This window comes from Catharus ustulatus, chromosome 1 (assembly GCF_009819885.2).
Source record: "Catharus ustulatus isolate bCatUst1 chromosome 1, bCatUst1.pri.v2, whole genome shotgun sequence".
NCBI classification, from domain to species: Eukaryota; Metazoa; Chordata; class Aves; order Passeriformes; family Turdidae; genus Catharus; species Catharus ustulatus.
In genome coordinates, this window is record NC_046221.1 from 24,376,589 (window position 1) to 24,596,900 (window position 220,312).

General features: G+C 39.4%; 1 protein-coding gene across 2 annotated transcripts; it reads right to left on the reverse strand.

Annotated features, from left to right (window-relative positions):
- Positions 1-869: 869 nt before the first annotated feature.
- On the reverse strand, positions 870-134,734 carry CDK6 (cyclin dependent kinase 6). Of its 2 annotated transcripts, none has more exons than XM_033060866.1 (8): positions 134,542-134,734; positions 132,013-132,484; positions 103,334-103,469; positions 75,494-75,661; positions 35,973-36,082; positions 12,362-12,412; positions 8,357-8,492; positions 870-6,693 (listed from the first exon to the last, which is right to left on the reverse strand). In XM_033060866.1, exons 2-8 carry the CDS (start codon positions 132,243-132,245, stop codon positions 6,547-6,549), a joined length of 981 nt encoding a protein of 326 aa, XP_032916757.1. In that variant the 5' UTR covers positions 132,246-132,484; positions 134,542-134,734; the 3' UTR covers positions 870-6,546. The 2 variants fall into 2 exon arrangements, with proteins under 2 accessions (XP_032916757.1, XP_032916763.1); XM_033060872.1 differs by lacking the exon at positions 134,542-134,734 and adding an exon at positions 133,989-134,026.
- Between the last annotated feature and the right edge of the window lie 85,578 nt (positions 134,735-220,312).

The window sequence follows — 220,312 nt, forward strand, 5'->3', positions numbered from 1 at the left end:
AAGACATCCTTGTAGACACCAAAGTAAATCACAAGTTTAATGTGTTGTGTTTTCCCATCTCCTTTCAAACAGGACAGGCTGCTTTAGTGCAAATGAACATTTAAGTGGTGGTTTGAATAAATTCATATATGGATGCTTTTCCTCCATAAAACCCTATCAACTTTGCAAAATCAGTGAAAAAGTATCAGTTTCAATGCATATTTAATGCACATTGTTTGCATTTACATATCTCACATCAAAAATATGCTCCTTTTCACTCACCCTGACAATATTTTCTAAAAGGTTCCTTAAAAATCTCCTTTCTGATCTTTACCAAGTGTCACAGCTGTTTGTGGGTGCCTTTTTTTTTTTCCTTTTTCAAAGAAGGCAGTATATTTTGTCTGATCCTTTCTGGAAACAAAAAATCTACTCTACCACAATCAACAACAATAAAAATACTATAGCAGAAATTCTTTTTACTTTCTCTAGTCTTGCAAAAGTCTTTTTAACATTGGGCTGGATAAAACCCATCAATATATCCCAACACAGATAAAATATGTAATGTGAAGGGAAAAAGACCACATGGTCAAGGAGTTTTGATCGATCTTTGCTGTTCTGCACAGTCTTCCAATGGAGGCTGGAAAACTGAATATTGCAGAAGCTTCCACATGACTTCTCAGTCACTAACTTTACTCACAACAACCTTGGGTTTTTCTGCCCAGAAAGCAAAAGGCTCATCTAAGAATGGTGCTGGTTAATTTTAGTTTCTGATGAGTACATGAAGAACTGATGGCATCCACTCAGCTTGGAAAAATCATTTTTGAGAACAAGTTCCCACTTGATTCAGTTCCGTTTGGGTGCCTATCACTGAATTAAAAACATACACGTAATTTTTCAGGAATGCTTTTTAATGGAAAAATATACGAGTTTCCAGACTTTGAATGTTACAGCTAAAGTAATGATTTTCAGCTGGTTTCTCCAAGAATCTAATGAGCCACTTTTCATATTATTTGTGCACACTACTCTTAAGTGGTCTTTATGGTTCTTACATTGTATATATATTGCATATCAGTATGTAATACTTGCTAAACTTCAAACTAAAGGGAAGAAGCAACACTTGGCAAAAGTATATTTGTCAGTTCATATGTCTACATCTTTCTTCTTTTAATGTCCTAGTTAATGAAAATCAATGAGAAAACTTCTTTCTGTTTTACATAAATTATTGAGATTCCATGGTTACAGAGTCTAGTCCAGAAACCAGAATTATATTACAGCCATTATCTAATAATTTGAAAGATGCAGATAGAAAATAAAATAAAACAGCTCACAAATAAAACCTCAGTTTGAGTCGTACAGCCTGTTAGACTGTTGAAATGGTAGTCATGTTTTTGTACATCTGAACTGTACTTGCACAAAAAAAAAGGATATGAAAATAAAACTTGGAAGCTTAACATATAAAATCCCATTTAATTTTCTAGAGATTGTTTCTGACTTTTTTCTTCATTGAAAGTAACCTGTATACTCAAGGCTTAGAAATCAAAAGGAAGTAAAAGTATAGCTTATTGATAGTCAGTTATTACAGAGTTCACCTCTCTGTGAAAGTAAAAATATATTTCTTAAATTTTTTCTCCACTAATACAGTTTGGAAAAATGCTTTTTCTAACATACTAATTTCAAGAAAATAATTTACACATTAAAAAAAGTACGAAATCCTGTTAACATCACAAAAGATCTTGATATTTAGAAGCAGTTTTGAAGCAATAAAATAAATATGTTAGGTTCCTAAGCTTGCAATCATTTCAAGCTTCAAGCATAAAACAACAAAACACTCAAATAGCCTAGTATTCTAATTCACATTGTATATAAAATGTATTCCTGAACCTACTGTATATGAAAAATACTAGCCAAGTGGTTCTATAAAACAGAGTTCTTAGAATAAACTTCCTCATTATTCAAATGCGTCTTATACATGGAACACAATTAATTAATGTGGCCTTTTAAACCAAAATGTGTTTTTTCTGATTCATATATGTATTTGACAACTGATGTGTTTTCAGTTGTGAGTCAGGTAAGTGCTCCAAGTTTGCTGGCTAAGAGACCAAAACAGCATGTTTTCTCTTTATCTTCCATATTAAAGTTGGTCTAATACCTAACAGAAGAAAGAATTATATATATAATAAAACATGCTTCTCAAAGACAGTGAGCAAACCTGTGAAAAGCAGCAAGGCACAATATTTTCTTCTTATTAACCAAAACAACCACTGATAATAAAAATCAAATAAGAGTTACCATGCTGGAAACCCTCCCCTATTCAGAAGATGATCAAATGCTGCAATTTAGTGATTCCTTTCATCAAAAAGGCCCTGTACACAAGCCCTAAATTTAATTTTTATTTTTTGCAAAGATGACAATGAAAACAATCATTTTTTGGTGTGTTTTAGGCCAGAAGCAACAGGAAGAGATGCTCTACTATTCATCATTGTGGACTAATAGGCTGAAAGAAACCTGGAGTGTGGCAACAGCCTACACAGAAATATGCACAAATCCTATTTTTAGAATTTTACTAACCACACAGACAGCAACACAGGGGTACACAAAACTAAACCTAAGCAAGGAGGCACACAAAGTTCTTGTCTCACCACTGCTTTAGGATGTGGGACTAAAAGAAGCAATGTTTAGTAATAGGGATGGAGGGGACATTGACACTGTGTAGCTATGGCAAATTTGGAAGAATCTTGCTGGAAATAGCACCTGTGAGAATTACTGAAACCTGTTTATATAAGGGAGCTGAAGGAGGTGAACAGGAAGGCTGGTGTGAGCACAGACTGGGAAAAGAAAAGGGCTGCACCAGCTGGATTGCTATGGTTCAGCAATTAGCCCTTCACTGGCTGGCTGTGGTGATTTTTTCCTTGGCTATTTGGTCTTTTTCTTTCTGCAGAATTATGTAGTTGTGATTAAAAAAAAGGTTGGTGGGAGATAGAAATTTCTCCTTTCATTACTTAGAACACCCTGTTCTCTAAGAAGAGCACAGTGCCTGGCTGTGGGTGTTCTAGGAGCTATACTTAATATATCTTTTGTTATTCAGCATTTTTTAGCTGCTGTTGAACCACTCCTGTAGAAGAGAACACATACAGGCTTAGATATCACTAAGAAGAATTGCACTCTGAAGTCTTCTTTAAAGGTGTACCAAGAGTTTTCATCACAGCACTTTCTTTTTCACTTACACAATTCCTACATCTTACACATATGGCAGTAATGAGTAAAGGTACTAAAATATTAGAGCTGTACCAGTAATATAAGAAGAGCAAGGGCATGGGTTTGAGCACAGTCCCACAGCTGTCTGTACTGACTAATTATAAATATGATTCCTGGCATGGTATTAGCCAATGACAGTGCTTTGCCCAGCCAGAGAACAGGCTTTCTCAGTTTACTAGTGTAAGTGAAGCCCCACATGGTTTGGCAGGGAAGACTGGAATATGATTAAACCTATGGCATGTCAAATGGAATTTCTTCCTGAAGAAATCTGGAAAAGGAGGTAATTTGAAAAATTGTTGGTCCTTTGAATCCAGGCCCTTGCTACCACAAGGACCCCACTGGAGAAATATTTTCCCTAACCGTGCCAAGATTCTTAGATTTCTTGGTTTTGTTCCTGCCATTCCCACTGGAAAGATATTCCAGAATGTGACCATTAACGCAGCCCTTTGCAAACTGTTCTCCTGAATACTCTCATTTATAACCTGATCCTACTATATTAGACAACATACAGCACCATGTTGCAGAAGCTCTGCTTCTGACTCTGTAAGCCAGCCCCCGTTTTTCTCTGCTGCTTGCTTAGCTCTTTGATACTATGATTGGGAAATACTGCTCCAGTAGCTAAATTTCTGGTGATTTCCACATTCTCCTTAGTTTTTGGGCCAACACCAACCTTTGGCTTAAAGTATTCTCTCCCCTTCTTTACTGTTTTTACCCTAATAATGTATCTACATTCAGCAACCATATTCTCTATTCTTTAGCTTTGCTAAGCTTTATAGAACAGATTCTTACACGGAACAGATGCACATTTCTCTCTGAGAGTTTTAAGCCTAATTTAGAAAATATCATCTCCTCCTATACATTTTCACCCTGTATTAGTTGGTGGAGAGCTCTGGGAGAGTTCCCTGAACAATTGCTGGGAAGCCACACCAGCTGAATGCCCTGATAAGGTATGTATGATAGATAGCTCCACGGTAGGTAAATTGTGGAGTATTTTCAAAAGTGCTAAACTCTGTAAAAAACTTTTCTAATTGCTACTGTTGTAAAGAGTATCCGGACTTTTGGCTCTGTTTGTTGTTCTACTTAGTGTTTAAAAATTGTTAGCAAAAATTTCACTCTGGCCCATCCTTCTCTGTGAACGTTAAAAATTATTCACACTTGGGTCCACTAACCCATACAGGAATAGGGTTGGGACACCACCAGTGCAGTGGGTCTGCAGTTCCCTTCGAGTGTAGGAACAAAGAGAATCACAAAGGCAAAGCCAAGATTAGAAGGTCTGCTGTTGTGACAGCTCCCTGGCCTTCAGCTTCGTGCTCACAGAGCTTCCAAAATTCTGATATTACAGATCTGTGATACCTCTGTGTGCAGACGCTTTGTGCATGCTCTTGCCAGGCCTAATTTGCAACTTGCCTGTTCATGCTGGTTAAGTTTTGCATAGGCTCATTCTGGGCTTAAAGAAAAGCACAGGCCACTGCATGCAAGCACACAAGTGGTCCTTTTAAAATCTGGCTTGTTTAAAGCAGACCTAATTTAACCATATATCACAAACTTAAATGCCTAACAGTAACAAAAAGCTTTATGCAGGAAACAGATAAGATCCACTTCCTATCCTAGCAGTGGACCATGACCCAGACAGTGCAGATACCTGAAATGGAGTTAACAGTGAAGTTCACCACAGGAGCGAGAGACCTGCCTGAGGGATGGTTACAAGTTCCCCTGTCACAACTGGAAAAGTTATATTGCCCAACTCACTGCTAAGGACCTGCTTCTGCCAAGCATGCCATGGAAGAGGATATAATGCTGTCTCACCACCTAGACAAGATGAAACAGAGATGAGGAAGAGAGAAGCCTAAGGGACTGTCAGGAGTAAGCAAAGCTGGCTGCCTCACTTAGCATCAGTTATACTCATTGGACCAATATTTTCCCCCCAAGTTATATCCAGGTAAATGCACTGAAGTCATGCTAGGGAACAGCTTTGATGGATTTAAAATATGTCTTTTTGCCCAGTACAGTATTAAAAAAATAAAAGTTTCTTTTCAAAACACTGAAAATATATTTTAGTTAAGGTAAAAATGCTAAATATAAAAATTTCAGGTAATATTTAAAATAACTGTGTTATAAAGACAAGTAAATTGTTTAGTTATTTTGACATTCAAAAATGGCACATTAATCTTAGTCGAGAGGCATGTGCTAGTATCCCCACATGGTGGCTTAGGAGAGAAGGTCATGCGTTTCTGCACAGAATACAACCTTGCTTAGTAGGTGACATGTGAGGGATTTTGAGCATTAATGTTCATGCACTTGTGACGCATTGGGGGGTGTTGCAGCACAAATACTTTTCTGTGCTTATTACAAGTATAGGATTCTCTGCCTCTGAACCAGAATTATTTTTTCAATTTTTGCTTTTGGCTGACAATGAGAACAGGTTGAAGGTGAAAATCTGTATTGATTTTCATTGGCTCTGCTCATGTTGAGCTGGATATCAAAAAATTATTTGGAATGAGATGAAGAAAATATGCTTGCAGCTGTTTCCGGGGGGAATGATGGGTCTAACAGACTAGAACGTGTCTGCATTTCAACACAGAAAGACCATTTAGGAATTGAAACGGTAAGAACAGGACAGTTCTTTGAAACATGCACACATAGCTAGATAATAACTAGTTCGTGTATGAAAAAAACCTAAAAGCTGAGACATTTATTATGATCATCATCATCACTGTTAAATTTTTATAGAGCAATGAAACGATAAATTAATTCATCCAAGTTTTCAAGTGGGGAAGCACCTGCACATATGCTATGAATGAACAGTAGCTGGATGTATTAGCACATGTATCAGTTAACTGCAGGCTGCAGAGATCTGGTATTTCAATGCCATTCTTTAAATATCACAGAATAATAATAATAAAGTACCAAATCATGCTTCAGCAGCTAGAGAGAGAGAGAGATTGCATCGTATTTTGGCAGTGACTCGATCATCAAACACTGGCAGCATTCAGTATTAGAAGGATAAAATGGCAGCAAAACTGGTCAGCAGCTTCTCTTCGTCTGGAGTTTTCCCAGGTAGATAAACAAAACAAAAACAAAACAAACATAAAGCTGCAACAGGAGCAGGTCAAAGCCCTGGCCCTTGCATTGCTCTGATAAAAGTAAACTAGATTCATTTCCACGGATAAGCACATCACAATCCCAAAATAAAAGGTAAGTGCATAAAACCTCCAAATAATGATCTTGCTAGGACAGCTACGTGGTTTGTATGGGACAGTGGCCTTGTCAGCTACATGTCTTGTTCATTTATGGTTCATCTTCAGTCAGCACTTATGATGCATTCACCTCACTGGAGTTTTGGCTGGATGACACGTGACAGTCCAGATTCTCCTTGAATTTCTCCACATCATGGAAATATGGGTGAGAGAGGGCAACATATGCAGATATTCTCTTGGCTGGGTTGAATGCTAAGCATTTCTGAAAGTATGAAAAGAAGTTAGTTTTAACTAAAATGTACAGCTAAGAGTGCTATCATTGCATACACCCATTAATGCATATCACTTTCAGTTTATGATCAGTATGAGACAAGGTCTCTGAAGATGGTGCACAATTACCATTCCATATTAAGAAAAAGCAGTGGGGTCACAGTATAAGAGTATGGCCACCTCAAAAATTACATACTAGAACATTCAAGTATTCACAGTTTATGAAATCCCAGAATACAGGTTTTCTTGAATTCACATGCAAAAGGACAGCCTTCATCTGCTCATGTTGTGTGTTCAGTTTCTTCCTCTTCTTCCTAGTTGCACTTTGATGACCCTCCTTCCAGATATGTATCCCAGCTTTTGTCCAGCTGGCATTGAAATCTCTATCCCAGCCTTGTGTTATTATAATATTACTAAAAATACCTTATTCCTTATGTCATTCACCTCATGTACTATTCTTCCTACTACTCTTGTCTAACCAGTTCATAGTCCTTCTTTCTTTTAATGTAGCAGAACTTCTATCATTTAACTTATGAAATTTAACTCAGTGACTTCCAGTTCTACTCTCCCCTTTCATCTGTGGCTCCCAGTTATCATCTCTTTGCCTAGCAGGCAGACTTCTTTCCTACCTCACCTTCTAGGCATAGATATTTATCTTCTTCCTCCTTACCTCCCATCCTGCCTCAGACTAATTGAACTCTTAGCCATATATTATTCCTTGTTGTTCCCAGAATCTAATTCTTGTCCCATGTCTAGCTTCCACTTCCAGCCTGTCTGCAAGCACAACAGATTTTTCTCATAGCAGTATTTCTCCCTTGTCATTTCAAGTGTCCAGATGTAGTCCAGCTTTCTGCAGCTGGGAGCTGCTGTCATGAGGACACTGCAGGATCATCTGCTGTTGAGAAAACCTTGGCCAGAGACCGCAGTTCCTGAAGAGATGCAATCAAGTCTTTCAAGAATTGCACTCCACCTAGCTCACATGAAACAAGATCTTTAAAAGACTTCCAGAGAACAAATTTAACTAAATCTCAAGAAGCGCAGCAAGAAGCAAACTGATGCAAGGTCATTCCTTAAACTCCATTTCAAGACTGAACTTCAGGACTGGGGTTTTTAATGTATCTGTAACAATATATATATATTGTTATATATACCAGCCGGTAGGCTTCTGTTCAGCCTTGCCATTTGCCAGAGGCCAGTAATTGGTGAATTCCAGGTGTCAAGTTTTGCTAGCCTTCAGTAGAAGGCTGGCAGATGTAATCTGCCACTCCAGTCTATTTCCCACTTTATACTGGGTCCACTACACCAAAAAAAAAGGTAGATCAATTTTTTTACTCACATCGGACCTAACTGTAAGAATGGTTGCATCAGTGGCACTACAGTGCTGAGGATCTAATCATAAGGTCTAACAACAGGTCAAACAGATACATCCCTGACCCAGTTTCCTAATCTTGAGCTATTCTCAGCTCTGACACCTTTTGAGCCAAAGGCAGTGTCTTTGTGCTGTTGTTTCACAGATTAACATGAATTGTCTTTTCTATTTTTGACCTTTTTTTTACGAACTCCATTAAATGGAAACTTCATTTTTTCTTGGCAAGTTGCATGCACAGTGGAAGCTACTAGTCATGTGAGGTAAGTAACAACAAATAAAAACTCACAAGAAGTAAGTCTTTGCCTAATTCATCGATATCTGGTACAAATTTTTCAATAGGTTGTGCGGGTCTGGAAGTAAAAGCATTTCTTGGAAGGGCAACGTCATTAGGCCAGTCCTCTTCTTCTGGGAGCCCAATTACACTGTGAAATGAAAAATACAATGTTAGACCTGAAAATTTATGCAGTTTTCCCTTCATATTGATTACACTAAGTGGCATTTTTAAAGTCTTTTTGTTTAAATGAGCTTAAATGTTTCATTGTACAGTACTGCAATAATCTCTGTGAATAGAAACTGATAAACACAAGCCCTCAATGTGCTTGGTAGAAATAATTTTGTGAGTAGCACAATTTTCTGGTTTAAGTCACAATTTTCTCAGTCTTTTCACTGAAAAAGTCTGAGTGCTTTAGAAAAACACTGCTTAGCTCTTGACTGGATGGTGCAACATATGTCACTCCAGGATGATTAAAAGCAGTAAGTTTCAAAGGGGAATTGCATGCAAGGATCTTTTTTCACAAGAATAGGGACTGAGAGAAGAGTGTGGGTCAAGATGAGGGTAAGGCAATAAAAGGGATGTTTCATAATGCTTCAGAGCTATGTGCAGTAATTGTTGCCCAAACTTAAACAATTTATTTGCTTCACAATACAGGTTTTAAAGTCTCATTTTGGAAGTGGAAAGGTACTCAAGTGTCTTTGTGGTTTTGCTTTCAATTGTATTTTAGTTTTTCTTTAGTCTTTAAAAGAATATTTTCATTTCTTTAAATATTTTATTTCTTTATTCTTTAAATTATAGATGACATTTTTACCTATAAAATAATCATACTAAGTTACAAAACTAAAATAAATTAAATAGGTAAACCACAATGATGAATTATGTCTCATACATTTCACATTTTAGTCTGATGTTAATATTTTTGGGGTTGAAAACCAGTTTCTGATGGAAATTCTGAAAAAGGACATACATTTCTTGTCTGGTTTCAGGGAAAATAATTTTTTATAACCTGTAAAATTGAGATTTTCAATGCAAAAACTGACAGGATTGGACAAAAAAGGACAGAAAAAAACCAGTGTCACTGAATACTTGGGCCTGCACAAAGGCCAGTGCCACTAGGGAGCAGCATTGACCTTTTTTCTCACTGAGTTTGTTGCAAGGCTGGGTAAGGCCATGGGCCAACCATACAGAGGTAAATCAGGCTACCTCAGCCAATGTAATGGCATTACCCACCTCTACCTATATGGATTTTAGATTGTAATTTGGCTCACCTAAAATACCTCTGAAAATTAGTATGTCCTCAAAGTAACAGCATGGCTGGAAAGGAAGAGCAATTACAATCTCAAGACGATTAAATCCTACTACATCTGGACATAGCACAGCTCTTGGGAAACACTAAGCTGAATCTGTATGAAAAACCACACTTGCCATTTATCAAGTGCAGTGTGGGTATGGGGCAGCCCCCTTGGCCATGGCAGTCAAAGCCTTTTGATTAGCTATTTCAGGAGCTGGCTACATATTAAATATAATACAAATAGTATCAAAGATGGGAGAGGTCAGTATTTTAAATAACAATGACACTTAACCTGTCATTTAAATGTGTTTGGTTAGTCCTACTGTTTTTAACACTGCATGGCAGAGCATGAAGGGGCAGAGCAGGCACAGGCAAAGCTAATCACAAGAAACCAGGAGGCACAGCCTGTCAGAGAGGGGTGGACTGGACAAGATAGAGTGGAAAGGAGAGAGACATTTTTAGTCACACACATGCAGTACTCAAAACCCTTTAAAACTGAATGTCTGAATAGCTGCTCCCACTCTAATGGTCTGGTAGCATCACCATTTCAGTGACTAAGTTTGGGAGTAGCTTGGATAAGTTTCACCTCCTGCCAAAGGTTCACGCCTGGTCTTGAGAAATGCTCAGTACTTTCCACTCCCATTGATCACAACGGGAGACAAGTCTGTTCAAACCATTGCAGTTTAGCCTGAAACATATGAGGATATGCCACATACTGGTAGTGTCCCGGAAAAGCAGGACAATGTTTTGAGCTATGTATGCGGGATTTACCCTTATATCAGTGGAATTTTACTGACACAAATCACAACGCACATACAAAGCAAAGGCAGACCACAGCCCCATAATCTGAAAGAATGCATCAGTCCAGATTGCAAGAAAATCCTGAAACTTCCTTCTGTCCAAACTGGTCTCCAGAATGAGTCACTACTGTAGAAAGAAACAACCCTCCTACAAGAAGAGCTAGGCCTAACTGTAGGGGGTTCTCCAGCTGTGAAAACACAAAATAAACACTATTTGGCAAAACCCCTCAGAACTCAAGACAGAAACTTTTCAACTATTTAGGAAGAACCATACAAAAAAAGCAAAACCAAACTTTCTCTTTAAGTCAATGTGCAATAAGGAATTTCTTCTAAATTTAGCATGGCATTTTCTTTTCTTAGTGAATTCTTTTCTGTACAGGTAATCTCAGCCCCTAGGGATGGAAAAGATCCCTGCTGGACGCTGCCACTAGCAGCTATGCATACAATAATAGCCCAGTCCATTTTCACTTTCCCCTTAAATGTAATAAATGAAAGAAATCACAGCTATGTCTTTTTAAATTGTAAAATATGTTATATGTATCAAAGCTGTCTTCATTTAATAAAGCAGAATATTGTAGGACTAAAGTAGTAGTTTTGGCAGAAGAAGAAAAAGCAAACTTTAAGGACTGATTTTTCTGGATTGGGCAGGAAGAGCTATTTAGCGCATGACAAATTAACCACACAAGTGAGTCACATACTCATGGTATGGTATGCAGGAAAGGGAAGTCAACTGTGTGAAATCAAGACCTGCAATTTAGGAACCCCATATTAAATAATGAAAATGTTTTGAAACAGATCTGTTATGATTTGAGAACTGGAAAAATGGTCAAACAGAGAAATTCATTATTTGTTCAGTTTAAGCTTTTGTTAGAAATTTTACTATCTTCTCTTTGGAATATCTTCAAGAAAATAACATTTTGGAATAATACTTCTCACTCTTTCTCTGTGCTATCTACTTCTTATTCTGTCCAGATCCCTGAATCCCTGCAGCCCCTCCATACGGAAATGGAAGACCGAGGTGCAGAGGAAAAAAGGCATTTGTTCTCTGGATTGGTAACATCTCTGTGTGGCTTTGATTTCCTAACTACATTATATGCACACCAGATCTTAAATTGACCTCTTAATGCCTCTTGAAAATACAAATATGTTCCTTACACTGAAGAGCTTTTACAAGAAAAAGTAATATAATCCTACTAAATTATCATATTGGTAATAGCAGTAACTTAATTTGAGAAATATTCCACTTCAGAGAGTTTAGAGTCTACCTGCCTCCTTAATGTATTTGACATATCTGAAAAACACAAACTCCTAGGACTGTAAAATGGTTTTAAAATAAAGTCAATTAATCTCTGAGAGAGCACATGTTAAAATGCTGATATTCCCTCATTTCTCACAGTTACCTTCCAGACCAAAATATGGACTGTTAACAGGCTAGACAGCATACTTTAAAAGCTAACATACTTTTGGATGTTTAGAAATCTTTTCTGAAAAGATGTTGTCAGTAATAATTTTAGAGATTTCAGCTTTTAATGCATTCTAATGCTGTTTTCTGCAATGCATGAAGAAATAAAGCAAAAAATAAAATAAAATTAAACCTCTGTGTTTCTTTACATGAAGAGAATCTCTTGGACTTAACCGTTTGTGAATATGTATTTTATGTTTAAGAGACTTAAAAAGCCCAAACCCAGAAGTCTCAACTTCCTGATTATGGCTATCAGTTTTGCAGAACTATATTCCATGTTGCTTCCTTCTCTCACTCTGACACAGAATACACAGAAATATCATGTTGCATACGGTAGCAATAGGAAATATGTTATAGGAATACTTTGTTCTAGTCACATTATTGCATAAAAACATGGCAAAAGAAATCTTATAGGGTTTCAATGTTAAACAGATACTGACATAAGGCAATTAGTTACTACTTACTCAAAAATTTTTCCTAGTTGATCAACATCTGAATTTCCACGGAAGAGTGGTCTGAAAAAATAAAAAAATGTTTTTAGGATGTGACTTGCTTTAATTAATGTAAATCTGTATAGGTCATTGACACTTGCCAATGTAGGATGAAAACATGGGGGATTTTTGAGACTTCGCATCTTCAGCTTCCATGCTTTATCCAGTCTGTGAGTGAACCTTTCAAGTTTCTACTAAAACTGGTAACAAAAGGGGACAGATGACACATATTTTTGAATACACTACTTTTGAAAATTTAGTTGTGCCCTTCTGCATGAATGAAATAATTTTCCCTCAACTAATACTGTCCTATGAATTATATCATTAACAAAATAGTTTTCACTACAAAGAACACTAAAATGGCTGCTAAGAGAGATAAAAACAGAATGAATGTCATGCAACTCGTTATAACATAATAAAATTAGAGATTAATTATTATGAATATAAATTGAAAATTAAATTTCTTGCATACTGTATATTGGAAATGTGCTCCTAGGTTTAAGGGGCCAAATAAATGACAATGGATTCATGAAGGTCTATAAACAATGGGGTGTGAAACGGTACAGAATTTACCTTGAAGTAGAAGAATACTTCTGCTGCATAAACAAAGATACATTCAGGAAAGAAACAAATTGTTAGGCTGAATGTCCAAAGGCTTTAAAAAAAACCCAACAGTGACTACAAATACTTTCAGACACACTTTTTCTTTTCAAAGTGCAATTAAAATATTTTTATTCATCATACATAAGATGCTATCATCCCACAGTGCTAATGCAAAATGTGAAATTCTGATTCGTATGGCAGTATGGCTGTATTGCCAGCTTTGTGTTGAACTCGCTAAGGTGTGAACAACAGTGCAATTCTATGTCGAAACCCCCAAGACAGTCAAACATTTTACTGACAGATGAGTAAGGATCCAGCCAAGAATGAGGGATCTGAAGATCAGACCACAGATGCTGTGTACCATTTTGGTTCAACAAATGGTAGATTACTCCAAGAAACACAACTCACACACGCTGCAAACTGAGATAGTAACTTAGGTTGACTGATAGCCAGGCTGCCCTCTCTTCTGGATCTCAGCTCTCTGAGCACCTTGTAAACTCATGGTTACAGTTTCTACTGAGACACAGTGACTTGACAAACAATGCACAATTCCATGCTTTCACCAGCAGTCTTTAGTTATAGATAAACACCCATTCTCCTGCCTTTCTCCACATACTCCTGTCTCATACAAGTCCTTTACAACATTGACAGCCAAAGGCATCATTCCACTGTGCTTTTCATAGGAGAGTATCTCTCCCATCTAGACGGGAGAACAAGGAGTAGTCAGCTAAGGTCCTTCCCCTCTCAGCGCCCATATGCAGGAGCAGGTGTAGGATCTGGATGTCCTTTTGCTAACCATGAGTTAATACTGAGAAATGGCACTTTCCATCTTGAGGCTCTCACAAAGGCAGCAGAGCTCCATGTCTCTGCGTGTCTTGTGGGTCCATTCCAAATGCAGTAAATAGGCACAGACCACTGTGACATTTCTCAATTAGACACAACAATCTCTGCAGAAATCTGGGCCACCAAGAAAAAGCAGTGAACTGGCAGACAGGGTGTTTTCTGATTAACTAAATATGCATTTTGCCTCCTTCTTGTGTGCTGACATTCAGGCAATGTCATATCAACGTATACACCAAACTGCTTTGTGCAAGGACATTGAGAGAACAAATTCATCAAATGTGATTTGAAACCATCTGACGTGAGATTTGATCTGATGGGGTAAAATGTGGTAGCCTGTTACTTGTCCACAAAGGGCTTTATTTATTTTGATTATGAATAAATCATAAATAATGGGACATTTTGCTTCCCAGATACATATGATATTTACTAACTGTACCACTTTGACAAGACCATTGCAACTCATACTTAGGGATTTCTGGGTTTTTTTAAGCTTTAAGGTATATGGCAACAGTGCCTTCTACAAAACCCCAAAGCTTAACCCTCTCAGACAGGAGCATCTGTCCTAAGTTTGGAGCCTGATTTTCAGAACATTCAATAGTTACAATTCTAGCATTGCTTGTGGTAGCAGACACACTCCGTATCTTCCAAAGACAAGCAATTTTACAACCTAAGACATTTTTTTAAAACTATTGCTTGTAATTATTAACATACAGTTACTTTGAATTTTTAACTTCGGTTGCAGCATTAGTTTATTGGGGCCCTTTAAACTAACAAAATCTACACATTCAAATAATCCTATCTATGCAAATGGAAAGCTGATTTAATGTTTTAAAATGTATGCTGAACCTTGCATTAATGTGAAAGCCTGGCAAAGGCAGCCTTGTTTGCAAATCACCTTAGGCAGTGTCATGCCAAAACAAGTACAATTCTTGGGATTTTTAAGGAAGGTTTTTCCCATCATTGCTGCTGTCTTAAATTCACTAAGGGCTGAAGCAAGAATTTAAATTCTTTTGAAAGTATAATTATACAACACAAGGTGACCTTCCAACATACTTTGATATTTCATCATAATGAAGTGTTATTAGTTCATCTTTCAGCTTCCTATACATCCCACCATCATGACTGCAACAGGATGCCAACTCCAGGTTAGGCATCACTAGTATAATGAAATTTGCCTCATGAATTTTGGCTCGAGGTTCAATAATATTGGACAGATGATTGGGGAAATAGATACACCTAATCAGCAGCTGTATGAAGTTCTCATTTCACATTTTGGCACTAGTTACTCTTCTGTAATGACTTTACAGCTCTGCAAGTCCAGTACGCATAAAAACTTTCACGTCAAGAAAAATTTTTAAAAGATTCTTAAAGGTGGACACCAGCTTTCCCACCACCTTTGAATTGAGAACACTCAGCAGCCACAGCAAAGTAAAAATTCACCTTTGTTCTTGGTATCTTTCACTTGACTCATACACCCACTCACTCCCTGAGGTTTATTTATGCAAGCTTGATCCAGAAGTCCTTTCTTCAGCATATATTCTCCTCTCTGTGATCATAATCTGTGTAAGACTGGTTAAACTCTGGAGCCTATTTTGTAGAATTCCTTCTTTTTTTCTTCAGGAAAAGCATGAAGCTGTGTTTGTGTCCTGTAGCAAGGGATGTGAGTCTGTCCTCTGGCTTCAAAAAGCACCTAGAATCTGTGAGTACATGTATCTCAGAAAAGAGGGACATTCCCATGGATGCAAGAACTATCCATGGGGATGTACTCGACTTTTGCGTGGTTCCTCAATCCTCTCAAACATCCCTGACTTTGCTTGCTACAAAATCCATGCTCTGAGGGCTCCAACACCATTGCTGCTACTGTACACACACCAAATAGGGAAGAAGATGGGAAAAAAGATTTGGAGTGCACCTATGACATTTAACTTCCCTGTTTGCTCAAGAAGTCTAAGATGGTTCCCATATTTGTGGGCTGTTGCTTCTTTGATTTTTCAGGGCAACAGAACAAGGAAAACATTACAGGGAACACACAAGTGTCCATCCCGTTTGGCTACTCCTTCTCCTGGCCTTGGAGCTAGGCCATTATCCACTGCCTCTGGAATGATGCTCACTGTATGGAGGAAAAGCCTTTTTGTGTCTGCTGTAGGACCAGAATTCCCTTAGCCTACAGATATGAAGATATGATGGAGGCATTGTACTACCTACCATGTCCTGCTAAAATAAACCCCTCCTGAGCCAATAAGCAAGTACCTTAGCTCCTGAGGCATAAAATGTGCAGCTGCACAATTAAATGGGTATTAGCTATGAGTCCGCATTGTCAAAGTAGAAGCACAGGAACACCCTCTGAACATAAAGAAACAATTTTTTACTGTGGGGGTGATTGAGCACTGGCTCAAAGAGGCTGTGGAGCCTCCCACCTTGGAGATATTCAAAAGCCATCTGGAGATGGTCCTGGGAAACCAGTTCTAGGTGATCCTGCCTGGGCTTGGACCAGATGACACCCAAAGGTCCTTCCAATCTCAACCATTCTGTGATTCTGTGATACTACAAAAATAAAAATATGGATCACAACGTAAGGTTGCAATGGAAAACCTCACAAATCCTGAAATGTTACCAGCTGCTTATAGTTTAAAAGGTTTTGCACCACTAGCTTTTTGGCTAAAAGGCTCTTATGCTTATATACAGCTGAACAAACTAGATTTAATCATTTACCAACTTTAGGCTCTTTTTCTCTTGTCTGTGCCTTAGCTCATGTTTTTGCTCATGCTGAGTTTTACCTTCGCTGAATTCACCTTCTATCTGAATTGGATATTCGTGTCTGAAAAGTTGAGTACTTTATTTTATAGACACTGTGCTTCATGTCTGTACTACTCAGTAAAAACTGAGATATAAACATTTCCTAAGCAAGTCTCCATGAAAGAATTTTCCCTGGTGCAACTCTACAGACATGCCAAAGCAATTTTTAAAGTATTGTATACAATGACAATGCAATGACAGGCAAGAGATAAATGCGTTTTAACTGTAAACTGGCCACATTACTTCTAGATTTTATCTTCCACCTTTGGTCTACAAAGCAAAGAGAATCTAAAGCTTTCCATGAGGAAGTTAGAATTTTCATAAAGATTGATATTAAAGATATTGATAAGCACTGTTCTAGTCAAACTATAATGCAGACACAAGGAAAAAACCTAATAAAACCACATTGTAGCACAGGAAAAGATTTCTGCAGGTTTCTTGACAGTGACTGAAATTTTTAACTAATTAGTGGCATTCTGATTTTAAACTATCTTTCAATTTCTGACATTGATAAAATGGACACATGGAAAAAAAGGTCACATGAAGAAAGACTGTATTGAAGAGTGAAAAAAGGGTAAGAAATTCACTTTCTAACCAAAACATGTTACTGACCTCTCATGACAGTTCTGGAATTGCCAACAGAAGTGCTTCCAAAGCTTGACAAGCCTAGTCTCTCTTTCCAGATATAAGAAATAACACACAAAATAACTACCTAGATCCATTTGCTCATTGTGGTGACAACAGCAGTTGGGAATTTCATCCCCTTCTTTGTTATCACAGAAAAAGGGTAAGAATAATCTCTTAATTACTAGCTTGAATATACACAATATTTTTAATGGAAAGCCTGTATATTGATGATCCATGTGTACTCAGGGAAGTCCTACAAGAACTCTCTAAAATGAGAAGAACATCATGAGTGGGAAGGGTACAACTTGATGTTTGGGCAAATTGAGTGGGACTTAGTCTCTCTGGTTGAGAAGATGACGAGAAGTTGTTCTGGGAAGAGGAGCAGTGAATTCAGAATAGGGAGCTGCAGCTTTGAAAGCCTTTTACAAAATGAGGGAGGTGTTGAAAGTCCAAAATTATTTGACTAGTGAAGAAAAAAATGTAAAGAGAAATGGTCTAACAAGGATACATGGAACCTGTATATGAAATTCTAGAATCTGATAGTGTTGTAGCAGTTAAGTCTAGGAGTTTGTACGTCTCTATATGTAAGAGCAACAAAGTGATGGTGAAGAAACTAAAAAAGCTAAAGCCAAGTAACATTTGCCAAGGAATCCTGCATCATACCATGGGAAACCTGCCAAACTATATAGTCAGAGATATATTAAAAGGATGGGCAGGGTTTTTTCTTTCCATATTACAAAATGTGAATAGCTGGTAAATAATTTTGTCAGATTCTTAGTTACTTGTTATGAAGAAAATATTTTTATTTTAAGAATTAAAACCATACATGACCTAAAACTGAAATTATGAGATGACTAGAAATAACATGATCTGGACTGTCCTGTGGAAACCTTTATTCAGAGGGATTATTTCTGAGCTGGTTCCTAGCCACTCTTGTTGCTGCCACTGTTTCTATTTGACAAATTGCCTGCACAAGTCTGTACTACAGATATGAAAAGAGAAAGCAAAGCAAGGAACAAAAGGTATCACCTTTTAAACATGAAAATCACTGGCCTGTCTGGTATGTAAGATGAAGAAGGTGAAATATGAAACTTTAATCTGAAAACAGGCCATGCTGACAAGATTTCACACTCTGGACAGTTACCCACTTCCAGTCACAAGTGACTTGCCTCAGCTGTTGTGTAATCCAGAGTTCTCATTTTAAACCTAACATTTTCTTGTACTTCTCTCTCTCCTTTCCCTTTAATATCTCTGTGTGGGTGGGTGCCAGACACTACTTAGGAAGAAGTTATTTCATGTAGAGGTTATTATACTTGATCATAAATTGCTCAAAACTTTTATGAAACTTATCTTTGCCCCTCCTATATGTAAGAGAAAAGATGACAGAGATAAACATCATGACTGAGGAAATATTCTTCAGCTAAAATCTGACAGAAACCAGATCAGCCATCTTGAGTTTCTCATTTTAGTCTTTAAAAGCCCAATTTCTTCCATTCAAAAATCTATCATTCTTCAAGTATGACAGTATCACAATCATGAATAAGAGCTCTAAGATGGGGCTATGTCAGTACTGAACTATTATTTGAACCAGATCTAATGCATCAAAACCTACAACAATGATTATTTCCCCTGGAGTTTCTCATGTCACCCAGTAGACAGAAGCAGATAAAAAAGAGATAGTTCTGCAAACTTCCAGTTCTGTAGTGTGTTGAATTTGCTCTCCATTGCTATTCAAAATGAAGCAAATTAATTCTAGAAATAAAGATAATATTCTGACCCCCAAAAGCACATATGGTCTAGTTCATAAGAAACGTACGGGATCTCTTTATTGAAGAAGAAAACTAAGAGCTTTCAGAGCTGGGTGCAGACGCAAGCCAGCAAGGAAGGACTCAATTTCACAGGTTCCCTTTGCATGCATAACTGAAAGGGAAATGTTAGTAAAAGTGAAACCAAACAAGAGGCACCGTGTACAGTTTTATGACCAAAGCAGGGCCAGCCTACTGTGTAGAGTGAAGTTTATCCAATATGCATAATGATCTCTGTAAGAGAAAATAACCATCTTCAAAGCTTCCTTAAGAACTGGCAAACAAGATCCTTTTCTGGGTGCTTAAAATCTGCTTGATACCTTTCAGGTAAGTATAATTCCAGGTGGCCTTGGAACTCCATGATGGGCATGGGCCTGGTCACCCACCACTGACATAAAGGGGAGCTTTACCAGAGACATCAATGACCCCAGGTTCAAATCAATTGAGATCTGGTTTCAAACCTTTTTTATGAAAAAAAATCATGCTTCCACAGAAGGATACATACATTTTATATACGTGTGTATACATATATGTATACTCATATATATGAAGTTCCCAAAAGTAAGATAAGTGTAGATATGATCTTTGACCAGAATATGTTGTAACGTAGGCAGATCTCATCTGTTCCTGGGCAGAACTGCTTCAGAATTCATCACTGAACATTATTTTTTGAAATAGAAGAGCCTTGATAGGTTGAGTGTCCTTCACTTTTTCTCTCATCATGCACGTCATAGTTCTCTTATCTCAGGACATTTGTTTCCCCACAAGATTTGTAGGCTTATTTCACTAGGGCTTTAAGAGTTATTATCTCAGCTCAGGAAGCATGATATAATGTGGCACCTTGAAAACTGTGGCAACGTTTGAAGCAAATTCTGTAAATACATACACAACTGACCTTGGAAAAAGGGGAGGGAAAAAAAAAGTGTGGTCTCTGCTCAGTGTGGAAAAAGGAGCATTCCTTTTGTTTGTACTGTCAGTTCTACCAGCAATATGATCGAACTGTCTGTGTATTAAACACCCATCTCATCATTGTGCACAGTTAAATTACATCTACTTATCCATCAGTGGTTTGAAATTTAATGACATAAATAAACTGTAGGCTTCTGCCTTTTGAAAGCAGCCTGAAAAGAAACACTGGTATGACACATACAATACGGTCATGGTCTTCCCACACTCATTTATTTAGTTTGATGCATTCTACTCTGTCTCATGAACTTACTGCACATCCCCGTTTTAAATGTGCACTCTTTAAAACTGTCACACAGCTTTGCCCTTCTTCTGCAACTCAGCTGGGTTTGAAGGCAATAACTGAGGTATGGATGAGATAAAGGTTTTCTTATGTGGAAGGGTAGGAGACAAGAGGGCTCCTCACTCTCCTGTTCATTCAAACAAGCAATGGTGCAAATCAGTGTGCAGGACACCGTGCAGGCAGCGTGTGATTGTGTGTGTGTGTGTGTGTGAGTGTTTGTGCAGAGAACTTCATATCTGTGAACAAATTTGCCCATATTTCCCTTGAACAAATCTATATCCTCCCTCCAGAGCATTTCAGAGCTGTTTTTCACCACTTCTTTAACTCATAATTTACTCCTCACCTAAACATCTAGCAGACAGGACTCCAGAATGACATTTTAGCCAGAATACGAAGATGTTCTTTAATGCTGTATTCTAAAGAAATGAACATAAAGATTTAGAATATGTATATCACAGTATAAGACCAATCTTAAAGGAAAGTAAGAGGAATTTCTGTCTGTTCCTAGTCTTTATCAATTATGTAAATTAAATGAAAGCAGTCTTCTACATGAAGTATCTACTCCTTTATCCTGTATGAAATTTCGTTTTGAAAATCTTTTCAAACCACAGTTTTCAGAGATACAGAATGAATTTTTTTGTAGTTCCACAATTTGTCTTGCATTGCCAAGATGACTTCAAGAAAGCTCATCTGTTGACATTTACCGTATTTACTGGTATAAAAACCTCTTTTAAAATGGGTTTTGCTTGAGGGTGCCTCTAATGCTGGACTAGTTCTAATCAAGGGGATGGATACAGAACAGGTTTTAAAGTCTGAGGCCCTCTAATTAAAATTCAGTAATGTTCCATAAACTGGATATATTTTCAATCAGATTGCTTTCACAGTACAGCTTTAGGCTAAAAGGTTTTTTGCCATTAGGTTGACTTCTACTGGAGTAAATTCTTGCAAACCAAATGTCTAACTTTGTTATCATTCTTGTATCAGGTGAAAGGCTATGCACACATGACTATCGCCCAAAGGAAACTAACTCTTGCCTACCTGTAAGTCTTCCTTATCAAAGAGAAAAGAAACTCACAAACACATGTAGTCTACATACTGGTTCATTCGATCTCCCCAAAGATACTGAGTAAATTAACATCCAAGTATATGTTCCCAGGTTTTCTTGGGCTTTATCATAGTAATAGTAAGCAAGGAGCTTCACAGACGAAAGTATACTCTGTTGATAAAAGAGCTTATACTTGAAATACTTTATACAAAATAATGTGAAAGGATAATGTCATAAATGATGATTTATTTTCACTGTTATAAGCAACACAGAAAATGGTACATCTATGTGATTAAATTACTAGTCTAACTTTAAAAACCAACCCCACCAACAGACTCTAGAACTGGGAAGAGTAAGGCAAAAAAGCAAGTATCTGATTATAAGAGCATCAAAAAAATTCTATAAGTCAATCTTCTGTCAGTTGCAGTAGTACAGTGACAGTGATAAAGAGGTAATGGAGGCTGCATGTGGGCATTCAGTGAAACTTCAGAAAAGGGAGCTTCAAGAGATGTCAAATTCCCATGTTTGACGGGAAACAGAATTCAAAGATGTTCTCACAATATAGAACATAAAATTATCAATACAGAATGCAATCTAAGGGAAAGTGAATTTTTTTTCCCTTCTGGAAAAAGATTAAAGGCTAAGAGAGAGAATCCTTGGGTTTTCTCTCCATCTGGGTTTCAGCTGCTCCTGTGTGGTGTCAAGTAATGTTTTGATCTGTGATCACTTTATTTGCCCTCATACTAAGTGTTAATGGCACCTGTTGCTCTAAGCCTCTCTAAATTTTCAGATAAGCCTGAAACATCAGAACTGTGCCCACCCACAACTAATATGTCTCATCACCCTCAGCTGTAATAAAACACTCCTGGTCAGAAAAAATTCTGTAAGTGGATTACAACCCTCCAGACAAGAAGGGCAGGGAAAACATTTCAGTACTAAATGGCAAACTGTTATGTGAGCAGAGATTACATTTCAATTTCAACTGTTTTTCCCCAGCTGCTGAGTCTGAGTGTCAAAAGACATGAAAATGGATTAGGAGGATGGTGTGAAGAAAATACTCTAATTTTTAGCAGCTGTGCTGGCTTACAGTGAATTAATAAACACCTGCAGAAAAGCTTGAGATAAGCATTTAAGGTAGAAAGTTACGTATAGCAACCATGCAAGGAAAACTGATACAGTTTTCAAAGGCCAGTTAAACTAGATACACCTTTGCCCTAAGCAGTACTTTGTCCCATGCTACACACTCAGGCCAGAGAAGCTGTGAGATTTACATCACTGGCCCATGACAGTGCATAGTATTCTGAGTTCACCTACTAGGAGCATTCTGGTCATTTATCCTGTTCAGCTTTTAGTGATTTCACATAAAATCTTTTTCCTCACTTGAATCCTGACCAAAAGAAAAAGTAAATTAATTTTTATCTCAAAGAGAGAAAACCGAAAACCTAACTTTCAGGTGATGACATTGCTCGGATGCCACCCTCCCCTATGCAACTGCAGCACACTTTGTGCAGTAGATTTGTGTGTTACAAGGCTCCCCAGAATTTTTTTTGCAACAATTTTTATGCTTTTATCTCTGCTTTGCCATTACTGGCCCATAAGCCTTTTGTGTTGTCTGTGACACAGCTCTATTGGTTTTTGACATAATTTTAATGGGAAGAGCACATAACTCTGTCTTCACAAAATGAACATTCCCTCAGTCTCTGAAATACTGAGCACATGTAGCTCCTTAAATCACCCCATATCTTCAACTCTTCTGTCCACACATCACCACAGTGTTCACCACCTTTATGTTCACTACAAGGAGTTCCTCAAGATCCAGATGGATTTCTGAAAAAAAAAGCCAACCTAATTTGTTCAGAAATGAATAAAAAACCAGAATCCTCCTCTGGAGTTATTGAATAATGAAGTAAAAGTCTCCTCCCGTGGTAAGCCATTTTATGCCTTGCTTTTCACACAGTTGTGGCTGGCATGTTTGCCAAAAATAGAGGGTTTGCTAAAAAGTCTAGGCCCTCTTTAAACTCCACTTGCACTTTCCAACAAAATGCCCTCAAAATCAAACTCTTAAAAGATCCAGGAGATGAGCAACTACTTCACAAAACAGTAAAATTACTCCAAGGCAGGAGAGAAGCAAGCAAGTCTGTTTCTGTGCTTGAGTAGGTAGGACACCCATCTAGAATATGGTTCTGACTCTACATGTACTCTTTCATGGCTAATGGTCTGATGAGATCTAGGTTTAACTGACTATCTTCATTCTTACAGCGGCAGAGTATGATTCATCACCGCCAAACAGGCTTAATTTAACAGCTACAGATAGAAACATTACAGAAAGATCTCCTGCTATGTATACTTCTTTAGATGCTGAAAGCTTGCTTCCAAATTACTTGGATATAAAGAGCACTTAAAAATTATTAAATTGTATAGAACACTGTGTATGCTGTATGGACATATTCATAAAACCTGTTTCATGGACATAATCTAATAAAAAATATCTGATAATTCACTGTAGTTGGTGAAATTCTGGATGATATAGCTCATTGAGTCATGTACCTTTAGGTAACTGATTCAGACTCAGTGAAAATCAATAGTAACTGAATCTTTATGTCAATTTACTCCAGCTCAGTTGAATAAATGAGTGGAAATGAAGTAATTCCTTGGATGAAATTCGTATTTGACAAATGTCTATATTCCAAAAGCACTTACTACTGGCAAACTTAGATATGTTAGGAGAGAAGCTATGAATATGGAGAGTATTTAAGTAAAAGAAGAAATACTTTCTCAGAGTTTATCTTAAGAGTTGCATCTGGACAGAATTAATTCAGTGCATCTATAAAAGGAAAGCAGAGCAGATTATGTCTGAGTTTCTGGAAGAAGTCACATGGTTTTACCATGCCAGACAGATGGTTCCTAAAAGACTGCAAAACGAAGCATGCCACAAGCACAGGAGAACAGACAGGCAGGTCACATGCTGGCACCAAGAGCTTGTCAAATCCTGGCTCTGCCTCTAGCAGTCAGCACACCATGGTGGCTGTCTCACATGGATTCATTTGTCCAGGGCCAGCAGGTCAGGCAGAGCAAGCAAGCCAATGTAACGGCAGTGCCACAGGCCCTGTGCAAACAAAAATTAGAAGCAAGGCAGCAACACGTGCTTTCATATCACAAGGCAAACTATGGCTTCAAAGGAAGCAGGGACAGGAATTGTTGTGACTTAGTGTGAACTGCATCCTGCTAACACCAGGCCCCTGATGGCAAAGGCAGCTCCAGCTACACATGGGTAGCACGTGCTGCTCTGTGGCAGGTGACACATACATGCAGGAGAGGCTGTGGCCACCTCCCTCCTCACAAAGTTAGGACTCTATCTAGGTCTTTGACATCTGCAACACACAGACGAGCAAGTTCTCTGCAGCAGTCTGAACCCTGCAACGGAGGTATGCTTTTCTACAGAGGCAGTGGGGACCTGCCTTTAGGCACTGTGACTCCCTTTTGTTTTCCAGAAATCTACATATCAAACTTCTTGCTGTCTCATTGACATTTTTGAGGGCTCCTCTCACAGCCAATTATTTACTTCATACAAAATAGTACAATGTCTCAAACGATGTTATGTTTTGCTCTGCTATCCTCAGCTTTTTTTAAACTCCAGATACTGTCCGTTCCTATAGGTCTGCTTTCCACTTCTGTCATGCACATTTATGGTGTTTTATTACATATAAAGAACATCTAACAGCCTTGATGACCAATACATACGGAGAAGTGCTAGTCTTAAGCTGTTGAAAAACACAAATATCCGAGACGGCTTTGTCCTATATAGTTCTCATGAGTATATATTGTCTTTATGACTGACCAATGGTAGCTAATTATTAGACTCCTTTCCTGCACAATCAAACACAGAAAATTCAGTAAAGGCTGCCTGAATCAAAATGTCTGACTAGACACTCAATTTGGAAAAAAACCTCCCACACTTGGGAGCTCAGCAACATGAATCACACTTAAAGCCTAGTCTTCCCCCCTGGCTCTACAGAGTGCACCAGTGTCCAGGAAAGGATCCCAGGAATTTAAATACCGTTTTGTAGCCATTTTCCTATGAAAGAGAAAAGTAAATAAAAACACTGTTTAGTTGTATTATGAGTCAAGCAAAAGTACACAGAGATTCCCCCAGCCAAACTCTAGGCAAAAAGCAAAGTCTCTCCCAGCCAAGTTCCTGCAGAGGGAAGCTGTGTGAAAGAGCCAGGAGACCCTTTCAAATGGAAAGTCTTTGGGCAGTGTACAGCTGGCTCTCCCTCTTCAGGCTAGAGAGCAAGGGGCATGGATGACATTGCTCTGCTTCTCTCCTGTTCTCTGGCTGGTGGAGTGACTGCTAAAACCAATGTGCAGCTGGGGATGCCACCAAGGCACCCCTCAGGCTGCTCTGGCTTCTCACAGGTATGAACTTGTCTTTGAGATGCTCCAGAGGACACAAAAGTAAGTGGTGCACGTTCACAGCAAGTGGCCAGCAGCTGTGCCCAGCACAGCTCAGATCCAGATGTTTCTGCTGCCAGCTGCATTTCCAAATGTCCATTGCAAACGCTACGATGTTAATACCAAGGACTTAGAAATACCTACATCATGACTGACATGTTGTGGTCTTTCGCTTAACCACAAGCTCTTTTCCTCTGACCTCTGGCCAGACTAATTCAGATTGTCACAGACTGGAATACTGCACCTCTAAGGAATGGATATATTTTTACGGACTTTGTGCTCAGGGGGATTTCAGACTAGTGTTGTGCCACCTGCTGTGAAGAAGCTAAGGGAAGCTCTCCAGGAGGAGACCTCTCTCATGAGGTGCCATCTGGGCTTGAGCTGTGTGCAGCCACTGGCTGCCAGCCCAGAGTCACCCGTCCTGGTCCCTTGGCCACTGCCTTGCCTGACATGATCCCACACCTGACCCAAACAGTCAAATTAAATTCGGTCAGCTAACACCATTTCTGTGGGGCTTTGTAGCACTGCTTCGGGGTTCCCTTCTGGTTGTCAGGGGTAGTGGCAGTTTTTGGTTTCTATGGTTTATCAACGGTTTCCCTTACCAACAGATCTATTCCTCTGACTGAAAGTCTGGCACAGCTGGAAACTAGAAGCAAAACCACAAGTGAATGGCCTGGCACTCACCACTCATCTCCAACCACAAACCCATACAGTTACTGGATTTGACTAACGGCTATCAATCACCCCAACTGCAGACAAACAGATAGCAACTAGAAAAGGCCTGAGGGAAAATGTGAGCTAAAAACCAAAATGGTATTTTTCTTTTAATGAGATGATGCTGTCTTGGAAACACATTTATTTCTTACTTGATAATTATTGGAATTACTCTGACTGTTTGCCCTTCTCTCTATTAAAGTGTGTTTGTCCTTTGCCGAAAACCAATACAAATTCTGCCTTGGAGGTCAGGTTAAACAGAAAACAATCCTCATTATCCAAAAAACTGGAATAACATAAACAAGTGCAGTCTTCTGCTTCCTTTTATGTTGTTTCCTTAAGTGTGAACCAGAATGTTATTGTTGTTCCATCAGATCACTAGGGTCACTAAGTTAAACTGTGGCTTGTGTCCATTCAGCTTTAAAAATACTTGGAAAAAAAAATTCGTAATAGGCTGGCCACTTATCTGGAGAGGAAGAAAAAGATCCCATTTTATTAGGTCTAGTTTGGGAAAATGATCAGCCTCCCACACACCCCTATGCACATGAATGGCAGAAGAATAAAGGATAAAAAGTGCAAAGCACAGAACTTTGAATGCTGACAAGATCTTTCTAAGGAACAAGCCTTCTCCCAGTACAGTTGGTCTGGACTGTGGTGAACTTTTACAGCACTTGCAACTTAAATCATTCTTGTAACAAAACAAGATAATTTCCAAAAATGGCAGAAACTAACTCGGGCCAGAATCGTACAGTACTTTGGTTCAAAGGTTGCAAATTAAGTTGTGTAGCTTTTACAGTTCTAAGCTGCAACATCCACCATTGCTTGTTAGAACAAAAGACAAAACAGAAAAGAAAAAAGTTGTTATTTTATTTCTTTCTGCTACCAAGATCTAACTGTAAACAAGACACAAGTGAATGATTACACTTTGGAGCTCTTGGTCCACTAGATAGGTTGGTTTAAGGTTCACTGGAAAACACCAGATAATGTGATTGTAAAGTCTGTGTTTAAATTGCTGTGTGATAAAGAGAACAGTTCTCTCTTAAACCACATTTAAAATGTTTGGCAGTTTATATGGAAAACCTAACTTATAAGCAGCATTCATGGCTGTACTTGCTCAGTTGCTTTTTGCCATGTCTCTACTGTCTTGGTTCTATTATACCTTCCCTCCCAACATCCAGTTATGCATCCTATTTTTACTTTTGTTAACAGATTCCTCTGCTGCTGTCTCTAGTTCTCTCTTCTTTCCAACCTAAAGAAGACTGAAAATATATTACAGATCTTTTCTTTGCTTTTGAAAAACATTTCTGAAATGTGTTGAAAATAAGAGAACATAGCATAAGAAGGAAAAGTTAAACTAAGAACTGAAAAGAAGTAGAAATTTTCCATATGGAGAAATACAAGATCTAGTAGGCTGCATAGCCACTGTGCCCACTTAAAACAGTGAGGACTAAATGATCTTTTAGAGGCTCTTTATTATCTTCAGACCCTCTTTTCAGACTGTGTTCATAGTACTGGTTTTTATGTGCATAAAGGTAAAATAAAACTGATGTCTTCACTACTATCAATCAGAGTTGTCTTTCTTTCTCATGTTCAGTATGGCCAGGATTTCATCTGCAATATCCTTACTCACAGCAAGAAGTTAAAATACCTGTATGTTGACAATTCACAATGGTGTACAAATAAAGATAATTTTAAAAAGACAAGGAATATAATCCTTCCCTTCAGAAATCAGGCAAATTTTTATCAACTGATTTCAGTTTTAGACAGTTCTGTTTATGGTGGTTTATATGAATATGTAGTCTCTCTGTTCTGCTCCTGTCCAAGCCCAAGTATCTGCAGTCACCTCAGTGATGCACTTGGGTTGCAGCAGGAATACGTCCTATACTTAGAAAAACAAGCTCTATATTCAATTGCAAAGTATTTTGCTAATAATGTTTCAGTATATGATACTTTACTGTTGATTACAGGCTTTAAACAAATGTTTCTGCTTTCCCAGTGGTTTGGATAATTGAATAATATTAATAGAGATAAAATTTAAGTAATGACATACGGTTTCTTAATCGGAATTGAGAGTCATTTAGCATAAATAGCCTCCCCATTGGGTATGCATTTGCAGTTACAGATTGATTATTCCTCAAGACCATTCAACAGCAAAACAACTCATCGTAAGGAATGACTAATCCAGGCTATGTCAGGAGTAGAGGACACAATACTTCTAAATTTCCAAGCAATTCTCTGCAATAATAGCATTTCTGTGAACAATTTTCCCCAATGTCCACTGTTCTCTTTACTTCAATCTCCAGATGAAGAACACACTAAGGCCACTGAGAACCTGTGGCTCTCTGTTGAACACACGTTGCCAGATGTATGCCTCATTTCTTTTTTGAAAGTGCAACGTTAAAAGCCAGTATCTGTGAGAGATTAGCACCTACAGAACAGCTAATTCAGACCAAATGAGCACACGATGAAATTGATGCTAGTTAGGACAGACTCAAGGAAGAACTGGACTGCAGATCTCTTCCTAGAGAAAAGCTGCGTGTCCCGTTCAAAGCACCAGGGCACTGCAAGCTCTGTTACAAGTTATCACTTTGTTGCCTCCGGTAACAAATGAGAGTTGCACATCATTCTCTCGATAAGGACATGCATACAGTAGCTCACATACTCATGGCTTGAGTTCCTTTGTAGCTACCTTTTTGTGTGTGTGTTTGTGTGTTTGGTATTTTAACAGACAGGTAACAATAATCATACCTTCAGAGTGGCTTAAATTTGGGCAAATTTAATTTACACACACTCTTTTGCTTGTGCAAGGCAGCCTCATGAAGCCCAGAAGAGAGACTGCTAATTCCACCCTTAGCGTCAATTCTCAGCTGACAGTTCTTCATAGTTCCCACATACACTGCAACCCTTATTTTGAACAAAAGTCTCACAGTCCTGGGTTTATGTCATAGATGAGACAGCTGAGAGCTCGTACAGCATCACTGAAAGAAGTGCAAGGTGTGGAGGCTGGGGACACCACTATACAACACCCTCTTATGCCCTGCCAGCTTGCAGCACCTTCTTTTACAGCGATCACTTCAAGTGCTGTACTGTGCACATTAACAGAGGATAGCTTTGTCACTCTTTGTGCCATTCTGTCACACTGAATTGTCTCTGATGAGGTTACAATCCCCTCTGAAGTCAGGGTTAATTTCAACAGTGATTTCAGTGAAGTCAAGACTTTTCCACATGTTCCTGCTAAAAAGTTAGTCTTTTCACTCAATGGCAAGAGTTCAAACTTCTCAACTTCAAGTTGTGGAGACAGCTTAAAAAAAAAGTGTTTCTGTTACACTTGGCTATTTCTTTCTGCAACCGCTTGATCATCTTCATCCCGCAAAGCATTAACTTAAACTTCAGCTGCTGAGCTGAGTCTGCTGCTCTTCTTTGCTCACGAGTCGGGTAGAGGTACAAGTGAGGGGTATATTCTGAGTGGATCCCCCTTCTCACAATCACAGGAATATGTATGGTTGGAGGAGACCTTGAAGATCATCCAGTTCAACACCACCATAATGACTCCTGAGCCATAGCCTCAAGTGCCACATCCGTCTCTTGAACACTTCCAGAGACAGTGACTCCACTACATCCCTGGACAACTTATTCTAATGCCTGACCACTCTTGGACTGAATTTTTTTTTAATAATACCTAATCTGAACCTTCCCCAGCTCAGCCTACAGCCATTTCTTTTTGTTCTTTCACTTGAGACACGGCAGAAGAGACTGGTCCCCAACTCACCACAACCTCCTTTCAGGTGGTTGTACAGAGGAGTGAGGTTGCCCCAAGTCTCCTCTTCTCCCCAACAACCCCAGTTCCTTCAGCTGCTTCTCATGGGACATGTTTTCTAGACTCTTCACCAGTTTCATTTCCCTTCTCTGGACACCCTCCAACACCTCAATGTCCTTTTTGAAATGAGGGACCCAGAATGGAACACAGCACTCAAGGTGTGACCTCACCAGTGCTGACTACAGAGGGACAATCACTTCCCCAGTCCTGCTGGCCACATAATTCTTGTGGTCTCCTTCCACAGACCCATTCTACCTGGTTCTGTAGTTGACACAGGAAAGCACATGCAATGGATCTGATGACTGCACTTCAAACTGTACTAATAACTTACAGCTTGTTTGGAAAGGGGAATAAAGATTTACTGTATTTTAGTGCTTTAGATGATTTACAATTACTCAATACTCTAAGACATTATAGCTAAGAATGAATCTGTGTACTGCCAGTTTTTTAAAACCTGATGTTTTATGATTCTAGGCAGCCTGTAGGTCCCAAATCCAGTGTTCACATCACCAGAGCTTTGATATTATCACATCTGTATACATAATCTAGAACAACAAAGTCCCTCCCAAGCTCACATTTTCTCTACACACAACAATGGAAGTCCTTTAATTGGACAAATTTATACCATTGAGAGATGACTTACACGCCAACAGCTTGTTTCCCTGTGTCTGCTGTTTGCATCCACCAGGGAACTTGGCCCACCATAGGTATTCTCGTAGAGTCACACATCTCTTATCTGCTGTTACAATTTTCAAGCACAGTTGGTCATGCAATAACTATCTCATATATATTAGGAGCTGACAAAGTAGGCTGAAAAATGTGACAACTGCTAAAAACATGAGTTCATATTTAAAAATGAATAAATAATAATGTCATACTATTTGTGCCAATCTTGCGGCTTATGAGTTTCTGGGACTGAAGACTTTACCAACAGCAGGCTGATGAAAACACCATGGAGCTGGTGCATGAACAGTCTCAGTAAGAAACCCATGTGAATGGAATTAATTTTCCTCCTGGACAGAATGTAGCTTGTTGCACTGAGATAATAATGTTTTACTTTTGTTTTGGGGAGGTGGAAAAGGGCTTTGGGAAAGGACTGTCTTTCCAGTTTTGGGTTTGAATTGGTGCCTGTAAACATGCAGTCACATGGCCACCCTCTAGAGTGTGACTTCTTCAGCTTAACTGGGCTGTGAATATAACAGAGGCTACAAAAACTAAGTCTCTTCTGATGATTTTTAGCTCTGTATTTATTCCAAAGGGAAACAAATTCAGTTGCTTGTTTAATATTACAGTTAAATGTGTCTAGCTGGAATTGTTACATAGATAGCCTGACTCCTGAGTCCCACATGCACACCTACCAACCTCCTAGACTGCAAAGCATTGAAATTATACAGGAGCATGGTTTTGAAAACTGGGCAGGTATAGATGCACTAAGAATGAAACACCAAACACTATGACATTTGTTCTCAAGACTGCCTACCCAGAAGAGAATCCAAGACTGGTGATACAAGTTTTCTTTTACAGAGCATTTTACACAGATCTGAATCTGGGATTCTACTCTTCCTCCCCATTCACCCTCATTCACCTGGATTAAGTATTACCTAATTGAAACAACAAGACATTCTCTTTTTCCCTAAAACACTGGTCATGGCCTCCTGCTGAGGAGCTGCCCACACTCCTTGAGCCAGCTGAAAGTTTCCAGACAGAAACGGACACTATTCCCATTTTTGCCTTTCTCTTTAATGAGGTGTTCACCGAGCAGAAAGCGCAAAGCCCTTTCCTACCAGCCTGGAAAATGCTCAGCCTCAAAGTGTAATCTTTTTATAAGTAATTCAAATCTTTATCTAAACATTAATTAAAAAGCCAAACGATGTCCCCATGCCCTAAGGCCCCTGCCAATTGTGCCAGCTGCATCTCTGAAGGACTCTCTGATATGGTAGCAAGCCATAGCATAGCTTACAATTTCCCCTACTGGTTTTTACTACCCATGCACCAGAACTTTTGAATCACAAAGAAAACAGGCACTATGACAAACACCTTTACTCTTCTGTTACATAATGACACTCTATCCAAACGTCTAGAAGTCACTGCAAACTGCTTAACTACACAGTAAATTTAAAAACTCAAGTTGTCATACCAGGAATTTTTGAAGTAATGCTTTATTTTGGGGGTGCTGTCATCAGCAGAGCACATGGATAGAAAAGACACACAAAGCAGAAGAGTTTCTGTGTACATAATGTACACCTAACTATTGAGCAGTTTATTGCTGATCTGTAAATACAATAGGATGCTTGGGAATCTAACTGAAGGATTTGCGTTCATCTTTGTAGAAGCCTATAAATCAGTACCAAAACTAAATGTGCAGTTTCAAAATAACTGTGACTTTATATAAACCTCAGACTGCGGGAGGAACAGAGCTGAAAAGAGTAATTTGTTCAGCTGAATCAGCCAAGACGAGAGAAATGTTCAAATTTACTCTAGGTGTGTCTAGACACAGATAGATTTATTTACTTTTTTTGCATCCAAGTCCTTTATACACTTCTGTGCATTTTGGATTTACAGTAATTTCACAACTATAAGGCTCACCCTTTTGACTAAAATTTTGATAGAAACCCAGAAGTGCGCCTTATAATCCGGTGCACCTTATATATGGACAAAGTTCAGAAACTTGCCAACCTGGAAGTGCGAGCCGGGAGAGCCACGGGGGGAGCCGAGCTGCGAGCCGAGCTGTGGCAGCTGCAAGAGCTCTGCCAGCCACGAGAGCCGTGCCAGCCGGCACCAAGGGCGGGCGGGAGTGCCGGGGCTTGCGGCACGGGGAGGATGCCTGGGGTTGTGTTTAAAGGCTACACCAATCTGTGAAAAATGTTTGCAAATTGAGCACCTGCTAGTAAACCCCGTGATCGTGCGATTCTATTACTAATTTGTTACTTTGTTGCACGTGGATCCTCGCTGCAAAAAAAAAGTGCACCTTATAGTCTGGTGCGCCTTATATATGGACAAAGTCCGGAAATTTACCGACACCCGGAAGTGCACCTTATACTGCGGTGCGCCTTATACTTGTGAAATTACTGTATTTCTTAAATAAATACTTGGCTTGCATTTGCTTTAAATTGTTTTAGGTTAAAGATGATTTAAACTGAAGTGCCATCCACTTAAAAAACACAGTAATCTGTAATACAAAGACTGGATCATCCATACAGAGCTCACTTTTCTCCTGAATTTCTCCAGGTTTAAAGCACCCTCACTGCATTTGTGACAGCCTACAAAATTCCATTTGAGCAAACTCAAACTGTCCAGTGTCTCATCGACATAAACAGGATTCTGGTATGTTTTGTGATGCTCTGCAGTGTTTTATTATGAAACTCCTCCCAGTGAAGTCTCTGGGATATAAGAATGCTACGTTTCTTAAAAATGACAGACCTTTAAGAACTTTAAAAGAGAAAGCAAAAGAGAGTAGGAAAAGAAGCCAGTAAGTACCTAGTAGGAAAGCAAAACAAAAAGGTTGTTTTAATATCAAACCCATCAATGCCTATCACACAAAGATTTAGCTGCATTCTCACACTCTTATCCTACCAACACCAGTGGAAATACAGATTGGTGATTACCCAAGGGCACTACCACTTCCCAGCAAAACTGCCGTTGCATTTATTCAATCTTTTGGATATACTCCATGGAGTTTGTAAAATTTTACATTTTATTGCTACCAAGGTCACAGTAACATGGACTTTCTTTTGCAATCCATCAGAAGAATCCGAAAGACAACACAGATCATGCAGAGAGTATTGCAATGCTAACCCACAGGGCCACCATTCAGGGTTGTTTGCTGTAGTTTTATGGTAAAACCTTGAGAAGAGTCTTCCAAATCATGCTTGTTCACTGAAGCATGTAGAAGTCATATTGTTTGCGATGAAAGAACATAGTACATACAGACTTGGCAGATTCCTGACCTCTGCAGTTTTTGACAGTCTCCCAAATGTAAGACTGAGAATGTCAGACTGACCCCACATCTGGCAAGAAAAATAGAAGTCCTGGTTTTATCTAACTCTGGTTCAAATCACATTCATTTCCATAACAAAAAAAAAATACTGATTTTGTAGTATTAATGTAATATTTGCCTTTTTCTATAAGTAGAAAATTTAATTTGCTGTGCGGATTTGGAGATTCAGAAAAGCTCATACACTATTAAAAGAAAAAAGGAAAATTAAATTGGTGGAGTTTGCATACGCAGTATTTCTTATATTAAATGAAGAGGAAAAAGGTTTTGAGCATGTAATAAAGTTCTGCATTCATTTTTTGGCCTGTATTACTCTTACTGCAAATGCTAAAATGAAGCTTTTGAATCTGCTATTTGAGTCAGAAAAACATCAGCAGCTTAATACTACTGTGAATATGTTGGTATATGGGCTAAGACTAAATCTTTAAAAATTTGCAATGGAGAGTTAAGTGATATTCCTAAAATCCTCATTCTATTTTTCCTCTTGTTTTCTGACTTCATTTCTGAGTCAGAGAGGGTGGAGGATAACTCTACCCAGGCCATTTTACCAGGCAAGAAGCCCAAGAAAAATGACTTTTCCATATAGCATTAATAAGTAGTAAAATCCCAAAGTTATTTTGAAAGACTTCAATTAGTATTTGAACTTATTGTACAAATTACATAGTTGTTTCTCAAGGCCCTTATAGCATTGCATCTCCGTGTAAATTGTACTGATTTGGGGTTCTAGGCCACCCCAGTATATATTTTTCTTTCACATTTTCTTTCTGTAAATCCTTTGGCTTCACCACAAGTGTTACAAAATGCTACACAGTTTCTACATGGAGATCACCCAGGTGATGACAACATGCAGTTTTCGCCTTCAGCTCAACCAAAATGCAAGTGATTGGGTTAGCATCAAGACAGATTTACCCTGCTAAAATTCTTGCAGGTTTGTTCCTCTCCCCACCCTACATGGTTCTACCTGCACATCAGTGGCTTTCTGCAGGCAAATACCAGTACATGAGAGAGACTCTTGAATTCACAACTCACCTGCATCCAGCTGCAACACTTTGTAGTGAGAAAGCTCTGATTTCATATAATCAGCTAAAAAAACCGTTGTTTATCTGGGGGGGATGGGGTTGATTAGATTTAACATCTCTGTTACCCTACTCTCAGGCTACATAACTTATCGTTAAAAAATCCTACCTCTAGAAAACAACTTTACAGCAGCATATTAAATCTCAAATGTCCCAAGAGCAGACTACAAGCAAATACCTGATGCTTCAATGCACAAACTGCAGAGGAAGAAGACACTGCTGACTACAGTGCCCTGCCTTCCTCAGGGTAAATTCTTTCCACAATCCAGTTTTACTCAAATTGATCAACAGCCTCTCTCACTCAGTTTTATCTGCATTTGGATTCAGTTTCAACCAGAATACAACAATGCTTATGCAAGTTTTATCAAGAGCTGAGACCCCCATCAAAAGACTCTGAGATAGCTCCAAGTATGAATTTCAATGGGCATTCATATTTGCACTGAAACTAAAACATCCTACAAGGCCTTTCCAATATAAACATGATTTGATGTACTGTAACAAGCATTATTAGTGCACATTTTTTCAAATGAAAATCATGAAGAAAATAAAACTGTATTTCTTACTTTCGACGGAACATTTCTGCAAATATGCAGCCAACACTCCAAAGATCAACTGCTGTTGCATAACTGGACTGAAGCAAGACTTCAGGAGCTCTATACCACAAAGTAACAACCTGCAAAACAAAAAGGAACAGAAAAGAGAGTGCTTAGCTGCAGAATTACAACCTCTTAAGTGCTGTATGTACAGTTTCCATTTAGATTAATCTATACTGTAAAAACTCATATATTAGGGCCAAGCAGTTTAGCCAGCACAAAGAAAAGGGTGTTTTATGGAAAATCTCAGTATCCATAGCTGCAGTGATGATGACTCAGGATATGAGGTCATTTCTCGTTAAGAATATTGCAATTGGGGGTACAACAAAACTGTAGTTTCAGAGTACAGCACTGGTGTGACAATCACAGTACAACACCACACTACCAGCAGCTCCTTGAAACTTCTGCAGCTTACAGACCCCAAATATTTTCCAGTGGAGATCCGGACTCACCATAGGGCAAATTTAAGTCAATTGAACAAGGCCTCGTTTCCGTAACTTTTGTGGATGTAGATGTAGCCACAAGAGCCAAAGCGGAAGCAAACAAGCCAGGGAATACTGTCAGTTTACCCATAGGACACATCAGAATCTGCAGCATGTCTGTTCTCAGCCCCTTATGGTTTATGTACTATTTTCTATAAAAGAAATTGGTTTAACTCAAGTGCATGAGTCAATTAGGGTAAACACGTTTGACCTGCCTCCAAAGTTGCCTCTGAAGAAACTGAAGAAATTATGATTTTTAAAAAATCAGTTGGATATATATTAAGTCAAACCCTTCTCAAAGCTGTCCCTTACCAAAGGCATCAGTGCTGCTACTATGGTTTCCGTGCACACAAATTAAATTGTCAGTTTTTAACTAAGCAACACAGCACAAGGATTCCTGCCAGATTCCTGACCTCCAGGTGTGTGAAGGAACCTTCAGCTTCCTTCCTTCCTTCCTTCCTTCCTTCCTTCCTTCCTTCCTTCCTTCCTTCCTTCCTTCCTTCCTTCCTTCCTTCCTTCCTTCCTTCCTTCCTTCCTTCCTTCCTTCCTTCCTTCCTTCCTTCCTTCCTTCCTTCCTTCCTTCCTTCCTTCCTTCCTTCCTTCCTTCCTTTCCTTCCTTCCTTCCTTCCTTCCTTCCTTCCTTCCTTCCTTCCTTCCTTCCTTCCTTCCTTCCTTCCTTCCTTCCTTCCTTCCTTCCTTCCTTCCTTCCTTCCTTCCTTCCTTCCTTCCCTTCCCTCCCTCCCCCCCCCCCCCCCTCCTCCCTCAGGTGTGTGACTGTCTCTGCCCATGTGCTGCTGGTCACACCAGCAGTAACTTCTCTCACACTGTATGTTCAAATGACACACTCTTTCCCACGAACATATGCCACATAAAGCACCTGTTTTTAGGCTGCTCTTGTCCTGGTGATTATGTCACAACATGTTGTAGGGACCCAGTGGGAATATTACTGGCACTGCTCCATCACTGTACTTTGATAAGTCCTGCTCACTGGACCCATAACAGAGATGGGACAGTTTATATTTATCCTTTTGTATCCCACAAGTAGACCAAACACAGATGAGGCTGACTGACTCTTCAGCATATTTGCAGAAGAATACAAGGAGCTTCTGCAGAGTCCTGTGTGAGCTACTACTTCACTAGAATAATCTCAGAGCCACAGAGTACTCCACTCCTGAATACAGTTATAATCCAGCCATAACAACATATCAGCTAAGTGCCAATATTTTCTTACTCTGTGCTATAATTTAAACCTCTGACTATTATTGTGGGGGCTGGCAGGGTCTCTACAATTACTGATTTTTTCTGCAACAAATATGAAGATGGGAGATGTAACATTCAGAAGCAGCATGAACCCAACCAAAACTCTGGGAAAAGAAAAAAAAAAGAAAAATATAGAAACAAAGAAAAGTATAAAAATGAAAATAAATTTAGAAATTATGTTAACTAGGATAGTGAGTTCTGAATTTCAAGACCAACACAAAGAAATGTGCAAGAATAGTGGTTTTTTTCACAATAACAATGTAACTGTCTTCTAAAGAAAAATGACAATGGAAGTAATCAGCTGAATTTGCTGGTCAAAGCCAGATGAAACAAAGGGAAATACAACATTTATTACAATCATTACATGCCCTGACAGCCCTTGGATCCAATGAATGGCTATTGAAGGGACGTTCATGGATATTTGCAACAGTGGTCATATTTGCTAACAGTTCTTTCAAACACTTTGATGTTTATTCATAAAATTTGTCTAGGAAGCAGTTCAATAACACAGTACAAAGTACTGCACTGGCAAGCTACACTTACAGATAGCCATCCACAGAAACAGATTCCTGTGTGCAAGCTGGTGCTCCGTTTATCTTGTTCCTGATTTGCTACCATACCAGTGATGGTTTTATGAAATACTTCTCTCTATAAAAACCAGAGAAGTTTCTTCAGCGAGTCACTCCAATGAAAGATGACAAATATAACTGGAAGTCAGGGATTCTCTCTGGAGATGCCCTGTCTGAATCAGATATAATTCCTCCTAAAACACGTTATTTTTCCTAATGCAGATATATCTCTCAAACTGAATTATGCTTTTATTCGTGCAGTACATTGGTGGAAAAGCTTACTGAAGTAATATTGCTTTGAGAAATTAGATATAACAATTTCAACCAATTACACTTTGTGAATGGCTGGGTGTAGTGTCAGGAGGAAGAGCTGTGTGATCTCTCATCTGTGGGAATACCACCAAACCTCATGATTCCTGGTTTGGGGTCCACATGGCTCTTCTCACACAGAGCATAAGGATGACTTATTTTCCTCAATCCCACAGGCCCTGCAACATTAGGGCTCTGCACTCTCCTAGGCAAAGAACTGGGGGATGCATGGCTGTGGACCATATGCCCAAACTGAAGTCCCTTCCAGAAGAGCGTGGCACAGGACAGCTGCTCCTTTCCTGAGTGACGCATCACAGCTCCTGCCCGCGTCCATGCTAGCTCAGGGGAACAGTGCTGTTTTCAGACAGCTGCGGAAGTGTGCAGCACTGTGGCTGCTTCTCCCCTCTGACTCCTCACTGGCAAGTTCCCCAAGCATTTGCACCCTGCTATGCTCCATGCATGCATACACAGGGGACCGGGAGATTTTATTTCAGTAATCTGGAAAGTTAAACCTGCAAAATATATGTTTTCCAAAAGACTAACAATTAATTTCAGGTAATGCCTGACTGCATTATAGTCAGAGAAGAAGGAAGTTGAGCTGATTTGATATGCTCTGTCATTAATGTGTCATTATAAAAGTGATCAAATAACCTTTATGGTTGGAAACATGCAAGTCTGTGTTTCTAAATGTCAACCTGAAGGGGATCAAAATGTACTAAATGTCAATTTGCACAGAAGTAATGCCACAGATGACTCCTTTTGTGGTCAGGGTCTTCTCCTGAAAAGCACAGGATGATGTGTATGATGCAGTGGTTTCAACAGTTTCACACTCTCTCTTACCATAGAAACCAAGAAAATATTTTTGGACATTCCATTAACATTTGCAGAGAAGTACAAATGAAAATTATTCTGAACACAGGATACGATGAGGCTGAACAAGCAGGTCATCACTTCCTCTTTAGTGTGGTTCTGAGTGAAAAAATGCTTTGCTTAGGTAAGTCACACTAGCAGGGAGACAAGCACTTAACAGAGCTGCTTGATTAAGTCCCATTTTAAGGATGAAAAAAGATTCAGTACCTGCATCAGTACATCTCACTTAAATTCTGTCTCTCCTGAAAATCTGGCACATGAAATGCAGCACAATGACTGCTCTGTAGGAAAAGGATTCATGTTCACATGCTGATGAAGATCCTAAATCGTGCAAGACTCCGAAGTACTTTGAGGTTGTAGACTTTAGTGACCATGTTGCATTTTAGTCTTCTATCCTAAGAAACTTCTCTCCACTGCCTTCTTCTTGCTTCTGCTCACCCTGGCTGGTCTCTTCAGCTTCTCTCTTACACCAGCCAGGTTTCTATCATGTCCCATGACCCCCTGGTTTCTTTCCACTGCCTTCCTCTGCCTTCCAGTCACACACACCAGTGGTCCCCTGACAGCATCACCAAGCATGCCTAATTCCCTGATGCTCCTGTGCAAATGCCCAGCTGGACACAACCTGCTGCCCCTGCTATATCGCACGGGTTCTGCCTTCCCTCACATTCCTCACTGGCTCCTTTGCACCTCCAAGGTCCCTGAAATCTCACACCCTGTCCTCTCTTCTTCCAACTGCCTCCAAATGCTCCTGGGCAAAATTATTTCCTTTTCCCACTTTGGTTTCTTAGTCCACTCTGCCTGTCCTGAAGATACCCTGTAACATTAGTACTTATTACATCCAGCTACATATGAGAAAACTAAGAACATTCACACACTGGAAGAAGTAAGTACCTAAAGATGTAACTAAGTTCCCTCTCTAGTCCACACCCTATGTTTCTACTATTCACATAAGATTGGATGGTATCAGGTAAGAAGGTATCAGTAGCTGCAGATCACTACCTCTAACTACTTAGAAGTTAGTAGATTTAGGCAGCAATTCATGATGAAAATAAATGACGTGTATCTGAGATGCAGTAGAAAGGAAAAGAACATCTGCAGAAGTCTACTCAGGTTCTTTCTGACACTCCGAAGTCAGAGAGACTTGCTCAGTGAGAAGCAAGGGCAGAGCTGCATTTAGAGTCAGATGAAGAAAGAGAACTTCATTTTGAAATAAAGTTTTCTGCCTTACTACACATGGCAGATGTGGCTATCGGGTATCACCTAGTTTCAATCCTTCATCTTACCAGTTTCTGATGCAAAATCACATTAGTGGGAAGCGTCTACTCACTAGCAACAGAAGATCTAGGCATTGTGTCAGTTTCATACAATTTCCATGCACTTTACAGAACAGATTTTCATTTTTGCATAACTGCTTAATTTAAATGAATCTCCACAATATACAGCCCTTTCCAAATATAGTTGCTGTCTGAAAAGTATTCAGTTCAAAAAAGACAAAGACGAACAGTGGTTTAGGGATGGGGTTGAGTAACACAGACACAAAAGACTACATTTCAGTTTGCCACAGACTTTAAGTACAGACCAATGCCCAGTTGCACAGCTACAGGAACAAAGCAAGGATCAGACTGTAACACAGCAGCTATGTCTGTGCTAGGAAATTAAATGGGACAGGAAATGTTCCTTTGGCACTGAGACCAAAAAGTACAGAGTGGCCTATGTCCATATTATTAAATTCTCAGCCTTCCAAAAAAGGTGACCGCATGCAAACTGCTTATTGGGTATGGTCTTTGGTCCATGCTTAACTGCCAGTGCCTAGGGACTGTCTGGGGAAGGGCTGGTTGGAATAACTCATGCCAGGAATCATTCTAATAATTTAACAGTATAGACAATTGAGCTCCAGTACCCACGAATGTTTTCTGGCACTGTTTAATCTACCAGCCAGTGAGTCACGCTGTGGCCCCGGGTCTTCCTTTCACTCCAGAAAGAAGGCATTTTGCTATGCTTCCCTCATCTCCTCTGATTCAGAGGTGCCTCCACAAGAATGATGGGGTGGGGGAAGCATGGCCTATTCCTCATCACACCCAGCAACTGGTCTTACTTTATCCTAAATGTGTTACACAGGTCAGATGAACACACCCTGCATTTGATTAATGTCCATGGGGAGAATCTGACTGGTCCATACATAGACATCTTCCTTTTAGATATCCAAAGCCGGATGAGACTAATTCTATACTAATTAGTTCTGAAGGGGCTTGGAAGAGGCCTGTAAAACCTTTTAAAACACTGACTTTCATAGAAATCATATCACAAAAGAAATTAGCAGGATGCTTAAATTCACATAAAATATCCTTGAATTCAAGCAAAATTCTTCTTGTAAACATTTTGCTTTTGTGGTTTCTTCTGTGATCTTTTTGTACTGATTTTGTTAATTATATTGTCCATTAGATGCTGGCTCATCTTGTTCCTCAAAGCACTTACAGTAATTCCACAATTATAAGCAGCACTGATTATAAGCCGCACTTCCGAGTGTCAGTAACTTTTCATTCGTTGTCCATATATAAGCCACACCTGATTATAAGCTGCAGGTTACAATACAGAGTGTGATAAAAGGTATCTGTTCTATCAGCATCTGTTGAGGGTGGGGGCAGTGATCCTTATCTCAATGGCAGATATTCTGCTAATGGGCCATCCATTGAAACGAGGTGGGGCATTGTTCTTTATCTTTTCACACCCCATCCTTCCTCCAGAGAGTCATTTTCTGCTAATGGTCCATTGAGTCCCACTGCGGGACTGATAAAATTACTGCATCCCATTGGAAGTTGCTCCAGCCAGCGGGAAGAGCCCAACTTTCTTACCAAGATAAAAACAGAGGTTTTGGGACACTAAGGGAGCCCTTTCTCCACTGGACTCCAGAGGAAAACTGGATTTCTCCACATCACCACTGGACCTCCAGAGGGAAACTGCACCTTGTACAGGAGCACTGCTTCAACTGAATCACATCTGTCACTGCAAGAGGATGCAACCACCATTTAATGGGACTGCTACCAACACCCTGACTGACAGGGTGTCAGGTTGTACTCTGACTTTGTCAGGGTTTGGAGTTTGTTTCTTTGTAGTACTGTATTTCTATTTTAATTTCCTTAGAAAAGAACTGCTATTCCTAATTCCCATATCTTTGCCTAAAAGCCCCTTGATTTCAAAATTATAATAATTTGGAGGGAGGGGGTTTACACTCTCCATTTTAAAGAGAAGTTCCTGCCTTTCTCAGCACACACCTGTCCTCCAAACTAAAACAGCAACTTTTCATTCTTTGTCCATATATAAGCCGCACATGATTATAAGCTGCACCTGATTATAAGCTGCACTTTGGGTTTGGACCAAAATTTTAGTCAAAATGGTGTGGCTTATAATAGTGAAATTACTGTAAATTTCATGAAAGATTACTTGTAAATTTATTTTTTTAATGTTCCTTACAATGGTTCTTAAACGCAGGTTTTTTGTTCAGTTCTCACTAACAACGCTTTCACTTGATCTTTAGGACATCTTTTTGACTGTTTTTCATTCATTTTTGTCATTTTTTTTGAGTAAAATGAGGGAACAAAGCTACAGAACATATGATACAGTATGCAGAGTCAAGGTCTTTAGTGTAGCTTCAATTGGTCCCAATTGTAGTGTCTCTCAATTTCACAAAAAATTTTTTTGCTTCAAACTGTTCATGAGGATTCTAAGTGGAATCTTAGCAAATTCACTATAAACCTGCTACTTCATGGCTTGTTCTTCAGGTCTGGGACTGTAAAACAACTTGAAGCATTTTCTTGAAGCTTTGTAAAAAATGTCAGCTGTATGACTAAGCTTGACACATTTGCCACAGATTAGCTGGAGAGGACAGAATTATAGACGAGCATATTGATTGAAGCCTGGCTTCAATCCCCACTGCAGAGAGGCTCTCTCTGCCTAATCCACCTCCCTCTCACTTGGTAAAGACACAGTTGAAAAGACTCCACAGAGACTGAAAAGAAGAAATGTAATTTCTCAACTGACTATGCCAAAATGGCTTGCTGGCCTGACAGAGTAACATTGCTTAAAATGAAGTCAATTTAATATTAAAAACTGCTTAGGAAAAGAAAGGATTTGTTTAATAATGTGTCACTGCCTTCAGTTTGGAGTAGGACTGAGCAGGGCAGAAGTGGCAATCCAGAGGGCTGGTGACACTAGTGTGACATGATGGCATTTCCGCAGGATCGTTTGTCCTGTGTGCTGCTCTGAGTCCTCCTGACAGCCCAAAGTTGCCCCACTTTCCAGCCCTCTTGTGTAATAGATCCACCCTCCCCCCCTATCATGCCCTGCTCTGCTCCAGCAATGATGATATTCCCCCCCTCCCCATCAACTTCCATGCTCCCAAGGAACTCTCCAAAGACCTCTGGAAGTGGACCACACCTATGCCATATAGGGATATGATTTTTGTGTGTGTTTTTGTGTGCGTGAGTTCCAGGAAATAAGGGAGGAGGTAGTCTGGGATGTGCTGGAGGCAGAAGCATGGGGAAAAGATGTGAAGAAGGGAGGAGAGACAATGAATGCCCCATTCCACCCTGCAGCACCATGCACAATTCCAGCACAGGCAGAGAACATGTTCAAAACCCACCTGTCCCACAGGTGTAATGAGGCCAAGATAGGGGATTTTAGCATGTGCTAAATTTTAGCCTTTGTACTATGATCTTTTCACCTCTGGTTTGGAAAAGGAGTGTGTCTCCTTTACTTGCTGAAAACTGTCTTACTGTGTTTTCCTATCACTATCCTTAGAGCATTCACTGAGCATTCTGTATTTATAAAGCAAACCTAGGACTCTCTTTAATCTATTTATTATTCTTAATCATAAATACTATTTATCTATTTAATCCATTATTATTCCTAACTGTGATAGAGAAGGTAATAATTGCTACATCATACGATGTACTTTAGTTTCCAGGGATAGTATCTGCCCAAACAACTGTATTTGTTTAATCTCTCTTTTGAGTAGTTTTTCCACTGTTATTTAACTGTTTTCAGTTCCATCACAGAGATAGGTATGACTAGAGAGAAATGTTTCTTTCTTAGAGAAAGATGATTATAGTTTGTCTGTTTATAGAAACATTAAAATAGTTTCCCTTTTAAAGTAAGTGTGTATCAAACTACTCTAGTGGCTTTTAAAAAGCACTTTATTTCTTGACAAAAGATTTAGCATACAAAACATGAAATCCTTTCTAGTGCTATGGGTCTCATGAAGTGCACATGGTAATACTAATTTTATCCCTTTACTCACATTTGTCTCCATTTTGGGCACAAGCTTGATGAACAGCTTTATGAAAACTGGAATGAATGTTATCATTCCATGAGTTAGATCATCAAGCAAAAGATTATTTATTTATAGAAGACACAAATCCTGATCACATGTACCGCCCACTATCAAGTCACTGTTTTAGAAGGGGATCTCCTGTTTTTGATACTAAAACATTTGTGATTTGAAGGAAACATAGTTTAGCATCTACTGAAAGATAACATGACAAATAAAGAAGCCATTCATTTCTCAGATGTTCTATACACACAAAACTAACCAGAATTTTCCTTTTTTTATTTCTAGGAAGAACCACATCACTCAGTGTGACAGTGCTGCTGAAGAGCATTTCTAGGTACATCCGTTGTCAGGAGGCATGAATGTGTGTGCGTGCATGTTTGCACATCATGTGCTAGATGAAGATACTTTACCTACATTCAGAGTTTTACCATAAAAGTCTCTGTGCACAAAACATCTTAGTGGAACAGCTACCAGAAAGGAAAAAACTGGCTCTTAACATGAGGTAATATTTAAACCACTAGTGATTCAGACCTTACCTCAAAACTCATACAAGGAAATGTATTTCTACAAAGCATAGTATTTCATAGAATTCCCTACACAGACAATGTGGAGAACATTTCTGAAAGACTACCTGAGACTTCAGGTGAAAAGTGTTTTATCTTTACACAAAAAAAGGACCAAAAATACTATCAGCAACACTACTCTACCTGATCCAGATCCCACAGAAGTCACACTTGGCAGGTCTTGTTGTGTATTGAAATCAAAATCATGATTCCCTTTTCTCTGAGCTGCACAACTCTGTTCTTTACAGAAATGGTCAGCTTTGCATGCAATGAGACTTGTGCTTATTACTGCAATGTATTTACAGATAGAGATACTTAACAACACCGAGAGTGGTAGATTTTAAACAGAAGTAGCCATTCTTCAATCATGCTTCAAGACTCAATAATCAAATCTGTATACCAAAACAGCAAATTGTAATAATCTATCTCAGAACTAAAAAAAACCTGTAAAGGCAGAAAAAAATAAACACCACTGTCTTTTAATGCAGATCAAGTCAAACACTTACTGTAAGGAAGATGATGTTTCCTTCCACAATTCCAAACTAAACTAAAACTAAAAAGCCCTAAAAATACCTAAAATGTGGTAGCCTGAGACTGTGCCTTGGAATACAGACCTTGTTCTGAGTCTGGCTGCAGCAATCTGGCATGTTTCCACTTGCTCAGTCACCTGTTGGCATTAGCTAGACCAGGGAACAGTCCTAACTTTTAGAAGCACTTCAAGAAGCATCTTGGGCTTTGTTTCAGTTGCTTTGCTCTCCTCTACATCTTTAAATCACAAAATCAACTAATCAAGCACCCTGCATATTCCCACTGGATGGCTTCTACTTCTTCTATAGTCTCTCACATCACTTATGCCCTGTCCCTGGGACCAGGAGAACACACAGCTCTAACTTGTGCCAAGGACCAAACTGTGGTTGTCTCCATGCCAAGATCCCCCAAAGTTGCCCTAGTGACTGCTTGCCTTTTCTTGGGTTCATCAGACCAGAGAATCTGAGCCTTCCCACCTACAGCTGGACTTGATAATGATGACCAGCTTTCCACTGCCACCAGAAAAAAGAGTCTGGTTGACAGAATAAAGTGTTCCCACTTCCTGGGGTGCTGTGCTGGACTCCAGTCCTGAACAGAAAAAGCCTACGTGAAGCAAAACCACCACAGACCACGCTCCCATGCAACTTGGGACCACTTCTGTCAAGCCATCTTGAACAGAAAGAAGACATGCACAGAGAAGCCACAAAGAACAGATTAAATTGGGCCAATTGTCTAGGTGAGAGGCTTTACTGTGGACAGCTTGGGAGTCTAGACAGCAGAAACTTGGTGCAAACAAATTCTACAAGATACTATTTTCATTCAGTTGAGAATTAAACTTAGAAACTAATGTTGTGTCTGATGGCAAAGTACTAATTTCACTGTCAGCCTGGTATAGTAGATAAAAGGCTGGTGCATCAACATCTGTCAGAGATGGTCATGTGAAGCAATAGCTTAGAATAAAAACTCCTATATTACAGCAAAGCTCAAAGATAACCCAGGGTCACAAGCTAGTCAGCTTCTCTGCAGTAGAAGTCTCACTTGGGATGTACCTGTCCTCACTACTTCACAAGGTACAGACTTCAACTGGCTGATTATGACAAACATCATAGAGTTGGGCCTTCCTAAACCTATGGTATACAAAATTTGAGCAACTCTGAACACTGCAAATCAGTTCCATTGCATTTGAAACTAAACGCAGTAGATTTACTATGGTTTTACATAAATATGTGGCTTTAAACTGAAGTAAGCAAAACTGTAAATGATACCATAGAGATGAAATTCCTATGAAATACTTTTCAAGAATTCCTTGAAGTTACATCTGGGAAACAAAACCCTCATGAAGCATCTTTCTAAAAACAAATGTGAAAAGAGATTTGTAAATACACACAAAGAAAATAAGAAAAAGTTGAACTTTCCATATACAGATGCAATACATGTATAGGTGTACGCATTCATGCATAATTAAACATACCACAGTCATTAGAAATCAGTCTTGAAATAAACATCACCAGGACAAAGACCTGTCATCCAAAAGCAAGGACTAGAGAGAAAGGTCAAAAACAGTAAGAAGGGTCTTCAGGTTGTCTGAATCTCACATTTAAGCGGTTTTGTGAGCTTAAGACCAATAAAATGCTGGGCACAATCCAATAAGGTTCCAAAGCTCTTTATAGGCATCTTTAGTTATCAAATTCTTCTTACTCTGGAAGTGTCTGTGGATCTTACATGTGGATGCTCACACACATCAGAAAGGCCTGTGCTGCAGAAACAGGAGGCTGTGTTTGAGCTAAAGCACTACTGTGAGTGATGCATTTTTGGTAGACAGATACCCTCGGTAAATGGATGTTTTCAACAGAAGTCCATATGGAGCCCTACCTGGTGAAGCCTGTAACCAAGAGTGGTGGTAGAAGCAATATATGTTTGCATCTACATTAACATCTTGTGCACATGTTATTAGGTTGATCTCAAAGTGGAAACTCAGCCGAAGGGGATTTAATTGGCATCTCCTACACCCAAGCACATTCTTTGACCACTATGCTAGGGGTTTTTTGGGTGACAGCTCTTTCCTTGCCTTTGCTGAAGCCAAATCACTATTCTGCCAGGAGTATATGAGTCATGGGGCAAGACTGTGTCTGAAAGCAGCTGAATGCTTAAGAACAATCAGCTGGAAGGGGCAAGGAGCCGAGTTTCTGGATACTGCTCTGGAATGTGTATGCATTTTACATTATGACCATCACTGGATAAAAATAAAAGTAGGCATTAATTACATAAACCAGGCTGGATTCTACTTTGTATCTAGACAGATTGTATTCCACCTCTCTGCTTCTAACAGATGGAACTCAGAAAAATTCTAGAAGACAGCACTCTGCTTTCTTCTGTGGAGAAAGAAGCAACATCTATCTCCTTCCTTGCTTCTTGATACACTACTTAGCAGCCAAAATTAGAGTTCACAGCACTAAGTGAAGCCCAAGATTTTGAAAGAAACCAAAGGAAAATTTCCTCCACTTATAAATGTTATAGGACTTTCTGAACTGATATTAACTATCTGAAGATTCAGTAGATAACCAGAATGTTACAGCTGGTCCAATACTAGACCTTAATAGACATTATTTCCCAATTTTAACATTAAAGAGTGTATGATTAATTTATGTTATTTTCAAGAAGTCACATTACAAAGAAAATTATTTACAGATAACATACTGTGTCGGATAAACAAGACTTTAATTAGTCTAGATCACTGCAGGCTCTACTCCAGAGTGGTCACAGACCTATAAAAATATAAAATGTTTTATTTATGAAAATAATGTTGTAGATCAGACTTCTACAGATAACACTCTCAAAATTGATACAAAGCATCAATTATTTAAGCCAAAGAGATAATAGCTTAAGACAATACAAACAGGAATGTTCAAGGTAATGAGTGCTTTCATGTTACAAGTTCTCAAGTCTGAGGGCACTGCATCAGGCTAAAGGACAATGAGATAACAGCAATATTGCTAGTTACTAACAAATGGCAGATAAAAGACCTCTTCTGGATTCTGATTAAGTGACAGCATTCTACACATTCCTGTGAGTTGAGAAAGTTTGCCTGAGAACAGCAGCTATGTTACATGTGAAGCACCACTAAACAAGCGTATCTCTATGTTTTCAAATTCCTGTGTGAGTAATGGCTCTTTCTCCCATCTCTTTAACTTGAACAGAAGCTCCCTCTCTCCTTCTGGACATGCAGGAATAACTTGCCGTGCTTCAGTTTCCATTAAGACATATAAATGTATATGTTGAAAGTGAAGAGAAGTTCTGTAGGACTCCATGGCTGCGAGCCAATGTTTACAATCCCCTGGGTGGGAAATGACGGGTGAAAGGCTCTCCATGGCAGGCTGTAGGAGTCTTTGCTGTTGCCGACAATGACCTTCTGCCTCTATTTTCAAAGTAGCTCCCCTGTTAACTCCTTGAACACTGCATGCAGAGAGGCCTCAGAGAGAAAACACTTTCCCTGAGAGTCCAAACCTACTTTGAGGCAGCTGTTTGACAGACTCCAATTTCAGCAGTGGTTAAGGGACTGTGCACTAATATGTGTACTCTACCTCTGCTGATGAAGTGTGGTATTGAGATGCAATTTTAGTAGTCCAGAACTGGGCTTAGCTGTGTTCTTTGTGATACAAAGTGAATATTCTCAGCTTCAGGGAAGGTACCTCAATTTACAGGCACAGGGGTTTGCCAAACATTGAGCATAATGAGTCTCCAGGACAGAAGGAAAAATCCAACATATAGAGATACAATTGAATTCTCTCTGGCCAGTCAGTAGCAATGTTGAGGCAATACCTTCTCTTGGGGTCTCCTCTTGAGGAAAGAGGAACAGTACTAAAATTTTAAGACAGACTGAACCACAGACTGCCATTGGTGCAGTGAAGATACACAACAGAGTGGAAAGGAGATGTACTGCTTTAAAAAGGTTTTGCCCCTCTTCTGCCTGACAACGTAAAATACAATATTTAGGAGATCTCTTCTTGTGCCCCATCCCTTTTGCTGCACTGTAAACCACTCATGACTCCTAACAGTTCAGGAAGAGTCCTTACTAAAAAAGATAAAAACAAAATACAAAACAAAATACAAAAAAGGCCTTCTAAAATGCTTATTGTAATAGATACTCATCTTTGAAAATAAGAGAATAAATCCAATAAAACTAATATTCAAGCACTAGCGTAGATGCTTTAATGGTCTCAGAGAGACAGTGAAACATGTTTTGTGAAAACATCAACCTTACTACCAGTTAACCTTGGAATAAGTTTTCCCCTCATCTCTGACACTTGTCTAAGCCTTTTCCCAAAAAAGACATGTTCTCAGAAACAATCACTGCATGCAAAAAATTCTTTACATATTCCCTGAAAGGCAATAAGTGCTTGCCATCTCCAGAGGACATTCACAGTATTAACAACCACATAGAGACAGCAACATCTATCTCCTCCTTGAATTTTCAGAGGAAGTCCTGTAAATAATATCCTCATGTGGTCAGGAAATACTTGTGTAACATCCATGTGTGGCTCCATGGATGCTGAGGAGGACAAGTGAGAAGCAGTACCAGAAGCCAGAGCTTCTGCAGAGACACCAAGCCCAAGTATCAGCAGCTCTGAGACTGACACAGGTCAACAGCCTCTGAAGCTGTTGAGTTGTCTAAGGTTCTAAATTTAAGAGGAACAGGACAAGTTGGCAGTACCTCAGCTGTTCTTCTGAGGCAAAAAACGTTTTGCACGAGAAGTCTAATGTTATTAGGTTGTGTCAAGAAACACAACTGGTCATCTCATAAAGAGCTCCAACATAACTCCAAATATGCACATAATTCCTAGCAATTTCAGTAGGAAGCTCTGAGTGGTTAGAAGAAGACATCTGCAGGCAGTGAAATCATTGATATTTAGATCTATGCTTGTTTTTAATTGTTAATACTTCAGAAAACAGTTTTAGAAAAAAAATTATAAATAGTCTATGTTTCCTAAAGAATATAATATTGCAACTATTAAATACTTTTTTGTTTTTCCCCAAGGAAAATGGCATCCTGCAAGGAAAAGAATTTTTGATGATAGCAAACATATTTTGATTGGAATATTTTTCTTTTCTGTTAATACGAGGTTTTGTTACTGCTGTTTAAAATCATTGATGACCCTGTGATCAGAAACTAAGTGTTTTCAAGAGCTAACAGTATTATTGTTTTTGGAAGGATACACTTAGGCTGAATTTAGAGCAAGTTAGTTTCTGTAATATGAAACTTTTACAAAACATGGGTCTAAATGACCCCTCCTTAAGCTTTTTTATTTACAAAGCATCTTTAAACACCAGATAAACTTTGTTTTGTTTAGTGCTACTGCATGAAAATCTGAAAATGAAACTTCTTTGAAAAGAAGTAAGAACAAGACTAAAATAACCCATGAGCACAATCCAGGAGAAGGAAAACAGAAGTGAACAGCACAACTAATGAAAAAAAGAGAATGATTTTTAGTTACAGCAAAGGTGTTATGGGGATCAAAAAAAGAGGCTTTCAGTGCTTCTGAATAACTGAAGTGTTAGCCTAACAACATACCTTGAAATCACTTACATGGAGAGTAATAGTATTTCTTAATACAAGTCTGGGGTGTAATGTTCAGGCTGAAAAATAATGTAGAGTACTGGAGATGACCTCTCTTAACCATCTTGTCATTCCTATCTGTAGGACCTGGGACGAACAACAGTTGACTGGGAAATGCTGTACACAAGAAATGCTATCTATGTGCTGTATCTCATCTGTCAGGCACAAGTGCAATTTTAATCAATCACATCTCAGGTAAATACAAAGTAGATTACATACCACTCTCATAATAAGTGATCTATAAATCAGCTTATTTTTCAAAGTTTGAAAAACTTTCATTGTCCTTGACTGCAGAAGGAACCAGTGTACTTATGAAAAATGAAGCCTATTCTAATTAATCTAACTTCCTGTGAAGTTTTAAGTATTTTGTAATGAGTAACACCTCACTACACGCAAATGCATGCTTTTTTCATTTTTATGAGGGAAAAAAGGTATATCTGTAATTTGGAAGGTGATTTTGGTATCAGTACATTTATGTTGCTAAACATAGGCCTGCTCTTGAACTTTGGTGGCTTAGGGGACTTAAGACTCATGCCTGCCAGTTATCAGGAGCAAGCTGTACTTTATCCCTCCCATAGATCTGACCCTTTTCTTCATCTACTGCTTCTACACCACTTTGACAGCTTGTTTCCAACTGACATCCCTAACTATGAGCAAATTACATAAATAGATTCCACTAAGGACTATAACGTGTGGAGAGTTTTTAAAGAGAGTAAGAATCTATTTCCACATGTGATAGGATACACAATGGCTGGTTATAAGGGTATGAAGAAGGCATCCATGCATACGAAACAGCCCAATTATTAGTAAAAAACAAGTAATTTTGCATCAAGGGCCACTGGTTCAAAGTACATCTAAAAATGCTGTGAAAACTTAAGCTCATAACAGTAATTTATTTCTCATCAATTGAACCTTTTGTAGCTGCAAATCCTGTCACTGCCTAGTTCACTGATGGTTCTCTCCTTTCCATACAAACTGACTGCCTTCACACCAACTTGCATCTCCTTTGGAGAGGTGACCTAATACCTGCAATTCGTTCTTGTTCCTTTTCTCTGCTATATATTAGTAGAGCAAAATGACTTACGACATTGCATATAGCAAATCAGGAGTATAAAATTTCCTTAAAAAGATGCCAACACCTGAACTGTTTATAAAGACAAAGAAAACAGAAAAATGGTAACAAACTAGCACGTTTATGTAGCCTTCTATTTTTATCCAAGTGTTAATGCTATACTGTGGACTTTTCCCTAAACCAGATAACTCTAAGGTCTGATTTCACCGATGAGTTTAAAAAGGCAGCATTCACTGCTACTGAGGGTCTCCTTCTTGCAGCTGTTGCTGTGATGAGTTGCATTTAATGAAATTTTCTCTCTCTTCCCTCTGGAAACTTAACACCTATGATTTAACATTTAAAACCCAGCTTCTGTTCAAGCACCTCAAAACAATAACAATACGTGTGCATTGATGTAGTTTTATTTCTTGTAACAAAATCATTAGATTCATGAAGCAACAACTGAACTGCTCCATACACAGTATATAGTTAAAACTGCAGAACTGAAGCCAAAATATGCACAGCTAAAAGGAATGTTACAGGGGGGCCTCTCTTAGTGAACAAAGCAGGCTCAGTTTGGCTCTTTTTCCCTAGTGCTACCACATCCGCACATCGTTAGTTGGAAAATTCCAGATATATGCTGTAATTTTTTGTGCTTTTTTTTCCCAGTACACTTGAGGCTTTAGTGTCCAGATGCCATTTTCCCCCCCTTATCTGTCCCTGCTAGTTTGGGTCTTTGCCAGTTGTGGTCAACAATTAATACAGCAAAAGAAAAATACAGTACACTCCCTGGCAACTGGCAGAGGCTCACAGGAAATACCAAATAAAAACTTTATTATGTATTGTTTAACTATTTTGTTTGCCTGTGGGCCACCCTGTTGTTGGTGTAATTTAGAAAAGCATGCTCCATCTGGATGATCTGTGCGCAGGCTCATTGTTCCCAGAATCTGTCACGCACAATCACTGCTTCAGCCTGTGGCCCTCTGCAGAAAGAAGCAAAGGCATGGCAGCCCTCCAGCCTGCATTCCTTTTCATTAGACAACTTGTGACCAAATGTTAGAATAGAAGAGTAACCTTTTAATATTCATGTAATTAATTTACTTTCCCCTTTAATTATAAACCTTCACGTGAAAAGAAGAAAATAAAAAGACTTCCCTTCATGATTCTCCTCCCTCCCCCATCCTTTCTATCTGCATTCTGGGACATGGAAGGTGCTGGTTTCATTACACATAGGTACCAGTACTTCTGTCTATTGGGAAATTTGCATGGTCTGAACATGTTGGCAGGCTTTTGGTTTATGTATTAATTGGTCTGGTACATGGAATAGATTCTGAATTAAAATAAAATGGGAGAAATTAAATTCTTTTCTCTATACTCCCTTGCAGCATCTGCTTCCTTGTCTTAATCAGTGGGGTAATCCATTGAACACAAAGCCATTCTTCTGTATTTGAAAACACAATAGACATCTAATTGAAGTTCCCTTTCACAGTAAGGTCAGCATATGACTCAAAATACTGCGTCACCTTGAATTTTGGCTGTGCAGGGTTAGATGTATAGGCAGTGCTTAGTCAGTTCTGCTTTCCTGGGAAATGGTGGCATTTTTTATTTTAGGTTAGACTAATGCTGAACTATCTAACATGATGAAAAGGTTTGCTCCCTACAATTCAATAAGTGCATTTGATTCCAAGCGCATCCGATGCTTTAAGGTCCCTTCATATGAGTTAATTTCAGCACACTGAACTGGGGCCCTAAATTCCACATGCGTAATCCACCTTTTAGTCGCCACAGCCCATTCAAAGGAATCCAATTGTAGTAGGTTATAACTCGAGTAAATGAAAGTAAAGTAGAAACTGCCGGTCTTCAAGGCAGCATTTAAGTTCTTATTGCCTGATTTTGATTGCAGTTTAAATAGGTGATGAGGACATTAAGGATTCACAGCCACTTGGCATATCAAAGGATGGGGGCCCAAACAGAGTCAAGTATCCTGTATAAGATGCAATGGTTTCTATGGCAACTGAGGAACTGTTACTGAACTTCACTCATTTTTCTTTTATGAAATAGGTATACTGCCATGTTAGGTCTGCAAGTGATCAACATATATGTTAGTGGTTTGATTAGTTCATGTGTCAACCCATCATAGGAATGGAAAGCAGCACAAGAGATTTTCTGTTGTGGTCACTTCAGCAAAAAATAATGTTAACAAGTCAGAATGGTTCAGACAAGGGCAAAATGAGAAGTCTTTCACTTAGTAATAAAATAGCACTTAATTGAGTTGGAACAATTCTGCCTGTTCAGTACCTTTAGCAGGGAATATAACAAAAAAGGTGACATTTTCATATTAATTGCATATTCAGGGTATAATATTTCACATATTCACTATGAAAGAATTCCAGTTCAAATTAAGAATTCCAAGTATAAAATTTAACTGCTTGCATATAAAAAAGTAGCATCTTCTGTCCAGAAGGCAAAGTAGCAACTGGAAATAAAAGTGAATTCAAACACTCCTTGGCCTAAAGCAACAAGAAATTAAAAAAACCCAACCAAGTATAATGCAACAAAAAAAAATCCTTGTAATTGTACTTAGTACAGCCTAATTTTTCCTGTCAATGCATTGACTGTCTTTTTAAGCTCTCTCAATTCCTTTTTGCTCTCTTTTACCCTAATTCCCTCCATGTACTCTTCAGTCTGCTATGGGTGTGCCATGAAATATATCATTTTTGTGGGAAAGAAAGATGTTAGGAACTATGTCAGGCTGAATTCAAAGGAAGAGTTAGGATGCCGGATTCAAAGAAAGAGTTGGGACGGCCTGTACTACAGTTAGAACTCCAGAATTAAAAAAAATGCAGTGTACTTATGAAAAGTAATTTAAGACGTAACAGAGGTCAAGTTCCTCCCAGGATTTCCAGATTCTTCCCTATTTTCACTTCTTGAGCAAATAAGCTTAAATACTAATGTAACAACTCACTATTTAAATCTACATGAATATTAATGACATTGCTCAGAGGGTAAAACCATGAGAATGAAAAGCTATATGCATAACTACATCTGGATGCTTACAAATATCAAAGGAGAGTAATACACTCCCATAAAGAAATCTTTTTTCTGTGAAGAATAAGAGATAATGTTAAAATCCTTGATTAAAATAATAATGTTGACTAATTGAAAAAATTAGTCTATTAACTAGAAATTATCATAATGGAGAAATTTAATGCTTGGCTGTAAATACATAATATGGTAAAATGTCTTCAAAAAAGAAAACAGATCTTGATTTAAACAGAAAAACAGATCTTGATTCAAATTTGTACAGCTTGTAACACAATGATGTTCTGTTCCATGATGAAGGAGTTTCAAAGCAATTGTCTCTGCTGAGGGGATTAAGATGCAAAAGCTTCACTGCAGACAAGTTATCTCCTGATGTCAAAAGAGAAATACATGGTTTCTCCAAACTACCACAGCCTGACAGGACAGTGATGTAACCTCCCATTCTACTGACCACATCTGAAATCCCTTAAGTGTAAAAACTGTAAAACTGAAAAAAAACCCCCTGTTCTACCTGAAAATTGTGGTGGAAGCATGCAGGAAGAGTTCTGCTGAGCTTCTCACCTGGACAAGGTGCTTACTACAGACCCACTAATTTTTGGAAATACCCAAAGCAGTGTTCAGAGCAGGACATTTCAGTCCTGAAATTAATGTTCAATCAGGATGAAAAGGTTTCTCCATTTTAGTATGCACCAGGAATTACCAAGTGGTTTGTGTTCATACCTCTGAATGGGGTTAGAGCCTAAGGGACATGTAGGGAATCCTCAAAAGAAAATTATAACAAAATGACAACAGGTATGGTTGTCTGTTTAGTAACTCGTGCTGCTCTTTCAGACTTCTGGGCTTAACTGTAGCTACTGTCAATGGAGCTGTTCATGTTTATCACAAAATCATAGAATATGCTCAGTTAGAAGAGACGCATCAGGATCATTGAGTCAAGCTCCTGGGTCTGTGCAGGACACCCCAAGAGTCACACCATGAGCCTGAGAGCATTGTGCAAACCCTTCTTGAACTCTGTCAAGCTTGGTGCTTTGACCATGTCCCTGGGGAGCCTGATCCAGTGCACAACTACTCTCTGTGAGAAAAACCTTTTCCTAATATCCAACCTAAATCTCTCCTGACACAGTTTCATACCAAATCCTTGAGGTTCTGTCACTGTTCTCAAGAATGAGATCTACACCAGAACCTACGCCTTTGCTTCCTCTTGTGAGGATATTGAAGACCACAGTGAGGTCTTCCTCAGTCTCCTCTCCTTTAGGATGAACGTACCAAGTGACCTCAGTCACTTCTCATAAAACTGCCCCTCCACAGACTTTCACCACCCCTGAGGTTCTCTTTAATAGCTCAGTGCCTTTTTTATATTGTGCTGTCCAAAACTGCACACAGGACTCAAAGTGAAGTTGCACAAGCACAAAGCAGAGCATCAAAGGAAAATCCAATCTTCTCAAGGTACAAGGTGAAACCTTCTCTGTCATGATGATTTGACTAGCAACACAGGGAAAAAAAAAAAAAGAAAAAAAAAAAAAGAAAAAAAAAAAGACCTGAGTATCAACTGTATAAAAATCTTGACTTGCTTCAAAGAAAGCAGCAAGTGACCAGAGAGCCTATTCCAATGCATACAAAATACAAAATATATGGTTCCATCCCTTTACTTTTAGCTATTCTTCAAGATAAAGTATAAAACACCTTCCAGTTACAAATTCTTAATCTTGCACTGTAGCCTACTACCACTGCTTACGAAGCTACTGACAGCATTGAGGAAAATAAAAACTCTTTAATTTTTAATGTGACTTAGAAAGCCTCAGTCATTTTGTACATTTTTGACTGCCTATGACATGGGAAGATATCAACAGTCCTCTCACTAAAATTTTATTTCCCCCTTGGCATGAAAAAGAGTAAGAAAAAATTACTAGTGAGTACCCAGCACAAAGGGTAGCAGTACACAAAGTGATATAGGTTACTTAATATAAAGATGAATTAGCATCCACTTATCATGAACATTTTTACTTCTAGTCAGTCTAATAGCTTCCTCAGTTCAGTATGGATTAGGAGTTTTGGAAAGATTCACACATTTTTCTTGCTAAAACAGTGAGTCAGATTACAGTTGCAGTGTATCAGCTGCAGGAAAAGTAAGTTCTATACAAGCACAGCAGTTCCCCTCTCAGACAACCTGGTCTTTGCACACTATGCTGCACACTAATGACATAGACAAGGGTAAAAAATAGCTCCTCAGTCTTTTCCTGGTGAATCCATTCTCAAGAACCAAATGTCTTTAAAAAGGTGAGGCCAGAGTTATCAGATTAATCTGGATGACAAACAGCACTGAGAACAGAAGGAAAACAAAAACATGTACACATAAATAAAAATAATCAAAGTTGGGGCATTAAAGTATCTATCACTGCTTGTAAATTCTAAGAACAGCTGTAGTTTTGTTCTTGCTTTTCTCTGAGTTAATGTCCATGTAAATTACAGAACAGGATAATGTGTGCACACATCCAGCTGTGTATGACTTCCATTTTCAAAACTCGACGGTTTGATACTGAAGTGGTGCAGAAGGCGATGTCACATGTGACTATACATAGAAAATGCACAGAGCCTCCTCACAGCAGGGTGGGAACTCCACCCCCTTGAGGGCCTCAAAAAATCTCTGCAGGGTAAATATATAGCTGATGTTGTAAACACAAAGTAGAGCGAGACAGACTTCAGGAAACTCAGACTAACTTCAGAAGATGTTTACATTGACTATAAAAACTGAAAATGGTGTTTACATTGAGACAGGTTTTCTTCTTTTCTGGTTTAATACATATCCTTTTTTCAAACTTGTCAAAACCTAATGCATACACCTAATTTTTAATCTAAATTTACCTGATGGAAACATTTTTTTTTGTCTTAAATTCACTCATTTTATGTAAACTGTTTTTTAACAGTTGCATCAATTACTGTTTGCATCAAATTTCATTTTATAGCATGGAAATACAGCTCTCACTAGTTTTGCTGATAACTGAATTATGGATACATTTTCATTTTTATGCAGCAATAATTCTCAACTGAGTACTACAGTTTTAGATGAGGCACTCAAAAGTATTATTCAACAATGTCTTTCAATGTTATTTCACATTCGTGACCCATCGTAAGATTTTTTTGTTCTTTTTTGTATTAAAAAAATGGATCATTGGTCAGGCCTTAAGAGTTTTAATATTTTAACTTGTCACTGTCATGTCAAAAAGAAAAAGGGGGTTGTGTTCTACAAAGTACCAATGAGAATTCTGTGCCGAAAACCACAGACTGGATAGGCACTTATATCAATACATTTTCCCAATGTCCTTGCTCTTCTTTGTAGACTCCACTCCTCCAAAGCAGTTTGAATATCTGTTCACAGAATGTGTTTGTGTTTTTCAAACAGATTATGAAAACCTGGAATGAAATTCTGGCCACAATGAAATTAAAAGGATGTTTTCCATCAACTGCATGGAAGCCAGGATTTCATAGCATGGAGATTCAATATTATCGTACCGGTTTACCATGCCAGTTTCCTATCAGCAAAATTTGAAGTTAAAACCAAAGTGGCGTAAGTTTCTTCTTCATTTGTATCAAAAGGTCTTTGGTAGTCAAATTACTGTATCTCCAAATACCAAGCTTTGTGTTTAAGACTTAGTTCATAGTTTAAATACTGCTTTCCTACTAAGTTTTTACATTTTTGGATATTGATAGTAGTACAAATGGTCTTGATTTCTGTCGAAAATTATTCACTCATCCCCTGAATGACTTGAATTCATCTGGCGACATTGTAGGACACTTTACAATATAAAGTGCTTTTAATGTCCACTGAAATCACAGTTCAAACCATGTTTAAACCTCAAAGTCAACTTTTAGCAAATCAGGGAAGTCCATATTGGAAAAACGAGGTGGTTTCACCCACTCTGGTCAATCAACATAATTTTTTGTCTAGAAAGTCTAGTTGCATTTTTCATAAACTGATTTTTTTTTTCACAGACTGGTGAAAACTAGTTTTCTGAAACTAGGTTATGCAGGGACTTTGGTCCATTTAACAAGGTCAGACTGTTTATTCTTGACCAAATTCTTTCCCACTGTAAAAAGGTACTTTTAAATGCCACATTCCAAAACAGTGCCAGTAAGTCAATGAAGCATATTTTCCCACAAGAACTGATACCATACACAGGCCCCTCCTTATTCTTCTGGTGATTAAATTGCATAAGGTGCATGAAGTCTTCAGTATCCCAAATAATTTAAATCTATCCATCTACAGTGTCAGCTGTGCTTTTATTAACTTAAATAGTTTTATTCATTTCAAAGCAATACTGTCTGAGCACCATCAGAACGTAAAAGAAACTAAAAGATATTTAAGTAAAAATTTTAAATATAAAAAACAAAAAAAACCCAAATGCAAAATTCACTGTTGATTTAAAGACAGGTCTTCTTATCCACCTTATAAACTGCTTAGTTCATCAAGGCCTTGATGATTTACATCAGTTGAAGTATGTGGCAATTACGACCTACTGCAATAGCCATAAGAAAATATAAACCAGTAAAGCATTTTCAACTTTTAAGCTATGCTTCCAAGCTAGTTTTCATTTTATGTAGCAAGAATATAAACATGTAAACAAAATTAAGGAAAACACCATTACATTAAGAAGATACATATCTACCTCTGATCCTTTCTGTTTACATGCTGTAGTGAGTATGTTTGTGTTTTTTCTTAAGGTATCATGCCCTCCAGGTCAACCCAGCATACTAAACTTCACAGGAAGATTTTCAAATTTTCCAGTAATCTTTTTTAGCATTTTAATAATGAATTGATTTTTTCTCTCCTTGCAAATGCAATATGAAGCAGAACTTTGAAGAATCACGTGGGAAGATGCACATACAAATAAAACAGGGTTAAAAAGCATCAGCTACATCTTTTTTTCTGAGATGTACTGTCAATGAAATTACAGCACCAGTGGTGGAATACATTCTTTGAAGTGATCAGCAATACACTTGCAAGGCAGCAAAAACTGCTCTGCCTCAAATGGACATAAGATACCATTCTTACAGAATATTAGAAGAAATGAACTCATATATTCATACTGAAGGTGTTTAAAACATAGTACAGGAAAGCGAACTCAATTATAATTTGATTCCAACAGAGCATCTTAAATAGACTCAATATCCTCACACTGTATTAATTTATAGTATCTTTTGCCTGAAAATTTAATCAAAATAGGGAACTTAATAGTTTTTACAGGATAGGTGAGGAGGGGCAAGAAGATGTGAAATGATGATGAACGTCATGCACTTGTTTTATTTCACAAAAATGGTGTAGAAAGTCCTGTTTCCCTGAAAAAAATCAAACAGGAGGATATAGTTTTCCTCTAGGACTTATTCCAAGTACTCCACTCAGAAGCTCTCAGCTTTCTCAGCATTTTGCAGTATATGTTCCTGTTGATGTCTGTGACTTTACTGTCCGCATTTGTGCACTGCTTCCCATTGTTTCTCTCACCAATTTTTCCTCAGAAAGAGGGAAGCTCATCATCTAATTCCTGCAAGGCAAATCATGGTCCCTGCAGATCCATGCAGTGTACATGATGTAAATGTAGATTATTAGCTCATACCTAGACAAAATGAATGCTGAGGCACACTACAGGTTCAGTGACTTCTATATGCTATCAGAATGAATATCAGATGCTGATTCCAGTCCCTTTTGTGCTGGTTTACAAAGGCACACAGCTAAACTCTTGTTTTGTATGAAAAGCCTCAAAACTGCAGATTCTGGATGTAAGTTTTCCCTTATGTTTGTGTGCAAGTTGCCTGGGATCCCATAACTAGTGAAGAATGAAGTCATTACAATGTCTGCTACTGTCAAGCCTCTTGATTCCATTTTTTGCATACCTTCAGCCATCTCAAAAAGTTGTGTACAGCTACCATCTAGCATTGCCTGATGTGCTTCCTCACTCTGAGGTCAAAACACATCAGTAGCCCTGTGCTTCACTGTGACACTCAGCGATACAGTAACAAGTTGGATCTGTCTCTTGGGAAGTTATTTCTACAATACATACTCTGCATTTGTTTTCAATTTTTTCCATGCCTTCTGCTGAATAGAATTCTTCCTCTGGGTTAAGAACGGATTTCCCAGTCCAAAAATGTGGAACAGTTTAACAAGCTTAGCTGAATCTTTCTTCCACTGATATCTGTAGTTATCACCTGATGTCCCTCCACACTCCTTGTAGATTCTGTATCTCATCTTTAACTTCCAGACTAACACATCTGCTGTCATAACTGTGTTATCCAAAAACGATTTTTCATTCCACATGGTAAAAAACTTTTCATCCCAGGTATCATAATGCTCTTCTCTGGAAGCTTCTCATAGAGCAGAGAATCATTCCAGTTGCCCCAGTGGATAAGCTATCCTCCCGTAAAGTACATCCATCCTCCCGTAAACTCCATGAAAAGAGAATATAAATATCTTTGGAGGATGTATTTTTTTTGTCAATATATTTTTCATGGTTCCACTTAATGTTGCACTTGCAATCAGAACTTCATCAAGTTGCTCAATCTGTTCTGTCCTCAAACTTTCTCTCATACAAATGACAGGGAAGACACTGTAGTGTCCTCCGGAGTCCAGTGGAGAAAGGGGCTCCCTTAGTGTCCCAAAACCTCTGTTTTTATCTTGGTAAGAAAGTTGGGCTCTTCCCCCTGGCTGGAGCAACTTCCAATGGGATGAAGTAATTTTATCAGTCACACAGTGGGACTCAATGGGCCATTGGCAGAAAATGACTCCCTGGAGGAAGGACTGGTTGTGAAAAGATAAAGAACAATGCCCCACCTCGTTTCAATGGATGGCCCATTAGCAGAATATCTGCCGTTGAGATAAGGATCACTGCCCCCACCCTCAACAGATGGTGATAGAATAGATACCTTTTATCACACTCTGTATTGTAACGTGCGGCTTATAATCAGGTGTGGCTTATGTATGGACAAAGAATGAAAAGTTGCTGGCACCCGGAAGTGCGGCTAATACTCAGTGCGGCTTATAATCTTGAAATTACTGTAATTCTAAATGTCTTGATTTTGTTGAGTGGTGTAATATATGATCATCATACAAACTTGTGGCCTTTCTGAGTCAATACTTCCATGGAACTGTAAGCTCTAGGATTTGTACTCGTGAACAGAAACAGTTCTGAAAGGGTGTTAAAAGTGATAGGTGAAGGGAAAAGAACTCACAAGAACTATTTCCAACACTGAAAATTAAAAACTGACTTCTGTTAACTTATACAGCTTTTCAGCTCAAATAATTTTGCAGTGTTGAAATGCCTAAATAAATGTTCTCTAATGTCCAGTACAGGTGAGTATCTGTGGAGATGACAGTTCTGTAGAGCCACAAGTTTCTTGTCTTCAGTGGAAACTCCCCCAGTCACAGATCGTGCATGCAAAGTAAAAGAACTCTTCTGGAAGCATTTCACCATCCACTAAGCATTTTTCCTCCTGTTCCACAGAAGAGAATATACGCTTTTGCAGATCCTTTGTGCTAGGAATAACGCTGTTCAAAACGTTTCTTCCAAACCCAGGTCATTTACTCTAAGTGTAGCAGAAGAATCTGTGCAGTACAGGAAAAAGAAATATTGTAGACTGTCTTTTCCACTAGCTACTCAGCTATTTCTGATCCAGCCAAAGAATTCTTGCTCTGGATTGCCTCCTCAATTTTTTTGATAGCAAACTTTTTTCCCCATCCTTTGGACTTGCTTGACACTACATACTTGTAACAGTTAAGGTGAAAAACAAGTAATACAGCATTAAGTGTACTAGTCACTGTAATAAACAATTATTTTAAGGGTACAGTAATTTCACGACCATAAGGTGCACTGGACTGTAAGGCGCATCCCCCGGGAGTCGGTAAATTTCGCAACTTTGTAGATCACATAAGGCACACTGGACCATAAGGCGCACTTTTTTTTTGCAGCAAGGAGCCGCACTGCGTGCAACAAAGTAACAAATTACTGGCAGGTGTTCAATTTGCAAACATTTTTCAAAGATCGGTGTAGCCTTTAAACACAGCCCCAAGCTCCCGCCCCATGCAGCGGGCCCCAGCACTCCTGCCTGCCCCCGGCGTCGTCTGGCACGGCTCACGGCTCTGACCGCGCGGCCGGGCTGCGTCCCGGCTTCCACCTGGCCGGCGACGGCAGTGCTTCTCCCCGCCCGCTTTCCCATGGCGGTGGCCACGCTGTTTCTCCCCGCTTTCCCCTGGCCACCCGGGCCGCACCGCTGCTGCTCCAATGCCACTGCCAAGTGGGCTCTGCTCGGGGCTGTTGCGGGCTCGCACTTCTCGTTCCCCCAGCGCCCGGGCCGGGGTCAGCACTGCCCGGCTTCTTGTTCCCCTCGCCCCCGCGCCCAGAGTGGCGCCGCTCAGCTTCTTGTTCCACTGGGGCCGGGGGCAGCTCCCTCCCTCCCCTCCCGGTTCCTGCCGGCTCTGGCCGCCCACTCCCGCCCCACCTCGCGACTCGGCGCTCCGGCGGCACCGCCCCCACCATTGCAGCTTGCACTTCCGGTTTGGCGAATGTCACAACTTTGTCCATCATATAAGGCGCACCGGACTATAAGGCGCACTTCCGAGTTCGGGGGAAAAATTTAGTCAAAAGTGTGTGCCTTATAGCTGTGAAATTACTGTATTAATTTTGGATGATAATAGTAATAAAAAATACGGTGCTGTCATTTCTGAATCATAGATAAGGGTAAAACCCAAGAACTAGCTGAAAGCACATCTCTCTCTCTCTACATATTTCTTCAAAACTTATTTCTTCTTTCCTGCTGGTGAACAATGAACTAGCTGTTTACAAGGCAGGTTTCCATGGTTACAATCTTGCATGGGGCCCACATGGTACAACCTATATCTTTGTTAAATCAAAAAATATCTCCTGCCTCCTAAGCAGAAAGTCCCTACTCTCGTTATTCCTCCTTTAAATCCATTACCTCAGAACTCAATCCGCATGAACTTGCAGGTGGTTGTTTTCCCCCTTTTTTTTTTACACCAGTTTTCTCCTGTTTCTGTGCTTCTGTACAGATTAATTACTCGTGTTTCTTAATGTTAGTTTGTTTTGGTTTTTTATCATCTGTTCTTTGTCACTTAGGCCAAGTAAATGATGAAAACTCTGAACCTGTTTCAAATCACTCTTAACTTTAAAAGCAAAAATATACTGAGTCTTCAGATAGTATGCAATCATTCCATTTTTAAATTATTTTTTTCTTCTTTACTGGAAAGCTACTACCAAGATGCCGATGTCATTATGATAGTTGCCCTGGAGAGCAGAACAACTTGCTGACTGCACTCGAATTATCCACACATCAGCTCTTCCATGCTGATCACAAGTTTAATGGGTATTTTCATGGACTGTATCTGTAGAACAAATTTTCTTTGCATTCATTACAGAAATGACAAAATCCAATGCAATGCTTAATTCATCTGCTCCTTCAGCTGTTCTGATTTGCACTTGAATTCTACAGAATTTTGCAGTAGACTACAACTTTGTGTATTTTAGAACTCTCCTAAGTTTTGTTTTCAAACTCCCTGCTTAATTTTTTAGCATGTCTCCTTCAGTAACTAATCTATGACAGTTTTGCATATTTCATAGAACCAGTTATACATTTTATTAGACCAATTTTAACTACTGCTACTCCTCTGACAGACCTAAACAAAAACTCAAGCCCCTGCTTGTACCTCCAAGGTCTAACTTCCAGTCAGGTGCAATTTACTGAACTATACTGGGAGTCTTTGATACATAGCAAGATGACTTGGTTGATTTTGTACTTTCGAATAACTTTCTGCAGTCATCTTTCGTGACACTTCTATCTAACTGAATTATTACTTAATCTCAGTACTTACCCAACTTTTTCCTGTTTTATGAACCACAGTATTTTTACTACTTACAAACAAATGTAGTTTATCTGATCAGAATCTCTTTTTCCATTGTCTTTTAAACACAGAATTGCTCTGGAGTTTTAGAGAAGCAGATTCTGTTATAACTGTATCATGTTCTGATTCCTTTCAGTAAGAAAATATTCCATCTCCATGGTTAATCTTACAGATCCTCAGAGTCCTTTTGAAAGGTTTCTTTGCTTTACCTTGATTACAAAACCCCATCACTGTCAGCCTCTGTGGTATCTGTATATTGTAAGAATGCAAGTGTCCTTGGGTGTCTCTCTCTTCTTCCTCTTTGAAGCTTTCAGTATCCAATCCTGTTTGGACTGATGACTGTCCTTGACATATTATATTATGGCCTTATAGTGGACCTGAGCAACTGAAGCAAGTACAAATTCTGAAGCGCTGACAGAGTTGGACTACTTTAAAAGATTACCAGAAGTCTCCTTTCTGTTCCTTCTCCTCACCATACATATAGTGTACAATGCTGAAATAAGCTTCCCCAAGATTTTCAGTAGGCATTTCTATTATTTGAGCTGAAAATACAGGTCTACAGAATGCACAAGAAGTAAAAGAATTATAAACAGTCTCCTGATGGGTTCATTTTTAGGTCCAGGTGTTTACTTCCACAGTAGTCTATGTTCCTGCTTGCTTGTGTGTGCTGGTTTTTCTGCTCAAGTCCTTTTTGAAGGTTATTTTTGTTAATGACTTCCAAGTTTATCCAAGCTTTTCTGGCATCCCCTGTTTCATGGAAGGTCCAACCACGTTGGTTGTCATTTATTGATGTGACTTGCCAGGTTCATCCCATTTCCAGATGGGGAACACTGCAACCACACTTCCCACTCCATGTGGACTTTTTCAACTTGCTGTCCCAACAAGGATTCAATTCTTGCTTTCAGATCATCTTTCATCCCTACCTGTGAAACTTTCAGGTTGTATTTTTGCTTCTTTAGTGAAGGGTCACTCTTTTACATATCTTTTTTTTTTTTCCTTTCATAGCCCTTATTTAAACTGTAGCCTCCTTTGGTTTTGAAGACCATCTCCATTATTTGCTCTGTCTCATCTTAATAAAGTTTCATGATTTCTTTCTTTGGAAAATGAATTTGGCTTTGACATTTATGCCAATCCCTTTGGCCTGCTGACAGCTGTTTCTACGACCACTGGAGCACATGAAGTGTGTTTCTGAAAAAGCTGACTATATAATGCACATCAAATCTTGAAGAGGCAAATACAGAAATACGGAACTGTAACAGATTACCACAGTTATCAAAATTTGCCAATTTGCATCAGAGAAATTCACCATGCTCCCTCTCAAAGTTATTTATATTTCTTGCCTGCAGTGGTCCTACTCTAGGGTGCTTCAGACTCCTACCACTTGTTTTCTAACTTCCTGACAAAAGTAATTTAAGTTATTTAAAGTTATGTAAGTTACTTTAAACTAACTAGTTCTCATGCCATCACTATTTTTTTAATGTGCTCTCCCTCTCTGGATCTTTGATGATATTTTTAGGTATCAATTGTATTTACTCTTATGATTAATTTTGTTAAATTTTGTTAAATTAATTCAGATTGTTCGTGCCTCACAGAAAGAGCGTCCCTCGTTCTGTTACACAGAAATCTGTCCTTCCCCATGACTCTTCCTGTCCAAAAACATCTCTCAGTCACAGAGAAACTGAGCAGCCTACAGTATTCTAGATGAGGTATGACGAACTGATTTGTGTTGAGGCACCAGTATTTAATAATTTCTTATGAATTATCCTATATGTAACAGTATACATTTTCATATGGTCTCATGCATCTCAATGACAATTCATAGTCCATTTGTGATCTTTGCAGCTTGCTACCAAGCTATTTGTAAGGTCCCAAAACTGAGGAATTAATCTTGTAGTTCAGTAATTCTTTTAGCGTAACTATCTTCCTCTAGATTTATCCACTGAAATGCTGAAAATGGGACATCTAGGGAAATCTAGCTGAATTCTTTGACGTCCTGTAATTTACTGAAATCTGGAAAATCTAAGGCTAATATACTTCCACTATTTATCAAATTATTTCTCTTAGCACTTTTTGCAAGGATGAATGTATTACAGCTCTAGACAACTGACCTCTTTAATGCAACTACAAGGCACTGGTCATCACCACAACCACTGAGCATACGACAACAAGGAATACAATGGAGTTAAATTAAGAATGGGAGATTGAAGGTTGGACAACAAGGAAACTTTCTGAAAGTGATTATGTAGAGATTTTGGAACAGGCTCCCATGGGAAGCGATGGAAACCCTACTTCTGGGCACATTAAAGTTATGGGCAAAACTTTAGAAATGCAACACAGAACAATCTTACTTGTTTCACTGGACTAGATGATTTCTCAGCTCTTTTCCTTTTAAGCTCAAGAATTCCACACCAGCAATGTTGAACAAGTACTAAATATTGTTAGGCTAAGAGGAATTTCCTGAGCTGTACCTGCACAAGGGAATTCTCAATTAGAAATGCCTTCTACAGCCAGGCTTTGGCCAGTGTGAAGAGAACATTCACAGTTACTTCCCTGCCACTGCAAAAAAGTGCCAATGACTCATTTTTATTACACATTAAGCCCTAAGAGCATTTCTGTCAGCACTGTACAGACACCAGCCTTCACTCTGGAGTAGCAAGAGCTCCAAGGACAGTATGCTATTTGGTCGGCTCCTCTTTCTTTAGATGTCTCACATTCAAGTGCCAAACAGGCCCATGCCTGCTTATTCAATGTACTCTGATAAGAGCATAACCTGAGGCTGTATTTTAGTGCTTCAGGATGGTTCGAAATTATGTGGGAACAGTTTTGTAAATACGCAGGGAGAGACCTTGTCAAATAATCTAATTGTTTTTACAATCCAACCCACTCAATTATCTCTGGGAGTAGATGTAAAAACAGAGCCACTTAAAACAACAGAAAAATAGTACACAGATGTAAATCACTGGGTGCGGGAAATGCACCACATATTTTTACATCTGAAAACAGGAGACAGAAATATGGTCACACAAAAGCAGGATGCTCTTTTATAATATAGAGAAAATACACAGTAGTAATTTTCTCCCTTCCTTTCTCCCTTTTACAACCTCTGACCTGATTTTTTTAGCAGACTAAGCACAGCCTGCTCCTTATAAAGTCAGTTCTACATCTTACAGTCTTTGAAATGTCTAATGCAGTACTGTACCATTACTAACATCCACTGCAGTTTATTAAGTGAAAAGTAAAGGAAGAGAAGAGAAGAGAAGAGAAGAGAAGAGAAGAGAAGAGAAGAGAAGAGAAGAGAAGAGAAGAGAAGAGAAGAGAAGAGAAGAGAAGAGAAGAGAAGAGAAGAGAAGAGAAGAGAAGAGAAGAGAAGAGAAGAGAAGAGAAGAGAAGAACAAGCCATTTTATCTTCACATCAACTATTTTCACTGAGTACATTTTTCTTGCACCAATGGAACTGTGCTGTTGCAAAATGACACCAAATTTCACCCTGAGGTGAAAAGGCAATGCCTCACAAAAGCAGAATTAAGAGGTACCTGAGCAATATCAGGTATCAGATTTAAAACAAAATAAAAAACTTTTTTCACAGTGCCGAAATTAACTGTAGCCCAGAGTAGAAATGGTTCAAAAAGTAAGCAGATTAGTTTATGAAAGATGGGTACTTCAGTAATTTTTATAGACAATGATCTAGATAGAAGCTCCAGCATTGGAAATTGCTACATTTCTGACTGCTGAACGCTGATTCTTCTCTCCCCCCTAAGCATCCTCTCTTAAACATAATGTTTTGATAGAGCACTTTGGTCCAGCCCAGCAGATATTTCCTTTGTTCTGAATAAACTGTGCTCAAAGTTGCACTTTCCTTTTTTTTTCACCAGGATAAGGTAAATTTATTCTGCAGGCTTGCACTGGTGTAGATGCATGGCTGCAAAACATGCTCAGGTCAGTATGGACAACCTCTGTCCTCACATACTACATATTCTAATGTCTGCAGCTCTGGAAAGGGGTTTTCTGGAAAAGGGCACAGAAAATATTCCCATGTGAAGCGAATTTGCTTGTTTACTGTTAGATAATTTACTTTCTTTGAAAGATTAAAAGATAGGCTTTTTATGGTTCATGACAAACCTGGGTCTGAATCAGAGCAGAGGGCTGCATTCCCTGCATTCCTGACAGGTCTCAAGGGTGAGTCCTGGCATCAGCTGCAGAGGAACAGCACAGAGTGCAGAATGCAGGTCTTGGCACCGTGGGGGTAAAAAATACTTCAAACACTGATACAGACGCCCTTAGAAGTTTTGTTACAGTCAGATACAGTAATAGCCTTAAATGAACCAGGTGACTGGTTCATCTAACACCCTCAGAACAGCGTAAATCAGCACGAGATGCAAGGTTTTGAAAATCATTTCTGCCTTTGAGTCACTTCAGTTATTCGAGGCCTCAGCTGAACACTTCAGATGTGGTTTCATAACTGACTCCAACAAATCTAAGATGGTGGTATCTAGGGAAGTGGATGACCCCATCTTTCTGCTCACCCTCCCCTGTGTGCTTTCAGTCATGTGGCCATGCAGTGATTTGCATCTACTAAACCACCTGAAAATTAGTAACTGTTTTATGCAGGGTTAATTTTCAGTCATTTGCAAGGGAGCAACCACTACTGCCAAAGAGAGAGAAGTGATGGAAGTGTGCAGTCAAAAGCAGGGCCACCCTTTCAGCATCAGCAGCAATGATACATCTACTTATGTATGTATGTATGTGAAACAGCACCTGTAGATTATTTATAGAACATGTCTCTAGAAGTAACAACCTTGTCATAAATCCTCTGTCTTTGTAAGAGTAGCTAGTGCGATTCTTTTAGACAAGCCTTAAAAATTAAAAAAAAAAATTTCTTATGATTGGCAATAAAAATTAAGCTGGTTTTGAAAATTGTCTTGTATGATTATAATGTAAATGAACAAGAAACTTCTAATTTCCTCATTTTGTTAATGTGTATTTCCATACTGCCCCTTGATTAATATTGTGATATTGAATGATCTATTTCGTCGTTATTTTCATATAAATCTGATCTCATCTGAGACAAGTCATCATAAATACACCTTAAAATGTTTTCAGTCATCTGCAGTCAACGTGCCGATAATGATTTTCATTCTTAAAATGACTCCAGAGATAAATTACTCATTTTATGTGATGGAAATAACCCTCCTAGGGGTATTGGGAGGATGCAATAAAGATCCCACCAGATGTTAAAATATCATAAAAATTCACTAATTTTCCCACAAAGCCAGACACATGGACTTTTTATGCAGAACTGTGTATTAGTAGGGAAGACAGATATTCCTGAAATAGGAGAACAATTTTGATCTTACTGCACTTCTAAATAGCCATAAACACTCAGCAGCAGCACTTGACAAGCTCAAACCCACATATTTTGATCCACTGGATGTCTGCATCTCATTTTCCTTTTCAGGGACATTTGGGTGGAGTAGACAAATGCACCATAATGAAAGAACTGGAGGTGAGGGCTCAGATCTCAGGGACCTGTTTCCTCACAACAGTGAAGGACATAGCAAAACAGGGCAACTTCCACCTGTCAGAGGGGGAAGAGTTAGGATCTTCTTAAATCATGCATGAGATAAAATCAAGTATCACTGTACTGATTTGTACTGATATCATTAGGACACTCTTTAACAGTTTAATGAGTGGCAGGTGGTTGCTTAATTTCCATAGGTCTCCTCTGATGTCTGATGGTAACTGTGAGCTTTGAATAGATTGCTGAACCAGGTCCATTTAGAGATCCTCAATGGAACCTCAGGTTAAAGCTGCACTGCAAGAGACTTGGAAGAGGTAGCCATAAAAAAGTGGAAAAAATGACAAAAAACAAGGCCAAGCAAAAAACTTTCAATCATATTGCCTCAGATAAGCATTTACATTTACATTATTTGCTAATGGGGAGCACTTTGTGAAAAATTACAATGCAACAGCGGGCAGGAAACTCAGAAGTACTCATTCCTCTTTGGAAGAGAGTTTTTCTGTCATTTTTTGGTGTTGTTTTTGTTGCTGTAACTAACTTACATATTTGTTTTTACAAAGTAAGCCCCATTAATGAAAATTATTTTATGCTTCCTTGCTACTATACCAACAAAATGAAATCCAAAGTCTTGCATGATGTGACATGTAAACCATTTGCGCTGAAGTGACTGCCAGACATGGATAAAAAGTTTTTATCCTGAAGAAATGCGCAAATAAAATGCCAGCATAATCTCAATTTATTTACTGAAAGTAACTGCAGAATATTTTGTGTCCTCTCTTTTCAGAAAATCTATTTAATTGGGTCTAGTACTCAATAACCTACAGCATCAGAAGAGAAAGTGACGTATTTTCTCTTCAATTTGAAAACAAGTGGGTTTTTTTTAAAAGGAAGATATAAATCAATTTTGTTGGCATTTCTTGGGAAAAAAACCCTCACTGGTGTTGACATCTAAGGTAAAGCACACATATATTCAAAGAAAGTATTATAAGTGTGTTACAAATACACTAACATTTTGCCAGTTTCACGCAAGATCCTGATGCAGGCCAGGTTTTAAGAGCTGGATAGTCTCAGCTCCACCTAGATGCTCTGATCACAACTGCATGCACTTATCTCACTTAACATTCTTCTATGTCATCATTCAGCTTCATTTCCTTTCTTTAATGCAGTCAAAAGTAATCAGAAATAAATAAACGGATTATCAATTTTTGATAATACAGCTTCAGATTTTCCAGACACCCAACTGCTCCTTTGCTCATGCAAAGTTAGAACTGAGTGCCCATTTTTCTGCACCAGGAAAAATGTGACAGTTCATTAGCTTCTGCTATCCAACTCTAAAGTGACAGTCACATCAATCTACCTCCTCTGTCCCATGGAGTATCTCTGTTAGCGCAAAGCCTATTAAAAATTTCTCCAAGGGCCAAGACCAACACTTGGAAAAGAGTCTAACTTTCCACGAAACCAAAAGCATGCCATATTACCCACCATCTCAGACTCCCCCACCTAACCTCATTCTTTCTGGTGCTGTTATTTCAGACTTTTATCAGGTCTCAGTCTGAACACAGCTGGGAGCAGTGATCTCCACCCTGCCCCTCCAGCCTGAGTAACGTAAGTTTGAATCTTTCATTCATTCATTCATTCATTCATTCATTCATTCATTCATTCATTCATTCATTCATTCATTCACTGACAGAAATATCAAGAGTTTTTTTTAAATGACAGCAAGATGCCTGGACTATCAGTCTGCCAGAAGGATCTTCATCACTGTGTAAATAACTGGTTGTTAGAGAGAAACTGCTTTGAAGTCACCATTTGTAGCACCCACAGCACTTGGGCTGATCAGTTTTTACAGGGCTACTTTCATGGCAAGCGCTTTTTGTCCCATCTGAAGAGTTTCTTTGTGAGCAATGAATGAGAATGCATCTTGGGAATGGTGTGATACTTCAAAAGATGGTTCTTGTAGCTTATCTTGCAGTAAGCTTCTTCTCTGAAGGAAATGCTGCAGAGCCCTTGTATTGATCACAGTGATAGTCTTTTATCACTGGGCTGTCTGCACTATCACTATCCAAAGCAAATCTTTGCAAGCTGTGACTCCTATTAATTAATACATGTATAGATATATTCTGTCTTTTATAATGCAACACTTTTCTTCTGCAAATGCTTCAAAACAAGCTGGTCTTGCTGAAGTCCATGAAAGTTTACTCACTGCCTGGTGAAAAGCTGAAATTTAGATTATTTTTGGCCTTCTACAGTCAAGAATGTCTTTATGTTTGAAAAACAGAAGTTTGGGGGTTTGGAGCTGTTTTGTTTAGCTGTGTTTCCCGTACCAAGTTTCAATGGAGATTAAAAAACAAGCACCACTTGCACACCTAAGCAGTTAGCCAAAGGCAGAAGTTAAAATCAGAAAAGGAAAACTGATAGGTAAAGCACATTTAATGGAAGTTTCTAACCTGCAATCAGTTTGCAGGTGCAGGGAAGACTGACATTTAAAACCATACCACATTTTGAGCAACATACCCCTACATACCCAGACACAAGTTTGTTCTGAAGATGCTGAAAACCGTTTTAAAACATTTATTAACTTTAACGTTTAAACTAAATTTTTTTAACTTAAAAAAGCTATGGTCATAGTTGGTTTTGGTTTTTTTAAAATAAAATAATGACACACTAAGTTTTAGGTGTGAAAGCCATTACTTACGTCTACATCCATATACTTAATTTATCTTTGATCACAGGATAATTCAACTATTTTAATACTCTTTAGCTTAGCTGCAATGACTCTTGGATGCTTATCTGAACATAGTAAAAACTTGCATGTGGATAATAATCCCTTAAGCTGAACACCTCTTGCTCACAGCAGCGCCAAGGGTACCAGCTCATGGGTTTTAACACGATTTCCAGTATGCACATATTAGATGCTTGAGCAAATGTACAAACTTCACAAGGTAATCCTGGCAATGTTCTGTTTTGCTGTGGTAGATTTCTGGGTGTTTTAAACTTCCTTCCTAAGAAGGCTAGAGGGTCATGGAAAAAATTCCGCTCAGTTCTGTAGATATTTTTTCCTCATTTAATACAGAACTTTTCAAAGTCCTGCTGGAAACCTTGTAACTTTCAGCAATTCTGGCTTAAATGATTTTATGCATCAACAGAAACACTTATTGAAACTGCTAATGACCAGTAGCTGGGAAACAAAATAAGAGCAAGTCGGGAAGAACCTTTCTCTCCTTTTCTTCTGCTTTGAGTTATACAATCAATCTTACCTGATCTCAGCAGCCAGATTCTTTCACCTTTGAATTAGACTACAGTCTATAGACAGTGAAAAAACTAGCCTTAAAACACAGGTTTACATATGTTTTATGTAACAAGGATACTTCCCTACGTTTAGCAAGATGATGTAATTTTGCTGTTTCCTGCCTTCATTCACTCTGAAGCTCGATGTCCATAGTTACATCACATGACAATGGGAAGACCCTTGCACAAACTAATAATAAAAATGCATTGCTTCTTATCAATGAGCCAGGGTAATTTTTACAATATGCTGCAAAATGCAAAGTGGATCCTTTCAGTTTCTCTTTTCAGCAGTTCAGCATTTTCTGTCTTTATCGGTAGAGTTACTCTCATGGCAGTTGGGATACTCAGAATAGAAAAAGGAAACAAAAAAATCATGAGGAGGCAACAAACCCCAAAGACACCCAACATGCACACAGCATGGCAGCTCCTCAATATGCTCCAGAGATGCTGTGCCAAGCTACAGCAGCTGATTCTGGGGGCAGAGCCAGAAAGCGTGGAAATGGGGTCAAAAAGCAAGAAGCTGGCAGGGTTTCTCCGGCATTAATGGAGGAGAGAGCTAAATCTGCAAGTGAGCTCATGTCTGAGCCAAGGACAACCAGAAGAGCTGGTAGGAGAGGGACAACAGTTGCAGCAGACCTGGTGATAATCGGGGTGCTCTTTAACAGCTGGCTTGGGAAATAGCTGTGATTTTGGCTGCCAGGTGCACCTGAGCTTCCTTCAGCACAATTCTATTTGGAATAACCCAGTAACATATGGAAGGAACCACTTGATGCATATTCACAGAGGTGGAAAATCAGAGCATGATGGTGTGGCATTTTCACAAGTATCTGTGGGGTTTTTTTCAGGCAAAATACCTGGGATTCAGCAAAAGCTTTATCTTAAAACGGATACTTCAGAAACTTTAACCACACCTGACTTAATTTACAAAGGAAGTCAGTGTCAGTACAGAAGCTTGACTGATGGGAGTTTCAGAAAACTAGCACATACTTATCCTCTGTCATCAGTCACAATTTAATTTAGAGCCAGTAGTCAGTAACTGATTACTTGTACACCGTAACTTCAATCCTTGCTGGGAAGCAACTGTTTTCAGAGACACAAGTAACTTTAGCTGTACACATGGTTCACACTGCAACATCAATAGAAAAATAAAAGCCTTCAGAAACTTACCACTGAGGTAAGAGCCATCTGAAAACTGTAGATTCGTGCAAGGCCAAAGTCAGCCAGCTTTATCTGCCCGTTGCTGGTTACCAGGATATTTTGGGGTTTCAGATCCCGATGCACCACACGATGCGAATGCAGAAAATCCAGTCCCCGAAACAGCTGAAGCATCATATCCTATACATAAAGAAGAAACCAATATGCAGTTATCAAGACAAGGTGGCAAAGTCAGTAATACCCCAGTCATAATCTGAAAAACTGATTTAATATTGACTTAAATATGTGCACAGGAGGTAAAACCAACTATTAAATAAAATAGACAGAATGTTGCTAGAACAAATGGAATCGACCCAATGTTCTTGCTGAGTTAATATACACTTTCTAGTTGAATTACTTGAGGTTGACTAACAGTAGTATAAAGATTAATCAATATACTTAAAAAAATATCGAAAGTGTGTCTCTAAATCCCTGGACAACTTCAAAAGAATGCTGTCCAAGTAAGAAAAATACATAGCATTTTTGCTCTTTAAACTACATTCCACTTTGAATTCTCAGTAGCTTATGCTTTGTCCTGCTGTGCTGAAGTGAAATTTTATAATTCATTTTAACAGACACAAGGACCTGTTTCAAACAGAAAAACTGTTTAAATGACAAATTGAATTTTATTTAATGTTACAGAGGGAAAAGGTTCACTTGCCAAAACCTGTTGTATAGAATTTACTGAATAGGACAGAAATTACCTATAGAAGAAAGTTTAGCACAAAAACAGTGTAATAATCGTAATTCTGATTCTTCTATTTTGTTATAGTGATACAATCTTCCACAACATTTCCACAGCAGAAGAAACTATTTTATCTGTACTCATGTTTTGACAATCTTAGTAATGTGAAAAGAATGAACCAGCAGACTCAAAACCAAATACTAGAAATCCCCTGCATTCCAAATTCAAAGGATACTGTCAACTTGAAAATTGTATTTGCTGAACAGGCAGTTACAAGAAGATGCTGCAACAAGGAAGAAAAAAAAAATGGATAAATAAGTTTATTTTCTGCATGCAATTGACTTGAGCTCATGAAACTGCAGTTCTGTGTATGCTGGTGGCATATGCCCTTTTCATAAGCCATGCAGCAGGGTGTCCTCCTGTCCTGTTGTTAGCAACCAAAATTATCTTGGAGAAGGGCATGGCATGAAAAAGAGAACAAAAGAAGGATAACTTGACATTGGTTGCTTTTGTTCTTCTCTATGGACTTGGGCATGTTCCAAGTAAATATTCAAGGCACACTACTGAAAGGAATTATATCTGAACATGGGTATAAAAATAGCTCAAAACATTCAGCTTGATAATATTGGTTAAGTTGGATGCATTTTAAGGTAGGCTTCAGAGATATTGCTAAATAATTTAATGCAAAATTATTATTTTCTTGTAATGTTTCTTGGTCATTCATATAGAAAATATTATAAAATATATAGATACTAAGTTTGGAAGCTCTTACCTGACCTCTGACAAAACAAGGCCATTTCTCTATACAGCCACCTAATGAAGCAATCAGCTTTTATGTGAAGATCCAAATGATGGATATTTTACCATGAAATTTGGATGCTGTGACAGTATTAAATTATCACCATCCCTGAAGGAAGGTCGTGAACCGAGAACCTCATTTCCTGCTAGATGATGCCTTTTATTTCCTTTGCTTCCCCAGAAAAAATTGGGAACTGGTCATTTTGACAAGCGGTATAATATGGTTTGGACCTTTAAATGAAATACACAAAGTATATTGAATCCTCTTGTATTTACACTTTTTTTTTTGCAGTTCAGAAGTTTGCGAGAACTTGGCTACAGCTCTGCAGGTTTCAGTCATTAGTAGAATTAATATGTATCATATCTGGTCACTCTGTGCCATTTTAACTTCTACCAAATCCCAAAAGTCTTTGCAACAGTCTTGGAGATGTGAAGAACATGCCAACAACATTATACAGTAATTTCACGAATACAAGCCGCACCAATTTGACCAAAATTTTGGTGGAAACCCGGAAGTGCGGCTAATATTCCAGGGCGGCTAATCTATTAACAAAATTCTAAAAGCTGCCAACACGGAAGTGAGAGCCCGCGGCAGCCCCAAGCCAAGCTGGAGCCCGGCCGGCCCCGGCAGAGGTGGGAAAGCCTGGCAGAGGCGGGGCCAGCAGTGTGGGGGGCGGGCGGCAGAGCCTGAGCCAGCAGGGCGGGGCAGGGAGGGCGGCAGAGCCTGAGCCAGCATGGCGGGGGAGCCCGGGAGAACTGCGGCTAGCAGTGCAGGGGAGCATGGCAGAAGCAGGAAGGCCGGCGGGTGGGGCTGCCTGGCAGCGGGGGAAGCCCAGCAGAATCGGGGCCAGCAGCGTGGGGGAGCCCGGCGGTGCGGGGGCCTGCAGTGCCGGCCAGGGCGAGGAAACGCGGCGGCGGTGCAGACGGGAGGGGGCGGCCGGCGAGCCTGGTGGCGGCGGCGGCAGCCCTGCCGGCGGGGCGAGCGAAAGCGGCGCTCGGCGAGCCAAAGCGCCGCTCGCGAAAGCGCCGCTCGGCGAGCCAAAGCGCCGCTCGCGAAAGCGCCGCTCGCGGGGGCGGGGCGGGCGCGGCGCGGGGCGAGCGAAAGCAGCAGCGGGGCGGGCGGCGAGCCCGGCGGCGGCAGCCCTGCCAGCCGGGCGAGCGAACGCGGCAGCGGGGCGGTGCTGACGGGAGAGGGGGGCCAGCGAGCCCGGCGGCGGCGGCAGCACCACCCGGCCAGCCCCGCCGAGCCGTGGCGCTGAGCTGGGCCACCCGGCCCCGTCGGCAACCATGAGCGGGCCGAGCCTTCCTGGCCCCGCCCCGAGCCAGTAAAGCCCGCTATGCCACGATCCTGTTACTAATTGGCCAATTTGTGAAAGCTGCGCACGGATTCTCGCGACGAACGAAAGTGTGGCTAATATTCGGGGTGCGGCTTATCTATTGACAAAGACAGCAACATTGTCGAGGCACCGGGGGTGCGGCTTATAATCCGTGCGGCTTGTATTCGTGAAACTACTGTACATATGGTTATACGGTTTTAAACATGAACTTGGTTGTTTCACTGAATTTAGGCCTATTTTTTCTTTTTATTCTAGGTTGACATAGTATCAAATAAGAAAATTATTTAAAGAACTGAAGTATTAGTCAGTAGACCCTGGCAAGTCCCTTTTTGGTGACATTTATGTATCCTATTCATTTATCAACTCTGTAAACTCATTCAGGCAGTTACCAAACATATTAAGAATATTTTTTCCAACAACTGATGCTGGTTTGGTTTCAACTTTCTTCCTCAAGCTCAGCATAACACAACTCTGCTCTGCTCATTTCAAGCTGCAAACAACGTCTTCAGGTTCTATATTCAGAGTCTTCTTACAGCCACAGGTAAAAAAATATTTGAAAATGGAAACTGACATATCTTCCTTTCTACCTACCAGACTCAAAAGATGACTATCATTTACAGAAGTTCTCTTCACACACACAAGAAATAATTTGTGCTACAGAAAAGTGTACCGGGAAAGTGTACATTTAAAAGGTGTTAGAAAGAAGAAGAGCAAGTAGAGGGAAAAAAGTGTTGTATCTCCTCTTCCTGAAAATTCAGGGTTAGTCCATATAAGCTGTTTTCTAGTACTCAGGTTGGACTGTTGATTACACTTATTACTAACTATGATAGCTATTAACAGATTTCAGTTCAAAATTATCTGGAAGAACAGCCCAAAGTTTTGTGTGTGTAAAGAAGGGCACTTGGATCTAAAAAGTGAATCATTACTGCTCAGTTTTAAAATTTGCAGCAAGTTAGAAAAAAAGCAGAAGCCAAAATCACAACATACGCTTATTATTATGAACCTTAAAAACAGAATTGCAAATGTGGCAGCTTAAAATTTTGTGCTGCACGTAAGCCTAGTCAAAAACCATTAGACCTTGCTTTCGTAAAATTATTTCATTCACTTGGTCAGCGACTTGCAAGAAACATAAGGCAGGGTCTGGACTCTGTGCTTCCTTTGACACTGTAACTAACATCAGAAGATACTAACCTTCGCTAGCAAATTGGATAAAGGCTGTAAACATGCACAAACCAGATCACTACCTAATTAAATCAGGATAATTTCACTCATCTAACGGAAATGCATCCATTTTTATTAGTGACGAATGCCCAGTATTATCTCAATTACCAAGTTCTAGAAATAACTGCAAGAGAGTTTTCATGTGCCTCAAGCATTATTTTTTTCCATCTCTGCTTTTCCCTGAGAAATTTTCTGTGGTAGACAAGCATACCACACTTTGGAATCACAGAATCGTATTTCAAAAGTTAATTGAAAAACAATCTATTCTATTCAACAAATAAAAACCTTTGTGTCTTAGGAGATTGAAGGAACAAGCTCTAATGAGTCATCATCAGACCTCTACTGATGTCTATCAGTGTTCTTTGGATATTATATGTTTGCAAACAAAGACATAGAATGTGCCTGTTGTTTCCTATTAGAAATTTCTGCCATGCCCTAGTATCACAAAACCTAGGATAGCTGAGTGTTGCTTGAGTTGAAGACACATGCACACATTATCCCACTGCAATTCTTTCAGACAATCACAGCTTTACAATTTTGTTCCTTTTCAGGCTACATTTTCAATGCCATTTATGTGCAAATATAAAATATTTACCCGTAACTCAATTGAAAACTGAACTATTTTGGGATGCAATGAACAAGTACACTTTCTTTAGAGGAAAATACGTAGCTTTAATTTTGTAAAAGTCTCATAATGAAAACAGGACCAAAATTTGTTATGGAAATGCTGCATTTTGCTTGTTCCACTATATAAGGTATTGATGATGATTGCTCAGTCTGACATTTACTGAATTTATCAGCTCTGAATGTCAGGACCAAATTATGATGAACTTTTCAAGCGACACTGTATTATGTCACAAGTCTCAATAATACACAGAAATACATCCTGCATATTCTTCCTCTGTCATCAGTGAGGATGGGGCTGGGCTTGGGCTAGACTGAGCAGCTGCTTCTACTGCCTCTGCCAAAGGCAATATTCATGGCTCACATTTTCCAACTCAGGCAGCAGGAACAGAAAGTCCTGATTTCCTATACATTTTTGTCTCCACCTTGTCCTATCTCCTCTTGATGCTATGCTTCACTGACCCCTCTTAACCCTCCTCCAGCATCTGATCCATAAATCCCTTCCAAGTCACTGGCTTTCAAATATTACTCTGATCCTTTAAGAGTCACCCACCATCTTGACTCTCAACAAAAATACCTGTCAATTATCTGCAGCAACTCACTGCTTGTTTAAGACTCGCCAGATTCTCCGGAGGACTCCACCTGCCTAATCCAAAAGAAGATGGCATGGCTGTCAACCAAAACATTCACGTATCTACTCAAAGACAAAAGAAACCATGAAGTTGATTTCAGTGGTGGTGCCTAGGCACCAGCAGCCAGGACTGCAGGGGCCTCAGCCAGGAGACACCAGGGCTGTGCCCTGCCAGACGCGCTCAGCTCCAGCCGGCTCCGACAGACCCACCGCAGCGCACGGCTGGGCCCGGCAGTCAGCATGGTGGTGCCTCCATGGAGATATATTCAAGGGCAGAAAAGGCTGCAGGGGAAAAGGAGAAGGGAACAAAAGGAGCAAGAAACTGCACAGGAAACACCAAGGCAAGAGAGGAGGAAGAGAAGAGAGGAGAAAGAGAAGATAGTCCACAGCGCAGGAGTTATCTGCACTGCAGCTCATGGATCAGCCAGACATTCCTAAGGGAATTGCAGCCTGTGGAGCCAACTTAGGATAGAAAAGGCACAAAGTGTGAGGAGGAAAGAGCAGGACTAAGGAGCTGCTCCTATGCTGCTTGGGCTGGCCAGGAAAAGTCAGGAGAAGGTATTATCTGAGTATCTGCCTTTTTCTTTGCCCACCATTTGAACTAGCAAACATCTACCTTGACTGGCATTAGACTAAGTAGACTTTCCCCAGGATAAATCTGTTTTGCCCATGATGGTACTTGGTAAGCAATCTTCCTCTCTTACCTCAGCCCATGTGTTGTAACCCTGTACCCAGATGCTTAAGAATGGTATGTCCCTGTAACCCTGTAACCCCTGTAAAACCTATGGACTGACCCTCTGCAATGGGATTGGCAAGAAGCCAAGATCTCCCCTTCCCTTTCCTGATCATTGAAAAACCCCCAGACCTTGAGGATCTTCCTCTTCTCCCCCTTCGGAAGCTATGAAGAAATAAACTGAGGAAAACCCTGTGAAGAGCCTCTATATATCTTATCCTGGTCTACATGATAGCACCCCAGGCTAGCTCTGCAGAGTACACAGGGAGCAGGGCTAGACACAGGGTGTTTTATCACCCATGAGCTTTCTTGCTCCTTGCTGCTCTCTACTTTCTGCAGCTGAGGTGGAAGAAGTCCTGGATGGGAGTCTGACTGCTGGATTAGGCTAACACACCACCATGGTAAAGTATGGATGCTAGATTTTGCCTTGGTAAAGGGGAACACAGTGAGATGCAACCTGAAGGAAAACACCAAGTGTAATGTATCTTCAGGGAACACATGCACCCTGAGATAGCATACACTTATGACTGGCTGCTCATCATATGAAGCCCATGCTTTTCCTCTGCTGGCTACAATGTGAAGAAAGAAAAACCTTGAAACAGGTTAGCCTTCGTTACAGCGATAGGAGTTCCTAATACCAAAGAGTAATTCAGTGGAAGCCCACAAATATACTCAGGTGTGTCACCAAATAAAAGCAACACACTACAGAGCCCTGCAAACCACAACAGACCCTAAATTTGTACTAATATACAGGTTTTATATGTTTTGGGGGGTTTTTTTAACCTATTTTCCTCTTCCAGCCCTATTTCTATGGTAACATTTTGCAAAGCACAACAATCCTTCGGCATCTCTTAACACTTCTCCTACTCTTCATTAGTATCTCATGCACCTTCACAACTTGAATCCTTCACCAAGAGTTTCTGTGTATCTGCAACTCATTTTTCTTTTTGCTGAGCAGAATGGAATGTCCCTATTTTACATGGCAGGTGTTGGGATACTCATACTGAACATTTCCTGTAGGAGTGTTTGCATAAAAGGCAACCACGAGTGTAAACAAAGGGGATGGGTTTTAGACAGCAAAGTGTGATGAATCAGTCAAGGTAGTTTCATTAAAGGATCACTGCCTCCCACTGGAATAGGACCTTCTCAGAGCAGAAGGGGAGCAGGATGAGGCTTCTTTCATGTCCTACTCAGTTATATAGAATTCCCAACCACTGAATTGCTTTCAATTTAAAGGGTGATTTTACACATGCTGGAATGAAAGTTTAAAGAGCTGTCCCATTCTCTGAGGCCTATTTTTGCAAGAGAATAATTACAGCCCTTCTATGGTTATACTTTGTAACAAACAGTCAACATTAATTAATGCCAAAAAAACAATGGCATTCCTGAGGAATTACACAGTACAGATACATGAATAGCAAAAGACATGATTAATGTTGTTACACTGAATCCCAAAGGCATTAGCAATAATGCAGTGATTCCCTGTTAAATGCAGTGATTTTCTTTTTTAGTTTTTGTCCTCACACTGGGCTGGGAACCATCACCAGCCTATCTAGAATGCCATGACTGTGATGGTGGGGGCAGATGCAATTTGCCACTGTCTGTGGAGCTGCAGGATACTCTTCTCCATGCAGCTGGCTGGATGCAGTGGCTGGGACACAGTAAGAGGCAGACAGATCCCTGCCCTTGTGCCCTGTTCCTTTTCTCAGAAGAAAGCTATTCTGATCAGTCTCCCTGCAGGGCATTCAGAAAGGGGATGAGGAGGCTGTCTTTGCCTTCTCCTAGCCACTCTCCCATGATCCAACCAAAGATATACAGGACATAGAGCTCTTCATCTTCCTTACAATGTGTAAGTATTTATCTCAGAGAAATCCTACTGCTTTCCATAAAAGTATTCACAGGGTAAGGGTCATTTCTCAGAAGAGAAGACTGCTGTGATACTCCTGTCAATTAACTAGGAAGTACCAAGAGAATGTGAACTTCACAGCATGTTCAATTTAAATATGTTTACTGTTTTGACAAGAGAACAATAAATTCAAATTATCTATTCACTTAGCCTTATTAATCAACCTTACCATACAAGATACCATACTCATTTTCTGTTCATAGAGTAAAATACTGTGCAAAGAAAGATATCCTCAATTTATTTAGTGTATTATTAATATCTCATAAGCATATGCAAGGAATAGGTGGTATTTTCTATACTGACACCCTAAAGGTAAATAATTTATTGAAAAATAATTAAGTTACATATATTATTAAACATGAAGTAAAATACTTGCACAATTATCTTTAAATTGTAAAACTATTTTAATAATATAAAAGGTACTTTTATGCAGTAAGAGTAGATTCAAAGACATGTTAAAATATATTCTGATAAACAACCTCTAACCAATTTTAAACTGCATTTGTAGGAAAGAAAGTACAGCTGATACAGGGATTTTGGGTTATCCAATTGTTAGCATGAAAAACCATGAAGAACCCTATGGACATGCACTCACAAAAGTATGCATATATGTATACACACATTATAATGCTTTGAATAATCCCACTGAAGACCATGCTATCTATAGTAGTCCACTGCAATAAACACTAAAAAGAATATAGTTCTGTTGTTTGGTTTTGTGTTTTGTTGGTTTTCTGCGGGGTTCTTTTTATCATTTTTTTAATGGCTAGAATTATTTGTGTAGCAATTTAAAAGATAAAATACCTGAAGGAGTGGAGTCTATAGAACACTGTTCTAAATACTATTTTGGTTACTATTGGAAGTAGCAAGAGAATCAATATTACTAAATCCTAAATAAATTACTTTGAAATACAGTAATTGGTCAATTAGTTCAGAGCCAGCCTAGTAAAAATGGCAAATGCAACTATTATGCACAGACTTGCCTGTATATTATGAACATTGTATGTCAGTCCCAATCTAAAGAACTGCAACTGTGCGTGAGACTCAGGAAAAATACAGAATTTTAACCGAATTACGAAGGTCCATGATAGTACTTGAAAAACTTTGAGGCTCCTCAATGCTACTGCATTGCTGTAAGCTTATGACTGAATTTCATGAATGTGTATCACAGCTTTCAGTACAGAGTCCCTTTTTTCCCTTTCTGTGCACCAGTGCACAGACTGAACTCAGGTCTAACATCACAGCAGGCCTAACATATTCTAGTCCCTCTACTTAAACTTGCCAACTGTTCCTTCTGAGTTAGAAAACCAGAACTGCTGAATTTGTACTGTCACAGGAGAACATACTTTCGAGCGCTCCAAACACTCCTCAAATACCAGAGCTCATGAGCAGCAAAGGCAGCCTAAGTAGGACTAGACCATGACAATAGATGCACCTGACTGTGCTCAAGAAGCTGTTTAGTTTTCCTTCTGTCTACCCTCCCTAAAATAAGGACCTGGATTCATATTTTATGGGTTTGTAAAAGTTTCAATCTAAGTACATGTCTGTTTTACCAGAACCTTAATGCTGACAGATTGCCATGCTGCTCTCAGTAGCTGTGAACCAAATTCAGTATATAACATGTCTACTTAACATCTCTGGGGGGCATACATACATACACACGCTTGAGCACACACATGGATGCATTTTATTTAAGTTTATATAAGTCCTTCCACATCAATTTCTAATTTTATATCTCAACACCTGTCAAGTCAGTTTGAAATCTAGACCTTTCAAGTTTTACTTTTCCATCTGCTGTGTTTCATATTTGATCAGAAGAATATACATGACTGAAATGTACAACAATAATTACTGCTCTGCTTATGATCAGTCATTCAGTGTACCAAAAATTCCTGTCAAAGTGGAATTACCAGACATGCAAATGAAACACACAGCATTTCCCATCTTGCTACTGGTATTTGTCAGATAAAATACATGAGAATTGAACAGAGGGGAAATTTGGTTTAAGATTCTGGCAGAAATTGGCACATGTGGCACTGTTAGCAAGACTTGTCCCACATGGGAAGATTTTACAGCAGGTAAATGTAACTTTGTGATTGACAGTCTTTTTCAGTGCTCAAACCCTTCCACTCTTTGTGCCCTGCAGGATAAACACAAGGCACAGCTTTTAATAGGATTTATGCATCTGAGCCTGGATAAGCAAAACAGCCATGTTTGTTTCTTGTATCGCTGGATGATGAAATCAGTTTTGTACACCCCCAAATATCTTCTGGGAAACTTCCTTTCTTTTATTACAAGCTTTTTATAACTGTATTGGAAACAGCAGTTTCTCACAGAGCTTCCTGGTTTGACAAGTTGTTACTACTCTGTTCTTTCATCCCTCATACAATCTGAAAAAGAGATGAGGACTAAAATGTACCATGAAATCCCCCAAATTCTTTACTGCCTCACCCAGTTGGTAAAGTTCCATACAAATGACTTGAAACAGCACCTGTGATTTGTATGCATAGGCTATGAAAACACTTCTAGCCCATCTAGGGATTGACACCTGCACAAATTTGGTGTCTTAGCATCACAGCAGGTCACACTGCAGTTTAAATTCTGAAGCACACTTTTCATATAATTACAGCTTCTTTAACTATGTTTCTCAACAGGATAAGTCACATTTTTCCTTCAGCTGATGTTGTGAGCCTCTTTCTTCTAAGGTAAAATCCAGACTTTAGGGTGACTAAGTCAATCTGTTCTGGAACATTGTCTATACACCCCTATTTCTATCACCTTAGTGCTTTTAGTTTTCAAAACCAGATTTTTTTCTCCTAATAGTATGTATTTCCTTCTCTCATTGTGGGATATCATTGCCACTTCCTCTTCCAAGTCTTTGTTTCTACATTACTACCCATCTGTATTTTGGGACACCATCACTTGCAATCCTTGCGGAAGCTCTCCTGATATAATCAGAGAAATCAGTCCACTCCAAAAATCCACGAAGCTGGATGTGACTCCCTTAAACTACTTCAGTATGCTTTGGGGAGGAGTGCACAGAAATCACTGTCTCGCTCCCTGCCACAATCCACAAACTACAGTAAATTATCAATCACTGATGAGTTGATTGTCCTCCTGTGCCTCTCACACGAGTCCTAATGAGAAAAGGTATCAACCAACAAACCCTCTTCTCTAGGAAGAATGCTGCTCCAGCAGCACTACAGCTCTTTACCAGCGTCTTCCTCATGCTATTGGCCATAGCAGTTCTTCCTAATTTCCTCAAACTCCAGGAAGGGTTAAAACATGGCATATGTTGACAGATGACACTCCTTGCTAACAGGAAGGACACGCTGCTGTGGGGCCCAGATCTCAGCTTCTCCTTCCCTGCAGCTGTCTGTGGACAGCAGCTAATTGTATCCACTTGTTTAACCTCGGGGATAACGTCTGGAGGGGACCAAGTGCCACAAGCGTACTTTTTTTTTTAACGGTCATTTCCTCTCTGGTGTAACTTGCATGACAGCATGTGACAAGCAGAAATTAATGGGGACACTGCTGTGCCAATACCTCTTGAATTGCTTTGACACTGGCTGCAGGCTGCCTGCTTGGCCACCCAGCCAAGACCTCACATGAAATGTGGCAAGGGGCCCACAGCTCTATTCACTAACAAGCCAGCTGGTCAGTGATTAGAAAGCTCAAACAACACTGTGCATATACATCAAGAAAAATGCTTTACAAGCAGCTTTGGACTTACGTGGTAAAGCATCTTAGCAGAGTAAACCTGTAAATTTATCTTAGGGACTGTTAACTTAAGATAACATTAGAAATAATGCAGAAGGCCCTGGAAGATGACTGGCCTATGCTGTCACCTAAGTGCAAGAAGGACTAACCTCAGAACAAAGACTAACATCTTGATGTGCTCAAAATAATGAACAAACAGTTCAGACCACATGGATTCTGGTCCAAAGGAGTACTCAAATTATGTAAATATATAGAGATTTATGACAGACTACTCTTCCTAATGGTCTGTCAACACCTTGGCAACATTACTGACATTTCTGCAGAAAGTCTCATTGAATCTGTCTGCAGTGTTTACACTATTTTGTTTATATGCTGATACATAAAAACAAAGGATGAACCTTTAGAAGTATCCCAAGGGATCTGGATGATCAGATCTCATACACTCAAAGCAGCATTGTACCTTTCAGCCCAGACTTTTTTGAAACTGTCAGATCCTTGGCTAGACACAAAAGGCTCAAGATTATTCCTTTATTTTCTCTCTTCAGTTGCTTTTATAAATAGTAGCCATTGAAAGTGCATAGGCCCTTGATGAAACACCTGATGGCAACAAGAAAACAAGTTACGCTTTTTTTAAAACTGAGAAAAAAAGCAGCCAATAGGATCCTAGAGACTGGGAACACAACCATCATTTTAAATCAGTAAGACCTGGGCACTTAATTCCTATGGCTCCTTCACAGTTATAAACTCATTCCAGCAATTTTTGTTTGATGAAAATCTTGTTTAACCTTACAATAACACAGGCCTGATCAATCTCCTAATATATAAGGAAATATATTTGTGGCTTATACAGTTACGTCAGGGCTCAAGGCACTGAAAAAGGCGGTGGCTGGACAGCGGAGTCACTTTCTCAGATTAGGAACTGAGGTTACTAAAGAGTCTGGACCTAATTTTGAGGGCTTCCATCATAGAAACTTTGAGGAATTCAGTGTAGTCATGAATGGCACTTGCATGCTGAGGAAGAAGATGGCCTCATATTAGGCACAATGAAGTCCAATGAAGTTACTGTGACACTACTCATCAATTTTTGAAGACCTAAGATGGTCTCACTGCTTTTTAATATTCCCATTTTCCTCCTACAGTCACTGGAACCAACTGCATCTTCAGAGAGATGTAACCAACCTTCACCAAGACAAAAATGTCAGCATGACACCAGGCATCAAAATACTACTATTCTCTAAAGTTAGATACTCCTTTAATAAATAGTTAACAGCTTTTACTAAAGATGTGAACATGTGAACACAGAGGAAAGAACACAATCCCTTCCTAATCTCTCCAGGGAATACATAATAAATAAAACTCAACTATGTGACTTTTAAAAAGTCACTTCAATTTTTTTTTTAAATTTTTTTTTTTGCTTGTAGAGTACTTGGCACAGCAGAAGAATCATGATGCTCCTAAGTACTGTAAAATGGCTCAACACTGGGGTCTATTACTACCACAGCTCTAGTCACAGGAGTACATTTAACTTTGCCGCCTCTCTTGCTCCATATTATAAATTCAGGGATAATGGTAAACTAATTCATGAGCATTGCAAAGATTATCGAGTTAATGTTTGTTAAATACACCAAAGAACTAGATTTTGCTTCTAGTTAAATGACTTAACAAGCTTAAAGAAAATCAAAGGTATCTAGAAGAGGAAATATTTTATTTTTACACAATTCACAGGAAAAAATAGGCTTTAAAAAAATCTGAGAGGGAACAGTGGCCTACTGGAATCAGCTTGTCCAGGAATCCCATCTAAGACCTTTACATACGGTTTTGCAATGCTGTTATAGCACTGTTTCAGCTCTCGAAATAGTCTTCAGCATGAGCATTGTACTGATGCCTTACTACACCTGAATTAACAGTAGGAAACAAGATAACAATTTCTTGGAAGCACTCAGCAGATCGAGTTGCTCTCCATGTTTACAGTAGCAATTACTGTGCAATTCTATTAACTTGAATTAGCAGTTCCTGAACCAATAGCTTTAAAAAGGGAATAGGCAAGGGAACAGACAAGGCAAAGAGAATCCATTTTGCAAGAGGAATAGAGCATATACACAAAGACTTTTGTTTTCACTGAAAGAATGAGAAGTTTGCTGCTAGCACCAGACTAGGGGAATGGCTACCCATTCTATAGCATTTACATGGTCTATCATTTTCTCCTTTCTTTTCTTATTTCTTACCTTTTCTTTTACATCTCTCTTTCCTCCCTTCATGAGTCCTGTTGCCCCTTCCTTCCCCATTCCCATTTCTGACCCTTCTTGTCATGCTAGCACTGCACACTGTTTCACTTCACACTCACTCATAGCGCCTGTGGCCCTACTCCATCTCTTTGGGTTGCTGCCTCCCACGGCCCAGGTGATAACCACGCAAGGCAGGCCACTGCAAGATACCAGCTACAACCATTCCTCAGCATTCTATCTCTGGATTTCAGATATAACAAACTGCAGTAGCGATGTGACTGTGATGTCCGCTATGGCTGCAGCAGTGGGAGATGGTTCCACACATCTGCTGAGCCTCTCTCCAAAGTGACATGTGCCACAGCCCCTCCAGTTCCGAGCAAACAGACACTGATTTACATTAGCACACATTAGTGTAAACCTTGCCTTGTTTTCTTTTGAACACTGGACTGATTCTAAAAAAAAGTAGGTACCGTCAACTGAACGTTGAGTCTACTTATTTCTTAATGTTAACACAATAGACAAGAATCAGCTCTACTTTGGGGGTGAGAGGAAAGGTGCAATGTGAGAGTTTACAGTCTTCTTGGCAAGGGACAACATGGCCTCCGGTATTTCATAGGCAGAGGATATTTCCTCTATTCACCTCCCCAAACACTAAACAAAACAAGCTCTTAAGACATTTTCAATAAAAAGCCACTGGTATGTTAGGAGTTAGTGTGCAAAAAGATCCAATCAATGGAACAAACTGCTTCCTCGAAGATATGTCTTTTGAAAGTGAAGTGTCACAAATGATGCATGTGAAAAATGCAGCTTGTGGCAAATGCAACATTGCTTCTCAAAAGGGTAACCTGTGACAAGCAGTAAAATATGCCATTAATTATGCAATTTGGAAAATAAAACTACATTTATTCCTGTGTGTCTTTACAGTAACTATTCATGGAGAACCTATGAGAAAAAAAGTAGCTATGATCCAGACAACCTGGACCATGTATGCCTGAGTCAGGTCCCAGAAACCTAAGTCTTTTGTTTGCCCTATCAACAACAAGAAAACAATTACATATCATACAATCCAATATCAAATTCTATGTTATTCCAAAACTACAGTCAATTAAGGGCAATGAGAAGGGCAAATGAGAGAGGCTAGGGATCACTATCAAAGGACTTCTGTTTTCTTTTGTTTATTAAATAGCAACTGTATTATTTACTGCAGCTTTGCAAGCTAGTGAGCAGCTGGGTGTGACACATTTCCATGCTCTGTAACCTCTCCTTATGCTTCGTTAGATTCCTTATCAGGAGCAGAAGAAAAGAAATCTCTCTGTTATGCCTTTCCTGTGGCAAAGGAAAAGACAAGATGATGACTTTCCAGCTCATTTCACTTGTACAACATTCTCATCAATCACCATGGGGTAGGTCTTTGTTATTTTCACTGAAGGACTGTTCTTAGTTTTCTGTCACAATAAAGCGTGACTCCACTAATTAGCAAATCAAGGTTACCTCTACCACTTTTGCAGAAGAACAAAATACAAACATAAGGCTAAAACTACTTCTGAAATATTTTCCAAGGCCCTAGCTTCACAGAGATAAACCTAAGTCAAGCTAGGTATAAATTCCTTTAACTGAAACAGAAGTTAGGGTCTGAAACACTCAAGAGTAGATGATGTAAGGAAGCTAAAGTAACCATTTAATCAAGAACCAAAAGTTTTCTGCTTGTTTTGCGACTTTCTGCTCCAGAAACCAAGCAAAGAAACTGTGGTTTATTTTCATATTAAACTCTCTGTGAAGCATGCATCTCTGCATTTTGGTTTGCTATAGCCCACGCAGCTTGGCCTCTATTCTCCTTTTGCTATGTCTTCAGTAAGTGTTTTAGACATCAGCAGGAATTATGTGAGCAAACAAAAAGCCAGAAAAAGTGGTATCTTCTAAGCAAGGCAAAAACATAACACAAAATGCTTTGTAACATGGTCTCTCCTCTAACTTAATGTTTTTATATGTATTTTCCTTTTTGGTCTGTGTTGTTTCTCACTGAATGACAGCTATACACAACATACTATTGTAATAACAAGCATATGGCTCAGAGATCACTGTTGACATTTTCAGAATTCAATTTAGACATTTTTATTTAAATGCATGAAAGATATCTGTATACTCTCTCATTAACTGCATTTTACATTTGTAATGTTCTACATATTCTTTTGGAACTGTTTCCATTAAAATGCCAACTCTGGGTTTGGATAGCAAGTAATTCCTTTGTAACACTAAGGGAGGAGTATGTTACTGTCAAAATTTCTCTCTAAAAAGCTCTTGCTAAAATATTTACCCTGCTAGTCAGAACAGGAATATCTGAAGTTAATTCCAAATGAAAGAGTATTTTAGAATGAATCATGAACTAGATGTTAAAAAAAGGTAACAGGCTGCCATTTCAATGCCCCTTCCCTGTTGTAAAACTAAATTAAATACAACCCTGCATTTCCATCCACAAAATACTGTAACATTTTGGAGTGTTCTGAAGTTTCCTAATTGTAGTTATGCAACAGAACTATCACAGCCTAAAACAAAGGACAAAAATTCAGCAGCTGAGTTTATTGGCTTGGAATTTAAGCACTCTTTAAGAGATGGTTAACATGTCCTCTTGATTATTTTTGGTATTTTAAAGTTACAGTGCAATACTTCCTATTGTATAGACAAAAGAAGTGGGACATTTTAGAATACTTTTAGAATACTAATGGCGTTGTTTGTCAAGTCACATATTTAGTAACAGTGAAAACAGTGAGCAGTTGAAAACTGTTGAGCAGTAAATTTATTTCAATTAAGCCACTAATTTCAAAGGACCCTTTAAGGTATAAGACACTGCTCAACATTAATAAAGACAGGATGTGATGGCATTTGTTGAATTGGTCACAATGGTAAAATACTACTTCTTCCTGGAAATGGGAATTCTCAAGGGTGATTATTTTCAAAGAAGGCAAATAGGATATTCTGTGGACACAACAGCTATGATATTAATGAAAAACAGATATAAACAAAAAAGTCCACCAAACCTTGTGATCCTTGGAGCCCTTTGCCATTACTGAGTCAATTTACCATGCTGACCAGCTATGACACATTTTTGTGAATAGTCAGGAGTCTAGTTCCAAATGCACAGGCACTGCTTACATGTAAGTTTTGAGGGAAGACTACTTCTTCACTCTGACAAAGCATTTAAACACAAGCAAAACACATGTTTTATGACTAATCTGAGACTAAGGAAACAATGGTTTCAATTCTTCTTTGTTCTAACCTTAGAATTCATCAGGTCAGTAGCTCAGTACAACAACTGATTCTCCTCTGTTAGCTCCTCTATTTCAGTCTTCCAACCTCATTTTTAATAGTAGAGCAATCTGTTGACATAAAATTAAGCAGAAACTTGAAAGTTTTGCTGAAGGAGAGTCTCTGCTCCCTTTGGGTTTTTTCCTTTGGGGCTGAAGTTGAACCAGAAAGTGCAAGTATATATTACAGCATCAGTTTAAATGTTCTATGTGTAGAGATGTGTTAGTACTGTATAGCTGTAACAGTAAAGGAGAAGTAAAAAGAACCTAAAATAGTGACGTTTGTAAGTCTTTGGATAAGGTTTCCAATAAAAAAAATGAAGGACAGATTCAGGCTTTGCAATAAAACAAATGAAAGACTGCTTGCCTGCTGCTGCTAACAGCATTGTTCCATACTCACTCTTAGAAGAAAACCCTGAGAACCCCAGAGTTACACACAGAAGGATTTGACCCTCTGTGAAGGATTTGTGTTTGGAGTACCAACATTGGCTAATGCTACAAAACCACATCTGATTTATTAAAACTACAAATGAATTAATCATTAAGATTTCTAAATATTTTCCCTTGCTGTTGCACCAAACAGTATTTCTGTTATTTCACTCGTGCTTCCATTCTGAATTTTCTGTCTTCTGGCAGTTGCTTGTGAATTTACCAATAATGTGTGTCTTTTGTTTGGACTTCTTAAAAAGGATAATCTCAAAATGGAAGGAAGTTCATTTTATTTCACTTTGAAACCTGAGAAACCTGTAACATGAACCATACGCTGATTACAGAGCACTGATATATAAAGGAAGCAGTTGTGTAAATGTGTGAAGTGACTGTGGTGGGGAAACTGCAATGCAGTGGAGAAGCACTGTTTAACACAAATAATGCTGTTGTAGCATCTGATTATCATGACTCATGTTTAACAAGATATTGTGTGAAGACCACTCAAAAAGGAGGACCTGTTATGGTGGGCACCAAAGTCAAGGCTTTTCACACAGCCTCTTCCATTAAAAGCTCACAAATAAAATGGACAAGACAGACCCCAGGTGGAGAAATAGTGAGACAGTTCCAGGATGCTACATTTTAATGGGAGTAGTCAGGTGGACACAGGCAAAACAGAAAGAAAAGTAATGGACAGAAAAGTTCCGGAGGAAGGGAAAGAACAGAAGAGTACTTTACTGTGTAAATATGAAGTGAAAGTGAGATGAAAAAATTAAGGAGAAAAGAGACCAAAAACTAGGAATTGCACAGGCAGAGAACATGGAGTTGAAATCACTGAAAGCAGCTCTGAGTGTCAAGAGGTTTTGGCTTGGTTGCTCCAGCAGCTGAATGTAGCTGGCTGATGCCCCCGGCGGGTGCTTCTCTGCAGTTTCATGGCTGATGGCCCGAGGACAGGAAGCAGGGAGGAACCGTGTCTGCTCTGGTACCCACAAGGGCGGGTGGGACCGGGGCTCTCTCCATGTGTCTCTCATCTGACACACTGAATAGGAGGGAGAGGCACAGCTTCAGCTGGGTCTGGTTTTATTCCTTCCCTATGAATGTAACAGCTCAGCTGTCTTGGGTGATGAGCTATTGGATGGACTCTGGGAATCAGCACTTACAAGTCTGTATATATACACACACATACATACATATATATACACATATATATTTTCATACCTACACAAGTGTACGTGCTTGTACACGTACGTGTAGTGTGCTTTCATATGTATACATGTAAAGGCAATATACACCAAACCACTCTCTAGGCACAGCAGGAAAACTGGTGCTAATCCTCAAGTATCTGCACACTCTTTAAGACTCTACATTGCCAGTTCTGGCTTTTTCTGGGCCACACCTATTTTGACAAAATGAACTCTGGAGACAGTAGAGTGATGATCATAGTTTCCCTTTCTCTCACTCAAATAGCAATGTTTTTTTTTTCTGCAAATATGTTGGAGGACTTTTACAATGCACATTTATATATGTATGTGTGTTTATGTGTCTATGTAGTTATAAATAATTGAAAATTCTTTAAGCTGACTTTACATTCTACATATGAAAACATGTCTTACAAAAAAATTCCATCTCTGCCCACTTGTATGGACTTCGTTTTCTGGCATAAGGTAAATACATCTTTTATGGAGGCAAAGAAACAAACAAAAGATATCTTGATTAAATCAGAATGCCACTAAAGTAACATGCTTCAAATTAATTTTTACTGGATACAATAACTTGCCTGTTCACTGGCATAAAACCAGTGCATACAGTTAGTCCAAAAGTATTAAATTTCTCTTGGGGTGGAATAGAGAAAACAGTTATATGGAAAAATAACTTACTTGATGACTATATTATCTTTTATTAGCTATGAGTTTCCCATGGCCAACTTTTGAATTGTTTACCACTATAGCTCTATAATTGCTGTGAGCAAATATAGACACTTTGTAAATATTCTAGTTTAGAGAATCTGAGCTGCAGTAACTTGGGTTGACTGAGATGGTAAACATATTCTGCTACAATGCTTCTTGTCCCAGATCAGCTGAGTTCCACCCTTAGAATCCTGAGTTCAATAATAAAAAATATGTTGCTCAGTTTTCCCAAGTATCTACCTCGTCACAATTTGTGCTACTGTCTACTCTCCCCATCTCTGTGTGCTTGCTTTGGGATGAAGTACAACTTTGTGGGTGTATGCACAGGGGACTGATATCCTTCCAGTGCAGCAACTACTATTAAGAAAGTGATTCTTATCTGCCCCTGCAAAAATCAAGAATGGCTCTTAGAATGCCTTCTCTTTACCTCCCATCTGCTGCAGTCCAACCTTCAATTTACTTGTCAAAAGTAGAATATGGATTGTAAACAAATTCAGAACATGGGTAAATCCAAACATTTCAGTCTATTTTTCTGCCACTGCTTTATGTGCACCATCAGCTGCCACGGCTTTTCTTAATTGCTTTAAATGTGGCATATCATGTTTGATGAAGAGAGATTCTAGAAACATGGGTGACACTTCTGATCACTGAGGCAGGATGTGCTTGCACAGCAAGTTGTGCCTGTGCACCACCACCATCAGACAAAGGAAAGCATCTCAAAAATACTCCCCTCCACTTGAAGGAACTCTCACTGGCTGGATCTAAAACAGCGTGGCACTGTCTATGACATGCTGCCTGGCAGCTCAGCCCCACTTCTGTACCTGATTGACAATTATTCCCACCACGTGCTCCCTTTCTTTCAGTGTCATCAAAGCACTTCACATAGCAATTGGTACCACACCGATGTTCCAGTGGCAAAAAACCAGCGTCATTAATAATCTCAGAGCGTCTCAAGGGAATGCAGATCAGTACGACCCATAAACTTTTTTATGTATCACATCCACGTCCAGCTCTGCCAAATTAACAGAAATTAAATGAGTTGATAGCAACATTTCACTTCCAGTGTTTGTAATACTGCAATTTTGCAATGACTTGATCATAAATCCGTTCTACCAAGACTCAATCTCCTTCCCTGCCCAGAATTCAGAATCTCTTCAGTTTCTTAATTTCCTCTGACTTTCTTAATAAAGATGATTTCTGGCCCTCCATCTACTGAAAACAATAGCTTCCTTCTGTCTTCAAAAAGGATGTGTCCCTTAGGGGCCTACTGGACTGCAAAGCTGCCTAGAGAGTAGGGACTACAAAAGAAAAGTAGGTTGAGATGTCTATTTACAGAACCCTTGATAGACATCATTTCACAGTGACATTTCTAATTCAGTGTCATTGTTTTGAAAGACTAAAATTATTATTTCAGACAGGTTGCTTTCATGCATTATGCTCCAGTGTTGCTTGACTGCTTTCCAAACTGGAACAACTGAAAAAATGTGAAGCGCTCCAATGATCTTAAATCACTCCAGTCAGGACACAGTGATTTAAAATTATTGGAGTGCCTCACATTTTTATGAGCTCTCAGTTTCCAAGCAATGGAGGTCTGAGCAGTCCTAGGCTACAGCACTGCAAAAATCAACTATACATTATTATCAGACTGAAAAAGTTTGCATTTGAATTTGGAAATGGTAGGAATTCGAAGTTATTTAATGCCACCATAATGAAAATCAGTAGCTGCACACTAACAGTAAAAAGGTCCAAGCTAAAGAAGTAACAAAGATATCAGACTATATTGCATAACACCCTGTGAGCAGCAGTCCCTTTTTTCACAGTGTCATGACTCTTAACCACTTGGTCAGCTGGTACATGGCTACCTGCTACCAGCCAGAGGAGATGTGGCTCTGCCTCTCTATGCAGCACAGTATGGGAAAGAATTTACACCACCTACAACAGAGGGAGCAACCACTCTGGAGAATATCCGTTTTTTAATGTTTAGTTCCTTCAGAGCTTGTGCAGGACACCTAATCTCTCTCCTACTCTTCATGCAGAAATCTAACCCCTAATAGCAGGATAACAGAGAAAGAAAAAAAGTATTTCTCCCACAATGATGTATCAGTTCAGCCCTTTTTTTCATTTATTTTTACTGACAACTCTTCCTTAATTTATAATACAGATTCAGAACAAAATTTGTTGCAAAATAATCCACAAAAATGAAATCCTTAGCAGCTGTAAATGGGAATAATTTCACTGAAGCTAATGGATTTACACTTGTTAGTATCAGTTCGGGATCTGATCCATTATTTGTACACTCCAAATTCCTCACTAAGTTTTGCTTCTTTCTTTACCATAAAAGCACTGACAGGAAAACGATAATAACAGCTCTTCTGTTAGTATCTTTCTTATTAATTCAAGCACTTTTTTTTTTTTAGTGGTTTTCAACTTTGATGTTGTTAAATGCAGCCACACTCTGAAGACTCTCAGTACTGGTGAATCTGTTTTCCTGGAATATCTTGCTTTATTTTCAGAACTGTATGATTGTGCGACATCTGCTTCACATCTCATACGTGATCAACTGAGTAGGTACAACCATGGCATACGGCTGACTCACCTCACAACAGTGAACACTGGTCTGCTTTCTGAGAAACAGCACCTTCATATTAATTTTCTAAGAGTCTTGCAAAGATGTGATCAGTCTGCCTGGTTTAATAGCAGGTAATATAAGCTAAGGACATGCACAGGGATGCAACAATAACATGTATTCCATGACTGAGGCTAATATTTAAAAATTCAATTTATGGGCCACTATCTGATAAGGGCACAAAAGGGAATTAGGTTCACTGCTGTACTTTCTAAATTTTAGGCAGCTGAATACCAAAATCTGTATACCCAAATCAGATGAGTATATCAGCTTTCTATGCAAGGAAGTAAATATCCAAAAAATATCCACAGAAGCCATTCATTGAGGAACCAGGACACAACAGAGAAAAGCATATACATTGAACCCTGTTCACTTGTGATTTGGCTGCCCTGTTCAGGGCTGGAGGGAATACCATGAAGATTCAGGAATCACAGGCCTGGGTAAAAGGACATTCCCAGCTTTTGCAGCATTCCATGATAGGTAACATATGCACCTGCTGTACTGGAAACCTTTGTTCTGCTTCCTCCTGTGCTGACTGTCAGATTGAAACACACACAGCCCACTTAGCACATGTAGCCTAAATTCTGAATTTGTGTAAGAAAATTATTGCAAGAAGTCACAAATCTACTTATAATGACATTACCTCACAAAGTTAACTTTATTCATTAATAAAATTAAAGAATCTCAGTAACAGTTTGTTGTGCCCTCTCACTTTTACAGACTCTTTAGTCCAGCAGCAAAAAATTAATGGGAGGAACTCCAAGGAACCGTTCTATAACAACTTAATGTGCAGCTTTATATAGTAAGCCATCACACGCATAGATTAATTTAAAGCTATGTATTATTAAATATGTTGCAGTATCTTAGATCAATAAATACCCTCTTGGTTGCATGCACATGATTTCCACATGAAAAATGTAGTTAGTGTTATAATAACCTATCTATATCAAAATTACTCAGGAGCAAAAAAACCATGCCAGTCTCACAAGCATCAGAACAAAATATGGCTATGGAGCTTAAACATGCTTCAGTCCCAAAGGCTAAGACATCAAAATGCTTTAGTCATCTGTTAACTGTTTAAAAGAAAATCATCTTTCTGCGGCAGACGTGTCATTCCCACTTCCACTACTCTTATGTCAACTAGAAAAAGCTCCTAATGATCCAAGTCTCTCAAGAGGCTCAACTGCTAAGACCATTAAGGTTACCAAAGACTTGTGCATGACTAACAGCTGTGTCCAAAGGAAACTGAACTCGCACCTTCAATTTCCACTTAAACTGTCCTAGAATTAAAGAGTATCCCTGGAAGAAAAGAGGAGACGATACGTAGAGAGGAAAGAAGGAAGATGTCATTCCCGATTCTGATTCATGCCATTCTGATTCATTCAATATATGTTGCCATATGGAACATATATTCATCAGCTCTGACAGAGGAAGCCAGTAAGTGTGAGTGTGACTACAATCCAGCAGTTACAAAGGCTTATTAAATAGATTAAAGGCTGAATATGGTTCTCTTTCAAAAGTGAACACTATGTCCACAAGTATTTGGAGTAGTATTCACCATCCCTCTAGCTCAAAGTAGACCCCATTAAATAATAATGGAAGGGTTTCAGCAGAAAAGATTTAAAATTCCTCCGTTCAGAACAACCTAGAACTCAGAAGTCAGAGCCTCAGAGAAGGACAAGAGCATTCACAATCCTAGTGACAGAAAAGGGAAGTGAGCATGTCTGCTCTACACTGTGGGTGTGTATTCCCACTGCCAGGCAATGTCTCATAGGAAATTTCTCTTCTATCATATTAGGACACCAGTTGTATCCTCCTGAAACACCCTCTGGGGTGACTTCTACTGCAGGGCCTTACGCATTAGAAAGGCATTGCTGAGCAGCATTAAGGCAAAAGCTCTAGTGGTGTTTAAATATCAAGATGGTTCATTTCTCTGAACTGCTACAGTCTGATGATTGCCTGCAAAACATAAAGGAAGTTCTCAAAATTGTGCCAGTGTCACTTTTATTTCTTGACAGCTGGTAAACAGAAACCCCAGCATGGCCCAAACCAGCAAAAGCTGAGCCTCCCTTCCCTAAATGTTATGCAATGATGGTAGTCAATTCACACAGAAAAGATCTTTGGGGTTGACACCTCTCTCATAATCATTTTATGTCATTCAAGGCCCACTAACAACTGTTGATTTTACACCACAGTGCCAAAGAGGTATATTAGATCCTTCAACTTCAAGCTATCCAGAGCTTGGCTCGTTTGGCACTTCTGTGCTGCTGACACATGCAGAACTTTAACAGATGGTCTTACAATACTGGCAGTTGTTTTGTACTGTACTGGTGGTGAGGAGAAATACTCTACACAAATTGTCTGCAATTCTGGAAAATAAATGAAGTACAAATAAATCCATATTAACCTCAAAAGCCAAACTATAAAAAGTCAGATTAGTCATTTAACGATGTATATGCTCTAGGTTAAATGCTCAGGTGTTACAAAATTGTAGTATTTTCCTGCAGCCACGAAAAGTACGTTTTGCTTCAATTTCTATTAGGAATATTCATAAAGACTGTATAATTACAAAGGTTTTGAAATATACTAAAAATAAGCCTTGAGATCCTTCCTCATGTGAGACCTTTCCCTGACTATCAGCAAAAGTACCTCCATAAACCGGGTGTTTTGACATAAACATGAAGCAACAGGGTGCAACTTAACAGAATCTATCTCTTCTCCTGTGCCAAACATGATTCAAGAAAAAACACATCAGCTACTGTGAAAATGTTGAAATCAACAGTGATGACCAAGTAAACAGCAATTTTACATTTTTCCTCACCCATTTAAAAGGAGATTATGTACCACAAGCTCAATTTTACGGTTACTAATTTTACTGGTTGCAGTGGAACTTCCACTGTACATAAAAGACCAAAATAGCTCCTCTTTTTTCTGTGTGGCTTTTCTACTTTATTGTGCCAAACTATGAGATATAGCAACTGAGTTAACTAGTAAACCATGTTTGCAGAAGAGTGTTTTTTGAATGCAAGCGCAATGATTGCCTTCATCAGTATATAATCTCCATGAAATGTATATTCAAACATATATTTGACAGTCTCATAGTGCAATTTCAGAATAGAATTTTTAGTACAGTGCTCATGTCTTGTATTACCTTTAAATGAAACATAGATCAAAAGATACTTCAAACTGAGATTTCAGAGGCTTGGTCTTTCAGTTCCCATCAATTTCAATACATTTATTTAGTTAGATAATACGCCAATCACCCTGTATCTTATTTTCACAATGTTATTTAAGATGAAATACAGTTCATGTAAGTAGTTTCAAAGTCCTAGGAGGAAAATAGAACCTTAGTAGCATTATAATAAAATAGTCCTACAATATAATAGCTACATTCCAGTCTTCTTCTGACTGAATCAAAGCTGCATCCATTTTTCAAAAATTTTATCTACTACAGTTGGTTAAAAACATGGCTGCTGGAATTGACTGATATTATACATATGTGACTTTGACACCAGTGAATATATCTTTATCTGCTTTAGTTCTAATTTTATACTGAAAGATCAAACATCTCCTAAGTTTGAAGCTGTTTTCATGTTTTCGTTTCCTCCTTGGGGACTTTTTCCGGACTAAGATGATACATTACACTTCCAGAAAGTACTTATACGAGAGAGTGCATCTCTGAAAGCATACATTATTTCTCCTCACAAAAATCAAAAAATCAAAAGAAATGGTAAAGAAGCACAGTCAAAATGTAGGAACATCAATCCCTCTGCTTCTCTTTCCAGGTATAAACTTTTTGTCAGACCCTTCAACCTATGATTCTCAATGTGGCACTTTGCTGTGAAATTCTCAGAAAAGCAGAGGAGTTGCCATATGCATTTTATTAATAATAATGCTAGCACATTCTACCCTAGGTAGGGGTCCTCCCTCACATATGCAGAATATGAGATAACACAACAATAAAACTTCATTTTTGTCCTCCCAGTTACTGAGAACCTTCCTAGCTTCTGTAACAACTGGTCATTACTCTCCCCACCCTTCAGCTCATTCTCTGCAGAGCACACCACAGGTTGCACAATGAACATTTCTTGCTCTCAGAATGTACAAAAACTCTCCTGGCAAGAAGGACATAAAACAAAAGCAATCTCTTGGGAAAATAAAAGGCAAAGGAAAAGGGATAAGGAGCATAGGATTTATTTTATCCATTCTAACAATATCCAGCACTTCACCTTTAAGGGAAGGTTCAAGTAGTCTCTGCCTAAACAGTAACAGAATAATCTGCTTGCAGCTGGAAGTAAAGGTCATTCTTAATGATTTCAAAGAATCATGGAATCATAGAATGAGGTTACTGGATAGGAAAACACCTTAAAAATCCCACTGCCACACTCCTTTCACTAGACCAGGTAGCTCAGAGCTCCACTCAACCTGTCCTTGAACACTTCCAGGGGTGGGGCAGTCATGACTTCTCTGGGCAACCAATTGCCTTAGTACCCTCACAGTAAAGAATTCTTCCCTAATATCTAATCTAAACATACTCTTTCAGTTTTAAACCACTCCCCCTTTTCTTGTCACTACATGCTCCTGTAAATAGTCTCTTTCCATATTTCTTGTAGGCTCCCTTTAGGTGCTGGAAGGTTGCAATTAGGTCACCTCTAAGCCCTCTCTTTTTCTGGGCTGAACAATCCCAATTCTCTCAGCCTTTCCTCCTAAGATAAGTGCTACATCCCTCTAATCAACTTGGCGACCCTGTTCCGGACTTGCTCCAACAGGTCCTTGTCCTGCCTGTGTTTGAATGCTACATTTGGTAAAAAAGCAGAGATTCAGTAAATGTAGAGTTCTGAAAGAGGAATAAAAACACCAAGTGCAGTATTTTCATGAAGAGATTACAGTAATTTCACGACCATAAGGCGCACCAGATTATAAGGCGCATCCCCGGGAGTCGGAAAATTTCGCAACATTGTACATTATATAAGGTGCACCGGACTATAAGGCGCACATTTTTTTTGCAGCGAGGAGCTGCACTGCGCGCAACAAAGTAGTAACGAATTACTGGCAGGTGCTCAATTTGCAAACATTTTCCACAGATTGACGTAGCCTTTAAACGCAGCCCCAGGCGCCCTCCCCGTGCCGTGGGCCTCGGCACTCCCGTCCGCCTCTGGCGTTGGCTGGCGAGGCACAGCTTAGGGCGGCTGCAGCTCGCAGCGGTTCGGGGTCAGCGGCTCCCTCCCTCCCCACGCGGCGACCGGGGCCGGCGCTGGCTCCCTCCCTCCCTTCACGGTGGCCGGGGCTGGCGACAGCTCCCTCCCTCCCCGTGCGGCTCCTGCCGGCTGCGGCCGCCCACTCCTGCCCCACCTCGCAATTCGGCACTCACGCGGCACCGCCCCCCCCACTGCAGCTCACACTTCTGATTCGGCAAATTTCACAACTTTGTCCATTACATTAAGCACACTGGATTACAAGGTGCGCTTCCAGGTTCAGGCCAAAATTTTAGTCAAAAGGGTGTGCCTTATAGTCGTGAAATTACTGTATATCTGTTACTTTGCGCTGCAGTTCATGTCCCAAGTAGGCACTACTCAATTTTGATGCAACAAAATTCTATGGGATCAGAACACTGTTTGTCTCTCTGATTTATCTCTGAAATATTATCTCCTAAAATCTTTTTCCTTAAATACCTTTATAGTTTCAGTAGGCACTCCAGGCTCTGGAACTTTATCCAAGTAAGTAGTCAAGTCTTGATCCACATGTTCAAACACTAATGTTAACTTTGTCTCTCTGTCTGTTCGTGACACGGTGCATACATCAAACAATCTGAGAAGAGGAAAAGAACAGAAGAGGTAAGCATACAGGTACCAGTACAGCCATACCTTGAATCTCAAGCATGTCTATTTAAATTCCTTACAGTATACAGAAAGGAAAAGAGCCTTCCGAAGGTACACCAATCTTTGAGCTCTTGATTCATCAAGTAACAGCTGATACACCAAAATTACCTTTCACTAGTCTTTCACTTGTGAATTTGGGAATAGGATTAATTTTTAAGAACTCATCAGTTGTTGAATGCAAAATAATTACATGAAAAGAATTTATTTTTTTGACACAGCAACCCAAGTTAATACAGAAAATTATGTGGTATTTATCCACATTCTAGGCTCCGACACTTATAGGTATTAGGAAAAAAAACCAATAAACAGTTGGAAATATAAAAAAAATACACAGAGTGTTTGCATGCACCTTCAGTTTCTTTCCACATAATTTCCACATATACCATTACATAGCTTTATAATTAGATCTCCTTCAGCAGAAACAGAATTTTTTCACTGATTTCTCTTGCGAATTTCTGGACACAAGGAATACCTTCAGTCAGTATACAGTTCAGAAAAAAGCTTCGTGCGCAAGTAGTCACTACTTTTTTCATCACTTTTGGTCACTCTTTTACTGGAACTTCTTTATCATTTCACCTGGTTGCACAACACCAAAAGCTCTTCATAATACCACATTCCTATCTGATTACTCTATTTTCTATTGTTTTCTGTTTCTAAATAGGATTTCTCTCATCCTCTCCACTTCATCTACCATGCCAGCTTTAACCACAGTTCGAACTTTTTCAAAAACATATGCCCATCTTTCTGTGCTTCAGACCTACAGTCATACCGGTGATATTTTCACTATCCTTTCTCAAGTCCCACTTCTACAAAATACTAAGAAGAAATCATCTACACAGTCAGAAGGGCATTTCTTACCTGCTCACATACTTAACTCATGTGCTTATTCATTTAATTTTATATTCCAAGATCAGATCACGTTTCTCTCTGAGGCGAGGCAGAAAAAAGAATCACTACTTTTAACAGGTGACAGTAGATTTAAAAAATGGAGTTAACTGAGAAAAAAGTCTTAGACAGTTAAACTGAAGAATCTATCATTGATAACAGACCAAACCAGTGTTGATACTATGGTTTATTTTTTCAAACATCATGTTGTTGTACTTTCATCTTTTGCACTCTTCCTTAGAATTGCTTTCTTAGAATTAAGAAGTGCAGGATTTCTGGTAACATCAAGTAATATTTTTGTTGTTTGTTCAAGGACTGAAAGCTTTACATGTAGGATCTGAAGACAACTGATCACTTACAAAACCTTGGGGTCCCTTCTTTTGCCAGAAGACATCTGACAGAGAAGGACAACATGTACATGAGACCGTGCACTGAGATTCTACTTCTTACCTTAAATCTCAATGTATTTCACAAGAGAAGGAAGCACTAGAATTGGCATAACCATCTGGGAAGAATGTAATTTGGATTTAAGAAAGCAGTCTTTTTCACTTGACATTTACCATGGTAAGGTTGTGCTCTCATTTGATAGCACTTCTTAAATAATCTTTGGTCTGACACTGAAAAATTGTTTATTAGCCACCATATTCTGAAAATGTATACATTTATTTTAGATTAAGGAAGCTTTTCAGTCAGTAATAAATAAGTAACCAGAGTTTCAGAATATGGAATCACTGTCATCCTACCTCTACTTGAAGACTAATCTGTACTTCACCTGTAATCATCATCTGAACAAACAAACATTAATTATTATGGTAACACAGTGACTGTAAGAGAAAATGTGTTGGTACATTTCTTGTAAAAACAAATATCATTTTCTAAGATTCCCTTAATGGGGTGTACATGGCCCTGTACATGGTAAATAAGCTTTGTGAGAAGTCACAAACCTTCCTGAAAAGTGAAATTTTCTAGTATTTGGCTGGAGGTTAATAATCTGCAATATATTTATATAAATCAACGTGGAATGTAGCCGGACTGCCTATAACCCCAACACATGCAAATAGAGAGGATCCAGACAGGTCTCAACATCTGAACATAAACACTGGAAAATATTTCCAACTGTATGATTCTTTGTGTTGACCTACATTCACCTAAAATGTTCTAGAACACCCCTTTTGCCAGGTATTTCATACACTGGCAGGAATATATTTTCAACCATAGCAGAGTTATAATTCAATAAAAAAAGGAAAAAAGATTTCACTGTATTAAACTTAGAAGTAACATGTAATTTCCAACTTGCTGTGGAGGAAAATGTTGACTGTTAATTCTTCTGTGTGTGTGTTATTTTGATGCTGGTATTTTCTGGCACAATAAAGTAAAGAATTCAGGGAAGCACAATTCTGGTTACCTTTTACTGAGTAGTAATATTATCATCAAGTAATAATATTATCTTTACTTTTTATATACTCTTTACGTGAAACTCTAAATGCTTTACTGTTAATCATAAAAGCTCTAGATTGTGCACAGGGCTGAGTAGAAGTACATTGTGTCTACTCACAGAAAATATAGCTGCTACCTTAGAAAGACAGTAATTTAAGTCACAAGTCGTATGAATCCATGATATTACAAAAAAACAACATCTGGTATTGCTCCTGCTAATCATTCTTGAAATAGATTGAGAAAGACACAGCCTCTTTATTTAGCAGTTTCCACAGGGACAAAAATACTTTTTATAAATTATGCTCTTTTACATTCACTATGAGAATATCACCCCTAAAATCATCTTTGTTAATTAGGAACATCTCTACTGCCTACACTGTACATCTCTAAAGCTAATTCTTCATAATTTTCTGTATGTGATGGGTTAACATTGCACGTGATTGCCTCCCTGGAAGAGACAACAGCATAAGGCCTTTTATTTAAAGAGTTATTATGTGGACACTGTCCTAAGTGAAGTAAACGTACCTCAATTAATACAGGATTTCCATACTGAATACTCTGTAAACACAAGCCCTGCCCTTCTATTGTACTTACAAAAAAAAAAGGTTAAATTATTTGATTAAAGTAAGATCCGTTGTGGGAAATCCTGCAAGTATTTAACAAGATGTTTGGCTGGGAGTCATACACCGCCCATCGTGTCAATCTGAACTGGGACACTGTTGAAGAGACACTAACAGAGAACCTGGGTTTTAATGCAGACTTTTTTTCAAGTTAATTGTACTAAAGCAGCAGCTTATCAGCTACAAACCTCTGTCTCTGTTTTATTTTATGTGTTTAGTACCTAGTGGATCTTCCTATAATCCAGCAGAATACCCGCCTTCCTACAAAAATACTTTGGCATTTTTTGCATGCAGAAAACCAAATGATGCACCTTGAAGTCTCCATAGCTTCTTACAACACAAAATCCGACAAATGCAACCTCAGTTCACCTTCATTTTACAATATGAATACCTAATGCTTTTAAAGGAAAGACAGTTATTACTTCGAAAACTATTGCATCTACTGCGTGGTAGATTTTAACTAATCCTAGAAAGTCCCTAAATGTTACTAGATTTGCTTTCGAGATGCTCTGAGAATTGCTATGAAGTTTCCTGCTTTCAAGTAGCATAAACATTTTTTCCTGAGCAAATTGAGATAACAGTGATGGAGATCAGGTCCATCACCCCAAACCATGTGCAATAATTACTGAAAAACAGATCTCACTGTAACACCTGAAAAAACTGTAGGACATAATTTCTCTTGGCTATTGGTCAAATAGAAGAGTAGGTGCATTTGGCAAATCAACTGGATCATAGTCAAAAGGAAGACCAAGAATTAGATTCTTACTGCCAATGTGTCCAAGGCTATTTTTACAGCAGTAGGACTAATCCAACATGAACATGTATGTATCCCTGTGCAGTCACTGTCAGCACTGAATGAAACCAGTCCTGGTTCCTGAAGATTTCTAATAACATAGATTTATTTTAATCTTCTTTGGAACAGTGTCTTCCTTGAAAGACTTACTTCTGGCTTATGTGTAACAGAAGAAGAGAATTGGAGCTTTTGATTTATATGTAGGAGAAATGCTTTGGAAGACTGTCGTTAGGTAAATACTGGCATAATATGCTACAGTTTTAAGATTTCACAACTCTGAGCAAAAGTACAGATGAAAAGAGTTTGGTGGCCTCAACCTAACTCTGAAAGGTATTTATCTGCATGACAGAAAACCAGCACAGAACTTGTGTGTTGACAGTGTTTATGTAAACACCACAAGACTGGGATACCAAGACTATCACAGGCCATGACTGAAGTATATTGACAAATAAGAGGAGGAGGACAGAACAACTTCTGCTTTTACTGCCTTTGGCTCAAGTTAATCCTGAAGGATATTCATAAGCACATAAAATTTCTGTCTTTCATATCTAGAAGTACTAAAGAATGACAGTTGGTCCTCCTTTTAGTCCAAATTTCAGCAGCAGCCTTAGACTCTTGTGTTCTCAGGAAGTCACTCAGCAGCAAGCCCTTTGTTCACCCCAACTTCACAAGCTAGGTACTCCTTGAAAAAAAAATAGTTTTACCCCCACTTTTAATATTAGTTACCTTTTCATTTCTTGATTTAGATACAAAAAAGACTGCTGACAGAAACCAGTCTCTACTTGGAATCACAAATACCCAATGTATTGGAACAAAGGGGTCATCTTTCACATGAAGAAGACAATAGCTGGGCAACTGGAGTGGAACATGTGCATCAGGAGAACCAAGTCTCACACGGCAAAACAGGAAATAGAGCTTCCCACTCTGAAACATATGACAGAGCTCTTTCCCTCAGTTCAGGACATACTGCTTTGTCTCATTTCAATCAGCAATCACCCACTTCTCCATAATACCAAAAATACCAATTACCAAAAGCTGGTATTTCAGATGTAGAGTTTTCTTGCTCAAAGTAGCTTTAGTAAAACACTTTTAGATGGAAAAATTATGTAGATGAACAGCCTACTAAATTCAAAGAATTTAAATTGCCTTTTTCCTGGGATAACATTTGTAGAACCACATAATAATGCAAGACTTAAGTTCCATTTTCAGAGGCACATGGGGTCTTCAAGAGCTTCACAGTGTATTTGTAACTCCAGCTGCAGCTGCCCCAATGTGTATGAGTGCTTAAGGTATGCCTCCACAGCAGACTGCAACATAACACAGACTTCGACTGCGCCCAACAGAACCATCTTGGTACTGGAAACAGAGCATGAGGGCACAGCACTGCCTGCAGCACTGCCAGCAAGCCCACAGTCAGGTCCAGCCAGCAGAAGAGAGATGCCCAGAGCCAAACTCAATTGAATAAAATAGGCTTGGGTATGTCTACAGTGTTCATGGTAACTTTATGTCTTAAATCCTTATTCTCTACTTTCTACTGGGTTCTTGGAATTTGGAATGAACATTTCTCCTGCTGTGCTACCCTTCCAGGAAAGACTAGGATCCTAGACTCCTGGAGACTAGGATTTCGTCTCTAGGAGAAATCTCTTTTAGGCAAATAGCTGTAAAGGCAGAACTTAATATCAGGCAAAATAAATTAATTTATCTAGGACAGGTAGATAAACTGTAGATAGATGTTTTTAATTCTGACGTCAGTCACTCTTTATCTGGTGTCCACAGAGCAGAAAGAGCTACCACAGAAAAGCAACAGTACAATAAAAGAAAGGGAGCAGAAAGTCCTGGTCTGGAGACCTACCCCACCAGAGCCCAGCCAATATTGTTGCTTACAGCCCACTCACCAGTGAGGTTTAAGGGAAGGAAGGGGGACATTAGGATGACAAGGCAATCGTTCATCTGCAAGCTGAGCTTTGTGCTGTAATTTTTTCCAGTCTCTCTCCCTTTCTGACTTGGAAAAATTATTTTAAATGCTTAGCTGTATAAAAGAGGTTTTTGTTCTTTAAGTGTGCGTGAGGAAGAGAGACAGAGAAAGTGACAGGGAGAAATAGATGCTCTTGAAAGCGAAGTAAATAGCACTGGCTAAAGTCCGATAGAGTGGGCTGACTGGGCAAGCATTCAACGCTCAGTCCTGACTGCAGCCCTGACCTGCAACACCCCTGCTCTCCTGCGCTGGGCCCCACTCAAGCAATGACGAGCTCTGGTGCCAGACTGAATGGTTTTGTGATGCAGACAAATGTCTGCTCCAATGAAACCACCAAAACTCGTTTTCATTTTCAACAGAAACCAAGGTTTGTGCCCAAAGGATGAAAAAGCCAAGTACGTTTTCTCAGCGTGCCACCCAAGCCACTAAAAGATGCAGCTGTTAAAGAGTTTTGCTTCAAGGAAAAATAGGCCTGACAAGATGTTCTCTGCACCCTTCTTTGTTTATAGCAGCATGCTGTCTCTTTTAGCCCTCACACCGTCATTTCTCTTTCACCTTCTTTGCAGAGAGCGATTAATAGACAAGGACCAAAAAACGATCTCGTAAGACTCCGTAATTCAAACTATATCCTGCCTCGCAGAACTTCTCTTCAGGAGTTGTTCTACAGTTCACCAGTGTTTAAAATGCTTAAAAGTTCAAAAGTTTATTATTCCTCACCATGAACAATCTCACTGCAATTGATTTTATCCAAACTGATAAACAGTGGCACACTGAGCCCTAGACATTATGGAGGGAAAATACCAGCTGGGTGGTGCCTGAACACACGCCTGTGTGCTGCCCTACCAAACAGTCTGTCCGAGGGCAGGCGAGGGACACGCCAAGTCACCCCCGAATCAGAAAAATAACATGGCCTGTTATGAAGACAGTCGTTGACAGATTGTTTAGGATCAGCAATAGCTGTCTGACCTATTCATAGTGCTCTCATGTGATCCTTCAACAAGCAAATGTACACTGCCTTTCAAAGTCACGTACACTGCCGCTATACAGTGCTGTGAGCTTCCAGCAAGCTTCTGTAAGCTTCCAGTTCAGAGTACAAATTAAAGATGCTCCCATTCATTGGCAGTGTGTTTGCATCTGTTGTTAAGTTTTTTAGGTTTTCTTTGTAATACCTTCCTCAGGGAACAGCTGTATTCCTTTGCAGATTCTCTAATATGCTCAACATGTAAGTAAAACTTATGCCTGAATATTGATTTTGTTTAATTCAAATGAAAGGAGCCCAGATGTTACCCCAGACTTCCAGCTACACATTGTGCAAGATGAGCTATTCTTTACTGTAGCTCACAAACTGCTTGTTACAGACTTCACATTTCAGTTTGCATTTTGAATTCATGCTCGTGCCAGACCCACAGGATCTAAATCTAAGATGAACACTTCTCTTCTAGGTTTAAGTAAAAACAACTAATCTTCAAAATTTATACTTTACCACAGTATAAATGATCATTCATTCTTCAGTGGTTTAATAATCTAATCTATTGACACATGAGATTTAATCTTGATGCCAACAAATCAAAAATAACAAAAGAAATAATAAACTTTCACTCTACATAAAAAAAATTAATTGCAAGAAATCAAATGTACTGTTTGATACTCTGTCCAGTCTTATATAGTTTTTTAAATTTCTGCAATATCAGAGCAGTTCCTGAGGTATTTAATTCAGGTTTTTAAAAGTTGTATACAATTCCAATGCAAATTTGAGTACGAACTCTTGCTTCTTTAGATTCAAGGGAGAACCTAAGAATAACAAAGCAGCTGCTTGTAGAATATGACAGAAGAGGTCCTCTGTTTTCATGCTTATCATCAATCCAGGGGTTGCTGTTCCTGAAAGACCTCCAGGTTACTCTACAGCCACAGACGATGGTGGCTGCACTGAAAACTCATGTGCTATTTGAGCCCTAATTAACCACCCAGCATAGGCTAAACTCTTGGAATACAAGCAACCTGAAAAGAAGCAGCCTGACTGAAAGCAATACTGAAGGACCCACAAAGCAAGGTCAAGAGCCTTGCTAAAGGTTGCAAATACACCTGAGCGCTGATGATATCACTACCACTTCCCAGGACGGACCAGTAGCGACAGCACTTGAAAGGAGACCAAAGTTGTGATGGTGATGGCGAAGAGGAGTGGAGACAGAGCAGTAGATTCAAAATATTTTGCTGGTTCTGTTACTGGCATCAAGTATTGTTGAAATGATTTGTGAGACACACACACATTAAAGCCTTGTAAGAAAATACATTTCTGTGTTTCACAGATAGAGCTGGGACCAAACAGTTTGTCTTTATCAAAGAAGGATCAAGAGATGACTTTTAGAAGGAGAAAACTTCCATAGTTTAACAGTACCATGAATTCCACTGCTAAAGAAAAAGAACATAAAACAGAAGAAGAAAAAAAAAAAAGCCTTAAGAAAAACAAAAGGCTAAATTGTCTACAGCTGACAATACTAAACCTGCACAAAGTAAATAAGCAGCATATATATTAGTAAAAAGGGATGTTAATAATAAAATTAAATTAATTATATTAATTGTGTTGTTCTATTGTATTCAGGGAATACTATCACTAAGGAAATCTACAGACCTTTTAATGTAAGGCACTATATATCCAGGTATGAAACAGAAAGCAATTAGCAGACAAAGGAGTAAACCACACTAAAACAGTGCATGGTTCACCCACCACAGTAAAACAGTGTATGGTTCACTCTCATGTCCATTTGTTTATTATGTATCATTTCTTAACTAAAAAGTTCTTGTCTCTCTAAATTACATTATAGAAAGGAAATCCTTGATAAGAGAATGACAGCAACATCACGGAGAAACAGGGTGCAAACTTCTACCAGTCTGTTTATTGCTATGACAGCATGGTCAGTTGACATGACAGCACAAGCTTTGAGTATTGTATGAAATTTTTGTAGACCTGCCAGTAGGAGAATGCATTTTTGAAGTCAGAGCACCAGTGTGCAGAGTAAACCTGCCACAGATCTTGACCCTACATGATCCACCAGCCCTGAACTACCATGAACTTATGCTGCACTAAACTTGCAGCATGCAAAACACCTGGGTGATTTTTAAGTATACACATCACCTACAGCTTTATCTGCCTTATCTGCCTGATACCTTTCCTCTTTCTCATCCTCAGCCAGTCACTGCCTGCATAGAACAATGTCTTCCATTTAAACCCCTATCTGGTTTTTAGCCATGCAGTGAGAACTCTACAACTTGGGGCCCAAATGTGTGGTCCCCTTTTGCACTTAAGCATCCTTATCTGTACCACAATCTCTCCTTCCTAACTTTTTAGTTACCCTTAAGTACTCAATTCCTGAATATGGGCATTCATCTCTGAAAACTATGGTCATGATGTATTCTAAGGCATTCATCACAGGATTTTTTTGTCCTTAAACTCTTAACAAACTATCTACTGTTGTTCTCCCAGTCTTAACCAGGGGGACGAGAAAAGAGCAATAGATGTGAATAGTTCTTGTTATTTTAAAAATGGAAACAGCAATTTAACACCACATATTTAAACTGCATGAAAACAACTTTAAAAAATGTCTACATCTGTTCAAAGAATCTGTTTATGGATTCACTAGAACTGCTCAAAATTTTCTAAAAATGGATCAGACATATCTACCCACTTTCAGCACAAGCGGTTAGGTGGTGAATGCAGTTGTCACATTCAGGATTAAGCCAAGTAAAAGTCCAAAAGATGTCTTGCACTTTGTGTGCTCCTTTCCACATATTTGTCCTGCATAAGGTTATATCACATAAAAACAGAAATGTAGTTCATAATGCCTTTTGTATACACATGATAAGGAGAGTGACTTAGATCAGGTTTTGATGCCAAAATGTATTCCCAGTAATACTCCTGTGTGCCATGATGTCAGCAGCACCATGAACTTCAGACAAAGGGAGATCCTCATTTACTTAAGCAAAACCTGGAAGGGAGCACTGTGAACTCAAGCAACCTTCCAGCAGCACTGTACTGTGTCCTGTCACCACTACTCCACGTGCTATGAATGACATCCCATCTGCCCAAAAGTAAACAGCACTCAGCTGATTTCCAAAAATCAGAAGACAAAGGCAATTGCTCTCATGGGCAAGAAAAACAAACAGGATCTCGCCAGGTTTTGCAAAGAAACCAGATCTACACACATAAACATTGCCCCCTTCTTTTTAGGTTGCATTGTAAACGAAAAACTGAGTGGTAGAGTAATAGATACCTTTGAAAGAAAAAGTGAAGTATGAGGTGATATTTTTTCTAAAACCAAAGTATCAAAACTATGGGACTACAAAGTACCTAAATTCAGCAGAAGGCAGATTTAAGACTTGCAAGAAAACTATCAACTTCATTGAACATAGCAGTCTTTGGTTACCCATCATTAGATGGATCAAATGCCATTCATCTGTACCACAGCCCTGCCTAGCTTGTGAAGCAATGAGTTCTCCTCTCAGCTTCCATGGAAGAGATACAGCCCCTGTAATGGAGCTACTCAGTGACTGGTGGTTAGTTTGAATGGGTCATGTAGGGCTTCATTTATTCAGGGGAAAGAAGCAAGTTCATTGAATCACTTGGGGGAGGGTACTGTCTCTCCCTGCTTGCTAAGGAAAATGCCTAAATGACTACCTTAGACAAGAGCCTTTAACTGAATTTAGAAGAGATTACTCTTTCCCAGAAAAATTGTAACTGATCAGTTTACTTGGTGGGATTACAGATTCTGTTCAGTTAATTTCTGAAGTTATTTTAAAGTATTTCTTCCATGTAGAAGTTAAAACAAAATGAGAGTGAAGTCAAAAGAAAAAACAAACATCTGCTAAAAACACTGCTGTCCTATCCACTCAACCCTCAAAGACCAGGATCAATCCTAAATAGCTCAGCATACAAGAGCCTTTACCTAGGCCTCATGAAGTCAGTACATGTGTTTAACTGGCTTTGGCCCAAGTCCAGAATTTCCTTTAATTTGAAAGGGGGTTTCACCTGTGACAAACTTGCAGGATTGAGTTTAATATTCCTGTTCTGAAGAACAGAAACAAATGGGACTAATAAATCTTCAATAGAAGTTTACAAGATTCTTCTGGCTTAATAAATTTAGCTGGGGGCAATTGCTCTTAAACACTCAGTACATAAAAAGGGATCCTTTTTTCCATTAGCATGCAAATTACTTACATGTTTCATCAGAACTAAATCTTGCAAGTGTTTTAAGAGGTGGGCATCATAGTGGTCTTTTTCCCATTCATGGCAACTCATATGTGGCCATGCAAGCTCCTTGCCTGTCCTGTCACTTCTTCTATCAAGCCGTCTATTCTTAAAAAATTAATTCATAGCACATGTAAAGTAAACAAATAAGATCTATTTTTTACAAATTCTCAGGTGCCGTCATCCTCCAATTCTTAAGGTAGATGTCTGACACAAGATTCCTTCCTTTATAGTCAGTTCACATGGCATAGTTGACCCAACCATTTAAAGATTAATGCACATGGAGTGAAGCATTCTACAGGCTATACAGCTCTTTAAGTATTTCCTTTAAACTCTTGCACACATATGTAAAAGAAAACAAATTAAAGATTATTTGAAGAGATTGGCAATGAAAATGAGGTGTTAGTAGCATTTTGAGCTGGTAATAAATTTTATTCGACTGCTTTATTACTACAGGGCAAAGGCAACTATTTCTTTTGGGGCGTCTTTGAGCAGCATGAGATGAAGGTTTACATTTTAATGTATGGATAGTTTTGAAATAAATTCAGCATTTTGTAAATTACACTTTATGTCAGATGTAAATACATGGCAAAACTGCATTTTTATTGTTTTGCATACATCATCTTTCACATTCTGAAAGAAATGAGCAAACTGTAATAAATCTTTCAAAACAAGGTCTGGTTCCTGGAATGCTAAAACATTTTTATATGTAGGCAAATGAAAACAAGGTCCATGTACCCAGGTGGTGCCAGCAAAGCAGGGTGTGCTTTGTGATGCCCAGGCAGACAGAGCTGAGGGAGGCCTGAGCACAGCAGAGCCCATGGTTGAGGCTCTGGAGGCTAGCATGGCTTCGTGGCTGCCAGCCAGCTCACGGCATCAGCAGAGTCAGGAGGCATCTGCCTGGGAGTGAGGCAGGGCTGGCTCCCATCTGCTTGCAAATGCTGCAAGGACTTACAAAGCAGTGGACATGCATTACTTAAGATCATAGAGAAGTCAATGAGAGCCTTAATTTACCAGGAATTACCACTTCAGGTCTGTCCCACTCTACACCATGAAATACCTTTCTCACTTCAGAATTTAAATACTGGATGAGACAGAAATTGTTCTAACCTTTTATAAGCCATATATGAATTATTTTATTAATGTAAATGTTTTCATTTCAAGAAGGAGTCAAGAGACAATGAAGGCTGGAGGAGTTGCTCATTATTTTCTATATCCCACCCTAAAACTCCACAACCACCCTATTTACCTCTGTTAGGAGAAATAGCACAAAAATACCACAGCTGATGGTCTTGAGCCTTTGTAGAGCTGATTAAACAGGCAATGGTACGCACCGTACGTGCACCACAGAAACACCACAGTCTACAAAAGCCTCTTCTGTGGTCCATTCCAGTGACACATTACGTTTCTTTCCCATATCTTCACCTTTTTCCCATCTAACAGAAACGCTCTTCTTACTTCTAGTTTAGTGCTTCTGTTTATCTTCAGCTTTAAAAAGCAGTCAATGAAAAGATAAACTGCCACAAATATGAAAAGTATGTAATCATACTGATCATTAGAAAATTAGGATTCAGAGTTTTTCATGTGAATCTTCAGGATTACTGCACCACAGGTATTTAATTATGGTGTCACTGAACTACCAATGTTATCAATTGCTGTATCATATAAATTCTGAATTTTTGTTTGAGTGAACAGTTACCAGTGATACAAAGATAATTTTATTTTACTGACAAGTCCAACACACAATGGAAATAAAATCAGATTCTAAACTCAAGGACTAATTAAATGGAATAGATACAGGGAACACATTAAGGAAATGTACGATCTTAGATAGCAAAGATGTGGCTCCATTAATTGCATAGAGAAAAAAAACCATGAAACTTCCAAGGTAAGTGATTTAGAAACAAATGTCCCAAATTATAAAATAATTTAGGGTGATCAGTACATTTGGGAATCACCAGTTGTCCAAAGACTCAAAGATTCTCAATGACTTCTCAATGATTTTCGATTAGTATCCTAAAGCCTGAATCACATTACAGGATTGGAAGAAAAAACTGAGACTAGTTGCCTGCATTAATAAGCACTCTCTCAACAGACATTTACATTGAGAATGTGTAGATACTGCAGGCCACAAGATGCTTCCCACTGTTCCACAGCAAACATGGAGCTAGGAAAGCTCCAGTACTGGAGCTTTACCTTATGGTGCACTCTTGTTTGAGCCTTACCGTCACCCCAGGTCCCTGAAGCAGTACGATATCCGTGAAATAAAACTCCTAAGTTATTCCAGGAAGCTGACCTCTACCATTTTACACAGGATATTAAATAGACCCCAGCTGTCTCCACTTAGAAGTGACTTAGTTCACATATTTTATAAAGGTCCATTCAGTTGTTTTCTTGAGTTATCGCAGAATTGAAGTAACTTTCTGTGAAGAAAGACAAACTAGCTGGTGATTTCCCTTACCTACTTTTCATACAGGCATATCTTGGTTTTCAAACATCACAACTGGTATCTAGATGTTCTAATATAAGAATCTGTATCTTGATTATGAAAATATTTGACTGACCAATGGCTGCCTCAAGTCCACTGGAAGAAACATATACAGTAGAGCTTTATTTTTTGCTAAATCCAGGTAGACACAGCAGTCCTCATTTCTAAGGATGCCTCTCCATACAAGCACTTACAGTGTATGACTACGGATCTAAACTCAGTATAGTCCACACAATTTCACCACAGAAGGCAGAGAAGTGACATGGATTTAGATATTTCTAAGCAAAATAACACTTCTCCAGGCTTGTGAAAGTAACACTGATCAATATATTAGAAAAGCCATGATAATCCATGTCCATTCAGAAGACTTTAGTTTTATTTCAAGAACAGACTTCAAAAAAAGCTGACAAATGTTATTGCAATATTTTTGTATAAAGGATGTGCTCTGGGATGACTCAGTTCTTGAACTGAGTGACTACTGCAGATTAGGGATTGCAATTTCATGCTTGAAAAAAGAAAGATTAAAGTGACCTTGAATTTTGCAAGATTTGAAAACTTCAAAAAGGTCAATAAAGGAGAAACATAATCACATCATCTAAATATTCTCTAAAGCCCTTAAAATATATATTTGTACTGCAAACAAGAGGAGAAAAAAGCCATATATCAAAAAAAACTGGTTTTGCTGCTTTTCAACATTGGCATTCCCTGTTCAGTTGCCTGCTGCCCAGGTGAGGTTAAAGATGCCTAGGCTCTTTGCCACTGACATTAGGATTTGCAATTTTTATTTACTCTTTCCAGAACACATTTAATAAAATGTACTATTTTATTATATTTAAGAGTGAGATGGAGTTTCAATTCCATCTTCCAATTTTCAATGTCATGCAACTTTTTAAAATGCATTAGCTTTTGGGATGGCTTATTTGCTAACTTGCCCTTTCCATTTTTTCTAAACTTTCAAATAGAAAACTGTTCACACATTTTTAAAGCACAGGCAATAAACTAACTGCAGTCCTATATATCTAATAATACTAACCCATGTTACAAAATAGTAATTCTCAAGGTAAATGCAGTCAAATCTTGACATTTTCATGGTTTTCCTTTTCCACATATACCCACACGTGTAATATGCATATCCAAACAGCTTAATAGAGTAGATTATTTACTTTACTACTACTATATTGTATCAGTAGCTCCATAATAAAACTGTTTCCAAAGCTGTTATATGTAAAACAGACACTTAATATAAAAAATCATGGAGCAGAATCTTTTAGCAGTCTTGATTGACTGATTCTAATTTTGAAAGTTGTTATTGAGCAATGTGGGTTTACATGTTTTGAAAAATAGAAATTCCCCCAAAATTATTCCAAGAGATAAATGTATAGCACCCCTCCTTTACAGAAACTCATGTCTGGGATAATTAAGACTGGAATGCAAGTTAGACACCAGAGTTTTCCAAATATTTACAACTGTATACTCATGAAATTTGCCCAAAATTAAATTGAGACAATGAAACTATGTGCAGCATCAAATTTTTTTCAATAATCACATAATAAACCCACTTTGGGGCAAATCCTGTATGAGATCAGTATGGCGGAGTAACGAGTAACGACAAAAAGAGAAACCACAACTGAGAAAACTTTGAAAGGTGCCTTAAACTGCTGGTAGACCGCATGAACAGCCATCTCCAACACACACTGTCAGTTACTTTTCCTCTTATGAAACATGAACAATTTTTGACCAAAATGGCTTCTGCTGGAGCTTAAAACTGGGTGCAGCATAAGTAGGCAATGCCCATCCCTCCCAGCTACTATCAGTTCCCTTTAGCACTTTAATGCCAAACACAAACTAGAAGCAGATTGTCTGAAGCCAGTAAATTTCACAGAAACCCACATTCTCTTACTAGAGAAAGTGCATAATTTTTGCCAAGTGATAAAAACAAGTGTCTTGAACAAGCCTTGATTGATTACCAATAGTCCATGTATGACAGACTTTGGTTAAAAAAAAATTTCCCCTGTAATACTCATTTTGTCTTCCTTCTAAATTCTCATGTTCAAGTACTCTCTAATTTCAATACTAACTTTTCGTTCTCCCACACCCAAAATAATTTCCTCTTTGATTTTGTGACATCTGTTATTTACTGTACAAACTCTCTACTCGCACTTCCTCTATTCTACTAGCACTTTTCACCTTCAAACTTTACTGACTGGCATTCATCTCATTGAGACAGAGCAAGTTACAGTTAGGCAGCCACTCTACATTAGAATCATAGAATGGTTTGGGATGGAAGTGATCTTAAAGATCATCTACTTCAAATCCCCCTGCCCTGCTCGCTCCCTTCACTAGTACAGGTTGCTCAGCTACATCCAGCCTGCCCTTGAACACACCCATGGATGGGGAACCCACCACTTTTCTGGGCAACCTCTTCTATGACTCATCCACCCTCACAGTAAAGAATTCTATCCTAGTATTCAATCTAAACCTACCCTCTTTCAGTTTGAAGCCATTCCCTCTTGTTCTGTCACTACAAGCTCCTGTAAAAAGTCCCCCTCTTTCAGTCTTGTAGGCTCCCTTCAGGTACTGGAAGGCCGCAAGTATGTCATCCCAAAGCCCTCTTTTTTCTAGGCTGAACAAACACAAATCTCTCAGCCTTCTCTCACAGGAGAGGCACTCCATCCTTCTAACCATCTGGGTGGCCCTGCTCTGGACTCACTCCAACAGGTCCATGTCCTTCCTGAGCTGGTACCCCAGAGCAGAGTGCTGTGTTCCAGGTGGGGTCTCTGTCACCAGAGCAGAGCAGAGGGGCAGAATCCCCTCCCTGCCCTGCCGCCCACACTGCTTTTGGTGCAGCCCAGGACACGTTTGGCTCTCTGGGCTACGAGTGCACACGGCTGGGTCATGTCCTACCTCTCATCCACCAGCATCCCCAGGTCCTTCTCCACAGGGCTGCTCCACATTCCTTCATCCCCAGCCTGTGTGGGTACTGGGGGTTGCCCTGACCCAGGTGCAGCACCAGCACTTGGTCTTGTTAAACCTCACAAGACTCCCGTGAGCCCACTTTCTCAAGCTTGTCCACATGAGCTTCTCTACAGTCAAAATGAGCATTTCCAGAGAGCAATTCATTGTACTCCAGCATGGACACCAAGGGTCAGTGGGATGAATTATTCTCCCAAAGCACATGCTCACTCTGCACCCACTATGGGGGGGGCTCTAAATTACTAGGATGGAGTACACTTTTTATATTCAGATGATTAAAGCGTCTGCTCACAATTATCTCACCTCCCCTTATCTTGTTATGCATGGCTATGTGTAGCTTTTTGAATCTATCAGGATACACTGAAGCGCGGCCATAAAAAGGGTGAAGAAAGCCTGCTGTCTCCCATTCTTTCGGAGAGTTTAAGAATCCAAGTCTCTTAAACTGCCCTTCTGTATCTAGCACCCAGAAGACAATATAGCCCAAAACAGCAACCGGGATTTCAGTGACTGGAGAGAGCATGATGTCAGCAAACGGTGTTATGACCCAAGTGACAAAAACTGTGCTGCTGTTTTAAGTACTCACCACTTCAAATCTAAGCTTTTTCATATAATTCCTCCTGACTACTGAATTTTTGATCACTTCTTGTTTCTAAATCTCTCTTTTCTAAAGCCTATTGTTACTATGTCAAGTTTGGGAACCTTCCCTTATCCAAAAATGTCAATTGTGGCCACTATGACTGTGTGTCTTGACTATTAGAATTTCTTAAATCAGCTGTTGCAAGTTACTTCAGGCTATGTAGAGAGATCTCTCTTTTTTGTAGGAAGAGCTACTTCATTGATTTTATCTCTAAGTTTTGTCTTTAAACCTTGTCTCCTTGTCTTTGAACTCTGTCTACCATCATCAGTGGTTAAATTGTGCTTTATGAGTATCTTCATGAACTTTGTTTAGTTCACAACTTCTTTCAGAGCCATAGGCTCAATATCCTTTGGTTGATATACAGGACAGCAAAAGATTATTTGCTTTTCATGACTTAAGCTTTGCTTCTGCAGAATAGTTTTGTTCACGCTCAACTTTGGCATACTGGAAACCAAGCAGCCTTTGAACTGTATTTTCTTACAGACATCGCAATACCATTTTGATTTGGGATATTTCAATATACTTCAAATGTCTTCTAAGAAAACCCCCTTAGCAGTGTCATTCACCTGTCTGCCATTTATCTATACCCACAATTACCTTTCATTTTTAGTCAAATGGATTACCTGTCTCTTCTGTCCAAATCCTAACTATTCTTGTTCTTGTATTGCCATAAATCTCAGTTCTAATCTCATTTCTGTTGGTATTTTTTCACTTCTGCACAAATATTTGCTTCTGAAATACATGACATCTCTAAATGGTGTTTTGATCTGACCAAGTAAAATTTAAAAGTAATAAAACCTTCTTGAGTTCTTAAGAATAGAGACAATATGAATAATAAGCAACTGAGAATTAAGAAATGCCAGGTAATACCTTTTTTGCTTTAAATGATGCTACAAACATAAAGGCAGTATGATGAATGGAATTCTATGCAACGAAGAAGTAGAGGTGCTCCGTTGTGCAAAAGTATTAACTTGTCTAGGCCCGGCCTTAAGTTTAATGAGACATATCATTCTAATTCTCAGACTATAGTCATTGATTCCAACCTGTCTGGATATGGGTATTACTGCTTTGATCAAAACTTGTTGCTCAGCGTTTTATAAAAAGCAGAGATAAACAGTGAGGCAACAAATTGATTAGAGATGTCTGTGAGGAAACCACAAAGATCAGTGGGTAGGCCTATCTCCATTAACAATCTAGAAGGTTATCTAAGGATAAACAACACACTAATTAAACTGCAGATGTTGCCTAATCTCTATGTCATAAAGTTCACAAACACAAAGTATGCTGATAGATAAAGCTGGCAAAACGAGATTCACTTTATAATCTACTTCCTAGCACAAAGAAGTAATACAGGTCATTGACTTTCAGTGTCCTGAAGGAACCTGGAAATCAGTAATAAAGGTTCTAGTGCTGTTAGTGAGTCACATTTAGACATAAATTTCAATACTGTACAGCAAAGTCTCTAACTGTAGCTCTAGAAGCATTTGCACTAGAAGCATTGGCTCTTGAAGATGTACACTGCACTGAAATGACTGTATCTGTGATGCAACCTGGAGTCAAGAGACAACGTTGTACAACATGATGAGGTGACAACACAGAAGCAGACATTGAGTATTTCAGAGGATACATACTGAGTTAGAGAGGAATTATTTGTGGTGCAAAACGGGAACATAATTAGGAGTGAAACAGAAATGCTAAATCCACTTCAGTTGAAAACCTAATGAATTTTTATACCTCAGTTTGGTGAATGCAATAGTTGTAGCATGTAAACTCTAAACGGTGAAGTCTCGAATAGGCATGTTTGATGGGACACCTCTGTACAGTCTGCCTATGTTAATGCGTTTTTGTTCACCTTAACATTTGGAGCTCATAATCTGAACAACCAAAGCTGTTTGAATCAGTGTAGCTCTTTCAATTCCCCAGCAGAAACCCAAGCCCTAAATTTGCAACTCGATTCTTGGATTAGCCGGAAGACGTGTAAGCAATTCTGTCATTAGCAGCAAGTGTTAGACTGATGACACGGATGAACAGTTAACTATGCATATTGCTTTTTGGAACATTCTGCAAGAAGCAGCAGGAAACTCTTCCTTCAGCTGTAATCCTCTAGTTAAAATCCGTATATATGATGATGCACTACTGCAAAGTCAGGGCACTTAAAGATCAGAACTGTATTTTCTAGAGAATACCAGCTGACTACAATTTATTGAAGGTCTGTCATTTACGATGAGACATATTTATATTGTAGACAGCCATGAGAGGTTTTCTAGGAAAATTATGTGATCATCAGTGAGGGAAACTGAAAAGCAAAAATCATACAGAATACGTAATATTCTATGTGAATCTTAAGTATCTAATTTGATCTTCCATATGCTAACTAAAAAAACACCCCAATATACTACAGGATGAGGAAAAGGATAGAAAATCAAAACTCCAAAAGAGTGAATCTTACTGAAACTTACTAAAAGGGATTCAATTTTAACTTGGATATAATGTATCTATGAGAATCCCTCCATATTTCTATTTATATGTTGGATTTTATTACAACTTTATTCGAAATACTGTTGCTAGGCATGTTTTACATCTGTTGTAAATGTAAGACTTTCATATCCTATGTCAGTTTTTAGTATCATGGTGTTTTTTAAAAATGTATGATTCTGTATTTGTATGCATTAAACATTTCCAAATTTTTTGTATAAAAAGAATTCAATTCCTTGTCACAATGAGGGAAAGTTAAATGTGACATTCAGTGGCTTCACAGCCCTCCCTTTTTATTGGGAAAGAGCAGAGTATGCAAGGTCCTCTAAGGTTGTTTCACTTCAGTGGTAGCTGTGTATCCAAACGAGTCCTCCCCCAAACATCTAAGCACAGTCAGTACATTCCCAACTCCTACAGCCAAGTTAAAGTGAAAACGGTCTTAGTTCAGTAATGATTGAGGTGGTTTGCTCTAATCAAATTAAACCAGCCAAATGTTCTTTTCAAAGGTAACTGTCTACTCTGCAGCTGTATGCAAAATACCACATCAAATGTGGAAAAAAAAAGTGATAGAATTCTATCCTTACAGTAGAGCCCTGGCTCCACAGACGAAGAGAAACAAAAGCAACAGTGCAGCTAGGAATTACGATCACAGAAAGCTCCCAGAAATATGCTAACTTAAGAAACAGTGAACAAAGTACTGAAATTTCCAGTTTATAATTAATTGATTTCAGGGAAAAGGGAGCTCTCTGGCATTGTTAAACAGCAATTTATCACACTGACCACACTTCAAATAGATATTAAAAGACTAGCCAAAGTTTCACATAAAAGAGAGGGAAAAAAAAAATCACACAGGCTTTTCCATTCTATTTCTCACTTCATTTCTCTGTTTCTATCAAAATATGTAATATTCTGCACTGACTAATGTCTCAAAAGTCCAAACTCAATAGGTTTCACTTAAACTCAGTATGATTCATCTATACTAGAACTGAGTTTTCTATCATTAAATATGGGAAACTCCTGTAAAGATGAATTCATGTCTGAGTTAGTTTTTTTTTCTTTTATTAAGAAAAGATCAGTCACCTGTTAATGATAACCCAGAGTAATAAGCAGTCAGTGTTGGTATGAACCCTTTTAAAACAGTACAGAACTTTTTGATAAGCTCACAGATTGTTTGCTAGGTATGCAATGGGAAATCCACCCAAAGACAACTCTACCAATATCAGCAAATTGGCATACCCTGTATTTAGGTGTGTGAAATGTTCACCTCATCCCAAAAATTATGCAAGATACTTCAGATAATAGAAACCCATCTTCTTCTGAAACCCTAAAAAACTCTAAACCATCATACGAATACGTTTCTTACTACTCATATAAAATTATTTTTATTCTGCCTAAAGAAAACACAGCTGTGTTGTTAGAAATCTAAGGTCTGATTTTAAAGGGATTATTTAGCAGATTATTTACTTTTTTTTTCTAATGATGGGACAGATTTTCAAAGGTGAAGGGTAAATAAATAAATGCAAAAGTCAATACAATAATTTGGATGCAATGAGGTATTTTAAAAAGAGTTCAGAAACCAACAGTCACATGCCCACTCTTTGACGATCATTTCATCAAAAGCTTCCTAAATGGCAGTTTCCCAAACGGAAAATGTCAAAGGACACGATCAGAAAAAGTACTCCTTGGAAAATTCTGAAGAGATTTATGTATTAAATACAAATTCTTTAGAGTTTAAAGGTATACCTGTTAAACAATTGTGCCTGGATAATTAGAAGTATTTTTCAGAATATAAGAAGATATGAAGAACAGGTAAATGTGGAGAAATCTTCTCTCTTTTAAAAGAAAAAACACAGCTTAGTTATGTATGTATATGGGCATACGTACATTAGATCATTAAGAAGCAACTTGTTCAGCAACACTGGAAAATAACTAGACTTCATACCAAGCAAACTAAATCCTCTACATACAGCAAAGTTTCAGAATGAACTGCAATTTCTATTTTATTCACTGTTACAAAACTTTATAGAACAATTTTTAAACTTCAGAACATCACCTATAGGGCTGACAACCACTCTTGATGTCAAATTCATATTACTACTCTGTCAGGATAGCTGTAATACTTATTCTGCATGATTCGTTTTAACGTTTAATAGAAATGTTTTCTAGATATAGGTTTTAATCTAATACATTAATAAGAATCAGCTTTTGTGATTTATATTCTGATGTATATTGTCCCTGAACTCTATCCAGAAATACATTTTAAAATTCAGTGTATTCTTAGTATCATAGCTATTTCTATTTGACAATGTACTTAGACCTGTGCTAAGCTTCAAACAATGGCTTAAATCCCACCAAGCCCACCTAAGCGACTTAGTGCTTTGCTCAGTCACAGACTCCAGGTCCAGTCTGCTCTCTTTTAAACCCTGGGAAAGTAAGCAACTTTTCTTCTCCCTGCTCTGTTACACACTTCAGTCAGAAGTGAGTACCATGAAGTAAAGTCCCAATAAATCTACCCTGGCCCCTGTCTGTAGGTGTGGACCGTCCACTCTCCTGGCATCTAAACCTTTTCAAGGCTCAGTTTTGAATCCTGGGCCTCACTCCATTCCCTTGCCTGGAAGTCACAGCCTGCCATCAGCAATGGTTCTGGTGAAAGAAGTTGGTTTTCCATTCCAGACAGGACCCAGCAGGGCTAAATCTCTTCAAGAACAGCACAGATACAACCATGCACAGATTTAAAGAAGGAAGGGAGCACTGGACATAATCTAAAATGACTAATATTTACTCATACAAAGACTGGAAACATGTTTTTTGTAAAAAACTAAGATTTAGAGTGAGATAAAATATTTTTTCTACATGGTCTTGTACTCACTCCAGAAACCGAATTTCCCAAGGCTCAGAAGTCCATTCCATACTCAACCCTTCCTTCCTGACATGCTCTTATCTTGTCCTGTTTCTGCCAGATAATGTATTAAAACCAAACTATCACATCCATAACTAACAAACAATTCATATGATTGGCAAGAATATCCTTGTTTTCCCTGTACATGCTCATTCTGTGTACTGTAAGGTTGCAAGCAGATGACGACTGGCCAGCATTCATGCCCACTCTCTGCCCAGTGTCCTCTGACCACTTAACAAATTTTTCCAGGTCCTATGTGCCCTGTTCAATGGCAACCACATCATTCCCTTTGCCCTCCAGCCATCAGAGAAGCCAGTATTTCCAGACAGGCAGTCCCTTCCTCCCCAAGACCTCAGCAGTGTCCCTCACAGTGGCCAGTCAGTGCAGGGATGATGTCCCTTGCCTTCTGACCAAAATTGCTCTCCAGCCTGGAAATGCCTTTCCCTTGCCAAGGCACTTCCCGTCTTCACATCTGCCTTGAAGACCATCCTGTTTGTGTGAGACTAAAACTGACTCTGAAGCTCATTCAGTTTTTCCTTCCCATTACTCATCCAACATTTCTACCTCAGCTGAGATTCATCTGCCACACAAATACGTGGCAAGTTTCAAGTTCAGTTTCTTCTGCTCCACTCCATCCCTGTATCTTATTTTACTCCTTCTGTGTGCAAGACACATTGCTTTCTAACTAGCAATGCAAAGATCACCATTTCTTCGTCTCCACGGGCTTGCCAGCTGCCATACTGAGTGATGCTACACAAAAATAAATTGTATCACACAATACAGCACACTGCTAGAGTGCAAGAATGACCTCACAGACTTGAAGTTTAACATTAGCTTGGCAGAAAAATGAAGGATAGAAGCAGAAATTCACCAGACAAACACCACCTAAAATAGAAATGTTTCACTTGACAGGACGGAACATCTCAATGATTTTGAGAAGATCATCCTTTCAACTTATTACCAGTACAGTAATAAAGCCAGAAGCCAACATCAGCATCACCAAAAACTAGAAAGAGAAATAAAACTAGCTACAGCCTCTTGAATTTTTCTCCTCTGTATGCTTCCCCGTTATTTTTGTTTAACAAACAGAAAAAAGTAAAACAAATACATGTTCAAATTGCCTTCCAAAAGGTTAACTAGGTATGATGATCTGCTACTCATATGTTCTGAAAGCTTTATCAGGTTAGACAGGGAACCCTTAGACACTTATAAAAAGACATTCTAAGGACAAGGAAATTTTAAGCCCCAAGCTAATTACACACTTCTGGGACCTCTGAGCAAGTCAAGAAAGTGTCAGTCTTTATGTTAGCATACACAGGGATGGGGGAGTGACCCATGCACCAGCCTCTCTCCCCAACACTCAAGTAGCCTTGCCAAGGCAATCAGGTGATAGGCTCCACCAAGTACTCAAGTGCAAACCAAGAGACAACAGCATGGACCACTGGACTGAAAAAATAAGGAAAAAGTAGCATGACATGACTGTTGTACCACAGAGAGCAGTTTACAGCACCATTTATAGTTCAATGGATATAAAATAACATAAAAACTTGAACATGGCATAACTGTGCAAATAGTCAAAATTACTGTGCTTCCCCGCCACTGACTGTATACAGAAAAGAATGAGGAATAGATTTAGACTTCCTGCTAGGTGGACCATTCTGTTGAACCTAAGTCAATTAGATAGGGTACATATTCTGCAAAGTTACAGGAAGGAGAGAATCAAGATTTTTAATTCTTACATGGTTATGATCACTTTGAATGGCAAGATCTCTGACACCCTTGAAATAACAACCCAGACTAGACTATATTTTAATAAATCATATTCAATAATTTTGGTTATTTTAAAATTAAATAGTTACTAAACCATGAAAATACTAAAGAAGTTGTATTTATAAAAGAAAAGTTATGAGATAGGAAGCAAAAACATATAGTTTTGCATTTTGTTCAATGTCCTTAAGGTTTAGTGCTATTTAAACTGTTAAATATAAATATGATAGAAAACAAGCATGCCAAGAACTACAGTAGTCTGTCTTGCATATCACCTTCCCAGAGTGCAAATTCACAGTTTGATGATGATGAAGATGGCGAAAATGACTCATCTGATTACCAGCAGGAGAGAGATAAAATGAATGCAAGATACAGCTGAATTTAGCATTATAATCACAAGAAGAATTTTTACAGATATTCTGCAGCAGGGTTTTACACACAGGAATTTCCTGAATCTAATATGTCATTTATTCCTGGCAAAGTCTGTTCTTTATCTACATATATTTCATTTTTCCCAACTGGAAGAGCACTAGGTGCCAGACCAAGTTTTGCCAGATTTACCTACTGTATATATTAAAGTTTTATTAAAGCATTACATCTTATTATCTGAAAGGTGAGCTAGAGGAGCACCTTGAGCATCCTACCAGCTACAAGGGACTTTTCCAAGCCCACAATATAGCTATTTTCAGATTGATTTACAGTAAGTTTTACTCTTGAAGATTCTATTTTTAACTTTGCTTTGTGAAAATAAATAGAATAAAGTAAGGTGTCCTGGCAGAGAGGAGCTCTATAAAAAGGGTAAATGTGAACAGTAAAGGATTTTAAGCACATACCAATTATCTTAACTGCTTTTTCTCCATGCCCTTCTTAACAGTCTTAAAAAATTTTAGATCAGTCCTCCTTATTTCCACTACAGTACAGAGATCTTCATTACCATCACTGTTCTGATGAAAATTTCCATTTTATTCTTTTCTTGCACCCTGTGTTGCTTTATTCTGCAGTGAAGTCTTATCTAATTTCATTTCTTTGTAAAAGCAACTGAGCTGCGAGAAATGCATCTCTTCATTTTACAAATATGGAAATTACAGACTTAGAACAAAGGAACACAAAATAAAGCTTTCATAATTAGCAAGCAGTACCAGGGAAAAATATGATAAATATTACGTTTAAAATTATTCTCTGCTACTTAGACATTCCTACCTTATGGAGAAAATTCTCTTCCAACCCTAGTGCCAAGCACTGGAAACCAATTTTGGCACTAGCTATTTCTCAGAGGAAGTGAATCTACAACTGTTAAGACAATCCTGGGCTAAAGTAGCAATGCTACTCCTGAATCATGGTTCTGCGACCAGCAAAACCATGGAGCTCTACCTATGCCTAGAAAGTACTGTGTTTTTCCTTACCAAACTGTTCTCCACATTTAGCACCACTTCATGGCAACAGAGAAGCCCTGAGCTGCTGAGATCCTTACTGCATCCTCTGAAGAAGCCTAGAGCAACCATTTGAGTTGAAAACGACACTCAGTTTAAGTTCATGTGGCCTGTGATCTCTACTTGTAGCTGATGCCTGTGCACCTCATCTGTACAAAGTCTGTCTAAATGTTGACTCACTGAATGGTTGCTGGCTTGCATTGAGCAGCTCATGGATCACACATGCCACTACTCAGCAGTAACAGATACAACACAGTATTTGCAGTTCCAACATAGTTGTCTCAGGCTAGTTGCTTGTAATATTCAGAAAAAAACTAGATGTCCTCTCCAAATCAAAAATACTTGGTTTTAAGTATTTGTGCTGTTATCCCAGTGCTGTGCAAACAATGTACATTTTAATCCAGTATGCAGACAATGCATTTGGAATTGTTTTATTTATTAGCCTGGCCATGATAGCAGTTCCCAGAATGCGTGCCCAAACAATTAAAATATTTTGAGCATAATATGTTCAATAAGTAAGTGCAGTTAGATCAGTAGCTTAAAATTGCAGAACTTCTTTTACAGTATTTCCTTTTCTGAGTATATTTACATAATACAAAAATAGATGTTTAATTTCAATAAATTGCAAACTCTTCTACCGTATTTTTTAACAGAACTGGGCCATTTAAATGTTTTCAAATATTTCTTCCATTTGAGGGATACGATTCTGGTCACTCCAGAGGGTTCCTAATCTGCTCTACAGATTAAAAATATTGACAAAAGACATGAGTTTTTGAATAGCATTCCTCACATTTTAGAAGACATCATGTTTAAAATTGCTTATCTTCTCCTCTTTATGGAAAAAGTTGTGTAACCAATATCCCAGGCACCTTGATACATTACCAACCAGCCCCTTGTGTCTGAAATGCTGTTTATGGCAAAAGGTACAGGTTTCACACCACTATGAGGACCTGGAACACACTTTCACAGATTTTTATATTGAAATTACATTCTCATATTGCTCGCTGAAACACTCATTGCTTTGCAGAGAATTAGTTTTCATTCAAGCTTGTAACAATATTTGAAGCTTCAATGTATTTATGCAATGCTCTGCTGAGATTCAACTGCATTTAAATCAAGCAAAAGAAGCCTGCAATTGCATAGTCAAACAGCTTTTTGGAAAACAAGAACTCTATTTTCATAATTTAGCTGCATCCACGATTAGAAAACTCTTAAAAAGATCTTTTACATTATGTGGGAAGATGTCGGAGGTAGAAAAAAAGGTAAGTATTATGTTCAATTATTCCAAAACAAGACTCCGCTTTCAAATACATAAATGCCTAAACCTGGACAACTAAATCCTCATTTTCTCCCATAAACTAATGGGCTGCATTTCAAAGATTTTCACAACTCCCCATTATCCCTCTACTGCCAAGGAAGAACTCTGTGTGTGCTCCTCTTAACCAAGCCACTTGCTTCAGTGATTAAACGTATGATGCCCACTTTTAGAGTATACTGACTAAGCCTCTGGCATTACTAGGCACCAGCCAAAATAATGGTTACTAGCTGAATTGTGGATTTGCTTGATGATCAATGGAAGTGTGAGCTGCAGCCTGTGTCCCATTGCTCACTAAAGTGAGACCGATGACATGCACTCCATGATCAGCATTTCAGAATACACATTTTGCCTATTCAGTTTTGACATAAAGGAGTCTGTCACATTACACTGCCTTGAAATGAACAAAAGTTAATTCATCTCTAGTGATTGACTCCTATAGTTTAAATATCATTCTCTGTCTCATCTTTCCTCTTGCAGCCCCTGATCTCAGACCCTACGAAAAAGAATGATTACACATGCAATGTAATTTGAAATTTACCTGTAAGTTCAGAGTATCTATTTCTCTAAGACTGAAGAAGTCTTGGTGTTAGTGGCATACAAAAATGTTTTTCTTTTGCTGTGTAATATGTACATAAGTAACACAAAGAATGGGAAATACTCTTGCTAATATAGCACCACCAGCAAGATGCTAGCCAGTTTCAATCTGGGTATCTGCAAAGTGAAACTTACTTCTTGAAGTCCATGATTTTAATAAAAGACGCTCACAGGTTGCTGAAGGTTTCTAGCTACAGAAAAATGTAGGAGGTCATGGTAGGGCTAGCTCTGTCATTGAGAGCACAGGTCATTTATGCAGGATTTATTTATTGACACAACAGAAAGGACATCCTGGGGCCACTGCCACCATTTTGTGAGTAAGGTCTGATACCTGTACTTTTACCCTCTTGGTAGCACAATCAGCAGCTCGTGGTGAAAATTAGTACCAAACAGTACTCAACCATAAGACTGGTTGAAAAGCCTGAAGTCTTAAGCTGCTGTTTCTTTTTAACACGATAATCTACAGCTCTCTATAAAAGCATCTAAAAAGGCAGAATGCACATTCCACTACTGCTCTCATTCTTGCCATTTCTATAATGAAGAGAGCTGCTAAAAATCAGCTGCAGCTGGCAGTACTAATAGTTCAGACAAAAACAGGGAGAGGTTGGGGTTTTTAAAATTTTCTCTCATGCCTGAGGAAATAGTATATATATGGCTCCTTGCCCATCCATTCCAACACTTAAATCACACACCTATGCCTCTGGAGATGGGTGTTTGTGTGTGTGGGAGGCAATGCACAGGGATGAGGTGAGGTCTGGCAGGTAGCACCATGGCCTGTTGAAACCTCAAACCACACTTCATGCACATAGTTTAGCGTGCACTTCAGCCACAAACCCAAACTAGTGTCCATTCCATTTATGCCCCCCAAACTCTTACTCACCCAATTCACATACTAAACCCAGGATCCCACTGATCAGGACAGTGGTCCAACTTCCTCACCTGACCACGTTGGGGTGTTCGAATGTCTCCAGGTGCCTCAAAACTGCCACCTCCCGGATTGTGGACAGTGGCATCCCCTCCTCGCTGGTCTGCACCCGTACCCGCTTCAGCGCAACAAAGCGACCTCCGTTCTTCAAGTCTCGGGCTTTGAACACCTTCCCGTAGGCTCCTTCCCCAATCTCAGCCACACACTCATACTGCTGGTCAGCCAGGTTTGTGCTGTCCTTATCCATGTTGGCACCAGCCCTCTTTCCCCTCTCCAAGTGCCTCAAGGTGGTTCTCAGTCTCACTTTCTGAAAACTTTGCTTGGGTGCAGGCAGGCACTTGGTACCTCTGCCAGAGAGGCAGTAGGAAGCTCTTACTCTCTTGTTCTTGTTCCTTTTCTGTACTGGCCACAGTGTGCCTCCTCTTTCAGCCACCAGGAATTATCATACAGTCTTTGGGAGCATTGCCTGTGTAAAGCCAAACAAATCTGGAGGACAAACCAAGCAAGAAAAGTGAGTTTAGTTTACTTCATGACTTTGCATTGTTCAAAACCTGCAAAAATTAAGCTAATACAGATATGCAAAGCAAAATCGTGGTGAAAGGAAGATGTGAACCATGAGGGTGACATATGTATCAACGTCCCCGAGTGTGTGATACACTACAAAGTTATCACAGTGTGCGAAGAAGGCTAGGTACTCGGCTACAGAGCAGCAGCATGCTGAGGGGTTTTACTGAAAATGGGCTAAAGTTGATGGCCCATGACACATGGTTGATGGGGATGGCAGAGCTAACTAGGCATACATGAGAGGAAGTGTACATCCAACAGCTTGTATCAGGATTTCAGGACTCAAAAGTTTACTTCATTGAATGTGGTAGTCTGGATATGTATTTTACTATATTACTGTCACCTGCTTGTAAATAATAGCATTTGGAGGTTTCTGCCTTGGTCTGCTCTCTCCTGTGCTAAGTCCTTCATGAACAGATCATGATCACTTTGCAAGAAACAACACGCCAGTGGAGAGGCGAAATACATGCGTATTTAGATGACAGTAATACGTTATGAAGCACAATGTCCTGAAGAAGATTCAGAAATAGGCACTTTTGCAAATTTATTAACAAGCAAGGGTGTTGGCTGTGGATTTTGCTACATGTGTCACTGGCAGCTCTTTGCAAAGCAGCATGGTCAAAGATGTCTTCAGGAACAGCATGCTCTGCTGCAGAGTGCATGAGGCTGGAGAGCTGAAGCACTTCCTTCTGCATCCAGTTTCATCCACTTTCTGCAGGACTGGGCAAATCCTCTTCCCTCACAAAGCTCCACATCAATTTCTCCCTTCTCCATGACCCTTTTTAATACAGTGATACAGTGACCTCCAGGACTGTACCCCTCTCCTACACCACATTTTTGTCGTGCTAGGATGAATGAGTCCCAGATAGGTGAGTCGGGGATCCCTTAAGTGGAATTCAAGCACAAAGCGTCAGGGCTATTCCGCACACTTACGCTGATCTTACACTTTAGCTGGAGGTGAAAAGCGCTATCTGAAAAAGACCTGTGTCCACTGCTCAGCTCATCCCTTCTCCTCGGCTGCAGCCAGAGGCGGCTCCCTGCCTCTCCGGCTTCAGTTCCCAGCACAGCTGCCACGGTACCGCACCGCCCCAGCCACCGGGCAGCCCCGCGTCCCCCGCCTGCAGCATCACTGGGCGACACCGAGCGCGGGCCCCCGTGGGGGGCGGCCCCGAGCCGGGTGTGTGGGGGATCCCTGCCCGAGCCGGGTGTGGGGGAGACCCTGCCCAAGCCCGGTGCGCGGGGGATCCCTGCCCGTCCCGAGCGGGTGTGCGGGGGATCCCTGTCCCGACCCCCGGCGCGGCCGCCCGCTCCCCCTCCCACCCCGCGCCGCGGGCAGGGCGCCCCCGAGCGGCGGGCAGCGGTGCCGCGCGTGCGTGGCGGCGGGGCCGGCGGGCCTCTGCCCCGGCGCGGCCGCGTGGAAACTTACCCGTGCTCGCCCTCCCCGGGCACGGCGGGGCACCGGGGCTGCCCCCGGCCGCCGCTGCTCCCGCCGCGCCGCCGAGCTCCCCTCCGCGGGCGCCCCGCAGGCGGCGGGGGGCGGCGGCGGGGGACACGCGGAGAGCCGCGTCCCCGCGCTTCCTCTCAGCGGACGGGGCGGAGAGGGGGGCCCGGCTCCGCTGCTCGGCAGGACACCGACGGGACCCCCCCGGCGGCTCCCCCTGAAGGCACCCCTTCCCCCGCGGGCCCCTCCGCGCCCCCGCACCGACCCGCGGGGCGCGCTGCCCCGGCCCGGCTGCCGAAGGGACGCGTCCGCGGTGCCGCCCGCGGGGAGGGGGGGTGCGCGGTGTGGGCTCCCGGGCCGGGCGGGGAGGGGGCGGCGTGTGGGCCACGCCGCGGGGCCGGGTGCGCGGAGCACATGGGCGCCCCGCGTTACCTGGTGTGCGCCACGGCCGCCTGCACCGCCACCAGTTCCCCAAATAATCCTCAGCCCCGGGGGGTGGAGGGGGGGAGGGAGGGGGTGAGTCCTCTCTAACACAAACCTCCCATTGAGCGAGGCGGGGTGGAGAGCCGGCCCGGGGTCTGCCCCTTCACATGGCGATGTCTCCGGCAGGTCCCGGCAGCGGCCGCCCGGGCCACACAGGTAGCTGATCCGCGGCTCGGCCGCCCTCGGCTCGCATCCTCCTGCCGCCGCCGGGCTGCACCTTGGCGCAGAAGGAGCTCGCACTCGTCCCCCAGCCCGCTCCTCCCGCCCCCACCCTGCCCGGGGAAAAGGAAAACGCGAAATAAAAATCGCGGCCGGCGGCCCCCGGGGAGCTGCAGCGCCACGATCGCAGCCCCGCCGGCCGCAGCCTGCGGTGCGGGGCTCGGGCACCGGCCCTCGGCGCCGCCGCTGCCCCGGCGCTGCGCTGCCGCTGCTCGCTCGCTCCCCCGGCCTCTGTTCTGCCTGGGAGCAGCAGCAGCTTGCTGCCTTTTTTTTTTTTTCCCCCCCTCTCCTCAACTTTTTTTTCCCTTGCTTTCCCACGCTGGCTGAATGTGACTTGACCCCGTTTCAAAAAAGTTTGACATAGTGCTTCAACATTTCCGCATTCCTCCCCGACTACAAAGGCTGCAGCCGCCTCCTTCTGCTTTCTGTCTCTGCTCTCTGTCTTCACACTCAATGAAATCCTTCATGTGCCCCTGCCAAAGGCAGCCGCATACCGCAAGGGTCGCTGCGAGCGCCGCGGCCAGGCATGGCCCGGGGCGAGCGCCCCGGGGGGTCCCGGCAGGGCCCGGCCCGGCCACGGCCCCGGCCCGGCCCCGCCGCGCTCGGCGCTGCACGGGCTTGGGCTCAGCCGGCTGCGGCAGCACTGAGAGCCCTGACTCATTCCTAGAGCTCAGCGTGCTAGGCGCTGGGAAATAACCCTTTTGGGGTTTCGGTTTCCCCCCCCTCCACCCCCATCATGGGAAATATATTTTTTCCCCTCCAGAAAAACGCGAAGTATTCTGTGTTCTGGTTGAGATTTTTTTCTTTTCTTTTTTTTTCTTTTTTTTTTTTTTTTTTTTTTTTTTTATTTACTGCTTTCCATTCACAGTCAGCTCCGGCAGGAAGTAAGCGCCCATGAATGCTTTCGGGAAGCATCAAGAAAGTTCGTTGCTGAAGAGCCCCCAATCACAGCAAAGTCTTTGCCCCGACAGAAGTGCTGCTAGAGATGCACGGGGCAGGGGAAGAAGGAGAGCAGGGTGTGTGGAGGAGTAGGGTGCACAGGCAGTCCGTTTTCTGATGCAGAGAATATTCAGTATGGAGCCAATTCCTGCAAATACCGAAATTCACTGCAGGAAAAAATAATCATAAAACTAATACCAATCAACTGTCTCCATGGGGACAAAGCATACGGCCCAGTTCCCAGTTCTCCTAGCTGGTATCCTAACCTCTAGCACCTCAAGGACCTCTAGCACCTCTTCTGAACCTCAAGGATGAACCACCTCATACACTAGATTAACTGGGAAGGAGTGGACCCAAATCCCCATTTTTAGAAGTGTAATTTAACTAAGTGGTTTTATAGCTACAAAAAGTGTATGTCTAGAACTTGGTGCTCTACATTGATTTAGAATAACTAAAAAAAAAAAAACTGTAAAAATGAAAATAATTCGTATCAGAAAGAAGTATATAATTACTCTGTCTGGGCTCACAATGCTAACCACCATATATGAAATCCTGTAGGTTAAATAGAAACTGACTTCAAAACTGACCCCAGCAATTCCACACGCCCTTCCTATTTCTAAGAGGTTTAGAAGCAGCACTCGGAGAGCCAGCAAGGGGAAACTGGTTGAGGGCAGAAGGGAGACCCCTGATTTCCTCCAGAGAAAAGAGGAAGCTGGTACCACTCACCTTCAAGGAAAAGGCCAGTGGCATGAGAGTTTTTGCAGGACACCATGCATACTTTCCAAGAACTTAATTTATACTCAGAATGTATTTTGTTTAAATCATCATAATTCCTCATCAACTTCTGAAGTCCATGATTTTTCAGAAAAATATGCTGAAGTTAACAGTAAACCCCATAATATTTAAATGTGAAAGTGTCACAGATTCAAATACACAGATCAAATATTTGTTCTTAAAAGATGTGAAAAATCACATCACATTATAAGGTTCACATGTACACTATCTCAATTTTTTTGTTTTGTAATATGCCTTTCCTTTCCTTTCCTTTCCTTTCCTTTCCTTTCCTTTCCTTTCCTTTCCTTTCCTTTCCTTTCCTTTCCTTTCCTTTCCTTTCCTTTCCTTTCCTTTCCTTTCCTTTCCTTTCCTTTCCTTTCCTTTCCTTTCCTTTCCTTTCCTTTCCTTTCCTTTCCTTTCCTTTCCTTTCCTTTCCTTTCCTTTCCTTTCCTTTCCTTTCCTTTCCTTTCCTTTCCTTTCCTTTCCTTTCCTTTCCTTTCCTTTCCTTTCCTTTCCTTTCCTTTCCTTTCCTTTCCTTTCCTTTCCTTTCCTCCCCTTCCCCACCCCTCCATCCCTCTCCCTAATATCTAGGCAGTTGTAACAAGCTTGGTACAAATCTCTCCCCAGATTCCAAAGGCATTAATTGTCTCACTTCACATGCAATAGGTTTCACTTTTGGAGGGAGAAGTGAAGCTTTGGTTGCTGTCTCCCCCTGAAGATCTCTGGATCTTTAAACTCCCATCAGGCTCTGTTAACTGTGCTGTTCCCAAGGAGGGGCTGAGGGGCACCGGGTCCTTTGGCCAGATAAATATGCAGCCTCATATTCAGGATGAAAGTAGAAAAGAGATTTCTGCAGTACCCTGATATATACCTCTGTGCTCAAATGTGCTGGTTTATCATTCTTCTACTAAAATGTCTTCAGTGCAAGATCACCTTTTCATCCCAAATTCTCCCAATATTTTTGGAAGCATATGTAATTGTTCTGTCCTTTAAAAGCATTCTAGCTTTCTGTGTGGTGATGTCAGGAGAGATTGTCATAAGAGATTATATTATCATGCTGTCAAACTGAATGAATTTATAACGAAAAAGTGCCACATAGTTAATGTGGCTTTATATGCTCCTCAGAGTTTTTTGAGGGACTTTAAAAAAAGTGATGTGACTATTTTTTTTCCTCCCCATCTGAATTAGTCAAACTACTCTATCTCCCAAAGTATAAAGAAGCTATACAAATCTCTAAAATTACCTAAACCAATTTTCTCAATTTTCACAAGTTAAGTGATTTCAGGAAGAAATTTCCAAGCATGATTAAATAGAAACACCAGCTAAAACATATGATATTAAAAACAATTTATTGTAGAGGTTAAAATTACTTATCTGAATTTTTCGAGTTCTTTGAAAATATAAATTCTACTACATTTGTTTTAAAGTTCAACATCAAGATGTTTCGAACAAAATTTTAGAAAAGTCATAAATCAGAAAAATCACACTGAGAATAATAGATATCTTCATAACAACCTTTAAAAAGTTTTAATCTTTTGTGTTTGTATAACAACATGCTTCTTGTAACATTTCTGATTTAGAAGTAAATATAAATTTACTTTTTATCATCAACAGGAATTTTTCCATACAGAAATTAAGAAATCTCTTCTTTTCTTTAAAAATTGACAACATTTAATTTTTTAGAAATTTACAGCTATTTTTGGAAATCAATGTTTTAAAAAGCTTATGAAATATTGTTATGAAACGAATTCTGACTACCATTTGTAGCTATTTCTGCACCTATGTAATTCTAAAGTATTTTTTCTTCTAGAAATACAAAAATTTAAGAATGTATATTGAAAGAGGAAGACATTTCTTTCTGCATCACTGTTTCCTGATTTTACATCAAATTTTTCTTTGTGAAATTATTTCAATACTTTTCAATTTCAGTATTTTTAATTCCAATGTATCTTTAAATCACTATAATTTCAAAGAAATCAAGAAAGAAATAATCCACTTACACTGAAATGAATTTAGAAAGGAAAATTCTAATGTATTATTTGAATTTGAATTGAACTTCAATCAAACTCCATTAAAATTAAAAAGAAATTATGTTATGTGCTGTATACAAATCACTTTCATAAAATGAGGTCTGTGCTGTTTTGCTGGAAATAATGAATAAGCCAGTGGTGTGGAAATGGATAACAAGCAATTACCAGAATGAGTATAAAGCAGTTGATTAAAAGAAGCTGGTAGTGGTGGGCAATACCAAGAAATGTGATGAATAGACCAAAACTTTCAGAAGGGATGAGACACAATGTATTGTTTTGCTTTGTGCATTTTATCTGTATTTCTGGAACAGCTGAGGTTCTGCTGGGGATTCACAGTTTGATCTTATAAGAAGCGTTCTGCAGAACAACATGAAACTTCCTTTTCAAAGAACAGATTTTCATAAAGGTTTTGGAAAATAGTTTGCTTTTATTAGGCAGTTATTGTCGGGGGTTTTTTATTAACTTGCTCTTCATTCTCACCTAAAATAGTTTTAACTCATTTTTTTAGGCATTTATCCTCAAGAAAACACCAGAACTGATGAGAGACCAACTATTGTTGTAGTAGAGATACATCAGTCAATTATTGTGAATTTGAATATTTAGAATTTGTTTTAAAATGTTAGTACAAATTATTACTTTTTAGAAGTTCCCTTTTGCAAGCCAGAATAGTTTCTCTAAACAAAATAGTAATTCTACTGCATAGAAAATTATTCCTGAAAAGATATTTTACACGTCACATCTAATACCAAACTTAGGAAATAATTATTCTCACCTGTCATTAGCTTTGTTATGTCTGTGTGAAACTGGATTATAAATTTATACTACATATTTTACAGCTACTTTTAGTGAAGCATAGGCATAATGAGAAAGATTATATAACTAAACACTAAGAATTTATTCCAATGTGAAATAGCAAAATATTTTTCATATGTAACTTCTTAGTTGAACACATAAAAAAATCTAGCATATTTACTAACATATTTAGAGACAAATAAGTAATTAACATTCACAGAATGTTTTAACTAATTTAAGTGAAAGTACTGTCTAATGTATGTAAAACATAGAAGCCACAGCATAATTGGCACTGATTAAGGCATCTAAGCCAATTACAGTATGATTGTTTCATTTATTTTTCTTTCAATCAGAGTCTTTGTTTATAGCAGACAATTTTGTTTTACAAATTGTATCTTTCTGTTTTTACAGTAGTAAATGATGCTGTGGGGCTATCGTTTCTTAGTGCAAAGAACTACAACATAATGTCAGGGTTTAAGCACACACATATTTCCCCATATTTGTTTGTATATGCTTTAGTAATTACTGGTGAAAGAAGTGGCCAAGAAAGTTGCCATGTGAAGAGCATGCCTACAACTAACACAAGCCTGTTTGCTCCTAGTCTCCTAGGAATGCACCTGAGAGAATCCACCATCTGTATTTTGCCCTCCAGCTCCTAAGGCAAGAGCTGGTGAATTTCCTTGACTGTCTTCAGAAAGTTGACTTTCAGGATTACAGTGCAATGGATGATCAAGTGTAAAATATATACCTACTGGGAAGAAAACAGCTTGCTATCTGTATTTCCCTGAAGCTTTTAGCTCAGAACTGGGTCCCATCTTGGGTTGGCTCCACACTGTGCAGCTTCCTACTGAAAGGCAGTCGGCTCCACACAGCTTGCAGTCAGGGTCAGGGAAATGGAAGGACAGGGGAGTGAACAAATTCACTGAAAATCACACTGCAGGACAGTAGCGGAAGAGTACAGCAAGAAGATGGATCTTCATCTGCAGCCCAGGTCCTACGATCTTGCACAGAGGTAGACACAGTATATATATGCTGCAGACTGTGTCAAAGGCAGTGGGGTCCTGGTGACATGTTTTATGCCACAGAGCTGGCAGCCAGGCTGTGCCGCTTTGGAAGCTGCTAGGTAATCCAAATCCCTAACAGGAGTGACAGTGGGGAAACAAACCAGCAGAGTCTGTTGAAATGGGGGCACTGCCAGTTCATCCTGGGACCCTGCTGCATGAAGCATGAGGGGGAACTCCCAAGGAGCTGATGCCATCTCCCATCTGTGGTCTCTCGCTAGCGCTCTTCCTTTCAGCCCAGAGCTGGCCTCAACATTTAGGTTTTTTTGAAAGGGGCTCATTGGGGCAGAAATATCAGCCACCCTGAAGCTGGCAATAGCCAACAATTGAGGGACATGGTGGAGAAGGGACCTGCGTTTTATTTACTTCCAAGTGTTTTCCCTAATTTGCAGTCATTCCTTACTGGTGTTATATTCTACACTTCTTTGTGGAAGTGAGGTGGCATGGGTGATGTTCTTCCCTTTTCCTTCTGGCTCTATTTTTCTCAGTGATTTTTGCATCTGCTCAGGTGAATGTATTTACATCTGTGTCTATATACTCATTGCATGCTTGCTTTCTTCATGACATTTGCAGAATGCTTACTCTTAATCTTTGTTTTCTATTCAGTGTAGAAAAGAAGCAGACACAGAGTTTTTGCTGTGAAAACTGATGTTGTCTGTGGAAGCTTTCAAAGAACACCCCGTTCAATTTGTATGCCATAATCCTAAACCTTTTGTGTCACTCACATCTTTAAAAAATGACTCAGAATATGTCTTAGTTTAGAATGTAGCTATGATCAGGAAAGTTGGTCACAGAAAACAGAACTTTACTCAGCTGATCTGGTGCCAAATAAACTTAGTCTTATCTGTTGGTAACAGTGACTAAAACAAGATTTTATGTATTTTTCTTCCGTCAGTTTTCACAGAAAGGGAGTAGACTTTGAATACGGATAATGCACAGAGCAGGTTCTTAAGCATGTTCCAGGTGTGGGCTTCTTTCTGTCATGTGTTTATGTGGTGGATAGCGAATAAGCCTTTTTTGTGTTGCACTTGAAAATTAGGTAAATTTGATCTGTAAATTGCCAGTTCACCCAGAACTCCAGCATGCCATCCATTTTTTCCTATATTGGATAGAAATGGCTTGTTTGCGTCTGTTTAATGAAAAATGTAGTAGCGTTTTTCATAGCATGCTATAAAAACTGGTGTATGAGAAAGGAACCTGCCCAAAGTATGGTGCCACTGTAAATTAATGAATATTTAGCCAAAAAAATTAAACAGAAATATGACCACATATGGTCTCTGGTATCAGTCAGCAAATATAAATGTAATGAATATTAAGTTGAAACTATATGGCATTTGACTGCAGAATAAATGAATAGTGTGAAACTGCCAGGAGCTGGTAAGACACTGAAGTGTAAGCCTCTAAAGCAGCATCCTTCCTATCAGTCAGGTGATGAAGGGGATGAGGAATGGCTGTCCCTCAGCAGCTGCAACAGTGAGCAGTGTTTTCTTTGGTATAAATAACTGAGGGTTACATTGTCTCGTTGATTGATTTATGCTGGTCTGCCACAGAATCATAGAAGGTTTAGGGTTTAGAATGGACCTTAAAGATCATCTAGTCCCAGCCTCCCCTGCCATGGGCAGGGACACCTTCCACTAGACTGGGTTGTTCAAAGCCCCAGCCAACCTGACTATCAGATCTGTGCTGGTTATTGATTTGTATCAGAAACAATCGGCTTAATTTACAGCACAGACCTATGTTAGGCATTAAGAAACACCTTTGAAAGACAAGTATATAGTTACGTACATGTATTCTAGTATAGGGCTGGACAACCGCAGGAGTTAAACATCTTTTGGGAATGATCTAATTCTGCTCCAGAGAACTGGGGTGGACCAGGTCATTCTAAGATCATCTCCCATCTAGTTGTATGTGTTTCTGATAAGGTACCATTCCGGAGTACAAACACAATAAGAGCATATAATCATCAACAACAGCCATGACAGCGTAAGGTTTTTAATTTTATGTATTCTGGAAAAGCACTGGGAATGTGGTGACCCTGTAGCTAACTGCTCTCTGGCATTTAATAGCAAGTGTTTAATGCTGTTCATTCTGTCTATGATGTCACATCAGTGCACCCACCTCTGTTTTTTCCAGTTACCTGGTAAATACATAGCAATGATTTCCAAAGGGGAAAACTCAGTTTGCCTTACACTATTCAGTGGATTAAAAAGTAGGATAAAAAGGAAGGTTTAAAAACAATCAAAATTAGTAGTAATGACCACAAATTATACCAGCCAGTATGATTTGCCCATGTTGGGTATCAAGTAGTGACTCTTCATCTAAAATAGCCATGAACTTTACATTAGAAACTCTATTAAAGATATATTTTTCTACATTACATTTGTTACATTGCCTAAAACAATTACTATATTATTCTTATAGCTGTGAATCCCTTCTCAGCTCTTCAACCTATACAATGTTGAAAAATAATTATCTTTTTTAGTTGAATGGAGGTTGTTGAGGATTATTCATATCAACATGGTGCTATAGGGTAGGAACTCATAGCTTCTGGTAAACAATTCTTTAATATTGTCCATAACAGAGACTTAGAAATACAGTGTAATTGAATCCAAATTGTAACTGTTACTGATTTTATTATACTGCAAACTTGGTTAAACCTCAATATTTCTAGAGTAGGCACAAAATGCAATGCATGCTGCAGTCATGTAGATAACTGTAGTGGATTTAAAATGTTCCTGTCTCCTGTTTTAAAGGTAAATTACACTTTGCAAATATGGGCAGCTGTGTTTTCAGGATAAAAACACTTTTACTGGTATTCTCTAGAGTATGATGTGATCTCATTGCACATAGATTTACACACATAAGTTCTATTAAAATCAATCAGCGTTCCTACCATAAATCCTCTTGCTTGTCCACTGGAATACTGTATCCCTTGAGGCTGCAATAGAGTCTAATCTATTTAGTAAATGTAATATAATACTGCAGTATGAAAAAACTTGGGAAACTAATGTTGAGCATGCACTAACTCATTTTAGGAACATTCCAGATTCTTAGATACATGAGCTTATTATCCACACATACCAGAAAGCTTCTATCAAATATAATTATGCAGTAGATTATGTACAATGGATGGCTGCCAATATTCCCTACTTGTATGTCCACTATTATAGAATGGTCTGTTCTGAGTGTATATGCTGGCCTTCATGAAGCTGCTTTAGAAAATTTACTTTTTGTTTTCATGCCTGATGTAAACAATGTGCTGTGGTTATTAAAAACCAACATTGATGTCAGGATGTCTAATTTCTCAAACATGGGGATTTCAGATACCAGATAATAGCAACAGCTAATTTAGGAAAAAAAAAAAAAAAAAAAAAAAAAGCAAAAGCCGTTCCATTGGGTCAGACAAAGATCTCTGTAGTGCAATCCCTGACAGTGGTTACTAATTTCACGATTATAAGCTGCACCATTTTGACTAAAATTTTGGTCTGAATCCAAAGTGCGGCTTATAATCAGGTGTGGCTTATATATGGACAAAGAACAAAAAGTTGCTGTTTTAGTTTGGAGGACAGGTGTCTGCTGAGAAAGGCAGGAGCTTCTCTTTGAAATGGAGAATGTAAAACCCCTCCCTCCAAATTATTATAATTTTGAAATCAAGGGGCTTTCAGGCAAAAATATGGGAATTAGGAATAACAGTTCTTTACTAGGGAAATTAAAATAGAAATACAGTACTACAAAGAGACAAACTCCAAACCCTGACAAAGTCAGAGTACAACCTGACACCCTGTCAGGCAGGGTGTTGGTAGCAGTCCCATTAAATGGTGGCTGCATCCTCCTGCAGTGGCAGATGTGATTCAGTTGGAGCAGTGCTCCTGCAGAAGGTGCAGTTTCCCTCCGGAGGTCCAGTGGTGATGTGGAGAAATCCAGTTTTCCTCTGGAATCCAGTGGAGAAAGGGGCTCCCTTAGTGTCCCAAAACCTCTGTTTTTATCTTGGTAAGAAATGTTGGGCTCTTCCCCCTGGCTGGGGCAACTTCCAATGGGATGCAGTAATTTTATCAGTCACACAGTGGGACTCAATGGACCATTAGCAGAAAATGACTCGCTGGAGGAAGGATGGGTTGTGAAAAGATAAAGAACAATGCCCAGCCTGGTTTCAATGGATGGCCCGTTAGCAGAATATCTGCTGTGGAGATAAGGATCACTGCTCCCACCCTCAACAGATGGTGATAGAATAGATACTTCTTATCACACTCTGTATTGTAACGTGCGGCTTATAATCAGGTGCAGCTCATATATGGACAAAGAATGAAAAGTTGCTGACACCCTGAAGTGCGGCTTATACTCAGTGCGGCTTATAATCATGAAATTACTGTACTCTAACTTCCCTACTCTACTATTAACACTTTCAAGATAAAGGAAATTGCCTGATACCTAGAGCTAGGGATTAAATCCCCACAGTTGAAGTTCCTGGCCTTGCCTCTGCCTTTAGCACATAAAGCTGAGCAAATAAGAAACAGTGTGTGCACCAGCCCAGCCATTGCTAACATGAATCCCCTATCCCTGTTTCACAGTGTGAAGACTTTGAAGGTCCTTCACAAGAGAGCACTGTCATTAGTCACTGTCATTATTAATGACAGGTAAGTAAAACCATTATTTACCTCTCCCTACTAAGAATATTCTGAACTTTAATGGAAAATTGCATCACCTTTCAAGCGTGGGTGTATATAGGTGCACATACATGTATACACACAGCTCAAATATTTTTTCTCTGAACAAGATCTAACATCGCTGACAAAACCTCACCAGGTATTCAAAAGAGATGGCATTAAAAGGCAAAATAATTACCTCATGATTAAGCTCCATAATTACATATTTTGTGATAATGCATATATATTGAAATCAGAATTAATAAATGACAAAGTTATGAACAAAATTGTACTGAATACTTGGACTCCTATGCTGAGAGACCTGGGAGAGCTGCAGTACTCCCATGTCAGGGCAAGACCAGGGTGTGTACAGATCCTTCTTTCTCTTTCTTTCCCTATTCTCTATGCCTCACTTTTCTGCAGAAGGTAAACTCAGATTTCTGCGCTGGACCAGACTGTGGAAACTTCAGCTCAGATGTGCTTTTGAGATTTCTAACACCCAACTAATATACTTAATATAGTACTTCTTTGTTTTATAAAAGCTTTGCCCTGTCATAATCTACTGCACATATTTTCTAAATAGTTAGAGAAAAAACAAACCAGAGGCAAAGGAGATAAGTATGCACAGCCTGCTTCATCCAGCCTGTCCATTATTGGCATAAGAGCAATTCCTATTGAAATATTTTTAAATCTCTCTGCTTCACTGATCTGTTTTCATGTCACAGCTGAAAACATCCACCCTTTGACACAGTTCAATAGTGAACCTCTCCATACTAATTCTATGACTGAATGTTTCAGTTTATTCTTATATATGGCTCCATTGCAGGAAAGACTAATGCCTCAAAATAAAATTTGCAAGAAATTTGAGTGTACAAATCACAGATTTACAATCACAGTTCCAAAAACTCCCACTCTCCTATTGCCTAAACTGAAGCACACCAAATTCAGTAATTTGGGTTTCTGCATTTGGGGACAGAGCTGTTTCCAGAAATGTACAGTAGTAATGTAGCACAAAGTTATTAGGACAGTAATTTAAAAACTCTTCAAAGAACAATAGGCTTCTCATAAGTCTATCTGAAGTCAGGAGTCAGACTGGTTTCTTTCCAAGTATGCGTTTACATATTGTTTCCACAGTCCTTGAAAGCTCTTAACCGTTGTGAGTAACAGCTTTGCCCTAACACCTGCCATTCAGAGAAAACCAGATAGTTGCAGTTAAAAGCTAAAGGTGTTCTTGTATTTATTGTATAGAGTAGTTTCCCAGTACTTTAAACCACTGTTTATCAGAGACTAATTATTCAAAGGATTCTGTTGCAAGATAAGAATCTTATTGCATTTTTCACTTCTTTTATTGCATTGCATAAGCACACAGTAGCTGAAATACAAACATGCTGCATAGTACTGGGTTTTCTCTTGAAACCATGCCTAAAGGAAAAAAAAAAGTCATGTGGCACCACAGAAAATACTGCTTCAGACAAGGTTCCTTCTATCAGCTTCAGTCTCCTTAGAAAATGATGAATCATTTTGTTTTCTGCCCTCAAAATGGTGTAAAAGTTTGGCATGACATGGCAGATGATATTCTTACCATGCTTTGCATCAGGAAAGGATGCATTCCCTGACCTCTTTGCCATATTACAGTTGAGAAAGCAATTAGAAGATCCAAGTTTTCTTCAGTGTTGTTAATTAAAAAATTGACTGTAACTCTTGAAGAACTTGGAAACAGATTAAAGCTCATAGATTTGAAGTTTTAGGTAGAGATGGAGTGAGTTTTGAGGGCCAGGTAATGATCATTCATACCTAATCTCAATGTACGCTATAAAGACCTTGTGAAGCCCTGCAGAAAAGACATTACATGAAATTTAAGGATAGGAAAATGGAGTCAAAAGGACTAGTGCAAGGCAGAGACAATGGAGGAAAAATTAAATTTTGCCATCTTGGTCTGTAAGTGGGTTGTTCCTGCCACAGAAAAGAAAGTGGCAGGGCTAAGAGATGAGCTAGCACAGGACTCTGCCGAGTTCAGCTACATCCAGCTGCCGCGGCAGGAGGGAAGGGGAGGGACAAACAGAGGCACTGGAGGCCTGTAAGGCTTGGGACCAGCCTGCCCAGCATGGGCACCAGCAGAGCCATTGCACCCCCATCTTCTGGCGAAGGCAAAGCAGGCAGCGAGGCCACAGACACGGTGCCGTACCGTTCCTCCCCTCGGCACACAAACACATTCCCCCATTTTGCTACTTTGTGGTATACTACGCTTGTGGAATAAAAGTATTATTGATAGAGCCATTCCCTTCTCTATTGCAGTCATGGTGATCCCTTGCTGCTGTTTTAACATTCCTCTAGCTTATGTACATGATTTCCTGGACATGGAGTACATTGTCATCTCGCAAACACAAACTGTCCGTACACATCAGAAGCAACATTATAAAGACAAGTAAAGGTGCCAAGTAATGTAGAGGAAAGGAAAGGGAGCTTGTGTATGTCACAGGCTCCTTATACAGGGCCCAGCAGTGATGCACCAGGGTAAAAGGGATCATTCTTGAAGACTTTGGGTTCAGCCTGCCATAAAACTGTTCAGGGGGAGTCTTAGACTGCAAGGAGGAGCTGAACTACCATTCACTGAAGGCAAAGAAAGTTCAAGGCTTTTGTACCACTAAAAGAGGTTCAGTACCTTTTCAGACTTAACCTACAATTAGTTAACGGGGCTGTTTGCATTTATAGTTATAAGTTTATTTTTTTCCCCCCAAGTAGAAACCACCATATTAAGGGAAGAAGGCACGGACTTGACTTGAAATCTACAGACACCAGGGTGCATTAAAAGCGACAGCTTTTTTGTATGGGATGTGACAGCTTCTCTAAAAAATCTATTAAGGTTTGAGGGAGAAAAGCATGCAAATGGGATGGCTGGTTTTCAAAAGTCCATCCAGCAGCTTGCATGAGCTTCCAGGGGAGCTGCTGGGAACTCAGAGGCTTTCAAGGACTCTAAAGATTTTAAAAAACAGGTCTATTATTTAAATGTCTAACTTGAGGCTCCTGCTTCCAAAGTCATGTTTTATATCTCCATAATAGGTTGGGAACTTATTCATGCACCAAAAGAAAGAGATCTGAGGGCAAAGATTACTGACTAATTCCATTTATTATCCATCAATAACATTTTTGGTACTCATCATCCAAAAGAACAAATTAAAAAGATGGGGATTTAGGAGTGCTGCAACACACTCACTGTTCAATGTTTAATCAACCTTAATTTTTCATCACAAAAAAGACATAGAAACAAAACCAGTAACTGCGGTTATTGCTTATCAGCTACGCAACAAGAAATTGGATTCAGCAAAGTATGCTGTCAGTGGTGCACACATCAGATTAAGCACACAACTGACTTTTGACTGCTGAGTAATAATCTATATACTAACTTAAAATGAAGCTACAAGGTGGGTACTTGATTTTTATTTAGTTCTTCAGTCTTTTAGTGGAAAGGAATATACACATTGTTCTTGAAAAAGATTAAATCTGTTGTTGCTGAATTCATGCATTGCAATGAATCTGTAAAATTATCGTTTTAAACTAAGTTAACAAGGTTACTCTGAATTCAAGCATTCTACTTGACAGCAAAAGAAAGCTAATAAGGACTCCTGCAGTATATCTGTACCAGCTCAGACATTCAGGAGCAAATTACTGCTGATAGGAAACAATATCAATCACTGGAGATGTGTATAATAGTATCTGAAAGCCTGTAACTGCAAAAGCTGAATCCATGGGTAAACATATGAGAAAAAATGGATCTGGAGAGCCAGGTTCCCACTAGCTCTGTTGAAGTCCACTGAGTCAGAGGCTAGATCTTTCTTGTTGCCTTGGAAATATATGACAATCCTAATTAATGAAAATAGGTCTTGGAAAGGCATAAAAAGAACAAATGCAGAAAAATACGAACTTGTCTTCCCTAAACCTTAGTTTCCCCATTTGTGTTTTGAAAATATAATATAAATAAATATAATTAAGAGTTAAATAAGCATTTTGATGCATAAAGGAGCAAGAATGGCTCTGTAAGATGTGTTCCAGCACAGCAGATACACCAGTTACTGAGGAATTTACCATGGTTCTGCAAATGTGCTTGCTGTACACTCAGGAGCTAGTCAATCCCTATGATGGTAACAAACACGAGTTTCATCAGGGAGAGGCACCTCCAGAATGTTTCCTGTAGTTGCAGATTATTGGCTTATAGGAGCTGTCTGCTTATGTTGCTGTGCTGAAAGACACCCATAGTAGACAGACACTCTGGAGAGACCCATCTTTCTGAATTCTAGCTTTCTAAAGTTTAGACAGCTATCTGAACAAACAAACTGTTTTCCCTCCATAGTCACTCGGGGCTGGGCACTTCCTGAGAATTAGTCACACTACTGCTTTTAACCATCCTGTTTTAAGGCCAGATGACTCATGGTATAAGTATCTATGTCTTTCTAAACCCAACACCTATCTTTTCGATCACTAAATGGAGGTGAGATACATGCCGTCTTTGGTGTTGGAGAATGTGCCTTTCCTTAAGGGAATTGTGACTAATCAAAAAAACACCGTGAATGCTCTGTGCCCTCCCAATTGGAGTGGATGGTGGTAGTTAAAAGCAACAAGTTCATCTTTTTGGGGTGGATAAACTGTAGGATTTAAACCAGTAAATCAACCTAAGCAGTTTAGTTTTGGAACCACATCCTCAGGTTGCGAACCCTAGGTCCCTAATACCAGAGGCTTCAGAACTAACACTGTGATTAGGAGATTTAAGGGAATTTAGACCATTGAAAAATTTAAAAGACAAGTAAGAAGACTTCTTATTATCTTGGTACAAACAAAAAATTTCTAATGGCTTCAGTCTGAAAAAACTTTCAGCGCTGGCAATACACAGCTTGAAGAAATGATGCATGCATGATTATAATCCTAAAAACCAAATTTTTTTTTTTTAAGGTCTACAATTAAGTTGTTTGAGGTAGTCTCTGGATCCAAAGCCTTCCATAGTGTTCTGTTCTCGTACTCTTTCTGAAGTCTCTCAATTCTGGGCTGCTTCTGATTTTTATTAAAGGGAAAATGATACAGGGTATCTTCTTTCAGAAGGGAAAATGACAATTATAAAGGTAAAGAAATGCTTAAGACTCAAGGAAGTGGGGATTGTGAATTACAGGAAACTTACTATTATATTAAACATTCTTTTAAATCAGCATGTTTTGTTTCTTATCAAAAGTTTGCTTTTAGCTCCTAGTTCCACAAACTACCTTTAGAAATGGCTGTCAGGACTCTCCACTCTTTTTGTGTTTGTTCATTTTATCTATGAGTGGGAGATTAACATTAGAAAACAAGCAAAAATACTGTGCCTTAAAGTGTGCCATAAAAGGTAGCTGAAAATCATCACTCTGTGGGCAAAATCTGTACTGACTTCATTTTAGGTTGAGCCACTGACTGCAGTAAGAGTTAGTATGAGTACAACTCAAAAGTTGGGTACATTTAATGTAAGAAGGGAACCTCTTCTGATTTGTACCAATTTCTGTAAAAAAGTTTGAATTAGAATAATTGTGTTAAGTATTTGCTTTTTTTGTAGGTATATTTCGTTGTAACAGGCTTTATCTAAATAGAGTCTTTAAACCACGGGGTCCATAATTCAAGGCTTTTTTCAGTGTCACACTTCCAATAAAACAAAGTCCTTCAATCAGGAATTTTCAGTGCTATTTACAGGGTAATGGTTGGTGATGAGAGGCAGTCTTGCAAAATTTGATGATATTGTAAAGTATTGTAGTAATTTAAAACACACAACTTAGGAATTGCAAAACTCTTTTATTTAACCTTAAGGTCAGTTTCCTTGAGCATCTGAATTACTATTGAAGCTGTTAACATATCCTGTGATCAGCTTGGGAAAGAAGCTATTTTCCAGAGGAGTTTTGCTATTTAGTTGGGGCAGACTCCTTCTCAGCCCTTTTGGTCCTGAATGCTGCAGCAGTATAGAAAAAATAAGGATTTCTAGATGTTCTACAATTTTAGTTAAATCAAGAATATCATTAGAGAATCATTCTTGTGACATTCTGAGGTCTGTTATCTAAGAAAACAAAGAAGTAGGGAAGCAAAAATGCAACAAAAAGCAAGAGAATGTTGAATTTTCAATGCAGTATAAACTATAATCCAGCATAAACTGAGATAAAAGCAATCATTACCTTTTAGTTTCAATTAAATTTAAATTATGCTTATTATTCAAAGAATCACAGAATGGTCAAAGCTGGAATGTATCTTTGGAAGTCATCTGCTCCAGCCCCCCTGCTCAAGTGGGGTGACTTATAACCAGTTGCCTGGGACATGTCCAGATGGCTTCTGAATATCTCTAAGGGTGGAAACCCCATGATCTTTCCAGACAATCTGCAGCATTTGTTCATGGAAAGAAATGGGTGAAAAGAAAGACTTTGTCCTTTTTTCTGACAGGTCTTACAAAAGTACGTCATGCTTCTGTGAATTGCTGGCTGATTCTTTCCCTCTTCTTCCTCGTGTTTAATTGATATTGATGACCTAATGGCCTCAAGATACAGGGAAAACTAATTTTAGTGAGCTTCACATCTAATCTAAAGATACTTGTTTCTGAAAAGGGAACATTGTCTCCCACCACACAAAATAATGCCTAGTCTGTTGTTCTGGAGCCACAAATATAGCTTCAGGGCTTTGTGTGTGTCTGATGGAATCCAGAAGAGCTGAGGGAATTCCTCTCAGTGGTTGGGGACTGCAGGAGAACTGTGCTTGTTACAAGAGTGTTCCCTGGAACCTGTATAAAACAGGATAATGACACCTGAGCAAACATGGCACCAGGGAGGACCCCTCCTCATTTCTGTAAGTGGCCAAATAAGAAAAAGGACAAGAGAGAGAGAAAAAACACACACTATAATAAGGGTTCAGAGGTGAGACTGGGGAAGAGTAATATTATTAATAGAAAAAAAAATATTTTCTGACTGCATATACAAAAGAAGGTAGAATTATGATAACTGAAGTGGTTGAGATCCACAGTAAAAGGCTGAGCTTTGTTTATTGCATCTGTATGTCCTCTCCAAATCTGATGATCATAGGTCAGTGCATTCTACTCTTTGATGGTATTTTGTTTAACAGAGAAACTTGACAAGGAAAGTTATTATCCCCATTGCTATGGGCAGCTCTACGGCGGAACAATTATTTTAAAAAATCAACCAAATGAGTACAGAAAAAAACCAAAACAAAACAACAAAAGAACCCCTCAAACCCCAGCAACCCAGCCTTGAAGCCAGTGGGCAACAGAGAAGAATGAGAATTGCTCTTTAGGCTCCCTCTTCTGGCTCTGGACTAGTAGCTTTCTAATGAGCATGGTTGCTGGAGTCATATTTATTTCTGTTAACTGAATAATTACTTCAGTGCACAAAGAAATAAAGAGGAAATACTGGGGAAATGAGAGAAACTCCATTCTTGCTCAAGAACTAAATCAATACCCCAAGTAAAGCTTAGCATTTGTAAGGTGTGGTGGGAAAAGAAATTTTAAAATTATTCAGTTATTAGTAAATGTACAATATTTGGTATGTTAAGAGGTGATAAATGTTTTAGTTATAATGCACTAGATTTAGTAAATACTTAAACCAATATCCTTCTACAGATTTTGTTACTCATTTTTCAGTAACAGGTGTCCTTTTCATGCAGTAGCTCTAGTAGACCATAAAAAAACTATCTTGAAGCCTAAAAGATGTTAAGCCTGTGAATTCAGAAATTGTTGACAAACATAAGCACAATGAAAGACCTGATCATGTCAAAGAGGGAATGACACAAAGCTACAGCAGAACACAGGTGCATATTTGGCTTAGGGCATACCTGTTTTATTTTCCCCCTCTGGTCATAAAAAATAGAAAACTGGTCACTGCTTGAGGAAAAATGAAGTTTTGGATGTGGCACCTTCTTGCTCCCCTCCCAAGGGCATAATATGTATACAGAGCTAGAGACTTTAGTAATAGTATACTGTTTTGGGTTTCTGATCACTTTTTTCAACTAACAGAGAAGCTAAACAACCAAGCTTGCATGTTCTGTTGCGTTTTTTTCCAAAGAAGTTCTTAACAGATTTGATAAATGTTAAAGGATGCAAAAAAGTGCCATAGAAAGCATTTTAAAAGGCCTCTTATTCTGTGGGAAAATTTACAATTAATCCTAGCTAGTTTTTGGGGAGTGGTGGGTAGGTATAGCATGCTCTCTGACATTAGTCAGAAGGAGCTGTGGGTACGTCTGAAAATCAGGTCAGAATTTTTTCAAGCCAGAACTGCTAGACATCAGGTACCAGATGAATTCTTGGGTTTATCATGCTATTGCACAATAAATAGCTTACACTGAGAAATATTTTTTGTTTTGGTTTTGTCCTGTAGTTGTTGAATCCATCTTTCTAACCTGCTGGAGAACTTTTGTCTAGATCAGAATTGTCAAGCTGTTACAAAGATATCCCACAACTTGGCTTCCAGGCTGCTGGGCTCCCACTGGGATAAACTGAAACCCATCCTGTCATTTCAGTGGGTGGGACAGGCAACACAATGACTGCTATGAAAGACACTGATTTCAAAATAAAAGAAAAGAGGGGACCCCTCCTTAAAGAGAACCATGAAATATAGACTGAAAGGGATCCTTTTCACTGCAGATTCCCTCTGCATTGCCTGATTTGCTTGCTATTAATGATCTGAGAGCAAAGTGTTCTTGGCTTAAATGAGTTTCATCCCTGAGCTTTAAACAATATATTTATCCTTTCACCCAGCTCTTCAACCTGTGTTTCCCAGTGCTGTATGCAGATGTACATGAATATGTCTTTCTCAGCATGGAACACGGGCTACAATAATAGATTGCTTATTTCTAGATTTCAGCAAGTCTGAAAAATATATGTGTACAATGCCTACGAAGAGGAAATCTACTGTCTAAGGATCTCTAAGTTGTTTTGTAACAGTTGAACAACATGGGCAGTATGAGTTCCCCTTATCTCTAGGATGCCTAATGCTTTCAACCACATTAAAATATAATTAATTTTGTTTGAAAAGTTCATGTATCTCTGTGGTTTTCAAATAGGCTTGGAAATTTGGTGGCAATATATTCTTTTAAAAGAAAATGCTTTTTGTGGGACCTATGTAAATCTGTTCAAGACCAGCCAAATTATGAAATCTAAATACTGATGTTGTCCGTCTTTCAGATGGCACAGCTCTGTTTTGGCTCAGTACAAAAGTTCCATTAGATCTGCTAATGCTGAAGGTACGTTTGTCCAAACTCTTAGCCCTGCTGTCAGTACCCGGAGCAAATACTCAGCTAGGACTCACTAAACAGATCCTTCTCCTTGTGCTTCTGCCATCACTCTTATGGGCCTCCGAGAGACCATTCATTCTGGATCTTCTCTCACCAGGATGAACGACTTCTTATTGTATGCTGATGGCTCGTTAACCTAGGACAGTAGAACCTGCAAAAGGATTCTCATTCTTTTGGGCAGCCAATGCTATCTTGAGATTTTGCTGCTGACTCTCACACAATCTAAGTTTTATGTACTAGCCTACTTAGTGATAGGTTCCTCCAGATAAATGCTGCTGTGGTTTGAGTAAGGGACAGAGTTTCTGCTAAAACATGTCAGGGCTATGTTTACTGTGCTTTGTTGTTTAAATTGAGAATATCACTTTTCTCTCTCTCTTAAAATGGTGGTTGCAGCCTAGAGAACACTGCTGTGATGGAGATACCTCCAGGGTCTGGAGCACAAGTCCTATGAAGAATGGCTTAGGCAGCTGGAGGTTAGCTTGGAGAAAAGGAGGCTAAGGGAAAGTTTATCACTCCCTACAAGGATGCCTGAAAGGATGTTGTAGCCATATGAGGGTTGGCCTCTTCTCCCAAGTAACAAAGGACAAGACGAGAGGAAATGGCCCTGAGTTGTACCAGAAGGGGTTAGGTGAGAAATCAGGAAAGATTTTATTCACTGAATGAGGAGTTAGGCATTGGAACAGGATGCCACAGAAGTTTTAATCTTGAGTGCCTATGCCCCAAGGTGGGAAGCTTGTGCACTCTTATCACAGGGTTGACATGTAAAGCTGCAATATTAATGAACAAACAACTAATGCACAGCCCTTTCAAAAAATCCGACAGCAGTCTTCAAATACCTCCTGCAACTACCTACTGAATTTCTGAATTTCATCCTGCTGAAGGAAACATTTCCTTTTATTTCTTGGAAAAGTATGGCGCTTTTTTTTTTTTTTTTTTTTTTTTTTTTTTTTTTTTTTTTTTCTTCCAGTTGCAGAGCTGGGGACAGCAAGTGGATGAACTGTTTCTGTGAAGAGTTTCTGTGGTTTTGCTGAGAATTCTCAATATTTCAGTCAGGTACCTTTAAACTTTTTATTTTCTTTAGGATTAAAGTGCTATTCACCTTTACAAGCTCTGTGTGTACCTGAGACTATTTATCTTCCATGTTATTCATCTTTTCACTCTGTAGTAGAGGATTGTAAAGGTAAGTTAATACACAAAGGACACCTTAGCAGAACTGAGCATACGATTTCCAGGTTTTTTGTTCTGTATCTTGAATAATGGGTAAGATTTGGTGCAATTTGTAATGAGCTAAGACAGAATTGCATTTAATACCACTATACAGGCAAATGACCATTGCTAGCATTAGCTGCTGACAAGAAATAACAATGCATTTTATTGCAATTCTGTATCTTCCTTTGGAAAGAATCTAAGTTTATCATGAGAAAACAATATGTTTTTAAAATATTATTTCTCCTATGTTTATCAAAAAATGGTTGTATTCTCCAGTATTCAAATGCCTTTAGCCATAGTACAAGAATTCCTAGAGAACATGCAGCAGGAATTGCTGATCCCTACAATATTTATTCATTTTTATCTTGTTCTGATGAAGAAAACAGCTGGGAAAATGAAGATTATTTTATTTCCTTTTTCAGGTGTTATCAGAACCTTTTGAAAACCCTTACGTTTTTAACAAACAATTACATCTCCTATTCTTCCAGTTTGTGTTCAACTTTGAATACAACACCTTTTCAAAATAAAACTTCCTCTTTCAAGGTACAAGCTCTAAATGTATCTAATAACACCATGCCCATATCAGTAACTGGGAAACCAAACTATTATTTTTTATCATCCTAAAGAGCACCTGTTCATTATTACTTTGATTTTATCATTTAAAAAAATTGATAAAAACAAGCCGTTTGCCCAATGATCCACGATTATTTGACTTCCTTATTAATTTATTATCAAAACTTCTTGAAAACCACGTAAATAACATCTCCCACGTTGTCTTTTATCTATGGATTTATAACCTCCTTGGATCCTGTCAGGTTATACAATGTTTACTTGCACTTTGCAGTTTCCATCAGGTTCTGGTGAGGCCATGTAGACATGTTGTTCCAAATCCCTTCTTTGATTATTTTTTTAGCATCCAATAACAGCACTGCAGTAGTTTTTAGGATTCTGGACATGACTTGTACTCTGAAGCGTAGATTGTTTATACTGTTTAAATCTCAAGTTTTTCACAACTTAATTTCTTAAGGTTTCCCCTCCTTACCCACTCCAGAGAGTTATATCATCTGATTTTTTTTTTTTTTATTGTCCAGAGTATCTTCCAGGATAAAATATACAAAGATTATTAGTCTATGTGCCTTTGTTATAGTACCATTCTAGAATTTTCTGCTCTCATATAAAATATTTTATCTGACATGTCAATTTGGCTATATTTATATAATTTACACACATTAACATGCTCTTGGTCTTCAGTTAGGTTAGGATAAACTGAAATATGAGGCTGCCTATGGTGCTGAAAGACAAATATTTCAGTGGTGGCTTCTCTGTCTTTTTCTTCACTGTTGGGACAAAGCTAAAGGAGATACACTGTATCTTTTGAATTAGAGATAACTAGATGTCTTGACCATTAATCCTATGAAATTTAGTTAAAACAGGGTCACAATAACCTGATTTTTAGCCAAGTGTTGATTGAGACCGCTATCATGGGTTCTGACTGTTCTCTGTTTTCATCAGTGCAAAATCGGGCTTTAACATGCTTTAATTGCAGGCTTTAGCAGTAGAAGGGGGCACAGGAACTTTTACTCTCATTACCTGCATCACAGTGAGTATCACTCAGCCTGTCCTCAATGCAATACCTTGTGTTCAACTACATTTCAACATTTCAACTTTCAACAAACAAAACATCTTTTTTTTTTTTTTTTTTTTTTTTTTTTTTAAATAGATACACCAAGAGACTGAGAATCAATTATTTGCATTGCACAAGATTAAGCCACACACTCATGGGCAGGGTAATGGGATCTTTATTCTAACAGGCTGAACCAAAAGCTTTCAACCTGCATTTATAAACTGAAGATTTTGTTCATCTCTATATTATCCATCATTTCTCGGCTGGGTTTTTTTTATCCATTTCCTTTAAAGACTGTCTGACCAAGATTATCCTGTCAGATAAATCCCAACACTGCACAATAGATGATTCTTTTTCAAAAAACCAATTAAATGTCACTTACAGGAAGAACAGCACATGATAATTTTGAAATTTTCATTTATGATGCAGTTCTTTTACTAGCAAGTTATTGAGTGCATTGTACAAATCTGCAATGTTAAGGCAGGAAAAATAATGAATAAATTATATTGAATTTTTTACAAATCATATGATTAACAACTTTGAAAATGGCAATGTTTTCTGAATTTTGCTATCATTAGAGGAGGGCCAAAGGGGAGGAAGGAAAAATAACCCAGAACAAAGACAGAGGGAAAAAAGGGAAAGAGGGAAAGGAAGGACCAGATACTATCAGTTGCATCTGTAATTTATTTTAGATAAACGTGGGAACAAATGAGAAGCTATCTGCCTTCTTTCAAGAACTGTAAACATAAAGATAACATTCCATGCTGCGAAAACAGCAAGGAAATATTATTAAAATGGTATGTAAAAAAATTAGCAAGGTAATTTTATGGCACTTCATAGTGACTTAATCCTTTATGAATTTTCAAGCTTATGTCAATTAAACTACATACAGGTTTACTTGGATAAAGTAAATAAAATTATTGAAAAAGTTAGGTTTGTCTTATTAGATCATCTAACAAATGGATATCTCTGTACTTTTTTTTCCCTTTCTGCCCTGCTCTGATTTTGCATTAAACTAGAAGCCTGGAATATGTTAAAACTCATCTGGAAGAAAAAAAGCAAACAAACAAAATAAATGTAAATAAATAATAATTAAAAAGCCCCAGGACCTATTAGCTAAGCTAAATTCGGCTTAGCTTAAAATTTTAATAAAAATTTTAAAATTTGGTTTCTAAATTTTATCTGGAAAAGTTGATACAATGTGTAGTACGGTTACAATGAGAGAGAACTAACATCTGAATTCCACAGCTCCTCTCATGGCTTTTTGGTGGGCAAATTAATTATCAAATATTCTGGTCTATTTGATTTACTTTCAGTCATCTGAGCATTGCAAGGATTTCCAGCTATTGATTGAAAACTTTTCAAACAGGAAACCTTTATTTTATTTTTTAAAATTAATCACTATACATTCAAAAAGTCAATATATATTTCTAAAAGCAATCTTACTAATACGATTTGTAGATTCCTATGAAAGTGTGCATCGTCACCTGGAGCATAAGAAATGTCAGGCTATACAGCCTTAAGACAATGGGAAACTGCCTATAAGAGGAACCTGTCCTCTAAAAGGTAGATGTAAACCTGGGTATAAATTTTTGTGACTAATCACAGAGACTTTGTGAGAGTGAATGCAATTATTAAAACATTTGGTATAGGTTATTAAACAAGTGCAGGGTAATGGATTTCAAACACAATATATTTTATTCCATTTTACCTTTGAGAGAGTTTCCACATACTAATTTGAAATAATAGAGGAGCTTGGTAAATATATAAGTGAACTTCTCACTTAATGGTGTAATCCATAGAGCATTGCTCCTATGAACCTCGTAGGAGAAAGGGATTTTTCATAGGATTTTCCAGTTGCAAATTTTGGATGAACTCCAAAGTATACTGCCTGTCATGCCAACATCTTGGAAGATTAGCTCAGTTATTAGCAATCAGTAATCCCATTTTTTTACTTTCTAGAAATGAGTGTGAGTCTTCTCTATAATCATGGTAATGTTCTTGTGAGAAATAAATAGTAATAAACGACCTAATTAGGAATTAATTTAAGGTCTTTTGCTATTCTGTCAACCAAACCATTAAAACATATGTCAGACCTAATGTTTGCTTTGTTGATATCATTCACCATTCAGATGAAGTCTGCAAGACAGCCTGATGTCTCAGCATAGCTTACTTGGGTAGATAAATAAATAATAAACCACATCAACATAAATAAACCATTTAAAGAGAGTTTACACCTCCCCTCCTGCCTTGTTTACTAAATGTAATTATGTGTTCTATAACATAAGAATATATGAATATTAGGTTCTCAAGGTGGTCCACAGTTGAATATTCATTTATATGAAAATAGGATCTGAATTAAAGGCAATATAATTTTTCCTCATATTCTTGCAATTTGGAGAGGAACAGGTTTAACTAGAAGAGGTCTTTTTATGCCCAGAATTAGATTAATGATTGAACTAAACTAAATTAAGAAAATCCAATAATTCATACTTTACGTATGGGGTAGATAAAGAGTATTCCTGTGGGATGTGTAGCAGTTTCACAGATTACCCATGTCTTCTTCTCCATGACATCTTAGTTACATGCATGTACTATACATGGGTCATCATAAAGTCATTTATACATAGCAGAGCTCTTAGTAGACAAACCCTGAGCAAACAAACAGAGAAGTCTTCTTCAAAAACCTCTTTTGAATGGCCTGAATGATCTGATGATCTGGGCTAGAAGAGAAGTCAGCTGCTGAGTAATGGCCACCATACCACATATGGTTCATGATGCCCATGAAATCAGCATTTCTCTTGCACACCACCAGCTGGAGTCAGTTATACCATTGCACTGTGCCTTGCTACAAGCAGGGTCAGCCATGGCCACTGCGTGTCACACCAGGGGTACAATACCTGCTGGGCAATCATACGTGGTGAAGGAGAAAGGAGCTCAGACTTCTTTAGCTCTCTCTGGAAAAGCTGTCTCTAACACAACCACTTAAAATCCCAGCGATTTGGGAGGCAAACTTCAGCACCTCATTTGTGCTCAACTCCATTATATTCTCCTCTACAGGTATCAGAGGATCTCAAATACAAATGGGAATTGGATTTGCTATTTCTTTTGCACCCTGCAGCACAACCAGCCCTAATTCCTATTTAGATCTTCTTTGTCCTTTTCTGCTACTTTTTTCCTACTGTCTCACAAGAGTCTAAATTAGTCAGCCAGGACAAATCTAATCTTGTGACACTTTGCTGTGATTAGTTTGGCATGCTACAAACCATTCCCAAGCAGTGCAACCTTGGTTAATAAAACCCTCTCTGTTTCCCATAGACCAGCCAAAGAGAAAGTGAGAGCAAGCCAGCCAGCCTGTAGAGCCAGCAGAAGAAAGCTGCTGTCCAAGAATGGCTAAGGGGCTTGTGTGCCACATGCCACACCTGCAGTGTTTCAGCAGCTGAACTGAACTGCAGCATCAGGGTTCAACATATTTTTTGTTTGCCGATAGGGGTTCTTTTTGCTTGACCTCCCTATATGCCTCCACCTTAAAAACAAGGATGGAAAAATCTCACCTAGAGATTCTGATAACATGCTAATATATTTTATTTGGTTAAAAAAAAATCCATTTGCATTACTAGGACATGTTCAGGTAAGGGTATCCCTCACAGGAAAATTCATATGAATACTGTGAGGAGGAAGAGGACAGCAACATGTGGAATAAATCAATATCAAGTCCAAAACTGCTTTGTTAACATCCCTGTAAGCATGAAAGTATTTATTGGGCTATATAAAGTAGTCTTTTTCCTCTGCTCTCTTCCCCTTGAGGGTTAAGTCATTTCCTCAAGGATTGTCAGGAAGATGCTTCCTTCCCTTTACAGCTGAACCCTCTATCAGGGTAGTCTTGTTCTGGGAGAGTGTTGCTACAAGCGTACCCAGTTAGCGTTTTACGCTCCTGCCCAACCTACCCAGACCTAGTTCCATTTCAAAGACCTCATGGAAACAGTCCCATAATAAAACCATCTCTCCTTTCAGAAAGGTCAGCATCAAGCTTCTGCACAGCATTTTACAATTTTCAACAATTTTTTTGGCAAATGGGAATATTGAAGAAGGCTTAGTACATACATTGGTTAGATAGCACTAACAACAAGCAAGAGCTGTTGGCCAGGTGGATAAACTCAATCTATCCATCAGACACTAGCAAGATCTGTACAAATTTCAGGTAGCCAATCATCAAGAATCCACTTCCTTCCCTTTAAAACTGTAAGTTCACAAGAATTTCCTTCCCTTCAACCGTGACTCCCTGTCCGCTAAGGCAAAGCCTTTTTATAGCAGCAGCTGCAATTGCACACAGCTGGTCAGCTTCCTGCCCCTCCTTGGGGCTGCAGTTAACTCCTTCCTTGCCTCTCACTGTATGTCTGGACTGTACATGGCTCCTCCTGTCCTTGGCATTGTCCTGCTCTCCACAGCTATCTGAGCTTTCACAAACACTCACTGCACCACTATTTTTTTATCTCCAACCTGAAGACTCTGAACATATTCTCTCACAATTTAATTTAAAAGCACAATTTAAAAGCAACTTTTCCCATTGAATTTACTCCTCGCTTTTTAAAGACTGAATCTGGGAAAAAAACCCCATAAATTATGGAAGCTTTGACTATGTAATGGTGCTTTCCAGTAAGGCACTGGCACCTGGCTGCAATGTGTCAATACCTCCCAGAGTGTTGCTGTGCAACTGGGATTCCAGAGGCACCAGCAGGGTCAGTTCAGTCCAGTTAAATCACTGACATGCATATGGATGCTCATGTATACATCTAGAACATCAGTCTTCAATTAAGTGTTTCAAGCAACAGGATAGCTTCAAATGTGTAATTAGAGATCATCAAAACCTGACCTGTGGAAAGACTGACATTTTCAAGGGAAACTGTTTGCACATTGGCTGAAGTATATCTGAGAAATGTCTTCACCTGTAAAAAAATAAGTGTAGCCCCTAAATTTTTCATGTTCCTATTCTGCTTAAATTTTCAAAACTACCAGTTCACTTTTGGGCAGAAATACTGTCCATTTCAATCTGGTGATCAATTTATTTTAAAGGCATAGCTAATTGGAAAAAAAAAAAATAGATGAATAGCTGAGGATTTTTTTTTCCCTAAAGCTATCAACAAGAAAGCAGCCTCACATTTATACATCTGACCCCAAGACTGAAAACAGACAAATATCTGATAGCTCCTAGGAACATGGAGAGTGAGAACTCTCCACACAGTGTCCTTTGTGCATATGCAATTCCAGGAAGCCTGAGCTAATTTATCACCCTAATATGTCAAAAAATCTGAGCTTGAGTATCTGAAAAAGGGGTGACTATATTAAAACATAAAACTTATATTTGTTGAAAGTTATTGATTGTAGACAGGACCTCTTAAAACAACCAAACAAATTTTCACAATTACATAATAAAGCCAAATTTAAATTTGTTATTAGACACTGAAGTCTGCACTTTATTGCACGTAAAAGGGGAAAAAAGTCTAAAAATAACACTTAATTATCTTCTGGTTATTTCCAGACACACAAAGTGCTGAGGTTTTGTCCGTCTTAAGAAGATTATCTTCCCTTTTTCCTCTGGAATGCATGTAAAACAGCTCTTGCCTTGCTGCAAGCTTTAGGAAAAAATTTCACTGCTAAATTACCTGTTGTCTGGGGACTTAACATTTTGCAATAAGCTGCTGAAATTGCATTTTAATAAGGAGTCTTGACCTGTACTTTGTATTTCCCTTCTAGGCTCTACAAGCCATTTTGATTATGGAGGTCCTGACCTGGGAAGCTCAACCTGGATAACCACAGCTGGAGGGGGATAAAATGCAACACCTAGGAGATTTCAGTAAACAGTAAAACCATTCCAACTTAATCTGTGCTAAAATGCTTGGAATGTGAGAGCCACCGATGATGCCCCTTGTCTGTGTGTCTGACTGAATCCTTTATTTTCTGGGAGGAAAGCAGAGCCTGGGAACTAGGCCAAATGCCTGCCACTTACCTTAAATTGATCAGCCACTCTAAGATTAAAAACACTGAAAACTGCAACACCGTGAAAACAAGGCTTCCTTCACATTAAATGAGAAATGCAACATTGGACTTGCTGTGATCTCTTTTTCCATTTTGCTCAGTGTGCAGTTTTTCCATTTCTGCTCAAAGGTAGAAGCCAACAGCATGTTGGCCAAGTATTCATTAAGGTTTATATAAAAAGAAATTTATGGCTATTTAGGAGTTGGCACAAAAGCATGTTGTTGCTGGAGAAGAAATATAGTTTTGAAACTGTTTGAAACACTGGATGTCTTATTTGAATTAAAAGCTATATTCTATCTTTGCCTGTTGTATCTAAAGAAGTACTGAAGTATGTGATTGGGATAATCGGCAGGTAAATTTCTCAGTGGTTTTATGTACTGTAAATATTTAGTCAATTCAAGGATTTACTTTGTTCTGCAAGAATTATTTCATTGCTGCAATAAAGATAAGTGTAGAGATAAAATAATGGAACAAAGTCATCAGTCATTGAAGCAGGTGCATCTACATAAGATTAGTTTTTTTCCTGTGTATGTCTTTCTGGAAGAATTGATTAAAAGAACAGTACCAAATGCCTATTTGGCAGAAAAAATTAAGGTTGGATTTATACTCAAATATGGATATTCCCAGATGATAGTACTGGCAAAGTCTAGTAGAATTTGACTTGTAGATTTATCACTGCTTCCTTAAACAAGAAAATCAAAGAATTATTGAGTCTATATTTTGATTTTTCTTTGTGTGGAGGTAGCTAGAAATACCTTCTCTTTAACATGTTGGCAGAAGTACCAATATGAAACCTGTAATTTCACCTGTCTCAATGCTGGATGCTTTAATTAAATTATTTGAATGATTTCTCTCTGCTGTGTATTGATACAGTGATAAAAATCACCATCATGTAAGACAGTGGTTATTCCCATTACATCACACACTGGTGTTGAGCATGTGCAGTCAGTCCTGTGGAAGTCAGTGAGCTTGTTTGCCTGCGCTGTGGTGTCCATACCAGCTCCCTGGGGACCACCCTGAGCGTTCACGCAGGGGCCCAGGATGAAGGCAGGGGGAGCACACTCCTCCTCTGCTGCTGCTCTGTGCCTGCCAGCAACTGGATTTTCCCCCTTCTCTTTTGGGGGAGTAATTTGCTTGTTTTTAATCCTTCTCCTCTCATTTTAAGATCAGAGCAAGCAGAAAAGACACGTGACTTTCTGGCCATGGATGTCTCAGAAGCTGTACGATGCTGGCCCTCCAATGAGTTGGCTTAATTACGAGGAGTTCAGCCAGCTAAAGGAGGCCAAACGTAAAACAGAAAAATATACTCCCATGGAGGCAGATTGGGTTGGTTAAAAGAAGAAAAGCTCATGGGGTTTACAAAACCTAATACTCAGGAGTGTCTTACTTTAGATTTGTCTCCACATATTTCTGCTTGTGCGGCAACTTCTGAAGTAGCTGAGCAGTATGGCTATGGCACAGGAAAACACAGCTGTAAGGCCTGGAGGTTTCCCCTCATAAGAGGTCTCTGCACAGCTACCTGGGAGGAGAAAGAGCAGAGACCCCTCTCTGAACCTTGAAGAATTATTTTGGTGCCTTCTTTCCCCCTACATGGAAGAAGTGAAAAGCAAAAGAAAGCAACCATTGCTCCAAAGAATTTATAAGATAAACTTATAATGGTAGCATCAATTTCCTTTTTGAAAATGCAGCCAGTAACCTTGGAGACCTTTTTCTGTTTTCCAACAAGATAGTACATAAGCCCACTTGTGGATTTATAAGCTACATAGAATGCCTCTAGTGAGAAAATGTCACCTGAAAGATGGAAAGCAATAAAGAATATGTACCTCAGTATACATGCTGGTGTATGGAGATCCCTCAGAAATACATAAGGACATTGGGTTAATCAATGGTCTCACAAAATGCATAGCCAAAGGTGTGGACTGTGGAAAATAATAGGAGTAATGCTTTTGGAAATCTGTGGATTTGAAATTCCTGAGACATATGATGTATTTTGATCATAGATTGTTTTCAGGGGTTTTTTGAATCCTTTTAGAGTTTTGGTACTTCAGGTATCCTTGGACAATGAGCTCTGTGATGTAATTACATGCTTTATATTCCTCTTGTTTGTTTTAAACCTGCTGTCTGAGAATTTTGTCTGGGGATTCTTTATTCTCAGGTTGGGTGTAAATGAGAAAGTTGTTGTTCCTATGTATCCTCTCCTTTCACTACCCTCTGAATTTCTACTCCACCCTTCATAAATTGCTCTTCACCAGGTCTAAAAGTCCCAGCCTGAGCAATGTCTCCATGTATAGAAGTCTTTCCATACTCTGATTATCAATATTGTATCTCTGTGCCTCTTCTAGTTATGTCATAAATATTTAGAGAAGACTTCCCAGAACAGTAAACAGTACTCATATTTTTTTGGCACAGAATGATAACATAGTAGCATAATGTTTTCCCACTTTATTCTTGCCTAATTTCCCAAGAGGTTTTTATGGGTGTGTTGATTTTTTTGAGACATCTTAGGCACGGAACCAATATCTTCAGAGAACTAACCAAAATGAGTCCAAGATTTTTATTTTCAGTGCCCTTTTTAGTGCACAGTTACTTTATCAAGAAATATCCCAAGAACATTAATTTTCATCCTTGTATTACAACTCTGTAGCGACTGCAGGTAGTGAAGACTAACTATTAACTTATACCTATGTTCCCTAATTGCTAATTACCTTTTTAATTCATGGAATTACCTTCCTCCAAAGGCATTTACAACAATTTCTGTTGAGGAGTACTGTCAAAGACTTTTTGGAAGTTCACTGAATCTAAGCAAACCATCAAAACTTTTCTAAAATTGTGTCTGGCAAAAATCTTCAATTTTTGAAGAAAATGTGTGATTTTTGAAGAAGAGGTGTGATTTTTCTGCAAAAGGTTTGTAGCTTCTAATACATTTTAATTCAATCTTTTCATGCCCTTTTTCTGGTGCTGAAGGAACATTTGTTAAAATTTTACTAAAACCAGTTTAAAAATTGAAACATATTGGCCAGCTTTTGTTCCTTTAATTTAGTTTGTTGTTGGGGTACTTAAGTGATGACACAGCTAAATAGTACATCTCATAGTTCAGCAACATCTGGTTCTGGTGATTTGTTCCTGTTTATTGGATAGATTTGTTTGAAACTTCTGCTGACACATCAATTTGATACAGTGCCTCAAATTCTTCCTTTCTGAAGAAAGGCTGTGTGGATTCTCCCTAAGGCTCTTTGTGATGAATATCAATACAATAACTCATTTAGCAACTTTGCCATGGCTGTATCTTTGTCAAGTGCTTATTTTAAATTGTGATCACCTATTTGGCAGGGTCTGACAGGCTGCTTCTGATATACTTGAGAAAGTTTGTACACTTAGTTATTATCCACTCAACAAGCTATTCCTCAAAATATTATCTGACCTGATTTGTTATGGCTTTACTTGCTCAATCTTACATACTCTGAGGTTTTCCTTACCTGAACGCAACTTTCACTTTTTGCAGGACAAACTGCTCTCTTTAAATTTCTAATATTCTCATCTACTGTTTAAATATGTTGATTTTGTGGGGTAGGGTCAGTGAGGCTCTTTGGGTGTCTGTTCCAAAATCTCTTTGGATTGATATTATTCAATCACCTTGAGATTATAATATGATGCCAGCAAACAATCTTCATGTCACATGCAAACATTATGCCCTTTCAGATTACAGTTTTTGATTCTATTTTTGGATATGCCCTGAGTTTAATGAAATGCTATTGAAGAGGGTAGCATATCTTTCAGGTCCCTTCCAACCTAAGTTGTTCTGTGACTCTGTGAAACTTTCAGTCTTGCTGCAAAAAGGGTTTCTAATTAAAAAATGTTATCCCTCCTCTCCTGTGGGTCTCTCATTGGTCCTCTTTGTATTGCTTAGAACTACATCAAGAGTTACCTTTTCTCTTATCAGTTGCTAATTAGTTGGTCTAAGAGGGTTACAAAAAAATCCCGCCACTGCACTGTAACCTTTCTTACACAATCTACATGACCATAAATAAACTCTGCAGATATTACCATGGTTTTTGTCCTGTTGGCTCCCTTGCCTCTCTTGTGTCTCCCTCCTGTATCACAGACGTTGTTACTCTCTGAGCTGGGTGACTGGTGAGAATGACCTGATACGATGCACTTAATATTTCACTCTTGTGATTTTCACCAGTTTCTGCCTTCTACCTGCTTTTTAAATATCTTAATTTCTACTTCTGTATTTCAGCTAATTTAGCTATTGTTAGACTTGTATTTTATAAGTTTCTTGCTAGCCTGCATGTCTGTTTTTACATCCTCTGTTTAAAGAATACTCTACTTGAAGCTGTTCTTTGCTGCTTTCTTCTTCAGTTGTATCAAATTCTGTTCTATCTTTTATTTAAGGATACAGGCATTTACAACTTCCTATCTAGAGGATGCAGCATTCCAAAATCTCCCTCACTTGCCAGCTTTCTTTCAAACTTAAAAAAATTCCATTTGACCTTTTCTATTTTTAGTGTCAGCAGCCTGATTCTATTTTAGTTTAAATGAAGATCATCCTTCCTGCTCTGTTTATTAGAAAAATCCCCTCAGAAATCAATCCCTTCTTTCTTTAATTACTTTTTTTGTCATGCACTGAAACTTAGTTTGCTGTTTTTCCTGGTTGCATTGATGGTAAGAAAGAACCACTGCCACAATGTCAAGCACCTCAGCAGGAAGTACAAGAATTGCTTTTCAGATGTTGTAAGGTTTGAAAATTAGCTAATTTACCTACAGTAATTTCATGATTATAAGCTGCAGCATTTTGACTAAAATTTTGGTCTGAATCCAAAGTGCGGCTTATAATCAGGTGCGGCTTATATATGGACAAAGAACAAAAAGTTGCTGTTTTAGTTTGGAGGACAGGTGTCTGCTGAGAAAGGCAGGAACTTCTCTTTGAAATGGAGAATGTAAAACCCCTCCCTCCAAATTATTATCATTTTGAAATCAAGGGGCTTTCAGGCAAAAATATGGAAATTAGGAATAACAGTTATTTTCTAGGGAAATTAAAATAGAAATACAGTACTACAAAGAAACAAACTCCAAACCCTGACAAAGTCAGAGTACAACCTGACACCCTGTCAGGAAGGGTGTTGGTAGCAGTCCCATTAAATGGTGGCTGCATCCTCCTGCAGTGACAGATGTGATTCAGTTGAAGCAGTGCTCCTGCAGAAGGTGCAGTTTCCCTCTGGAGGTCCAGTGGTGATGTGGAGAAATCCGGTTTTCCTCTGGAGCCCAGTGGAGAAAATGGCTCCCTTAGTGTCCCAAAAACCTCTGTTTTTATTTTGGTAAAAAATGTTGGGCTCTTCCCTCTGGCTGGAGCAAGTTCCAGTGGGATGCAGTAATTTTATCAGTCCCACAGCGGGACTCAATGGGCCATTAGCAGAAAATGACTGGCTGGAGGAAGGATGGGGTGTGAAAAAATAAAGAACAATGCCCCGCCTGGTTTCAATGGATGGGCCATTAGCAGAATATCTGCCATTGAGATAAGGATCACTGCCCCCACCCTCAACAGATGGTGATAGAATAGATACCTTTCATCACACTTTGTATTGTAATGTGCGGCTTATAATCAGGTGCAGCTTGTATATGGACAAAGAATGAAAAGTTGCTGACACCCAGAATTGCGACTTATAATAATGAAATTACTGTAATTAACTAAATTACTATTTGAAATATGTTGAATTTTTTTTTTAAATCGATGATGTTCAACTGCTAGTCTTGAAAAGCTACGAAAACTTAACAAAAAACCTAAAACAAAGACTAAGCTCTGTAACTTTTTCTTTCACAAAGCTAAATTGTATTCTTAGCATATGTATTGGTTTTGCATGACCTGCATTTGGTAATGGGGTTAGAAATGCTGGGAACACCTCTGTGATAGCATATTTAAGAACGTTCCTAAAATATATAAAAATGTTCTACATTACCATCATTTCTAATTGGCCCAGCCCTGGCCAGCAGCACATCCATCTTTGGAGCCATCAGGGATTGGCTCTTCTGGACATGTTGGAAGTTTCAGGCAGCTTCTTGCAGAAACCCCCTCTGTGGTTTCCCACTACCATAAACCAAGTCATTCAAAACCAATACGGCATATGTAAAAATTTGACCAAACCTGGAGTCTACAAGCTCTCCTTGAAATTAATTGTTAAAACAGAAATGCTTCTGAAACTGGCCAAGATGTAGAAGCGAACTAGAATTTGTCTTTGCAGGATTAAAAAAATTGTTTAACTCTGAAATTAAATTTAGTGCAAATAATTTCTGAAGTCAGAGACTAAATTTTGAAAGCAGAGGTCACTGAGGATTGTAGCTGAAAACTTCCTAAACATAGCTAAACTATGGGTTCACCTAGCATCCCTTAGGAAGTCTAAACAGAAAATACTTCAATCCATGAACAGGGAACACTGTGTAGGTGGATATGCCAATACAATGTCCCAGTTCACTTATGCCTTTGACCCTTGATCTACTGAAAGTGAAACTAATGCAATATTTTTGAAGGCACAAAAGTTAAATATCTATCCAGTTAAATGTTAATGAGAATTGCATCCCATATGTCTCTCGAGTCTTTGACATACTTCCTCTCAGACTCCGAAGTGACTGATGTGCTTTTGAAAATGTTACCCAGATGTAATTTTTTTTCTTAAATAATATTATATTTGAAAAAAGTAACAATTCAGTCTCTGAATTCTACTTCTGAGATGCAAGCAAAAGTACAACAATCCAGGGGCTCAGAAAAATATCTCAGTATCCCTGGGACACAAAGAAGAGATCCCAGGAAAAAGAAATCTTCTGATCTCATCAGTTTTCTACCAGTAACTTAAATTTTTAGTGATTATCAAGGACCTTGTAAATAATTCTTTGTGATTGCATCTACCTCCAGAAAGTTACCTGCAAAGAAGCAGTCACAAAAATGATCAGAAAAATGATCAGAAAAATGTTATTTGCTCAAATATACCTGCTTAAACAAAACTCCAGAAGAAATAAAGCATGGCTTTAGCATAGTACCGAAAAGGTAAGCAGGATTCATTCAGAGAATCATTCAGAGAATCAGAGAGTCAGTTATAGAGTAGTTTGGATTGGAAAGGACATTTAAAGGTCATCTCATCAAATCCCCACTGCAATCAACAGGAACATCTTAGACTAGATCAGGTTGCTAAGATACCCATCCAACCTGACCTTGAATTTTCCCAGGCATGGGGCATCCACCACCCCTCTGGGCAACCTGTTCCAGTGTTTCAACATACTCATTGTAAAAAAAAAGTAAATTCTCATATCTACTCTAAATTTACTCCCTTTTAGTTTAAAACCAGTAGTCCTTGTCCTATCGCAATAGGTCCTGCTAAAAAGTTTGTCCCCATCTTTCTTATAAACCCCCTTTTGGAACTGAAAGACCACAATAAAGTCTTCCTGGAGCTGTCTCTTCTCCAGACAAAACAACCTGAACTTCCACAGCTCTTCCTCATAGGAGAGGTGCTCCAACCCTCAAATGAACTTGGTGGCCTTGTTTGGATCCACTCCAACAGGTCTACACCTTTTCTGTGCTGGCAACCCCAGAGCTGCATGCAGCACTCCAGGTGGAGCCTCACCAGAGCAGAGCAGAGCAGAGCAGAGGGGCAGAACCACCTCTCTCGCCTTTTTGGCCATGTATCCCTGGATGCAGCCCAGGACACATTTGGCTTTCTGGGCTGCGAGACCAAATTTATGATTTGTGTATGAAGCTTCTCTTCCAACAGCACCCTCGAGTCCTTCTCAGCAGGGCTGCTCTCAGTTCCTTCATCCCAGAGTTTCTATTGACACCGGGGATTTTCCTGACCTAGGTACAGCACCTTACACTGTGTCTTGCTGGGCCTCATAAGGTTCACATGGGACCGCTCCTCCAGCTTGTCCAGGTCCCTCTTGATGGCATCCATCAAGTGCACCATAAAGTTTTGTGTCATCTGCAAACTTACTCAGGGTGTGCTCAATTTCTTTGTCTATGTCACTGATGAAGACATTAAACAGTGCTGATCTCCACACAGAACCCTGAGGGACACTACGTGTCACTGATTTCCATAAGAACATTGCATTGTTGACCACTGCAATGCCTCATACCCAAAGTTCCCTGAATATGTTAAAGGATGCACACCACAGTTTGTCTACTGTTTGTGCTGTACACAGGGCAAATGACAGCCAAACGTTTTAAATTTCTTACACAGCAAAGCACTAAGCACTAGGAACAACGGGGGGGTTTGTGTTTGATTTTTTTTTTAAAGGTCATATTTTAAAACTATATTTAAAAGTAGAGGAGATAGAAACATGAGAACATGGTTATTATAGATCTTAATACAGAATAAACCAACAAATAACCTGCAATTTCTGCATCATTTTCTATGGGAAAAAAATGAATGTCTGTGGGTTCTGCACTGGATTTTTTTTGACCTTTAACATTAGACTTCAACTAACGAACACCAGCAATATTCTTCTCTAACACCATTTTCCTTTGAACCCTGAAAATTGAAACAAAATGGTCATCTTCTAACTTGGAAATGAAAGAGGTTACAAGCATCAAATTGTAAAATTTCAATAGCTGTCACCTTTGACATCCTCCTTGTGTGATCTGGGGAAAGGAAGGAAAGTTGAATGTTGAAAAAGAATCTGGTGGGCTCCTGATGTCTCTTTGATTTATCCCTGTTCAAAAATTGCTTTAGGAAAAGGAGCGCCCTGCAACTGCCTTGAGAAAACAAGTTAAAGATAGCTAAAAGAAAATTTGCTACATGCAAGAAAGAAATATTTTTCACTAAAATTATCAGTCTGGAGAGGGTGATGAAGCTAACTATCTTCCTATTTCCTAGGAAAGCTCACTCAGCCCCCTTCAAAAACAACGCCCCCCCCCGCCAAATAGGGTAATGCTGGGGCTGTCCTGTATTTTTCCCAAATGTTGTTTTGCTGACATATGTCTAGCCTAGTGTGATTATGCCATGTTTCACTGAATTAATCAGCTAGAATGACATGAATCATAATAAGAATTGACAACCTACTCTGTTTTCTTTGTACAGGCTTCAAAATTCAGCGGTGAGCACCACTCAGAAGCAGTGGATTGAAATCACACACAGATTTTGGACAGTCATGAACATGAACAATTAAACACACAGAATGGACTTTCAGAATGAATCTGTGAACTAATTCTTGCCATTTTCCCAACACTGAACAGAGTTCTAGACACTCATGATGTGAATGTTATTTTCTAGATAGGCCCAAAATGAAACAATATCAGAAAGAAGTAAGAAAAATATTTTACCTACTTTCTAACTCATGAGTCTTCCAAAGTAATATGAAGGTAGATCATAGCATACTCAAAAGTGGATATGAGCAAATGTCGGGAAAAAGTACACATTTTTTCTTAAGAGTGGACGACCTCTTGAACTGTGAGCCTTTGTAAAGCTGCAAAACTATCTTGTTTATTTATGAGTTCTTGAAAGCAAACCTTGTTAGCTCTAGAATAAGAAATATTTTTAAGTTAAGTACAACAAAAACTTTTACTGACCTCTTCCATTACGAAGACATGATTGAAATAGATTCAGAACAAAACCAGTCCTACATCCAGGCCTCTTTATCACTGTGCAATTATTTATAAAAATCATAAAAAGAATCATTCTTCAAAGCAGCATCAGATAGACCTGTCGCATCAGTACCAGATGCTGTCTAACCTGTTTTTTCCTTCAACCACAGGGATTCACACTTTCCAGAGCAATCTACACTAGTGCTTCCACAAGTTTTGAATTTTTAACCTCCCTTGTTAGAGGTTTTTTTCACTTCCCTGAAGCCAAAATTTGTTCCAGCTCTGTCTTTAAGCCATCTTTGTCATCTTTGTCTTTAGACACCCTTCTATAAAGCCATGAGGTACCAGTAACTCTTCACACTTAAACCTTCCTCAAAAATATACTCCCAGAGGTTTTCCCCACACCAGCTTGCATATTCTCCAGACAAGGCTTGTTAACAACCTGTTTAATTCTCCCTCTTTTGGTGATTCACTTTCGGTGATTTGCTTACCTTGCTTCTCTGTAATCTCCAGCATATAGAAACAGCTAATCCAGGCTTCTCTGGATAAGGAAATTATTTTCTTCCCTGTAAATCCCTCAGTTATTGGTGTCACTTTGCAGTGACAGGAGTAATGAAAAACATGTATTTCATTTATATTGTGATGGGCTCTTTCTCCTTTCTCTGAAGTGTTGGGGAATGTGACTTGAAATGTGTGTGGCCGAGTGGCCAACGTGCCAGGGTGGCCAAGAAGGCCACTGGCATCCTGGCTTGTATAGTGTGGCCAGTAGGGCCATGGAGGGGACTGTGTCCCTGTATTTAGCACTGCCAAGGCCGTACCTTGAATACTGGGTTCTCTTTTGGGCCGCTCACTACAGGGAGGTCATTGAGCAGTGAGTTGAGAGAAGGGCAATGGAGATGTGAAGGTTCTGGAGCACAAGCTCTGTGAAGAGGGGCTGAGAGAGCTAGGAGTGCTTAGCCTGGAGGAAAAGGAGGCTCAGGGGAGACCATTTCACTCTCTACAACTTCCTGAAAGGAGGGTGTAGACGGGTGGGGGTTGGTTGGTCTCCTCTCCCAGGTAACAAATGACAGCACCAGAAGAAATGGTCCCAAGCTGAGCCAGGAAAAGTTTAGAACAAAAATTCAGAATTTTTTTTTGTAGAAAGGCTTGAAAAGCATTGAAACAGACTGCCCAAAGAAGTTGTAGAGACATCAACACTGGAAGTGTACAAAAATTGTGTGACTATGGCACTTGAGGACATGGTTACGGTGAATCTGGTGGTAGTGTTAAGATGCGGGTAGGACTTAATGATCTTAATGGTCTTTTACAACCTTAATGATTCTGATTCTAGGAAAATGCAGAGAAGAAGCCTAGATAGCTGTGCTGGAGGTGAGGTTATCTGAACTGTGCTTTGGAGGATTCTGAATGCATTTGGTATGGTTGGGTTTTTCTTTCAAATATCTCAATAGTTCCAAGTTTTAAAGAAACAACACACTTTTACCCTTGTCATGTTCACAATAGTAACCCTACAGTATGACTGTCAAATCACAGGGGAAAGTGAAAACATAATGTCCATTGCTGTCTGGAACCTTTTGCAAAAGACCATGACGACCTTGCAATATAATACGATGGCTCTGAGAGACTGAGGCTGGAAAAGGATGTCAACAGAAACACATAAAAGCAAGGAAGATGTATCTGTCAGGTAGATTTACTATGTTCAATACAGCAAATAGGCAACTATGTTTTAAAATTTGTTGATCCATGCAGGTAAGATTTCCTTGCATGCCCTATTTCTAATCTAAGAAAAGAACCATCAATAAAGTAGGAAGAGCTGTATAGCAAAAAATATTTTGTTAATAATATATCACTGGCAATACAATTACATGCATTGTTTTAGTACATGATTAAATAAGTGAACAATTATAGCCATTTTGAACTGGCAAATTTCCTTGGTCACCAGTATCCCTTCAAAGGAACTCTGGCTGATAAAATGTCAATAAAGTGCTGCTGCTCAGGCATATCAGATTGCACTTGATTACTTAAAAAAAAATATTTGCAGTTGTGGTTTGACATACAATAAAATGGAATTACAAAGGAGACCGGTTTTGTCTTTGTTAACAGCAACTGCAGGTATTAAATCAGCTGCTCCAAGAAGAGCATAGCTTACAGAGCACTTCAGCTCATTTTTCTCTACCCAACTGTTTGAATATAGAGTATTTGAGCCAACTTATTTAAAACCTTTGAGGTTTTTACACTGAAAGAGCAAAGAATGTGGTGACATGCAAAGTATACCTGGGATCTCAACGTTCAGGAAAATAAACTGCTTTAATAAAGTAGCCAATTAAACAAAAATCATGCCTTTTGGACCATGGTCATCTTCCTCCAGTCTTCTATAAAACAATGCTTTCTCCACCAATCTAAACTGAATTATAGTGTATTTTGTAAGTGACAAAGCACATTTCTTCTGGTAGACCTAAAATTAAAAATTAAAATTGTCTGTCTCATTTTCTATGTTGTTTGCATTTTTCTTCCATTTGTGACAGAAATACAGAAGGTTGGCTTAACAAATATTAGCCATTCTTTTTAATGTCAAAGCAATAGCAACACAAATATATTAAAACACAATCTTGCAAGTAAACACACTTTTGCAAACAAGCACACACATCTTTTCAGTTTCTTTTTCTTAATATCCTTTTTGTGCTTAGATCAATTTTTTCTGTGGTGTGTGACTGCGGACTGGAAGACAGCTGTGATGACTTTCTGGTCCAATCACAGAGTTGTGTGTAGCACAGTGCAACATTGATGGACAGCTATTAATATCTAATGAGTATACAGTAACAAAATGAAATATGTGTTTCAGTCCAAGTGTTTACATCACAAACCAATATATTTGCTTTCCTCTCTGTGTTAAAATCCAAAAATAAGGGTGGAATTTTAGATGATTTTACTCCTCAGAGATAGCACTACCTTTCAAGTGTGAGGGATGTTAAAAACATAATACAGAAAAGTGTGACTCAGTTTATGTACACATAGCAGCAGAGCTGAGTGAATCCTGCAAGTCGTAGTGCAGAGCTCTTTACATATCTCTTTATTCATGTTGCTACCCAGGCACTTTTGAAGGTTTTGTCTGTTTGTTTCTCTTCTGGATAGGAGGAGTGGGATCAGAAGGGGTAATTATCATAAGGCAAAACTGCAAAATGTGAGGTGAACCTCCTCCCAGTGAGCAACAGTAAAGAGTTTTAGCTACCATGCAGCGATTGATGGTATTCATCATGCCTAACTTCAGCCATTTCAGAGCAAGGCATCTAGAGTCCTTTTACAGTCAACACAAACATGAGTAGCTCCTGAAGGTAGTTTATCCAGCCTACCTTACAATATTACCTTAGGGGGCTTCTTTCTCTCTGCTTATCAGAGAGAAAGTGTTAAGGATGAGCTTGGACTAGACACAACTCCTAAGTGGCTAAATGTAGATGTGGTGAATCACATACACCCAGACAAATGTATTCAATCAAGAGCATTTCAGTTAATAACTTGATTTAAAAAGTTTGATGTAACTCAAACCTAAAGCAGCAATCTGGAGTCAAGGCAATCAGTTTGGTAGTTTGACAAACAGGTGCAGTGTTAGATCGGAAATAAGGACAATAATCCCTGTTCTGTGGGAGGGACAGCAAGTTTGCAATTTGGCATGCCTGACCATGTGCACATGTAAAACGATGCCTTCATTATCTAAATCAATAATTAAGCCAGACAATCCCACTCTCCTAGAGATTTAAAATATTGCATCCTCAAGTGTTCTTTAAAAAGAATTATTTCTTAGAGGTGATATTTTACTTGTCTCTATCATTTTCTGTAACATTACTGTGCAACATTTTATGTAACATTATTTGAACCTCAGATCCTATAAGACAGAGAGATACTGGGAGGATGGAGGGGTACTCTAGGAACCAAAAGGTCCTGCTACAACATTTCTACAAAGTGCTTTTACCAATCTTTCCCTCTTTTTTTTTTTTTTTTTCCCTGCACCTATACCAGGAACATGTTTTGTAGCTTCATTACAAAACATTATTATTCAGGTATGGAGCATATAGTGTCCCTCCTACATAAAGCTGTACCTCCTTGTTCAAATTGCTGAAGAGCAGCTCCAAGTAAAAAATAGAATGATATAATGTCTCATTTCTCATCTCTCTTTTGAGAGAATAAATGAGGAAAAGGACAGGAATCTTTTCAATTCTACACAATACAAACTTGTATCTCATATCTCCTAAGCAGTACCGTAAAGTTGTACAGTTCAAAGAATCAATTAATCCTATACAACTTTTAAACAGTTATTTTTCAGCATATTATCACACTATAAAGCCCTGATCTGTATTTCCTCCAGCTTTTTGTTCTAATAAACTACTCTACCATTCTAGTTTCCACTTTGCTTCTTACGCTTCTCTTCTAAATGTTCTTCTACCCCAACTAGATAATATTTAACATTTCAAGATTTTTCTTTATTCCCCCACTCCTCGCCCTCTATTTTCTCAGTTCTTTGAGTTTTCAACATAATACAGTAATTTTACGAATACAAGCCACATGGACTATAAGCCGCATCTCCGGGTGTTGGCAAACATTTCGTTCTTTGTCCATAAATAAGCCGCACCTGATTGTAAGCCACTCTGCTGTTCGCAGCGAGGACCCGCATGCAACAAAGTTGCCAAATAGTAACAGAATCGCGGCATGGCGGGGGTTACTGGCTCGGCTCGGGCTGTGCAGGCTCGGCCCGCTCGGGGCTGCTGACGGGGCCAGGTGGCCCAGCTCGGTGGGGCCGCTCGGGGATGGATGCCGCTGCCACTGGGCTCGCTCACCCCGGCCCGGCGCTGCCCTGTGGTGGCAGGCAGGGACGGAGCCCGGCGGCACCCGCGGCAGCGGGCGGGGACAGAGCCCTCCCGCTCCCACAGCGGTGAAGGCAGGAGGGGAAGGAGCACCCCTGCTCCCGCCACGACAGGTGGGGGCAGGAGCCCCCCACTTACCCCACGGGCCGCAGGGATGGCAGCACGGAGCCCCCGCCTCCTCCCCGAGCCACGGGGATGTCAGCACAGAGCCCCCCGCCTCTCCCCCGCCTGAAGGAGGGAACTCCCCCGCCTCCCTCCCCGCACTGCGCTGCCGGCTCTGAGCTGGCCCCACCCGCCGCGCAACATAGTAACCAATTTGTAACAATCGCGAAATCCTGGGTTTTACTGGCAGGTGCTCGGCTCGGCACCCTGGTTGGCACATCCAGGGTTGTAAATGTCAGAAAATTATTCACATATTAGCTGCTCCTGAGTGTAAGCTGCATTTCCGGTGTGGGAGCAAAATTTTAGTCAAAATGGTGCGGCTTGTATTCATGAAATTACTGTACTTAGAAGTGTTGAAGTGTCTCTTGGAAGTTTTGAGGGGAAAGGTCCTAACAAGAAGGAGGAATTTGAGCTGAAGGTAGTCCTTGAAGAAGAGAGTAATGTTTGCAGCCATTTAATGAATCGACCACAGTAATTTCACGATTATAAGCCGCACTCAGTATAAGCTGCACTTCGGGGTGTCAGCAACTTTTTGTTCTTTGTCCGTATATAAGCCACACCTGATTATAAACCGCACGTTACAATACAGTGTGATAAAAGGTATCTATTCTATCACCATCTGTTGAGGGTGGGGGCAGTGATCCTTATCTCCACAGCAGATATTCTGCTAATGGCCCATCCATTGAAACCAGGCGGGGCATTGTTCTTCATCTTTTCACAACTCATCCTTCCTCCAGCGAGTCATTTTCTGCTAATGGCCCATTGAGTCCCACTGTGTGACTGATAAAATTACTGCATCCCATTAGAAGTTGCTCCAGCCAGGGGAAAGGGCCAACATTTCTTACCAAGATAAAAACAGAGGTTTTGGGACACTAAGGGAGCCCTTTTTCCACCAGACTCCAGAGGAAAACCGGATTTCTCCACATCACCACTGGACCTCTGGAGGGAAACTGCACCTTCTGCAGGAGCACTACTTCAACTGTATCACATCTGTCACTGCAGGAGGATGCAGCCACCATTTAATGGGACTGCTACCAACACCCTGCCTGACGGGGTGTCAGGTTGTACTCTGACTTTGTTAGGGTTTGGAGTTTGTTTCTTTGTAGTACTGTATTTCTATTTTAATTTCCCTAGAAAATAACTGTTATTCCTAATTTCCATATTTTTGCCTGAAAGCCCCTTGATTTCAAAATGATAATAATTTGGAGGGAGGGGTTTTACATTCTCCATTTCAAAGAGAAGTTCCTGCCTTTCTCAGCAGACACCTGTCCTCCAAACTAAAACAGCAACTTTTCATTCTTTGTCTGTATATAAGCCGCACCTGATAATAAGATGCACTTTGGGTTCAGACCAAAATTTTAGTCAAAATGGTGCGGCTTATAATCGTGAAATTACTGTACATCCATGGGGAGGACATTGAAAAAGTTTGAAGCTATTGAAGGTGTGGATCTATATCAAAGCGGAAGTAGGACATTTTTTGTGTTTCTTGGAAGATACAACAAATCCAAGTGGTGGGCACAGAAATGAGATTTCTCCGTGTGAATCATGTACAAATCATTAGAAAACATAGTTTATTTCAGTTTCTTTTAAAAAACCAGGAGATGTTGGACAAGCCAGCAGGAGTCTGGAGACCTGAAACTGAGTCCTGAGATCACATCCTTACTACTGGGCAAGAGCATAGTGGGTGCTGCAAACTCAGATTTTTTCAGTGGCCCTGGCAGCTTTATTAATGATGTACTGGAGAGACACCACCTACTCTGACTGAGCAAGCTGGAGATAACCAGCTGAAAAAGAAAAATAGTTTGAAGGTCTTGTCTCCAAACAGTATATATTTTAAGCAAAAATAAACCAGCATATATTGGATTTTATTTCATTGTCTTCAATGGTTTTCCTTAATATTAATCTTCTAAGGCATATCCCTCTGCCAGCACTAGGATGGTACATATTACATTAATTACTCGCAACTGTACACATCCTAGTTCACCTTTGTGTTGCATCAGTTTAGTACCTTCACATTTCTGACTAATATGAATCTGAGAGCCTGTACAGTATTAGCAAAATGCAATAAAACCCCAGACAACTGCTTAAAATTTGGCATTAGGTATAGAGAAAATTGCTTTCATAGCACTTTGTTTGCAAGCAGAAGGGACATTCCCTTTGGTCCATGTCACCATACTAATAAATGCTATCTTGGCATCTGAATCCTTAGAATATATACAGATTTCTCCATTTGTAAGATGCCAGCATAATCATCCCAAGTAGAAAAAAAGCAGAACTAATCAAGGTACATAGAGCTGGGGGAAGCAGAGGAAAGGTCAGATTTTCAGGAAAAAACCTGAATTCTTTGAAGTCTGCATTTGAGATGAGGAGGCCATTGACAGACATGTAATTACAGACAGAAAACTGATAGATGTGTGATTACAGACAGATGGTTAGCTCGGCAGGAGCTTCTGACAGCTGGGCTCCAGCACTTCTTCTCATAAGCCTTTATGACCTGATCTTTCTTCAGCACATAAATATTCATGTACTTACATTTTTATATATGATTTAGGTGTAAACCAAGTAATGGTTCCACAAGGTGCTGAACGGTTTGCCTTTAAAATTAACCATGAAAACTTATGCCAGGTGATTAAATTTAAGCAGACCTGCTGGCTTTATTGGTTTTTGTGAATCTTTCTAATGGATTGTCTCAACAGTCATGGGTAGGTTTTATTTAACCTGACTTTGGCCAAGTGAGGTATCTATTTTAAGTCTTCAAAGCACTCTTTGACTCCCTAGAGAGGAATGACAACCTTCAGAAGGAAATTCCTTGTGCCCGAGTCAGGTGTCTCAAGCATGTGGGAACAATCATGCCTGTTAAATAGTTTGGGTTAATTCTGAGATCAGTTAATACTAAAAAAATTACAGTAAATTCACGAATACAAGCCGCACGGAGTATAAGCCGCATATCCGGTGTGTTGGCAACATTGATGTCTTTGTCAATAGATAAGCCGCACCTGGAATATTAGCCGCACTTTAGTTCGCCGCGAACTTTCACAAAATCATCATTTAGTAACACAATCGCGGGATCGCCGGGGCTTACTGGCTTACTGCCGACCTCGGAAACATTGTTTCCAAGTGAAAAAAGACACAGCCTTTATTTACAAGCCGAAAAAGACAGGAACAATAGTGTGGTCATTTTGCGAGCATTCCCAAAGGATCCGCGTTGCCTTTAAACAGCCGCTCAGCCGCGCGGGCAGGCAGCTGAGCTCCGAGCAGAACCACATCTCCGTGCTGGCACAGGAGCGGCCGTTGTAGCCCTTGCAGCCCCGCGGGGGGAGCGGCCGTTGTAGCCCTCGCGGCCCACGGGGCGAGTGCCGCTCTGGCCCTCGCAGCCCCGCGGGGGGAGCGGCCGTTGTAGCCCTCGCGGCCCCATGGGGCGAGCGGCCGTTGTAGCCCTCGCAGCCGGGCGGGGGGAGCGGCTGTTGTAGCCCTCGCAGCCCCGCGGGGGGAGCGGCCGTTGTAGCCCTCGCGGCCCACGGGGCGAGCGCCGCTCTGGCCCTCGCAGCCCCGCGGGGGGAGCGGCCGTTGTAGCCCTCACGGCCCCATGGGGCGAGCGGCCGTTGTAGCCCTCGCAGCCCCGCGGGGCGAGCGGCCGTTGTAGCCCTCTCCCTGCAAGCCGAGTGGCCATTCTACCCCTCTCCCTGCGGGCTGAGCGGCTCCCCCAGCCCTCTCCCTGTGAGCCCAGCCAGCCCCGTAGCCGCACAAGACTGAAAACACTTTAAAAAGTACAGAGAAATATCACACACTTTTATCGAACTGCCGAGGTAACTCACCCCGATAACAACCCCCGCCCCTCAGTAACGCCGCCATTCACAGGCAGGCAATAAGCTGTTCTCTGATTGGTTCATCGTTGGAACAACGGGAAACCATGGATTTCAGACTGTTTTGGCTCGGGACTGGACCAGCATGATACTAGGTAAGGGCAGATATCACATTTTTGTCCATAGATTAGCCGCACCGGAATATTGGCCGCATTTCCTGGTTTCCACCAAAATTTTAGTCTTCTTGCTGCGGCTTGTATTCGTGAAATTACTGTAACATTTGCCTAAATCACATTCTCTGGGACATTAAAAAACAAAACCAAAAAAAGATAAAATCTTGTTTCCAACAAACTTCTCTAAACCGAAAGCAGCATGATGACTAACTCTAGCTGAGGCTCTTAGAGCCTTTCTGTGTTCATCGGTTTCAGTGCACCAACGAATTATGCACAAAAACATAGGCACTAGACTTTCATTTCTAGGCAAAGGACCTCAAAATACGAGGGGATAGGGTATAGGAGGAAGTAGCAGTTTGTTTTAATCAGGTTTCCAAGCTATGCAATCGGTGGTGATGATCTTGGGGCAAACTAAAACAATACCATGAGACAGAAGTGTGCTCTTCCCTTTCCTTGTTCTCAGACTTAGGTCCTTTTAACCTCTCTGTTCATTCTTTCACTCTTCATACCAATTTCCTCATCATAGGCAGGGTGAGAGATTTCTTTGATTGATTTTATAAGAGTTGCAAAATCTGAGGCACCTTAGACAGGAATATATGAGACAGATACTTCTCTCATCATTATTTAAACTTTTTACAAGTAAATCAAACACTATCTCATTTTTCATCTCAGTAGTCTGAATGCCTTGATAGTTGCAAATTAGTTATTCTGTATACGTGGCTATGAGGTCCATCAGACATCACTTGTCTGATGTCTTACCTTAAAAAAAGGACAATTTTAGGCTATTCTTCCTGAAATTTTTTCCTAAGGTAACTTCACATTTGCTGAAGAAACATAAAGTAAGAATATGAAACAGTTCAAGTCAAGTGTCTGTAGATGATCTTTAAGTTTTAGACCTCTTCTCACATGTATTTAGCAATAAGCCCATTGTGTTTAGCTCCCAGTCAAGTCATGCAGTATTACATTATGTTGTGATTTCTATAGACAGCTAAATAGTAAAAGTAAGTGTGAATCTGGAAGCAGTAGCCACTTTTGCAGAGCTGTCAAAACTGCACATTGCCAAAAAATATTTCCATATATCTTTAATTAAAATGCATCTCTACCTTCTCTGCATTCATTACATTCTAAATCTTCACTTGTCTTGCAAGCTCTGCTGAATATAGTTGTTCTAGACAGAAGTAAGCCAGGGATAATTTATATGACTCAATCCTTGCAATTCAAACATGGTCTTTTTAAATGGTGACAAGCCATGCGTGAGGTATTATTTGCTCTCTTTTAATTTTGACAAGCTTTGTTGCCACTCATTTATAGGATCTGACTTAAAACTAAATGTATCCTATGATAAGGCCCAGAAAAAATAACTTCAGTCTTCCTAATTGCTAGCTGTATACAATTCTAGCATAGAGGTCTAGAACAAAACACATAAAACAAAAGCACTGGCATTATTTCAACTTTCCCAAAGAACTCAGCAATTGTTCCAACTTCTGAGATACAAAGTTACACACTAATACTTTAGACCTGGATAACTGTTACTCTAGCGGAGACAGTAAAGTCGTCTCCTGCAAGAATCTGTCGTTAACACTGCTGAAGGCATCCAAAGACACTCTGTTGTATTCTCCTTTAGACTCGTTTATGATGACCCTCTAAAGCTGTGCTTCGTGTTACATGGTATAGAGCAGGCTCCAAATGCAGCCCATAGAAATCTTTACTCACCAGCCAGGTGTGATTCTTGGAATAAAGCAGGAGTGAAAAATCCGTGGTATTGATTTTATGGCTCCCAACCATGCTATTCTTGTATTCAAAGTGCAGATATCCAGTTTTCCAAGTGTGTTTAAATGGCCTTAGCAAAGATAGTTTTACATCTGTGCATAAAAAAAGCAGCAGCACTGTATCCTGCTAGATGTGTTTCAGCAGGAATGAAGCTAAAACACCACGAGAAAGAACAGCGATATTCAAAATCAGCAAGGACTGTGACTTTAAAAAGAAGCTTATAACAGTATGTAAAGAGTTTGTATGAGAAGACCAGTAGAAAAGAGGAGGTTCCTCATGTGCAATTCCTATCTTTATACATGAAAATGGTTTTGATTCTGTTTAACTGCACTCATTGTGACATTTTAGCAAATTATGACCGAGCCTGGCTGGTAGTTTGCCTGCTGCAATGTAATTCTTGATTTCAGGAATGCTACTTTCTCACAAGAATGTAGTGACCTTAGATCTCTGTTATAGTGATTGTATTTGCTGAAGAAAGTCCACCTTTGTCACTTGATCAATAGGTATTTCTTTAGGAATCACAACAAAAGAAAATAAATATGAAGTTCATAACCCTCTCCAAAGAGTTGACTTTTTTTTGAAAGACAAGTTGGGTTTTGTTTTTCTCTGTCTAGTTTCAGTTTCAGGCTTCTGCCCTGGTGCATTACAAATGCAAGTAGAAGTATTACCACTTGCAGTTAGCTGCTTAATTCAAAGGCTCCTCTTAGTGTTCTTCACAGCAGAATCCTCCCTGAGCCTGACTGCCAATTCGAGAGTGGAATTTGTAGTGCAGGACATCCAACTGACACCTGGCTCAATTTTTCCCGAATCATTAGAAATTTTAACAGTAGAAAAAAAATCTGTTAACCCAAGGATAATTTTAGGACTCCTTCTGAATTGTCAGAAGATTTTCTGAAGGTATTGCTAACTTCTGTTATTTCACAGAAACTCTTCAAGTAAATATGAAAGGCACTGATTGTCCAGTTTCATTTCCTAATCATTTGCAAGGACCAAACTACTGTAAAAACATTATGTGATAATTTTATAATCACATTATATAACAGAGCTGCCACATCCAATGTTTCTGGTCAGTTTTTCTCCAGTGTAAGTTTCCTCGTGTAATAACACACAATTTGTAAAGAAGTATGAAAGGAGATTTGATTTCAGCTTACTTGGGACTATATAAATTAGCCAGTATCTATCTAGTGCAAAATGGAGCTGTAAAATAAAAATAAATCACCTCTGTAAGAATCATTCATATCATAATACCTTTTGCCTTAGTAGAGCCTTATTTTTTTATTGCAATCCTCTAAAAACAACTTAGTTTAGTAAATATTTATCATTTTTCAGAAACTGGATACCCTAAACCACTTCAAACTGAGCTGGAATCTGTATCTTTAAGTACTGGAGACTGCTAAAATGTCTAATAGAGTCCAATTAATTTACAAACATCTAGTTCTCCAGAAAATATTTGTTCTACTTTCTTAAGTGTTGTTGGCCTATGTTACTCCTTTGTATTATGGTCCCCTTTAATATCAAAGCTATAAGTATCCCGATAATTTCCTCCAGTCAGTAATTTTATTCACATGTAAGAGATGGCTATGTAAAGCAAGATAATGAAGGACTGATATTTTTGGCATGTTCTTCTGTAAGAACTAAAGGCTTCAGTGGTTTTTTTTTTGCAGATACACATGCTTTTTATATAGGAGCCCAATCGTATAAAATAAGCTCTTATGAGAAACCAGGCACCAGCAAATGTGTATCTACTGTAAAATGCAGAAGACAGACTTTAAGTTGACTCATTCAAATGCCTCTTCAGGATCAAGGAACAACAGTTATGGATTATATTTTACATTTTTACATTTGTTTTATAGCATTACAGAACAGCCTATCATAAATTAATTCTACTTGATTAAGATGAATAAAGCTACTGGGGAATATTTAAAGACTGTGAAATTAACTGCCAGTAGATTGGGATATGCATTTATTAATGGCACTGAATATTTTCTTAAGTAAATACCTATCATATTTCTCCAGTATTTAGAATTATTTTAAGATTTTTCTTATTTTAGGTTGTAAAGGAGCATCATCCAACCCTGATTTGCTTATTTGTCTAAGAACAGCCACTATCATCACTTAAAAATGCCAATTAAAAATTACTGGAGTCTGAAGTGTTCCTGATTTTATTGAATTTATTGAATTTAATTTCATTCCCTTCCTTTATGTCCTCATTCAATAGCTATTTTTTAATCTCATTTTAAGCATGGACATTCTACTAAATTAAAGCAAATAAACCGTAATCTTTTGCATTTTAGCAATAATCTTCTGTATGTTCCATAGATAATGTATTAAGTATTCATTTCTTAACTTTGATCAGCTCAGTCTTACCAGGGGTATATCTATAATCCAGGAAGTCACAGATTGGGTTGTTTTTGGACAAAATCTGAAAATAGTCCAATACTGTTGACAGAATTTAAATATCTGGGTTTTGATTGTGTGATTTGTAGACTTAAATGAATTTTATGGAAAGATTTAAAATTTTCAGGTTTTTTTTTTTCTTCGCACTAATTTACACTTTGTAGAAAAAGAAGTTATTTTGAGTTTAAATTTCTGGTTTAAACCAGAAATCCTTATGGCTTTCAGTTATAAACCAGAAATCCTCTTGACTTTCTTTTATCCTACATGAAAAGTATAAATAATGTATTAGAATGCCCCCTGCAGGAACATTGGCAATTGCCATCTATTTCAGCCATCATCTTTTCAGGGAAGGGATTGGAGAAATCTCCAATTTTAGTTAATTCCATGACTGACTGCTGTATTAGTCAGTTAGAGCAAGAAACCCTGTTCAAAACATGGAAAACACAAGGAAGGATTCAGATTCCTTGTTCCATATTTCACAAGGAGAGCACACTGTTTTACTCTTTGGTGCAGGTAAGAAAACATATCCTGTATGTCCCTACAAGCAGATATCAAATGTGTTCATTGCCTGCACACATTTACACTGATTTCAGTCTCCCACTTCTCACAGATGTTACTAAGATTGGTATTTTGAATTAATGTGCAATTTAGATAAAACTCTTTCTCTCCAAGCATATATTTTTGTTGGCTCCATGGCTAGTGCTGGACTCACCATATTTCTCATTGTAATGGAATGGAAGAACTGGGGCATGTAGGAGGGGGTGTGCTCCTTACACAGCGTAAAACATGAATCAGGAATGTCTGAGCAGGTGAAGAGGGAATGAACAGATGTTTTACATGTTATTTCTACAAATGGGACAGTTTTAAGAAAATATAAGCCCATTTGGAGTCACTGGAAGATGAAAACAAATAAAAAAACCCAAATCAATCCATCAATCAATCAATCAAAAAACAAACAATACCCAAAAATAAAAAAACCCATCAACAACAAAAAAACTCACTATCAAATTAAGAAAAAGAAAAAAGGGTAAAAACTAACCAGACAATTCACTATTTTTAAAAACAAGACTGCAGGAGACAGCAACCAAAAGCAGCACCACCTCAGCCCAGTGTCTCTTAATGGACCAGGACAGTGTCTTCTCCCCAGGATCAGTGGAATTTAACCTATGCATCACTCAACTAGAAGGATGTGATTTTCTTTGGAGAAGCACTTGTGGGTCAGAGAATTTTTTTCTGAGAGATCTTCACATTCCATAAATAGACACTAAAGAAGGACAGAAGAGTGCTGAAATTGAAAAGTTTGTCTTTCTTTTATAATATCTGTATGTGCAGTCTCACATTCACTGTGAGGCAGCAGAATGGTCTCTCAGACTGTAGCCTACATCCTCAGCAGTCACAATCTGCTAGTAGAGACAACCACTTCCCCTTCTGTGTTCTTTTTGTGATATTGGCATGATTGATAGTGATAAGAAGGAGATGGTACTACAAATCAGAGATGTAGGCTAGATCCTGATCAGTGCTGACTTAAAGCAGCAGAGGACTTGGCACAGTGCTCCTTACCTAGGGAGACATCGGGACATACTTGCCTTCTTGATGAAAACAAAATACTTAAATTCCCTGAATATTCTACTAATAGGTGATTCAGAATGACATAGCTGGATGAGTTAACCAAATTCCTAAAATGGATTAACCCAACCCGGCTGTCTCATTTAAGGATGATTTAAAGCTAATGAAAAAGAAAAATTCCACTTTTGAAAACTTAAAAGAATAACTCAATGAACACGCACACAAGTTTTTCAGAAACTAGTTGAATTTGCTGATCTGAAACCATCTGAATGAACACTGACTTTGGACTTCATCTCTGCTGTAACTTTAACACAATCTCTCAGTCTCTGGAATTACAGTGGCCTCAACATGGCTGAAGGGGTTTAGACAAACTTCTGCCATGTATTTAAGGAGTTTCTGAGGAAATACAACTCATATTTCCCACTAAAAAGAATAGTTAAAATATACTATATAACACTGACAACTCATTCAGAGAGAAATTTACCCTGGTCATCGCAGATATTACCAGCTGTTTGAGCATTGTAGATTTTCTTTGATCTGTTTTTAGAAAATAGTAGATGATTGAATTCTTCAGATATTTCTCAACATATGGGACTTTTACTGTTTAAATTCTGAAGAGTGTGAGGAAGAGATGGTCAATGTAATCTTGAAGCATTAAAAAAAATTTAAAACCAAAGCACCTGTGTTTTCTGGCTGGACAACAGTGTATCAGCCAAAATAGCTGGTTTAACAATTCTGCCTGTGGAAAGCTAGCTTCCCATAATTCATTTCATAACTGGGAAAAAATGCAGATTTTCTGACATCATCTCAGTGCAGTGTTGGACACATTGTACTGCAGAGAATCCAACAATAACCACTTATTTTTACTCTCCATGATATGACAAGAATAAATTGACTCAGACTCCATATGGTGGCAATACATTTTAAATTGGGTTTTTTGGTTAAAAATCTAGACACAAATGATAAATGTATATTTGACTATAAATTAAATTGTATCTATAAACTTGTACTCTTTCTTTCACTTTTCCTTTTTTAAAAAACAAATCGAAGAACCAGAGCAAGAAGTTTTAGAGGCCAGAATTTGCAAACTAGATGTTGGACTGTGGAAGAGGAGAAAGATGTCACCTCCCCATTTTGTAGTTTGGAGTTATATTTATGTGTTATCAGTGTTGGTTTATTGTTTGTTTTTGTTTTTTTGTTTGTTTGTTTGTTTGTTTGTTTGTTTGTTTTTTCTCTACAGTTCCAATCTCAGTGGTAATGGACTCATATCCTATTACTTGTTTATTGCTAATTTTAAACCACAAGCCCAATCTCTCAATTGGGCTCACAATTCCTCTGTGCCACATATGAGTAAAATCTGTGAATTTCAACATTCTGATCTCCTTCTGCAGCTGAGTGGGTTGTTACAGAAAGAACTGCTTTTGGACAGGAAATGATCTTTCCACAAGAGACTGAAAACAAGTCTAGGACAATAATTACTACAAAGAGTGCAGTAAAAGCCTGATTCTGACCTTGGCCATCGTGATGCAAATCCTGAATATGATCCTCTCAAATTTCTCTGAATGAATAGGCAGAAGAATATAATTTGACTTTTTCTTCTACAGGGACCCATTCTGAGAGTGCTCTTGTGTTTTTTATCATGTGAGAGTTTTCTGCTGAGAAGCTAGCAGGTGGCACTCAGCCTGACATTTCTGGCTTATTTTGCTTTACCTGATCTGATTTCAGAGAGATTAGGGAAAGAGATGCAAATGGACACAGGTCTTTGAAGGGTACAGAGAGGATGCAACAAATATAAAGGGGGCAGGGATGGTGCCCATTCAATTCCACCTGGCTGCCTGTCTCCAGGGTGACTGTCATTATCAGAGAACATAACTGAGTCCTATTTTTAACTTGACTAAAAAAACAGTTGCACTCTAGGTCATATTGAAAATCAATTTAATAGCAAACTCCTGTCTGGGAGAGAATGTCTAAGATTCTGCAAGATGAACTTTTTAAGAATGGCCCAAGTATTTAAAAAGTAAACAAAACCTCAGTTGTCTATTGACATGAATTTTTCTAGACTCCTTCACTATCCCTCTGTCTAGCATAATTTGGAATTAAGTGGGAAAGAGATATGGAGACAGAAATGAAAAGGAAGGGAAGTGAAAATGGACACAAAAAAGGAGAAGATGAAAGTAAAGAGATGGAGAGAATAACCGCAAAATTCTTCTAAAAGGATCCTAAAAATTGCATGTCACTTCCAATTCTTCAATCACAACCCATGACGGAGAAGCAATGAAAACTTTCTCATGATCTAGCCTTCAGTTTCTTCACATATTGCATAATAGGGAACACTCATAAAGGGATTATAAAGACTAACAAAAGAATAATGACTACAGACCTGAAGGATATGTGCTACACCTGGATTTAGGTATAGCAGTAGAAATTTAATACACAGTTAGAAGAAATTCCATAAACCACAAATGTTTTATTAGAAACTTACTCAGTTTTGCAATTCAGCTTCAATGGACTAAAAGTTGTCAAAGATTAGAAGTTTCATCATCTCTGCAATCAAGTAATTGCAGTCGAAAAGTCATATTTCTGAGGCAGTATTTTAATTTTTATTGACACTACATCATGGGGTCTAGCTGGTATTTAATGGAACCAGAACTACAGCAAGATTTGTCAGCACTGTAGGCAGAACTAACACCACCACCTACAGCTGAGTTATTCTGACACTTTATAAGACTGCTACTAGTGGTATACAATTTCATTAAAATATTACTTCTGGAATGAAACTATCTATATTGTCTGTTTCAGTCTGGTTAGTCTACGTTGCAGAAGAAACATTTCAGGTGTTTTCAAGAAATAGTTCACCAGCAATACATTATCTTTGCATTATAAGTACAGTAATTTCACGACCATAAGGCGCACCGGACTATAAGGCGCACCCGCTGGGAGTTGGCAAAATTCGCAACTTTGTAGATCAGATAAGGCGCACCGGACTATAGGGTGCACTTTTTTTTTGCAGCAAGGCTCCGCCCCCAGCTCCCTCCGCGCGGTTGCTGGCCGAGGCCCCGCCTCAACCCGGCAGTCATTGGCCCCCGGGCCTGCCTGTACCTGGCAGGGGCGGTGCCGCGGGGCCCCAGGCCCACCTGCATCTGGCGGGGCCGGGGCATGGCCGCCACCCCTCCGTGCTGCCTCTCCGGGGCCGGGCTATGGCCGCCGCCCCTCCGTGCTGCCTCTCCGGGGCCGGGCTATGGCCGCCACCCCTCCGTGCTGCCTCTCCGGGGCCGGGCTATGGCCGCCGCCCCTCCGTGCTGCCTGCACGGGGCCGGTGGGTGCCTGTGGAGGGGCGGCTCCGCCTCCACGGGGCCGGTGGGTGCCTGTGGAGGGGCGGCTCTGCCTCCACGAGGCCCGGGCGTGCCTCTGTAGGGGCCGTGCCGCCTCTACGGGGCCAGGTGGTGCCTGTGGAGGGGCGGCTCCGCCTCCACGGGGCCGGGGGGTGCCTGTGGAGGGGCGGCTCCGCCTCCACGGGGCCGGTGGGTGCCTGTGGAGGGGCGGCTCCGCCTCCACGGGGCCGGTGGGTGCCTGTGGAGGGGCGGCTCCGCCTCCACGGGGCCGGGGGGTGCCTGTGGAGGGGCGGCTCCGCCTCCACGGGGCCGGTGGGTGCCTGTGGAGGGGCGGCTCCGCCTCCACGGGGCCGGGGGGTGCCTGTGGAGGGGCGTCTCCGCCTCCACGGGGCTGGAGGGTGCCTGTGGAGGGGCGGCTCCGCCTCCACGGGGCTGGAGGGTGCCTGTGGAGGGGCGGCTCCGCCTGCACGGGGCCGGGGGGTGCCTCTGGAGGGACGGCTCCGCCTGCACGGGGCTGGGGCGTGCCTGTGTAGAGGCGGCTCCGCCTGCACGGGGCCCGGGCGTGCCTCTGGAGGGGCGGCTCCGCCTCCACGGGGCCGGTGGGTGCCTGTGGAGGGGCGGCTCCGCCTCCACGGGGCCGGGGGGTGCCTGTGGAGGGGCGTCTCCGCCTCCACGGGGCTGGAGGGTGCCTGTGGAGGGGCGGCTCCGCCTCCACGGGGCTGGAGGGTGCCTGTGGAGGGGCGGCTCCGCCTGCACGGGGCCGGGGGGTGCCTCTGGAGGGACGGCTCCGCCTGCACGGGGCTGGGGCGTGCCTGTGTAGAGGCGGCTCTGCCTGCACGGGGCCCGGGCGTGCCTCTGGAGGGGCGGCTCCGCCTGCACAGGGCCGGGGCGTGCCCGCCCCTGCTCCGCCCCACCTCCACCTGGCAGCCATGGCCCTGCCGGCTCCCCCCGTGGCTCGCAGCTCGCACTTCCGGGTAGGCAATTTTTTTGAACTTTGTCCATCAGATAAGGCGCCCCGGACTATAAGGCGCACTTCCGAGTTCCAGGGAAAATTTTAGTCAAAAGGGTGCGCCTTATAGTCGTGAAATTACTGTACCTAAAAGTGCTTTCATGAACAGATCCAGGTGTCATATTTTGCATCAGGGATATGTGAGAAACATAAATTTTAAAGTCTAGAAAAAGCTTAGCAAATATGCCAATTTGTAAGACTTGAAAAACCTGGACTCTGTTTGTTTTGAAAAAGTGATCTGGCTACAGCCATATTTTTCAGTTTCTTTCCTAAAGTCCAATGTAAAAGGAAGATATTTTTCTTTAGCATTGTAATTAATTTTTATGTTAAAAAAAATCTACTATGAAGAACTAACATTATAACACATAGACAAAAAATTGATAAAATTAAAACTGTTTGAGAGTATGGACACAGAAAATATCCAGATTTTCAAATATGATCATATGCAAAAATAATGAAATTTGCTGTAATAAATGTCAATACTTGGCATCAAATAACACAGAGATTGAGTAAACTAGTAATATATGTCTCAAAGAAATTTTAGTTTAGTGTCGTTTATAGAAGTCAACAGAATTAACTGGCATAAAGTCGATGAAATCCTTACACTAGACCTATATTTGAAAGGAAGAAATGCTAATCGTGACTTCATTTATTTGTTATTCCAGAGAAATAGCTGCCTCTTGATGCTTTTGAATATGAGTAAGACAAATCCAAGACCTTTAACAGAAATTGTTATAGTTTCTAACTTTTGTTCCAGGCAGGCTAGGACTAGAGACACAGAGCCAACTCTGTATCTGGCCTAATTCCACTCACAAAATTTGGCCAAACATCAATTTATCACACTGATTTAATGTAAAAGCCTGTGTAGTGCTCAGGTTTCTTTCAGAATAAAATGTAATATGGGAAGTCTGTAAAACCACATTTGGGACTGAAGGCTTTGAATTACTATTCCTTCTATGACTTCCATATAAGCGACCAAGTTTGCATTTTCTATGGTTGTTACAGTAGTGTATTTATTTATAATAACTATTTATTAATTTTTCATATTTACTAAAACAAACTATTTTCTTTTCATGGATATTATACAAACATCAGAGTAGGTATCCTATTTTCAAGACTGCCTGGATAGAGTCAAGAGACAGGAAAAAAAGAACAAACCAGCCATAAGAGCAACCAAATGTATCTCGACAATTTTGAGAATGTGTCCCTCAGGTTTGCTATTTTTCAATCATTTAGTTTATTGCAGATATAGAAACTGTTCTGAAAACAGTTCTTGCAGAGTCACAGCGCAGAAAATAAAGGTTCTGTGACTCAGATGAGGAAAAAAACCTGTGAAGATTACACATAAGAAACACCAGGGAGGAAAGTGTGGAAAACAGATTGGAGAGCAGCAAATAACTGGAAATAACAGGCTGGCATGTTTGATGAACCATATGGATTGACAGGATGACATAAAAAGAGGCAAAATAGTCCAAATACTGCAGACTTGCTAGGTTAGGCCAACAAGTTTGTTTGGAGCAGTTACTTGTAAGATTTATATTGGAAGGATGATAAATATTTGTGAGGAAGCTTTTAAATGGCCATGGTGAAACAAAATGAGCAGTTTCTTAAACAATTCACTGTTGACATGAGCTTTGAACATAAGAATCTCTGATTGACCTACATTTTATACTAAACGTTACAAACTGTCCTTACTCATTGGAGTAAGGGAACTGTGATCTCTGTACAAGTTCTCTATTTTTTCATTACATCTGCTGAGAATTTGGTATTTCCTACATATAACTAAGATTTCGGCAATGTATACAGTTGTGCAATGTCCACAACTGCGAAAAAGCATGTGCAAACGTCTTTTATTTCTTGTTGCTTAAACACTTCTGCAATGGCAAAACGAACATCTTTTAACCTAGTCAACAGAAGGCATAAGCTGTGGTAACCACCTCTGCAGAACTTCGGTTTAAGCTGTTGCATTTTATGTTTACAGCTCAGATAATGTCTTGTGTGAGGACCTGAAAGCTTAACTGGTTTCTGTAGGAATAAACTGGAAGGTACAGATGAGCTGGAGGTGAGTGGAGGCTTTAGTTGCTTGGCATTGACCATAAGGAATGCAAGTGGAGGTTTTGGTAAATTCCCCTGGCTCAGGGTGATTCCCGTATACCCCATCTGAGACAGTGGCTGGTGAGTTAGCTAAGTTGCACAAGGACAACTTAGGTCTAAATTTCTCTTTATAGGTATGAGTAAGAAAAAAACACCCATGAGAATCCTTGTCTTAGTATGGAGCAGAAGAGAGGTAGTTTCCATGCTTTATTCAAGAGTCTTAGTGCCAGACTGCAGCTGGGATAAGCACATTTCAGTGCACACCCTTAGCTCGAGATAGTCCATCTCTTTGCAGCATGTCAATGCTGCAGCTGTGGGATCCTCACCTCTTAAATGCAAGACTTGTTTCCCTATTCCCCAAAAACTGGCACATATTTGAAGCAGCTCTTTGACTTTGACTCTCAGTCTTTCTCCTGCAATACATTGTAAGCAGAATGACACAGTTTATACAACGAAACAGAATTGTCACATACAAAGAAGATAAGACGCATCTGTGTTGTGATGTTGCATGGCATCCACATGCTTCCTGAATAGTCACAATAGTGATGATGAGGATTGTGTTCAAGTCATAGGCAGAGGAAAAAAAAGAAGTGTTTCTGCAGTCACATGTGAGCTGAAATAGGTGCATGGTGTTCACTTCACTTTGAACAAGCCTTACCCACCCAGTACAGTTGCAATGAAAAGATGAGTGCAAACTGTGTAAAATTCCAGTGGAAATGCTGCAAAGAAAATAACTCCCTGTGTTTGTGGAGGATCTCATGTGGCAACAGTCTTAAGTCTGCCTTTCTCTCAAATGGAGAGTATCCAAAAGTTAAACTGTCTGCTGGGGCCTATATTCAAGATTAAGCACTCAGTCTATCAGCCAAGAGGAATGACTGGTTCCTAGTTTTAGGACATAAAAATGTTATATATATATATTCATATACATATATAGAGGTATGTGTTTGTTAGGTTGTTTGTGAACAATTCTCTTTTTAACCTAGACCCTCTTAGGACTAATAACATGGTTTGTTATACTGAAATACCTGTTCTACCTGTTGGTATATGAGACTATTTCCCCCTATATTATATACCCAGAAAGAAACTGTAAGGAGAAAACAAAACTAAAAAAAAAGTAGAAAAAAATGTTTGTACAGAAGATGGAACACACAGTTCTGAGTTAGCTTCTTTTCAGGTGCAAACAAATACTTTTCAGGCAGCGTGACTATCACCTGGGCTGTTACATTCCTCTTAAAGGTTGCCACAGTAAACTTTTTTGTTTCAGAAATATTAAAAATTTCTACTTTCCAATCAGGCATGGTTTTAACCTTGATTGCCTTTTGGGAAGGGGATGGTGGGGAAACATATATTATTCTTTTGGTTTTTGTTGAATAGTCAATATCGTGTTCTAAGCACAGTCGAAATAATAAAGACTTTCTGCCTCTCTAGAAGTCCTTAGGTTCTTATGATTACTTTTGGATGATGGTCACTTTCTGTTTAAATTTGCTGAACACATTTATCCTGCCTGGCAGGCGTCCTGACACCTTCAGAGTTGATGGCAGGGCTGTGTGTGAGGGGGAGCGTACACTGATTCTAACAAAACACCTTGTTTGCATGGTCTGTCCCTACACTGGGACGTGCTGTTTTCTCTCTTTTGTTGAAGTAACCATCACAATGACGTTAGACCAAACGACCTTATACTGCTGATAACTGCCTGAAGGAGTATTGACCACAAATACCAACCCTGGTATTTGTCACTCTCTGTGGAGCTTTCCAGAGGACATTCCACTTCCAGTTATCCAGTATCAGATCTGCGCCGATGTGACTGAGTGGGGCTGTGACTGACATGCTCACAGGCCAAGGACAACTTTGCCAAAGTCAGTGCTCACCACGGATTTGTGTTTTTCTTGTTGTAAGCAAGAACCGGATGAGAGAGGAGAGGATTTAGAAGCTGATCACTGCAGAATGGTGACTGAAATACATGCTTTGACTCCTCTGAGAGGGCTTATGTCTCTTCCTAGCTGCTACAAAGCCCTAGGACATTGTCCAGGTACCTAAGAAACTAAAACTGGAGAATTAAAAACCCAACCTCCACAACCCAAGTGAAGTATTGGGATCTCCAGTCTAACAGGTGATTTTTGTAGGTGAACTCCTGGAAAATGACAACTGTTTTTTACTGTGTATGGTGATCTTGTGTGATTAAGTTCTAGATCAAAACCATTTTAAAGACTTTTTTTGCAGTTGGAGCTACCACTGTTTACCCATTACTAAAATAACATTACAGTAATGTCAGTATCCCTATAGGTAGGGTGACTGAAGAAGAAACCACTTCAGGCTGACTCGTGAGTAAGTAGGGGTGGAACATTTTGAATTTTGCATTTTGTTGAAGCACAATGAAGTCTACGTGTGTGTCAACGTTGGGGCCTTTCTTCTCAAAGGAATAAAAAAAATAGGTATCCGACATATCTATACAAAGGTTCATTTAATATTCATTGCTCTGAGCACACTATTTGCTAGAGGTTATTTTTTAAAATTACGTATATTAACTTTCACCATTTGCTTACCCCTAAAACCAAGACCAGTCATAAGGGTTGCTTCTAAAGACATTTAATGTGAAAACAGCTACAGACAGCTAGTAAAAGAATGCATGTCCTCTATAGTTTCCAGGTTAGAGCTCAGTTAAATCATACAGAAAATATACATAGAAGAAAAAGAACACCACCTTCCGACTAGGAAACATCAGAAAAAAAAAAGAAAAAAAAAACAGATATAAAAGGTTAGATTAGCTGAAAAATTATTTCTTAGGATGAAGAAGCAGAATAGCAAAAATATGCATTAGTGGTAGCTAAACAGGAGGAAACTACTAAGGGAAATTGAGAAATCTGCCTGAAGAACAATCAGATGTCTTCTTGGAATACATGGTTTAGCTGAAGACAAGACAGAGGACACTGGTGAAGGAGTGAAGAGCAATGGCCTTTGGCCTTCTTATATCAGTGGTACACTGAATGATCCATTGACCTCTAGTGATCTTAACCTTGACAAGACAATGAGTTTCTCAGTTTAATTGCAGTAAAGATAAGGCTCTGACATGGAAATGCTCTCATTATAAGAATGGAGGCATTCTTATTGGCAAATAAAATTAGTTAAGGCAAGCTGCAAACCTGTTATTTAAAGTTTATTACATATTACTTAGTAGCATTTTTTTTCTATAGAGGTATATTTCTCAGCTTTTTGTGGCTTTGCTGGTGCTAAAGCTATGGCACAAACAGTATTTTACTATGGGATAGGGACAATAGAGAATAAGAAAAATAATTTCTAGAACATAAGTGGAAAGCAAGTGGTAATAAAGGTCACATAAATCCCATGTTGGCTTGGCTTAACTAAATAGTTGACTAGTAACCCCTTGCCTATATTCTGGAAATGTTTGGTAAAGATAAGCAGCCTTTTGTATTGTTAATGCATTAATGTGTTACCAAGGCACAGCTTTGTCAATTGTGCCTTGAAAGCTACAGCTGTACCTCTTCAGCTTGCTTTAGGGTACAGCAGAATATGCGTATATCCATGCAGATCCCCATACTAGGCTCAAGTCTGTTCCTATTAGTTCTCCCACCTTAAAATTGGTCAGTTCAATTGGGTTGGCTGCTTTACTGGCAGATGAACTTCTCAATGATCAGCTCTCTTTAAGAAACTGCAGCAAGCTGTTTTCATAAATACAATGCTCAACAAGGTAGTAAGAAACTGAATGGTGTGTAGAAAAAAAGAGCAGAAAAGATTTGCAGGATTATGTTTGGTTATGCTAACTTCATCACATATACTTTCAAGGCTCTGTCAAATATGAAACAGATTAGGAACTGCACACAGAAAGTAACACTAACATAGTGTGGGCCACTTACCACTATCACTTCTGATAAACATGAACAGAACTCTGTTAACAGGGAATGAGTATTTCAGCAGTGAGTACAAAGATCAGAAGAAAACATATCTGATTATGATGCATACGTATATGATGATATACATTTAATTCACTGCTGCTCCTGATGCATGTCTAGTCCAGAATTCACTGCATGATTCACCATTTTTTTATATTTTCCAAATTCACCATTCCCTCTTAAGAGAGGGCCAACAACTTTTTAATATTTTTTGTATTTTTTATAATTTTTAATAGTTTTTAATATATTTTATATATTTTATATTTTTAAATTTTTAATATATTTTTTTATATTTTTATATTTTTTTAATAAAACATCACTAGTTCTCCAAAATCGAGGATACTGTTCCTGAATTTTCAGGAAGACTTACTATGTGATCTGGCATTTTTACACTCATATTTAGTTGGACATATATTTGCAGTAGATAAAATAGTTATTAATACAGTGTTGTGAAGAAAAATGAGCATGAAATTGTTAATACAAAAGTCCTTGCTGGTTTTATCCAAGCTGCGTCCTTGTCCAGCTAGTGAAAATGCTATAACCTCCCATCCAAACATACCCCTCTAACCCTTACTAATTCCTACATTTTTCTCATTCCTCTGCTGTAGTGTTAGTTTCCTTACTGAAGTGTGGGTACCTAACTTGAGATCCAGCTGCTACTGTTTGTGAGCCAATGCATAGGACAGTGCATATTTCTAAAACACTGAGGCTGCTGTTTCCCTGTAGAAAGTAAAAGTGTTTCTTGATAATGCACAACCAGCTGGCTGAGCAGTTTTTGCATACGCACAGTCAAGGTCTATTCTTCATTTCACGTGTTGTGAGACATTCACCGCTGATTAGTGTTCCAAAAGAAAACTTATCATCATTTATTCCATTCATTCAGAATTCCAAGGAACCCTTCAATTGTCCATGTTCATCAGATCTTAAAAGAAAATAAGAATGAAAGATGTATTACTATCTGGTCAAAAGGGATTTATTAAAGATACTTTATGTAGGATTTAAATATAGGCTTATAAAGCAAGATAAAATTTGAAAATATAACTTCGTATGTTACTACAGATAAGCCATGGATAAATATGTAAGAAAGAACAAATGTGGTGAACTATGGTACAAATACTCTAGCTGTTGCTTAAGCTAAGCTTAAAGGTCTTAAAAAGACATTTATGTTGTGGTATGTTTCCTGGACTGAATATCTATGTTATATAAAGGCCACTGAAATGCTCCCTTCCCCCTTCCATTTACAATCTTTTTACTTTAGATCAATTGTCATCCATCAGAACATTAAAAATCACTTCTGATATTTTTTCCTCAGTGTTTTCTCTATCTGAAGCAATCAATACAAGAAATTTCAAAAATATTAAAGAAGAAATCAATGAAATTTTATCAAGCATGAAATGGTGTTTTAACAAAACAGGGGGATTTGCTGAAGTAATGTTTCAGCAAGGAAGGAAATACCATTGACTTTATTACAGCTGCCTAATGTTTTCCACGAACTGCAGAAAATAATTCATTGTATCTTAGTGACCTACAATAACAGCTGACTGCTTACACTTGATGGAAATGTGATTTGTGCCTACTAGAAATTAACTATTTAACTTCTTCATATGCTTTTCTCTGCTAGCACATTAGTTTCCTTCCCATTCTGTTTTGAACTGCGTTGTGAGATGTGGACCCCAGTAAACAAAACCACCAATTGCTAGGTAATGTTCCTCCATGAAAGCAGGAAAAGAGGGTCAGACCACATGCTTCTGTGAGCTGTAAAACCCATGCTGGGCTCTAAAAGACTGCACTTAGATGAGGCCCCTTAATTTTAACAGGCATTTTGTCTCAAAGGTTCAATAATGTAATAAATATAATGGAACGTTTCTGGCAGTTGCACGTGTGCACACAAATGCATACAAATGGTACGTTTAGTATAAAGTTCCAGGGTAAGAATATTAGAGAAGATGAAAAACCAGTTAAGGTTCAGGGCAGGAATAGATAAAGTGACAAGGTGAAAAACTAGTTATTTGTCTAAGTAGTGTGGAGGCAAATGAGCAGGGATGACGCAGAAAGAATGGGAACAAAATCTTTGTCTACTGAGACTTGTCAAAAGATTTACTCCCACCACTGTTGCTGCCTCCAAGCAACAGGAGATGGATCCAAGCTGTACTGCTGCAACTGACTATGCTGTAAGTCCAACAAATTCCATATTCACCATGTAATACCATCCCTTCATTGCAACTTACAGACTATGTTCAGTCCATACTAGCTAATAGCACCAAGATATTGTACACACATCAGTGAAGATAATACTATATGTATACATAGTATCTATACTCATAGTGGGAAACTGTATATGTAGGTACATCACATATACAGTATCTATGAATATTTACATCTACATTGCATGTACATGCAACTGCTTATGGATACCTGTGCAGTTTACCAGGGAAGGAGAATTTGTCTATCACAAGAAAATTTTACTGTAATAGAAGGTTGCTTCGGATTCTTCACTTTCATTCAGAAGAAACAAGAATGTTCACCTTCAAATATGAACAGTACTGTATACCTCAATAATTTGTATGAAAAATAGAGATGAAAAGGAGATATATCCACTTTGATTTTTATTATATACAGTTGAAATGCACTGCCTGTGTTTTCTAGTCTTTCTAATTCAAAGGAGGAAAACTAGCATGAAACCAGAATTGATTCCACTGAAGTAATGCATCTTCACGGAAGTAAATACAGTGCAAGGAGACCCTGAAGTCTTCATTCTACCATTTCATGCTAGTGGGATTTTGTTTTATTCCTTCAAATGCGTGAATGGAAAGACTACTTCACAGTACTGAAAATGAAACAACACTGTAAGCAAGCGTTAAGATACTATCGTAAGTGAAGATCAATTCTTCTGAATGAGTTGAAATACTGTATTACTAAATTGCTGTCTAAGTTCTAGGATTCCATTCTATATGCTAGTCAGAAAATGTCATCATGAACATTACAGCGGCTATCATCAGCAAGGAAGTTGTTTTCTAACTCACTTGTGGCATGATGTCAGGGTACTACTTACTGAAACACGAATATCAGTTGCTCAGAGATTTATGTTTAAAATATTAAGTAGTTCTGCTTATGAGTTGAGCTCTCTTAATATCAGAAAACAAGAGAATATACCTGCAATCTAATTCTACCTTTCTCTGTAACATCTATAATATCTCTATAAGTTCTCCATTTCCTTCCTGCCACTTAAAGTACTCTGGACCATGTGTCAGATGCCTCTGTGCATGAGAAGATGCAAGTGGGCTCAAAAAAAAGTTGAAATACCAAAATGAGAGGGAACTTATCTGTTGAACCACAACAAGCTTATATAATGAAAGGTCTCACTCTTCTGTCACTGGGGAGTAATTAAAAAAAGTTCCCTGAGATTACTCACTGTTCAGTTTTTTATTTATTTTATCCTTCTTGTCAAAGGGAAATGATTGGGCAACCAATTGGCACAAGCTTCAACCAGACTTAATGCCCCCTCAAGTACAGTAATTTCACGAATACAAGCCGCACAATTTTCACCAAAATTTTGGTGGAAACCCGGAAGTGCGGCTAGTACTCCAGGGCAGCTAATATATTAACAATATTCTAAAAGCTGCCAACACGGAAGTGAGAGTCTGCGGCAGTCCCAAGCCAAGCTGGAGCCCGGTCAGCCCCAGCAGATGTGGAAAGCCTGGCAGAGGCGGGGCCAGCAGTGTGGGGGGCGGATGGCAGAGCCCGAGCCAGCAGGGCGGGGGAGCCCGGCAGAACCGGGGCTAGCAGTGCAGGGGAGCCCAGCAGAACCGGGGCCAGCAGTGTGGGGGAGCCCGGTTGTGCAGGGGAGCATGGCAGAAGTGGGAAGCTCGGTGGGCGGGGCTGCCTGGCGGCGCGGGGAAGCCCAGCAGAACCGGGGCCAGCAGCGTGGGGGAGCCCGGCGGCACGGGGGCAGCAGTGCCGGCCAGGGTGAGCAAACGCCGCGGCAGCGGTGCGGACGGGAGGGGGTGGCGAGCGAGCCTGGCAACGGCAGCATCGCCTGGTTGGCCCCGAGCGGCCCCGCCGAGCCGTGGCGCTGAGCTGGGCCACTCGGCCCCATTGGCAACCATGAGCGGGCTGAGCCTGCCTGGCCCCACCCCGAGCCAGTAAACCCCGCTATGCCGCGATCCTGTTACTAATTGGCAAATTTGTGAAAGTTGCACACAGATCCTCGCTACGAACGAAAGTGCGGCTAATATTCGGGTGCGGCTTTTTTATTGACAAAGACATCAACGTTGTCGACGCACCAGGAGTGCGGCTTATACTCCGTGCGGCTTGTATTCGTGAAATTACTGTAATTTTATATTGAGTTATTTTTACCTGGTGAAAAGAAGCTTATGTTTATATAAATCTATAATTTTCTTTTATAGGCATTAAAATCAAGAGAAAGTGTGCAATGTAAATCTTGACAAGCAGGTTCACAACATTGGCAATACTTATATACAGTGAAAATCAAATTCTACAGAAGGAGAACACCGATGATTGAGAGCTGTGTCACAAGAGACCTTTCTGACTAATATACCCCGTAACTAGCTTGTGTTTCCTACAGTGCATACGTCTGATGGATTTTGTCCTGCCTGACCTCATAGAAAACATCTATATGAAGCAAATAGATGTTGGAACTATAAAAAAACTGCAAGGCTTTCTTTCTCAGCAGGTACTCCAGTAGCAGGCTTCAGACATTCACTGTAGAGAAAACATCACTCACTAATACTCATTATTATTGCTTTGACTGGATATACTCCTTGGAAAATAAGAGGCAAAATACAGATGCCTAGTTGACTTTCTCTACACCATCATGTTCTACACTTCACCTTGTCTTCTGATATCCCTTCTGCCTAAACTAAATTGCCCCAAAATTATTGCCACTATTTTTCTCAGAGTGACTTTATATATTTCTTGCTTTTCAATTAGTGTTAAAATTGGAGTGGATCTTCTTTTGTTTTGTAACAACATACAGGTTTTCTCAGCTGATTTACAGCACATCAACCTGCACAAGTAATTTGATTTCCTTGGCTTACCTACACCTACACTGAATTCTCTATGTTGTTATGTTTCTACTTTTTCTTACTTACTCTTGAATTTTTCACTAGCTTCTTGCCATTTTACTGCATCTTTTCCCTCTTTTACCAATGCTTGTACTGAATTAGCATTTAGGTTTTTTCCTCTATCAAGAGAGAAACTCTCACTTAGAATAAAATCTTATAGAGTCCTAACCAGTTTTTACATTTTAACGCTATTTTTTTAAAAAAAGTCATTGAAAAAGGTATGTGGAGAAATCTGCACAAAGATGTCTTACAACACCAGTAGATAATGGTGCTTCCAGTGGCACCAATGCCAACAGGAAATACAGCACTGAAGTGGTTACAAGACATAGTTGGATCACTGTTACGGCAGAAAATAATAATTTCCATAATAATTGGTTATATTTCTGAACAACATTATTTTAAGCCTATACCATACATTTATTTTTTCTCCTAAAGGACAGCTCCCAGATGAGCATGTAGTAATATCATGTACACCATTTAAATCCTGTGTGTACACACAGGGTCTCAAAATGTATGTACTAGACATGTTCTTCTACTGTCAACACAATTGTCCTTAAATACAATTCAAAAGTGGAACTAATTGTCCACTTTCTCAAGTTACAGCCATTCTTAAACACAGCCTGGGAAGTTGAGATTATGCTTCAATGAATTTACCCTTTTATACACCAAAGCAAGCACAAATTAGGGATGTAAAATTAATTTCTGTAGTGTTATAGATACTTTACAATAATTCAGTCAATGGCTGCAATTCAGTACCAGCTTGGTGAGTGTTTCAGTATTTGACAGATCCACATTTACTGCAGCTTCTTACCAGAAGCTATGTGTTTCTCCAGTGCAGTCAGAGGCATGTAATCCAGCTAAGACAATTTCTGTATTGTGGGCGTGGAGCAAAACACACCTCCAGTCCTCAGTTTGGCTTGTCTTTAGAGAGCTGCCAGTTTTCCAGGCAAGTGTGGAAGTCTAGAGAGTAGCAAAGAAACCACAATGGAATGCTACAATGAAAGCATTAAGATTGGAAATACTACAAAATATGAAATATTAATAACTATTTTACAAAAAAGGTACTCAGTAAATAACTTATAGAAATAAGCTGTATTTTTAATTTTTACTACACCAACTGGTCTTCTGTGAAAATATAATTTTCTCTGTTACTTGTTAAGCATATCCAGACAAGACAGCTTATTCTTGCTTGCCAGGTGGACCTTCCTTCCTTCCTTTCTTCCTTGATAAATCCATGCCTAGATCATCACTAATTGATGGAGAAAGTGATGCAAGTCATATATGCAAAATATCTGATGCTGAGACAATACTGTACTTTTCAGGAGCCTGCTGTAGTTTTCAGGGGCCTTAGCTAGAAGAAACTTGAAATAGACATTTGATAGAGAAATTGTGAGACATTAAAAAGTAGCTTTCAGGTTTACCAGGGTGCTCTGTACTTTCAGACCCCTGTCAATCCATCCACTTGGTCCTCCACAATAAGTACAGGCAGGTGGGACATCTTTCTTTCACATGCTAAAAGGACTCACTGTCTGTATCTTGATGGGAGACAGCGCAGGCAAGCGGTTCCTGGAACGGTGAGACAGATCTTCTGTAAATTGCTTTTGCTTCAGTTCCACAGCTGCAAGAGCAGCAGGCGCTGGAGACAGATGAGTCCAGAGAAGAGACTTTGCTAAAGGCTGGCCAAGAAACCAAGCCACAGGCAGAGACACTGGTACGTAGAATGCATTCCAGTGGTTGGCATCTGGGCCCCGCAGCTGCCAAGCACACCCAGTGTGTGGCCATGGGTGTTGGCTTCAATACTAGAACATTTTGAGGGGGAGGCTAACAACCAGTAACCAGAGAAGACAGTGCCAAGTTTCTACAGAAATTAAATTCATGTGCCAATTTGCTTGCTATTTCAAAAGACAAAATTTTATCTCATAAGTATTGTTTTGAACATAGCCACAGAACAGTTAACAGAAATATGCTGATATTTGCCAGTGGGGGGAGGGGGTAAAATACTCACGTAAGTGAAACGATGCTCCTTGGGGCACTGGTTAACAAAACAAAACCATACCCATTATACTATTCCTTAATTAATGCACGAGTTTCCTTAGAGACCACAGCTCTGTTGGGGGACACAAGTCTGGTGTATTTCTTCCCCAGAGACAGTGCAGGGAGAGTTATATAAAACAAAGATAGAGGTGAAATGAAAGATATACCACAAGGCTGAGCAAGTTTCAGCTCCAAAGACAGGCACTGTGCACTAAAAATATGTAAGTAGATCAGAGTGTCATGTGAAAACAGAAAGGTTGTATTAAATCTTTAGAATATAATAGAATTTAACACATGGCTTAGAGTATAGTATGTCTAACGGCATGCGTGCTGCACAGTCCCAAGCTATACCAGGCTGTATATCCAGCTCTTCAGTGGAGACCATGTCACAGCAGATGATTACTTTTCATAATTTGTTAAGAGTTAAAAGGAGGTCAAATATATCTTTGCCTCTCTCCTGGGAAAGTTCCTTTTAAAAATAAAAGCCCTTAGGTCCTCAAAATACTTGCGCTGTGGTAGCAAAAACTTCATAGAGGTTAATTTACCAATCAGATCACACGTTAATTAGCGAAAGGGATTACTGTTTTAAACACAGCATTCATGTTCCTTTGAACAAGGCTTGAACATGTTGCTCATGCATGATTCTTCAGTCCCTGTCTCCCCAAACCCCAAAGCAACGCTGGAGTGCAGTGTGTCTCTGAAGGAGAGCTCTCTAAAACTGTGAGACTAAGATCCTGTCTCAATGACTCACAGACCTCCCACCAAATCTCACTTCGCAGCATCTGCAAATTCAGTTAAGAATCTGAATGTCAATCAATGGTTTTCTCTGGCTCAGTAATCATTCACAATAATGATTTTGTTATTGAAACTCCAGCACCAGTTCTGTTGAAGATTTACAGGCCAGAATGGAATCCAGCTCTCTGGCCTTTAATTATCTTAGCTCTGTAGTATTGAAAAACCTAGGAAAAAAGTATCAAAAGCAACTGAATTAGGCAGATATAACTTTACAAGCTCATATAATTTAGAAAGAAAATATGGCAAATCAAAAATACTAAGTTTCAATCATATATGGAATTGAATAAATAGAAACAAAACAAGGAATCTCAAATTGCACTGTCAGCAATGTACTGTCATAATTTTCTTCTGAGACCTTAGCTTTTAAATGCCTATTTCATTTTGATTATAAATTAGTGGTAAAATCTTTAGAAGTTAAAATGGGCAATATGTAATAGTGATCCTAGTTAACATTAATGTTTTCTTAATTCTGTTAAAGTCTGCAAAATGAGAAAAAACTACCTTAATCAAAGTTTAACTTAACTATTTTGCCTCTGAATAAAGCTGTTGCATATTAAGTGTTTGATTTTAATTTCTTTGTTATAACTGAGAATTTACTTACCAAATTACCATGTTCACGTCAATATAAGAAAATATTGTATGTGTATCGCAGGAGAGCCTGTGAATTCAAATGGTAATGAGATCTTTTCTTTTCTGTTTCTGTGTTACTGGACTAGATTGTGCCGTACTGGGGCTTCTTAACAGTTTGATGTCTGTGGAACAGATGGCTGAACAGAATGAGTTACTGATGCAGATGCAAAGTTGACACAGAACCATCTCCAGGCTGTGATAATAGAGATGGATGGCTCTGGGAGAGAAAGTTCACACAACGGTGTTTCTTATCAGCACACTGAAGACCCTAAGTCTTTGACAGTTCAGCTTGTTCTCAAAAAAGATTTCTCTTTGCTATTATGCTTATTCTTTCTTTTGCTACTGGCCTTTTCATGGCAACTGCAGATCAAAGAAATTTAACCATAAAGATTATTTGTCACAATATAAAAACCCTACTTGCAAGACTAGTTATGAACAACTTCACTAGGCATGATTTTAAAACAGCCTCCTTTAACAAGACTCATTCCTGCTCTATCTTTGGTTTCCACTTGGCCTTTATGGAGAGCAGGTCCATATACTAACATAACTCACAAATGACCATCATCAGTGATCATCATTATCTTGAAATCTATACATTTATGCAAATAGGAGTTTTACAAGCGATCTCAGCTGGTTTTTCTTGTTTCTGCTCGCAGCAGTCCACTGGGCAGTCTATCATCAGGTGGTAGCTAATGTCTCAAGTATGTTTTGTAACTTCCTAGGTTTGGTTTCATTGGAGCACACACATCCCATCGTATGCATAAACTGGATCCATCTTGACTGCTTGTACTAAACCAGTCAGTTTGTGTTCTTTTCTCATTTCCCTTAGTTCAAGACTTACAGGAGTTATCATTGAAGACAGTGAACTGTAAGTTAGCACAAAACCAGGTCTCCCTTCTTCCCTTCTTTCTCACTTCTTTTTACCATTATTAATTCATAACTGTTACTATATTCTTTGATATTGCAACTTTCTTCTATTGTCTTCATGCGCTGTGAAGCCAGACCTCTCCCAATGCAACCATAGCTGCACTGAAGCTGGTGCTACAATTTGCCTCAGCAAGAAGTGGTGGAGCCCTGAGCTGCTCTCAGGGAACACAGCTGACGAGTAGTAAAAAGAATAGATTTTATTCTGAGCTCTTAAACAACAGCAAGGAACAAGCAAGGGCCCATAAAGGGGAAGTCAAAAGTCATCTTGTGACAGGCTTTATAAAGTGAAGATTTGTGGCTCCAATAGGCAAAGGGAATCCAGAAAAATATTTCTGCAGCAGATACCTCAAATAAGCAACATAAATTTGTCACAGCCAACAGTCGTTTCATTGAATGGTGGGTTGATGCTTCTAGCTAGAATCAGTCTAGTGAGAAACTCCTTGTGATGTGCTGGCTCTCCTCATTCTCTTTGGACAAGCTAAGTCCCTCCAGCTGAGCCCAGCCACCCTCATCGCTCAGGATGCATTAGCTCTTGCCACCCTGACCCCCGGACCGGGCCCCGTGCGAAGCTCCCAACTCGGATGTTCGTGGCTGGACAAATTCCATGTCATTCGTTGCAGCCCTGTGGGTCTCTGGTATTCCTGTTCACCACTTGCCCAAAGGGTGGAAGCGATGGAGAGGGACATGTGCCACGGCCCTGTCACGGGTGACACACTGGTGCGGCCCATTCCCCTCCGGTACCACCGCTAGTTACTCCCACATGGGTTCGCGGCGCAGTCGGGAAGGGGAGGGTCCTGTCCTGCCCGGGAAGGATTTCGCTCGCGGTTGCCCTTGTGCGGCCTCTGGAGCGATTTCCCCACGGCTGTGGGACTCCGCCGTGGGGATGGCGTTTTCCACATCTGTCTCACGCAGGCCACAAGTGCGTGGCAAGAGGGCATCTTTCCTCTCCAGAGGCCATTGTGATTACAGACTGTGACAGTCTCACTGCTTCAGCCACATACTTGAAACATATTTCTGCAAGAGCGTAGGATCTGCCTAAAACATATATTGCTCTTTTTACTGGCGTTTCTTTGTAAAGACTGCGATGACCGCAGCGCCCGCTGCCCCCGCCCCGCCGCCTCAGGCCGGCCATGGCGCGGGGCAGCAGCGCCCCCTGCCGGGCCCCGCCGCGCCCGGCAGCTCCGCGTCCCGGGCCTGGGAGCCGCTCCTGAGGGAAGCGGCGCTCCTTCCTCCTAAAATTCCTCCTGCCTTATTCCCCCTTCCAAGGATGGATCAGGTTATTTCAGCCTCCGAATCTACTGCACACATCTGGGTGAGAAAAAGCCACGAGAACCCATAAATAATCAGAAGTACATTTGTTCTATAGAAAAACTTGGGCCACGCAGTTTTGCTTTGAAATTGAAGTGTGAAGTGCGAGTACAACACTGCTCATTGCACCAGGCAGAGGTGAGGGACGACTAGGCAGCAGCAGTGTGTAAAATTTTAACATTTGAATACTAAGTTATTGTTACATGTATAGTATGAGTATATATGAATATGTTTCATTTCACATATGGAAATGTTGGCATAAAATTGCTTCCCTTATGTCACTAAATGACAGACCTGAGATTTCAGTTCAGACATTAACAGATAACATAAGTGTGCATGTGGCTACCTACCTAAAGTTTATGAGAAGAGGGTTTTCCTATGGTGTAGGCAGTAATTTTAAAGAAATATCCATAAAATATTAATATGCATTACTCAAATCTTATACTCTTGCAGAGATATGCTCAAATTTTGAAGTGGATAGCTGGAGTTCTAGAGGTTCTGGGGACAAGACTGTCACAGTCTGTAATCACAATAGCTTCTGGAGAGAAAAGACATGGTTTTGCCATGTACTTGGACATTGAATTACTTATATTTTCATAGACACATTCTTTGCACAAGTTTCATCTCTGCCTTAAGAGAATATCCCCTGGTGTTGAAAAGCTAGGAGATGTCCTTTGTGGATGCTTTCTCTATGAATATCCAGCCTATCCCAGTCTATCACTTTTACTGATACCTCTTTTTTAAACATTGTGGTATAGCTTGAATCTTTCCTATGGTATATTTTTACTCTCACTCCATGGCCACCTTGGGCATGGAGAATATTTTTCTACCTTCCTTTTTATCCACTTCTTTGCAAAAGCCTCAAGAGTCCTGTTGTTCCCTTCCCTTCCCTTCCCTTCCCTTCCCTTCCCTTCCCTTCCCTTCCCTTCCCTTCCCTTCCCTTCCCTTCCCTTCCCTTCCCTTCCCTTCCCTTCCCTTCCCTTCCCTTCCCTTCCCTTCCCTTCCCTTCCCTTCCCTTCCCTTCCCTTCCCTTCCCTTCCCTTCCCTTCCCTTCCCTTCCCTTCCCTTCCCTTCCCTTCCCTTCCCTTCCCTTCCCTTCCCTTCCCTTCCCTTCCCTTCCCTTCCCTTCCCTTCCCTTCCCTTCCCTTCCCTTCCCCCTTGTGATCCATTAATCTTCTTGCCCTTGAGCATCATAACTCTCCATATCTGTCTCTTGTTTCTTCACCTTCTGGTATCTGTTTCTCTGCTCTTTTTCCTTTTTACCTAGTCTAGACACTGCCACAGTTCCTATCCTAAATCTTACAGCCGTGCTCCAGTCTGTTTCCCCTAAGTTTTCCTTAGTGAAAATTTCTCTTTCTGTTACTGGTTGTGAAGCTCCCTCCATGTTCTGTACTTCTAACTCATCTTAGACAGGGAAGATTTGCCAGTACTTTTAACTTCCATCCCTAAATGCACTCTTACAAGAGCGGATTCCTCAGCCCCATCCCTGTGCCGGAGTTCACAGTACACAAATGCTACTTGGGCACGATGGAGACTCTGACTGCTCCACCAGCACAGTGAAGGGAGCTGCTGACAGAGCATCACAGTGGTTTGGGAAAGTCACACAGCTCCTTGGGCCTCCCTATCTCTCCTCCTTCCTGCAGACTTGCCTATGGCTCCTGTACTGCCAGGTTGTATCAGGCTGTGCTCTCCAGGTTTCTAGACTGAGGACTGACAGTGCAGGGCTGAGCTCTTTTAGCACTCACCTGGCCCATCACAGCCCAGATCTGTAACTTCTGGGGTTGTCACTTGTGTATAGACCCTGCTGCTAAATCCTGAGTTTGCATACACCCATCTAGCCTGCATATGAATGGCAGTCTTTTCTGGCCTTGCAACTTGACAAAATTAGGCCTGTGCAGACAAATTTCCCCTCACATGTATCTTTTTTCTTCTAGCAGAGTAAAACCTTATTTGAACATCCTGCAAAAAATTCCTGAGCATGCTGGGGAAAGCTGGTAGAGTAATTTAACATAGGCAATACAATATATTTTTTCCCTGACCTCACATTTGAAGGCAATTGAGCCTTTTTGCTTTAATTAACATGAAACACATCTGAGGTAGATATTTGGTGTGAGAGAACTTAGTTTTCAAAATATAAAGATGAGTAAATTCACACATCATGTAAAAACCTCTTACAAAGTACTGGAAAATAGGAAATTCTTATAAATTGCAATTCTGTGAGTCTTTTTCTGTGATATATAATCAAATACAGTTCCACACGGTGCAGTTGTGATTGTTATCAAACATCTGCATTTGCTATTGGACTACGGCTAAAATTAAAGTTTTATAACTGTATACAAACTACTGTATAAAAATATATTTGTTATATATTTAAATATTTATTATGTATTTGCTGTATACAAATAACAAAATCTCTGTTTCTGTAAACTAAGATAGGAATAGAATTCAGTGTTTCGCATGTAATACACTGTGCCAGATCCCAAGGGTTATTAGTAAATATACAAGTATTGCAGGCCAAACAGTTTTGACTTGGAGAGTCTGTCTTAGTTTATTGCCAATTGCTTTAACTACTGATTGGGGTATTGAGAAACCAAGAAGACAAAGAACTAAGCAAACACAGGGAAATGCCTTTCTTCTCACCATTCCTCCTTCCCATCACAGTTGCTACACTTTCTCAAACTTGTTGGATTTCTTTGGGCTCCCCTGAATGGCAGAGGTTGGTGGGGGACAGGATGCTCTCCCCAGTGCTGAAGCTGTCTGGAAGATAAAATAGTTTTTAGGCCTGTTCTAAACTTTTTTCCTCGTTTATTTTGCTTCTCAACAATTTCCACATTTGGCTGTATCTTTCAGACACACTTGGAAAGAGTTTCAAATGGAATCTAGGTTTTTTTTTCAGTGTCCCAGCTTGCTGTTTAGAATAGAGGTCCAGAATATTCAAATGTACTTATAATTTTGTCTACTTTTAGATACAACTTGTGGATGGGACAAAGCATGACAGACTTAAAGGACTTGAAAAGTGATTGTAAGCCAAGTTTTGAATTTAATATGATTTGATAAATCAGCATACAAAATACCAGCAAGCTGAAGTTAAAAAAGAAAGTATCACTCTAAGAAAAACATATGAAAGATGCCCAACAAAATTTTTGTTTTCTCACAGATAAGCATTTGTATTGACTTTGCAAGACATCCTTATTCCATTAAGATGAAAAAAGTTGTACGAAGCTACTTTTTAGTCCTACAGTATAAAAGTTGTAGCTTGATCAAGGTATCAGTGTTGACATTGGACAGTACTTTCCTAAATAGGAATATATGTTATATTTGGTTGGGGTTTGCTATTGTAATGAGGTATTCCAGTTCAGAAGCCCTGCCCTAATAGCTGTACATTTAATTGTATCTGAGTCACGAGATCCTCTGCGACCAGCAGTTTGTACTTTGCCCTGGAACACAGAACATAGCCTGAGGAGATACATACATATTATCTTTTTAGGTGGAGCAGGATTTCCAACATGCTGGTATTTGCATTTCATGTTTAACTGAACTGTGATACAGATTTATACTTGAACGGACTCCTTAAATGTCTAATGCTTTATTTGTCTTCTTCGGTCCTTGTCTGTTGTATGTTTACCACAGATTCTAATCAAGAAATGATCCTCCACTTTTTTTCCTTATTATTTAATGACACAACACAACTGTCACTTTCCATTGCAAAGCTGCATCAGTTTCATTTCTTACAATGGGATCCCTTTAAATCCGTCAATGAAGTGTTTGGAAACTTTTGCCACAGTTCTGTCTTTTTCTACAAAAGCCGTGTGGTCTCCACAGAAAGGCAGTGACAGAGCTGGGCTCCTTTGGAAGAGCTGGGCTCATTTCATACACTCAGGAGTCTTTATGAAGAACTACTTGTTGAGAAAAGCATTGCTGTACAAACTGACATGGACTTTTATATTGTCAGCCAGTGTTAATATTGGGCACTGAACTCTGAAGTTTTTAAGAGATAATTATGGACAACATTCTGAAGTATTTTATGAGTGAGTAGAGAATATACTCAAAAATACATTGTGACTGACTGTTCAAGGGAATTAAAAAAAATACTTGGTTGGATGCAAAAGTATTCTCAATACAGTCATGTATCTGCTTAGAAAGTAGCTTCTATTAACCAGAAGCCTCTTGCAGGACACAGCATTGAGGGAACAGTCCCCCTTCAAATGTACAAATCACATGGGACACGATCAATTTGCACATCTGTCAGAAAGTTAATGTTTACTAGTATTCACTCCTTTCCCTTTCTCCCTCTCACTGTCCCAGAAACTCCTGTCATGTCCTGTGGGAAGCCATTGCCCTCTAGTTCCCAGGAAAATATACGATATAAATGCATTGGTAGGACCACATTGGTGACAGATTTCCGAAGGATTTGTGCAAACACCAGAGAAAGTCTATGGAAAATATCTGATTGTATTTTATCTGAGTAAGGCAAAAAGTAACAAAAAATAATAAAGTTACTTAAAAAAAAAAGTGTTTTAACCTGAGATCATAAAACAATAGTCTCTTCAAGGCTCAGCTTTCTACAGGTAAAACATGGAGGCACGTGTACAGTATTGTGCTTGTGTTTTGCCATCATATCTTGCTTAGCTGGCCGTGCATGTTTAAGAAGGTGTTTAATGGAAGCACACATTCCCTTTACAATGACATGAACTCATTGTGTTGTAACTGCTAGTGTCATTTTTGCTGAGATCTACCTACTAATCATCTCCCGCCCTGAGCTCACAGAATCACAGCATGTCTGAGGCTGGAAAGCACCTCTAGAGATCATTTGGTCCAACTCCTGCTCAATGCAGGGTCTTATGAAAACCTCACTCCATATCTATTGTACCAATTAATCTTTGTAATATAAAATGCTATTAACTTTCCTTAAAACACATGTATAGTTTACATTGGATACTGAACAGTCATGCTTAAGCAAGCAAACTAAAAGACCCCCAGCTTATTGTAAGGAGGCCAACCTGGTCCACAAGATAAGGACTTTGCTTCTTGGAATTTTAATCACTGTCCATGAAGAATAAAAGGTCCTGGGCAACCAAGATAATGCCAGCATTCTAGCCCCTCTAATGTGTTTGAAACCCTCCCATGGTCTGTCACTACAGATAAGTAAGTATAGCAAGACTGACTCGGGTGCATCTGATCAATAGAGAAGCAGGTGGATGATGACATCATAGAAATGTTGTTGCTTTGCAAAGTTTTACTATGATTAGTAAATACTAGTGTGTGTTTGTTAAGCAGTAGTGAAATGTGCACCTGAATGCCTGCCCTGCTTTGAACAGGACACCCCATGTGCATGAATAAAAGAACTACTCTGGTAATTCTATGCTTTGCTTCTCAGCTTATCTCCTTAGAGGCATCGTCCAAAATTTAGTACAAAGGTCAACCACAGCAGATTGGTTGGGATTGCATCCAGTTGGATAATGTCTTCAAGGATGGAGACTCCACAGCTTCTCTAGGCAAAAGTCTGTGACTACCTTGACAGTGTAAAAGGTTTTTCCTATATTATGAACATGTGTAACATCTCCCTGAGGCATTTCTTCTTCAGGTCCCAGCTCTCTCAACTCACCATTGTATGTCAGATGATCCTCATCATCATTTTGGGTCTTTGCTGGATTGCTGTGGTATGTCCATGTCTTTTACTGGGGACCCCAGTCCAGGCTTGGCTTCAGCAGTGCTGAGAGGATTCCTTAAGGCTGCTGGAAGTGCTTCTCCTAATGCTGCCAAGGATACTGTTGGTCTCCTTGATCATGCTGCAGTCTTAAAAGGGCTGTGGAATATACCTGATGGCCTGTAAGAAGGAGTTAATATTTCAAAGCCATAATGAAGTGTGAGTTGGAGCATTCCTATGTGAACAGTGGGGAAAGCTGATATTCTTCAGTATTTGTACTAATTGCTTTTAAGATATGTAGGAAGAAAGACTAAGTACTGAAAACCGCCTTGTGATATGGTACAAGTGCCTGAAGGTGCAGTGACTGCTGTTACTGCTCCTACACTTCAGACTTCCAGAGTTATGGCTTATCTTCGCTACCTTTGATCTCAAGTCCACAGCCTCACGTCATCAAAGAAAGCCATTCTTGACCCTCATCAGCAGGCCAAATGAAAAGGCAAAAGCCTCCACCAGAAGGAATGGGTGAAAACAACAAGACAAGATTTAAAAAATTCTTCCCTGTCTCATTTCACACTGCTTTCTCATTATTCCCATCTCATATTTGAATTGCCCAATGTATACATCATCTAGTTCAATGGACACACACTCCATTGGTTTTGGTAAAATCTGGAATAGATTTTACATCGATTAATAAAAGTTTATCAATCTCTTTTTAATGTTGTGGTACTAATGAGAAAGGGGCAAGAGTACAATATGCAAAGGTTTTATTTGCCATCCATTAAGCTTCTGTGACATTTCATAATTGTTTTTTCCTTGTAGTTTATTTGTTTTGATACCTCCACCAAATGGACTTCCTCACCAAAAGAGCTCAATGCACTGTGCAAATTTTGGAAGAACAGTAAAGAATGAGCACAGTTTGAATATGAATTCATGCCAGTGTATTTTTGGTTAAGTCAGTAATACACAGGACACAATGAAACAAAACCAGATGAGAACAATATATTATGAACAGAAGATGACTTGCCTGTGTTCTCTGTCTGATTCAATAACATATTCCTATTTGCAGAGCTGGTTCTGCTGCCATAGCTAGAAGAATTATTTGAGCCAGTTTTTCTTCTTTGCATAGTGAAATAAATTTCCCTTCCCTTTTGTCTCTAAATTTTTGTTGTAAGTGGAGGGTAGGTATGTGGCAGCCATGACTTGCATACAGGACCTCTAGGGGACATTTTACTTTCAACAGGCAGGTTTTTGTTTCTTATTTGCAAACCTTTCCAGTAAAAATGCATGGACCCACAGAACTACTAGGCATTATGTGACAGATAAACAAAACTATTTTATTAAATTTACAGTTATTTTTACAGACACTTTTCAGAAGTTCAAAAGACTGTTAAGGTGGACTTTTGCATTGGACTACTGAACTCATCTCACATTATTGATAAACAGCTTAATCCAAAAAAGTTTGCTATTACTGAGTCCATTATTGAGACATGAGCATAGATTTTGAAACAAAATGTTTTGGGACTTTTAAAATGCACTTAGGCATGGGCTTAAATGAGCTTAAAAGAATGTAGAACAGAACTGATATTGACCTGACTTATTTTTTTTCCCCCACAAAAGCTTAAAAAATGTAAACAACTGGCAGTTTTAAATACAGAGGGTCCAGAGTTGGAGAAGCTACTTTATTTTAATTTATCTGCATTTCCTGCCCTGTGGCCTGCAGTGACATCCAATGCGGTAAGATGGAATGGTCTCAAGCACTTCAGAAATCAGCATACTCCCTTCAGAGCAATTAAAATTATTGCTCCAGCAAGAACAGGAGAAGAGGGTGAAAATCAGACTTTGCAAGTCCCAAAGAGCTGTCCTGATCTGAAACACACATGAAGTCAGCTCAGACTGAACAATGGAGGAATTTATGGGGAACTCTCTAAGCTTCTCAGAGTTCTGCCCAAATGTTTCTGCTTAGAGCCTCTGCCTGATTCCTTCATGTCATATGGCTATTTCTTAGGGAGTAAATCTGGTGACTATGTTATTTTTGAGATCATGTCACTATTGCTTGCATATTTGGGCTTCATGTGGTGCCTCTGTGAAATGCCAAATCCTATTTTCCTCACATGCAATGGTGCAGTTGTTTTTCCCCCTTTTTTTGTAGCCTCACAAGATCAGAATGCTCACTAAAAACCATGCTATTTTTCCTTGTTTTTGAAAGACAGAGATGGGAAGAATTAAGAATTAAGGAGGTATTTTAAATAAATGCAAATTATTTTTCATAATATAGAGAGCTTTAAATAATACCATACAGCCTGTCTTAAAGGGTGGGCACACTGAATGCTTTCTCATTACTTACAGTAATGATGTTCTTCACAATTAACTGCTCCTGAAGTAGTTTTTTTGCCCTGTAGACTAATTCAGTTAATATTTCCTCTTTTCCCTGACTGCAGCTAACTGGCACCAACTAATAGCTGGCCCTGTGGAAATAATAGTGAATTTTCCTGCAGGATTCAGAAGCCAGCTAACAGAAGCTTCTGGAAGAGTATTCTATTTGCAAAGGGACTTGTGGCAAACTGTTTAAACAGAGTAAGATTGGTTTCATTTGCACTGGAGAATTATTTTAATGTACAAATAGGCTGAACTTTCTGCAGCTTTTGGAAATAACTTGAATATTACTTACTCTCCTAGTCAATGAGAAACAAGCTTTTCAGTAGCAAATAGAAAGCCGGTTCAAATGCAAAGGAAACAGAATTTAATGAGAGCACATCATTCTGAATAATAGACACATGTACATTTTTGTAACTACCTGACAGATCACATTAAATGAGTTAAAGGAATTACTTTATTCTAAACTCCAAATGTATTTTGCAATCTGACATACTGCATTTATTACTTTCCATGGCAGTATGGAGGTCTTCCCTTATGAAAGTTAACCCAAATAAAATAACCTTCTGTATGTAATTTTTTTCTATTTTTTGAATAAAACAAGCATGGATGGAATCTTGGGCCTGATTCCTTCTTGTTCCTCTGCTGATTGTTTTTAAAAAAGGTGTAAGTTTTATAGTGTGTTTTTAAAGATAGCCCTTTGTCTTTTGTACTCATTGATAGGAAAAAAATAAAATATATTCCTATTTTCCAAGGAATTATTACTTTAAAAAAGAAAAAAGAAAATCAATGGGAAATTTGGAGCACCCAAGAAAAGGGATTGTCAGTCTGAAGAAAATTGCTATTTAAGACAAACTGGCATAAGCTTTTGCTACTCTTGGAGTTGTCAGTGTTTCCTTCAATATATTATAAAAAAGAAGGAGTAGCTTTTGTATTTTCAGATGCTTTCATGTCCTCTTCCTGTATCTTCATAAACATCTAGGAAAGAACATATACATAGATATATATAACACTTGTCCACAATGCTGTTTTTCTTTTCTTTAAAGGAAGTATTGCAAACATGTAAAATCCGCAGCTCTAAACACAATTCTTCAGATTGAAGAAGATCTCTGGGGACATATTTGCAACACACTGATTTTTGACTGAATTTTTAGTATGCATAGTACGTCTAGTTTATAAAAGGCAGCACAGGTTTGAGCCATAAATTACATAATGGCTAATACGGCATCTTGAATTGCTGCTCTTTCTGTACAGATATTTCAAGTTGCTCATATTGTAAAACAATAATGTACCTGCTACAGAGTGGTGGTAACCATGGACTGAGCCAGTGCAGTCCACAGTACAACCCTGTGCTGAAATGCCTGGCAAGGCTTTGCATCCTTACTGCTCTTTAACAGCTGGCAGAGCAGAAATGACTGATTATGAGAGAAATAGTATAGATCAGAGGAGAGGAAGATGATGTAAAATTATCTTCATTTGGAATGAAAATGCAACCTAAGTTACAAACTGTTTTTAGTGGAATAGTTATGAGCTGCCAGTGCTAATCTGTAAAAGCTGGCTAAACCTCTTGCTCATCAGCTTTGGCAGACATCTTTGGATTTCTTCCATACATGGAAGAACCTGTTCAGTTTGTCAAATGATTTATATTTAGTTTAAAAAAAAATGTCCAAGGGCGGGAAAAGAATCAAACCAAAATGGCTTAAAAGAATATGTTTAATGAAATACTGGAGTATGTGACAATCCTATGGCAGTGGAGCCCAGAGATGGAGCAGAACAGTTCCTTCAAAACCTGATCTTAAGTTTTCCTTTTGATTCTTTGAAGAAGCAGAGGAGGTGAGCCTGCAAAACACTGTTGTGGAAAGCAACTAATGGAAGCATATGAATGTAAAAATGCAAAGCCAGCTATCATCTCACCTCATGTTTTGACTGCAATTAAGTTATAAGTCAATCCAAACCCAAAAGATTTTAAGAATTTAATTATTTTTCTGTAGTATTTCTACCCTTTAAGAGCTAGGGCACATCTAAAATTTTGTAATTATTTAGACCGCCGAAGGCATATGTGCATGTGTGGATGAAAGGATAAAAATGCTCATAAAAGCATGATGAAAAGTGGAAAAAGCGATTCCCAAGTGTTAGGCATTGGCTAGTCTGCAAATTTGCTGGTACTGTCACTGGGACTTCTCAAAACAAGAGAGAGAACACCAGCTAATTCTGGTGAAGTTACATTCAAAGACAGGATTTGAAAGATTCTCAAACTGTAAATCTGAGAATTAAACATTGCTTTTGACTGATTCAGCTTTACATATTTATTTTAATAAAGTTGTGAAATCACAGCAGTTCCATTTAGAAGCACCAGGAATAAAGTGACCACTTAACTAACAAATCTGTCTGGCTCCTGGCATATCTGTTCTTTTGCTTTGTACAAAGAGAGATTCCTGCCATAAGCAGAGTGCAGACAAGTTTTGTATCATTTTTCCTGTAAATATTGCTGATTATTGTACAGATGACTGCATAACGAATCTGTGGGATTCATTAATAAGTAATCATTACTTAGTATTACAGCAGTTGGCAATTACTTTCCCAGCTTAATTCTTTGTTCTGTGGTGTTTTGTTTCTCCTTTATACTGAAGTTGAAGCATCCTGCTGTAAGCACCAATATTGACTTAATCATCCTTATTTATTTATCACTCAGAGTGCTCCTTCTCAGCAGGTCAGGAATCGGGAAATTCATGAATGTGGTCCTTCTAATCTGAGTAGTTTGTGCAGCATCATGCTTAACAGATTTTTGTGCTATTAGTGAAAACTTTTCCCTGTTTCCTTTTCAAAATATGAAATATGAAAAGAGCAGCAACATTGGTTTATGCAAACAAGTCCTGTACAACTACAGAATATGTTTTGTAAACTTGAAGTTGAAATCTGAACTGCCAAAAAGTTCAAGTTACCTTTTTGTTGTTTCTATTCCTTTTTTCAGAGGGGTCATGTATCAGAAAAAGTTGAGAAGGAAGACAAGTTAGAGAAACAGTAAGAAAATACGTACTTATGAATGGTATTTTTTACATCTGGCTTTAAAAATCCTAGAGTTCAAAGTGAAAAATTCTGAGCAGAACAAAAACATCATTAGCAATTCAGTGTTGCTTTCTCACTGACCAGGTTGTTTTGACAAGCATGGCTGCGTGTTTATATACATAACTCGGACACACAGTTGAAGACATAACCTAAGATATAATGAAATTTTTTGTAGTGTAAGTACTGCATGCTAATGCAGTCACATAAACATTGTGATTACTCAGCCAACTGATTAGCATATTGTTAGGAGTGTGTATTTTTCTTTTCAACTATAAAAGAAACATAACACTTTAAAAAACCACAGAAAATGAGAGGCTTGTTACCAACTAAAGTCTTGTATGCTGTTCTTAATTTGTAAGAACGACTATATTCACAATAGATTTATGGCAGCTATACCACAATTACAAAAACTTTAGTGTATTAACCCTTCTTATGCTAGGAAGTGATATACAGCAGACGATTTGAACAAAACCATGTCTACGAGACATAAGCACAATGCTGTGACCTTCACAGCAAAAGTGTTTCTGGGAGTTCCCAGCCAGGCTACCGAACAACAAGAGACTCTGCTTACTCAAGTACTGGTCTGTCAGTATTTCAGTGACTATTTTGACAACGACTGATTATTATTCTGCTGACCAGTTTCAACATTTCAAAAACCTCAACCCTAACTCTAGTTGGCACATGGCTGAGAGATCTGGAGGTCATG

Coding starts and splice junctions, on each gene's coding strand:
- CDK6 (XM_033060866.1), bottom strand. CDS start 132,245: ATGGATAAGGACAGCACAAACCTGGCTGACCAGCAGTATGAGTGTGTG. Junction 75,662..103,333: donor TGCCTACTGAAACTATAAAG/GTATTTAAGGAA, acceptor CTTTATGTATAG/GATATGATGCTTCAGCTGTT. Junction 8,493..12,361: donor CAACTAGGAAAAATTTTTGA/GTAAGTAGTAAC, acceptor TTCATTTCACAG/TGTAATTGGGCTCCCAGAAG.